This window comes from Globicephala melas, chromosome 12 (genome assembly GCF_963455315.2).
Source record: "Globicephala melas chromosome 12, mGloMel1.2, whole genome shotgun sequence".
Taxonomy (NCBI): Eukaryota; Metazoa; Chordata; class Mammalia; order Artiodactyla; family Delphinidae; genus Globicephala; species Globicephala melas.
In genome coordinates this window covers 44,732,153-45,020,510 of record NC_083325.1, presented here as the reverse complement: position 1 = coordinate 45,020,510, position 288,358 = coordinate 44,732,153, and the positions used below count along the sequence as shown (strand labels likewise).

Here is a 288,358-nt window from a genome sequence, read left to right as displayed (position 1 = left end):
GCATTCTAATTTCATTCTTTTTCATGTAGCTGCCCAGTTTTCCCAGCACCACTTACTGAAGAGGCTGTCTTTTCTCCATTATATATCTTTGTTTCCTTTGCCATAGATTAGTTGACCATAGGTGTGTGGTTTTATCTCTGGGCTTTCTATCCTGTTCCATTGATCTATGTTTCTGTTTTTGTGCCAGTACCATATTGTCTTGATTACTATAGCTTTGTAGTATAGTCTAAAGTCAGGGAGTTGATTCCTCCAGCTCCGTTTTTTTCCCTCAAGACCGTTTTGGCTATTCGGGGTCTTTTGTGTCTCCATACAAATTTTAAGATTTTTTTGTTCTAGTTCTGTAAAAGATGCCATTGGTAATTTGATAGGGATTTCATTGAATCTGTAGATTGCTTTGGGTAGTATAGTCATTTTCACAGTATTGATTCTTCCAATCCAAGAACATGGTATATCTCTCCATCTCTTTGTGTCACTTGTGATTTCTTTCATCAGTGTCCTATAGTTTTCTGAGTACCGGTCTTTTACCTCTTTAGGTAGGTTTATTCCTAGGTATTTTATTCTTTTTGTTGCAAAATAGGAGTGTTTCCTTAATTTCATTTTCAGATTTTTCATCATTAGTGTATAGAAATGCAAGAGATTTCTGTGCATTAATTTTGTGTCCTGCAACTTTACCAAATTCATTGATTAGCTCTAGTAGTTTTCTGGTGGCATCTTTAGGACTCTCTGTGTATAGTATCATGTCATCTGCAAACAGTGACCTTTTTACTTCTTCTTTTCCAATTTGTATTCCTTTTATTTCTTTTTCTTCTCTGATTGCCGTGGCTAGGACTTCCAAAACTATGTTGAATAAGAGTGGCGAGAGTGGACATCCTTGTCTGTTCCTGATCTTAGAGGAAATGCTTTCAGTTTTTCACCATTGAGAATAATGTTTCCTGTGGGTTTGTCATATATGGCCTTTATTATGTTGAGGTAGATGCCCTCTATGCCTACTTTCTGGAGAGTTTTTCTCATAAATGGGTGTTGAATTTTGTCAAAAGATTTGTCTGCATCTATTGAGATGATCATATAGTTTTTCTTCTTCAGTTTGTTAATATGGTGTATCACATTGATTGATTTGCATATATTGAAGAATCCTCCCATCCCTGGGATAAATCCCACTTGATCATGGTGTATGATCCTTTTAATGTGTTGTTGGATATTGTTTGCTAGTATTTTGTTGAGAATTTTTACATCTATGTTCATCAGTGATATTGATCTGTAATTTTCTTTTTTTGTGGTATCTCTGTTTGGTTTTGGTATCAGGGTGATGGTGGCCTCAGAGAATGAGTTTGGGAGTGTTCCTTCCTCTGCAATTTTTGGAAGATATTGAGAAGAATGTGTGTTAGCTCTTCAGAATTGACCTGTGAAGCAATCTGGTCCTGGACTTTTTTTTGTTGGAAGATTTTAAATCACAGTTTCAATTTCATTACTTGTGATTGGTCCTCTCCCTCTTTTTCTTGTTGAGTTTGGCTAATGGTTCATCAATTTTGTTTATCTTCTCAAAGAACAAGCTTTTAGTTTTATTGATCTTTGCTATTGTTTTCTTTGTTTCTATTTCATTTATTTCTGCTCTGATCTTTATGATTTCTTTCCTTCTGCTAACTTTGTGTTTTGTTTGTTTTTCTTTCTCTACTTCCTTTAGGTGTAAGGTTAGATTGTTTGAGATTTTTCTTGTTTCTTGATGTAGGTTTGTATTGCTATAAACTTCCCACTTAGAACTGCTTTTGTTGCATCCCATAGGTTTTGGATCGTCGTGTTTTCATTGTCATTTGTCTCTAGGTATTTTTTGATTTCCTCTTTGATTTCTTCAGTGATCTCTTGGTTATTTAGCAACGTATTGTTTAGCCTCCATGTGTTTCTGTTTTTTATGTTTTTGTTCCTGTAATTGATTTCTAATCTCATAGTTTTGTGGTCAGAAAAGATGCTTGGTATGATTTCAATTTTTTTTAATTTACTGAGGCTTGATTTGTGACCCAAGAAGTGATCTATCCTGGAGAATGTTCTATGTGCACTTGAGAAGAAAGTGTAATCTGCTGTTTGTTTATGGAATGTCCTATAAATATCAATTTAGTCTATCTGGTCTATTGTGTCATTTAAATCGTGTGTTTCCTTATTTATTTTCTGTTTGGATGATCTGTTGATTGGTGTAAGTGAGGTTTTAAAGTCCCCAACTATTACTGTGTTACTGTCGATTTCCTCTTTTATAGCTGTTAACAGTTGCCTTATGTATTGAGGTGCTCCTATGTTGGGTGCACATATATTTACAATTGTTATATCTTCTTCTTGGATTGATCCCCTGATCATTATGTAGTGACCTTCCTTGTCTCTTGTAACATTCTTTATTTTTAAAGTCTATTTTATCTGATACGAGTATTGCTACTCCAGGTTTCTTTTGATTTCCATTTGCATGGAATATCTTTTTCCATCCCCTCACTTTCAGTCTGTATGTGTCCGTAGGTCTGATGTGGGTCTCTTGTAGACAGCATATATATGGGTCTTGTTTTTGTATCCATTCAGCGAGCCTGTGTCTTTTGGTTGGAGCATTTAATCCATTTACATTTAAGGTAGTTATCGATATGTATGTTCCTATTACCATTTTGTTAATTGTTTGGGGTTTGTTTTTGTCAGTCCTTTTCTTCCCTTGTGTTTCCCACTTAGAGAAGTTCCTTTAGCATTTGTTGTAGAGCTGGTTTGGTGGTGCTGAATCCTCTTAGTTTTTGCTTGTCTATAAAGCTTTTGATTTCTCCATCGAATCTGAATGAGATCCTTGCCGAGTAGAGTAATCTTGGTTGTAGGTTCTTCCCTTTCATCACTTTAAATTTGTCATGCCACTCCTTTCTGGCTTGTAGAGTTTCTGCTGAGAAATCAGCTGTTAACCTTATGGGAGTTCCCTTGTATGTTATTTGTTGTATTTCCCTTGCTGCTTTCAATAATTTTTCTTTGTCTTTAATTTTTGCCAATTTGATTACTATGTGTCTCAGTGTGTTTCTCCTTGGGTTTATCCTGTATGGGACTCTGCGCTTCCTTGACTTGGGTGACTATTTCCTTTCTCATGTTAGTGAAGTTTTCGACTATAATCTCTTCAGATATTTTCTCGGGTCCTTTCTCTCTCTCTTCTCCTTCTAGGACCTCTATAATGTGAATGTTATTGCATTTAATGTTGTCCCAGAGGTCCCTTATGCTGTCTTCATTTATTTTCATTCATTTTTCTTTATTCTGTTCACAGCAGTGAACTCCACCATTCTGTCTTCCAGCTCACTTATCCATACTTCTGCCTCAGTTATTCTGCTATTGCTTCCTTCTAGTGTAGTTTTCATTTCAGTTATTGTATTGTTCATCTCTGTTTGTTTGTTCTTTAATTTTTCTAGGTGTTTGTTAAATATTTCTTGCATCTTCTCCATCTTTACCTCCATTCTTTTTCCGAGGTCCTGCACCATCTTCACTATCATTATTCTGAATTCTTTTTCTGGAAGGTTGCCTATCTCCACTTCATTTAGTTGTTTTTCTGGGGTTTTATCTTGTTCCTTCATCTGGTACATAGCCCTCTGCCTTTTCATCTTGTCTATCTTTCTATGAATGTGGTTTTTGCTCCACTGGCTACAGGATTGTAGTTCTTCTTGCTTCTGCTGTCTGCCCTCTGGTGGATGAGGCTATCTAAGAGGCTTGTGCAAGTTTCCTGATGGGAGGGACTGGTGGTGGGTCTATGTACACGATTTTTTTTTTTTTTTGCGGTATGCAGGCCTCTCACTGTTGTGGCCTCTCCCGTTGCAGAGCAGAGGCTCCGGATGGGCAGGCTCGGCGGCCATGGCTCACGGGCCCAGCTGCTCCGTGGCATGTGGGATCATCCCGGACTGGGGCACGAACCCGTGTCCCCTGCATCGGCAGGCAGACTCTCAACCACTGCGCCACCAGGGAAGCCCCAATGTGTACACGAATACACGAATTTTAAAGCTGCTGATATCTTAATTACAAGTGCATTTTAACAACCCTGCATTTTTTAACTCCCCTGCCACCATGATTACTCATTTTTGACATCATACTTTACATCTTTTTCTTTTGTGTATCCATTAACTACTTATTGTGGATAAAGTTGTATGTGGTTGTATGTGGTTTACTTACTACTTCTACTGGATATTTGCCTTTACCAGTGAGAAATAAAAAGAAGGAAGAAGTAAAACTGTCTGTTTACAGATGACATGATCTTGTATGTAGATAATCCAAAGGAATCTATAAATAACTGTTAGAGCTAATGAACAAGTTCAGCAAGTTTGTAGGATACAAATGTAATATACAGAAATCAACTATATTTCTGTACACTAGCAATGAGCAATCAAAAAGTAATTTTAGAAAAATAAATCCATTTACAATAAAATCAAAAAAGAATACTTAGGAATGGAAATAACAAAAGAAGCACAAAATTTGTACTCTGAAAACTATAAAACATTGTTGAAAAGAATTAAAGAAGACCTAAATACATGAAAAGACATCCATGTTCATAGATCAGAAGATTTAATATTGTTAAAATGGCAGTACTTTACAAATGGATCTAGAAATCCAATCCAATCCCTTTCAAAATCCCTGCTGTTTGTTAAAAATGATAATTGAAGTTGATCCTAAAATTCATGTAGTAATGCAATGGATCAAAACAATCTTGAAAAAGGACAAAGTTGAAGCATTCACATTTTCTGGTTTCTAGACTTACTACAAAGCTACATTAATCAAGAGAGTGGAGTACTGGCAAAAGGCTAGACATATAGATCAATGGAATGAAATTGAGATTTTATAAATAAACTCTTACATTTATGGTTGATTGAATTTTAAAAATTAATTAATGAATTAATTTTGGCTGTTCCGGGTCTTAGTTGTGGCATGTGGGACGTTCTTTGTCACATGCAGGATCTTTAGTTGTGGCATGCAGACTTCTTAGTTGTGGCATGCAAACTCTTAGTTGTCACATGTAGGGTTCTTAGTTGTGACATGCATGCAGGATCTAGTTCCCTGACCAGGGGTCGAACTCAGACCCCCTGCATTAGGAGCGTGGAGTCTTACCCACTGGACCACCTGGGAAGTCCCTAAGGTTGGTTGAATTTTGAGAAGTCTCCCAAGATAATTCCATGGAGAAAGAATATTCTTTTTAACAAATGATGCTGGGACAATTAGATATTGACATACCTCACACCATATACACAAATTAATCCAAAATGGATCAAAGACCTAACTATCACAGCAAAAAGTATAAAACTCTTAGAATAAAATAAACAAGTGTGAAAATTTATGACATTGGAATAGTCAGTGGTTTCTTAGATATGACAACAAAAGCATAAGCAAGAAATTTTAAAGAATACATTGGATTTCATAAAAATTAAAAACATTTGTGCTTCAAAAGACTACATCAAGAAATTGTAAAGACAACTTTTGGATTGGGAGAAAAATTTTGTAAACCTTATGTCTGGTAAGGAATTTGTATTTAGTATATGTAAAGAACTTTTACAACTCAAAAATAAAAAGAAAAATAACCCAAATAAAAGTGGGCAAAAGATCATAATAGACATTTGTGTAAAGTAGTTGTACAGATGGCCAATAAACACATGAAAAGCTGCTTGATGTCTTTAGCTATCAAGAAAACGAAAATCAAAACCACAGTGGGATCCAATTTAACACCCACTAGGATGACTATAATCAAAATGACTGTCAATAACAATTGCTGGTGTGGATGTGGAGAAATTGGAACCCTCATACATAGCCAGTGGGAATGTAAAATGGTACAACTATATATCTGTATTAGTCAGGATTTTCCAAAGAAACAGAACCAATGGAATGTGTATATCTCTCTATATTTATTATTAAGAATTGGCTCACATGATTACAGAGTCTGGAAAATCCAAAACCTACAGGGATGGGCAGAAATTGCTGTCCAAGTCTGAAGGTCTCTGCTATATAATTCCCTCTTGTTTGGAGAGGTCAGTCTTTTGTTCCACCCAGGCCTTCAACTGACTGGATGAGGCCCACCCACATTATGGAGGGTAATCTGCTTTACTCAAAGTCCATCAATTTAAATTTGAATCTCATCCAAAAAATACCCCCATAGAAACATCCAGAGTAATATTTGACCATATATTTCAGCATCATGGCTCAGTCAAGTTGACACATAAATGTTTCACAAAGGCCTATTTTTTCCCAGTTTCTCCTTGGTCCAAGAGACTGGATAACTTTAGGGAATGGCATTATTAATTTGCCTAAAAAGCAGTTCTATATATAGCTTGCTGTGCACAATAAAAGTACCATGCACAGTATGAGCCTGACAGACTAATTAGGCTATTAATAGAGTTAATAATGGGGTGAAAAAATAATTCCTAGTAACAAACTGACATAATATCTACCTCTAGAAGTTTTCTTTTTCCTAAACTTCTAACACAACTATAGGTTTTAAAATGTTATTCATGTTGACATTTCTTTTTAGTAACATTTATATTTTGTGAGTTCCTTGTAGCAGATAGTGTGAGTTTTACACTTTTAAAAGTGTTTTGATTTTAGATTTAACATTGCTTCTTCAACATTCACTAGAACCCAGAAATGAAAATGTTCCCATCTGCAAAATTATACCTTTGAACACAAGTTAAAGAGAGGACTAGAAGCTAGGTCTCCTGGCGCTCAGTCCCATGCTCTATTTAAATGATCTACCTAACCAGTAGTGTACTAAAAAGATCAAAAATGACTTTCATACCTCAGAGATATCATGGGTTTGGTTCCAGACAACTGTATTAAAGTGAATATTGCAATAAAGCAAGTAACACAAATTTTTTGGTTTCCTAATGCATATAAAAGTTATGTTTACACTATATTGTAGTATATTAAGTGTGCAATAGACATGCCTAAAAAAATACATGCATTAAATAAAAAATACATTATTGCTAAAAAATGCTAACTATCGTCTAAGCCTTCAGCAAGTTGTAGTAGTAACATCGAAGATTGTTGATCACAGATCACTGTAACAAATATAATAATAATGAAAAAGTTAGAAATATTGTGAGAATTACCAAAATGTGACACAAAGAAATGAAGTGAGCACATGCTGTTGGAAAAATGGTGCCAATAGATTTACTCAATTCAGGGCTGCCACCAACCTTCAATTTGCAAAAAAAATGCATTATCTGAAAAGTGCTATAAAATGAGGTGTGCCTTATATTGAATATAGAAAATATTAACTAGTCAAGAAATTTAGTAGATTTTTAGGTAGAAACTCAATTGGAGGATTTAAATTAAATTAAATTTTATTTATTATTTAAAAAAATTTTACAATATTATTTTATTTCTAAATTATACAATATTTCATTAATTTTATTAAGATTGTATTGTTTTATAAACATACCTAAATTTTATTTTTTATAATTTACAACAGATCCCTAGTAGCAGCACCCCATGCTTGTCTTTTGTAAAGCAATTTCCCAATTTTTTTTTTTTTTTTTGCGGTACGTGGGCCTCTCACTGTTGTGGCCTCTGCCGTTTCGGAGCACAGGCTCTGGACACGCAGATTCAGCGGCCATGGCTCACGGGCCCAGCCGCTCCGCGGCATGTGGGATCTTCCCAGACCGGGGCACGAACCCATGTACCCTGCATCGGCAGGCGAACTCTCAACCACTGTGCCACCAGGGAAGCCGCAATTTCCCAATTTTTGAGTTCTTAATGTTAATTTGTACTACAGGGAACTGAAATATGTATTCAGGTATCTTTTTTCCAGGATGGTTATCATGCAATATATTTTTGACACCTTGTATTTCAGAGAATATCAATATGAAGATTTCAAATACATTTAATTTAATTTTTCAGAGCCAGCAGGAAAAAGACCAGATTTCCTTGGAGAAGGGACTTTGAAGAACTGGTGGGCCTGGAGATGGGCAAGGAGAGAGAGAAAGAGGGTACATCAGGCATCTGGCTAGGCCTGGAGTGGAGGTGGGGCACAGACCAGGATCCCTTACAAGTGATCAAATATGGCTTCCATGAAGTGTGAGTAAGTAAGCAGAGGGTAAGTAAGATAGTGCTTAGCAGTTGCCTATACTGAGTCTTGAAATTTCTCTTAGTAATTTCACCTTTGTGAGCATGAAGATTTAACTATTTCTGATTAACTCTAAACCTGAACCTTCATTTTCACGGTCTTCAATTTAAGTGTTATTTGGAAATAAAACAGTATTTGAAGACACACTGACTAAAAGTGAAGGGATGGAAAAAGATGTTCCATGCAAATGGAAACCAAAAGTAAGCTAGGGTAGTTATACTCATATCAGACAAAATAGACTTTATTTATTTATTTTAAAATACATTTATTTATATATTTTAAAATAAATTTATTATTTATTTATTTCAAATAAGTCTATTCATTTATTTAAATTTTATTTATTTATTTATTTTTGGCTGCATTGAGTCTTCGTTGCGGTGCATGGGCTCCTCATTGTGGTGGCTTCTCTTGTTTGTGGAGCATGGGCTCTAGGCTTGTGGGCTTCAGTAGTTGCAGCTTGTGGGCTCAGTAGTTGTGGCTCATGGGCTCTAGAGCGCAGGCTCAGTAGTTGTGGCGCATGGGCTTAGTTGCTCCGTGGCATGTGGGATCTTCCTGGACCAGGGCTCGAATCCATGTCCCCTGCATTGGCAGGTGGATTCTTAACCACTGTGCCACCAGGGAAGCCCCTATTTATTTATTTTTAAACAAATCTATTTATTTATTTTTAAATAAATCTATTTATTTTTAAATAAATCTATCTATTTTTAAATAAATTTATTTGTTTATTTATTTTTGGCTTTATTGGGTCTTCATTGCTGTGCGTGGGCTTTCTCTAGCTGTGGTGAGTGGGGAGCTACTCTTCATTGTGGTGTGCGGGCTTCTCATTGCGGTGGCTTCTCTTGTTGCGGAGCATGGGCTCTAGGCACATGGGCTTCAGTAGCTGTGGCACACGGGCTCAGTAGTTGTGGTTTACAGGCTCTAGGGAGCCCGCTCAGTAGTTGCGGTGCATGGGCTTAGTTGCTCTGTGGCATGTTGGATCTTCCCAGACCAGAGCTAAAACCTGTGTCCCCTGCATTGGCAGGTGGATTCTTAACCACTGCGCCACCAGATAAGTCCCAAAATAGACTTTAAAACAAAGACTGTAATAAGAAAAAAGAGCATTACATAATCGTAAAGGGATCAATTCAATAAGAGGATGTAACATTTGTAAATATTTTTGCACCCAATATGGTAGCTCTAAATATATAAAGCAAATATTAACAAACCTAAAGGGAGAAATAGATAGCAATAGAATAATAGTAGGGAACTTTAATATCCCACTCATATCAATAGATACATCATCTAGACAGAATAGCAATAGGAAATGTCAGCCTTAAACAACTCACTAGATCATATGAACTTAACAGATATGTACAGAACATTCCATCCAAAAGCAACAGAATAAACATTTTTCTCATGTGCATGGAACATTCAGGAGATCATATTTTGGCCTCAAAACAAGTCTTAACAAATTTATGTAGACTGAAATCATATGAAGCATCTTTTCTTATCACTATAATATGAAACTAGAAATCAACTACAAGAAGAAAACTAGAAAATTCACAAATATGTGGGGATTAAACAGCATGCTACTGAATAACCAATGGGTCAATAAAGAAATCAAAAGAGAAATTTAAAATTACCTTGGGACAAATGAAAATGGAAGGACAACATACCAAAGTTCATGGGATGCAGCAAAAGCAGTTCTAAGAGGGAAGTTCACAGCAATAAACACCTACATCAAGAAATAAGAAAGTTCTCTGAACAACCTAACTTTATACCCAAGGAACTAGAAAAAGAAGAACAAATGAAGTCCAAAGTTAGAGGAAGGAAGGAAATAACAAAAATCAGATCAGAAATAAATGAAATACAAGAAGTCCCCTACATACGAACCTGCAAGGTGCAAACTTTCAAAGATGTAAACATGTGTTTGCATGTACAATCATGTAAGTTAGTTTGAGTGTCTGGTGTACATTGTCATGTGTGTTCATCCTCTACAAGTGGTTGTGTTTTTGTGTACTTTACACAGTACTGTAGTACAGTATCTTTATTTTACGCCCAGATGTCCAGAAGCAAGCGTAAATGCAGCAGTGATGTAGCTGGTACTGCTAAGAAGCGCCAAGCAATAACAATTGAAAGAAAAGTGAATATAACTGAGAGAGTGGAGCAAGGTGAAAAGATGGTAGACATCGCTTGTTCTTATAAAGTGAATCTTTCAACCATTGGCACGATTCTAAAGAACAAGGACAAAGATCATGGAACATGTGAAGTCTCCTGTGCCAATGATGTAGACAATAATATTGAAGAAGCCTGGAAAAGTGATGGAGGAGATGGAGAAATTTCTCAGGTTTTGGATCAGGATGAGGATCAGCATCAGCATCAAGACCTGCTCAGCTTAATGCTGACTCAAGAGAAAGCTAAAAGGCTTTATGAAGACTTAAATAAGAAACATGGCGAAAAATCAGAGGGCGCATCTTTTAATGCCATCCGTGGCTGGTTTCATTGGTTCCAGGCTAGAGCCAACCTTCACAACGTAAAAGTAAGTGGCGAGGCAGTGAGTGCAGATACAGTAGCTGCCTGGGAATTTCGTGAAACACTTTGAGAAATTATTGATGAAGGCACGTATTTACCCGAGCAGGTTTTTACTGTGGATGAGACAGGACTGTACTGGAGGAGGATGCCAGACCAAAGTTATATCAGTAAGGAGGAGAACTTGATGCCAGCCTATAAAGCAGCAAAGGATAGGCTAACTCTGTAGTTTGGTGGCAATGCTTCCGGCGATATGAAGCTGAAGCCTCAGTTTATCATTCAGAGAACCCAAGAGCCCTTAGAAACATAGTCAAGAGCTCTTTTCCTGAAAGTAACCCCAAAGCCTGGGTTACACAGGCCATTTTCCAGGACTGTTTTTTCCACCACTTTATCCCGGAGGTAGAGAAATATTGCTTGGAGAGGGACATCCCATTCAACATTCTTTTGCTGTTCGACAGTACTCCAGGCCACCCCCATTCATGGACGACTTTCATCCCAACACCAAAATGGTGCATCTGTCACCAAAACTACATCGCTCATGCAACCTATGGACTAGGGAGTTATAGCGACTTTGAAGAAATATTATTTTTTTAACATCTTTATTGGAGTATAATTGCTTCACAATGGTGTGTTAGTTTCTGCTCTATGACAAAGTGAATCAGATATATGTGTCTAAATATCCCCATATCTCCTACCTCTTGTGTCACCCTCCCACCCTCCCTATCCCATCCCTCTAGGTGGTCACAAAGCACCGAGCTGACCTCTGTGCTATGAGGCTGCTTCCCACTAGCTATCTATTTTACATTTGATACTGTATATATGTCCATGACACTCTCTCACTTCGTCCCAGCTTACCCTTCCCCCTCCCCATGTTCTTAAGTTCACTCTCTACGTCTGCATCTTTATTCCTGTCCTGCCCCTAGGCTCTTCAGAACAATTTTTTTTCTTTTTTAAGATTCCATATATATGTGTTCGCATTCGGTATTTGTTTTTCTCTTTCTGACTTACTTCACTCTGTATGACAGACTCTAGGTCCATCCACCTTACTACAAATAATTCAATTTCGTTTCATTTTATGGCTTAGTAATATTCCATTGTATATATGTGCCACGTCTTCTTTATCCATTCATCTGTCGATGGACACTTAGGTTTCTTCCATGTACTGGCTAGTGTAAATAGGACTGCAGTGAATGTTGTGGTACATGACTGTTATTGAATTATGGTTTCCTCAGGGTATATGCCCAGTAGTGGGATTGCTGGGTCGTATGGTAGTTCTAGTTTTAGTTTTTTAAGGAACCTCCATACTATTCTCCATAGTGGCTTTATCAATTTACATTCCCACCAACAGTGCAAGAGGGTTCCCTTTTCTACACACCCTCTCCAGCATTTTTTGTTTGTAGATTTTTTGATGATGGCCATTCTGACTGGTGTGAGGTGATACCTCATTGTAGTTTTCATTTGCATTTCTCTAATGATTAGTGACATTGAGCATCCTTTCATGTGTTTATTGGCAATCTGTATATCTTCTTTGGAGAAATGTCTATTTAGGTCTTCTGCCCATTTTGGGGTTGGGTTGCTTGTTTTTTCGATAGTGAGCTGCATGAGCTGCTTGTATATTTTGGAGATTAATCCTTCGTCAGTTGCTTCATTTGCAAATATTGTCTCCCATTCTGAGCATTGTCTTTTGGTCTTGTTTATGCTTTCCTTTGCTGTGCAAAAGCTTTGAAGTTTCATTAGGTCCAATTTGTTTATTTTTGCTTTTATTTCCCTTTCTCTAGGAGGTGGGTCAAAAAGGATCTTGCTGTGATTTATGTAATAGAGTGTTCTGCCTATGTTTTCCTCAAAGAGGTTTATAGTGTCTGGCCTTACATTTATGTCTTTAATCCACTTTGAGTTTTTTCTTGTGTATGGTGTTAGGGAGTGTTCTAATTTCATTCTTTTACATGTAGCTGTCCAGTTTTCCCAGCACCACTTATTGAAGAGGCTGTCTTTTCTCCATTGTATATTCTTGCCTCCTTTATCAAAGATAAGGTGACCATATGTACATGTGTTTATCTCTGGGCTTTCCGTTTTTCTTTCTCAAGATTGCTTTGGCTATTCAGGGTCTTTTGTGTTTCCATACAAATTGTGAGATTTTTTGTTCGAACTCTGTGAAAAATGCCACTGGTAGTTTGATAGGGATTGCATTGAATCTGTAGATTGCTTTGGGTAGTATAGTCATTTCCACAATGTTGATGCTTCCAATCCAAGAACATGGTATATCTCTCCATCTATTTGTATCATCTTTAATTTCTTTCATCAGTGTCTTATAGTTTTCTGCATACAGGTGTTTTGTCTCCCTAGTAGGTTAGTAGGTTTATTCCTAGGTATTTTATTCTTTTTATTGCAGTGGTAAATGGGAATGTTTCCTTAATTTCTCTTCCAGATTTTTCATCATTAGTGTATAGAAATGCAAGAGATTTCTGTGCATTAATTTTATATCCTGCAACTTTAGCACATTCATTGATTAGCTCTAGTAGTTTTCTGGTGGCATCTTTAGGATTCTCTATGTGTAGTATCATGTCATCTGAAAACAGAGACAGTTTTACTTCTTCTTTTCCAATTAGGATTCCTTTATTTCTTTTTATTCTCTGATTGTTGTGGCTAAAACTTCCAAAAATATGTTGAATAACAGTGGTGAGAGTGGGCAACGTTGTCTTTTTCCTGATTTTAGTGGAAATGGTTTCAGTTTTTCACAATTGATAATGATGTTGGCTGTGGGTTTGTCATATATGGCCTTTATTATGTTGAGGAAAGTTCCTTCTATGCCTTCTTTCTGGAGGGTTTTTATAATAAATGTGTGTTGAATTTTGTCAGAAGCTTTTTCTGCATCTATTGAGATGATCATATGTTTTTTCTCCAATTTGTTTATATTGTTTATCACATTGACTGATTTGTGTATATTGAACAATACTTTATCCTGGGATAAACGCCAGTTGATCATGGTGTATGATCCTTTTAATGTGCTGTTGGATTCTGTTTGCTAGCATTTCATTGAGGATTTTTGCATCTATGTTCATCAGTGATATTGGCCTGTAGTTTTCTTTTTTTGTGACATCTTTGTCTGCTTTTGGTATCAGGGTGATGGTGGCCTCATAAAATGAGTTTGGGCGTGTTCGTCCCTGTGCTATATTTTGGAAGAGTTTGAGAAGAATAGGTGTTAGATCTTCTCTAAATGTTTGATAGAATTCGCCTGTGAAGCCCTCTGGTCTTGGGCTTTTGTTTGTTGGGAGATTTTTAATCACAGTTTCAATTTTGGTGCTTGTGATTGGTCTGTTTATATTTTCTATTTCTTCCTGGTTCGGTCTCGGAAGGTTGTGCTTTTCTAAGAATTTGTCCATTTCTTCCAGATTGCCCAGTTTATTGGCATATAGTTGCTTGTAGTAATCTCCCATGATCCTTTGTATTTCTGCAGTGTCAGTTGTTACTTCTCCTTTTTTGTTTCTAATTCTATTGATTTGAGTCTTCTCCCTTTTTTCTTGATGAGTCTGGCTAAAGGTTTACCAATTTTGTTTATCTTCTCAAAGAACCACCTTTTAGTTTTATTGATCTTTGCTATCGTTTCCTTCATTTCTTTTTCATTTATTTCTGATCTGAACTTTATGATTTCTTTCCTTCTGCTAACTTTGGGGTTTTTTTGTTCTTCTTTCTCTAATTGCTTTAGGTGTAGGTTTAGGTTGTTTATTTGAGATTTTTCTTGTTTCTTGAGGTAGGATTGGGTTGCTATAAATTTCTCTCTTAGAACTGCTTTTGCTGCATCCTGTAGGTTTTGGGTTGTCATGTTTTCATTGTCATTTGTTTCTAGGTATTTTTTGATTTCCTCTTTGATTTCTTCAGTGATCTCTTGATTATTTAGTAGTGTATTGTTTAGCCTCCATGTGTTTGTACTTTTTACAGATTTTTTCCTGTAATTGATACCTAGTCTTATAGCATTGTGGTCAGAAAAGATACTTGATATGATTTCAATTTTCTTAGACTTACCAAGGCTTGATTTGTGACCCAAGTTATGATCTATCCTGGAGAATGTTCCATGAGCACTTAAGAAGGAAGTGTATTCTGTTGTTTTTGAATGGAATGTCCTATAAACATCAATTTAGTCCATCTTGTTTAATTTATCATTTAAAGATTGTGTTTCCTTATTTATTTTCATTTTGCCTGCTCTGTTCACTGGTGAAAGTGGGGTGTTAAAGTCCTCTACTATTGTGTTACTGTCGATTTCTGCTTTCATGGCTGTTAGCATTTGCCCTATGTATTGAGGTGCTCCTATGTTGGGTGCATAAGTATTTACAATTGTTATATCTTCTTCTTGAATTGATCCCTTGATCTTTATGTAGTGTCCTTCTTTGTCTCTTGTAACAGTCTTTATTTTAAAGTCTATTTTGTCTGATATGAGAATTGCTACTCCAGCTTTCTTTTGATTTCCATTTGCATGGAATATCTTTTTCCATCCCCTCACTTTCAGTCTGTATATGTCCCTAGGTCTGAAGTGGGTTTCTTGTAGACAGCATATATATGGGTCTTGTTTTTGTATCCATTCAGCCAGTCTATGTCTTTTGGTTGGATGATTAATCCATTTACATTTAAGGTAATTATCGATATGTATGTTCCTATTACCATTTTCTTAATTGTTTTGGGTTTGTTATTGTAGGTCTTTTCCTTCTCTTGTGTTTCCTGCCTTTAGCATTTGTTGTAAAGCTGGTTTGGTGGTGCCGGATTCTCTTAGCTTTTGCTTGTCTGTAAAGATTTTAATATCTCCATCAAATCTGAATGAGATCCTTGCTGGGTAGGGTAATCTTGGTTGTAGGTTTTTCCCTTTCATCACTTTAAATTTGTTCTGCCACTCCCTTTTGCCTTGCAGAGTTTCTGCTGAGAAATCAGCTGTTAACCTTATGGTGATTCCCTTGTGTGTTATTTGTTGCTTTCCCTTGCTCCTTTTAATATTTTTTCTCTGTATTTAATTTTTGATAGTTTGATTAATATGTGTCTTGGTGTGTTTCTCCTTGGATTTGTCCTGGCTGGGACTCTCTGCGCTTCCTGGAGTTGTTTGACTATTTCCTTTCCTTAGGGAAGTTTTCAACTATAATCTCTTCAAATATTTTCTCTGACCCTTTCTTTTTCTCTTCTTCTTTGGGGACCCCTATAATTCAAATGTTGGTGCATTGAACTTTGTTCCAGAGGTCTCTGAGACTGTCCTCAATTCTTCACATTCCTTTTTCTTTATTCTGCTCTGTGGTAGTTATTCCCACTATTTTATCTTCCAGGTCACTTATCCATTCTTCTGCCTCAGTTATTCTGCTATATTCCTTCTAGAGAATTTTTAATTTCATTTATTGTGTTGTTCATCATTGTTTGTTTGCTCTTTAGTTCTTCTAGGTCCTTGTTAAATGTTTCTTGTATTTTCTCCATTCTATTTCCAAAATTTTGGATCATCTTTGCTATCATTACTCTGAATTCTTTTTCAGGTAGACTGCCTATTTCCTCATCACTTGTTTAGTCTGGCGGATTTTTACCTTACTCCTTCATCTGCTGTGTATTTCTCTGTCTTCTCATTTTGCTTAAGTTACTGTGTTTGGGGTCTTAGTTTCCCAGGCTGCTGTTCATAGTTCCTGTTATTTTTGGTGTCTGCCCCCAGTGGGTAAGGTTGGTTCAGTGCATTGTGTAGTCTTCCCCCTGGAGGGAACTGGTGCCTGTGTTCTGGTGGATGATGCTGTATCTTGTCTTTCTGGTGGGCAAGACTGTGTCCTGTGGTGTGTTTTGGGGTGTCTGTGAACTTATTATGATTTTTGGCACCTCTCTGCTAATGGGTGGGGTTGTGTTCCTGTCTTGCTAGTTGTTTGGTATGAGGTGTCCAGCACTGTAGCTTGCTGGTCGTTGAGTGGAGCTGGGTCTCAGCATTTAGAGGGAGATCTCTGGGAGACCTTTTGCCATTTGATATTACAGGGGCCGGGAGGTCTCTGGTGGTCCAATGTCCTGAATTCAGCTCTCCCATCTAAGAGGTTCAGGCCTGACACCCGGCCAGAATACCAAGACCCTGTTAACCACATGGCTCAGAAGAAAAGAGGGAAAAATTTAAAAAAAAGAAAAATAAATAAATAAAATAAAGTTATTAAAATAAAAAACATTATTAAAAAATTAAAAGTAATAAAAAATAAAGGAAAAGAAAGAGAGAAGAGAGCAACCAAACCAATAAACAAATCCACCTATTATAACAAGCAGTAAAAACTGTACTGGAAAACAAAACAAAACAAAGAAGTGGACAGAAAGAACCCTAGGACAGATGGTAAAAGCAAAGCTTTTGGGAAGTCTGAGGTCTTCTGCCAACTTTCAGTAAGTGTTCTGTAGGAGTTGTTCCACTTGTAGATGTATTTTTGAAATATTTTGGGGGAAGAAGATGATCTCCACATCTTACTCCTCCACCATCTTGAAGGTCCTCCAAGAAATATTATTTACATCACACTTTTTGTCAGGCAGTAAAGGCGAGTGACAAATCAGGAACAGCCTTGTGACAATTTTGGAAGGACTGTAATATCTACAAGGCCATAAAAACATTGATTCTGCTTGGAGTGAGGTTACAGCCATCACCATGAATGGGGTTTGGAAGAAACTTTTCCTGAAGTTTGTTCACGATTTTTGTGGATTTGAGAAGGTGGATGAAGAGTCCAAAGAGGTCTTCAGCAACTTAGTGACCCTCAGCAAGAAGCTGGGACTAGGTCTGCAAGAGGATGGCTTTATTGAACTCCATGCTGTGTAACATGAGGAGCTTACTAATGAAGACCTGATGGAATTGGAGGCCCAGAGAAAGGACAAAGAGAGTGAAGAAGAAGAAGAAGTAACTGAAGAACCGAAGAGAGTCACGACACAGGAAATGGCAAGGGAATTTTCTTTATTTGAGGAGGCACTGTTAGTCTTTGAGGCCCAGTACCTGAATGTGGAATGGTACACAAAGGTTGCAGCAGCCATTCAGAATGCAATCCAGTGCTACCATGTCATCTATGATGGGAAAAAAAGAGCTACTACCCAGACATCACTGGATCATTTTTTCAAGAAGGTAAACAGAATTGAATCCAGCAAGGAACCAGAACCTGTGCCATCAACTTTAGGTGTGAGTGAAATTGCAGCTTGCCTTCCATCTCCCATTGCTGACAATCCTTCAGCTCTATCATCTCCCAAGTCCTCTCCCTCTTTTAGTCAGTAAGTCTTCTTGCCTGTTCACTCAAATGCCAACCCCTGTATGCCAGCTCCTGTACTGTACCACTGTACTTTTCAATGTACTGTACTGTAAGATTAAAAATATTTTCTTTATTTTTTGGTTTGTTTTTTATGTATTATTTGTGTGAAAAGTATGATAAACCTATTACAGTACAGTACTATATAGCCAGTTATCTTAGTTGGGTACCTAGGCTAATTTTGTTGGACTTACAAAGAAATTGGACTTACAAATGCACCTTTGGAATGAAACACGTTCATTTATAGGCGACTTACTGTAGAGACTGAAAAGACAATAGAAAAGATTAATGAAAGCAACAGCTGGTTCTTTGAAAAGATAAACAAAATTGACAAGCCTTTAGCTAGACTCATCAAGAAAAAAGAGAGAGGACTCAAATAAATAAAATCAGAAGTGAAAGATGAGACATTACAACTGGTAACAAAGAAATACAAAGTATTATAAGTGACTACTATGAACAAATATACACCAACAAATTCGACAACCTAGAAGAAGTGGATAAATTTCTAGAAACATACAACCTTCCAAGACTGAATCATGAAGAAATAGAAAATCTGAATAGCTTGATTACTAGGATGATTTTGAATCAGTAATCAAAAACTTCCCAAAAAACAAAAGTCCAGGACCAGACAGCTTAACAGATGAATTCTACGAAACATTCAAAGAAGAATTAATACCAATCCTTCTCAAACTCTTCCAAAACACAGAAGATGAGGGAACTCTTCCAAACTCATTTTATGAGACCAGCATTGCCTTAATACCAAAACCAGACAAGGACACCACAAGAAAAGGAAAATACAGGCCAATATCCCTGATGAACATTGATGCGAAAATTCTCAACAAAATTTTAGCAAACCAAATTCAACAATACATTAAAAGGATCATACACCATAATCAAGTGAAATTTATTCCATGGATGCAAGGATGGTCTAGTATCCATAAATCAATTAATGTGATACACCACATTAATAAAAGGAAGGATAAAAATGATCATCAATATATTCAGAAAAAGCATTTAACAAAATTCAACATCGATGTATGATAAAAACTCTCAACAAACTGGTTATAGAGGCAACGTATAGAGGCAACACAATATAGGCCATATATGGTAAGCCCACAGATAACATCATACTCAACAGTGAAAAGCTGAAAGCTTTTCCTCTAAGATCAGGAACAAGACAAGGATGCCCACCTTGCACTTCCATTCAACATAGTGTTGGAAGTCTGAGCCACAGCACTGAGGAGGAAAAAGTTATAAAAAGCATTCAAATTGGAAGGGAAGAAGTAAAACTGTCACTATTTGCAAATGACTTGATATTATATATAAAAAACCATAAAGACTACACCAAAAACCTGTGGGAACAAATGAAGGAATTCAGTAAAGTTGCAGGATACAAAATCAGTATAAAAAATCAGTTTTGCTTCTATACATTAATAATGAACTATTAGAAAAAGGAATTAAGAAAACAATTTTATTTACAATTGCATCAAAACAGAATAAAATACCTAGGGATAAATTTAACCAGGGGTATGAAAAACCTGCACACTGAAAACTATGACATTGATGAAAGAAATAGAACCAACAATCCTAAAATTTGTATGGTACCACAAAAGATCTTGAATAACTAAAGCAATCTTGAGAAAGGAGAACAAACCTGGAGGCATGATGCTACTTTATTTCAAACTATATTACAAAGCTATAGTAATCAAAACAGATATTACTGGTATCAAAAACAGACACATAGATCAATAAAACAGAATAGAGAACCCAAAAATAAACCATGCATATATGGTCAATTGATTTACAAAAAAGGAACCAAGAATATACAGTGGGGAAAGGACAGCCTCTTCAAGAAATGGTGTTGGGAAAACTGGACAACCACATGCAAAAGAATGAAAGTAGACTACTATATGACACCATACACAAAAATTAACTCTTACAGACTTGAACGTAAGACATAAAACTCTTAAAAGAAAACATAAGCAGTAAGTTCCTTGACATCAGTATTGGTGATGATTTTTTGGATCTGACTTCAAAAGCAAAGGCAACAAAGCAAAAATAAACAAGTGGGAGTACATCAAACTGAAAAGCTTCTACACAGCAAAGGAAATCATTAATAAAATGAAAAGGCAACCTATGGAATGAGAGAAAATATTTGCAAATCATATATCTGATAAGGGTTAATATCCAAAATATATAAAGAACTCATACAACTCAACATCAACAAAACAAAACAAAACAAAAACAATATGAGTAAAAAAATGGGCAGAGGATCTGAGCAGACATTTTTCCAAAGAAGACATACCAACAAGTATATGAAAAATGCTCACAACATCATTAATCGTCAAAGACATGCAAAGCAAAACCACAATGAGATATCACCTCATACCTGTTAGAATGGCTATTATCAAAAAGACAAGGAATAACAGGTGTTGGTGAGGATGTGGAGAAAAAGGAACAGTTGCACCCTATTGGTGGGAACGTGAATTGGTGCAGCCATTATGGAAAACACTATGGAGGTTCCTCATGACCCAGCAATTTCATTTCCGGGTATTTGTCCGAAGAAAACAAAACTACTAATTTGAAAAGATAGGTGCACTCCAGTGTTCATTGTAGCATTTACAACAGCCAAGATACAGAAGCAACCTAAGTGTCCATTGATAGATGAATGGATAAAGAAAATGTGGTTTATATATACAATTGAATACTATTCAGATGTAAAAAAAGAATGAAATCTCGCCATTTACGACAACATGGATGGATCTAGAGGGTATTATGCTAAGTGAAATAAGTCAGACAGCAAAAGACAAATACTATATGATCTCACTTATATGCGGAATATAAAACAAACAAACAAGCTCATAGGTACAGAGAACAGATTGGTGGTTGCCTGAAGCAGGAAGTGCGGAATGGGTAAAATGGGTGAAAAGGGGGTGGTCAGAGGGTACAAACTTCCAGTTATAAAATACATGTCATGGGGATTTAATGTACAATATGATGCCTATAGTTAATAATATTGTATTGCATGTTTGAAAGTTGCTAAGAGAGTAGATGTTTAAAAGCCCTCATCAGAAGAAGAAAAACAAATTTTTAACTATGTATGGGGACAGATGTTAATTGGACTTATTGTAGTGATCATTTTGTGATATATACTAATATCATCTCATTATGTTACATACCTGAAACTAATATAATGTTATATGTTAATCAGACCTCAATCAAAACAAAACAAAACAAACCTGTATTTAATTTTATTAAGCACACACACATATATATAAATTAAGTTTTCAATAACACAACCTATCCTCACTTGCAGTTACATCTTTTTTTTGGCCGCCCAATGAGTATCTGTGCAATGAATGAATACAGAGGCTAAATGCAAAGCTAGGGATGGAGAATAAACCATTCTCAGTGCATGGAGCATGACTGATGGAAGTGGGCAAATAGTTACCAACAATTGCAAAACCAACCAATACAAGGAAGAGGGCTTCTGAGTAGAGGAAATGGCAGTTACACAGAGAAATGGCTTGTGAACTGAGTGTCAGAGTGTCCAGCAAAATGATCCTACAAGGCAAGCAGCCCTTTAAGGCACCTACAAAGTATAGAACAGGGGAATGATCGGAATAGAAAATTGGTTTATGTTCTGAGTAAACTAAGGCTCAGAAAGATTATGACTTGCCCAGGGTGTCAGGTAAATTAGCAGAGTTGGGAATAGAAACCAAGTCTTCTATCTCCTGGACTAATGTTCTTTCCATTGTACCACTTTACCTTCTTTAGAGACTAAGAGACGAAGTCATGAAATGCTAGACTCGGACTGTGTTCTATGCAAATCCCTCTTAGCCTACTGAAGTAGCAACTGTTGTGTTTTCTGTCTGATCTCTGACTTGGGGAAGTATGATCTCGACAAGAGAGCTGAGTGCTGATAGTAACACAGTAGGTCAAAGTGCATGCTTGTATCTGCTTCCTATTTATCACCTAGCTTGGAAGTAATCACTAATAACAATCCCTGGTTGAAAGTGAAAATTCAAGTATATACTTTAGGCCAATGCCTGTCATCTACTTTCTCAGTGAGAATTAATAGCTTCCTTAAATATATATATATATATATCCATACATAAATTTTTTTAACTTCTGTAGCTTTATTACCATCTGTACCAATCATCAGAAGCTATTCTCATACTATCTTGGATCATTTCTTCTGTTGCCATCTTGAACAGATATTTATTTATTTTAGTTATTTAAACATTTTCTACTTTAAAATTTTCATTAGTTTAAGAAATCTCAACAAGTGTTTTAAGTCATGATATCAGAAACTGCATTTTGTGTCCCACTCCATGATGAGTATGCAGTTAGGCATGTGTTGTGTGTTTATTGAATAAGCGGAGACTTAAAAGTGGAATTTATTGAAGTTTCTAAATTCATTTTGTAGTAGTATTAGAATCAGATATCCCAAATCCAATTTTTTTAAATGAAGAGTCTGCTTCAATTAAGAGGATCCAGGAAGTATCTATTTCTTATTCATCTTTGTCATCCTGATATCTGACACTTGACACAGAATTGAGTCCATGGTATGTTCTAGGGAGATGGTTGTTGAATAAATGAATAAGCATCTTACCCTTCTCATGTCTTCTCTCCACTGGACATGTATCATCTCCTCAGCATCATTTTTACCTTCACTGTGCACCAGCCAGAAGTTTTTGACAGGGGATTGACCCCGTTGCTATAATTCCATCCACCTTACTACACTGAGTTGTTCAGGTAATCCAATCCTAAGCCAATTTGATTCAGGAAGGGGCAAGTAACCAATTCAGGCTAATGAATGGGGGCCTCTGTTTCAGAAGGTTTCTCATTCTTTTGAGAGAACAGTGGAAAGTCAGCTGTCACTTTCCTTCTGAATAGAGTAGAATACAGAGGAAGCTTGGAACTCCTACAGCCATGTCATCACCATGAAGGAAGCAAGCATTAAGATGAAGCTGACATCATAGATGTCAAAGCAGAGGGATGGAATAAAAGAAAATCCTTGATGACATTGTTGAGTCTATATCAAGTGATACCCATCAAACTATCCTTGTATCTGGACCAGGCAGATCCAGGTCTAGGTTTGGAGTGGCTTGAAGCTTATACAATTTTGAGAGTTCTCTTGAAGAAAAGGAATACAAGATTACACATGCAGAATTAGGTACAAATGTGAATATTTAATTAGAATGAGAAAAGAAATCACACCAATCACAAATGTTGAAAAACTGACAAATATCACAAATATTCCCAAATCTAAAAGAACAATATTTTTGTCTTATTACCTGTCTGACACACCTCTATGGAACTTTTTCCTCCTACTTTTTAGGATCCACTTTCTTTGATATCCTTTTCATAAGACAATGTGCTCTTCCTAAGACAATTGCATTAGAGATATTTTGTAATCTTGGGGAGAATCCAGTGTTGATCAAAATTGGTTTTGTTTTGTTTCAATAACTTAAAAGAGTTTATTTTGGTTTTATACCATATATATATTTTTGGCCATGCCCAGCTTGCGGGATCTCAGTTCCCTGACCAGGGATTGAACCTGGACCATGGCAGTGAAAGTCCAAAATCCTAACCACTAGGCCACCAGGGAACTCCCTATACCATATTTGTAATGACACACAAATTGTGCAGGTTTGTCAAATTTGGGAATCTCTCTATCACATTTCATACATGATTTATAAGATTTCAGGACATTGCAAGTTTTCTTGAGCAACGATACTCTTAAATTGTAAATCTCAAAGTGTAAAACTTAGTGCACTTTGAGTTGATCACATATAATTTCCAGTTGTCGTCAATGTCCTCTTTGTAGTGGCAGATTATGAATTTTATCTTATCCTCATTAATCTTGGGGGGCTTGCATATGTGTGGCTTCCCTCACTTCTGTTTATAGTACTGCTCTGGTTTGGGCCCTGTAAGCACAGGGATTCTGATCAATTCTTTCTCAAATGATTCCCATCAAAAAGAAAAAAAAAAGCCTGGCATGGCACCTTTTAAATTATATATGCTGCATCATCAAGTATATACCTGACAGGAGAGAGTTTCTGTCTTGACTAGGTATCTGCTTACGCTTTCATTCCTCTGATTGTCTGATCAACGAGGTGGTTCCCCTGTCATGAGTCAGCTCAGTTGTTCATTCATCAGTGCTGGATTGACTGGCCACTCACTGTCTGCTGACTGGTGGTTGCCTGCTATCAGCTGGGGCAACAGGGATGATTAGGACCGTGTCTGTCATCTTCCAGGAAGCTTGCTTGGGCTTCTTCATGGGGCAGTCTCATTTCCAAGAGCCATAAGAGAGAGCAAGCTCTAATGCACAAGCAGTTTTCAAGTCTGCTTTCTTCTCGGATAGGACCACAAGAGCCTCACAAACCCTTTCCAATACTTGAGCCCTGCTCTGCTGCAGCCTGAAGCTGTTCTCCCTGAGTCCTAACCCCAATCCAAAAGGTGCATTACAGTAACTAGGTGGAGGGATATGAATTTAAAGGATCTCTAATGATGGAGCCAAAGTTGCAAATATAAATCAGTTTTCAGTCAGAATACATGATTTACACACATATACATTTTTTTTTTACAAATTTATTTATTTATGGCTTCATTGGGTCTTCGTTGCTGCATGTGGGCTTCTCATTGGTGACTTCTCTTGTTGCGAAGCATGGGCTCTAGGTGTGCAGGCTTCAGTAGTTGTGGCACGTGGGCTCAGTAGTTGTGGCTCGCGGACTCTAGAGCTCGGGCTCAGTAGTTGTGGCTCACGGGCTTAGTTGCTCCGTGGCATGTGGGATCGTCCCGGACCAGGGCTCGAACCTGTGTCCCCTGCATTGGCAGGCAGATTCTTAACCACTATCCCACCAAGGAAGCCCTACACTTCTTTATTTAAACCATTTTTCAAATTGAAGTTTAGTTAATTTACAGTGTTGATTTAGTTTCAGGTGTACAGCAAAGTGATTCAGTTATACATATATATATTCTTTTTCAGATTCTTTTCCATTATAAATTACTATAATATATTGAATATATTTCCCATGCTATATAGTAGGTCCTTGTTGTTTATCTGTTTTGTACATAGTAATGTGTATGTGTTAATCTCAAACTCCTTATTTATCTACCTCCTCTCTCCCGCTATCTATCCTCTTTGGTAACCATAGTTTGTTTTCTATGTCTGTGAGTCTATTTCTGTTTTGTAAATAAGTTCATTTGTATCATTCTTTTAGATTCCACATTTAAGTGATATCGTATAATATTTGTCTTTCTCCATCTGACTTACTTCACTTAGTATGATAATCTCTAGGTCCATCCATGTTGCTGCAAATGGCATTACTTCATTCTTTTTTATGGCTGAGTAATATTCCATTATATATATATATATATATATATATACACACACACACACCACATCTTCTTTATGCATTCATATGTTGATGGGCATTTAGGTTGCTTCCATCTCTTGGCTATTGTAAATAGTGCTGCTATGAACATTGGGGTGCATGTATCTTTTCAAATTAGAGTTTTCTCTGGATATACACCCAGGAGTAGGATTGCAGGATCATATGGTAACTCTATTTTTGGTTTTTAAGGAAACTTCATACTGTTCTCCATAGTGCTGAACCAATTTACATTCCCACCAACAGTTTAGGAGGGTTCCCTTTACTCCTCACCCTCTCCAGCATTTATCATTTGTAGAGGTTTTTTTTTTAAATTAATTAAGTTATTTTTTGGCTGCATTGGGTTTTTGTTGCTGTGCATTGGCATTCCCTAGTTGCGGCAAGCAGGGGCTACTCTTCAATGTGGTGCACAGGCTTCTCATTGCGGTGGCTTCTCTTGTTGTGGAGCACAAGCTTTAGATGCACAGGCTTCAGTAGTTGTGGCTCGTGGGCTCTAGAGCACAGGCTCAGTAGTTGTGGCACATGGGCTTAGTTGTTCCACGGTATGTGGGATTTTCCCGGACCAGGGCTCGAACCCATAATCCCTGCACTGGCAGGTGGATTCTTAACCACTGCACCATCAGGAAAGTCCTGTTTGTAGAGTTTTTAATGATGGCCATTCTGACTGGTGTGAGGTGATACCTCATTGTAGTTTTGATTTACATTTCTCTAGTAATTAGTGATATTGAGCATTGTTTCATGTGCTTGTTGGCCATCAGTATGTCTTATTTGGAAAAAATTCTATTTAGATCTTCTGCCCATTTTTTGATTGGGTTGTTTACTTTTTTGATATTAAGCTATATGGGCTGTTTGTATATTTTGGAAATTAATCCCTTGTTGGAAGCATTGTTGGCAAATATTTTCTCCTAGTGCGTAGGTTGTCTTTTTATTTTATTTAATTTATTTTTTTATGTTTTTGCGGTATGCGGACCTCTCACTGTTGTGGCCTCTCCCGTTGCAGAGCACAGGCTCCAGATGTGCAGGCTCAGTGGCCATGGCTCACGGGCCCAGCCGCTCTGTGGCATGTGGGATCTTCCTGGACCGGGGCACGAACCCGTGTCCCCTGCACCAGCAGGCAGACTCTCCACTGCACCACCAGGGAAGCCCTGTCTTTTTATTTTGTTTATGGTTTCCTTTGCTGTACAAAAGCTTTTAAACTTAATTAGGTCCCATTTGTTTATTTTTGTTTTTATTTCCATTCCTTTAGGAGGGAGATCCAAAAAAAAAAATATTGCTGCAATTTATGTCAATGAGTGTTCTGCCTATATTTTCCTCTAGGAGTTTTATAGTATCTGGCCTTACATTTAGATCTTTAATCCATTTTGAGTTTATTTTTGTGTGTGGTGTTAGAGAATATTCTAATTTCATTCTTTTACATGTAGCTGTCCAGTTTTCCCAGCACCACTTATTGAAGGAGCTGTCTTTCTTTTCTCCATTGTATATTCTTGCCTCCTTTGTTGTAGATTAATTGACCACAAGTGTGTGGGTTTATTTCTGGGCTTTCTATTCTATTCCACTGATCTATATGCCTGTTTTTGTGCCAGCACCATACTATTTTGATTATGGTAGCCTTGTAGTAAAGCCTAAAGTCAGAGAATGTGATTCCTCCAGCTTTGTTCTTCTTTCTCAAGATTGTTTTGGCAGTTATGGGTCTTTTGCATTTCCATACAAATTTTACAAATTTTTGTTCTAGTTCTATGGAAAATGCCATTGGTAATTTGATAAGGATTGCACTGAATTGGTAGATTGCCTTGGGTAGTATGGTCACTTTAACAATATCGATTCTCCCAATCCAAGAATACAATATATCTTTTCATCTGTTTGTGTTGTCTTCAGTTTCTTTCATCAATGTCTTATACGTTTTAGAGTACAGGTATTTTGCCTCCTTAGGTAGGTTTATTCCTAGATATTTTATTCTTTTTGATGCGATGGTAAGTGGGATTGTTTCTTTCATTTCTCTTTCTGATCTTTCATTTTTAGTGTATATAAATGCAAGATTTCTCTGTATTAATTTTGTATACAGCAACTTTACCAAATTCACTGGTAAATTCAGTCATTTACCGAGGAGCTCTAGTAATTTTTTGGTAGCATCTTCAGGATTTTTCTATGTATAGCATCATGTCATCTTCAAACAGTGACAGTTATACTTCTTCTTTTCCAATTTGGATTACTTTTATTTCTTTTTCTTCTCTGATTGCTGTGGCTAGGACTTCCAGAACTATGTTGAATAAAAGTGGTGAGAGTGGGCATTCTTTTTTTTTTTCTTCTTATTTATTTATTTTTAATTTTTGAATTTTATTTTACATACTTTTTTATACAGAGTGGCCATTCTTGTTCCAGATCTTAGAGGAAATACTTTCAGCTTTTCACCATTGAGTATGATGTTAGCTGTGGGTTTGTCGTATATGGCCTTTATTATGTTGAGGTATGTTCCCTATATGCCCACTTTCTGTAGAGTTTTTATCATAAATGGATGTTGAATTTTATCAAAGGCTTTTTCTGTATTTATTGAGATAATCTTATGGTTTTTATTCTTCAATTTGTTAATGTGGTGTATCACCTTGATTGATTTGCAGATATTGAAAAATCCTTGCACCCCTGGAATAAATCCCATTTGATCATGGTGTATGATCCTTTTAATGTATTGTTGGAATCAGTTTGCTAGTATCTTGTTGAGGATTTTTGTATCTATGTTCATCAGTGATATTGAGCTGTAGTTCTCTTTTTTTGTGACATCGTTTTCTGGCTTTCATATCAGGGTGATGGTGGCCTCTTAGAATGAGTTTGGAAGTGTTCCTTCCTCTGCAACTATTTGGAATAGTTTGAGAAGGATAGGTGTTAACTGTTCTCTGAATGTTTGATAGAATTCACCTGTGAAGTCATCTGGTCCTGGACTTTTGTTTGTTGGAAATTTTTAAATTACTGATTCAATTTCAGTACTGGTAATTGGTCTGTTCGTATTTTCTATTGCTTCCTGGTTCAGTCTTGGGAGATTATACCTTTTTAGGAATTTGTCCATTTCTTCTAGGTTGTCCATTTTATTGGCGTATAGTTGCTCATAGTAGTCTCTTATGATCCTTTGTATTTCTGTGGTGTCAGTTGTAACTTCTCCTTTTTTATTCCTGATTTTATTGATTTGGGCCCTCTCCCTTTTTGATGAGTCTAGCTAAAGGTTTATCAATTTTGTTTATCTTTTCAAAGAAGCAGCTGTTAGTTTCATTGATCTTTTCTATTGTTTTTTAGTCTCTATTTCATTTATTTCTGTTCTGATCTTTATGATTTATTTCCTTCTACTAACTTTGGGTTTTGTTTGTTCTTTCTCTAGTTGCTTTAGGTGTAAGATTAGGTTGTTTATTTGAGATTTTTCTGTTTCCTGAGATAAACTCTTATCACTATGAACTTCCCTCATTTTTATTTTTTGGCTGTGCTGCGTGGCTTGTGGGATCTCAGTTCCCTGACCAGAGATTGAACCTGGGCCCTCAGCGGTGAAAGCACAGAGTCCTAACCACTGGACTGCCAGGGAATTCCCTATAAGCTTCCCTCTTAGAACTCCTTTAGCTGTGTCCCATAGGTTTTGGATTGTCATGTTTTCATTTTCATTTGTCTCTAGGTATTTTTTAATTTCCTGTTGATTTCTTCAGTTATCCATTGGTTGTTTAGTAGCATATTGTTTCACCTTTCTAGGTGAAATGTGCACTTGATGAATAAAACTCTGCTACTGTGAAAAATACAAGAATTGTTTATATGCCAGCATCCTTAAAACCTGGAGAATATATCCATTTAAGGACTATCTATCCAAGGATTAGATCAAATCTTAATATTTGGTTTAGCTCTAATTTTATAAATAATGCAGATTTGACTTCCTTCTTATGGGTTGCTGGAAGTACAAGTAACAGTCACAATCATTTAAGAGAGAAGATTAATTACTCCTAACCATTTAATTGTATTAATTCCTAGGAAAGTAATACTACAAGAGTCAGCCAAAATGGGCTTCAGCTTCCAGGGCCTTCGCCACAGAGTCAGTTGCTTGCATTGCACTGCCCTCTTCCTGTCATCTCTGTATACCTTGAGGGGTGGTATTCAGAGAATCCCTCATTGAGAAAATTTAAATATAGACAGTATATTTGATGATACTATTAAATTTATGTCAGTTTTCTTAGATGTGATAATGCTATTGTGATTATGTAAGTGAATGTTCTTATTCTTAGATGAGGCATGGGGAATATTTAGGGGTGAAATTTTCTGATGTGTGCAACTTGCTTTCAAAAAAACATAAATGGAGGGGGGCGGGGAAGAGAGAGATAATGGCAGGGGGCAGGGGAGACAGGCAAATGCCGGAAAAGTTAACAATGATTTGATCTCAGTGAAGAATGCATGGCTATTAATTGTACTACTCTTTGCATTTTTTGGACAGTTTGAAAAATTTCAAAATAAGTGTTGTGAAAAAAATTATAAAAAGAATATGTAGTCCCTGACCTCTGGTGACTCTAGAAGTTTCTTTGAATTACTTCTCTATATTCTTCAGAACTGGAAGACTGACACTCATAAAGGCCTTTACACCAGGCATCTAGTGATCCAGCATTAGTTAGTTCAGGCATTGTACTTCTAAAAACTGGAAAATAAAGGGGCAAGAGAGTCAGCGATAGACAGGACTCTGGGTAGCAGAGGGGGATCCTGGGAAGGCTTTCATAGGTTCACTGGTCTCACAGGTGGACGTGGGAGGTGATGTTTAAGCACAAAGAATTATCCAAAGACGTAAGCTGTTTAGGAGGTTAATATATTTCTCTTTTCTATATTTTGCTGCATCATTAATTATCACTTTGGTCTGAGAACCCAATCCGTCTTCCTGGTTTCAAAGAGCAACTTGTCACATCTAAAAGCAGGAAGTGCCATCCTAGGAGTTTCTGATAGGAGAGACAGGGAGTGTGTGTGTGTGCATGCACGTGCGCACATGTGTGCACATGCATGAACATTTGTCAGACATTTGAAACAAGTGGACACTGCTTCAAGGGAGTGGGTGAAATCACTGTTTCCTAAACTATGTTTCCATTTTTTTTAAAAAGGATTTTTTGATCAAATAAGTTTGGAAACACTGCATATTATATTATCTTTTTCAGATTCAAAGCGCATTAGTTTATTAAAGATTCTAAGAAGAATTTAGTACAAGATTTTCCAAACTCACCAGGATATCTATATAACATTATGCTACAGGCACAATTATGCAAGTAGGAGAGCAACTGAAAACAATAATACAGTAATGTTTTCTAAGAAATTCTATTCTTTTAAATAAAAATCTAGAAATAATCATCTTCTTAGAAGCAGGCTTTGTACAGACTACATTATGTAAAGTACAGAAAGGAATGGCCATTTAGAGTTCTGGGAGCCAATGCGACTCTTCAACGAAAGTGAGGCATTTAAAAATAATGATATATCTGACTTAAGAATGCACACTTGTGCACATTTCAAGACACACATATTTTAGAAGTCAAAGTATATCTCTTTTATTTTCCATTGCTAAATATTCCTAATCTTACTGGCATTGACATGTTAATTTCATTCTTTAACACTTTTCTTTCTGCTATTTTCTCCCACTCCGTTATTGCTCCCAACTTTCCCTTTTTCAATGTAAGAATTTAATCTTACTAGTAATGTCACTTTAATATGTTCATGAAATCACCTAATAATTCAGCATTTTTTTCCCACTGAATTGAACTATCAAATGTTTGTACATCCATTCATCATTGCTTATTAACCTTGAATAGAACCACGTGATGGGAAATGTCAGGAATTTTCTTGGCATTCAAACCTATTTACGCTCTGCTCTCACCTTGCTTTGCCCCCATATTTCCTGCTATTCTTCTCCATGAACCTCTTTTGCACTCAAACTGGGCTACTTGGCATTCTTAAAAATGCAGTATTTTCTCCCTTTCTGCCTTTGCTAATGCAATTTTCTCCTGTTTGGAGTGTTCTTCCTCTTCCTCTTTGCCCTTTGCCCTTTGCCCTACCTACTCTTGCATCTTAAGGATCTTTCTCAACCTCCGCCATCTCCTCTTCTGTGTTGTCCTGGACCAGCCCAGTGTGCAAGTACTTCTTCCTCTGACTCTTGTGGAATCTACCAGCCTGTATCACTCAGGAGACATTCACTTGTTAACTTTTTGTGTGTATTTGCATGATTTCACCATCTAGATTTCGATATTTTGAAGGTAGGGGTTCTATTTTAGACATCTTGGTCTCCCTAACATTGCCTTGGACATAATGAGCACTGACATAATTTGCTGATTAATTTTAAATTGATTTTTATATTTTAAAATAGGCAGGCAAATTGTACTAATGTTTCTCAAAAGGTAACACCCAGAAGAGGCTGTCTGGAATTACTGAAAATACAAGTGTTATCATATACCCTGATTAAAATTTTCTAAGTAATTCAAAGGCATATTTATTGGATGAATGAATGAAAAAAGCAAACACTGAATATTGATTTAGTACATTTGTAATAGAACTATATTGGAGGATGGGGGAAAGAATGTGTGCATCAGTGTGGGGGACACAGAAAGAAAGCAGTATCTTTATCCTCCATAGTAGTGGGAAGTTAATGTATAATTTCTAAAATGCAAAAATGTCAACAAAATAGCAGTGTAAATATATTATTTAGGATAATGAAGGTAAATAACAGAAGAGATAAAAAAGTGCACAAAATGATTGCCTCTGTAGACCCTTATCTTTTTCCTTTAAGCCTCCCTGGGAGTACATTTCAGGCTCCTGGTTTTAAATAGATACATTTCCAATTCTGGATCTCTTAGTTTTTCTTTCTTTCTATACCTTTAGGATGTGTCCAGCTTAAAACTTAAGTGTAAACAGCTTACAAGTTAATGATTTAAAAACTGAGCTCACCTCTCTCCCTTCTGTCATCCTGACAGTCTCCTACAGCTTCTGTATCACTCCCAAGGGCATCATTTGTTGTTCCTTTCCCATCTTTCTCTAGTCATTCAACATATATTTATTGAATGCCTACCATATTTCAGCCACTGTGCTAGACCTTGGACAGTAAGTAGTAGATGAGTGAGCCCTCGTTGACTGCATGATTCTTTCTCCAGTGTTCCTTCAGTGTGCCTGTTTTGTTTCAATTTTTGCGTCTCTTCCCTAAAACAGATTCACAGCTATTGATTCATTGTTCAGGAAGAACATTTAGAATTGTGCATTCTCAGGCTATGAACATAAAATCTTGGCAGTTATCTTGAGGTCAGGCTAGGGAATATGGGTCAGTCAGCACACATCAGTTAACACTATTGGGAAACAATGCGAAGTATATGCTCAGCCACTGATGGTGGGTCAGATGCATCATGCCCTGAACAACATTTGTATATTTCATTCATTCATTTGACAATTTTTGATTATCTACTGTTTCTAAGAACTGTGAAAGTAATACAATGCATTGGGATCACAACCGAATATAGTACAAAACCATTGCAATTTAAAAAATATATTTCAGCCAGTTGTGTGTGTAAGGCAAATAAGCAAACATAATGTCATAAGAGTCTTAATAAAGGTATGGAAGAATTGCAGTGTGACCATGGGGCGAGAAGCAGCCAATCCTACCTATCAGGAAGGGTCAAAGGTGGAGTGAAGTAAATCTCCAAAGAGAAGTAGAGTCTGCCAGGAGACACGCGGGACAAGAGGTAGAATGGGCAAAGGCATGAGGCATGAAGGGAGCTTGTTACCTTTGAGCAGATACAAGTGACGAGCAGTTGCAGAGGGGAATGGAAGAGGAGTGAGTGGAGAAGTAGGAAAGAGCCAATTTGTGAAAAACCTTTACACTGAAAGAGTTTTAAGCAGGGAAATGGCATACTTCTTAAAAGATGTGGTGTAATGTGGATGGGAGGAGTGTGGGGGAGATTGGAGAAAGGAAGAGCAATTGGGAGGTTTTTGTAATAGTCCAGGTGAGAAATGATGAGCCCCTGAATAAGGATAGCGACTGTAGGGAGGGAGAATGAGGGTGAATTTAGAAGCTATTTAGGCGGTAGAATTTACAGAACTTGGTAGATTTAGAGGATGAAGGAGGTAGAAGACCCGGAGATGAACCTAGTTTCCAGCACAGGAGCTTGATAGATGAAGGACAAAGAACGTGTGTATGAATGAAGCAAAAAAATCAGTTTAGTTTTGAAGATGTTGAACTTGCTGTGCTGAGGAATAGTGGGTTAGAGCTGTCTTACAGGCACTTGTTAAGTATGTGAGATGTGAAGGAGAGAAGAGTAGGGAAAGGAACCACATCCCGGCAGGATTAATGGATGCCGATCATCAGGAGAGGATGAGATCTCAGCTTCGTTGTGGGGCAGAGAAGAGTATGTTTGGTACCCAGCTTATCTATCAGAGCATCTCTTCTTTCTCACCTGCCCAATTTTGACGGTAAGTGGACAAGGTAGCCAACCTAACCTGAGGAGGGCTTGGTAACCACAGACTTAGACTCCTCAGGAATGGAGATTAGGGTTTCCCCCACCCCCACCCCAGCTAAGCCACCTAGACCAGCAGATGTGCTAGTTGAGGGTGAAGGGAATCTGAAATTGGTAGTAGAGGAGGGAAATAGTGAGTCTCAGATGTAGATTTGAGAGCATGTGCAGAGCAAGGGCTGTAATTTGGCTCACCAATGTTCTTGTAAGGTTCTCCAAACAAAGGAACCAAACAGAAATCTGGGGGGTTAATTCCAAATAGGGTGAATCTACTGTAAGAAGTAAGTGGATCTGAGCCATGTAGGAGGTGACCTGTGGTGGATGCCGTGGTGCTCTCCTCAGATTCCCATGCCAGGACTGACGCTCATTCTCCACATGTCAGAAGTATTGGCTGCTGGCAACTTATCTCCAAGTCCTTTTTCTGGAATTGATCTCAGCTGAGGAGAAGTACCTTGTTTAATTTTATGTTCCCCAACTTGTGTCCAATGACAGGTTGATTGTCAATGGTGGGGTACAAAGGCCCAGCCCTCTTGTCTCAATTCATGACAACTATGAAGGGCTTTCCCAGCCACAGAGCTCTGGGGATGGGCTGAGGCTTCTGTTGCAATTGCACAGGAGGTCACCTCCTCCTGCAGCTCAATCCTGCTGCTTTCACTCCTCCAGGGTTGTCCCCAAAGCCCCTGCCAACAAATCTCTGTCTCAGAGTCAAGTGTCCTAACCTAAGACATTAGGGCAATTCAGATGGCTAAGTCCTCCGCTTTTATGGGAGACAGCAGAGAACACCTAAAGGTGATAAGATCGATGCATGGAGGTGTAAACGTATTATCTAGAGTTACACAAAACAACCACCAGAAGAGCTAAAAATGAAAATGATGAAAAAGTATTGTCCTTATAAAGTGACTGGGGATTGATTAGGTGGGAGACTTTCTTTTCCTCCTAAGATTTTCTGAAGTACCTGATTTAATATCATTTGCTAAGAGTACTTTGATTCAAATCTAATTTTAACATAGAAGAAGACTCTTAGAAACAACTAACTATGGAGAGGTAGTGGAGGTAACGTTTGTATTTGGAGAATGTGACCTAGAGTTCAGACGCTGTCTGATGTAGGTCACTTATTCTTTAAGATCCCTAGCTTTCTCATCTGGTAAGTGGAAATAATAATTATATTGAAATAAAAAAACACTCAAGTGGTGACCTGGATGGGAGGGAAATCCAAAAGGGAGGGGATATATGTATCCATAGGGCTGGTTCACTTTGCTGTGCAGCAGGAGCTAGCACAACATTGTAAAGCAACTATACCCCAATAAAAAATAAAAATAAATAAATAAAAACCACTCAAGGTTATTGTAAATATGAATAAAATAATGAAAGTAAAAATGTTTAGTAAAGCTATAAAGAGCCATATTATATGAAGACAATAAAATGCATGTTAGAGTTACTAGAGATGTACAAGAAAACACAAAAAAAGCAGCTAATTCTAGCTGTGGATGAAGAAGACCTCATGAAAGCTGATCACTTGAAGTTGGCCTGAAGAATAAAGGAGAATTTTGATAGGTAGGGAAGGAGGGAGATTTTTGTTTTAATTTTTAAAGTAATCTCTTTCAATTCTTTTTATCAAAGTAATCCATGGGTATAATTAAACAACCACAATTCAGAAGGGTTTATAATCTTCACCTTTTCCAAGTCTGTTCAAATGTTAAATTTTCAATGAGACCTTTCTGACCCTGTTATTTAAAACTGCAGTGCAGCCCTGGCCCCACTCCTGGTCCTTCTTACCCTGCTTTATTCTTTCCTCATAGCACTAATTCACTTCTAACATATCAAAATTTATTTATTATGTCTATGTCTATGTTTTATTGTCTCTTTTCCCTGACTGGAATGTGAGCCCCACTAAAAAAGAAATTTTGATCTGTTCTGTTCATATCCCCAAAGTACCTAAACAGTGCCTCACATTGTAGGGACTCAACAAATATTCATTAAATAAATGAAAAATATAAAACAGTCTTGACAGCACCACTGCTCCCCAAGCCCCATGCCACAATGCAGAGGCATCTGCTGTTTTAAAAAAATAAAACAAAAACAAAACAGTCTATTTTTTAAAATTTTTCAAACATACATAAAAGAAAGTATGGTACAGTGAACCCCATGAACCCAGCTTTTACAATTATCACCCTTTGGCCAGTCTTGTTTCTCTATTCTCCCTATATTTTAAGGGTAGGATGGATAGGCACTAAAGTATTTTAAAAGCAAATCCCAAACATCACGTCATTTTACCTAGAAACACTTCACTATGCTTCTAACTGCAAAAGATATTTTAAAATCTAATGTACATGCCAGTATCATACGTAACAAAATTAACAGTTTCTTATATCATCGTTTTCTATCCAGCTGATAATCAAATTTTTCTGATTGTTTCAAAAGTGTCCTAATAGGGATCCCAAATGAAGTCTCTACATTGAAGTCGATTGTTTTGTTTCCTAAGTGTGATTTACTCTGTAACTAACGTTTTCCCCCATGCCATTGATTTATTAGAGAATCTAGGTCAGCCATCTCGTAGAATGTCCTATATTCTGGACCTGACTGATTGCTTCCTCGTGGTGTCCTTTTAACTTGTTCTCCAGAGGTAACTACTTTTAGCAGTTTCTGTTTTTAGTTCTTTTTGTGATTACCTTGATATCTCTACACGTGTTGTTTCTTTTTTTTTTTTCTTCTTTCTTTTTTTTTTGCGGTACGCGGGCCTCTCACTGTTGTGGCCTCTCCCGTTGCGGAGCACAGGCTCCGGACACGCAGGCTCAGCGGCCATGGCTCACGGGCCCAGCTGCTCCGCGGCATGTGGGATCTTCCTGGACCGGGGCACGAACTCGTGTCCCCTGCATCGGCAGGTGGACTCTCAACCACTGCGCCACCAGGGAAGCCCAACACGTGTTGTTTCTTGATGTAGCTGTCTCGATGGGTGCGAATTTATCTCACTTGCCTTGGCTCCCTCCTCCGCCGTCTCCCTCCTCCAAACATAATTTTGTCACGAATCTCTGCTTCCTCCACCAGTCACCTCTTAGATTTCAGACAATATCCTTGAACCTCTATCTGCTCTTCCTTCAACCAAGAGAGCATCTTTTGTTGAGGACGTTTGTGCTTGGATGTTCCCCTTCATCTGCTCTTCTCCCTTTTTACTTCCCAAACTCTGCCAGCTGCAAATTTAAGTTTTCCAAGTGAATAACGTATTCTTTTCTGTAATAACAATTTAGTCTTCTGTGATTTGTCTGTGAGTTTATTCTAAAATTGTAAAAAATGATATATGAAGATTTACATTATTGTGGCTTTTCAAATTTAGTTCACTGTAGAACCAAAAAATACCCTTTGGTTTTCTCTTTATGGGGTCAATGTTAGAACCCCTGTTCCAGTCAGAGGAGAATGCCTCTAGTGTCACATTAAAATTTTTAACACTCCTCCAATTGTACAAAATCATGCCACATTTTAACTTTCTTTATATTTGGTCCATGCCAGGAATGCTATTCGAAACTGTGGTTTGAATTGACCATTCCATCATCACACTATTCATAAGAGACTATATTTTTGAACAGTGACTGAGTAAAGTACCTAGTATTAAAAAAAATAGTCCCCTTTGAGTGAGAAATGAGGCTGGAACAATCAACTCAAACCACATAATAGGAGGCCTTGAATACCATGCCAAGAAGTTTAGACTTTGTAGGTCCTAGGAGGTGCTCGAGGGTTTTTAAGGAGTGCAAGGTATTTGGACTTAAGCCTTTTTGGAAAGAATTTCCCAAAGAGGGTGACCTGCAGGGCCAGGGGATTCCAGGGTCCCACTGGTTATGCCTGTAGTGCTCACCATGTCTGGGAGCTATGTGGTCAGAAGGCCCCATAGGGCATCCAAGGAACCCACAGATGGCTCCCATGAGAGACCCAGCATTTGAACCCCTGAAGCTCATCCCTGGACCCTAGGTAAGAAGCCCCAATCAACATCACCATTCTCAAAGACTGCATATGAATCATTATTTATTTAACCTTTTTTTTGAAAACGGATGGATATTTGAGTAGATTCCAGTTCTAATTTTTTACTATAACAAACAACCTTGTCATGACAATTGTTTTATTTATATTCTTTGCATCCTTGCCCATTTTCTTCCCTTGGGAGAAATTTATAATTGCAGAACTGCTGGATAAACCATGTGTATTCCCCCCTTCCTTCCTCCCTCCCTCCCTCTCTCCCTCCCTTTCTCTCTTTCTTTTTTTTTTTTTTCTTTTTTTTTTTTGCGGTACGCGGGCCTCTCACTGTTGTGGCCTCTCCCATTGCGGAGCACAGGCTCCGGACGCGCAGGCTCAGTGGCCATGGCTCACGGGCCCAGCCGCTCCAAGGCATGTGGGATCTTCCCGGACCGGGGCACGAACCCGTGTCCCCTGCATCGACAGGCGGACTCTCAACCACTGCGCCACCAGGGAAGCCCTCTTTCTTTCTTTCTTTCTTCCTTTCTTTCTTTTTCATTAATAAACTTTATTTCTCAGAGCAGTTTTAGGTCAACAGAAAAGGTGAGAAAGTATAGAGAGCTCCCATCCACACCTCTGCGCCCACACAGCTTCTCCTATTATTAATGTCTTACACTGGTGTGGTACCTTTGTGGTTACAATAGATTAATGAATATTGATACATTATTATTAACTAAAGTCCATAGTTTATATCAGGGTTCACTCTTTGTATTATACAGGTCTATGGGTTTTGACAAATGTATAATGTCATGTTTTCACCATTATAGCATCATACAGAATAGTTCATTGCCGTAAAAATACCTTAGTTTCTACTTATTCATCTCTTTCTCCCTCCTCCAACTATGTGTAATTTTTAAGGCTTTTCAGGTCTATAGTCAAATTACTCTACAAAATGTTTGTATTCAAACACTAGCAGTGTGTGAGAATCCCTATTTTGGCAGATTATCAATAAAATTGGGTGTTACTATTTTCAATTTTAGGGTAATTGATATCTCATTTTTTTAGGGCAAATACAAGTAAGATATCATTGTGTTAGGATTCTTGCCTACAATGACAGAGAATTAATACAAGCGGGCTTAAGCAAAATACGAGATTTATTGCCTCATTCATCAGGATGTTGGCCTCAGGGTTGACTTGATTCAGGAACTCAGTTGATGTCAGAGAATGTGCCATCCTCATTGCTCTCCTATTACACACGGGCTCTCCTATTACACACGGGCTTTTTCTAAAGAGTGAGATGTTGTTACAGGCAGCTCTGGGCTTACATCATTTCAGTCCAGGAGGTCTGGAGGAAAGAGAAATCTTTGTTCTCTTTGATTTAATTTTACAATAATCAGAGCTTATTTGATCTCCTTGATAGAAACCCAGCTTAAGTTGATTAAAGCAAAACATGTGAATATGTTGCCTCATGTAACTGAAAAGTCTAGGAAAGAGTGCTGCTTTCAGGAACAACTAGATCCAGGGACTCAGGCAATGCCATTAGGACTTGCTGTTTATCTCTCATCCCACTCTCTTTGTTGGCTTCATTCTCAGCAAACTTTCTCTGCCTGTTGAAAAAATGGTTCAGGCTTAAATGACTCAGAAGTCTCATGACTCTCAAAGACAGTACAGGTGTCCCTTGGTATCCAAGGAGGATTAGTTCCAGGACTCCCTGCAGGTAGCAAAATTGACGATATTCAAGTCCCTTATATAAAATAGTGCAGTATCGGCATATAATCTATGTGCCTCCTCCGGTGTATTTAAATCATCTCTAGATTACTTACAATACCTATTATAATGTAAATGCTGTGTAAATAGTTGCCTGCCTGCAGGAAATTCAAGTTTTGCTTTTTGGAACATCCTGGAATTTTTTTCTCCCAAATATCTTTGATCCACAGTTGGTTGAATCCCTGGGTGTGGAACTCAGTTACTGAGGGCCGACTGTAGGCCGACTGTACCTCATGTTTGATGTTTGAAGCAAAGATTCTAATGAAGACTTTGGTTGGCCTAGCTTGGATATTGTGTTCGTCCCTGAGCCAATCATGGTGATGGGGGACGAGATAATCCGATCAGTTAGGACTGAGTCGTGTGTCACCCAGGCACAAGAACAGAGGAAGATATTAGCTCCAACAACAAAACCACAAGGACTCACAGGGGAGGCAGAGGATTTGTAAAAGAGAAAAAGGGAGGGTGGATGATACACCAACAGAAAGAACAGATGTCTATTACACGTGTCATCAGCTCTCCCAGAACCACAGAGTTGGGATTTAGGAGAATGATGTTTCATATCAAAAAAGGGGAGAAGGAATAATGCATAGATAAAAAGTGACAGATATCCACCAAATCATAGTTTTAAATTTGTATTCACTAATAAACTTTAGTTCATATATTTGTTGGCCATTTGTACTTGTTCTTTTATGAGTTTCCTGACCGTTTTGCTGTGAAGGCAGCACTTTTATCTCACTGATTTGCAGGAGTTCCTAACATACTGATGTTAAGCCTTTCCATTTATACATGCTGTGAATATTTCCCCCAGTTCATCATTTGTTTCTTAATTCTGTTATGTACCTTTTTACACAAATAAACAATTAAAAATTGCATATGGATCCACGCAATGGTTATTGTACTTTTTATTCATCCTAATTCCAGCACTAAATAGTTCTGTGACTTACTCTGATTTAGCTTCTGTGGCCCAGTTTCCTCATCTGTAAAATGAGCACTAACTTTTCTTCCTTTACTTATAACACTGTATGACTATCAAATAGCATTAATTTATTTCAAAGTATAGATCTCAACATAGTGGATATGAAATATAAGAGAACAACCCTCTGAGTCTATGCTGGCAGAGGATATTTAATGGTATCCCATATATTTTCCATATATTGTCATAGAGAGATTTCTGAAGTGGTAGATTCTGGGGCCTGAGTGACAAACCAGAGAAACAGTTTCCTGTGCAGGCCACTGTGGCTTATTTTAGTTTGAGTATGTTGCACTTTATGAAAATCACTTTGAAAAGGAGAAACATTACATAAACATCATTTATCACAATCCCTTAGATCTGTGGTTCACAACCCTGGCTAAACATGAGAACTGTCTGTGGGGTTTTTAAGAAAATGCTGAAGTCTGGCCCAACCCCACATTAATTAAATTAAAATCTCTGGAGGTGGTAAAAAACATTCCTCAAGTGATTATAACGTGCAGCTAGATTAAAAGGGCTGATAGGGCATTGCATAAAATGTGAGCTCTTAAAGTCAGGTATTAGAGAATATTTGCATACACAGTGTAATACGCCAAACTGAGGCATAATTCAAGCATTCCCTTCCGAAATAATTCAATGATTATTTCAGTGAACAATTCAAGCATTCCCTTCTGAAACCACACAATTCTTGGTATATTATCTAGTTGTCTCTGGAAGAATGTTTTTTTCTCTATTCAGATATTTTTGAACGTTATTTTTTAAAATTCAGATATCTTGCAGGTGTTGAGATGGTCTGAATTGACAATGGGAGTGAATAGAGGGCATTTTATAAGAGGGAAAAGTCATATGGAACTTGGATATATCCAATGAGATTTTATACTTTTTTTATTTTTTCTTATTTTCCCCAGGTTTGCGTTAAATTTATAATAATGCTCCTTTGCCTCTCCCTCTCTCTGTTGTACTTAACTGGCAAAACTCCAACTCTGAAATATTTATTTATGCCTGCACCTGTACATGTGAGAGCTTAAGTTTTGATTCTCTCAGAAGCAGACATTGAAATGAGGATTTGGGTTAAAAGAGTTTATTTGGGAAGTATAGATTATACTAGTTGAGAAATGGGGAAGTAACAAAGGAGGGAACACATCCAGTAGAAGATGTACTATTAAGCCAGCTACCCCAGTAGTTTCCATGGGGAAACTCTGGGGAACAGTGCAAAACACACACCTCAGAATTGTCTTACTTTGGCCTTCATTCAGCATCTCCTGAGAATCATTATTTGAAGCACTTTGGGCCTGTTGTGAGCCCAAGCAGTAGAGGTTTTGAAAGTTCTGGAATAAATAATTCTTAAGCACAGGGTTAGAGATTCTAACTGTTAGGAGTAGGCTAAGGCATATTGAAAGTCCAAGGGATAGGATGGCATTGTTGGTGGGGGGTGGGAGGAATCACACTGCTGAGCAGATTGGCATCAACAGAAATTCATCATTTTCCAACCTCAGATAAACATTTCACATAGCTGGTAATCCCACAATATTTTTCTCATAAGCTATACTCCTACTTAAAAAAAATCAATGTCTGATAACTGCCATATCTGGATTACTTGTGGGTCTGTTTCTATTGTCAGTTTTTCTCTTGCTTTTCTGTCTTTTGGTCCTATTTCCTGATGATGAAATAAAATTTATATTTTAAGACAGGACAAGAAAATTCAAACATAAAGTTCTCTCTGTCTGTCTGTTTGGACCTCCTTCCTCTCTCCCTAGTGTGCAATGTGTATCTGAATTATACAGTAACCAAACCTCCTCAAAGATGGGAGTTCCTGGGCTTCCCTGGTGGCGCAGTGGTTGAGAGTCCGCCTGCCGATGCAGGGGACACGGGTTCGTGCCCCCGTCCGGGAAGATCCCGCATGCCATGGAGCGGCTGGGCCCGTGCACCATGGCCGCTGAGCCTGCGCATCCGGAGCCTGTGCTCCGCAATGGGAGAGGCCACAACAGTGAGAGGCCCGCATACCGCAAAAAAAAAAAAAAAAAAAAAAAGATGGGAGTTCCTGCTCGACCATAAAGATACATTTTTTTCCCCCTTTCTTCTGACACTAGCAATGTAACTTCTTAAAAGATTGATTCTTTCCCAAGTCTGTAGGGGTCATGGTGGCTTGCTGCTCTCTTTTTTTGTGCTTACCTGGACTATATATCTTTGGTGAACTTTAAGTAAAAGGTCAGTATGTCATTTTGATGTTTGAGCCTTTGTCTCAAAAATGTGTATGACCGTGCCTTCGATTTCTAATAGCTGGAACAGTTATCAGAGCTGAGAGTCTGTCTCCTGGGTTATAATCCTCAGTTTTGCTCAAATAAAATCTTTTTTTATTCTTAACTTGATGGTTAATCAAATTTTCACCAAGACTAGCATGCCTGGTATTATTTTTAACTCCGATTTTTAAAAATTTGTTTGTTTATTTATTTATTTACTTATTTATATAGAGTCTGGTTGATGCTATCTTCCCCTAAAAGGATTTAACTTCCGTTTTGTCAGCAGTTAGAGTGGGGCCAGATCATATTGATGCTCTTGGGGATGGAGATAACTTTAGGCTGTTACAGGCTTTGTGAGAGTTGGTCTACTTTTACTTGCCCTTATTCCTAGAGTGTCTTAAGGAGTAGCCACAGAAATCTGGAGAGTTTATCAAGGCCCGTCTTCCTTGGTGGGCCGTAAACTATAATTTTTCTCTGCTCAGTACATGAAATCACCAAAAGCTCTGCTCATCATTTTAGCAGATGATTTCTGCTTGGTTTCTTGCCTTCTCACCATTGCACAGCTTGAGACCTGGTAAATGGCCTAAGGGCAAAAGCCACATCAAATGTAGGGCTCACTTCTCAAGTGTTGTCTGCGTTTGTTTCCCTGAAGTCTAATTTTTGTTTTCCTGGATCTGTGGGACTGCTGAGAGCTCTACTTTGCCATATCTGCTACAAGCTAGCAGTGGTTTTCATGGATTTTATTTTTTCCTTGAGGAGTTAGGCAAGGTCATCAGCTTAGAGAAGGAAGGACAATAAAGGAGGTGAGAGTGTTGAGGTAACTGAAGACAATGAAATACAGGCACTTGTTTATTGCACTTCACCTTATCTCACTTTGCAAATACTGTGTTTTTACAAATTGAAGTTTTGTGGCACCCAGGTGTTGAGCAAGTCTACTGGTGCCATTTTTCCAACACCATTATTATTTTTTTCTTCCAGTTTTATTGTGATACAATTGACATGCAGCACTGTATAAGTTTAAGGTGTACAGCATAATGATTTGACTTACGACTTGCACAATGAAATGATTACCGCAGTAAGTTTAGTGAACATCCATTATCTCATGTAGATACAACATGAAAAACATAGAGGGCTTCCCTGGTGGTGCAGTGGTTAAGAATCCACCTGCCAATGCAGGGGACATGGGTTCGAGACCTGGTCTGGGAAGATCCTACATGCTGCGGAGCAACTAAACCCATGCGCCACAACTACTAAGCCTGCACTCTAGAGCCTACAAGCCACAACTACTGAAGTCTGCACTCTACAGCCTGTGAGCCACAACTATTGAGCCCATGTGACACAACTACTGAAGCCCACATGCCTAGAGCCCGTTGCTCTGCAACAAGAGAAGCCATCGCAATGAGAAGCCTGCACACCACAACTAGAGATAGCCCTCGCGCAGCAATGAAGACCCAATGCAGCCAAAAATAAATAAATAAATTAATTAATTAAAAAAAAACATTTTTTCCTTGTGATGAGAACTCCTAGTATTTACTCTCTTAATAATTTTCATATATAATGCATAGCAGTGTTAATTATATTTATCATGTTGTACATTACATCCCTAGTACTTATCCTATAACTGGAAGTTTATACCTTTTGACTACTTGCTTCCAATTCCCCTCTCCCCACCCCCCACCTCTGGTAACCACAAATCTGATCTCTTTTTCTATGAGTTTGTTTGTTTGTTTGTTTTTGAAGTATAACTGACCTACCACACTATGTTAGTTCCTGGTACACAGCATAGTGATTCAATATTTCTATACATTTCAAAATGATCACCATGGTAAGTCTAGTTACCATCTGTTACCACACAATGATATTACTTAAGTTTTGAATATATTCCCCACACTGCACATTTCATACCTGTGATTCATTTATCTTGTAACTGAAAGGTTGTACCTCATAATCTCCCTCACCTATTTTTCTCCTCCCCTGCCCCCAGCAAACCACCTGTTTGTTCTCTGTACCTGTGATTTTGTTTCTGTTTAGTTATATTTGTCCATTTGTTTTGTTTCTTAGATTCTACATATAAGTGAAATCATAAAGTATTTGCCTTTGCCTGACATTTCACTTAACATAATACTCTCTAGGTCCATCCATGTTGTTGCAAATGTCAAGATTTTGTTCTTTTTTATGGCTGAGTAATATTCCATTGTATATTTATACCAGATCTTCTTTATCCATTCATCTGTTGATGGGCACTTAGGTTGCTTCCATATCTTGGCTGTTGTAAATAGTGCTGCAATGAACACGGGAGTGCATATATCTTTTTGAATCAGTGTTTTCATTTTCTTTGAATAAATACCCAGGGGTGGAATTGCTGGATTGTATGGTAGTTCTATTTTTAATTTTTCAAGGAGTCCATTTACATTTAAAGTAATATTTGATAGGTATTTATTCCGTTCTTCTTCTTTTGCTCTCTTCCCTTGTGATTTGATGACTATCTTTAGTGTTATGTTTGGATTCTTCTCTCTTTTTTGTGTGTGTATCTATTATTTTTGGTTTGTGGTTACCACAAGGTTTATATATAGCAATCTATATACATATGTGATTATTTTAAGTTGCTGATCTCTTAAATTCAAATGTATTTTAACAACCCTGAATTTTTACTACCCCCCACCATGATTACTGTTTTTAACATCATATTTTACATTCTTTTGTTTTGTGTATCCCTTAACTCTTTATTGTGGATATAGATAATTTTACTACTTTTGTCTTTTAACCTTCCTACTAGCTTTATTAAGTGGTTAATCTACTGCCTTTGTTGTATATTTGCCTTTAAAAATGAGATTTTACCTTTTGTAATTTTCGTATTTCTAGTTGTGACCTTTTCTTTTTCACATAGAGAAATCTGTTTAACATTTCTTGTAAAGCTGGTTTTGTGGTGCTAAACTCTTTTAGCTTTTGCTTGTCTGTAAAACTTGTGATCTCTCCTTCAAATCTCAATGAAAGCCTTGCCAGGTAGCATAATCTTGGTTGTAGGTTGTTTCCCTTTCATCATTTTAAATGTTTCATGCCACTCTCTTTTGTCTTGCAGAGTTTCTGCTGGTTGATCACTTTATGGGAGTTCCTTTGGGCATAGCCTTTTGCTTTTCCCTTGCTGCTTTTAATATTCTCTCTTTATCTTTAATGTTTGCCTTCTTAATTACAATGTGTCTTGATGTGGTCCTCTTTGGGTTGATCCTGTTTAGGACTCTCTTGCTTCCTGCGCCTGGATGTCTGTTTCCTTTCTCAGGTTAGGGAAGGTTTTCAGCTATTATGTATTCAGATATGTTCTCTGCCCCTTTCTCTCTCTTTTCTCCTTTTGAGACCTCTATAATGTAAACATTAGTGTGCTTGATGTTTGTCCCAAAGTTCTCTTAAACTGACTTTATTTTTTTTTAATTCTTTTTTCTGGTCAGCTTGAGTGATTTCCACTACTCTGTCTTCCAGTTCACTGAGAGATTCCTCTGTATCACCTAATCTACTGTTGAGTCCTTCTAGTTTTTATTATTATTATTATTATTATTATTTGTGGTACGCGGGCCTCTCACTGTTGTGGCCTCTCCTGTTGCGGAGCACAGGCTCCGGACGCGCAGGCTCAGCGGCCATGGCTCACAGGCCCAGCTGCTCCGCGGCATGTGGGATCTTCCTGGACCGGGGCACGAACCTGTGTCCCCTGCATCGGCAGGCGGACTCTCAACCACTGCGCCACCAGGGAAGCCCAAAGCATATATATATATATATATATATATATATATATATATATATATATTTATTTATTTGTATACTCTGGGAAACCAAAAAATTTGTGTGACTCAGTTTATTGCGATATTCACCTTACTGCAGTAGTCTGGAGTCCACACTGTCTCTGAGGTATGCCTGTAGTCTTCAGAGAAAGTGAGAGAAGACTTTTGCTTCAGGTTAGCTTGTATCAGACCAAACACCAGCTGAGGATAGCTACCAAAACTGGGTAAAAGCCAAACCAAAGCAAATATCCAGATATTTGAAGAATTGGAAAGGAGCTAAAGCATCCAGGACTTTATGTGACAAGATCTTGGGAGAGAATGGAAATGCACTGAAGTGAGCCAAACAGTTTACGCTGATGTTTCCCACTTTGGGAAATTTTCTGACTTGTAGTATGGGGCACAGAGCCTGAGCACCCTTCCCTGGCTTCCCACTATACTCAGAACAGAGACCAGCCTCTTTACCATGGCTTACGTAGCCCGGCACATATGGTTTATCCTTGCCTGGACTGACAGCGCTATTTAATGCCACCTTCCCCCTTTTTAATAATACTTCACCACAATGGCCTTTCAATTCTTCCTACTTGGGAAGCTCAGGCATTCTCCATCGTATCCCCTCTGCCTGGATTAAATTCTCCCACTTCCTTCCTAGTTCATTCCTTATACATTTTTCAGGTATTGCTTCTTCAGAGACCTTCCATGACAATCTCTCTATGCCCTATCCCACCCTGTCTCTGAATTAGAGACCACCTTCTCCCCAGCACCAACACATAGCACACAGTAAGCACTTGAGAGATACTTATTGAATGAGTGAATGAAAGACTACTTGAATGTAGTGTGGCATAGTGGAAACAACTCTGAATTTTACCTCAGAAGGTCAGATTCTAGATGGGGTCTCTTCCTGGGTGATCTTGGGCAGTCCCTTCAATGTTCTGAGGCTATTTCCTTGCCTCTGAAATACAGATGGCACCTGGCCTACATAATTCACAGGATTACTGTAAACATCAAACTGGAGTTCGTATAATTGTAAAATGCTACTGCAAATGTGAGTTAGTATACTATTCAGGAAATCACATATATTCAATCAGCAAAATATGTTTTAAGTGCTGAATTATTGACACTTTACTACATTCATCATCATTATCAACCTTTTTAAGACAAGATTTTATAAATGGTAGTGAAAAGTAAATAATTCTATATATTTATATAACAAGATGTCTCTGAAACACGTGATTTTTAAACAAGGTTAACTTTAAAGGATGCAGTAGATGAGTATACTGTAAACCATAACACTTAGTAGGAGTTCAACCAGCATTTACTGGATGACTTTTCTTGTAACTTTTGCTTTTCCTATACTATCCATATCTGATAGTAATTCACGGTCAAGATACTTTCATACTTAAGTAATCTGTTGAGTGAAGAGCCCTAACAAAACTTAAAAGGCTTATTATTTAAGGGTTTAGCACACACCTCAAAGGATTCTAGAAATGTGACACTGAAATGAAAGAGAACTTAGGTGGCACTAACAACACTCCTGGAAGATTGGAATAGCAGTCACATCCACATGACCTGCATTGCCTTGGATAGTTGGTAGGTGGCAGCAACAGACCAGAAATTATAGTTCATTTAACCAATCAGGGCATTGGAAGGTTTTTTTTTAAAATTAATTAATTAACTTATTTATTTATTTTTGGCTGCGTTGGGTCTTCATTGCTGCGCGCCGGCTTTCTCTAGTTGCGGCAAGCGTGGTCTACTCTTTGTTGCAGTGCGTGGTCTTCTCATTGCCATGGCTTCTCTTGTTGCGGAGCACAGGCTCTAGGTGCACGGGCTTCAGTAATTGTGGCTTGCAGGCTCAGCAGTTGTGGCTCACGGGCTTCAGTAGTTGTGGTTCACGGCTCTAGAGTGCAAGCTCAGTAGTTGTGGCACACGGGCTTAGTCACTCTGCGGCATGTGGGATCTTCCCGGACCAGGGCTCGAACCCCTGTCCCCTGCATTGGCAGGCAGATTCTTAACCACTGTGCCACAAGGGAAGTCCCTTGGCTTGCTTTTTCTTACAGTCTTTATTCCTTCTGTTTTTAAGCACTGAAAAAAAAATATTTTTTTTTGGCTGCACATTGCAGCTTGAGGGATCTTAGTTCCCCGACCAGGGATTGAACCTGGGCCTACAGCAGTCAAAGTGCGGAGTCCTAGCCACTGGACTGCCAGGGAATTCCCAGCACTGAAAATTTTAATGCTCCTTTATTGACAAGAGGAGGATGGCATATTTGAACTTTCATTCTGCTTAAACTTTGACCTACCCCTATTGTGAAGATTTTGCTCCCAGACATTGCATTTGGTCAAGGTTCAGTTACAAAAAAAAACCACTACCAACAACAACAAAAAAAACCCTTCTGGACAGTTAAAACAGAAATAGATTTAACACTGGGTATTAAATAGCTTATGGAGTTGTTGGGAGGACTAGTGAAAGAAAGAATCTCTGGGTCAGTGGTTCTCAACCTTAGCTTTGTGTCCCAAGCATCTGGGTTGTTCTTAAGAATATAGATTCTGGGGCTTCCCTGGTGGCGCAGTGGTTGAGAGTCCACCTGCCGATGCAGGGGACGCGGGTTCGTGCCCCGGTCCGGGAGGATCCCAAATGCCGCGGAGCGGCTGGGCCCATGAGCCATGGCTGCTGAGCCTGCGCGTCCGGAGCCTGTGCTCCGCAACGGGAGAGGCCACAACAGTGAGAGGCCCGCATACCGCTAAATAAATAAAAAAGAATATAGATTCTGGAATCCACTGCAGACATATTGAATCAAAACCTCAGGGCATGTGTATGTGTAGAATTAATAAGGTCCCCTGGTGATTTTAATATGTAGCCAGTGTTGAGAACCACTTTGAGGCTGAGGTTTCAGGATCAATTTCAAGCAGAACTGGGCTACCAAGGGAGCTAATGATTCTTCTGCAATCAGGAAACCATGTACTGAATTGGGAAACTGCTGGCTTTAAAACTATGTCTTTCCTGCCACCGTCAGGAAGCTGCCATGTTCTGGAAACTGCCACATCCTGGACGCTGCTACTCCAGAACCCGGTACATGACACTAATTAGTAAAATGCACGTCCTGCACCCTGCCTCTCAGTGCCAAGAGGCCGCAGTCATAGTGACCTCAGTTAATGCCACAGAAAAACTAAGCTCCTCCATTGTGCCTGTCATGGAACCAGCAGCAGAGGGCTCCGGCCTCAGTCACGCCCTCCCTCCACATTTACCATGGTGTTTCTGATGGTGGATCCTCTATAACAGAAGGAATCCTAATTGCAAGGATGTAGCTTTAAACTTTCCAGCTCTACAGAATAGGAAAGCAAGCTAGAAGGAGATTGGAATGGATGTTGTATACCCATTCTGTGATCTAGCAAAGGCATCATGAAGTAGATGAGTTGTTTTAAATACTGGAGAAGGCTTGATGTCACACAAGCCCAGATCTAAGGGTAAATGTAATTCATACCTTTCAGGGAATAAGTGTGTGCGTGTGCATGTGCGTGTGCATGTGTGTAGGTATGTACACTAAGGAGGAATCGGAAGGGATGTCTTCCCCTGACAGGCTCCTTGCTTCCATAGGAAAAGCAGACCTGAGACTGGCTCAACTCTGTAAGTCTGTGCTTGGGAGGGGTTAGGAGGGGAAGGGCATACGTTGCCTAATTTTTTGAGTTAGTGTCTGTTCCTTTCTCCTCTTCTCTATGTTGGAGCTATAGCACAGAGCCTGGGCACATTCTGTTTAAAACTTGGCTTTGCTATTTGTTGCCTTTGTGATGTGTCCAAGCAGCAGTATCTCTCATTTTGTCCCCTCTTTAGCTAATCTTAACTTTATCCTTCCCTCATCAAGACCTCTAGATGCATATTTCATGTTTTCTAAAGCACACAGTGCTAAGCATAATATTTTCCCATAGTTTCCTCGCTTCTGGATGTATTGTCATTCATTTTATATATTTTCTTCTTTTGGAAATGAACTATGTTTCCATAACACATTCTTTTCATTAATTGAGGTATAATTATATTTAATTATTTATTTGTGCTTCTTTATCCAGTTAAGATTTGCTTTAATGCTTTGAAAATCAACTGTTTAATCCTCTCTTAATGTGAGCATGACTTACAAGTTCACTAAAAATTTAAATCATGTCCCATATACTGAAATAGTTTAAAAATATTTTAAAATTAATAATGCTGTTCATGCACTACAGTGAGAAATTATTTTGAAATGTTATTATGTGAATATATAACAGGATATTAAAATGGACTTTTGAAAAGTAAACTTTTTATTTTAGGACAGTTTTAAATTTATGAAAGAATTATGAGGGACTTCCCTCGTGGTCCAGTGGGTAAGACTCCACATGCCCAATGCAGGGGGCCCAGGTTCAATCCCTGGTGGGGGAACTAGATCCCACATGCGTGCCGCAACTAAGAGCCTGTATGCTGCAACAAAAGATCTTACATGCTGCAACTAAAACATGCCGCAACTATTATGAAGCTAGTACAGAGAGTTTCTGTATATCCTACACTCAGTTTCCCCTATTATTACTGTCTTACATTAGTATGGTACATCATTTGTCACAGTTAATGAACGAGCACTGAAACCTTACTATTAACTAAAGTTCATACTTTATTCAGATTTCATCAGTTTTTACCTAGTCCTTTTTCTGTTCCAGAATCCCATCCAGAATACACATTACATTTGGTCATCATGTCTCCTTTGGCTCCTCTTGGTTGTTTCTCAGGACATCCTTGTTTTTCTTGACCTTAATAGTTTTGAGTATTATTGGTCACATATTTTGCTGAATGAAATGGACCCTTTCATTTTAAATTTTATTTTAAAACTTTACATAAAAATTTCAAACATACACAAAATTAGAGAATAGTATAATGAATCCCCATGTACCCCTGATGCAGCTTCAATAACTATCTCCAATTTACTAAGCTTGTTCTATCTACACTGTCGTACTCCCAACCCTGAGGGTTTTAAAGCAAGTCCCAAATATAACTTCATAGCATATAACTTCATAGCATAGCACACATATATTTCAGTATATACCTCTAACAGGTAAGGCCATTTTAAAAAATACACCCCCAATGAATAATCACACAACAAATTTAAAGATAATTCTGTAATATTTAATAGTCAACCTGTGGTCAAATTTCCCCAGTGGTCTCACAAATGTCTTGAACTTATAAATTCAAATCAGGATCCAAATGAGGTTTATATTGAATTCTGTTGATTTGAAAAATGGGACTTCTGTCTCAGTTTTAGCTGAGACCTGAGACTCAAAACAAATCAATAGTTATACCCACATTACAATCTGGGACGCTAAACTAGCTATGTTGTCCAAAACGGGTGTTTAAAACTGGTTTTAAAATCCTGAGCCCAACACCCTCCTCAGGCTCAAGAGGATTTCTTTGGGGAAAGTTGAGGGGAGCTGTGGCTTTTCCCTCTTTGCCCCTCTCCCACCATGGGAGAGAGAAACAGGGTGTTTTCCCTTCACTGCATGCCTAGTGAGAGGGTCTTTAAAAGAACCACTTTGGGAGCTTGGCTTTTACTCCTTGAAGCTAGAAGGGACTGGTATTTGACCCAGACCCACGGCAAGTAAAAAGGACAGGCTGTGGCTGGAGATACCTGAATAAAGTCTACCAAGTGGAGCAGAAAGACGTGGCTGAATTCAGAGCAAACTGTGACTTCTATCAGTGGTAGGGCAGAAATATGAGTACCAACAATTAGATGTGATGGGAAGGAGGGATCTGGTCTTGTGGTCATTTTAAAAGAAATCCCTCCCATGCAGCCTTCTACCTGAGGGCTAGTCTCTCAGAGGAAACAGGTTTTTAATTTCAACCAGCAGTAACACAAAGCCAAAGTTATTGCTCAGGTTTCAAAATTAAAACTTTTCACCTAATTTAATCATGTATGTGAAGAGCTTGCTTACATCTGTTTGCATCAAAAGCCAAATAATCATATACTTATACAGTGTTGGTAATTACATGTTTAAATTGGTACAGCCCTTGGAAAAATGATTTGGTAATGTGTATCAGAAACAATACACACTTGTACCCTTTGATTTGGTATTCTAAATTCTACCCTAAATGATTTTTAAATATGGGAAAGAAGCTATATGAAGGAATATTTCCTTCACAATATTTTTTATGGTAGTGAAAAATTAGAGGCGACCTGAGTATGTAACAACAGGGACTTATTAGTAGGTAAACTTATGGTTATACCTACTTAATAGAGTATCATGAAATTACTAAAATATTCATTACAAAAAACTATAACATGGAAAAAGAAAGAATAAAAGTTGAATTTATACAACGATATTAACTACTTAAAACATATATATAAGAGAATACACAAAAAAGATAAAAGTTGTGTTAGGGTTATGGATTCTTTTCTTCTATTTTTAAAAATTTCTCTAATTATGCACAAATGTTTTTGTTTAAAATTAGCTGAAGCATTAGCAACAACTGCTTAAAATTTTTAGTCTTAGAATCACATATATTGGCAATTCATGCTGAAATGGTACATAAAAATTTGTTTGCTAATTTCAGCTGTTGGCAGACACAGTCAATTTTTTAGCTAAGCAAATGTCAACTGTTGCCATTGCGCTTCTAAAATTACAATAAAGCTACATAATAACTGGCAGGAGTACTCTTGGGTAAATGTGGAGAAAAATCAAAGATTGATTAAAAAAAGGAAAATGTCAACCTTCCCAGTCAGTGACAAGATCTTTGATAGGCAGGGACAGGACCCAGTTTGAGATCTTACTTCTTGGAAGGCACAGTACTAGTGGGGAAGACAGTAAATAATTAGGATGAAATCTGGTAAGCACTTGCACAGGCAACTGAACAGGATATGGGAAGATCTGGGAACTGGAATAGGTATTCCAGATAAAGTAGATCCAAGAGCAAAGATTTTTTTAAAGTCAGGGTGTGTTCAGAGAGCTGAATAACTCAAAGTGTCTTGACAATAGGTTACCTATAACCTATAGGATGGGTAGAAGCAGGTAATAAGAGGTTAGTGGAGGTTGAAGACCCTCAGTTTTATTTGGAATGCAGTGTAGAGACTTTGAAGTCACTGAAAAGAATGACATAAGATCTATGTTGATTCTAGGGTCTGCATGCAGTGAACTGGAAGGGAGATGAGAGGAAGATGTAAGTTGTGAGGATTCTGCAATAAACCAGGATCTTCATTACATAAAATTACCGGATTAGCGCTTCCAGAATATATTTTACTGTAAATGATTTAACCACATTCCAAGCAAGTTTTAGATGATTTTTGGTGCTAATAGAATTGGCACATAATATTGAATCAGATTGCAGAGGATTATTTTAATTATATGGCCAGATGCAGAGAAATATGTAAAGATCTCGAAGCCAACAAATATGTTGAGAAAGGCAAATTCTCACAAGTAAAAGGATTTCGATTTCTAGAAGGCAGCAGGTTATCAATAGCTGTATACAGATTCTCTGGAGTTGTGGGTTGCTTTAACACTTCATAACAGCTCACCAGGAAGTAATATTTTCTAAAGTATAAACTGCTTTAACCTTCTAGGCAATTGGGGGCATTGCTGAACAATGATCAAGATAATAAAAAAGCTATACGAGTTCACAGCAGACAAGATTTTTTGTTTCCATTAAAGTTTCTTGTTCCAGAATATATCACAATCCATTTAGAATATGGATTCAGGCCTAAAGCTTTTCTGACTCAATAGAAAAAAGGATGCAGATGTCACCTTAAGAACGGCTCAAAATCGCCTGACAGATTTGGCAGTTACCTAAACGTTTAATAAAAATTTACTCACTAACCAAATACTCTCAGTCACCGAGCTAGCAGGTCTTTCATTTCAAAAGAATCATTTTGGGGGTACCAAACTATTGACATCTGGGCCAAGCCTCCGCTTTTATTTAAATACAAACACTGGCAAAGAAGCGCAGCGGTTCGTTAAATCGCAGGGACTCGTAGCTGGCATCCCTCCCGGGAAGCGAGTCTGGTTCCACCACGGGGGAGGGGCAGGGAAAGGAGACCTCGGGCGCCAGGGACCTAGCGGGCTCTTTCTTCCAGGCGTCCCGGGCTGCCCTCACTACCAGTCCCCGCCGTCTCATTTGCCGCCTTCCGACGCGTGACCCCGGCGCGCTCGCGTCCCCGGCCGGTGACAGGCGCGAGGTGCGCCGAGCGGTCCCATGTGCGCCCTCCCTCTCGCGGCCGCTGCAGTCACCGCGCCCCGAATCCAGCTCCAGCTCCTCTGCCGAGGCCTCGTCGCCGCCATGTCTACCGCCAGGCCACTCAAATCCGTGGACTACGAAGTGTTCGGGAGAGTGCAGGGTAGGGGACCCCCTAACAGTGGGAGATCAAAGAGGTGTTGGGGAGGAAGAGTAGAAAGCTTCGACAATCACACCCCATCTTAAGGACGCCCTGCCCCGTAGCGGCTAGGACTTCCGCTCGGCCATGACACAGCAGCCATGGGTGGGAAGGAGGCGAAGGGCGCATGCGCAGAAGAGCTGGGGTGGGCGGGATGGGGGCGAGGGAGGAGAGCGGAGCCGGGGAAAGACTGGGAGAAGGAGGAACAGCCGGGCGCAGGGAGTGGGCCACTTAAGGGGCTCCGGGGAGTGCAGAATGAGAGGACAAAATGAAGTGGGGGAAGGAAAGAAGAGAGGGTCTTTGAACTAGTGGTCCCCGTTACTCACCACTGAACTACTGCGCTTGACTTGAGTTTAGGATGGACACCTAAGATGGTGTTTGAGGGTTCTCTTTGTAGGAGATTATACTTTTTTTTTTCCTGTATAGCTCCTGAAAGAATTATTAAGTTATCTAATTTTTGTCTCATTATAAGTTTAAATCGTTGTAGAGGATGTCATGTCTGGCTTATTGTAACTATCGTTATTTCTAACTTAAAATGTTAAATCACTGAAATTTATCCAGTGGAATATAAATATGGTAGTGATTTACTATTTGCCATAATTCATTCAAAGCAAAGCTTTTTAACAGTGGGAAATTTTGCATCATACCTTTTCCTCTTTGAATTTGATTTCCATTCCATTTTCCCCACAGAATTTTATCCTATTGTTATGCTTGAGCAGTTTCTAATTGGTCACCTACCAAACTTCTCTGCAATATGTATGTGCATATGTATGTGTATATATATACACACATACATATATTTTCTTAATTTCCTTTGACCATAAAGCTCTATTTATTTGTTTTTCTTTTGGCTTGAGTTACTATTGTGACTATTATTAGAATACACTTGATGAAAATAATATAAATACATTTAAAAGTGTGATAAACATTATTAAAATTTAAAAGGTAAATTTGTTTTGGAAATTTATTTCTTACAGGGAAAGCTGGAGGTTTCATGGAACATTGATTAAAGGGTTGAGTTATCTTTGTATTTTGGTATTCTAGAGGTTTTTACACTTTGGGGCAGTGTACCAGGATAAGAAAAAGGATGGGTGAGCGTATGCCTTTTGTAAAGAAATAGCTCTTTCTTTCAAAGGGTAACTGTGGGAAGGGAGGTAGGAAAGGAGAATCATGGCGTATTACAGGTGTCTCCTCAGACAAGTCAGTTTTAGGGGAAAAAAAAATATGGAAGTTCTAGATACAGAAATTGATTACTTAAAATTATTCATGCTTTGTACCCTTTAGAATGTCTTCGGTACACCCAGGGGTATGGTATTCTAGATTGAAAACTACCCCCAAAAGTCATTGAAACATGTATATAAAAATGAAAATGGTGGCAAAGATCATTTGACAAACTATTTGGTCTACTGGACAGAGACGGGAGTAGTTAAGGAGCGTGTGTGTGCACATGTGTGACGTTTACTGAGGGTGTACCATGTGCTGAGCATCCTACTATTATTTACTTAATCTTCATCACAATTTTGTAAGATATATGTCTTAGTACTGTTTTAACAATGATAAAATAGGTAGAGTGTCAGTAACTTGGACAAGCCGTTAGTTGACAAATGGGATTTGATCCTGCATCTCTCTAACTCTAAAACCTGCACTTTCCCATTAGATGAGGTTTTCTGATAACACATAATGTATTTCTATTAATTTTAGCTATGTAATTGCACTTTGTCCATATGGTGGTCACATGGTGTATGAAGATCAATTTGGGGCAACAGTATACATAATAGGAAAGAGAAATGTACGCTATATAAACAGTGGGGTTTAAAAATCAGCTTTAGGGGAATAACTGTTGTTTACAGTATGTTAAATGGAAGAAAGTACATGCATACTATTGATTTATCAAGGCCTAGTATGTGGGACAAATTCACAATCACATATTTGCACACATATACATCAACATTTGCTGAGAATCTAGGATGTGCCAAACTCTGTACTCATTTAATCGTCAACCCTATGACCTCAACCATTTTCCTCATTTAACAAATGGAGAATTTAAGGCATAGTGAAGTAACTTTCCCGTTACAGAGTGAGTTAAGTGGTGGCGCTGGGATTTGAACCTTGACAGTTTTATACCAGGGCCCATGCTCTTAATCAGTATATCCCACTGATCCTCCTCTCAATACCTTTTCCACCTTTATTTTGCCTTCCTCCGAACCTATGAACCGAACACATACATACACTGATGCAGGGCATTTGGACCTGGCCATCTATACACCATTCCAGATGATTCTGAGGATGTTTTTATGGTCTTTTAGGCTCCAAGGAAGTTTGACCTTGTCAGTAGGCAGTCAGCACATTCAAAACTGCAGCCTCTGACTCTCCCTCTGTTGCTTGCTGGCACTATCACCGTTGCTGTATATCAGTCTGCGTCTCTCTGTGTCTCACAGAACTGCTCACAATTTTTTAGTGGATTACCTAAGAAATAAATACAAACCACTAGCTTTTTGTCTGAGTCATAATGATAGTGTAGAAATAATTAACAATAAATGATAAAAAATTTTAATTTTATTTTAATAATGTAAAATGGAGAATAATTAAAGGGATCTTTAAAAGTGTGGAATAATAAAATCTTAGTGAATACTCACTTGTTAGAAATAACGGCTATGAAGGTAAATTTACAATGGAGGAAGCTATAATTAGGAACATTGAATATGGACAAGATATAGATTGATAAATAAAATTGTCATTAAAATATTTAAATGAAAAATATTCTTAATGAAAATTGCTTCAATGATATAAAAATTAATTTGGAAAATGATTTAACTGTCTTGTTCTGATGGAAAATTGATCAGTGAATTGAATTAGCTTGACGGAGCTTATGACAGAAAATATTTTCTAACCAAAAAACGGGGTATGCTGTTATATTTGTATTTAGAATGTTTGAATTTAAATCATCCTTGGTGCCATAATGGTAGTCAAAATGTTCTAAGGGTCAAATATACTCTGCCTTGTTCTCCAATACACACACCCTAATTTGCAAACAGATTGCATTTCAAGAACTAGTTTATAAATTGGTTGTTTGGAATTCAGGAAAATACATTTATAGAAATAATATTACAAATAGTGGATTTATTTCTCAGACCCTTCTGCAAAGTCCACTCATAGAGCTATAGGCTTGTTGACAGAAATAATCAATAAACAATCTATAATTGGAATAGAAAAGAGTTTTATTTCAGCCAAACTGAGGACTGTAGCTGGGGAGACAGTCTCTCAGGTAATTCTGAGGAACTGCTCTGGAGAAGCATGGTTTCCAGCACAGTTTTATATCTTCTCAGAACAAAGAACATCTAACAAATCAGCGATTCATTCCTTCAAGGTTTCAAAAAAACAGATCAGCATGTACACAGGGAGCCAGTATGTCCTTGGCACCTGGGAAGAGAGTCCTATCATCAAAGAAGTACCGGCATTGGCATCCCAGAAAGGGAGGCATTTAATCTTTATTTTTAACATGGACATTCTTTACTTCTGATTAAGGTGCCCTTTTCTTTAACAGTTAAAGCAGATGTACAGTGTTTGATAAGCCACAAACAGGCTGTTTTAGTTAGCATAAAAGTCAAGTTAATTCCTGGATAAGCCAGAATGACTTTCCCATCCCTCAATATGTAAACATTTCTTCCATCAGGCTGCTGCTGCTCTCCATTGCTGCTTCCTTCCCTCTATTTTTTTAAATAATTTTTTTGTTTGTTTTAGTACAGTTTTAGAATTATAGAAAAGTTAGAAAGATACTATAGAGAGTTCCTGTATACTCCACATCCGGTTTCCCCTACTGTAAACATCTTACATTAGTATGGTACATTTGTCACAACTGGTGAGCCAATATTGATACATTATTTTTAACTAAAGTCCATACTTTATTCAGATTTCCTTAGTTTTTACCTAAAGTCCTCTTCTGTTCAGGATTCGTCTAGGCTATCATATTACATTGAGTCATCTTGTCCCCTTAGGCTCCTTTACACTGTGATAGTTTCTCAAACTTGCCTTGTTTTCCATGACCTTGGCAGTTTGGAGGAGTACTTTGATGCTAGATACCTTGTAGAATGCTCCCATACTGGTATTTGTCTGGTATTTTTGTTGTAAGACTGAGGTTGTGGGTTATCAGGAAGAAGACCACAGAGGTACAGTGCCATTCCCACCAGCATATCAAGGGTACATGACTTATCACTGTTGAGGTTAACCTTGATCACCTGGCTGAGATAGTGTTTGTCCACTGTTAAGTTACTCTTTTTTTCCCCTCCCTTTCCATCCTCTACTTTATCTCCATATTCTCAAGAAGCTCCATGTTTTTTTTTCCCACCAACTTCTGTTACATTACGGGCTTTGGGATGAGGGATAGGGGAGTAGGGGACTGACCTCCTGGGTTTTTAGAGCATTTGTAACTATGGCATGGCTTATAATGTTCCTATAAATGTTTAATTACAATTACATCAAGAATAATCTGAAATTTTGAAAGAGAAATTGATTAAGCTGTGTATAGATGCTCTACCAACTCTCAGGTAAATACTGACGACACTTGTAGAAATGGACTGTGGCAATCTGTTGGTTTACCTGTGCGTTAGAAATTTAACAGTTTGTTTTTGATGGGATTGACTCAGATTTAGAATGGGAGTAACTTATTAGACTACAGAAATAAATAGCGATTTTCTTTAAGATTGCTTAAAATGAAAATTAGGATAATTACTAAATAGCTTTGTCAGACACCACATAATTTAGGTGTATACATTTTTCCTTACATAGACAGGTAAGTGGAAAAGTTATGTATTAGAGGTTGAAAATTTTAGTACATTAAAGTCAAGAAATACGATTAACTCTAATTCCCTTTCTCATCTTTCTTCCTATAGCATTTCATTTGTAGTTCTGTTCTACTTCTTGTTTTTACTTCTCCAAATCCATCCTCCCTTTTTAAAAAAAATATTTATTTATTTATTTGGTTATACCGGGTCTCAGTTGTGGCACGTGGGATCTTTAGTTGTGGCATGTGGGATCTTTAGTTGTGGCATGTGGGATCTAGTTCCCTGGCCAGAGATCGAACCTGGGCCCCCTGCATTGGAAGCATGGAGTCTTGCCCACTGGACCACCAGGGAAGTCCCTCTCCTTTCAAATATAGTTATTTGTGTACACCTATCTGTGTCTCTCACTAGACAATAAGGACAGTATTGGGTGGGCCAAAAATGCCTTCGGTTTTTTAAGTAAAAATAAAAGACACATTTTTAAAATTTTTCACCAAGAACTTTATTGAACAAAGTATTCACCCTTTTGTTCCACTACCTTCTGCCATTTTTCAGGCAACTTCATGATTCCATCTTCCTAAAACTTTTTATCTTTTTGAGCAAAGAACTATTCCAGGTACCTTTTACAGTCTTCCAGGGAATTGAAAGTTTTTCCATTAAGAGAATTTTATAAAGACTGAAATAAAGGGAAATCTGAAAGTGCAATGTCTGGTGAATACGGTGGATGAATCAGAACTTCCCAGCCAAGCTGTAAAGTTTTTGCTTGGTCGTCAAAGAAACATGCGGTCTTGCATTATCCTGATGGAAGATTATGCGTTTTCTGTTATAATTCTGGACACTTTTCGTCAGGTGCCACTTTCAGTTGGTCTAATTGGGAGCAGTACTTGTTGGAATTAATCATTTCGTTTTCCAGAAGGAGCTCATGTTAGAGGACTCCCTTCCAATCCCACCATATACACAACATCACCTTCTTTGGATGAAGACCGGCCTTTGGTGTGGTTGGTGGTGGTTCATTTCGCTTGCCCCACGATCTCTTCCATTCCACATTGTTGTACAGTATCCACTTTTCATCGCCTGTCACAATTTGTTTTAAAAATGGAATGTTTTCATTACATTTAAGTAGAGAATCGCATGTGATTCTCAAGAAGGTTTTGAGGTTTGCCAGGTTTGCCTGCCATGTCAAGAAGGTTTTTTTCGCTTAACTTATGTGGAACCCAAACATCAAAGCGAATCACATAACCAAGCTGGGGCAAATGATTTTCAGTGCTTGATTTGGATATTTTGAGTGTGTCGGCTATCTCCCGCGTGGTATAACATTGATTGTTCTCAATTATTGTTTCAATTTGATCGCTATCAACTTCAACTGGTCTACAGGACTGTGGAGCATCGTCCTGCGAGAAATCTCCAGCACGAAACTTCGCAAACCACTTTTGACACGTTCGATCTGTCACAGCACCTTCTCCACACACCACACAAATCTTTTTCGGCATTTCAGTTGCGTTTTTACCTTTCTTGAAATAATAAAGCATAATATGCTAAAAATGTTGCTTTTTTTCTTTCATCTCCAATATTAAAATGGGTACACAAAAATTCACCAATTTTGATGTCTTTTTTTAAATGCTCACTGATATGACAAATGTCACATACAATCTAACAAAATTGTTTTGAATGAAGTTAAAGACAACTAAGTGCTACTAGAGCCATCTTATGCAAAAAACTGAACTAACCTTTTGGCCCACCCAATATTTTAAAGGTTAAGCTAGCTTGTTTTTATATCCCCTACAGGCTGTGCTTCTGGTGGGAACTTCCAAAGTATCTCAAATTAAATTCAAGTGTTTGGGATAGTTGGCTTAGAGAAGAAACAGTAGTATATTTGCTGTTTCGACTATTTGAAAGATGCCATGGTGTGTGGCTCCAGGGGACAGATCCTGGATGGATGTTGGAAGGTTAAAGTGAGGCAGAATTTTATTCCATAGAAGGAAGGACTTTCTAACAATTAACGATGTTTAAAGTCATTAAGGGCTGCTTTGTAAGGTAGTGACTTGATGACTTCCTGCATTCAAAATTGACACATGCAGTTTGATCCCAGGATGAAGGATTACAGGTTAATATGAAAATTTGATTTTACATGAAAGGATCCTGATGTTTAGAATTCATCATATGGTTTCTTTAAACATCAATACTTCTTTGTAGATTTAAAGTATGATTTGCTTTGCAAATATTCACCTCAGAGTTTCTCCCTGACACATCTTTTCACAAAGCAAGGTCCAGTTGCAGCTGACTGAGCCTTGATTGAGTGGCATATTTTGTTTGAGTCTCTCATAACTGAAGCGGCTGATGTCTGTCCCAGTTTCCAGAGCAGTGTGTCTGTAAAAAAAACTGCATGTGTCATATCAGCTTCCCTTCTCTTTAGCAAGCAGGGTGAAAGCAGTGTAGAGAGGCCACGGAAGCCCATGGAAGCAACTTCTCCAGTACAGGCCCTGTCCTGAGAGTGCTCAGTTCCAGTCAGTGCTATTCAACTGCAGAAAATCTGTGTTCACATTCACTTTGTTTGCTATATGGACCTCCCTCTGTTGCACAGAATGCTTCAGACTAGGGATGGGGACTCTCAGAAAGACTGAGAAAATTCCAGAGCTTTGAACAGTTAATTCCTGCATGGTTCACTGCGTCACAAAGTTAATGGGCTGGAGGTCCTGACAACTCTTGATACACATTCCTTCTAAGGCTTTAAAATATGGGTTGTGGTTGAGGGACCCAGTAAACAACACCCGTCTTCATTATGTGAGTTATTGACAAGTAAGACAATGAGTAAAGCAGAGTTTGGGGGATGTGTCTCAATCTTCAGGTAAGTAGGCTTCGTAATAATCTGTACTGCAGAATTAAACACACCAACCCGGGCACCAGCAGGGCTCCCTCAACAGAACAGAAGGGATGATTCCTTTGAATAACTAGTTCCCAGAAGGAAGAAGAGGAAGCACCTGGACTGTGTATGTTTCTCCTCCCAAACTTAACCATTAGATAAGTCACTGCGTGTCCCCAAGGAGTTAGGAACAGGTAGAGAGTGGCCAGGAGTGACACACTAGTGGATATTTCTCCCCGTTAAAGGAACTATCACATGGGCAAAGAAACTTTCTCTCCCAGAAATAAACAGTGACATCTAGAGGGAGCTCAACTATTTAGTTCTGGTTGTAGTACTTCAAGATGATCTGCAGAGCAGAGTTTTTTGGTGTGGAATGATAGGAGAAGTCAGGGATGTTGTATGGAGAGCAAATTGGGGAATGACTGTCCTTGTTCTACAGACAGACAGAGGAAGGATGACGTCACAGTCCTGTTTCCTTTTTTGTGTGTGTGACGTAAAAAAAAATTGAGATCTAATTCACATAGTATTAAATTCACTCTTGTAACGTGTTCAAACATACTAAATATACAGTGTTTTTTACTGTATTCACAATGTTTTGCAGCTATCATCACTATCTAATTTAGAATATTTCCATCACCCCAAAAAGAATCCCTGCCCCACAGTTCCCTTTATCAGTTATTCCCCATCCCCTACTTCCCCCATCCCTCAGGGATGTCGCTGCCAAGGTCTCTGTGATTTCCTTGGACTTTCCTTCATGGTTTCAAGATGGCTGCTATCGCTCCAATCATTACATTCACCCTACAGTCAGGAAGAGAGAGGGAACAAGGAGGAAACCCCTGGCTGAGACAGCCCCTGTCAAAGAGCTTTCTTGAAAGCTTCAGCCAGTGATTTGGCTGAACCACTTGACATGGACCACCCCTTATAAGGAAGATCGATAAATAGAGAAGAGCATGTTGCTGCCTCAAGTAAAATCAGAATTCTGTTAGAAAAGCAGAAGGGGAAAACGGATTTTGTGTAGGCAACTAACAGTGTCTGTCGCAGATATTCATATGTTAAATACATTTAACAGCATAGTAATTACATTTGGTAGTCTTTCCCAAGTAGTGATGCAAAAGGACATACTACAGAAAGACTTTGATCTCCCTGGTCTCAGTCTCAAGATATTTGGTTTATAGCCAAGACAACCTAAATTTCTGTTAAGTACATATTGAATCTTTCACATATGATTTATCTCAGTCTTATTTTTTTTTCCATTTATCACTGCTTAAAGCAATGGGCAACACTTGTATTATCTACCCAATTTGTCAAGCAGTATGAACTTAGCCTAAAATTAAGTCTCTTAAACTTAAAGGACAATCCTTTAGTTGTACTGTTTTAAGATCTGTTTAATAAATGTGTGTGTGCCCTTACCATTCATAGTTACAAATACAGCCGCCATGTCCTGCTCTAGTCTTCTATCCCAAGTCCTCTAAGTTCTGTAAGATAACCAGTTTAACCATTTCTTTTTTCAGTTCTTATGGTTGTTAAGCCATTATTTATAAACAACATGCTCATATTAATATTTCCTGACTTGTCAACTTAGGCATTATGTAGTGACTTCTTGCTACCCTTTTTAGTATATGGTATATTATATATAAACACACACACACATACACACATCAAACTATATATTATCATTTAGATAAAGCAGTAAAGTTCTGCTAGAATCAACACAGAAGTCTTATGATTCTTTCCAGCTTTGAGTGCAGTAAATTTATCATCATCACTTTGAAATTAAACTTAAACTCTAATCAGTATGGTTGCATGTATATTTACAATGTTAATAATGAATTACTACAGGACAGTAAAACAGTTCACTTAAATACTTATCAGCTGGTTTTTCCTTCACTCATTTATTCAACAACTATGTGCCAAGCTCTGGTCTAGGTGCTGGGGACACAGTGTTGAACAAGACAGAAAAAAAAAACACAAATAAATACCTAGTAATATCATATGGTAATCGGTTATGCATATCCAGGAAACATATAAGGATGCAGTGCTGTTTTAGATAAATTGGTCAGGGACTATTTCTCTATGGAGATGACATTGGTGCAGAGACATGAATGATGAGAAGGAGCCAGCAATGAGAAGATCAGGGGGAAGAGCAGTTCAGACAGAGGGAATAGTAAATGCAAAGGCCATGAGGCAGGAATATGCTTGGCATGTTGAGGGACACAAAGGAGAAAAATTTGGCTGGAATGGAATGAGCAGACAGGAGTCCTAAGAGATGAGACAGAGCATTAGAAAGGGGCCTGGAGGCTGTGGTAACCAGAACGTATTTTATTTTGAGTGTGATAGGGAGCCACCAGAGGGTTTTAAGCTGGGAAAGGAAGTGATTTGATTTTACTTAAGGAAAGAAAACCACCTTGGCTGCTTTATGGAGACTAGACTGTAGGAGGGCAGAACTAGACATAGGGAGACTAGTGAAGGGGGCCATTGCTGTGGATTAGTTGAGAGATTATGATAACTTGGACTAGGGTGTAAAAACATTTTTACCCATTTTTCTAGAAACAGTTGAAATAGAATTAAACTATTTTTTAGCAAGTCTTGAAAATGAAGTTTGGGGCTAGAAATAATTGGTAAAATGAGTGCAATGACATGGTTTTGAATATTTAACTATGCGTGGTATCCAAATAGGTCATGATCCTGATTTGGGGACTTTGCACATGCTCTTCCATCTTTAATGTTATTCCATTCTCATCATACTAATTTTTGCTCATCATTGAAGTATCAATGTCCCGTTTTCAATAAGCCTGCCCTAAAATTACCCAAGACTGGGTGGGTCATTTGTTTGTCCTGTGAACTCCCACTTGCATCCTGGTTTATACATCTTTCAACTCATAATTGTTCTATGTTTTATTTATTTTTAAAGTTTTATTTATTATTCTTTTTTTCTTTTTTCCCCAGTTTTATTGAGATATAATTGCCATACAGTACTATATAAGTTTAAGGTGTACAGCATGATTTGACTTACATCATGAAATGATTATCACAATAAGTTTAGTGACTATCCATCATCTCATATAGATACAAAATAAAAGAAAAAGGAATAAATATTTTTCCTTGTGATGAGAACTCTTATGAGTTACTCTCTTCACAACTTTCATATGTAACATAAGCATAAGTTAATTTTATTTATCATGTTGCACATCACATCCCTAGTACTTATTGATCTTATAACTGGAAGTTTGTACCTGTTGTCTTCTACATTTTAATTGCCATTTTACTTGTCTATCTTCCTCACTATACTGTAAGCTCCTAGATGGCAGGACTGTCTTATTTACTCATCTCATTCTCTGCAGAATTAGACAATGAATATTTGTTAAGTGAATAATCAGAATGTCTAAAAGTGTGCTTATTTTTTTAAAAAATATTTATTTATATATTTGGTTGCACCAGGCCTTAGTTGCAGCATGTGGGCTCCTTAGTTGTGGCATGCGAACTCTTAGTTGCTGCATGCATGTGGGACCTAGTTCACTGACCAGGGATTGAACCCAGGCCCCCTGCATAGGGAGCGCAGAGTCTTATCCACTGCACCACCAGGGAAGTCCCTAGTGTGCTTATTAAATATATGAATTGTGAGGCTTCCCTGTTGGCACAGTGGTTGAGAGTCCGCCTGCCGATGCAGGGCACACGGGTTCGTGCCCCGGTCCGGGAAGATAGCACATGCCGTGGAGCGGCTGGGCCCGTGAGCCATGGCCGCTGAGCCTGCGCGGCCGGAGCCTGTGCTCCGCATCGGGAGAGGCCACAGCAGTGAGAGGCCCGCCTACCGCAAAAAAAATATATATATATATATCTATATATATATATATATGAGTTGCCTGATTCTTAGATTATGTCTGTGTGAAAAGAACATTTCATTAGCAGACTGGAGTAGGTAATTTCCTTAACCCTGCAATGTATTGGATAACTCTTTTAAAAATTCCTCAAATCCTGTCACCTTAAGCAAATGGCCTTTTTGTCATCAGTAAATAGATGGTGGAAGGGCTGCTGGGAATTCATAAATGTTGAAAGGATGTTGCTCTTCACCGGGGGTGGAGTGGGGTGGAGTATGGTGGAGTGGGCAGCTTGTTGTTAACCTCCCTTTCTGGCAGCTCCGGTGTTTCTGGCAGTAAGTAGTAAGGGTGGAGGGAGCAACCTAAGTGACAGGCTGCCTGCTCTGCTCCAGCACCAAATCCAGTTAGAGTGCAGGACAGGGTTTTTTGTCTTTTCATTGTCCATGGTTTCTTTCAAGTAGCGCTGTTGACTTGTAAAATAGCTGAGGCAATATTGACATGCAAGTACATGATTTATTACCAACACGAATTTGAACAGCATGAATGAGAAATGCATCAGACCTGCAGTACCCTACAAGATTGGAGTTTTCCCCTTTGCGATTCAATTCTTCACCTGAAATATAAATCCTTTTCAAACCTTTCCCAGACCTTCCTTTAAGGTGGAGCCAACCATTGATTCTAAACTTTAGCGGGCATAAAAATCACCTGGAGAGCGTGTTAAAATTGGATTCCAAGATGCAACCTGCAGAGTTTCTGATTCTTTAGTGCTGGGGAGGAGCTTGACAATTTGATTTTCTAAAAACCTCTCAGGTGATGCTGGTGCCTCTGGTTCATGGACCGGTCTGAATAGGAAAGAGCTGGACTATATGTTTCCAATTTCTGTTTACTTCAGTTGCATGTGCTTTCTTTTCTTAATGCTAACATCATTTGGGGCTGTTCACTGTTGAGAAACTCAGAGGGGAATATGCACAATAGGCCTGGACCCAAACTTTCAACTCTGCTTAGTCAGTGTCTTCTGGGATCCCCTCACTCCAGGAAAAAATGACTGCACACTTCTCCACAGTTCTGCCTGTTTTGTCTCTTCTACATGGTCTGGTTAACCTGAAGTTTCTCTTGAATTTTCTGCCCATTCCTTTTATATCTACTGACTCATGTCTTTCCCTCCATCTATATAACAGATTACCTTTCTGGTTCTTCTTCAGATCAATACTCCCCACTCATCCTTCCCTCACATTTATAGGTATCTTTTTTTTTTTTTCTGGTGCGCGGGCCTCTCACTGTTGTGGCCTCTCCTGTTGCAGAGCACAGGCTCCGGACGCGCAGGCTCAGTGGCCATGGCTCACGGGCCCAGCCGCTCTGCGGCATGTGGGATCTTCCCGGACCGGGACACGAACCCATGTCCCCTGCATTGGCAGGCGGACTCTCAACCACTGCGCCACCAGGGAAGCCCTATAGGTATCTTTTAAAATATTTTTTATAGCCCCATAAGAATTTCACTTGTGATACTATCCTGTCTTTTTTGCTCCACTACTCTTTTTTTCTTCGTATTCATTTGGTACCACAATACACTACCCTCAGGAAACAAATGATACTCCTTGTTATTACAAATCTGCTTACAAAACTACATAAAATTACCCAAGCCACGAATCTTGTCTTCTGTATCCTCTTAATCAGACTCAATTGCTGTTTGGAGAAGCAATATCTTTTGACCTCTCTGAGATTGATTTGATCTATCCCCTGTGATTTGCCTATTTTTTTCCTAATTTTTAAAAATTGAGGTATAATTTACATTCAGTAATATTCACCCTTTTTAGTATACAGTTCAATGAGTTTTGATAAATGCATACAGTCATGTAACCACCACCACTACCAGCACAACTGAGACATAAAACAGTCCAATCACCCCAAAACTTTCCCTCGTGCTCCTTTTCAGCGCCCCACTCCTTCCCACTCCCGCCCTTGGCAATCACAGATCAGTTTTCTGTCCCTGTAGTTTTGCCTTTTCCAGAAAGTGGAATTAAAATAGTAATGTTTTATTACATTTAAACTTGAATTTAGTACTTGTATTTAAAGAAGACATTCTGTTTATTTATTTAATTTATTTATTTTTGGCTGCGTTTGGTCTTCGTTGCTGCACATGGGCTTTCTCTAGTTGCGGCGAGCGGGGGCTACTCTTCGTTGCAGTGTGCGGGCTTCTCATTGCCATGGCTTTTCTTGTTGCAGAGCACAGGCTGTAGGCACATGGGCTTCAGTAGTTGTGGCACGCGGGCTTCAGTAGTTGTGGCTCACGGGCTCTAGAGTGCAGGCACAGTAGTTGTGGTGTACGGGCTTAGTTGCTCCGTGGCAAGTGGGATCTTTCCAGATCAGGGCTTGAACCCGTGTCCCCTGCATTGGCAGGTGGACTTTTAACCACTGTGCCACCAGGGAAGCCCCTAAAGAAGACATTCTAAAAGCTGAGGGTGGGTAAGTTTTATGCCAGCACACTCAAATGTTCTTGTAGTAATTATTTTGTTTTATTTAGCATTTTAAAATAGAAGGAATATGCAGTTTGGCGTTTCATTATACTTTGGTTTCAGAATATTATTCTTTTTCTTCAAAAATAACCTTCCTTTTTCTCTTTTTGTTTTAAAAGAAAAGAATTTTTAAAAAACACTTTCTGAATGCATTCAGATATTAAAGGTTTTGTTCATTTCATTTACTTACTATTTAATAAACTAGATGAAAGCTAAGTCAGGAAATATATACTTTTTTTAAAGGTAGACAACCTGACATTTCTTTTCATCTTTCTCTTATACAGGTGTTTGCTTCAGGATGGTAAGTCACCAATCTGTTTATTATTTTTTGCCATCTCCCTCCCACCCCCACTGTTATTTAGTCACAGAGACAGAGCAGTTATCTACTTAGTGCTAATCTATTGCTAATTTCCTGTCCTTGACAGTGAATGAAGAAATATTTGTATTTCTTTCAAGTTACTGGTTGAGATTTTTATTAAGGATGTCTTTTAAAAGTAGTCTATTAAAAACATTACAACCTTCCTGGTTTTCCGTTAATATTTCTATGAATTTCGAAAGTACCTCTCTTGGGGTGATCCAATTAAACATTTTGATTAGGTATATTTAATACACAGTATGGGGTCTTCCACTTGTTCTGGATGGAAGAATCTCTCCAGTCAACGGTACATATCTTGAATTGCAAAATGAGAAAAGCCCATTGTTGCACAAGGAAGTGGTTCCTAGGTTTTTAAAGTTAAAACCCCTTGCTGCCTTTTAGATATTTATTTTAAAATATTTATTTTAAAATACTTTTAAAATATCAATTTTTAAAATATAGTACTCCTTTCTTAAAGTTAAACGTGGCATGTATTCTCACCTACTGTTTGAGCTGGGAATCACTAGCTAGGTCTCTGTTCCTAACCTCTAAGTGTTCTAACAGGTTCCCACAAGTCAAGTCTCTGCCTTTTGAGATAGTCGCATCCCCTGGAGTTCAGATTGTCTCCTTTTTCGCTGCTATCTGTGAAGGCGTGACATTTTCAGAACCCAGCCCTTCCAGCAATCCTAGCTATAATCATCTTGGTTTGCACTGCTTCATTTAGTTGGGGACGTGGAGTGTAGAGCTCTTGGTCACCCTGGGCTCCAAACAGGAGAAGAGCATGTTTCTAAAAAATGCTGGTATTCTGGCTCCACAAGAATTTTAGTGTGATGTAGTTAAAGTAATACAAAATAAAAATGTTTCTAGGTTTGCATGTGCTGGTAGCATAACTGAATTTGGAATCAGGAAAAGGAATTTTAAAAAACTATTACGAATAATAGGAGAAATAAATTTACTCATAGGCAATTATAACAATTGCGTGGCAAGTCCAGAGTCAACAGAGAACACTGGAATCTTTTAATCCAATTCTTTATGTTGATCATAACTGGATATTTTTGCTCAGTGATTAAGAATCTTGGAGTGATCATCATTTGAAACCCAGATTGACAGTGTAATTTAGTATTAGCTGGTTGTGAGGGCAATGCAACTGAGCTTTATGGATTCCAAAACACATCATGGAAATTGTTTTCTGAAATAATTCCCACCATCAGTTTATTTTCTCATAACGTGCTTGTCTTTACTGAATGTGGAATTTAGCACACACACAAAAAATACCATTTAAACGAAAGTTTTTGTAAATATAGGTATTAATATGGGTCAACTACACAATCTTTGGCATAGACTATATTTTAAAGTAATCAGCTTTTTTGTGACCATACCTTTTTGAATGTTAGAATCAAGTATGTTGTAAATTCAGACCTTTGATGTTGGACTTCGTCTCTCTTGTTTTCTCCTGAAACCAGTACACCGAAGATGAGGCAAGGAAAATAGGGGTGGTTGGCTGGGTGAAGAATACCAGCAAAGGCACTGTGACAGGCCAAGTGCAAGGCCCCGAAGATAAAGTCAATTCCATGTAAGTAATAAGACTAATAACACACTCATGCAACTTATGAACTTATTTCAATGTTTGGTTGTACAATAAGAATAGAATTGATGGACCAAATTTAGTTTGTAGATTATCACTAAACCAACATGCTTTTAGGCAGACCAGCAAAGAAATTTTCAGAGTTGAGAGTGGAATTTCTACGTCTAGGAATGGATTTCCCGCTTGGGCAGGCCCTCAGAAAGAGCAGTAGCATCACTCTCCAATCTGTATGAAATGGGTTCTGTTCAGTCTCCTCTAATATGAGGGAAACATCCAAGGTCAAGTGTTTCTCATCAGAAGTGGTTGTGACAGAAGCATAGTGCTTTAGGATGGTTCTTGAAGTTCTTAAAGAGCCTGCAAGGCAAAAAGTTGCCATTTCCTTTGTATTGTTTAAGTATCTTATTTATCTAATTGTAATGTTATTTTTACTGTCAATGAAAGTGTGTTTGATGAGCTGTATAGTTACCATGATATGAGTCCTTGCAGTGCAAAGGAGATCAGATTCAGTTGTAGGGAAAAAAGTGCCTTGTGTACACAGTGTCATTTTCAAAGACATTATCTTTTCAGCTTCCTAATTGCCACTGCTCTCTGTAGTCTTATTTTTTAAATAAAAATTGCTCCTATTTATCGAGCATTTGCAACATGTTAGGTAATGTGCTAAACACTTTACATGGATTGTCTCATTTAATCTTCACAACATGTCTTACGAGGTAGCTACTCATTAATACCCAATTTACTTTATTATTTGCAATTTATCTTTGTTTTCTTTACTTAATGTTTTCAGATTTCAAGAGCAATACTTTTTTACTTGTTGTAATAAGTGAAGTAATAAAACATAGAGAGGTATAAAAGCAAAGTTAGTAATCGGCCCCTCCTTTCTACTTCCTTCCCCTTTATGTAACCTGAGCCAGTGGCTTTGTGAATCCTATCCAAAGCTTTCTTTTTCACTTAAAAATACTTAATTGTACGTTTAAAATTAGGGTTTTGCATGCTTTTACTGAAATAGAATACTTCATGCATATTTTTCTGTAACTAGTATTTTTTACTTTATGGATGTTCAACAATCAAGAAATATATAAGTACCAATTCCTTATTTTTTCTAATTTCTTTATGTATAGGTACATATTTGCATTTGTGCATAAACCATACCGCAACCTGAAGAGTGGGGTCCAAAATTCAATTTCATAAAATGTGGGGTAACAGTTAATGGAAAAATTATCTTTTTCAGTAGGATGGTCACAAAATGCACAAATGAGAGGACTGTGAGCAACATTATACAGAACTAATAGTTCAGTGGATGAGAAAATGCCAGATGACTATGATATAGTTTGAGATTGGGGACCACATGGAGGATGGACGCTCATGCCAATCATGTTATACCCTAATCCATGTTGTAGCAAGTTTTTGATTAATTTCCTTAACATAATCATATCATAAATTCTGCCCATTTTTCCTTTCCAACCCCTGCACACCCTTCTTCCCTGCCATGCTGCCAGTCATCTGTGTTAGCAACCTGTGTGTGTTTCCTTCCATGTTTGTCTCCATGTTTGCCTTTACACAACACACACACACACACACACACTTGGGTGTACATATATTTGGGGGTTTTGTTCAATGTTTGCTTTTTAAAAATGGGATTGTGGTGTATGCACCTCTCTGCATCTCACTTTTATTTTATTTTATTTTAATATAAATTTATTTATTTATTTATTTTTGGCTGTGTTGGGTCTTCGTTGCTGCGAGCAGGCTTTCGCTAGACCACTTTCACTGTGGCAGGCGGGGGCTACTGTTTGTTGCGGTGCGTGGTCTTCTCATTGCTGTGGCTTCTCTTGCTGTGGAGCACGGGTTCTAGGCATGTGTGCTCTGTAGTTGTGGCTCGTGGGCTTAGGTGCTCTGCAACATGTGGGATCTTCCAGACCAGGGCTCGAACCCGTGTCCCCTGCATTGGCAGACGGATTCTTAACCACTGCACCACCAGGGAAGTCCCTGCATTTCATTTTATCATTCAAAAATACATCCAGGAAAATCCCTCCAAGTCAAATGGTGTAACACTAATTCATTCTTTCTAATGGCTGCTTAATATTCTACAGTATAGATGTACCATTATTTATTACCTTATTGCTGGGAACTCATTTTGTTACTTTTTATTTTTTTCCACAATAAGAGCAATGATTCAATAAACATTTTATTGGTGATTTTATTTTTATGAGATAGATTTCTAGGAGTGTGATTTTGTTGGTTGAAGTGTCTTGCATACTTTTAATTTAAAAATATTTGCCTGACTGCTTTTCAGAACAGCTGTAAACAATTACATTTTTTTCTATTCATCCTGTTGGCAGTTGGTACTGTTGCACTCTCATTTTTCTTTTATCTGATTTGGTGTAGAGTGAGATATTATTTTTTTTTACTGTAGTTTGCATTTCTCTAATTGATAGTTAGTTGGAGCATCTTCATGCTATGTGGATTTGTTCTCATGGATTCCCTTTTCACATCCTTTACCAATTTTCTCACTGGATTGCTTGCCTCTTGCCAATTTTTAACAGCACTTTGTATACTGGTGATGACTACTAACTCATTATCTGTTATCTCTTTTCCAAGTATTCCCCAAATCTATCATTTGCCTATTAGTTTTGTTTATGGTAGCTTTTACAACATAAATTGTTTTTCATTTTTATAAACTTAGATATGGCTATCTTTTCTTTCTGGTTAAAAAACAGATTGTGTGTTGTTTCCTAGCTTTCCTTCTAACTTTTTGATGCTTTATTTATTACATTAGGCATCTACTCCATCTGGAATTTGTTTCTTATTTATAATATGAGATTGGAGACTATTTCCTACCAGATGGATAGGGAGTTGTGCCAGCACCATTTATTAAATAGTCACTCTTTCCCCCTTGAATTGAGATATGTTTTTGTCAATATATTAAAATCTCATATAAACTGGATTTTATTTCTGGCTTTTCTGTTCTGGTCCACTGATTGATATATCTATTCCTATACTAATACTCCATATTGATTTAATTACAGTGGCTTTATAGTATATTTTCTTTCATTATTCTTCTTCATTCACTTTTTTGCTTTCTTGGGCATTTATTTTCTCTCTAAACTTTAAGATAATTTTATCTATTTAATTGGAATAATATATTTTTTTAACTTCCCTAATTGTCTTACAAATATGTTTTTTAAAAAAGAAAACTTTCTTTTTTAAAACAGTTTTAGAGTTACAGAAGAATTGTGACAATAGTACAGAGGGTTTCCGTATACTCCTCACCTTTTCCCCATTAACATTTTACATTAGTATGATACATATGTTACAATTAATGAACCAGTATTGATGTACTGGGTATTAAGTAAAGTCCATAGTTTGTTCAGATTTCCTCAGCTTTTACCTAATGTCTCTTTTCTCTTTTAGGAGCCCATATTTTACTTGCTTTTTAATTGCACATTTTTATGACATAAGAGAATTGTTATTAAATCTTTCCATCTAAGAATATGGATATCTTTTCATTTGTTCAGATTTTAAAAATTATCCTTCAATGTGATTTTCTGGTTATCACCATCTAAGTTTTGTGCTTTTCTTGCAGAGTTTATTCCTAAGTATTTGCCTTAGTCAGTTTGGCTTCAGTAACAAAGCACCGTATAGACTGGGTGGTTTATAAACAACAGAAATTCTCAGAGTTATGGAGGATGGAAGTGCAAGATCAGGGTGCAAGCATGGTCAGGTTCTGGTGAGGGCCCTCTTCTGGGTTGCAGACTGTTGACTTCTCATTGTATTCTCCTATGGCACAAAGAGAGCTAGTTAGCTCTCTGGCCTGTTCTTATAAGGACACTAATCTCATTCATGAGAGTTCTATCCTCATGACCTAATTACCTCTCAAACACCCCACCTCCAAATACCATCACATTGGAGATGAAGTATCAAGCTATAAATTTGGGGAGGACCCAAACATTCATTCCGTAACAATATTTTATTGCTTTTTTTCACAATTATGTATGGAATATTTTTCCATTTTTGTTTCCGGGTATTTATGCTAGAATAAGGAAAGCCTAATGATGTTTGTATATTTATCTTATAGAGTTACCTTATCAAATATTCTCATTAATTGTACTAGATTTGATTGTTGTTTTTTTTGTAAACTATAGTCTATTAGATTTCCTAAGTATACAATTCTGTAGTTAGCCAAAATAGTGTCTCTTTTATCCAGTGTTTATTTCATTTGCTAGACCTCCTCACAGCAATGTTGAATAGTAATAGCCATAGCAAACATTCCTGTCTGGTTTCTGATTTTATTTGAAATGGCTTTATTTTTTCACCATGATGATGAAGAATGATGTTTGCTGTTGATTTTTGGTAAATAAACTTCATTACATTGAATTTCACTCTTGAATTCCTTGAATTAAGCTCTAGTTGGTCACAGTGTGTTATTCTCTTGAGTCATTGCTGAATACTGCTTCCCAATGTTTTATTTAGAAATTTTGCATCTGTACTTATACGTGAGATTATGGTTTCCTTTTTTTGGCGGGGGGAGGGTTGTTACTGTATCAGGTTTTGGTGTTAAAAGTTCTGCTGGTTCATGAAATGTATTAGGAAGTTTCCCTTTTCATTCATTCTGGAATAATTTAAATAATACTGGGATTACTGTTCTTAGGTTAGCTGAAATAAGTTATGAAGTCACTTGGTCCTGGTGCTTTCTTAATGATAGGCCTTTAATCACCTTTCCAATCTGGTCTATTGTAATTGGTGTATTTGGGTTTGCCACTTGTTCCCAGATTCATTTATATTTTGCTAGGAAATTATCCAATTCTTTTTTGAAATTATCTACTTGTCCTAGGGTTTCAAATTTGTGGTTATAGATTTTATAGTTTTTAAAATCTCTTCTGTATCTGTGTTTATATCTCCTTTGAAAATTCCTAATCTTATATAGTTTTATTCTCTCCTCATTTTTCCTTAATCAGTCTCGGAAGAAATTTATCTATTTTATTGGTATATCTTAAAAGGCAGCTTTTGGATTTATTGATCATTTCTACTTTTTTGGTTTTCCATTCCTTAATTTCAACTTTTATCTTTATTAATTCCCTCTTTTTTATTTCTTTGCTGCTTGGTCTCTAAGTCTTCAACATGAGTGGTAGTTGCCTTTAATTTTAGCCTTTTTACATTAAAGATGGTAATTTGGCATTTACCCTAAACACATCTTTTGAGTTCTTCCATAGGTTTTGGTAAAAAGTCTTCTTTTCATTGCTTTCTGGAGAGTTTGTATTTTCATGTTTTATTTCCTCTTTGAGCAAATATCCAATGGTATTCTGTGTATGTGTTTTTTAAGCTTCCAGTGGTTATGTTTTTTTAGTCACTTTTTATTACTTATTTCTATTTCTATTTAATGATGATCAGAGAATGGGGCCTAGAAGATCTCTACTTTGAAAAAATTGTTAAACCTTTCTGATGATGTGATTTATTTTGGATAGATCAATTAGGATGGGTGATCCAATTAGGATGCTTTAGGTTGCAAGAAATAGAATATCTGTTAAAAGTAGCTTAATGAAGCGGCTGATTTTTCTCACTTTCCAAAAAACTGAGGCAGGTAGTTCCAGGGTTGGTCCAGTTGCTCCATTATATTAGGGTTCTGGGGTCAGTTTCTCTGGGACCCTCCTGACCTATCTGTTCTGCTTGCCTGCAAGTCCTTCACACCCTCACAGGGTCAATTCAAAGCAGGAAGAATGTGAGACTTTTTCCCTTCTCTTCTAAGAGAGGAAATTCTTAAAAGACCCTGGCAGATTGCTCTACAGGTTCCATTGGACAGAGCAAGGTCACAAGCCTATGCCCTGGCTTCAAGTGATATTAGGGAAGTATCTGGCATTTTTAGCTTTCCTTCTAACAAGTGGGATTTGCATCAAGAAGGAAGAGAGAGAGAGGAATGGATGTTAGGGAGACACCCAATGACGTTTGCTGTAAAAGAGACCTGAAAGGAACATATGTTCTCTTTCTGAGGCATATGAGATTTCATCTCTCTCTCTCTCTCTCTCTCTCTCTATCTATCTATCTATCTATCTATCTACCTATCTGTCTTTGAATGTGTTGATTATGTTATTCCATTCCAGTATTTTTTGACAACTAAATCCATTTAATTATGAAAGAGGTGTATTTTGTTTTTGTTTTTCGGGTTTTTTTTGGCCATGCCGCACCACACCCAGCTTGTGGGATTTTAGTTCCCCAACCAGGGACTGAACCCAGACCCTCGGCAGGGAAAGCGTGGAGTCCAAACCACTGGACCGCCAGGGAATTCCCATGAAAGAGGTGTATTGAAGTCTTTCTGTATAACTGTATTTTCATCGTTATCATTGCAGTTTAATTTTTCTTTACATTTCTTGCTATTGTGTTGTTTGATACTACAGATATATGACTTGTGTCATCTTCATAAACAGTGTCTTTTTTCATTACATAGTGTTTGTCTTTATACATTTTAATGCTTTTAAATTTAATTTATACCTTGCTACTCCCTCTTTCTTTTAAATTTACATTTCATTGGTATTTCTATGTTTACCTTTATATTTTTATCCACTCTTGATCATTTTAAGGGTGCTTTTAATAAACAACATAGAGCTATGTTTTGTTGTTTAACACATTTTGAAAGTTTTTCTCTTTTAATGTCAGAGTTCACTCTTTTCAAATTTAGTATAATAATTGGTTTGTACACAAACTTGGTTTCTTCATATTTAGTATAATAGTAGTTTGTAACAATTTTATTCTTCTATGTTACTTTACTATTATTACTTTTAGTTTTAATCATCAATACACTTTTTTTATAGTGAACTACAACACATATATAGAAAAATGCATAAGATATTAATGTGCAGGTTGATGAATTAGTATAAAGCAAAGATCTTTCTCCTGCAGTATCACCTTGGATCAAATGTCCATGGATCATATGCATGGGTCTGTTTTTCTGGATTCTCTGTTCTGTTTCATTGGTCTGTTTGTCTATCCTTGCACCACTACCATGCCATGTTAATTATTTTAGCTTTATCATAAGTCCTGTCATCCGGTAGACAAGTTATTCTAACTCTTTGTCAAGGTTGTGTTGGCCATTCCAGTACCTTCCATTACCAAGTAGATTTTAGATCAAGTTGTCAAGTTCCACGAAACAACCTGTTGACTTTTGACTGGGATTGCACTGAATGTAAAGATAAATTTAGGGAGAATTTATGTTATAAATGTGATAAATCTCTCATTTATTTTGTTCTTCTTGAACTCTCTCAATAGTATATTATAATTTTCTGCATAAAAGTCTTGCATATTTCCTCCCGAGGTATTTGATAGTTTTGATGCTATTATAAATGCTATCTTCTTAAGCATTTTTCCTGTTTATTGCTAATATATAGAAAATCAATTGAGTTTTGTGTATTGCCTTATTTCCAGTGACTTTGCTAGACTGACTTGTTGATTCTAATAATTTACATGAAGAATCTTTTGAATTTATTGTTTTGAATATTATCTGAGGATAATGAGAGTTTTATTTTTTCCTTTCCTATTCTTTCACCTTTTATTTCTTTTCCTTGCTTCACTACACTGATTAGGACTTTAAGTATTTAAATATTGTGCAGAGGTAGTAGTAATAATTGGCATCCATGTCTTGTTACTGATCTCAAACTTTCAACATTTTACTTTTAAATAGTATACTTGGTAAAAGTTTTTTTGTAGGTACTATTTATCAGATTATTAAAATTTCCTTCTACTTTTAAAATCACAAATGGATACTGCATCCTAACAAATACTTTTTCTATATCAATTAATATGATGATATGATTTTTCTCCTTTATTCTGTTATTGGGACAAATTATATTGATTGATATTCTAATATAATCAGTACTATATTCCTGGAATAAACTCAAATTAGTCATGACTGATTTTCCTTTTTATATATTGCTGGATATTGTTTGCTCACATTTCGTTTAAGATTCTTACATGTATGTTCACATGAGAGATGGGTCTGTAATTTTCCTTTCTTATAATGTCAAAGTTAAGTTATGTTTATCTAGAATTTTTATAATATTGATATTATTCTGTAAATAGTAAAATTCATCACCAATTAATTCTGGGCCTGGAGTTTTCTTTGTCCCAATGTTTTAAATTACAGATTGAATTCCTTTAACACTTATAAGACTTTTCATATTTCCTTTTCCTTTTGTCAATTTTGGTAAGTTGTATTTAAAAAAAAATTGTCCATATTTTCTAAATTTCCAATCTATCGGCATAAAATCTTATTATCTTTTTAATATTGCAGTATGAATTGTGCTGTTGACCTTTAATTTCTGACATTAGTTGTCTGGGCTTTTTTGTTTGTTTTTTTTCTCCCTAGGCCTTTATCAGTCAATATTCTTAGTCTTTCAAAGAATCAACCTCTGCCTTTGTTGATCCTTTCTATATATGATGTTTCCTGTTTCATTAATTTTGTTGTTATAATTTTGCTGCAATTATTTTCTTCCTTCAATTTTCTTAGTTTGTTGCTCTTTTTTCTAACTTTTTGAGATGGATGCTTAGTGAATTGATTTTTTAGCCTTTCTTTTTAAAATATATAGCATTTTTAAAGCCATTTTAAAAGCCAATTTGCTTTCTAAGCACTGTTTTATCTGTATCTCATAAGTTTTTATATACAGTTTAAAAAATTTTTTCAAGATATATTCTAATTTTCAGTGTAATATTCTGTTTGACCTATCAATTATGTAGAAATATATTCATTAGTTTCTAAATATATCTAGCTTTCCTAGGTATCTTTTTGTTATTGATTTCTACCTAATTACCTTATAATCAGAGAACATCCTGTATATAATTTCAATCCTTTGAAGTTTGTTGAGACTGTTTTTATGGCCCAGTATATGATCATTTTTATAAAACTTCTCTATGCCTTACAAAGAATGTATATTCTGTAATCATTGGATATAGAGTTCTGTATGTTCATTAAATCAAATTTGCCATATCATATTATGTAAAACCCATACTGGGTTTGTTTTTGACTGCTTGTCCAGTTATGATTGTGGACTTGCTTCTTTTATTCTGGTAGATTTGTCAATTTTTTCTATATATCTTTTGAGTCCACGTTATTTTTTTTTTATTATTTTTAAATTTTTTTTGTGGTACGCGGGCCTCTCACCGTTGTGGCCTCTCCCGTTGTGGAGCACAGGCTCCGGACACGCAGGCTCAGTGGCCATGGCTCATGGGCCCAGCCACTCTGCGGCATGTGGGATCTTCCCGGACCGGGGCACGAACCCGCGTACCCTGCATCGGCAGGTGGACTCTCAACCACTGCGCCACCAGGGAAGCCCTTGAGTCCATGTTATTTGATGCATGCAAATTTAGACCTGTTGTAGTCTCCTGGTGACTTAAGCCTTCTATCATTGTAAAGTGTTTCTCTCTATCTTTAATAATGCTTTTTGCCTTAAAGTTACTTTATCTGATATTAATAGAGTTATACAAGCTTAATTTATGAATGTGTTTGAATAATTTCCCGTTGTTTCATTTTCAATGTTTCTTTCTCATTATGTTTTATATGTGTCCATTTTAAACAGCATATAGTTGGTTTTTTTTCTTTATGTAGTCATATAACCTTTGTTTTCAAATTAGACTGTTTAGTTCATTTAAGCTTAATGGAATTACTGGTATATTTAGAATTAAATTTATATCTTACTGTGTTCTTTCCACTTGTTTTATCAGTTCTATGTTTCCTCTTTCTAGCCTTCATTCGGATTGAATATTTTTTATTATTCTTTTTTTCTCTATTAGTTTAAAAGTTGTATATTCTTTTATTCTCTTACTAGTGCTTTTCCTGGAGATACAACATACAACCATAACATATCAAAATTTGATATTAATTTAGGCCTTTATTCTTTTTTCCAACAATGCAAGATCTATAGCACCTTTTAAGGCCATTTATCTCCCTATTTACTTAGATGCTATAGTGGTGTATTTTAATGATCTATTTTAAAGTTCATAAGACATTATTTTTAAAAGTCAGTATTTGGCGGGTTTCCTATAGATTTGCCATTTTTGTTGCTCTTTTCCCTCCTAAATTCTCTGGGCTTCTGTGTAGGAATATTTCCATTCTGCCAAAAGAATGTTCTTTAGTATTTTCTTTAATTTGGGCCTGCTGGTGATGTGTTACCTGAGAACTGTGTTTCAGTTTTTGTCTCTGTGTGTTTTTATTTTACCTTCATTCTTGAAAAATATCTTTGTTGTGAGTAGAATTCTAACATGCCACTTATTTTTTTCAGTTCCTTATGGATACCATGAGAGTGTCTGGCATCCATTGCTTTGTTTGAAGCTGGCTGTTGGTTTTACTCTTTGCTTCTTTAAAGTAACTTAGCTGCATTTAAGACAGCAACGATAGTAAAATTGCCAGTTTATGATTTGCAATAATAAATATAACATTAAGCCTGTCAGGTTTAGGTGATTTTCTCCAGTAATATTTAGTTCTCTGGGTACAGATGCAGAGAAGGCAGGAGGTAGGGTTCATTCCAGAGCTGGTTGTTGCCAGCTACAAAAAGCAGAAGTGATAGAGCAGGGGCTTACGGATATTTACAAGGGTGTGAATAGAATGATTAATCCCGGAATCTAGTTTGGACAAGAAGAGAAATGAACTGGGAGGTAATTGACGGGCAGTGAGAAATGATTGCCTTATTCAGTTTTGGATCTAAGCATATGGAACAGCTGTCAGTACTGTTTTGTTGCACAATGCAATCCTAGAATCAGTGGAATCAGTATAAAGGAAGGGATGAAATGGGGGATGTGAAACATCCCTGATGTTGCTTAACCCACTGTGACTGATGATCCAGGGTAGATGGGCTCTTTCAAAAACTGACTTTTTCTGTGTCCAGTGGTTCTATAACTTAATCGGAGCATTGCTAAGTGGAAATTCCTCCAGGCGTTTGAAAGATTACTGAAATTTTGCCCATTTCTATGTTGTCATGATTTTCTTTCTTTCTTTCTTTCTTTTTTTTTACTGCTTTTTACTATGGGATAGTCAAACATATACAGGACAATGAACCAACCCCACGTGTCTATTACCCAGTTTCAAAAACAATATCTGACAATCTTGTTTCACATATTCCTCCAACTTTTCTTTTGTTTTTGTTATTGTTAGACTTCTTGACGCAGATTTCCTGCATCATATTATTCACTGGTAGGTTACCTTGAAAGGTACGAAACAGCCAATGTTGGACAAAATTTTGAGCTATAAAACAGTAATTTCATATTGTTCAATCTAATACTTTACTATTTTTCTCTAAAAGAAACTCTATATACTTATCAATCTATTTTTCTAACCCCCACAGAAGATCTACCTCCAAATGTCAAAGTGCATCTCATAACCTATCAGTTATACTTTTCCCTGGAAGCTTGTCTTCCTCCCAGTCTGGGTCTAGACCTGATGAACAGCATTCATTCTGGTGTTTAGCCTCTTGCCCCTTTCCTGGAGCAGGTTTCTGTTTCCTCAATTACATGTTTTCATTCCCTTGATTTAGTCCCTTATTTTGTTGACACAATTCTCTGTAAGCTTCCCCCAAAAAGGTGCCTGAGAGACAAAAAGTTTCTATCCTTCATCTGCCTGCCTTCATCTGTCCTCATACTTGATTGTTGGAGCTGTAAAATTTTATGCCGAAAATTATCTTCCACTCAGGACTTTGAAGGCATAATTCCATGACTTGCTTTGCTGTTGAGAGATTTGATGTCATTCTCATACAAAGGTTTGGGAGCTATACCTGTTTGTTCCTCTCAGAAAGCTTTTTAGATGTTCAGTTTCTCCCTCTTTTTCTGCATTTTCAAAATCATCTGCCTCCATGCATGTTTTAATTTCACTTTAGATGTTGGGGTCTTGGAGGAGGAGAATTAATGTCTTCCTTTGACAATTTCTTTCTCTCTCTCTTCTTGGCTCTCCTCTTTTGAAATTTCTATGTCACCCTGATTCTCTAATTTTCAACTTTTCTCACCTAGTCCTCAAACTTTATTTTCTGGGAAATTGCCTCAACTTCATCTTCCAACCTTCCTTTAATTTTGTTTGTTTCTGCTGCAATATTTTGATTATTTCTACTTCATAGCACCTTGTTCTTATTCATTTTTTTCCCATATTTCTCTGAGGATAATGTGTTTTTCTTTTTGCTGTTTTCTTCTGCTTTTTGTGTTGTTTTTGTTTCCTCTAAGTTTTTTTTTTTTCCTTTCACCCCTCCTTGCCTTTTCTTTTTTTCTGTTTGCTTTGCTTCTCTCTTTCATACCCAGGCTTTCCCTACAATCATATTTTCAGTGACTTACTCATAAATATGAACAGACAGCCAAGAATAAACAGCAATAAACAGACTTTTAAGGAAATTTTCCAACATGTAATAGTAAACTTGTTGGCTTGAGGAATGGTGGTGACTGATGAAGAGCTGGCTTTTTGTTGGGGAAGCTCCAAATGCTAAATCTGTAGGTCTTGTCTTCTGCAGTCCTTGGTGCCTCCAAATCCTGAGTCTACTGTGGGTTCCATGAGGTGAGCTGACTTGCATCTCATTGTTTTTGCTTCTGCAAGTACTTGGGTTGTAGCATCCTTTGTTTTTCTGTGTAGTTACTCCTCCATCTGCTTTCCTTCTAATTTGTTGAAATCTCTTGTTCATATTATAGTTTTGTATCCAGTAGGAATGTTTTCAGCTGCAGGTTAGTAGAAAACCATACTGAAAATGAATATGACAAATAGGAGTTCATTTTTCTCAGTAACAAGAAGTCTGGAGGTAGATGGTTACTGGTCTTGGTTAAGTAGCTCAGTGATATGAGTGCCAATGTCTCTGTGATTCTCTTGGCCTTTCCCTGATGGCCAAAATAATGAAAAGTGCAGCTGCACATAATATCCACTATTAAGTCAGGAAGAAGGCAGGAAAGGGTAAGGATTGTGTTGCATTTCCTGAACTTCCCAAAACAGATATCTCCTTATGTTTCACTGGCTCCTATAGAGTCATGTAGTTGCTCCTTGCTGCAAAGAAAACTGAGATATCAGTTTGACATATTGATGCCCTGAACAAAATTGGTGTTCTCTTGGCCAGGAAGAAGGGCAGGGGAATGGGTACTAGGTAGTTAATGAATGATGTCTGTTATATATTTCATATTCTGATGCTATCATTTGAATGGGGTTTCAGGTAAAAGGAAATGAACCTGCCATGTTTAATGGCACTGTAAAGATTAAGTGAGAAAATCCATGTGAAGCACTCAGCACAGTGTGTGGAACATAATGAATAATCAATAAACATTCCCTATCATGAGATGACCTAGGGTGTTCCATCTTTGCACATGTTGTTTTAGTGGCAGTTAGACTGTCCAGGTGAATGTGCCACTAGGCTCTTAGATATATGGGGCATCCCTGCAGTGAAACCGGGCTAGAGAAACAAATTTGGTTGTCATCAGTATGTGGATAGTGTTTGAAATCACATACATGGGTGAGATTACCCAGGGAGAGCTTTTGTGATGACAAGCAAGCAGGAAGCAGACACCATGAGATTGTAAGTCAAACTCAACAAACATTATGAATTGGGATGTCATTACAAATAAAAATATTTATACTTTAAAGAATGAATTTATTCCTCTAGTATCTACTATGTACAATATACTGTTTAAGGTACTGAATTATCAAAAAAATTAAACTACGGTAAGTTACAGAAATGGGTTGTAAAGTCAGACCAAATGTGGTGCATTTATAGCTCTATAGATATGGACTTTTTTCTTCTAGTTATTAAAAACATTTTTTTTAGGATTCTATGACAATAAGTCATGGAAATTAGAGCTAAATTTCTTTAAAAACATGGATGTGGTTTCTTCCCAAGTTACTGAAATGTGGAATACAACAAGGAACATCATTTAGAGGTAGCCTGGCTATGACTGTAGCAGCCATGCTCTGTTCTTGCTAACAAGCCAGCAGCATCAAAGGACACACTGCAGATGTGTGTATGTTTTCTTCCCCTTTTGTGCTTCATTTTCTCTGAAAAAATAACTGATGGTTTTCTTTTGTAATTTGCAGTATATGATTCCAATTGTAGAGGTAAGTTCTGCCAACATTTTTTGATGTGTAGGAACCATTTTGAATTTATTGTTTTATTAAGCCTACTTTTATTTTCAAAATGAAACAAAAATATTTTCTATTTCTTGGTAATCATTTTAAATTAATGTATAGAGTTATGACACTGGGAATAAACCATTGGCTATATCTACACACAATATATTTTTCTTAAAGACTAAATGGTAATTTTGTCAAAACAAAACCCCCAGAAAACTAAAAACATTTGTATTTGGAGACAGTGAGCCAAATTCTAAAATTAAAATTCCATCTTGATTACTACATATTTTGAAAACCATATGTCATGTATCTGTACTCTGCACTTCAAAGGATAGTTATTGGACTGGAGTATGTATACAACAGGATGATCAGTTGGTCGCATAGTCTGGAAAACTATGTCATAACAGGAGGAATGCTTGAAGGCGTGGGGGATATTTAGACTGGAGAGAGTACTACTTGAGGGAATCATGATTGTTTACTTCAAGTATTTGAAGGGCTGATACATGGCAAAGGATAAATGTTCTCTTGTTTCAGAAGGCAATATTTTGTTTATAGCAATGGGTGAATTTGCTTATTTCAGTGCCCCCGACAAAGAATTTTCCTGTAAAGGTGTCTAATGTATCTAAAGGAATTTTATAAATAACTGGGAGGGGTCTATATCAGCGGTTGGCATACTGTGGCTTTCTGGCCAGACCTGGCCTACTTCCTGTTTTGTAAATAAAGGTTTATTGGAGCACAGTCATGCCCATTTGTTCCTGTTTTGTCTGCTGTTGCTTTTGAGCTACAATGGCAGAGTATTTGCAACAGAGACTGGATGGGCACAAAATCTAAACTGTTTACTGTCTGGCCTTTTACAGAAAAAATTTTCAGACTTCTGGTGTAGATAACAGTCAAAGGTGTTATAGACTATCTGACTCATTGGATAGTAAGTTAGTATAGGTGACCTCAAAGATCCTGTCCATAAGATTCTATGGCTCTATACAGAGACAATATATATTTACTTAAAATGTGTTCATGGTCTGAGTCAGAAGTAGAATAGATGTATTCACCAACATAGTTGTATTTATCTCTTCCAAAGATAGCATTTGTATGAAATGTGAAATTTTAACAGCATTTTGCTTTACCTATGAAATGCCATTGTTTTAAATTTCCAGCTGTTACAGTAGTGGATTGGAATGAAGTAATGGATTTCATGAATAATTAGGTAGTGTCTTATTCAAAGTTATTTAATATTTGTAAAAATAAGTTTTCTCTGACAGACCATTAGTGGCATGAATTTCTGTTACCAGACTTGTTAGTTTTTCCTAACTTTTTCATCTGAGAATCTCAAAGCACTTTGCTAATATTTTTATACCTTATTCATTGAAGTCCTTCATACACAAATAGTGTTATTAAGAAAGTTCCGTTAGATGTTCTATTTGTGTGTATGTATGTGTGTGTGTGTGTGTGTGCATGTATGTTTTCCACTGGATGTTCTATGGAAATAGAGAAGACTTGGACAGTTTTCAGGAGAACAAAAATTCATTGAGGAGATGTAATTTTGGAAAAAAGTTTAGTATAACCTATTTGACGTAAATTACTCTAATGGAAAACTAGAAACTGAAAAATATCTATAGTAGAGTCGGAGATCTAATATCAGGTTTTAGACCTCAAATTCTAAGTCATTCAAAGTGAGAGAGTGGCATGGTCATATATACACTACCAAATGTAAAATAGATAGCTAGTGGGAAGCAGCTGCATAGCACAGGGAGATCAGCTAGGTGCTTTGTGACCACCTAGAGGGGTGGGATAGGGAGGGGGGGAGGGAGGGAGACACAAGAGGGAAGAGATATGGGAACATATGTATATGTATAACTGATTCAGTTTGTTATAAAGCAGAAACTAACACACCATTGTAAAGCAATTATACTCCAATAAAAAAAAATTCTAAGTCATTTATTTTCTTTTGGAATATAACATCTTTATTAAAAGTACTTAAATGCATGACTTTTGCTTTAAAGTTTACATTTTAAATATTTTAATTTAGTTAATCCTATTTAATAAAGTAAATGCATAATGCAACACATTTTTAAAAAAACTAATGGACTTTATTTTTTAGAGTGGTTTTAGATTTACAGAAAAATTGCGCAGAAAGTACAGAGCTCCCATATATCTGTCCCCAGCTCATTTCCTCTATTATTAGTATCTTGCATGAGTGTGATACATTTGCTGCAGTTGATGAGCCAATATTGATCACTATTATTAACTAAAGCCCATAGTTTACATAGTTTACATTAGGGTTCATACTTCCACTGTCCCCCAAATCCCTTGTGCTCCATCTATTCATCCCTCCCTCCCTCTCCCATAACCCCTGGCAACTACTAATGTTTTTATTGTCTCCATAGTTTTGCCTTTTTCAGGATGTCATATAGCTGGAATCATACAGTATATAGCCTTTTCAGATAGGCTTCCTTCATTTAGAAATACGCCTTCAAGATTCCTCCATGTCTGTCCATGACTTCATAGTTTATTTCTTTTCTGTGTGTGTGTGCGTGTGCGTGTGTGTGAGTGTGTGTGTGTGTGATTTTGGAATTTATTTCAAAAACAGATTTTGGTTAGATGATAATTGTATAGTTTTAGTTTAAAAAGTTACAGGAACTTTTTTTAACATTTCTTTTTTTAAAGACTTTGCTATTTTTAGAACAATTTTAGGTTTATAATAAAATTGAGAGGAAGGCATAGAAATTTTCCTGCCTCCACACATGCATTGCCTCCCCCATTATCAACATCACTCACCAGAGTGGTATATATATATATTTTTTTTTTACCAAGGGTGAACCTACATTGACACATCACAATTGTCCAAAGTCCATAGTGTACCTTGGGGCTCACTCTTGGTGTTGTACATTCTCTGGGTTTTGCTCATTTCTTTTAATTGCTGAGTAATAGTCCATTGTATAGTTATATTGCAGTTGGTTTATCCATTAACCTGTTGAAGAAGGTGCTTCCAAGTTTTATTTTTATTTATTTTAAAGTTAATCTACAATTTTAAAATGTGAACATAAAATATTTTTGAAAATATATCTCATATTTCCAAAAGCTTGAAACTCATTTCAGTCACCTCACTACAAAATAAATGTGGTAATTTTTTTTTTAGTTTGCAAAAGGTTTACATGGGTGTTCCAAAAATTCAAATGATACAGAATTGTATGGAGTAAGAGAGGTAACCCCTGCCTTTCCTCCTAATACCACAGTCCTCCACATCTTTTTCCCTATGTGTATAAAAACGTGTATATATGTTAAAAAATTCATATAGCATAATATGGTATCTTTCATTGTAAAAAAAAACCCAACTATATATACCCATATAATTACATTTATCTCTATCATTTATAAAGATGGGATGATGCTGCACATATTGTTCTGAAACTTAAAAAAATTCCACAGTACTATGTATTGTCAATATATTTTCATGGCAGTAAATGTTCTTTTAAATCACTGCAGAGTATTCCATTGTATAGATAAATCATAATTTATTTAATCACTCATCTATTATTGGCCATTCAGGTCATTGCAGCTTTTTGCTATTATGAATCTCGTTACATGAGCATTCTTGTACATATGAATATGTATATATTTTTCATTTATTCCACACTTATTTATTTGGAACCTATTCTGTGTGCCAGGCACAGTCCAGTGCTGGGATTCAGCAGTGAGCCAGAGATGATGTTCAATTTCTTGTGTGGGGCTTCCCACAAAAAACACTAAATAAACTGGATATTTTCAGATAGTGGTAAATGCCATGAAGGGAGTGGTGGTTTTTTTACTTTAGATGGACTGGTCAGGGAAGAGCTTTCCAGGGAGGTGACATCTGAGCTGAGGGCTGCTTGGTGAAAAAGAGGCTGCCAGTGCCCTGAATCTGGGTGGAGGGAACAGCATGCAGGGTGGAGAGCAGGCAATAAGAGTGCGTGTGTGCAGGGAACCTAAAAACAACTAACTGAAATCAGTCCACTTTTTATTACCATCATGTGCCACAATTCAGACCAATAAAATACTGCTCCCTGCTGCCGCCTCCACCACGACTCTGACATTAAGTGTTTGCTTTGCCCAGTATTTTTGAAGTGTTGATTCCTGGACATGAGTTAAAGGCTATGTGCATTTTAAATTTAAACTTGGTGATTCACTTTTAATTATAAAATCTATGAAGTATTTTTCAAATAAATGCTGAGTAAAATAAGGACTCATGGATGAAGTTTTGTTCTCCTTTGTAATTTGTAAGCAAGCAATTGGACTGATTTAGATAATTTAAGTGAATCAAGTCAATTATAAAAAAATTAAGAAATGGGGCTTCCCTGTTGGCGCAGTTGTTGAGAGTCCGCCTGCCGATGCAGGGGACACGGGTTCATGCCCCGGTCCGGGGGGATCCCACGTGCTGCGGAGCGGTTGGGCCTGTGAGCCATGGCCGCTGGGCCTGCGTGTCCAGAGCCTGTGCTCCACAACGGGAGAGGCCTGCGTACCGCAAAAAAAAAAAAAAAAAAATTAAGAAATGGAAATTAAATAACCCACAACCTGCTGCTTAAAATCAAATATGGATAATATTTCAATGCATAATAGAACTATTTCTGCCTCTCTTTTTTGCTGGGGTGATAACATCAAGCTCCTTGTGATTTTAAAAAATACTTAAAAATCAGGAAATTGTAGAGCTGACAGGCTCATCAAAGGTCACCTAATATTTTAACCCCCATAAGGCTCTAATGGAGCAAGCATCTCATCCAATCATGTAAAGCGGCATACTGAGTGGGTGGCGGGACTCAATTGCAGAACTGGGCCTCAAAAACAGTCATGAATTAGCCCCCTTATTGGATTAAATAGTTATAATAACCTATCATGATAATTTTTTCATTCGGTGAATATTTATTAGGTGTCTTTCCGCATCCCTTCGCTAGATGCTGGGGGTACAAAGATGATTAAAGGTATTGTGAAAAGTCCAAACAGTCTACGTGAGGGAAAAGGAAACAGGTGAATTCAGCATAGGATGGGAGGAACAAGGGTGGAGGCTGGGAATGGAGAGCTGGGCTGCACAGTGGAAGGTGCTCCCTCCTGCTTTGGGGAGCAGGCCAGGCCTTGCCTCTCTTTCTGGGCTCTTCTGCTGCTCTCCCTCTCATGGGCCTTTCAGTCCCCTCGCCACACCGTGCACTTCCTCTCTGAGGACTCTTGCGAAAGCTCTCCCCTCTGCCTGCTTTATCTGCAGTCCTCTCCCAACTCACCCGTTATCCCCTCTCACCATATGCTCTGCTTCTTCAAGTCACTTAGCACAGCTGTGTTGAAGAATTACTTGCTTATTATCTCCCACCTCCATCCCCAGAGATTGCTATCAGCTGTAAGCAAGGGTATAAAGCGAGTGGCTCAAACGAGGGGGGGGGGGTTTGTTCTTCTCAGATGTAAAGGAGCCTGGAGGTCAGTGGATGTTGCGCTTGGCCAGCTGATCCTCAACGTCAGGACCTGGGTCTGTGGGATTTACTTGTTCTTTCCTTCGTGGCTGTAAAAGGACTGCTCCAACTTCCAACATTGCGACTACACTCAGAGCTGGAGGAAGGAATGGCTCTGGGTCTGTTCCCTTTTATCTGGGAAGCAAACTTTCCCACAAGCCTGCAGCACACTTCCATGTATATGCCATTGGCCATCTCTAGCTGAATCAGCATTCCCAGCCACTGGTAAGGAAGGTGAGTGTTTTGTGTTCTTTTATGAGATGGTCAGCCACCTAACTGAGGTAACCTCACTGAAGCTCAGGAAAAAAAAGCTTACTATGCTCACAGGTCCTAGAGACAGAAGGCATGGCATGCCATGCCGGGTCAAGGGGACAACACCAGGGGAGTCAGGATGGAGTGAGGGGAAGGGTTAGGCCAGAGCCTTTGTTGGGGTGTCTGTGGGGAAGGTAAGGCAAGGCGGGGCAGTGAACAGTTTAGGATTGGCTAGTAGGAATTATTCTGGAGGGCTTTGGACTATAGGGGTGGTCCCCAGTTGCCTAGAATCTGGCCCTGGGAAATTTAAAGGAGAGGACAGTTGCCTCCTGGGATGCAGGGCCCCTTGAAGGAGGTAGGGCTCTGGATTGGTTAGTTTGCATATTAAAGGCAGGCTCAGGGCTGAGCTCTTTGCTGTCTCTAAGAATTGACAAGTGCCCAGGAAGGGCAGTCTCTCTCCAGCTAGAAAGGCTTTTTAAGATGTCAAAACCTCATAATATATAGAAAATAAAAATATGTATTATACAGTGAGGAGGGTAATGGTGGTGGGTTCACTGCTCAACAATGCCTACCACACATCTCAAGACTCCTGAAGGGAAGGGGTTGTCCTGTTTGTCCTTGAATTGCCCAATTGAGGCTGGGAAGGAGGCTTGGGGTCAAACTGTGAAAAGCCTTGCGTGTCATGTTAGTTGGTCTTGTCTTCTGTCAGTGTTGGGGAGTCACTGAAAAGTTTTAGGCCAGGAGTAGCACAGGATTTTGGGGGTTAGGATGTTAACTTGGTAGCGTGGGCTAAGAACTAGAGGAAGAGAGCTTGGAATCAGGGAGACTAATTAAAAATGCCATACTGTGGTTTGATAAAGTAGAGGGAAAATAATACAAGGAATTCAGAAAATCTAATTTTGAGGTCACCATCTAGAACAGTGATTCTCAAAGTATGACTCTGGACCAGTAGCATCAGCATTACTGGCAACTTGTTGGAAATGCAAATTCTTGGGCCCCTACAGAATCAGAAGCCCTGGGGGTGAGTCCAGCAATCTGTGTTTTAACAAGACTTCCAGGTGACTCTGAAGTACCTAAAGCTTAAGAACCACTAACTAGAATAATAGGCTTGGGGGTGGAAGAGAGCTAGGTGAGTCACTGATCCAAAGAAACCTATCTGCATATTAGAATCACCTGGGGAGCTTTTTCATGGCAACTAGGTTGGGCCCCCTAGTAGAACAACTAAATCGCAATCTCTGGGGTTGGGACCCAGGCATCAATTGCTTTCTATTGCTCCCAGATGCTTCCAATGTGCAATCAGGGCTGAGAACAACTGATCTTATTTAACCCTCATTGATGAGACAGCTCAGAGCTGGAAGGTGAGTTGCTCAAGTTCATACAGCAAGTTCAGGTAAGAATCCATTTTTTAAGCTTCTCCTTGATGCTTTAGACACTATCCCAACTTTTAAATAATTTGCTTTAAGACAATGGCTTCTAGATCATCCACAGTAACAAATATTACTGCCAAACTTTTAGAAGAAACATAGGTTACAGCATTATTAAAAACTCAGTTCTTTAGTTAACAATATTTCACACTTCAGAAAGTTATCCTTTTTATAAAGATTTCATAAAAATAGATATTTTCACCATAAGCAAAAAAGAGTATAGATAAGATATGGGTAAATAGTGCTCTGTTATTTGTATTTGTGTGTGTTAAGTAATAACACTTTCTTCCAACTCTAGGTGGAGCTCTTTGGTTTATACATACATATATTGTTTTATTTATAATTTTGAGAGTCTTAGTTTTAAAAAAGGAGGTATTTGAGATTTTTTTAATTTAAAAGTTTATAAGACATTCGCAACATTGCTCTGCTTTCCTTTTCTTCTTGTTTTAGAGTCATAGGTCTAAAAACTCATTTTTATTTCACTGCTTGACCAAAGAATCCAAATCCAGGCCTCAGAGAGTCATTTTCAAAACCATCTTAAATCTGTATTGTTTTCCCATAGTCGTTAACGAATGGAGTATGTTTCCTAGAGCTTTTGTTTTTTATAAGTCTCAGTGTTGAAATAGAATTTCTATAAGATGGGCTTCCTTTTCTGAATAATGTCAGTAAGAAAAAATCTGGGGGATAACATAGCTGTTGCTATAGTAATTTCTTCAACTATATTTACCCCATTGTGTACAAAGGAATGTTAACAGCTACCTTCCTGTAACATAAATGAAACATTTTGCTGCCACTTCTTTTGCTCTTTCCTCTTTGCTATCTCAGTATTCTCCCTTCTACTGGGAGTGCACTTGAAGCAAAGTTCCTAGAATATGCCTCATGTTAGTTTTAGGTGATGTGAGCCAGTGGTTGTGGTTCCCGGACCAGCAGCATCACCATTGGCATCACCTGGAAGTTGGTTAGAAATGCAGATTCTGGGGTCCCACACCAGGCCTACTGAGTGAGAAACCCTGGGGGTGGGGTCCCGCAAGTGTCGAACCACTGGTATATGCTATTTTGAAAGGAGAGAAATCCTATAGTCACTGGCGCCTACATAAAAAAAAAAAAAACCAAAAAACTCCTGTGCCATAATCTGTGCCCATTTTGGGGTTGCTCAAGGCTCTTAAAATCATCTAGGGACTTTGTTAAAAGGCAGAATTCTCATTCAGTAAGTTTGAGGTGGAGCCTGATACTCTGCATTTCTAACCCAAGCTCCCAAGTGATGTAGGTTTTGCTTATCCATGGAGCACATCTGGAGTATGGAGGATATTGACCAGACACATAGCACGTGTTAAGACCATACTCATGCCCACATATCAAAGTTACCTATGATTTCTGAGTATATATTTTTGGTTTAGTATATCTAAGGTCAATGAGTTTTTCCTTTTTAATCACAGTGGAAAGAGACAATTTCTGGAATATAGTGCTCATTTGTCTATAAAGTGACTCACCCTTATTAAGTGCTACAAGAGGGTTTGTTTGCCAGGTACTGTCTCTGAGGCCCTCTACTGTATCAGAAGCAGGCACACTTGAGGAGTGCATTAGTTTTTAATTGAGAAACTTATTCATGGCATGATGAAGCTAGAAAGAAAGTCCTGAAGTTAGGTGATGTTTTCAGACAAAAAGAAGTGGTTCACAAATGTTTGGAATCATTCATTTATGTTTTTTTTTTATTGACGTGTAGTTGAATTACAATGTTGTATTACTGCTGTACAGCAAAGTAACTCAGTTATACATATATATATACATTCTTTTTCATAGCCTTTTCCATTATGGTTTATCACAAGATATTGAATATAGTTTCCTGTGCTGTACAGTAGGACCTCGTTTTTTATCCATTCTGCATATACCAGTTTGCATCTGCTAATCCCAACCTCCCAATCTAACCCCTCTCACACCCCTCACCCCCTTGGCAACCATCATTCTCTTCTCTGTCCCTGTGGAATCATTGAGTGCTCCATATTTATTTAGCACCTGCCATGTGAAGCATTGTGCTAGGCACTTTGGGAAATTTAAAAAAAAGTCCTTAACACTGAGATTCTAATCTACTCAAGGAAACAAAACCTATGCCTGTGAAAGTTAATTACCAGTATAGAGAGCATGCTGTCCAATGGTAAAGAAGTGTGGTAGAACCTCAGGAGACCAAAAGATAGTTATTGGCTGAGGAGGTTAAAACTATGGAGTCTGATTTGGACTTTGGGGTGGGTAGAATTTAGATATTCAGAGCAGAGTGAAGGAGAGGACTCCATAAAAGACAGGGTGGTAGGGCCAGGATGCAACTTCCAGAAGTGAACCACATGGGAATACAGGAATAGTTCAGACTACATGGAGTTTAGACTTTCTTTCTGGGAGAGATTTTAAAAGTGAGCTGGAGCCAGATTAGTTAGGATTTAACTGCCAGGTTTATGAGTTTAGACTTAACCCCTTGTGCAGCAAGGAGACATTGAAGACTTTGAGGTGTGTGTGTGTGTGTGTGTGTGAGAGAGAGAGAGAGAGAGAGAGAGAGAGAGAGAGAGAATGACCCAATCATAACGATGATTTAGAAAGAGTCATTAGTGGAATGTGCCGGGTTAATTGAGATGACAGACTGGAGGCAGAAATCCTTGTTGGAAGGCCATTGGCTTGGGTGCCCTTGGCAGTATGCATGAGAGAACAATGCAGAAAATAAGAGATTTGGCAAAGGGGCAATATAAACTGAAAATATCAACGGATTAAAGAGAAGTTAAGATGATTTGCTCAATATAAATGGAAACTAGGGGCTTTGCGACTATGTTTATTCTTTTGAAGTGCCCCTTGGGACAAACAGCCTTACTTTCCAACTAACAATCTTGGAGACACCGTATAGAAAAATTGGGTTAAATGGTTTTGCCTTTTTAATGGTTTGAAATTTATATACTTCACTCACATCTTTTTGGGTTTTTATCTCCCTATATGGTCCTCTGCGTTATTTTCTGCAATCAACAATATGTTTTGAATACCGCTAGTCATCACAAATTCCAAAGCTGGAATAGCATTGTTAGAAGTACTATCAAAATAATCATCCTAAAACTTGAGATCTAGAAGGGACCTGAGAAGTTATCTAGAATCATACACATGTACAAACTCTATCTCTCACATACTCTTACACTTCAGAGACAACAAAAGTTTTCCAGGACTTGAGGCAGAAGGAAACTACACTTAAAGGCAATGCCAAGTATCACCATGCCCTGTACATGATAAGACGGTTTGGAGCTGTGTCACATGATCACCAGTGCCTCAGGCAAGAGAGGAGGGTTGGTACCAGGAGAGCACTCTGAACAAAAGCGTTTCCCTCCTACTCTGCCCCATGGGAAAGCGGATGCACCTTGGACGCTGGATGAAGAAATCTTCTGGCAGGATATCCGGGTGGCTCTTTATCGACACTTACTGGCCATTTTGCAAAAGATTATAGCTCCCCAAATCCTTGGAACACATGTAAGAGCACTGAGTCTGAACTACCCAGCCTAAATTGTTATAGAAAACACAGTGTCTTAATATGCCAAAACACACTCACATGACCCTCTCTCCTGAGATGTTTGCCGCTTTACATTCCAGTTTAGACAGTCATCTGGCAAAAGTGCAGCCTGGTCCATTGGTCCAGTGATGCCTCATTGTTGATGCTCTTATCTGGGGGCAGCCTCAATTATTGACATCATGCTGTTTGGTTGGCCAGGCAAAGAGACCCAAGGTATGTATATTCCATGTGGCCATGGTGTTGCCTTAGAGCATCCAAAGGACTGTAAGTCTTCAATACGTCAGTTGATGCATAGATTATTGCCTGTAGCCTGTAGGAAAGAATTCATTTATTCCATGAACATTGTGAAGTATCTGCTATATGTCAGGTAGAGTGCTGAGAACCGTGGACACAGAGATGAGTAATACAGTCTCTGCCTTCCATAACAATGGAAACTTAAATCAAGATTCTACAACAATTTGGCTTTTGTAGTCCCACCTCCCATACCACTCCCTCTCCTACCCTATTTGCACATTTACCACCCCAGTGCCCATGGTAATAGTGCCTATGGCAATATCTTCTGACAAAGCTGACAGATGCAGCTCATAAGCAGGGAGAGCAGCAGCCCCTCTTAAAAAAAAACAAAAACTTTTGTTTTCTTAATGCTTCCAACATTTCCATTTGCTCTAGCTGTCACAAAAGCTAGATGGTAATCCTTACGTCCCTTCTTCATTACTACATCTATTGACCTGTGACCTTCTGCTTCCAGCTCTTGTTGAACACTGGATATATTTTTATGTATCACCACTCATTTCTTTACCAGTTCTTGTTACATTTTTGGATCTTGATTCAGCTATCTAACACACTCATTGTTTCTCCCAGATCATCAACTGAGAAATATTATAAATATCCTTTCTATATAATTGTCCAAATAATTATGACAATGTCGAACAGGGCAGGGCTCAGTAGCATGAGTTAGAAACTTCCCACCGCTTTCACATATATAGACATATTTGCACAGATAAAATGTCCGAAAGAATTAAATCATTATATTATAAAATTTTTCAAATGCATAGAAAAGTAAGGGAAGAGCACAGTGAACATCTACATCTAGATCTTACACTTGTAATATTTTTCCATATTTCTGTCACAAAAATAGACTGATTTCTTCTTCCCTAATTGGGACAAACCAGCTGTAAAAGACATTTGAGGTACTGATAGGGGACATTCGAATATGGCTTACGTATTAAAGAATATTAAGGAATTAGTGCTAAATTTGTTAGGTATGACAGTAACATCATGGTTATGTAGGAAAATGTCTTTATTTTTCAAAGCTGTGCTCTGAAATACTCGGGTGAAAAGTCACGATGTCCGTAATCTTATTTATAGTACTTAAGACTGGCATGAAAATCCAATGGGAAGAGAGTTGGGTAGGAGATATATAAAGAGTCAGAATAATGGCTTAATGGTCGTTGTCAGTCTATACCGATGAAATTGTTTTGAGTCTAGAATATTTTGATAAGTTCTAAATAAGAAACCAACTTAAAAAAATTACCATATAATGTGCAAAAAAGAAATCCTCATCCTGTTCCTGGGCCCCATGCCATCCCAGAACCTCACTCCATCCCATTTCTCCACTGCTGGTGTTATTGTGATTTATAATAAAAATTGTTTCTATGTTTTGGTGTAGATTGCTCAAAACTGTTCTGTCAAAATGTTCACTTTGCCCCTTGGCTCCATCAGAACACGCCCCAGACAAAACCACTGTGTCAAATCTCCTACATCAGAATGTCCGTTAAAGGAAAAAAGCAAGACAGATGGTGATTTGGGGACCATAAAAAGTAATTGTATATTATCAAGGGAAGAGTTATTAATATAATTTTAGACACATTACTAGGATAATATTTAGACAGGTATAGAAGTCAACTATTGTTATATATTGGCTGAGTTATTTAAAAATATGTATATGGTAATCATTGAATTAAAGTAAGAGAAACTCAAGTTAATAAAGAGGAAGAGCTATGAAAATGAATATAAAGTATCTCTTGGCAAAGTATAAAATGGATAAGACACTACTAATGTAGAGGATGATTATTATAGGTAATACGTTAACTCTAGTCTGGGTGTGTCTATTAGAAATAAACTTTTATGTATTGCCATTTTGTGGATTAGCTAAGGATGATAAAGGCAAACTTTGTATTGCATACCAGAACCATAAATGCCATATAAAATGGTCAGCCAAGGTGACCAACATTGGTAAGATAAGCCAAAGCTCTGTTTTTGGCAGCAGTTTCCATTCCTTTAAATTTGATTTGTAAAACTTGATTTTGCTGCTGAAGAGCCAAATAGGAATGTTACGGAATTTTTTTTTAACCTAAACTATTTTAGATGGTATTCTTTCTAAAGTATATTACACTCATCCCTTACTTTTTCTCCTTCTAATTGGAAGCTATTTAACAAAAGTTAACCTTCTCCTGATGATGATTTCTGTCTATACTTTCAGCAGTGAATCTCCCAGGGCCAGTTTACATGTGTAGCGCCATTTGTGCCAACACTAAAGGGCCACTGTGTCCTTGTGTCCCTGAATGTCATTCTTCTCTACTTTGTTTGGTGGGTCTGCCTGGTTTTTATCTGCTTCTGTGACTTTGGGGCCTGCCCATGAGAGCCTTCCACTTGCCAGCCCCAAAACCCCTACTTTAATGTCTAATCTATGGGCTTTACTGACATACATACACATATACTCCCCTTTCTTTGGCCCTCACATTAGAATACTCACTAAACTGTAGGAATTTAAGACCAGTAGGAATTTAAGACCAGCTATTATCTATCAGCTATACCCATGTTACCCTAGACATCTTGGACAAACAGCTCACAGAAAAGGTCCACAAAAATTATTAGGTTTTTTTCCCTAAATAAAAATATTGTCTTCTGTTTTTATGTTAATTTTGTTTTTTAAACAAAATAATATCTGCACATGTTTAAAAAGTCTAATAGTGCTTATATATATATATATATATATATATACACATATATATATATATATTTTTTTGAGGTACGCGGACCTCTCACTGTTGTGGCCTCTCCCGTTGCGGAGCACAGGCTCTGGACACATGGCTCACGGGCCTAGCCGCTCTGCGGCATGTGGGATCTTCCCGGACCGGGGCACGAACCTGTGTCCCCTGCATCAGCAGGCGGACTCTCAACCACTGCACCACCAGGGAAGCCCGCTAAAATAGATTTTTTTAAAAAAAGGCAGGCACCCCTTTCCAACCCACCTCATCTCATTCCTCAATCACTGTTTTAGTGATTTCTTTGGGCATTCCTCCCAATTTCAAAATAATATACTCAAACTGGTATGTCTTAAACCATTAATTTTAGCTATTATCTATCGACTTTCTATTATGATAGGTGAAGTCATAACTCTTATAGTACTTATACCACATATTCCTTCCCTCATTTCCCCAGTATGGTTACATCTGACTTTTAGTTAAATGAATCAGCAGTCGGTTTTTATATTCTTAGCACTTTGTGTTCACCACTAAGCGAGGCAGTGTATTCCCCAAGAACATGACACTTACCAAGCTGCCCTTGCAGGTGCCTGTGACTTGCCTCCCCCTTCTCAGATTCTCTTAAAGCTTGGAAGTTGGGTGCAGCTGTTCATCTTCCTCCTCAGAAGACCCTGGCTCTAATCGTTCATTTCTCCTTTTAGAATTTGGTTATAATAATACTTGGTTGTCAACTCTGGGTACTAGGAAAACTTTTATTCCCAAATCCCTTTAAACTTTATTAAAACATTTTGTCGGAATAGACACAATCTCTTAGATGGTTGGAAGCATGTTCATATCTCTGGCTAGACTGTGAAGAGTCTTGAGAGCAGGGATTGTGAATGTGGCTTCACAAAAAGGAGGGAGGTTGAGAAAGAAAGGTTAGAATTTGGACAGGCAAAAAGAAGGAGAATATGCTTTATACTCTTGGTCTCCTGACCTATATATCTGAAGCCCTGGAGCTTCTGGAATGGAATGTAGTTAGGTAGTCAAAGGTGGGAGGAGGGTTCTCAGGGCTAACCTTTAACTGCCCCTCTTCTATAGCTTAATCATGGGGGGAGTGTTGGGAGCATGACAGGCTGAGCATATGATTTTTGAGGCTCCTGAATTGATCGTAGATTCCCAGTTTCCTGATGGTCTTCTTTCATGTCTGCTCTGTCTAGCCCCAAATATGGACATTTTCCTTTCATACAACTACTTAGGACTTTATATATGAGCTCAATTTTCAATCACATGTTCCTTCCTCGTACTGAAGATACTGAGTGGAATACAATGATGTTACAGAAGAATGACTTTACTGTTGTCTCTCTACTAAGTTTTAATTCCTAGTGACTGAAATTACTTTTATTTATTAAGTAAATTTAGGTGCCAGGAAATTATTATTTGCACAATTTCAGCAGACTATGGTGGCATTTACGGTTGTATAAGGCTTACAATGTGTTGTTGGTTGCAAAATGCGCTATCAACCTGTTTGAGAGCAACCCTGGCAATTTCTTTGTTCATGAAGGTCAATTTTCACTAATGAAAGAATCACAAACACAATTAACTGGGGAATTTAATTTTATTTCATATAAGAGAGGTTTTTTTACCCCTTAAATTAAGTAGGTCTAAGCTTCTTTGGAAGTTGTACTTGTCAGTTCTAGTTTTGGTTTCTTAGGAAATAAGTTAAAAACAGCTTTTTAAACCTTACTACATTTCTTTCTCCCCTTTTGAGAGGCTTGGTTTTCTTTAAAAAGGTACTGACTTCTTTGCTTGTACTAACAGGATTATCGATTTTAAACATTCATATTCCCGCCAACCATAGTCATTAAATATATATATAAATGCTCACAAAGGGAGAGCAGAAAAGTCAGGTGCTTTATGTAAAGCTTTTGAAGTTGCTCAGAGTGATCACGTGTTATTATTTGTGAACACATTTGTAACAACTGAAGTGACGGCCTGGGTTGAATTTCCTTCATGTCCCCGGATCATCGACCACACAACAGTGTGTATAACCCATGACAGTGAATGAGTGTGGAGACAAAGCTAGCTTCCCCACCCGGAGAAGGAGCAGTGTGAGAATGCGGAGAGGGGAGGGGGGGGGAATTGAACCGCAGTGATCTCTCAGCTCCTATGTCTCTAGTTTGTAGCTCATGGACCTGGCATGTTGCAAGGTTTATGTGTTACTTTGATTTCCACTCACTTACTCATATCTGTTTTTTTTTTTTTTTTTTTTTTTTTTGCGGTACGTGGGCCTCTCACTGTTGTGGCCTCTCCCGTTGCGGAGCACAGGCTCCGGACACGCAGGCTCAGCGGCCATGGCTCACGGGCCCAGCCGCTCCGCGGCATGTGGGATCTTCCCGGACCGGGGCACGAACCTGTGTCCCCTGCATCGGCAGGCAGACTCTCAACCACTGCGCCACCAGGGAAGCCCCTACTCATATCTTTTTTCAGATGCTTCAGAGATGAAAAGTGGGAGGAGAGATGGGAATTTTGCAGATAATTTGCTACCTCTTCTGGAGGTGTGAACTGAGGGAAATGGTAGAATCTCTGAGCCTGTCTGCCCTTTTGACACGGTCTTTTACATTGACCAAGTGGTTATGAACGACTCTTCAACTGCTGTCCCCACATTCCAGGGAGATTCTTATTGTCACTGACAATCTTTAGAAACAAGGGGAGCACATGAACTCTTGTATCACTCTTCCCTTGTTGTCCATACACCTGTCCCACTGGCCATCTTTTCACTTCCCTAATACTTAAAGCTTGAGGAGTCTCCGTCTTCACGTGGCTGTCTTCTTGTCATTCCGTTCCCCACTCAAATGTCACTTCCTCAGAGAGGACCTTGTTGGACTCCATCTCAGTAGACCTGGTGTCAGTCCCTATCACATCATCCTTATTTTCCATAGCACTCACTGCCGTTGGGTATTTCTGTGTGTGTTTGTTCTCTGTCTCTCTCCAGAAACTAAGCTCATATGAGAACTGAGCCTATATCCTGACTTGCTCAGTGGTATATCCCATCAAGAGGAGAGGTTCAGCAAACTTCTTTTCTATAAAGGAGCAGATAGCAAATAGTTTAGGCTTCATGGGCCTAATAGTCTCATTCACAATTATTCAATTCTATCATCATAGTATAAACGCAGCCATAGATGATGCGTAAACTAATGAATGAAGCTGTGTTCCAATAAAACTTTATTCATGGGGGCTTCCCTGGTGGGGCAGTGGTTGGGAGTCCGCCTGCCGATGAGAGGGACGCGGGTTTGTGCCCCGGTCTGGGAGGATCCCACATGCTGCGGAGCGGCTGGGCCCGTGGGCCACGGCCGCAGGGCCTGCGCGTCCGGAGCCTGTACTCCACAGCGGGAGAGGCCACAGCAGTGAGAGGCCCGCGTACCGCAAAAAAAAACAAAAAACAAAACTTTATTCATGGATGCTGAAATCTGAATTTCACATAACTTTTCCATGTCATGAACATTATTCCTTTTTCCTGACAGTTTTAATACATCAAAAACTGTGCTTAGCTGTGGGCTGTACAAAAACAGATGGCTGGCCAGATTTGGGCTGTAGCTCGTGGACTCCTGATGAGGAACACTGATTAGCCAGCAGTTACTACCAGCTGGTAATGAATTAACTAATAGAGTGAAAGAGAGGAATTATTATATGAAGAAATCAATATATTTACTCCTAAAAATAGAATGTGACAATATTCTTGAATCAGTAGATTGTTCCGAAAGGATAAGAATAATATCCTCTTTTGATGTCCCCTGTATTTGGCCTGGCTAGTGGAGTGCATGTTGCAAAATGAGCCTAAGCCAGTTTAGACATGCATGACTCGTAGGTTCTTTTTGGTGAATAATAATAGCTATCAAGGAAGTGGTGTGTTTAGCTACTCTGTCACAGACTTGCTATCAGGTAATAATAAAAGCAGGTTTCAAGCAAAATTCAGGGACACAAAAGGCAATTATTAACCAAACATTTATTAGCAAGTGGCCCAAAGCAGTTCATTCAAACTTTCTGAAAACTCAGAGGAATCCTGCTGCTCTGTGGGATTCTTTTAAGTGCTTACACTGTATCTTGTATGCAAAACTCACTGAAGAAAGGCATGCCATCATGCAGTCAGAACTCCTCTGAAACCAGTAGCTAACTATGGGACCGATTAAAGAATCAAACCCCTAATGTTGTCTCTAATAGTACATGTTATGATTTGCTGGATTCTTATGTTTGTACAAGGATTGAGGGGTGTTTCTAAGTCATTCAAGCCAATCCACATATGTTGAATACTTTTAATTTCACCAGTGATAATATATATTTTGAACATAGGTTGACTAATAACTCACTAATTCACCAATAAAATCCCATTAATAAAATACCCTAATAGTTAGCAGAGTGTCATTTATTGATCTGAATGGTAGAAAGATTTGTAGAAGCTGCCCCTGGAATGTTGCCTGTTTTATGTAATGCCAGCTGTTCACTCTGCATTGTGATTCTTTATAGCAAGTTACCTGACCAACCCCAGCATTAAAAGTTAAACTAACCGGCTTGTACTTAACATCACACTAATAACACTGAAATTATTAACAGACAATGTGTAACAGTAGCCTCTGACTTAAGCCCTTAATCCATGCTGTGGAATGTGTAGCCAAGGGCACCAACCTTCTCTCATATGTATCTGCAACACAGTGGGAATTATAAGAATTACAAGGGAAGAGAAAGTTTTGTTCTAAATCTTCTAGGAGTGTACAGATTACCAAAGAGCAACACCTCTTACTTCCTTTTCTTTTTTTTTTTTTTACTGTAAATTTACTGATTATCAAATTAATATATTGTGATAGATTGCCAGTTGTCTCCTAATATATTTTAGAACATTTGGAACAACATAAAAGTATTAAAAAACCCAAAAAACAAAGCAGGAAAATAACTCAACCATCAGCCGTTAGTAACTGCTATCTTAGTGGACATTCCCTCCTGCCCCGCCCTCCCCACCCCAGCACACACACCCGCTTGGGGATGATGCACTCAGTCACTGAGTGCTGGCAGTGTAGCTGCTAATGGCTCTGCCTGATCTCGGATGACCTTGGCCTGCAGCGGCTTGAAGCAGGATTTCGGTTCCTCGGCCAGAGATTGAAGTGAGGCTGTGGCAGTGAGAGCACTGAATCCTAGCCACTAGACCACCAGGGACCAGTGGCCAGTGACAAGGCCCTGGCCCATCAGCTTTGTAGAAATAAATTTCCACAAGGAGAAAGTAGTGAAACCAGTAAAGTGTTTATTAGGAGGAAAAAGAGTACGTGTAAATAAACTCACACGGGCTGGCTCAGAGAGAGAGTCATGCCCTCATCGTAGTTTGAATCACTTATATGGGGCATTTCTTCTGAGTTTCCTTTGGGCAGTCATCTTGCTTTGCCTGGTTCTGAGTCCGTATTTGGTTTATCTCAGGGTCCTCCCATGTGTGTGCATGCATCTCTTAGCCAAGATGGATTCCAGTGAAGAGGCCTATGGGTAGGTTGACATGACTCCCTTTTTACCTCCAAGGAGCCTCTCTGCACGTGTATAGTTGGGAAGGTCTTGACCTCGAGAATGAGAAATATGTGGTCTCTTATCTGGGAAGGACTCATCTCCTCTTTATCTTGGAGTATCTGTCCAGAGGGGACAAACTCCAGATGCTCAGCCTAGGGCCCATCTGTCTCCTGCCTCATACCCAGGCATTGCCCTTGGCCTCATGGGGCAGCCTGCATTCAATAACTGGTTGTTCAGGGACTACCAAAGCCCTTCTTACTTCAATTCGGACAACTCTGAAGGGCCATCCCAGTTTCAGAGCTCCTTGTAGGAATGGCCAAGGCCTCTGTTATAACCGCATTAAAGTTTAACCTCTTCCTCTGCCCAACCTGCTTCTCTTCCACTCACAGCCACCGTTTCCAGGAGCACTCCACAACAGACTTCCCACATGCAAATCTTAGTCTATTTTTTTTAATGAATTCTTTAGTATTGTACACAATTCATATTTTCACGTTCATTTATACATTAACATGTTCAAAAGCTATTTTTTTTAAAACCTTTGTTGGAGCATCGTTGCTTTACATTGTTGTGTTAGTTTCTGCTGTATAACAAAGTGAATCAGCTATACATATACATGTATCCCCATAGCCCCTCCTGCTTGCGTCTCCCTCTCACCCTCCCTATCCCACCCCTCTAGGTGGTCACAAAGCACCGAGCTGATCTCCCTGTGCTATGTGGCTGCTTCCCGCTAGCTATCTATTTTACATTTGGTAGTGTATATATGTCCATGCCACTCTCTCACTTCTTCCTAGCTTACCCTTCCCCCTCCCTGTGTCCTCAAGTCCATCTCTATGTCTGCGTCTCTATTCCTCTTCTGCCCCATGTTCTTCAGAAGCTTTTTTTTAGATTCTATATATATGTGTTAGCATACGGTATTTGTTTTTCTCTTTCTGACTTTACTCTGAATGACAGACTCTAGGTCCATCCACCTCACTACAAATAACTCAATTTCGTTTCTTTTTATGGCTGAGTAATATTCCATTGTATATATGTGCCACATCTTCTTTATCCGTTCATCTGTTGATAGACACTTAGGTTGCTTCCATGTCCTGACTATTGTAAATAGTGCTGCAGTGAACATTGTGGTACATGACTCTTTTTGAATTATGGTTTTCTCAGGGTATATGCCCAGTAGTGGGATTGCTGGGTCATATGGTAGTTCTATTTTTAGTATTTTAAGGAAACTCCATACTGTTCTCCATAGTGGCTGTATCACTTTACATTCCCACCAACGGTGCAAGAAGGTTCCCTTTTCTCCACACCCTCTCCAGCATTTATTGTTTGTACATTTTTGATGATGGCCATTCTTACTGGTGTGAGGTGATACATCGTTGTAGTTTTGATTTGCATTTCTCTAATAATTAGTGATGTTGAGCATCCTTTCATGTGTTTGTTGGCAATCTGTATCTCTTCTTTGGAGAAATGTCTATTTAGGTCTTCTGCCCATTTTTGGATTGGGTTGTTTGTTTTTTGGATATTGAGCTGCATGAGCTGCTTGTAAATTTTGGAGATTAATCCTTTGTCAGTTGCTTCATTTGCAAATATTTTCTCACATTCTAAGGGTTATCTTTTCATCTTGTTTACAGTTTCCTTTGCTGTGCAAAAGCTTTTAAGCTTCATTAGGTCCCATTTGTTTATTTTTGTTTTGATTTCCATATCTCTAGAAGGTGGGTCAAAATGGATCTTGCTGTGATTTATGTCATAGAGTGTTGTGCCTATGTTTTTCTCTAAGACTTTTATAGTGTTTGGCTTACATTTAGATCTTTAATCCACTTTGAGTTTATTTTTGTGTATGGTGTTAGGGAGTGTTCTAATTTCATTCTTTTACATGTAGCTGTCCAGTTTTCCCAGCCCCACTTATTGAAGAGGCTGTCTTTCCTCCATTGTATATTCTTGCCTCCTTTATCAAAGATAAGGTGACCATATATGTGTGGCTTTATCTTGGGCATTCTATCCTGTTCCATTGATCTGTATTTCTGTTTTTATGCCAGTACCATACTGTCTTGATTACTGTAGCTTTGTAGTATAGTCTTAAGTCCAGGAGCCTGATTCCTCCAGCTCTGTTTTTCTTTCCCAAGATCGCTTTGGCTATTCGGGGTCTTTTGTGTTTCCATACAAATTGTGAAATTTTTTGTTCTACTTCTGTGAGAAATGCCATTGGTAGTTTGATAGGGATTGCATTGAATCTGAAGATTGCCTTGGGTAGTATAGTCATTTTCACAATGTTCATTCTTCCAATCCAAGAACATGGTATATCTCTCCATCTGGTTATATCATCTTTAATTTCTTTCATCAGTGTCTTATAATTTTCTGCGTACAGGTCTTTTGTCTCCTTAGGTAGGTTTATTCCGAGATACTTTATTATATTTGTGGCAGTGGTAAATGGGAGTGTTTCCTTAATTTCTCTTTCAGATTTTTCATCATTAGTGTATAGGGATGCAAGAGATTTCTGTGCATTAATTTTGTATCCTGCTACTTCACCAAATTCATTGATTAGCTCTAGTAGTTTTATGGTAGCATCTTTAGGATTCTCTACATATAGTATCATGTCATCTGCAAACAGTGACAGTTTTACTTCTTTTCTGATTTGGATTCCTTTTATTTCTTTTTCTTCTCTGATTGCTGTGGCTAAAACTCCCAAAACTGTGTTGAATAATAGTGGTGAGAGTGGGCAACCTTGTCTTGTTCATGATCTTAGTGGAAATGGTTTCAGTTTTTCACCATTGAGAATGATGTCGCCTGTGGGTTTGTCATATGTGGCCTTTATCATGTTTAGGTAATTTCCCTTTATCCCTACTTTCTGGAGAGTTTTTTATCATAAATGCATGTTGGCTTTTGTCGAAAGCTTTTTCTGCATCTATTGAGATGATCATATGGTTTTTATCCTTCAATTTGTTAATATGGTTTATCATATTGATTTGCGTATATTGAAGAATCCTTGCATTCCTGGGATCAACCCCACTTGATCATGGTGTATGATCCTTTTAATGTGCTGCTGGATTCTGCTTGCTAGTATTTTGTTGATGATTTTCACATCTATGTTCAACAGTGATATTGACCTGTAGTTTTCTTTTTTTGTGACATCTTTGTCTGGTTTTGGTATCAGGATGATGGTGACCTTGTAGAATAAGTTTGGGAGTGTTCCTCCCTCTATTATATTTTTGAAGAGTTTGAGAAGGATAGGTGTTAGCTCTTCTCTAAATGTTTGATAGAATTGGCCTGTGAAGCCAGCTGGTCCTGGGCTTTTGTTTGTTGGAAGATTTTTAATCACAGTTTCAATTTCAGTGCTTGTGATTTGTCTCTTCATATTTTCTATTTCTTCCCGGTTCAGTCTCAGAAGGTTGTGCTTTTCTAAGAATTTGTCCATTTCTTCCAGGTTGTCCATTTTATTGGCATAGAGTTGCTTGTAGTAATCTCTCATGATCCTTTGTATTTCTGCAGTGTCAGTTGTTACTTCTCCTTTTTCATTTCTAATTCTATTGATTTTAGTCCTCTCCCTTTTTTTCTTGATGAGTCTGCCTAATGGTTTATCAATTTTGTTTATCTTCTCAAAGAACCAGCTTTTAGTTTTATTGATCTTTGCTTTCATTTCCTTCATTTCTTTTTCATTTATTTCTGATCTGATCTTTATGATTTCTTTCCTTCTGCTAACTTTGGGTTTTATTTGTTCTTCTTTCTCTAATTGCTTTAAGTGTAAGATTAGGTTATTTATTTGAGATGTTTCTTGTTTCTTGAGTTAGGATTGTATTGCTATAAACTTCCCTGTTAGAACTGCTTTTGCTGCATCCCATAGGTTTTGGGCTGTCGTGTTTTCATTGTCATTTGTTTCTAGGTATTTTTTGATTTTCTCTTTGATTTCTTCAGTGATCTCTTGGTTATTTAGTAGCATATTGTTTAGCCCCCATGTGTTTGTACTTTTTTCAGTTTTTTTCCTGTAATTGATATCTATTCTCATAGCGTTGTGGTTGGAAAAGATACTTGAAATGATTTCAATTTTCCTAAAATTACCAAGGCTTGATGTGTGACCCAAGATATGATCTATTGTGGAGAGTGTTCCATGAACACTTGAGAAGAAAGTGTATTCTGTTGTTTTTGGATGGAATGTCCTATAAATATCAATGAAGTCCATCTTGTTTAATGTGTCATTTAAAGCTTGTGTTTCCGTACTTATTTTCATTTTGGTTGATCTGTCCATTGGTGAAAGTGGGGTGTTAAATTCCCCTACTTTTATCGTGTTACTGTTGATTTCCCCTTTTATGGCTGTTAGCATTTGCTTTTTGAATTGAGGTGCTCCTATGTGGAGTTTATCTATATTTATAATTGTTATATCTTCTTGGGTTGATCCCTTGATCATTATGTAGTGTCCTCACTTGTGTTTTGTAAGATTCTTTATTTTAAAGTCTATTTTATCTGTTATGAGTATTGCTTCTCCAGCTTTCTTTTGATTTCCATTTGCATGGCATATCTTTTCCCATCCCCTCACTTTCAGTCTGTATGTGTCCCTAGGTCTGAAGTGGGTCTCTTGTAGACAGCATATGTATGCGTCTTGTTTTTGTATCTGTTCAGCCAGTCTATGTCTTTTGGTTGGAGCATTTAATCCATTTACATTTAAGGTAATTATCAATATGTATGTTCCTATTACCATTTTCTTAATTGTTTTGGGTTTGTTATTGTAGGTCTTTTCCTTCTCTTTGTGTTTTTTGCCTAGTGAAGTTCTTTTAGCATTTGTTGTAAAGCTGGTTTGGTGATGCTGAATTCTTTTAGCTTTTGCTTCTCTGTAAAGGTTTTAATTTCTCCATCGCATCTGAATGAGATCCTTGCTGGGTAGAGTAATCTTGGTTGAAGATTTTTCCCTTTCATCACTTTAAATATGTCCTGCCACTCCCTTCTGGCTTGCAGAGTTTCTGCTGAAAGATCAGCTGTTAACCTTATGGGGATTCCCTTGTGTGTTATTTGTTGCTTTTCCCTTGCTGCTTTTAATATGTTTTCTTTGTATTTAATTTTTGATAGTTTGATTAATGTTTGTCTTGGCATGTTTCTCCTTGGATTTATCCTGTGTTGGACTCTCTGTGCTTCCTGGACTTGATTGACTATTTCCTTTCCCATATTAGGGAAGTTTTCAACTATAATCTCTTCAAATATTTTCTCAGACCCTTTCTTTTTCTCTTCTTCTTCTGGGACCCCTGTAATTCGAATGTTGGTGTGTTTAATGTTGTCCCAGAGGTTTCTGAGACTGTCCTCAGTCCTTTTCATTCTTTTTTTCTTTATTCTGCTCTGCTGTAGTTATTTCCACTGTTTTATCCTGCAGGTCACTTATCTGTTTTTCTGCCTCAGTTTTTCTGCTATTGATTCTTCTAGAGAATTTTTAATTTCATTTATTGTATTGTTCATCATTGTTTGTTTGTTGCTTAGTTCTTCTAGGTCCTTGTTAAACGTTTCTGGTATTTTCTCCATTCTATTTCCAAGATTTTGGATCATCTTTACTATCATTACTCTGAATTCTTTTTCAGGTAGACTGCCTATTTCCTCTTTATTTGTTTGTTCCGGTGGGTTTTTACCTTGCTCCTGCATCTTCTGTGTGTTTCTCTGTCTTCTCATTTTGCTTAACTTACTGTGTCTGGGGTCTCTTTTTCGCAGGCTGCAAGTTCGTAGTTCCCATAGGTTTTGGTGTCTGCCCCCAGTAGGTAAGGTTGGTTCAGTGGGTTGTGTAGGCTTCCTGGGGGAAGGGACTGGTGCCTGTGTTCTGGTGGATAAGGCTGGATCATGCCTTTCTAGTGGGTAGGACCTAGTCTGGTGGTGTGTTTTGGGATCTCCGTGAACTTACTTTGATTTTTAGGGAGCCTTTCTGCTTATGGGTGGGGTTGTGTTCATGTCTTGCTAGTTGTTTGGCATGGGGTGTCCAGCACTGTAGCTTGCTGGCCGTTGAGTGGAGCTGGTTCTTAGCGTTGAGATGGAGATCTCTGGGAGATCTGTCACCGATTGATATTACTTGAGGCCAGGAGGTCTCTGGTGGTCCAGTGTCCTGAACTTGGCTCGCCCACCTCCGAGGCTCAGGCCTGACACCTGGCTGGAGCACCAAGACCCTGTCAGCCACACAGCTCAGAAGAAATGGGAGAAAAAGAAAGAAAGAGAAAAAATTATAAAATAAAATAAAGTTATTAAAATAAAAAATATTATTAAAATAAAAAATTTTAAAAGTAATTAAAAAAAAGAGAGAGCATCCAAACCAATAAACAAATCCACCAATGATAACAAGCACTAAAAACTAAACAAAAAACCCCATATAAATCAGAAACTAGTCAGTTTCATACAGCAAACCCCAAGTCTACAGTTGCTCCCAAAGTCCACTGCCCCAATTTTGGGGTGATTCATTGTCTGTTCAGGTATTCCACAGATGCAGGGTACTGCAAGTTGATTGTGGGGATTCAATCCGCTGCTCCTGAGGCTGCTGGGAGAGATTTCCCTTTGTCTTCTTTGTTCTCACAGCTCCTGGGGTTCATCTTTGGATTTTGCCCTGCCTCTGCATGTAGGTTGACCTCTGGCATCTGTTCTCCATCCAGACAGTAGGGGGTTAAAGGAGCGGCTGATTAGGGCGCTCTGGCTCATTCAGGCTGGGGGGAGGGAGGGGTATGGAATGCTGGGTGAGCCTGCAGTGGCCAAGGACAGCGTGACATTGCAACAGCCTGAGGTGTGCTGTGTGCTTTTCCAGGGAACTTGTCCCTGGATCACGGGACCCTGGCAGTGGTGGGCTGTACCGTCTCCTGGGAGGGAGGTGTGGATAGTGACCTGTGCTTGCACATACGTTTCCTGGAGGCTGCAGCAGCAATGTTAGCATTTCATGCCCATCTCTGGTGTCTGTGCTGATAGCCGTGGTTCACACCCATCTCTGAAGCTCGCTTGGGCAGTGCTCTGAATCCCGTCTCCTCACACACCCTGAAACAATGGTCTCTTGCCTCTTACGCAGTTCCAGACTTTTTCCCGGACTCCCTCCCAGCTAGCTGTGGTGCACTAGCCCCCTCCAGGCTGTGTTCATGCACCCAACCCCAGTCCTCTCCCTGGGATCTGACCTCTGAAGCCCAAGCCTCAGCTCCCAGCCCCCACCCGCCCTGGCGAGTGAGCAGACAAGCCTCTCAGCCTGGTGAGTGCTGGTCGGCACCGATCGTCTGTGTGGAAATCTCTCCACTTTTTCCTCTGCCTCCCTCTTGCTGTTCTCTCCTCTGTGGCTCCGAAGCTTCTCCCCCACTCCCCCCGTCTCTGTCAGTGAAGCAGCTTCCTAGTGCTTGGAAACTTTTCCTCCTTCACAGCTCCCTCCCAGAGGTACAGGTCCCATCCCTATTTTTTGTCTCTGTTTTTTCTTGTTTCTTTTGCCCTACCCAAGTACATGGGGAGTTTCTTGCTTTTTGAGAAGTCTGAGGTCTTCTGCCACCATTCAGTAAGTGTTCTGTAGGAGTTGTTCCACATGTAGATGTATTTTTGATGTGTTTGTGGGGAGGAAGGTGATCTCCAGGTCTTACTCCTCTGCCATCTTGAAGTTCCTCTCAATCTTAGTCTGTTTGCTGTGGAACCTGACCTATGTATATTATTACACTTTTGGAATTATATTGTAATACTATATTGCAATCGGATTTTTCAGTAAATATTGTGCTGGGTATTCTCCAATTGCTCCTTTAGATCCACACTCCACCCTCCTCCATCCAGCTCTGTTCTGGGAAGCTGACCTCTGTGGACTCCATCAGTGGGCTCCCTCACTCTTTGCCTGCCAGTCGCAGGTTGGGGGATAGAAAGACTTGGGTATTTATTCTCCAGATCCCTCCTTGCCAGGCTCTGTGTTGGAAGGGGCATCATTTCTCTACCTAAGGCCATAGGTCCTTTCATGAAGCCCTCTTCGACAGCTACAGGTGTTACTGTGTTGTGTTCAGGTAATTGCTCCCTCCCTGCCCTTCCAGGCTGTTGATGGTAATGACTCCCCAGTGATGGTAGCACCCTAGGGTGTTTGTCATTTGTTTCCTTTATCCTTGCCCAATCCTTGGTAAATAGCCACTCTTCTCCATCACCCCATTTGAGTGTGCCGTCTACTTCCTGGCAGGACCATGACTGATTGCAAAGATGAACTGAAAACATTTCCCCCTTCTTTAAGTGTTCTCCTGAAACATGATTTTTATTGTCCACATAAAATTCCATCGTGTAGACTTACTAGTGTTTTGTTTTTAAACAATTCCCTATTGTTGGAATATACATACAATTTTAAACTGATTTTTAAATTACATATCAAAGCATTTATAATGCCATTAAAAACTCCCAATAAACACCTTATAAAATGACTGCTGTATTATGGGTAGAGCATGTTCCTTGAGTTGTTTATTCAGTAGTGATGGAGATTTTTTTCTGATTCATCCAATTTATTTTATACAGTGTCTATATTGACAAAGGAAATGTATTTTCAAGATGGTTGGCTGGCTGTGCTCTGTAGCTACCAGAGACTAAAGTAAGGCTGTGGCCCAAACCCACAACTTCAAGGTCCTTAGTTCTGGGCTCTTAAAACAGTTGAATTGCTGTAAACAACACTTTTACTTGCATCTGCGATATTTTCTTTTTTCTGGTCGAGGCTTTGCTTGGATGTTGGACAATAGACTAGGTGACACTTTTAAATTCCTTGCATGTGCATAGTTCTAGAATAATATAAAGTATTTAGTGGAAAGAATTTGAAAGGGAATGTAGGGTTTTTTAAGTTTTAATTTTATTTATTTTTTATATAGCAGGATCTTATTGGTTATCTATTTTATACATATTAGTGTATATATGTCAATCCCAGTTTCCCAATTCATCCCACCACCACCACCCCCCACCACCACTTTCCCCCCTTGGTGTCCTGTCCATACGTTTGTTCTCTACATCTGTGTCTATATTTCTGCATTCCAAACTGGTTCATCTGTACCATTTTTCTAGATTCCATATATATGCGTTAATATACGATATTTGTTTTTCTCTTTCTGACTTACTTCACTCTGTATGACAGTCTCTAGATCCATCCGTGTCTCTACAAGTGACCCAATTTCATTCCTTTTTATGGCTGAGTAATATTCCATTGTATACATGTACCACATCTTCTTTATCCATTCATCTGATGATGGGCATTTAGGTTGCTTCCATGACCTTGCTATTGTAAATAGTGCTGCAATGAACATTGGGGTGTGTGCATAATTTTGAATTATTGTTTTCTACAGATATATGCCTAGGAGTGGGATTGCTGGATCATATGATAATTCTATTTTTAGTTTTTTAAGGAACCTCCGTACTGTTCTCCACAGTGGCTGTATCAATGTACATTCCCACCAAGAGTGCAAGAGGGTTCCCTTTTCTCCAAAACCTCTCCAGCACATGTTGTTTATAGAGTTTCTGATGATGCCCATTCTAACCGGTGTGAGGTGATACCTCATTGTAGTTTTGATTTGCATTTCTCTAATAATTACTGATGTTGAGCAGCTTTTCATGAGCTTCTTGGTCATCTGTGTGTCTTGTTTGGAGAAATGTCTGTTTAGGGCTTGTGCCCAGTTTTTGATTGGGTTGTTTGTTTTTTTAATATTGAGCTACATGAGCTGTTTGTATATTTTGGAGATTAATCCTTTGCCAATGATTCCTTTGCAAATATTTTCTCCCATTCTAAGGGTTGTCTTTCCATCTTGTTTGTAGTTTCCTTTGCTGTGAAAAGCTTTTAAGTTTCAGTAGGGCCCATTTGTTTATTTTTATTTCCATTACACTAGGAGGTGGGTCAAAAAAGATCTTGCTGTGATTTATGTCAAAGAGTGTTCTTCCTATGTTTTCCTCTAAGAGTTTTATAGTGTCCGATCTTACATTTAGGTCGTTAATCCGTTTTGAGTTTATTTTTGTGTAGGGTATTAGGGAGTGTTCTAACTTCATTCTTTTACATGTAGCTGTCCAGTTTTCCCAGCACCACTTATTGACGAGACTGTCTTTTCCACATTGCATATCCTTGCCTCCTTTGTCAGATTAGTTGACCATAGGTGCATGGGTTTTTCTCTGGGCTTTCTATCCTGTTCCATTGATCTATATTTCTGTTTTTGTGCCAGTACCCTATTGTCTTGGTTACTGTAGCTTTGTAGTATAGTCTGAAGTCAGGGAGTCTGATTCCTGCAGCTCCGTTTTTTCCCCTCAAGACTGCTTTGGCTATTCGGGTTTTTTTGGTGTCTCCACACAAATTTTGAGATTTAGTTCTAGGTCTGTAAAACATCTCACTGGTAATTTGATAGGGATTGCATTGAATCTGTAGATATTGCCTTGGGAAGTATAGTCATTTTCACAGTATTGATTCTTCCAATCCAAGAACATGGTATATCTCTCCATCTCTTTGTGTCACCTTTGATTTCTTTCATCAGTGTCCTATAGTTTTCTGAGAGCAGGTCTTTTACCTCCTTAGGTAGGTTTATTCCTAGGTATTTTATTCTTTTTGTTGCAATGGTAAATGGGAGTGTTTCCTTAATTTCTCTTCCTGATCTTTCATTGTTAGTTATAGGAATGCAAGAGATTTTTGTGCATTAATTTTGTACCCTGCAACTTTACCAAATTCATTGATTAGCTCTAGTAGTTTTCCAGTGACATCTTTAGGATTCTCTATGTATGGTATCAGGTCATCTGCAAACAGTGACAGTTTTAGTTCTTCTCTTCCAATTTGTATTCCTTTTATTTCTTTTTCTTCTCTGATTCCTGTGGCTAAAACTTCCAAAACTATGTTGAAAAACAGTGGTGAGAGTGGACATCCTTATCTTCTTCCTGATCTTAGAGGAAATGCTTTCAGTTTTTCACCATTGAGAATGATGTTTGCTGTTGGTTTGTCATATATGACCTTTATTATGTTGAGGTAGGTTCCCTCTCTGCCCACTTTCTAGAGAGTTTTTATCATAAATGGGTGTTGAATTTTGTCAAAAGCTTTTTCTGCATGTATTGAGATGATCATATGGTTTTTATTCTTCAGTTTGTTAATATGGTGAATCACATTGAATGATTTGCATATACTGAAGAATCCTTGCATCCCTGGGATAAATCTCACTTGATCATGGTGAATGATCCTTTTAATGTGTTGTTGGATTCTTCTGGCTAGTATTTCTTGAGGAGTTTTGCGTTTATATTCATCAGTGATATTGCTCTGTAATTTTCTTTTTTTGTAGTATCTCTGTCTGGTTTTGGTATCAGGGTGATGGTGGCCTGGTAGAATGAGTTTGGGAGTTTTCCTCCTCTGCAATTTTTGGAAGAGTTTGAGAAGGATAGGTGTTAGCTGTTTTCTAAATGTTTGATAGAGTTCACCTTTGAAGCCATCTGGTCCAGGACTTTTGTTTGTTGGAATATTTTTAATCACAGTTTCAACTGCATTACTTGTGATTAGTCTGTTCATATTTTCTATTTCTTCCTGGTTCAGTCTTGGAAGGTTATACCTTTCTAAGAATTTATCCATTTCTTCCAGGCTGTCTATTTTTTTTGGCACAGAGTTGCTTGTAGTAATCTCTTATAATGCTTTGTATTTCTGTGGTGCATTCTGTAACATCTCATTTTTCATTTCTAATTTTATGGATTTGAGTCCTCTCCCTCTTTTTCTTGATGAGTCTGGCTAAAGGTTTATCAATTTTGTTTATCTTCTCAAAGAACCAGCTTTTAGTTTTATTTATCTCTTCAATTGTTTTCTTTGTTTCTATTTCATTTATTTCTGCTCTGATATTTATGATTTCCTTCCTTCCACTAACTTTAGGTTTTGTTTGTTCTTCGTTCTCTAGTTGCTTTAGGTGTAAAGTTACATTGTTTATTTGAGATTTTTCTTGTTTCTTGAGGTAGGATTATATTGCTATAAACTTTCCTCTTAGAACTGCTTTTGCTGCATCCCATAGGTTTTGGACCATCGTGTTTTCATTGTCATTTGTCTCTAGGTATATTTTGATTTCCTCTTTGATTCAGTGATCTCTTGGTTATTAGTAACATTTTGTTTAGCCTCCATGTGTTTGTGTTTTTTACATTGTTTTCCCTGTAATTGATTTCTAATCTCATAGTGTAGTGGTCAGAAAAGATGCTTGATATGATTTCAGTTTTCTTAAATTTACTGAGGCTTGATTTGTGACCCAAGATGTGATCTATCCTGGAGGATGTTCCATGTGCACTTGAGAAGAAAGTGTAATCTGCTGTTTTTGGATGGAATGTCCCATAAAAATATCAATTAAAACTATCTGGTCTATTGTGTCATTTAAAGCTTGTGTTTCCTTATTAATTTTCTGTCTGGATGATCTGTCCATTGGTGTAAGTGAGGTGTTAAAGTCCCCCACTATTATTGTGTTACTGTCGATTTCCTCTTTTATAGCTGTTAGCAGTTGCCTTATGTATTGTGGTGCTCCTATGTTGGGTGCATATATATTTATAATTGTTATATCTTCTTCTTGGATTGATCCCTTGATCATTATGTAGTGTCCTTCCTGGTCTCTTGTAACATTCTTTATTTTAATGTCTATCTTATCTGATCTGAGTATTGCTACTCCAGCTTTCTTTTGATTTCCATTTGCATGGAATATCTTTTTCCATACCCTCACTTTCAGTCGTATGTGACTCTAGGTCTCAAGTGGGTCTCTTAGACAGCATATATATGGGTCTTGTTTTTGTATCCATTCAGCAAGCCTGTGTCTTTTGGTTGGAGCATTTAATCCATTCACGTTTAAGGTAATTATTGATATGTATGTTCCTATTACAATTTCCTTAATTGTTATGGTTTTGTTTTTGTAGGTCCTTTTCTTCTCTTGTGTTTCCCACTTAGAGAAGTTCCTTTAGCATTTGTTGTAGAGGTGGTTTGGTGGTGCTGAATTCTTAGCTTTTGCTTGTCTGTAAAGCTTTTGATTTCTCCATCTAATCTTAATGAGATATTTGCCAGGAAGAGTAATCTTAGTTGTCGGTTCTTTCCTTTCATCATTTTAAATATATCATGCCACTCCCTTCTGCCTTGTAGAGTGCTGAGAAATCATCTGTTAACCTTATGGGAGTTCCCTTTTATGTTAATTGTTGGTTTTCCTTTGTTGCTTCAATAATTTTTCTTTGCCTTTAATTTTTGTCAGTTTGATTACTATATTTCTCAGCATGTTTCTCCATGGGTTTATCCTGCCTGGAACTCTCTGCACTTCCTGGACTTGGGTGGCTATTTCTTTTCCCATGTTAGGGAAATTTTCAACTATAATCTGTTCAAATATTTTCTTGGGTCCTTTCTGTCTCTCTTCTCCTTCTGGGACTCTTATAATGCGAATGTTGGTACGTTTAATATTGTCCCGGAGGTCTCTTTGGCTGTCTTCATTTCTTTTCTTTTTTTTTTTTCTTTATTGTGTTCTGTGGCAGTGAATTCCCCCATTCTGTCTTCCAGGTTACTTATCTATTCTTCTGCCTACGTTATTCTGCTATTGATTGCTTCTAGTGTGTTTTTCATTTCAGCTATTGTATCATTCATCTCTGTTTGTTTGTTTGTTCTTTATTTCTTCTAGATGTTTGTTCTTTAATTTTTCTAGGTCTTTGTTAAACATTTCTTGCATCTTCTCGATCTGTGCCTCCATTCTTTTTCTGAGGTCCTGGATCATCTTCACTCTCATTATTCTGAATTCCTTTTCTGGAAGGTTGCCTATCTCCACTTCATTTAGTTGTTTTTCTGGGGTTTTATCTTGTTCCTCCATCTGTTGTATAGTTCTCTGCCTTTTCATTTTGTCTATCTCTCTGTGAATGTGGTTTTTGTTCCACAGGCTGCAGAATTGTAGTTCTTTCTTCTGCTGCCTGCTCTCTGGTGGATGTGGCTATCTAAGAGGCTTGTGCAAGCTTCCTGATGGGAGAGACTGGTGGTGGATAGAGCTGGGTGTTGCTCTGGTGGGCAGAGTTCAGTCAAACTTTAATCTGCTTGTCTGCTGATGCTTGGGGCTGGGTTCCCTCCCTGTTGGTTGTTTGGCCTGAGGCCACCCAGCACTGGGACCTACCCAGCTCTTTGGTGGGGCTAATGGTGGTTTCTGGAAGGGTTCACACCTAGGAGTACTTCCCGGAACTTCTGCTGCCAGTGTCCTTGTCCCTGTGGTGAACCACAGCCACCCCTGCCTCTGCAGGAGACCTTCCAACACTATCAGGTAGGTCTGGTTCAGTCTCCTGTGGGGTCACTGCTCCTTCCCCTGCGTCCCGATGCGCACACTACTTTGTGTGTGCCCTCTAAGATTGGAGTCTGTGTTTCCCTCAGTCCTGTCAAAGTCCTGAGATCAAAGCCCACTAGCCTTCAAATTCTGATTCTCTAGGAATTCCTCCTCCCGCCTGGACCCCCAGGTTGGGATGCCTGACGTGGGGCTCAGAACCTTCATTCCAGTGGTTGGACTTCTGTGGTATAATTGTTCTCCAGTTTATGAGTCACCCATCCAGCAGTTATGGGATTTGATTTTATTGTGATTGTGCCCCTCCTACCATCTCATTGTGGCTTCTCCTTTGTCTTTGGATGTGTGGTATCTTTTTTGGTGAGTTCCAGTGTCTTCCTATCGATGATTGTTCAGCAATTTGCTGTGATTCTGGTGCTCTCACAAGAGGGAGTGAGCGCATGTCCTTCTGCTCCGCCATCTTCAAGAATGTAGTTTTGATCACCATGTAGCTTGCATAAGAATAGCAATGTAAGAGAGGGGTTTTAATCAAGGAGTATGAGATTGGAACAAAGTAACCATGAATTTTAAAATTCTGGGCTGCTTGCTCTCTTCATTATTTGGTGACCCTGTGTAGGGTCTCTTTACTTAGGTTATCCTTTCTCTAGTATTACAATAAGTACTTAAGTCAATTCATTCATTCACTCATTCATTCAGTGCTTTCAATAAATATTTATTGAGCACTTACAGTGTTCTAGGCACCAGGGTATGACTGTGGACATGTTGGATAATTTACCTACTCTAATGCCTTGTCTCTCAAGAGTCAGATGATTAAGAAGCAAACAAATAAACAAGATAATCATGAAAACTGATAAGTGCTAGAAGGAAATAGGGTGATGGAAGAGTAAAAAAGGCAGAGCACTTTTGACTGGATAGTAGGGATAAATATAAACCTCATGTTGTGTGTTATGGAAGGTAGCATGCTGGAATGGAGGGAGGGAGTGCATGTGTAGCCCAGCTTGTACATGTTCCTTAACCTCTCTGAACACCTGGACAGTTTGAACATAGATGATGATAATGCATACTACTTGTAGTAGTTGTGCAGTTGAATCAGAGAAAAGTCCTAGTGCTGTAAGCATTACATTCAGCCAGGCCACAAATATTAACATCCTTGTTAACCTCTTAAAATTATATATAACCTGAATTCTGTGATGCCCCATTGTGCAATGATACATCTTGGAATCAATTTAATTCATCAGATATTTACTGAGATATTTACTGAGCACTTACTATGTGCCAGCCCTTGGTGATATATAACGGTAAGTGAAGTAGGCACCATCCTGCTTCATCAGAGTTCACTTAGTGATCTTATTTGGCCGTGACTCACAAAGCTATTTCTTGCCATTGGTTCTCCTGACTAGTAGTAATGACTTTTCACCCCATTAGGACACTTTATGTTAAATTTTTGTTGTGAAATAAAATAAACATGTACAAAATGCTTAAAATATAGGCTGTAAATCTTAAAATCTGAGCCTTCTCTCACAGAACCCCAAATACTAAAAATAACAAAGGAAACAGAAAAACAGAAGATGAAATTTATGACCACTGTTTGGTGTCTGGACATCTTTTCTTTTGGATTGTTTTGGGCTTGGAGGAGTAGAATAGGGATTCAGTCACACAAATTTACACGACTGGCAGTGACTGAATTTAGAGCAGTCTGTTTACCCAACTGGGAGTTGTTTTTTTTCTTTATCATTTGTATACAGTGCCAGGGCCCACAATGGTACAGACCCAGGATCCCCAAAACGTGGCAGGGGGAGCTGGCCATATAGTTTGGGAAAGACCCCACATGGAAAGAGCAAAGAATATCTTTGTTGAAAATAATATCAAAATGATATTTAATGCTAAAATGCTAAAGGCAAATCCAGTTCAATTTAGGAACAAGATAAGGATATTTGCTGTCACCACCATTGAATCCTGCTTTGAGAGTTTGAGGCAATATAGTAAGACAAGCAAAATAATAATAAAAATTTTTTAAAGCAGGAGACAGCTTATCTTTTGCATTTTATAACATTGTCTACCTAGAAAACCAACAAAAACCAACAGAAAAACTATTAGAATTATTGTTTGGTAAAAGGGAAGATATAAAATAAATTTGCAAAATTAAGTATCTACCTTGGGTTCTAATGTGATGGATTTTATTTTAACTGCCAGCATCTTTAGGGAATCACCCCTTCTCCACTCCATGAGCCCTCAACTTGCAGATACAGAGGAGCATATGAGATGCTGCTGGTCTGGCACTATGCCACATTCCCTGAGTACCATGATTTGTCTGGGAGATGAACATGTGGTCCAAGCAGGATTTTTGTTTTTAAACTTTTAAAAAATATTTTTTCAATTAAAAACAATTTTTTTTAATTAAAAAACTTTTTTTATTTTTTATTTTTTTCTGCATTGGGTCTTTGTACCTGCGTGCAGGCCTTCTCTAGTTGAGGCGAGTGGGGGCTACTCTTCGTTGCGGTAAGCAGGCTTCTCATTGTGGTGGCTTCTCTTGTTGCAGAGCATGGGGTCTAGGCACGTGAGCTTCAGTAGTTGCAGCACGTGGGCTCAGTAGTTGTGGCTTGAGGGCTCTAGTGTACAGGCTCAGTAGTTGTAGCACACTGGGCTTAGTTGTACCACGGCATGTGGGGTCTTCTTGGACCAGGGATCGAGTCTGTGTCCCCTGCATTGGCAGGCGGATTCTTAACCACTGTGCAACTTAACCACTGTGCGACCAGGGAAGTCCCCAAGCAGGATTAATAACAAACACTGAGAAAAAGAAGCCCACTTTCTACTAGGCTGGAATATGACTAGGCTGTCAGCAGACATCTTAACTTTACAATGTCATTTAATCCCTGGATCCCCCCATGAACAGGCCACAGAGAGCGGAAGAGAGACAGAGAGAGAAAGAGAGAGAGAGAGGGAGAGAGAAAGAGAGAGAGAGAGAGAGGGAGAGAGAGAGAGAGAGAGAAAGAGAGAAAGAGAGAGGGAGGGAGAGAGAGAGAGAGAGAGAGAGGGAGGGAGAGAGAGAGAAAGAGAGAGAGACAGAGAGAGAGAGAGACAGAGAGAGAGAGAGAGAAAGAAAGAAAAAGAAAGAAAGAAAGAAAAACTAAACTAAAACTAAAAAAAGAAAAAATCTTAAACCATACAACTAGATATAAAATAATGACAGAAAATAGATTGCATTCATGATAGAAACTTAAAATTATCTAGAATTTAATAGACTTGTGGAATAAATAGATACACGTACAAAATATATGTGAAGGAGCCCTTACTAAATAAAATACATGATAGAAAAGCAGAAAACTTGAAAAAATAGGAAAGGTGCTATATCTTTGAGATTGTTTTTTTGATGTGGACCATTTTTAAAGTCTTTATTGAATTTGTTACAATATTGCTTCTGTTTTATGTTTTGGTCTTTTGGCTGCAAGGCATGTGGGATCTTACCTCCCCGACCAGGGTTTGAACCCACATCCCCTACATTGGAAGGCAAAATCTTAACCACTGAACTGCCAAGGAAGAATACTGCCAGGGAAGTCAATATAAAGATACCAATTCATTTCAGATTAATTAATGCATTTCAAGAAATTCTAATTGTAGTGAAAATTGTGATTGTCTCCCCAACACCCATTCCATGCCAGGTCTGTGGCTGCCCCTGATTAATCCAAGCAAATAATTTTATTCTTGTCCTCCTTAGTTGTGAATTGTAAAAAAAAAAAAAAAAAAAAAAAAAAGAATGGGTAGGTGACACGACACACAAACAGTTTGCTGGTGGCTTCTAGTCTTCTGCTGGATATGAATGAGAACACAGTGGTCTTATTTGCTTCTGGCAGCCATGCTACACCCATGAGGAGACCTAGCTATAGGGTGAACTTGACATAATGGACAGCAGAGCTGGAAAACGGGAGATGGAAATACATGGGTTATTAATCACTCATGAACCATTAATTGATGAGCCATTGTTTCAAGCAACCCTGAAATTTGATCTACCTTTGGATTCAGTTGAAAGCCAATCAGTTTCATTATTGTTTAAGCCTGTTTGAATTGGCTTTCAGTCTTTTTGCAGCCTACCACATCTTAACTAATACAGTAATCATCTCCCAGGGATGTTTTTTAGAGAAACAACAAAATGTTTTAAAACTTATTTAGAAGAATGAAGAATTAAAAATAATACAGTAATTTTAGCATTGTAATACTAATACAAATACAGGCCAATTAGGTCAATGAAATAGAACAAAAGTTCAGAAACAGACCCTAATACATGTAATTACTCTTTGATCAAGATGTATTATTTAATAAACAATGCTGAGACCATTGGTAACTATTTGGAAAAATAATAAGTTTTCCTCCCTCCTACCAAATAAATTCTATCCAGATTGAGAGTTCAACGTAAAAGATGAAACCATTAAAGAACAGGAAGAACATATAGATATGAATTCTTGGAGTTAGTGAGGGCCTTATAAACTGAAAGTTGAATAAAATGTGAAGGAAATGTAGGACAGTTTTGAAATATTTAAAATTTTATATGCCAAGGGACAGCATAAACAAAATTTATGGTCAAAAGGTAAATTGTCAATATAGTTGCATTATATATTTGTAAGTAAAATATATATTAAATATTTGCATAAAATACAGATCAAAAAATCCAAACAGAAAAAAAGATAGCCAGATTGTTCACAAAAAAGAAAAGGCATCGATCAGCAAATATATACAAAATGTTTAATATTGCTAGTCGTTAAGGAAATTCAACTTAGAGAAGTTTTTTTTTAATTAATTTTTATTGGAGTATAGTTGCTTTACAATGCTGTGTTAGTTTCTTGCTGTACAGAAAAGTGAATCAGTCATACGTATACATATATCCACTCTTTCTTCAATTTCCTTCCCATTTAGGTCACCACAGAGCACTGAGTAGAGATCCCCATGCTATACAGTAGGTTCTCATTAGTTATCTATTTTATATGTAGTAGTGTATATGTGTCAGTCCCAATCTCCCAATTCATCCCCCCTCTACCCCCTCGGTAACCATAAGTGTGTTCTCTACATCTGTGACTCTATTTCTGCTTTGCAAATAAGTTCATCTCTATCATTTTTCTAGATTCCACATAAAAGTGATATTATATGATATTTGTTTTTCTCTTTCTGACTTCATTCTGTATGACAATTTCTAGGTCCATCCACGTCTCTGCAAATGGCACTATTTTGTTCCTTTTTAATGGCTGAGTAATATTCCATTTTATATATGTATCACATCTTCTTTATCCATTCCTCTGTCAATGGACATTTAGGTTGCTTCCATGTCCTGACTATTGTAAATAGTGCTGCAATGCATTGGGGTGCATACATACTTTTGAATTATGGTTTTCTCTGGATATATGCCTAGGAGTGGTATTGCTGCATCATATGGTAGCTCTATTTTTAGTTTCTTTCTTTTTTTAAAAAAAATTTATTTATTTCTGGCTGCATTGGGTCTTCGTTGCTGCGTGGGCTTTCTCTAGTTGTGGAGAGCGGGGACTACTCTTCGTTGCAGTGCATGGGCTTCTTACTGCAGTGGCTTCTCTCATTGCAGAGCATGGGCTCTAGGTGCACAGGCTTCAGTAGTTGTGGTATGCGGGCTCAGTAGTTGTGGCTCGTGGGCTCTAGAGTGCAGGCTCAGTAGTTGTGGCACACAGGCTTAGTTGCTCTGTGGCATGTGGGATCTTCCCGGACCAGGGCTCGAACCCATGTGCCCTGCATTGGCAGGTGGATTCTTAACCACTGCGCCACCAGGGGAGCCCTCTATTTTTAGTTTCTTAAGGAACCTCCATATTGGTCTCCATAGCGGCTGTACCAATTTACATTCCCACCAACAGTGTAGGAGGGTCCCCTTTTCTCCACACCTTCTCCAGCATTTATTGTTTGTAGACTTTTTGATGATGGCCATTCTGACCAGTGTGAGGTGTTACCTCATTGTAGTTTTGATTGGCATTTCTCTAATAATTAGTGACGTTGAGCATCTTTTCATGTGTTTGTTGGCCATCTGTATGTCTTCTTTGGAGAAATGTCTATTTAGCTCTTCCACCCATTTTTTGATTGGGTTGTTTGTTTTTTGATATTGAACTTCATAAGCTGTTTGTGTATTTTGGAGATTAATCCCTTGTCAGTTGCTTCATTTGCAACTATTTTCTCCCATTCTGAGGGTTCTCTTTTCGTTTTGTTTATGGTTTCCTTTGCTGTGCAAAGGCTTTTAAGTTTAATTAGGTCCCATTTGTTTATTTTTGTTTTTATTTTCATTTCTCTAGGTGGTGGATCGAAAAAGATCTTGCTGTGATTTATGTCAGAGTGTTCTGCCTATGTTTTCCTCTAAGAGTTTTATGGTGTCTGGCCTTACATTTAGGTCTTTAATCCATTTTGAGTTTATTTTTGTGTGTGGTGTTAGGGAGTGTTTTAATTTCATTCTTTTACATGTAGTTGTCCAGTCTTTCCAGCACCACTTCTTGAAGAGACTGTCTTTTCTGCATTGTATATTCTTGCCGCCTTTGTCATAGATTAGGTGGCCATATGTGCATGGATTTACCTCTGGGCTTTCTATCCTGTTCCATTGATATTTCTGTTTTTGTGCCAGTACCATACTGTTTTGATTACTGTTACTTTGTAGTATAGTCTGAAGTCAGGGAGCCTGATTCCTCCAGCTCCATTCTTCTTTCTCAAGATTGCTTTTGCTATTGGGGGTCTTTTGTGTTGCCACACAAAGTGTAAAAGTTTTTGTTCTAATTCTGTGAAAAATGCCCTTGGTAATTTGATAGTGATTGCATTGAATCTGTAGATTGCTTTGGGTAGTATAGTCATTTTCACAATATTGATTCTTCCAATGCAAGAACATGGTATATCTCTCCATCTGTTTGTATCATCTTTGATTTTTTTTTTAATTGGGGTATAGTTGTTTTCCAATGTTGTGTTAGCTTCTACTGTACAGCAAAGTGAAGTAAAGTTCCCTGTGCTGTATAGCAGGTTCTCATTAGTTATATCATCTTTGATTTCTTTCATCAGTATTGTATAGTTTTCTGAGTACAGGTCTTTTGCCTTCTTAGGTAGGTTTATTCCTAGGTATTTTATTCTTTTTGATGTGACAGTAAATGGGATTGTTTCCTTAATCTCTCTTTCTGATCTTTCATTGCTAGTGTATAGGAAGAGAGAAGTGTTTTTCAACCATCAACTTGGCAAAGATTAAAAAGAATACCATCACAACGTTGTGACTATTCTAAATGCCACTGAATTCTTCACTTTAAAATGGTTGACTTTATGTTATGTGAAATTCAACTCAACTTTGAAAGGGCAAAAAAAAGAATGATAATATCTAGTGTGGGAAGTATATGGGGAAATAGCCAGTCTCAGCCACTACAGTTTGTATTAAGAATTGGTATAAAAATTTCTGGAAGACAAACTAGCAGTATGTAGCAAAAAACCTTGAAAGTGTTTGTACCCTTTCTTTTCACTCTGTAATGCCACTTATAGGAATATATATCTAGGAAATAATTAGATGTGCTTAGATTTATGTACAAGCAAGTCATTTTTAATGGTGAAAATTACAATTAATTATAGTGTTCAGTCACAGAGAATTGGTTAAATTATTATATACATATAATGAAATGTTCATTCATTAAAAATCATATAACCAAGTAATATTTTTGAGATGCTACACTATGGAAGGAGGACGAAGGAACTGTTTAAATTTCAAATTATTTTTTAATCCATGGGGAAACATCTTAAAAGTCAGTCTTTGTTTCTGAATTCCAAAAGCTCCTCTTTGTTTCTGGAGGAAAATGCGGCAGTCTGAGTGTATAGTTTTATTATAAGCCCAAATATAGGAGGGCTCTTGATCTGATGTACGCGTTCTTCCTGTCCCAAGGAAGGAAGGAAGCCTTTTAGGTCAGTCTGGGTACAAACAGCAGCAGGAGTTCAGACTGGAAAGTGTCTGTATTGCCCTCTTGTTAAAAATGTCAAAGAAGACGTGGGGTTTCTGAAAGCATAGGAGTGGTACTTGACTTCCCTGACCCAGTCCACACGGCTTCGGGGCACAGAGCGGTGTTGCTGGAGGGAGATGTCTGGGTGCATGGCTGGAGATGTGCCTTGCGGGGGCCTACAGCCTGTGCACACAGTGCTGGATGGTGGCTGTCTACAAAAAAGCTGAGGGAATAAGTAACAGAAAGAGACCTGAGGAGGGATGAGGAAGCTGTAGACCAGAAACAAAAAACAAGGTCCAAGGACTGGCATGTGCCCACCTAGTCCTGAAAGCAGCTGCTCTATAACAGGCAGTACTGCCTGGTGCCTGGTGAGCCAGAGGGTCAAGGGGCATCTCAGTGGAGGCTGGTGAGGACCCAGAGGGTCACACCTGGAGAAGAGACTTTCCACCCCTATCACCAGGATAGGACAAGCTCTCCCTTGCACTCAGATGCCATGTTGGGGGAAAAAGGAATGGAAAGGGTGCTTTTTGGAAGGGAAAAACACAGTCCTGATAGTCTGAACCTTAAAATGATAGCAATTACCTAAAACACTTAAAAATATTTTGAAAATATTTAAATGCCTCTTTTCAAAATGTTACTTACTTTAAAAAGTAACATTTCCCCCCCACCCTTACTAGGGATGGGAGCTGTAAAGCAAGATGTGGTCTGGTACAGAAACTCAATAAAGTTATATATTTTTTCCATATCAGTTTGTATATTTTGATCTCATTGAAACCATAGTTTAAAAATGTTTAAGGAAACTAGAAGGTGCTCATTATATTTAAAAAGCAAGCAGTGAGATATAATGGGATTCTAATTTTCTAGAAAATAATATTTTCTATTATATACATAAACATTTAAACACATCAAAAAGCCTGGAAAGATGTACAGTTAAATATTAATAGTATTTCTGGATATAGAATTATTTTATGTGGTAATTTTCATATTTATAAGATGAACATATATTTCTTCTTAGAAAGAAATTATTTTTAAAAAACAAAGTGTGGAGCCTTGTTCACAAGTGTGGTCCATGGACAGCAGTGTCCGTATCACCTGGGATCATGTAAGAAATGCAGATTTTGGGGCCCCACTCTGACCTCCTGAATCAGCATCTTCATTTTAACCTGCTCCTTAGCCAGTATTTCCTATACAAGCAACACCGGCTCCTTTATTACAGTTACTTGCTCAGGTCACAACCTTGGTCATCCATGACTCCTCTGTTTCTTTGTCTTCCCATCACTAAATTCTCTTCTACTTTCAAAATATATCCAGAATCATCCCGCCACCATTTATCTTCTGGGACCATTGCAGAGCCGTCAGACTTGGCTTCTGCTTTTATCTGTGTCCCCAATAGTCTATCCTCTGCACAGCAGCCAAAGGGATCCTTTTGAGACACAAATTGGGTCTTGATTCTCCTCTGCTCAGAATAGTTCAGTGACTGCCCATCTCACTCAGAATAAAACCCAAAGTTCTTACCGTGTGTTTCAAGGCCCATGTAAGCTGGCCCCCTTCTCCACGGTACCATCATCTCTCTGATCTGATCTTCTGTTCCTGTCTCCCTTGCTCCACCCACTGCAGCCACAGTGGGCCCTCCTTGCTGTTTCTTGAGCATCCCAAGCACAGGCACTACCACTTAGGGTCTTTGCCCCTGTTGTTACCTGAGAGGCAGTAGAGCATAGTGGTGGTGGTTAAGAGCAGGACTTTGGAGCCAAGCCCAATTCACCTCTGCTGTTTACTAGCTGTGTGACTTACACAAGTTACCTTAACTCTCTGAGCCTCAGTTTCCTCATCTGTAAAATGGGGATCATAATAGTATCTACACGCAGTTGTTAAGAGAATTAAATGAGTTTACCTGTAAAGCAGTTAGAATACTGACTGGCACAGGAGAAAGTGCTTCATGACTATTAACCATTATTATTCCCGCAGGTATGCAAATGACTCACTCCCTCATTTTATTAACATCTCTGCTCAAATGTGCCCTAGTTGAAGACTTCTCTGAATACCCTCCCTTCCCGCCATATCTCTCTGTCGGAATCTACTTCATTTTTCTTAGCACTAATCAATATCTGAACATGTTTGTTAATTTGTTTGGTATTGATCTCTACCCACTAGAATGTGGGTTTCAATGAGAGCTGGCTATTGTTCTGGTTAATAGTGTCTGGCATGTGCAATTAAAGATATAAGACCTTAAATTTGTCAAATCTTGTTTGTATTTGAATCGAAGATTCCCAAATTTAAATCCAAGAACTAATCCTTGGAGAAATGAGACAAATTAGGATATACACTCAGAGAATAAATAAATATGGCCTCCCTATAAATCAGTATAGGGAGGCCAGCTATTCTTGCTTGGGAAAGAACATTTTTTCTTAATCTGAAAGCATGTTTTTCCTCTTAGAGTGTCAAAATATTCTTTCTTTAATTAAATGCTTTAGATGCTAGATTATAGTTTAAAAATTTCCCTATTATTCCTATTTTTATGCTCTATTTTAAAATACTCCAATTATCCCTGTTTTAAATTTAAAAAAATTTGAAATATAAAAAGTTGTCAAACTTATGGTGCTTTTCAAAATTTTAAAAATATTACCACTCTGTGAAATCCAAAAATCTGAGAATGGCTCAAAATAAAAATGTAGATAACATATCCAATTTTATTGATACAGAGTTCTAACTCCGGCAAAAACCTGGGAAGTTGTTTTATTAATCAAAAAACCTTGGTGCCATTTTATCCATTGTATTTTGCCGTTATTTAAAAAAAGAGGATTGGAATATTTTTTAAATGAAAGAAGAAATCTGGATGTCAATTACTATGCCTTATTGTGAATAAAAGTATTAGGGATATGACTTAGGCATGAAACAAAAAATCTTCGCCATAAGCTACACTTGGCTTCAGGTTAAAAGACTTGGTTTTAGTTATTCTAAGATCTATTGAGGTCTTTGCTGTCCTTAAAAGAAGGAAAAGTGTCTACATTCTCTGTTTATCAAATAATGCACACTTAAGCTTGACTATAACATAGAAGATAATAGCAGTATAGAAATAATAGGTACCATTTGCTGAATGCTTATGTATCCGTTATAACATTAATATATTTATTATCTCATTTAATTCCAAGACTAGTTTTATAAAATGGTGATTATTAAACTTTAACTGTTGAGGAAACGGAAGTTTAGGGACAGTGAAGGAAATTGTTGAGACAGACAGCATTTGTAGATGGTAGGGCTGGGATGAGCTCCCAGGGCGGACTCTACCATGGGTCTGAATCATGTACATAATTCCTGAACTGGCACACACTTATCCCACACTGATAAGTGCTCAAAGATAAAATGAAACTTTGTTTTCTCTTTGCTTTCTTTCAGGTGTGTTCTTGTTTTGCTTAAAAGGTCAAATTTTCATTTAATAATAATTATGTGGATTTAAACTAATGATAAAAATCAACCTTATATTTTTTAGCCTACAATATTGTCTGGAATGTAGCCTGGAATGATTGACAACTATTATCACACAAATACCACATTCTAGTGGAATAATGGCAGCAATTTGTGTGTTTTGTAATTAGGATATTATTGTCTTTGTATTTGCAAGTGATAAGCAATAATATATTAGAAAGTAGTTGACATTATGAATTGGGAGAAAATAGAAACATTCCCATTTTTGATTAAAGTTTCCTTTAAAATTATACAGTAAAATAATTCATTCATTTGGTTTTATTGGTACTTTGTTCAAAAAGATTTAAAAACCAGAGTTTTAAATAGGCATGATGTATGAATCCTCAAGACTGAAATCCTTCACTCCATCAGCATTTTCCTTGGGGAATGCTGTAAAATGGTGAAAAGACTTCCTGGACCCAATTCCAAAATGTATGTATGGAGGCTTCCCCACACCAACAAGCAATTCTCTGATGCCAGCAGAGTGTCTGAGAATTCAGCTCAATTCTGACACTATCTACTGGGATAGAATCAGGTTCCACAGGTAAAGGGCTCAGTCCCACAAGATCACCCTCCATTCCAGAGGCCAGTTGCAAGCCCAGGTTAGTACCTGTGCTTCTAACTGACTGGCTACAAACTGGAGGTTCCATTGATCTCCTCCAACTCAGTATGCCAATTGCAAGTCCAGGTTGTTACCAGTACTTCTGACCGACTAGCTATGAAACAGAGGTTCCCATGACCCCCTCCTCAGGTTTGATTTACTTTCCAGAAGGGCTCTCAGAACTCAGGAAAATCTGTTTACTCAGTACATTACTGATTTATTATAAAAGGATATTAAAGGATACAAATCAATAGCCAGATGAAGAGATACACAGGGTGGGGGTCTCAAACAATGGCGATTCTGTCCTCATGGAGCTTGGGGCTGGGCATGGTTGCACATGGAAGTGTTCTGGTTCCCCCACGTGGAAGCACTCTGAAAAAGGGCCAGAAAACTGTCCTTTTGAGTTTTTATGGAGGATTCATTATATAATCATGATTGGCTAAACTGTTAGGCAATGGTGATCAATTCAACCTCAAGCCCCTTTCCCCTCCTTGGATATCAGGGGATAGGACTGAAAGTTCCAACCCTCAAATCACGTGGTTAAGTCTCCTAGCAACCAGCTCCCACCCTGGGGGTGGGATCCAAAAGTCACCTTCATTAACATAAACCCAATTGTGATGGATGCTCCCATTGCTCTTATAGATCAGAAAATTCCTGGGGTTTTGGGAGTTGTGAGCCAGAAACTATGTATGAACACCAAATATATCTGAGAAATATGTTTTGGTCATCTGAATGACCAAATATATATATTTCTTATAAATCACAATATTGCAAATGGGTTTTAGTCAATTCTACAAGAAGGCATCAACAATTAGAAATGAAAAAAATTAACAGCACATTTTTATTGAGTTAAAGCTTTTGTTCAACGTAGCTTTTTATCCATGAGGCATGCTATTCAAATCTAAAAGCATTGATTGATATTTTCTTTTATCAGGAAGTTCATATAATATTATATGAGCACATAGTAAGTACAAATCATATTTGTAGAGTAGTAAGTACCATCAATATTAAAGAAACATTAAAGATTTAGTTTCTCAGCATTTAACTTAGTTTTTTCTTTCTATATCTTATCTATTTACAAGTTCTAACATTTTTTTCCTTCTTTTCTGTTGCTTTGTAACATTAAAATCAATTTCTAAGTGTAATTTTTGATATCCCTAGGTAGATATGAAAACTATTGAGGAATGAATTATCTTCTTCTTTTATACACCTTTACACCCAATTAAAGTGCTACCCATGCAGTGGATGGTCATTCAACTATGATGTTACTTAAAGTATAAATATTCAGTTGGTATCACTAGTGAAAACTCTAGGAGCCATTTTAGGATGTTTTGCTTTCTGATAATGAATATTCAAGTGGAAGCAGGAAAAGTGAACCACATGCATTTGCCTGTTTTGGGGACCTCACCAAACTAAATCAGACTAGAGACCTCAGAACTCAGTGGCTAAACTATATCACTCTCTTCTTTTTATTTAAGTTTTCAGTGGCAGGTTTTTATCTTCACAAACAATGTGTGCATCGTCCTACAAGTTGGCATTTCTCTTCTGTTAGCCTTATTGGTTCCTCTGGGAATGTTGCTATTGTCAGGGGTGGAGTGTTAGGTTCTATAGTGCTTCTAACATATATCTTCTTGACATTTAGTCATCTTTCATGACTGGGGTTCACAGATTTAATTTCTTGAGTAAGTGTTAGGAATAAGTTTAGCCGTATGCTACATAAAACCCAAGTAATGGGCTTCCCTGGTGGTGCAGTGGTTGAGAGTCCACCTGCCGATGCAGGGGACACGGGTTCACGCCCGGTCCAGGAAGATCCCACATGCCATGGAGCGGCTAGGCCTGTGAGCCATGGCCATTGAGCCTGCACACCCGGAGCCTGTACTCCGCAACGGGAGAGGCCACAACAGTGAGAGGCCCGTGTACCGCAAAAAAAAAAAAAAAAAAAAAAGAAGAAGAAAAAAACACCCAAGTAATATTGGCTGAAAGAAATATTGCCTGTTTTTCTCTTATGTAAGAGAAGTCCTGAGAATGCAGTTAAGGCTCACATGGCAGGTCTCTAGTCACAAGGATCCAGACTCCATCTTCCACGTCTCCTCATAGTTGCACGGTGGCATCCACAGCTCCAGCTTTAGCATCCACAGTCCAGGCAGCAAGACGGAAGAAAGAAAAAAGGCAAAAGGGTGTGCTTCCCGGCTGGGTCAACTGCCTTAAAAGCGATTTCTTAGGAGCCCCATTTAGTGACTTGTGCCTCATTAGCCACAGGACAGATGGTAAATAAATTCTTTTAGCTGGGCATACTGCTGTGTCAATTAAAACTGGGGTTCTTTTACTACAGAAAAAGGGCTGAATGTGTATTATATGGGCATCTAGAAACTTCTGCCACACCTTGATATTTAACCCATTTTATTTTTAAGATTTGTCCTTTTTCTCCAACTGAGCCATGTTTCATATGGTTGTGTTTTTATGGTCAACATAAACAGACATTTTGTCAATTGTGTCTTGACATAACCTTTTGAAATAATCACGTCAGAAGAAGAAACTTATTTTTTAAAAAGCTTTGATTAATAACATTAAATAAACATTAAGCTCCTATCGTAATCAGGATATTGTACTAGACAAGCTTTCTCAACCATGGCACTATTGCATTTGGACAAGATAATTCTTTATTGTGGGGAGCTGTCCTTTGCTGTAGGAGGTTCAGCAGCATCCCTGTAGCCACTGCCAGTTGTGACAACCAAAGTTGTCTCCACACATTGCCACATGTCACCCGGGAGACAGTCAACCCCACTGAGAACCACTTTGCTGGAGGATAACCCCACATTTAATTGAATTGCCTGTTCGGTTTCCTGTAAAAGTATATCCCTGAGATTAAGTGTTACTTTAAGTGCCACTCACTCTCAGTGTTATGAACACAGTATTTGTTGAATTTTTATTGTGTGCCAGACACTGTGATGAGAACTTTACATATGTTACCTGATTTAATCCTTATAACAGCACTGCATTAGGAGAAAGTACTAAGGATATTAGGTAGTATTATTGCCCTCATGTTAGAGATGGGAAAATGAGGCTTAAAGGTTATTTTAGCTGAATTCCCCTGAGAGCAGAGTCTGTGACCCAGGCTTGAGGGCCATTTATCTGGGAGGTGATGGCAGGAAGCAGAGTGATGCAGAAGGGAGAGTGAAACAGGGAAGGAAGAAAAGTCAGTGAAGGGTTGATGCTGAGCCGGGATCTGTTACCACAGGGCCACGGGCACTATACCTCTGAGGACCCTCTGAAGAGCCATGAAGAATGCATCTCTGAATAATATCCCTCTCCTCACTCCATAGGTTGGGAAGAAGCTGGGAAACTTCTCCACTGACTCTCCCATTGGTTTTCCCCAGGGGGATTGAACCCCCTTCCCTTAACTGATAAAAGTGGTGAACAATGTTCACAAAGACCCAGCCACTTTTCCCATGGGGAGGATTAGTTTTCTATCCCTATGCAACAAATTACTACAAAAATTAATGTCTTAAAACAGCACCCATTTATTAATTCAGTGTTGTGGTCATATGTCTGACATGGTGTTGGGCTGCACCCTGCAGGCCTGTAAGTCCCGTACTTGCCCAGCCTTAAGACTGAAGTAAAAGCCTGGAATCAGTGACAGAGACATCAATAGTTTAATGGGTGGGGGAGCTGACATGCCTGAAGCAAGGTCCTGGAGCACTGTGAGCTACAGATGGTAGGCAGGACATGGGTCAGCAGGTGGAGGGAGGAGGTTACCAGTTATAGGGGGAATTGACATCATCAGGTTGGCTCATCAGTTACCAGCGAAACCAGAGGACCACACTCCCCAACACCCCTTTGATAAGCTATCATAGGTGAGATGTTCTCATCTAAAGATTAGAACGATCACTAGCTGGGGTTGGGGGTAAGTATGTAGGCACTTACTGATTAGGCTCTATGATTAAGAAGGAAGGTCAGTCATGTGAGTAGGGTGTAGGTGGAGTAGGGACTGGTTGAGCAGGGGATGTACAGAGAACAAGAGAACAGCCATCTTGGGTGGCCTGATCATACACATGGCATTGCTGGGTTCTCTGCTCAGGGTAAGACTAAGCTGAAAACAAGGTGTTGACTGGACTGAGTTTTCATCAGAAGGCACTGGGGAAAAACCCACCTCCAAGCACTTTCAAGTTGTTGGCAGAATTCAGTTTCCTGTGGTTGTAGGACTGGGGTTTCCACTTACTTGCTGGCTGTTTTCTGGGGGTAACTCTTTACTCCTAGGAGCCATGTGGTCCCCTCCATCTTTTTTTTTTTTTTTTTTTTTTTGCGGTATGCGGGCCTCTCATTGTTGTGGCCTCTTCCATTGCAGAGCACAGGCTCCAGACGCGCAGGCTTAGCGGCCATGGCTCACGGGCCCAACCGCTCCACGGCATGTGGGATCTTCCCAGACCAGGGCAGGAACCCACGTCCCCTGCATTGGCAGGCGGACTCTCAACCACTGCGCCACCAGGGAAGCCCGGTCCCCTCCATCTTTAAGCCAGCAACCATGCATTGAATCCATTTTGTGCTTCAAATCTCTGACTTCCTCTTCTGCCATTTACAGAGAACAATTCAATGGTTTTTAGTATATTCACAAGATTGTACAACCATTATCTAATTCCAGAATATTTTCTTCACCCCATAAAGAAACCTTATATCCATTAGCAGTCACTCCCCCTTCCCTTGTACCCTCAACTCCTAGCAACCACTAACCTGCTTTCTGTCTCTATGGAATTGCCTGTTCATATAAATGTTATCTTATAATATGTGGTCCTTTGGGACTGGCTTCTTTCACTTAGCATGTTTTCCAAGATTTATCCATGTTGTGGCATGTATCATTAACACTTCATTCTTTTTTATGGCTGAATAATATTCCATCCTATAAATATACCACATCTTGTTTATCCATTCATCACTGCTTGGACATTTAGATCACTTCTACTTTTTGGCTATATGAATAATAATGATTCATATTCACAGTTTTGTGTGGACATGTTTTTAGTTCTCTTGGGTATACTCCTAGGATTAGAATTGCTGTGTCCTTTGGTAACTCTATGTTGAACTTTTTGAGGAGTAGCAAGACTATTTCCCAAAGTGACCGCACCATTTTACAAAGCAGTGTATGAGATTTTTTTCTCCACATCCTCACCAATGCTTGTTATTGTATTTTTTTATTATATCAATAGCATCCTAGTGGGTATGTAGTGATATCTCATTGTGGTTTTGATTTGCATTTCCCTGATAGCTAATGATGTTGCACATTTTTCATGTGTTTATTAGCCATTTATACATACGCTTAGGAGAAATTTCTGTCCAAATCCTTTGACTATTTTTAAAACATTTGGGTTATTTGTCTTTTTAATTGCTGAGTTGTTAGAGTTCTTTTTACATTCCACATACTAAACCCCTATCAGATATAGAATTTGCAAATATTTTCTCCCTTTCTATGGATTCCTTTCATTTTCTTGATGGTGTCTTTGTAGCACACCAGTCTTTTAATTTGATGATGTTCATGTTTCTTTTGCTGCTCATGTGCTTGTTGTCATACATAAGAAATCTTGCTTAATCCAAAGTCATGAAAATTTACACCTATTTTTTCCTGAGTTTATATGTTAAGTTCTTATATTTAGGTCTTTAATTCATTGTGAGTTAATTTTTACATATGGTGTAAGGTTAGGGGTCCAACTTCATCCTTTTGCACTTAGATATCAGTTTGTCCCAGCACCATTTGTTAAAGAGACTATTCTTTCCTCATTAAATAATCTTGATACCTATGTAGAAAATCAAACCATAGATACATAGGCATATTTATGAACTTTCAATTCTATTCCATTGATCCATATATTTGTTTGTATGCCAGTACCACACAGTCTTGATTACTGGTTATAGTAAGTTTTGAAATCGGAAACTGTGAGTCTTCCAACTTTAGTCTTCTTTTTCAAGATATATTTGGCTATTTGTAGTTCCTTGCAATTCTGTATGAGTTTTAGGACCAGCTTGTCCATTTCTGCAAAAAAGAAAGTTGGAATTTTAATAGGGATTTCACTGAAACTGTATATCAATTTGAGAGTATTGACATCTTAACAATATTGTCTTGGAATTCATAAACATGGGATTTCTTTTCATTGATTTAGTTAGGTCTTCTTTAATTTCTTTCAACAATGTTTTGTAGTTTTGCACTTCTTTTGTTAAATTTATTCCGAAGTATTTTATTCCTTTTGATTCTGTTGTTAATAGAATTGTCTTCTTAATTTTGTTTTCAGATTCTTTCATTGCCAAGTATATAGAAATACAGTTGATTTTTGGATTTGATCTTACATCCTGCAACCTTGCTGAACCCATTTATTTGTTCTGATAGTTTTTTAGTGGATTTCTTATTGTCTATATACAGGATCATGTCATCTGCAAACAGAGATAGTTTTACTTCTTCCTTTCCAATCTGGGTGCCTTTTATTTCTATTTCGTGCATAATTGCCCTGGCTAGACCCTCCAGTACAAGGTTGAATAGAAGTAGTGAGGGCAGACATCTTGTCTTGTTCCTGATCTTAGGGGGAAGTCTTTCACCATTAAGTATAATGTTGGCTGTGGGTTTCTTGTAAATGTCTTTCATAAGGTTGAGAAAGTTCCTTTTTATTCCTAGTTTGTTGAGTGGTTTTTAGTCATGAAAGGGTGCAATATTTTGTCAAATGTTTTCTTTGCATCTGTTGAACTGGTCAGATGGTTGGCTTTTCCTTCTTTCTATTAATATGTATTAATTTTTTTATATGTTGAACATAGAGTATTCTTCCAATACTTTTTTCTTCATAAAAGGGTAAAAGAATGATTTGTTTTACAAGTCATTATAAGTCTGAAAATTTTCATTTCAGTTATGGATTATATCTTGCCTGGACATAAGGTTCTTGGAATACAGTTCTGTTTTCTTTAAAGTCTGTATACATCTTTCAGGTTCCGTTGTGGTATAAGAAAGATTCAGTGGCAGTCTGTTTATTTTACCTTTGTAAGTACTCTTTTCTTGCTCTCTATGACTTGATTTTTACTCTCAAAGTTCAAAAACTTCATCATAATTTGTCAATTGTGTGTTCCCCCCTCCCCCCCACCCACCCATTATAACTGCCTGGCATTTGGTGAACTCCTTCAATCTGAAAATTCAATAATTTCTTCAGCACAGAAATTTTCCTATGTGATCATTGCTTCTTTTCTCTTTTTCTGAATGTCCTAGTATTTGCATATTAGACTTTCTGGATCTGTCTTACATGCCTCATATTTTTACCAATAATTTACATTTGTTTGTAATTTTTGCTTTATGATATGATAGTTCCTTTATTTCATTTTCCAGTTTTGGAAATTGGTTTGGTTTCCATTTTTTTAATTTAATTCCATTAAAAAAAATTTTTAATTTGGTTTCCATTTTTTTTCCCTCTTCTGGAATTTTAACCCCAGGTTTCATGTTTCTTTTAGCTCCTCCTCACCAAAATTTTTGTGGTTATTCTCTATGTGTAACATTCTCTGAAACATTCTTATTACCTTGTTATTGTTTCTTCCATTTACTTAGCATTTGTAGAAGGTGACTGTTCTGTCCATTCAGGTTTTCCTAGTTTGAACTGCTGCATAGTCCGTTAGATGTCTATGAAGTTTCTTTGCTTTCTTAGGTCAGGGGAGTGTGTTCTCCCAAACACCTGTAGAGGTGGTAGTGGGTGAAGTCTGTCGGGCCATAGTGGATATTGCCAATAACCTGCAGGAGCTGAGCTCAAAAACTGTGAGACAGCATCTGGGTGTAGAGAGGCTATTTTAGTCAAAGGCAAGATGAAGAACCAGAGGAAACTAGTCAGCGTTGAAGAGGTAACACCCAGTGAGAAGAAGACAGGCCATGTGAGGATCAGAAACCTGTTCTTGACAGGGAGGCCTGCTGTTTTTTATTGTCCTTGGTTTCTCACAAAACCTTTGTGTATCCTCTTATGATACCAGTTATGTATCTCCTCTTCCTACCCACTCCTACCATACACCCACGCTCCACCCCTTTCTTGAGGTGGCTTGAGTTGATTTCTCTTCCCAGACCAGGCAGCAGTCACACCACTGTGGCTGTGAGATGCTTTCGTCTTCACACAGGGCTCGGGAGATGGTGGAGATCCATCTCTTCAACATCCTTTCTGTAGTGACTTAGACTTACCTCACCAGCTATCTCCTTTAGTAATCTCTTCCAAACAATTCCATTCCTTTCCTAAATCCCTTTTCTGAAATTCTCCTTCAGTTCCTGAAGTTTAACTCTCTTCTTAGAGCCTTTTATCTGTACAGATTTACTAAAGTATCTCACGTAATTGGGTCAGGGATACTCCTCTGCAGCTAATTTTGCATCTTTCACGTGATACAGTCTTTTCTTTAGGGTTAAATATGTATCAGTAATTATGAGTAATGTGCTAATCAAACAGAAATTCCCTTTTCGAGTATATTTTCTAGATATTTATGGTTATATTCTCTTTTACTAATTCATGTATTTACTGTTCTAATTTACTTCTTTATACTTCCCAGATTTTTGTTAAGTTCCCTCTCCTTGAAGGTATTTGGCTTTTAAGTTTGGGACCTTGGGCTCAAGATGTCATTGTAACTTATTTGCTTGCAAATATTTTTCTTAAATATTTATGATGGATAACATTGTGAATTAGAGGCACATGTCATGAACTGCAATTTAGATCTGTTATTTATTGTCATTGCTGGCTATGCTTAGAGAATGACTTTGAATTCTTTTCCTATTCACTGAAAAAGTTTTTTTTTTCAAGTCTTGTGATGTTTCTAAAATGTTTATATCCCAAACATGTTATTATATGTTTTCATTTAATTAGGTTGTCTGTCACTTTCCTAAAGGTATAATTAGTAAATTCTATCTCTATTGTTTTTGATTCAAAACTAATCTACTAAAAGGCACTTTGAAAACAGGATAATTTATCCTCCGTGCTTTGACAGACCTAAGACTTGTAGTTTTCACAAATGACATCCTTTATTTATATCAGGTGCCTATTAGTGTTATATAAATTCTCCATGATATTGGTGTCTCTTTGTTTCCTGAAACAGGTGTACCAATCCATTGAGTCCTTTTTGTGATCTTTTCCATAATTATAGAGTACGTGAAATTCACTTACTCCAAAATATAATTTGGAAATGCAAACTAAATGTTCCCCGGTAGGGGGTGCAATCTGTTTTAAACTCTTAATATGTGTAATAATAGCTATAAACCATAGGGGGAACATTCGTAGGCTTTCTCCACGTTAACTCAGGTTATTTGAAAACCTTGTATATTTTATGATAGCCAATGTTTTCCTCAAGTTATAAAATTTGCATAATGTTAGGATAAATGCAGTAAACTTACTCTTATGGTTTTGGGCATTCTTTGGGCAGCGTTCTTCAGAGAAGCAGAATCAATAGTATGTGTATATAGTATATTAATATATATATATGCACACAATACACATACACACACCATATATTGATATCCACATGTATATATGGATATGGAAAGAGAGAAAGAGTTTTATTATTGTGGGAGCTGGCAAATCTGAAATGTGTAGGGCAGGCTGGCTGACTGGAAATATCTAAGTTACAGGCTGGAGACAGAATTCCTTCTCTCGGAAACTTTAGTCTTTTCTTTTAAGGCCTTTAACTAATCAGATGAGGCTCACCCACATTATGGAGGATAATCTGCTTTACTTAAAGTCAACTGATTATAAATGTTAATCAAATCTAAAAAATAACTTCACAGCAACATTTAATCTAGTGTTTAACCAAACAACTGAGCACCGTAGTCTAGCCATGTTGACACATAAAATTAATCATCACTGGCATCTTGCATACATTTTTGTCAGTGCAGGTATGAATCACGATTAAAGATAATGGTATCTAGATTTTCTGGGGTAGCTTGGAGTCAATATTTAGTACAACTCTGCAGTAATAAAGATGCAGATGTACACTTTAGTACTCCAGAGTTGAGTGGGTGGAACATAAACCATAAACTGTCCTTTTTTTTAATTTAATTTTTATTTTATATTAGAGTATAGTTGATTTACAATATTGTATTAGTTTCAGGTGTACAGCAAAGTGATTCAGTTATGCACATATATATATGCATTCTTTTTTAGATTTTTTTCCCATATAGGTTATTACATAATATTGAATAGAGTTCCCTGTGCTATGTAGTAGGTCCTTGTTGATTATAAACCATCCTTCTTATCAGTTTGGACTTTTTCCATAATATTTTTTTTGGTAATCTATAATGGTATTGCTCCAGTTTTCCCTCTGAAACTTAACTTTCAAGTTCTTTGCGTACATTCAATATTGGGCATTTTTGAACACATAATTAGAATAGTGGCCAAAGTGTGGATTAGAGGGAGAAGGTTAATGAACTTGCTATCCTGTGGAATTTCTGAAATCCTAAAATTGTTACCACACAGAATGTTCCAGGACCTCACACATACCCATAAAATGTATCTTCTGGGCTACGTTCCTCATTTGGTTTGTGTAAGCTTCCAGCACAGGGAGATGTCAAGCTTACTTTTTCTTTGACCTTGCATAATTCAGTTGGAGGTCTTCTAGTTGCATTCACCCTCTAGTTTTTTTTTGACTCTAAGTTTTTGTCTACTGTAGTTCAATTCACATAAAAAATATTTTTAGTTATTTTTTCCCCTGCAGTCCTAAAGTGGTTTCTCCCTCTGTCCATCTGTCTCCTTCCTCTCTTCTCTCTTTTTCTCTTTCAGTTCTGATCCTGATGTTAATAATATACTGGCCTTAATCTTGGACTTCTTATTTTCAACTTATGTGACAGTCTTCATCTATATTGTTTTTCCTAAGGTTACTACAAGGTACTTCTAAAATCCTATAATGTTGAATGAAAGTGTAGTGTGTGTGTGTGTGTGTGTGTGTGTGTGTGTGTCTTTTTAATTGTTGGAGTTTAATCTCTAGATGACTTTCCATTAGTTTGGCATCATGTGACCCCCCCAGGGTTGGGCAGGAGATTAGTTTTTGTCCAGAATAGCAGGATACAACAGAAATGATTTTCTTAGCTCCAAAGCCTTCTTTGCTGCAGAAGCACAAATTGAAATAGTGGCTTAGTGATTGACTTAACTCATTAGATAGCCTGCTGATAAGAATTTATGTTTAGACTTCAGAGGGAAAGGAGAGGTTTTGTTTTGTTTTTTTTTTTTGTTTTTTGTTTTTTTCAGGGCTTGCTATAGGTCCCAGTTACAGAGAACAGTAAAAAGAAAAAATGTGACTTTCATATAGTATTGAGCAATATTCCGTGTCATAAATCAAATTTTATAGAATTAGTCATTTGTCAGATTGTGTCCTTACACCCTATTGTGTGACTGTGTATGTGATTAGCTTTTACTTTGATTTCTCCATTATTAAAGAAAAATATTGAGGAAATTACAAAAACAAGTTTTGGGTTTTATTTATTAATTTTTTTGGCAAGCTCAGCTTTTTTAAGCTGTTTATTTTTGCAGATGTATTTCATAAGTTCTTAAGAATGAAGCTAGGAATGTTTGTTGGCTTCCAGGTTAGTACCACCCAGAAATTTTTAAAAAATCTGTTTTCTTAAAATATATGTTTTGTGGGGGACATAGGGGATCTTTTCATTTTTATGAACTAGTAGATTTGAGAAAATATATTTAAATGATGCATTTTAAATACTACTTTTGAATATACTGCTTATTTTCATTCCATATTGGCTTTTTGACTTCTTTGGGGTATTCATTATTTCATAGTTAATGATTTTTATGGAAAGGAGGTGAAAGTTACTCATGTTTTTATTTTCTCTGGAATATTTGAATGTACTGTTCGTGTCATTTTAGAATTGTTTCTTATCATCCAGAGAGCCTCCTACAGAGGTCAGTCTCCAAGGTTATTGATAATTGCTAGTAGATTGTGACTATTTGATCCATCAACAACTATACAGTTCTTGTAGAGTATTTCTTATACAGTTAAAATAACTATATCAAGACATTGTTCTGAAGCACTTTGTTTGAACCAGACTGGAGTAAGCAGAGTTGAGAAAATGACCTTCATTTGGCAAACGTTTATTAAGCCTCCCAGTTGTGACAGGCTTTGACGCCATCCTGTCTCTACAGAAACTGACAGTTTAGACAAAAATGAAAGCAATTATATTCAGTATAGTGACTGTTATAGTATAGAGACTTTTCCTGAGGGTGTCCATTTCTGGCCATCTCCAGATGGCCTGCCACTTTGAGCTTTGAAGTTGGGGAACAAAGCAGAAGCAACAATGCAGAGCAGCCTACTTTGAAATAAAAAAAGTAAAATCTAAGCTGCTGTAGAGAAACATGGTGCTACGCCCTCTTTCTCTTAAATCCTAGATAAAATTAATATACATTATGAAGCAGAGTTCCTCAAGTTGAGAGATGTATCCCACCCTCTTGAAGAAAAATAAAATAAAATAGAATCCCTGTGAACTTCCAGTACTGACTGAAATTGTTATCATAATATTACTTAAATTACTCGTTTTACTAATTACTTATGTTAATTAGTATTCACAAACATAAAACTACATATTTTATGCTTATAACTTATTCTAAATAAAACCAAGACAAATGTACAAATTAAATAAGACTACAAAATCATTATAATTCAAATGAACATTACAATTCAATTTAAATCAACATGGATTTAATGGGATGGGTGACACTGATTTGCTGAAATAGCATTGATTTGGAGAATTATAGCAGAAAGATGTCACTCCAAGTCTAGTGTTGTGGTTCATCTGTTTTCTGTGTTTGGATTTTGATAATACTTACTCAGCCAATGCCTGTTTACATAAGTATGTTATTCAAACAATATTAATAACTTTACGTCTCTGATTGGAACTTGGGCAAATCAAACCTCAGTGAATAGTCTTGAAACAGCACATTAAAGACATATCACTTGGCAACTCTGTAAAGCTTTATTACTGATACTTGGAGAAAAAGTTAGCCTAATTGATGTCTTCATTAAATAGGTATCCAGTGCAACTATTGCTAGGATCAGGGATAGAAAAACTCTTTTTGGAAAATTTAGACCATACTTATTTCCAATAAATTGATATGAGCTGGCACAGTCAAAGATGATATTGGGCTCTCCCACCACTTTGTTTATATAGAGCCTTCCAGTCAGCTATCCCTAATGTTAATCAATGAACTCAGTTGCACATACAAACTACTGCATAAAAATCTTACAACAATACACAGTTGCACGGGGTCATCCAAAAGATGCATACTATCTTTAAATTTCTTTTTAAAAGATGGTCGTCACCTAGAGGGGTGGGATAGGGAGGGTGGGAGGTAGGGAGATGCAAGAGGGAGGACATATGGGGATATATGTATACATATAGCTGATTCACTTTGTTATAAATCAGAAACTAACACACCATTGCAGAGCAATTATACTCCAATAAAGATGTTAAAAAAAAAGATGGTCGTAAAAATTAAAACAAATGTTTTTTAAAACATCGCCAAGAATTTGAAGACCTTTAATAATATATTCATAGATGTGAGCTTGAGAAATACTGCTATAGAGTACTCAGCAGTTCCTGATGGTGAAAAAAAAGACTTTCACATCCTGATTTCTATCTGTTTAAGTAAGTTGGTAAATAGTTTCTCTATTCTAGATCCATATTAAAGTATAGTATTACAATGATATTTAAATCTGATGTCCAGGACCTGACGTGAAATACAAAGAATTTAGGTATGTCCTAGGTTTTGAGACAAACCTAACTACTGTTAGCCCTTGTTCTGTGGAGGCTATGAGCATCCTGATCTACTTCGCTGGGGTGAAAGACTATGAAGAACAGCTTTGATGTCTTCTATAACCAGACCTGGCTATGGGCAGTTTTGTTATTTCTATGTTTGAGTGTAGAATTTTTATTTTACTTTGAGGACTATGATGTTCAATTTTCAGGTATTACTGGTTATATTTAATTCCTAAATATTATAATTGATTTACTTACTAAAGAATAAATTTAACTCTAGTCTCACCAGCTTTTTTCCCTACCCTTTCTGGGTTTCAGATATCTAAATGACATCTACCATTTCTCTATGTATTGTATTACAGTGCTCTTTTTCTTCTCAACTTTAAAACTCATTATTTCCATCTCTACTTGATCAGAAAGGTAGGATAATCAGAGCTTGAAAATTTACTCAGAGCAAACCTGTATCTCTCATGATGCCAGGAATTCTGCTTTATTCCTTTTTTTTCTCTCATTTATTTTTAGCTAATTTATATCTGGCAGGATTTTAATCAGGGGCATAACGTGTTTACATTTGATAAGGGGATGATTGTAAGCTCCACCTACTGCCTGCTTTAGCGCTTGGCACATAGTAGGTACTCATTGTAGGTGAATGAAGGAATAAACAAAGGAAATGAATGAATTTGGTGTAGTGGTAGGGGTGATGGTGTGGCTGTATTAGATTTTTAGCAGGGCACATTTTAGATTGTTTTTCCATTTGAAGCTGGAGGCTTTGTCTTAACTGATTTTCATACTGCCTGAGCTTTTACTTATTTTTGGAGATGCAGGAACCTTTTGGAAAATTTGTTAATTTCTCTGGCTAATGACACTTAGGGTGAGCATGATCTTTGGATAACCATAGTGGATGGATTGCCTTTCACATTACAGGAAACAGTTGCCATAGATTACATATCAAACTGCACATAGAATTTCTACTTTGTTTCGCTTTTTAATTTTAGTTTGAGTTCATCTGTCATCCTGGAGCCTTAGATGTTATCTCCTTTTCCCTGAACTGCTGACTGAATGCATTTCTCTGTGCTTTACTGGGGCTGGAATAACCCAGTTATGATCATGCTAATAGTGGCCTGTCATGTAGGCCTTTACTCTCTACTTCCCTACTCCCAGAATCAAAATAGGAGTGAAAACACAAGAAGAGTACAAAGAAAATGGCTTTATTTCTGACACTGCACACACAGCTTATTTTATATGACCTTGGTGATAAGTATGAAAATGAGGACCGCAACTGCATTCTTCATTAGTCAATTCACCAATTGGGTTAGCAGATTTCCTTTTAAAAAGTAGTTGTGGGGCTTCCCTGGTGGCGCAGTGATTGAGAGTCCGCCTGCCGATGCAGGGGACACGGGTTCGTGCCCGGGTCTGGGAGGAATCCACGTGCCGCGGAGCGGCTGGGCCCGTGAGCCATGGCCGCTGGGCCTGTGCGTCCGGAGCCTGTGCGTCCGGAGCCTGTGCTCCGCGGCGGGAGAGGCCGCGGCGGGGAGAGGCCCGCGTAGCGCAAAAAAAAAAAAAAAAAAAAAGTAGTTGTGTAGTTTGTAGCTGCACAGTAGCCAGATGCATTTGATAAATCAAGTTCATTTTGTTTTGACTAAAAGACTAAATATATTCCTGTACAAAAATATTAAAAAACTTTATGTACAGAAGAAAATTTGTCACCTATAATCCTACCACCTAGAAATAACCACATTTTAATAGAAGCTACCTTTTTTTTTTTTTGATGTGGATCATTTTTAAAGTCTTTCTTGAATTTGTTACAATATTGCTTCTGTTTTGTTTTTTTTGGCTGTGAGGCATGTGGGATGTTAGCTCCCTGGTCAGGGATCGAACCCACACCCCCTGCATTAGAAGGTAAAGTCTCAACCACTGGATGGCCAGGGAAGTCTCAAAGCTACCTTTTTTTTTTTTTAATGTCTTGGCTAGTTTCACCACAAGAATTTTAAAATATATCCTTTTTTTAAAACTTTTTCTAAACGTAAATTTATTTATTATAGATTTACTTTTAGAAAAATTAGAAGATACAGATCAAATAAAAAGAATACCCATTATAATACCATCTAGAGATAACTGCTATTAAGATTTTGTTATATATTCTTCCAGACTTTCAATTACATAATAAAATATGTAAATTTATGACTAGGTACATAATTTTTTATAAAAAGGAAGCACACCATACATACTTAGGTATAATTTTTTTTGCAAATATCTTTCCATGTCAGTAAATATATATATCCCCATGATCATTACTTTTGGCTATATGACATGCCATTTTTTTGATGTATAAAATAAATATATTTAGCAAAGTTCATGATGATTAAAAATTAGGCCATTAAAAAATTCCTTGATAATTGTTTATGGCAGAGTTTGTGCCATACATAATTCTTACATCTTTATGAATCCAATCTGTCAGTCTCATTATGGTTTCTGCTTTTGGGATCATGCTTAGGAATTCCTTACCAATACAAATATTTTAAAATTATTCAGCTCTGTGTTCTTCTAGTACTTTGGTGTTTTCTATTTTAAAACTAAAAACTTCAACCAATATAAAATTTATCTTACATATTACGGGACAGGAATCTACTTTATTTTTTTTCTAAAATGCTTAAATAATCTATCCCTCTGCTAATTTAAACAATGGATCTGTTCCTAGGCTTTAAAGTTTTGTTTCATTGATCAATTTCCATTCCTGTGCAAGATCCATACTATTTTAATTATTTTTTTAAATCCTATTTTTTTACACACACACACACACACACACACACACACACACACACACTGTATTTTATTTTTACAAGAGATAAATAAACTGACACCAAGCATTGTAAATGGATGACCATAACAAAAGCAACAATGACTGCAATTACCAAACACAAAACACACTCATACTATGTCATAATATTGACATTCAGTCCAGTAATCCTCCACTGTAACAGCTCCTTTACTTTGCAGTGAAAATTGATTTGTATATTTTTTGCCTCTGAGTCCTTGTGGGATGTTTTTTTTAATTCAAACAGAAAGTCACAAAAATTATAATCATCCTCATCAGTTCACTCAGTCCCATGTAATTAATTATTTTTTTCATCTTGATCTTTTGTTAGCATTTTATGAATTCATCAGTTTTCCATTAGACTTCTGAAAATGCTTATTCATTCAGTTCAGCAGTATAGTCAGTTACCAGAAACCTGTACTTGAATTCCATGAATTCCTTGAAGATGAAACCCTTTTATAGGAACATTTTTGCAAAAGCATCAGAGTACACCCAGAACTGTCTGTAAATGACAAAAGACTTAAAAATGACCACAGTTAAAGATTTGATGAAAGTTCATAATAATGCAATTGACAAGGAAATTTAGTTATTTCTGAGATATACATTTTTAAGTAATAACTAGAATTATGACTTATAACATTATACCAGAACATATAAGATTTTTAGAAATTTCATGTAATGTCTGAAACATTTATATTAACATATTTCCATACAAATAACCCAAAGAAAGTTTAGTATTAGTTGTTTTTATTGTTTGTTTGTTTGTTTGTTTATACTGCAGGTTCTTATTAGTCATCAATTTTACACACATCAGTGTATACATGTCAATCCCAATTGCCCAATTCAGCACACCACCATCCCCACCCCACAGCAGTTTTCCCCCTTGGTGTCCATACGTTTGTTCTCTACATCTGTGTCTCAACTTCTGCCCTGCAAACCAGTTCATCTGTACCATTTTTCTAGGTTCCACATACATGTGTTAATATACGATATTTGTTTTTCTCTTTCTGACTTACTTCACTCTGTATGACAGTCTCTAGATCCATCCATGTCTCAACAAATGACTCAATTTCGTTCCTTTTTATGGCTGAGTAATATTCCATTGTATATATGTACCACATCTTCTTTATCCGTTTGTCTGTCAATGGGCATTTAGGTTGCTTCCATGACCTGGCTATTGTAAATAGTGCTGCAATGAACTTTGGGGTGCATGTGTCTTTTTGAATTATGGTTTTCTCTGGGTATATGCCCAGTAGTGGGATTACTGGATCATATGGTAATTCTATTTTTAGTATTTTAAGGACCCTCCATACTGTTCTCCATAGTGGCTGTATCACTTTATGTTCCCACCAACAGTGCAAGAGGGTTCCCTTTTCTCCACACCCTCTCCAGCATTTGTTGCTTGTAGATTTTCTGATGGTATCCATTCTAACTGGTGTGAGGTGATACCTCATTGTAGTTTTGATTGGCATTTCTCTAATAATTAGTGATGTTGAGCAACTTTTCATGTGCTTCTTGGCCATCTGTATGTCTTTTTTGGAGAAATGTCTATTTAGGTCTTCTGCCCATTTTTTGATTGGGTTGTTTGTTTTCTTAATATTGAGCTGCATGAGCTGTTTATATATTTTGGAGATTAATCCTTTGTCCGTGGATTCGTTTGCAAATATTTTCTCCCATTCTGAGGGTTGTCTTTTCGTCTTGCTTATGGTTTCCTTTGCTGTGCAAAAGCTTTGAAGTTTCATTAGGTCCCATTTGTTAATTTTTGTTTTTATTTCCATTACTCTAGGAGGTGGATCAAAAAAGATCTTGCTGTGATTTATGTCAAAGAGTGTTCCTCCCATGTTTTCCTTGAAGAGTTTTACTGGTCTTACATTAAGGCTTCTAATCGACTTTGAGTTTATTTTTGCATATGGTATTAGGGAGTGTTCTAATTGCATTCTTTTACGTGTAGCTGTCCAGTTTTCCCAGCCCCACTTATTGAAGAGACTGTCTTTTCTCCATTGTACATCCTTGCCCCCTTTGTCATAGGTTAGTTGACCATAGGTGTGTGGGTTTATCTCTGGGCTTTCTGTCTTGTTCCATAGATCTATGTTTCTGTTTTTGTGCCAGTACCATATTTTCTTGATGACTGTAGCTTTGTAGTATAGTCTGAAGTCAGGGAGTCTGATTCCTCCATCTCTGTATTTTTCCCTCAAGACTGCTTTGGCTATTCGGGGTCTTTTGTGTCTCCATACAAATTTTAAGAATTTGTTCTAGTTCTGTAAAAAATGCCATTGGTAATTTCATAGGGATTGCCCTGAATCTGTAGATTGCTTTGGGTAGTATAGTCATTTTCACAGTATTGATTCTTCCAATCCAAGAACATGGTATATCTCTCCATCTGATTGTGTTACCTTTGATTTCTTTCATCAGTGTCTGATAGTTTTCTGCATACAGGTCTTTTCTCTCCCTAGGTAGGTTTACTCCTAGGTATTTTATTCTTTTTGTTGCAATGGTAAATGGGAGTGTATCCATAATTTCTCTTTCAGATTTTTCATCATTAGTGTATAGGAATGCAAGAGATTTCTGTGCATTAATTTTGTATCCTGCAACTTTACCAAATTCATTGATTAGCTCTAGTAGTTTTCTGGTGGCATTTTTAGGATTCTCTATATATAGTATCAAGGCATCTGCAAACAGTGACAGTTTTACTTCTTTTCCAATTTGTATTTCTTTTCCTTCTCTGATTGCTGTGGCTATGACTTCCAAAACTATGTTGAATAATAGTGGTGAGAGTGGACATCCTTGTCTCATTCCTGATCTTAGAGGAAATGCTTTCAGTTTTTCACCATTGAGAATGATGTTTGCTGTGGATTTGTCATATTTGGCCTATTATGTTGAGGTAGGTTCCCTCTATGCCCACTTTCTGGAGAGATTTTATCATAAATGGGTGTTGAATTTTGTCAAAAGCTTTTTTTGCATCTGTTGAGATGATCATGTGGTTTTTCTTCTTCAATTTGTTAATATGATGTATCACATTGAATGATTTGCATATATTGAAGAATCCTTGCATCCCTGGGATAAATCCCACTTGATCATGGTGTATGATCCTTTTAATGTGTTGTTGCATTCTGTTTGCTAGTATTTTGTTGAGGATTTTTGCATCTATATTCATCAATGATATTGGTCTGTAATTTTCTTTTTTTGTAGTATCTTTGTCTGGTTTTAGTATCACGGTGATGGTGGCATCATGGAATGAGTTTGGGAGTGTTCCTTCCTCTGCACGTTTATGGAAGAGTTTAAAAAGGATGGGTGTTAGCTCTTCTCTAAATATTTGATAGAATACACCTGTGAAGCCATCTGGTCCTGGACTTCTGTTTGTTGGAAGATTTTTAATCACAGTTTCAATTTCATTACTTGTGATTGGTCTGTTCATATTTTCTATTTCTTCCTGGTTCAGTCTTGGAAGGTTACACCTTTCTAAGAATCTGTCCATTTCTTCCAGGTTGTCCATTTCATTGGCATAGAGATGCTTGTAGTAGTCTCTTAGGATGCTTTGTATTTCTGCGGTGTCTGTTGTAACTTCTCCTTTTTCATTTCTAATTTTATTTGAGTCCTCTCCCTCTTGATGATTCTGGCTAATGGTTTATCAATTTTGTTTATCTTCTCAAAGAAACAGCTTTCAGTTTTATTGATATTTGCTATTGTTTTCTTTGTTTCTCTTTCATTTATTTCTGCTCTGATCTTTATGACTTCTTTCCTTCTGCTAACTTTGGGTTTTGTTTGTTCTTCTTTCTCTAGTCCCTTTAGGTGTAAGGTTAGATTGTTTATTTGAGATTTTTCTTGTTTCTTGAGGTAGGCTCATATAGCTATAAACTTCCCTCTTAGAACTGCTTTTGCTGCATCCCATAGGTTTTGGATCGTCGTGTTTGCATTGTCATTTGTGTCTAGGTATTTTTTGAATTCCTCTTTGATTTCTTCAGTGATCTCTTGGTTATTTAGTAATGTATTGTTTAGCCTCCATGTGTTTGTGTTTTTTACGTTTTTTCCCCTGTAATTCACTTCTAATCTTGTAGCGTTGTGGTCAGAAAAGATGCTTGATATGATTTCAATTTTCTTAAATTTACTGAGGCTTGATTTGTGACCCAAGATGTGATCTATCCTGGAGAATGTTCCGTGTGGACTTGAGACGAAAGTGTAATCTGCTCTTTTTGGATGGAATGTCCTATAAATATCAATTAAATCTATCTGGTCTATTGTGTAATTTAAAGCTTCTGTTTCCTTAATTATTTTCATTTTGGATGATCTGTCCATTCATGTAAGTGAGGTGTTAAAGTCCCCAACTATTATTGTGTTACTGTCGATTTCCTCTTTTTTAGCCGTTAGCAATTGCCTTATGCATTGAGGTTCTCCTATGTTGGGTGCATATATATTTATAATTGTTATATCTTCTTCTTGGATTGATCCCTTGTTCATTATGCAGTGTCCTTCCTTGTCTCTTGTAACATTCTTTATTTTAAAGTTTATTTTATCTGATATGAGTATAGCTACTCCAGCTTTCTTTTGATTTCCATTTGCATGGAATATCTTTTTCCATGCCCTCACTTTCAGTCTGTATGTGTCCCTAGGTCTGAAGTGGGTCTCTTGTAGACAGCATATATATGGGTCTTGTTTTTGTATCCATTCAGCAAGTCTGTGTCTTTTGGTTGGAGCATTTAATCCATTCACGTTTAAGGTAATTATTGATATGAATGTTCCTCTGACCATTTTCTTAATTGTTTTGGGTTTGTTTTTGTAGGTCCGTTTCTTCTCTTGTGTTTCCCACTTAGAGAAGTTCCTTTAGCATTTGTTGTAGAGCTGGTTTGGTGGTGCTGAATTCTCTTAGCTTTTGCTTGTCTGTAAAGCTTTTAATTTCTCCATCTAATCTGAATGAGATCCTTGCCAGGTAGAGTAATCTTGGTTGTAGTTTCTTCCCTTTCATTACTTTAAGTATATCATGCTACTCCCTTCTGGCTTGTAGAGTTTCTGCTGAGAAATCAGCTGTTAACCTTATGGGAGTTCCCTTGTATGTTTTTTGTCATTTTCCCCTTGCTGTTTTCAATAATTTTTCCCTGTCTTTAATTTTTGCCAATTTGATTACTATATGTCTCAGCGTGTTTCTCCTTGGGTTTATCCTGTATGGGACTCTCTGTGCTTCCTGGACTTGGGTGGCTATTTCCTTTCCCATGTTAGGAAATTTTTCGACTTTCTCTCTCTCTTCTCCTTCTGGGACCCCTATAATGGGAATGTTGTTGCATTTAATGTTGTCCCAGAGGTCTCTTAGGCTGTCTTCATTTCTTTTCATTCTTTTTTCTTTAGTCTGTTCCACAGCAGTGAATTCCACCATTCTGTCTTCCAGGTCACTTATTCGTTCTTCTGCCTCAGTTATTCTGGTATTGATTCCTTCTAGTGCATTTTTCATTTCAGTTATTGTATTGTTCATCTCTGTTTGTTTGTTATTTAATTATTCTAAGTCTTTGTTAAACATTTCTTGCATCTTCTCGATCTTTGCCTCCATTCCTTTTCCGAGGTCCTGGATCATCTTATCATTATTCTGAATTCTATTTCTGGAAGGTTGCCTATCTCCACTTCATTTAGTTGTTTTTCTGGGGTTTTATCTTGTTCCTTCATCCAGTATATAGCCTTCTGCCTTTTCATCTTGTCTATCTTTCTATGAATGTGGGTTTTATTCCACAGGCTGAAGGATTATATTTCTTCTTGCTTCTGCTGTCTGCCCTCTGGTCTATTTTAATTTTTGAGTGTCTTTAGTATGTGTCAGTTGATGTCTGCTTGAGCAAAACCTCTTAAAGTTTTTTGGCTAGTGTAACAGCTGGTCATCTTCCAGATAAATATGAGAATAATCTGTCAAGTTGCAAACATTTTTTGCAACTTGAATTTTTTATTAAAATTATGTTAAATGTAAAGATTAATTTGGGGAGATTGACATATTTATAATATCTTCTCATCAAATAATATATAGTATGTTGTCTGTAGTTAACAGTACTGTATTTTATAATTGAACGTTGCTGAGAGAGTAATCTTAAATGTTCTTACCACACACACAAAATGGTAACAATATGAGGTGATGGATGTGTTAACTAACTTTATTGTGGTAATCATTGCACAATATATACATATACCAAATCATCATGTTGTATACCTTAAACTTACACAATGTTGTATGTCAATTATTTCTCAATAAATCTGGCAAAACATAAAATATATCTATTTATCTTATTATTTTTACTTCCTAATTATATTTTTAATTTTATTCATATAGCTTTAGCACATTTTTGTTAAGATGATTTCAAAATACTTTATCCTTTGTTGCAATTGTGAGTAAGAGCTTTTTCTCTTATTTTCTGATTATTGCTAGTGCAGATATATATGAATTGATTACATTTGTTTTAGCTTATTTTTAAAATTATTTATTCTACTAGATTTTTATTTTATTTTCCTGGGTTTTCCATTACTTAGATCTTATTTTCCTTTCTTGAACCATTGCATAGGTTCAAACCTACTCTAGAAAAGTGTTGAAAATTTTGATGATAGCAGTGCTTTCTTGACTTTTTCCTGACTTCAAAGGAAGGCTCCAGGTTATCACTATCCAATAGAACTTTCTGTAACTCTGTGATAATTCTCCAATTGATCAATACATGTGGCCATTGAGCACTTAAAATGTTGCTAATGATATTGAAAAACTGTATTTTAATTTAATATAATTTTAATTAATTTAAATATAAACAGCCAGCAGGCTTTAGTAGGGCCAATAGAGGCTACTGTACTGGACAGCACAACTCTAGGTTTTCATTGTTAATTATGTTGAGTGTTTATTTCAGATGGGTTTTTAACTTGTTAAAGCCAGCTTAGAGTAAAGATGATGGGGTAAAAGTGAGATTATCATGTATAATAGATAATTGCCAAACACAAGCCTTTAGCAGATGTGAAAGAGAGTAGAGGATTGAATGATAGGTGGAGTGAGATGAGGGTTGAAGCAAAGCTTGTTTTCCATATGTTGATTTTGTTATTAACATAAGTGTGGTCCCAAATCCAACCCTTTACTACCCTCCAAAATATGTACTTTCTTCTATTTTCATTATTTCTATTAATATTGTCACCACGATCTTAGCCCAAAACCTTGTTATAACTTTTTTGATTTTTCTCTCTTCCTTGTGCCCTAAAACTCAAATATTCCTTCACCCCACCTCCATTTTCACGAGCCTACATCTTACCCATTCTTCAAGGTCTTCACAAGTGTACCTTCTGTATGAAATAACCCTTTCTTGATCTCATAAATTAAAAGTAGTTTTGGGCTTCTCTGGTGGTACCGTGGTTAAGAATACACCTGCCAATGCAGGGGACACAGGTTCGAGACCTGGTCCGGGAAGATCCCACGTGCCATGGAGCAACTAAGCCCATGCGCCACAACTACTGAGCCTGCGCTCCACAACTACTGAAGCCTGCACACCTAGAGCCTATGCTCCACAAGAGGAGCCACTGCAATGGGAAGACTGCACGCCGCAACTAAGAGTTGCCCCCACTCGCCACAACTAGAGAAAGCTCACACGCAGCAACGAAGAGCCAGTGCAGCCAAAAATAAATATAAATAAATAAATTTATTTAAAAAAAAGTCGTTTTGTCTTCCTTGAAACTAGGATTTAATTTGTGCTTCCTTTTTATAGTGCTTAGTCCTGCACATTTCCTTATAGCTTTTAATGAACATATCTATGTCTATTGTATTGATATATTTTACAATTGATATTGTAAATATTATAGTACATATCCATTGTAAGCTCTTTGAGGAAATAATCCTTGACTGATTTACCTTTCTGTCCTGAAGGGTCCCTCTGCTGCTATGTTGCATAGCTATACATGCAGTCAGTAAATATTTATTAAATGAGTCACATCCAACTTGTATTAATCGTATGTTTTGTATGTCTTTTCTTCAATTGATAACTTTTGTAGAGCAAGGCTCATATGTATTTATTTTTGTAGTCTGCATACTAGCACAATGCTAAGCTTTGAATAATTGATAATTATTTAAAATCTTATTTATAAAAATAGTGTTAAGACATATCACTTAGAATTGCTGTTTGGCTGTATGTAATGGAAATCCAATTAGAGTAGCTTAACCAAACAGTTATTTTTCTCAAATAATAAGAAAGCTAGAGGTAGACAGTCTAGGACTGGTACAGTGGTGTCATGATATCATCAATGCCCCAGATTTTTTCTGTCCTTACATTATAGCTCTTGTCTTTGTGGTCATAGTAAGGCTCTTCCACCTCCAAGCATCATATTCATGTTTCTGTCCCTTTCTATCAGGAAAACAGTAACTTTTCTGGAGGTTTCTACAAATAGACTCCTGCTCATTTTAGTCAGAATGTGGGTCACATGGGCATTTTTCCACCTGCCAGGGGATTTTGGAAGGTGAGTATTTTTAAATAGGTACATTGCCATACAAGCAAAATTTGTATTCTTTTCATAAGGAAGAAAAGGAGAATGTATCTTGGATGGGTATGTATCTTGGATATGGAATTTACACGTAAAACCACTATAATCTACAAAGGGGTGATAAGATACATGTGACAGTTTCAACAATTCGAGACAATTATATGATAAATTACATACACACAGACAATAAATGCTTTCAAAGGTTAGAGGTAGAAAAGCTCCCTGGAAAATGGAGTTGACTAGGAAATCTTCAATGTAAGAGGTGGGAGTAGAACAGAGCCTTAAAAGATGGGTCAAATATTATACAGAGGTACTGGATGCCTATTTTGCAAGTGAGGAGTTACATGTTTAAAGTGTGTTTTTGAATTACTAAACCAGCTTAGCAATAATGCACTCATATCATAGGGCAATCGAAAATAAGTTGGGACAACGTAATGGAGGATTATGTATGCCACCATGAAGAGTTTGGATTTGAGATTTGTTCAGATCAACAGATCTATTGGAGATTTCTTTTTTTTTTTTTACATCTTTATTGGGGTATAATTGTTTTACAGTGGTGTGTTAGTTTCTGCTTTATAACAAAGTGAATCAGTTATACATATACATATGTTCCCATATCTCTTCCCTCTTGCGTCTCCCTCCCTCCCACCCTCCCTATCCCACCCCTCCAGGCGGTCACAAAGCACCAAGCCGATATCCCTGTGCCATGCGGCTGCTTCCCACTAGCTATCTACCTTACGTTTGGTAGTGTATATGTGTCCATGCCTCTCTCTCGCTTTGTCACAGCTCACCCTTCCGGAGATTTCTGAAAAGAGGAATAATAAGGGAAAGTAGAATAGAAATGGTAACATGTTAGAGTTTAAAAGACTAATTCACAGATTAGTTCATTAAAATTAATATCAAATGCTGTACCTCCTATCCAGTAGTTAAGATAGTTCATAGCATTTTTCACCAAAGCAGCTGGTCCTAAGGGGTCTCCAATACCTAAAATGGATATTTAATACTATTTCACTTGAAGCCCCGAATGTAGAACAGTGGCACTCTAGAATTCAAATTTTCTATTCAACTTATTTTTTTTATATTGCCAAGTAGTTCTTTGTTTCTGTTATTACCACAGGGATTAGAAATATTATGTCAGAATATTTTATCATATTAATACCCAAGTGTAATCTTTCTTAATTAAATCATTTCTCTAAACTTGCACTGAATAATTAATAAAATGATGATTGAAAACAGATTGGTGCTCCTTTGACTAAGTGTACTTTTTGTTGTCTGTTTTCTCAACCAAGAATTTTAAGTCTGTTGAAAATGCTTAAACTTCAAAGCACTTACGTTGAGCCAATGTTTTATTTTCCTTTTAAAATCAATCTTAATACATTTTGCAAAGTTTTTTTTTAAGATAATTGAGGTGTGTTAGAGCTTTCCCCAGATATACTTACGGATTTTTTAAATGACAGATATTTATTCTAAGAAATGACAGGTATTTATTTAACTGTAAATCTCACTAAATAGTATGGATTTCTTACCTTCTACTTTAATAATGATATCAATTACATTTGATGGTTTGACATAGCAGTTTGAGTAAATAGACTGATTTAATTGAAACGTGTAAAACATGCTTGAAATTATTTCCTATATAATTTTAAATGAACATCTGAAGCCTGAATTACCTCATTTATTTTGTAATTGGAATACCAGAAATTTCCACCTTCATTAGTGCTTCATCTGTCTCCTCCTTAATTACCATAAGATCTTTACTTTTAGAGTCCCATTAATATGAATTTAACTCCATGTAGAAATACAGATATAATGCAATTACACCCAACTAGTTAAAATTTCAGCATTCATTGTTGGGTACTTTTTGACTATTGTTCAGCTCCCATAATTATATATGACTAAATTATCAGCTCCCTGCTTTATTAGTTGAAAAATAATAGCATGTAACACCAATCGAGAGATTCTCGTGGTTAGTGGCCATTGCAAATTTTAAGTAAAATGCCTGATATGAAGCACTTTCTTTTTTACAAACCTGGTTGGTACTTCAAATAATCACAAAATGGAATGACCATAGAAGCCAAGGCTAACATTTGTTGAGGGCCTGGCCACACATGTGCTTGGCACTCATGTCACATATTCTTTCACAGCAAACCTGTCAGTCAGTAAACACATATATATTGAGCACTTGTTATATGCCAGATATTGCAAGATGTATTGTCCTATTTTTGTTGAATGAAGAAACAGGCTCAGAAAAGTTAAGTGACTAGATCTAATCTCACAGCTAGGAAAGGGCAGAGCTAGGATTTGACTCGAGGTCTGATTTCAGAGATCATACGATTATCATCATTGGGTTCTTCATGTTTGGAAGAGTGGAAATATGAGAAAAGATAGAATTTACAAACTGATTTCCCTAATATGTGTTGGTGTGCGATTCCTAATAATCATTTGCTGTATGACCCAGATATCACCTGGAATTGTCTCAGCATTTAGATATCTGTGTATAATTAGCTTAGACCCCGGTGGTTTTATAGCCTTTGGAAGCCTGAAGCTCTCCCCACAATTTCTAATTCCCAGGTCTTACACTCTTATGGTCCCCCTCCTGTGTTTGTCTGGTGGCCACCTCGATTTGCCATGTCAGTCGACATTTGCATGTCAATCTGGGTGTAAAGCTCCATCCTTTCACGTTTTTATAGCACATGCCTTCACCAAGCATTTTATGAGTATTGGGAAGGATCCCCTTACAAACCAAAAAGTCTTCCACCATCCCTTCCCTCTCAGCCTTGCCCCTTAATTGCAATGCCTTGCCTCTCTACCCAAATTCTTCTCCTTCTGTTTTGCAAAATAAGTTTACCTTTCCTTTGAAGCCAGGATATTCCAGGTCCCTGACAACTTTGGGAGTCACATCTCTACCCCCAAGTTGGAGTGTCAGTGTGTGCCTTCCTTGTTTCTATCTCATTAAAAGCAAAAATCGTGAGATTCTCTTGGAAAACAGCAAAATTTGGAATTAGTCTCATCAGTCTGACAGCCCTCATTTAGCTCAGTTTTAATTTGAATTTCATGGAATTTTCAACATCAACAATTTTGTTCAACTAACCTTAAATGGTGAGAACTGAAAACATCTAATACAAGAAAGAGCTACTCTTCTTAGATTAGAAATAAAATACTTTACATAACTAAGAAAAAGCCTATCTTTAGATTTTTACTTACTTCCTACCTCTTTCCAAAAATGTGATTTACAAAAATTACAGAATATATTTGGATGTAAGCTTTTTCTGTACTTTTTTACAGACCACTTTTTCTATTAGCTATTCAGAGTGAATTTCAGGAGTTTGAGAGCTTGGTTTGTTTATGAGCCCAGAATATAGAGGCTGGTATAAATTTAAATAGACTGAAGCACTTGGTTCTACAACACTGTGTTAGAAGTTGTTGAAGAACTGCTTTCTACTTCCGGATAAGCCCAGACTGTTTTCTCGTCTTACAGACGAGAAATTTGCCACTAAAATTTTAATTCTTGTCAGAATTATTTTATATGGAAGAAAGCTGAAAACACGTTGACCAAAAGAACTTTAATTCTCACTCATTTCTAATATAATTTTAATTGGTTCATCTTTAATTTAGGAAGCAATTTCTCTAGTAATTTGGCAAACATTAATTCCTTTAAGTCAAACCTTACTGAAGAAACTGCCTTAATGGTTTTTTGAAGAGCTCATGTTTTTTCATATTCCATGATTATACTGGCACTGTTTTTAATTTAACAAACATTATTTTCTTTATTAAACAAAGTATTGCTTTAGGATGTGTTTCTAACATGTAAGCAGTAATAACGGAGAGTAAGTGAAAGACGGGGCAGATCCTGAATGTGAGGTGCCTTTGGAAGTGGGATGTCTCAAGAATATTGGTGTTAAGACCAGACTAACAGTGACAAAATCTTAATACTAAGATTGCAAAAAGAGCATTTTATCATTGTGTGACCTTGACCAAATTCTCTAACCTTCCTAAACTTTTCATTCCTTACGTGTTAAGTGGGGAGTATGTCTGCCTTACCTACCTCTGCCTTACCTACCTTACCTACCTCTTTTTGTTGTAAGCATTAAATGAAAACACTGTATGTGAAAGTACTTTGTATTGTGCAGAACCTACAGACATTAGGGATTATGTTTTTATTTTATTTTATTTTTTTATACAGCAGGTTCTTATTAATTATCTATTTTATACATATTAGTGTATATATGTCAATCCCAATCTCCCAGTTCATCCCACCACCACCACCACCACCACCACCCCACTTTCCCCGCTTGGTGTCCATACGTTTCTTTTCTACATCTCTGTCTCTATTTCTGCCCTGCAAACCGGATCATCTGTGCCATTTTTCTAGGTTCCACATATATGTGTTAATATACAGTATTTGTTTTTCTCTTTCGGACTTACTTCAATCTGTATGACAGTCTCTAGATCCATCCACGTCTCTACAAATGACTCAATTTCGTTCCTTTTTATGGCTGCGTAATATTCCATTGTATATATGGAATACATACCACAACTTCTTTATCCATTCGTCTGTCGATGGGCATTTAAGTTGCTTCCATGTCCTGGCTATTGTAAATAGTGCTGCAGTGAACATTAGGGTGCATGTGTCTTTTTGAATTATGGTTTCCTATGGGTATATGCCCAGTAGTGGGATTGCTGGGTCATATGGTAATTCTATTTCTAGTTTTTTAAGGAACCTCTGTACTGTTCTCCATAGTGGCTGTATCAATTGACATTCCCACCAACAGTGCAAGAAAGTTCCCTTTTCTTGACACCCTCTCCAGCATTTGTTGTTTGTAGATTTTCTGATGATGCCCATTCTAACCGGTATGGATACCTCATTGTAGTTTGGATTTGCATTTCTCTGATAATTAGTGATGATGAGCAGCTTTTCATGTGCCTCTTGGCCATCTGTATGTCTTCTTTGGAGAAATGTCTGTTTAGGTCTTCTGCCCATTTTTTGATTGGGTTGTTTGTTTTTTTAATATTGAGCTGCATGAGCTGTTTATATATTTTGGAGATTAATCCTTTGTCCATTGATTCATTTGCAAATATTTTCTCCCATTCTGAGGGTTCTCTTTTCACCTTGTTTATGGTTTCCTTTGCTGTGCAAAAGCTTTGAAGTTTCACTAGGTCCCATTTGTTTATTTTTGTTTTTATTTCCATTACTCTAGGAGGTGGGTCAAAAAAGATCTTGCTGTGATTTATGTCAAAGAGTGTTCTTCCTATGTTTTCCTCTAAGAGTTTTATAGTGTCTGGTCTTAATTTAGGTCTTTAATTCATTTTGAGTTTATTTTTGTGTATTGTATTAGGGAGTGTTCTAACTTCATTCTTTTACATGTACCTGTCCAGTTTTCCCAGCATCACTTATTGAAGAGACTGTCTTTTCTCCATTGTATATCCTTCCTTTCTTTGTCATACATTAGTTGACCGTAGGTGCGTGGGTTTATCTCTGGGTTTTCTATCCTGTTCTGCTGACCTATATTTCTGTTTTTGTGTCAGTACCATATTGTCTTGATTACTGTAGCTTTGTAGTATAGTCTGAAGTCAGGGAGTCTGATTCCTCCAGCTCCGTTTCTTCCCTCAGTAATTTCCACCTATTTGGGGTCTTGTGTGTCTCCATACAAATTTTAAGATTTTTTGTTCTAGTTCTGTAAAAACTGCCATTGGTAATTTGATAGGGATTGCATTAAATCTATAGATTGGTTTGCGTAGTATAGTCATTTTCACAATATTGATTCTCCCAATCCAAGAACATGATATATCTCTCCATCTGTTTGTGTCACCTTTGATTTCTTTCATCACTGTCTTATAGTTTCCTGAGTCTTTTAACTCCTTAGTAGGTTTATTCCTAAGTATTTTATTCTTTTCGTTGCAATGGTGAATGGGATTGTTTCCTTAATTTCTCTTTCTGATCTTTCATTGTTAGTGTATAGGAATGCAAGATATTTCTGTGCATTAATTTTGTATCCTGCAACTTTACTGAATTCATTGATTAGCTCTAGAAGTTTTCTGGCAGCATCTTTAGGATTATCTAGTTATAGCATCATGTCATCTGCAAACAGTGACAATTTTACTTCTTTACCAATTTGTATTCCTTTTAGTTCTTTTTCTTCTCTGAATTCCATGGCTAGGACTTCCAAAACTATGTTGAATAATAGTGGCGAGAGTGGACATCCTTGTCTCGTTCCTGATCTTAGAGGAAACGCTTTCAGCTTTTCACCATTGAGAATGATGTTTGCTGTGGGTTTGTCATATATGGCCTTTATTATGTGAGGTAGGTTCCCTCTATGCCCACTTTCTGGAGAGTTTTTTATCATAAATGGGTGTTGAATTTTGTCAAAAGCTTTTTCTGCATCTATTGAGATGATCATATGGTTTTTCTTCTTCAATTTGTTAATATGGTGTATCACATTGATTGATTTGCATATATTGAAGAATCCTTGCATCTCTGGGATAAATCCCACTTGATCATGGTGTATGATCCTTTTAATGTGTTGTTGCATTCTGTTTGCTAGTATTTTGTTGAGGATTTTTGCATCTATATTCATCAGTGATATTGGCCTGTAATTTTCTTTTTTTGTAGTATCTTTGTCTGGTTTTGGTACCAGGGTGATGGTGGCATTACAGAATGAGTTTGGGAGCATTCCTTCCTCTGCAATTTTTGGAAGAGTTTGAGAAGGATGGGTGTTAGCTATTCTCTAAATGTTTGATAGAATTCACCTTTGAAGCCATCTGGTCCTGGACTTCTGTTTGTTGGAAGATTTTAATCACAGTTTCAATTTCATTACTTGTGATTGGTCTGTTCAAATTTTCCATTTCTTCCTGGTTCAGTTTTGGAAGGTTATACCTTTCTAAGAATTTGTCCATTTCTTCCAGGTTGTCCATTTTACTGGCACAGAGTTGCTTGTAGTAGTCTCTTATTATGATGCTTTATATTTCAGTGGTGCCTGTTATGACTTCTCCTTTTTCATTCCTAATTTTATTGATTTGAGTCCTCTCCCTCTTTTTCTTGATGAGTCTGGCTAAAGGTTTATCAATTTTGTTAATCTTCTCAAAGAACCAGCTTTCAGTTTTATTGATCTTTGCTATTGTTTTCTTTGTTTCTCTTTCATTTATTTCTGCTATGATTTTTATGTCTTTCCTTCTACTAACTTTGAGTTTTGTTTGTTCTTCTTTCTCTAGTTCCTTTTGGTGTAAGGTTAGGTTGTTTATTTGAGATTTTTCTTGTTTCTTGAGATAGGAATGTATTGCTATAAACTTCCCTCTTAGAACTGCTTTTGCTGCATCCCATAGGTTTTGGATCATCGTGTTTGCATTGTCATTTGTCTCTAGGTATTTTTTGAATTCCTCTTTTATTTCTTCAGTGATCTCTTGTTTATTTAGTAACGTTTTGTTTAGCCTCCATGTGTTTGTGTTTTTTACATTTTTTTCCCTGTAATTGATTCCTAATCTTATAGCGTTGTGGTTAGAAAAGGTGCTTGATATGATTTCAGTTTTCTTAAATTTACTGAGGCTTGATTTGTGACCCAATATGTGATTTATCCTGGAGAATGTTCCATGTGCACTTGAGAAGAAAGTGGAATCTGCTGTTTGGGGATGGAATGTCCTGTAAACATCAGTTAAATCTACCTGGTCTATTGTGTCATTTAAAGCTTCTGTTTCCTTATTTATTTTCATTTTGGATGATCTGTCCATTGGTGTAAGTGAGGTGTTAAAGTCCCCCACTATTACTGTGTTACTTTTGATTTCCTCTTTTAGAGCTGTTAGCAGTTGCCTTATGTATTGAGGTGTTCCTTTTTTTTTTTTTTTTTTTTTTAGCAATACGTGGGCCTCTCACTGTTGTAGCATCTCCCGTTGTGGAGCACAGGCTCCAGACGCACAGGCTCAGCGGCCATGGCTCACGGGCCCAGCCACTCCGTGGCATGTGGGATCTTCCCGGACTGGGGCATGAACCCGTGTCCACCGCATCGGCAGGTGGATTCTTAACCAGTGCACCAGCAGGGAAGCCCTTGGATTGATCCTTTGACCATTATGTATTGTCCTTCCTTGTGTCTTGTAACATTCTTTATTTTAAAGTCTATTTTATCTGATCTGAGTATTGCTACTCCAGCTTTCTTTTGATTTCCATTTGCATGGAATATCTTTTTCCATCCCCTCACTTTCAGTCTGTATGTGTCCCTAGGTCTGAAGTGGGTCTCTTGTAGACAGCATATGTATGGGTCTTGTTTTTGTATCCATTCAGCGAGCCTGTTTCTTTTGGTTGGAGCATTTAATCCATTCATGTTTGAGGTAATTATCAATATGTATGTTCCTATTACCATTTTCTTAATTTTCTTGGGTTTGTTTTTGTAGGTCCTTTTCTTCTCTTGTGTTTCCCACTTAGAGAAGTTCTGTTAGCATTTGTTGTAGTGCTGGTTTGGTGGTGCTGTATTCTCTTAGCTTTTGCTTGTGTGTAAAGCTTTTGATTTCTCCATCGAATCTGAATGAGATCCTTGCTGGGTACAGCAATCTCAGTTGTAGGTTCTTCCCTTTCATCACTTTATATATATCATGTCACTGCCTTCTGGGTTTTAGAGTTTCTGCTGAGAGAAACTTATGGGAGTTCCCTTGTATGTTATTTGTCATTTTTCCCTTATTGCTTTTAATAATTTTTCTTTGTCTTTAATTTTTGTCAGCTTGATTACTATGTGTCTTGGCATGTTCTCCTGGGGTTTATCTTGCCTGGAACTCTCTGTGCTTCCTGGATTTAGGTGGCTATTTCTTTTCACATGTTTGAGAAATTTTTTACTATAATCTCTTCAAATATTTTCTCGGGCCCTTTCTGTCTCTCTCCTCCTTCTGGGACCCCTATAATGCAAATGTTGGTGTATTTAACATTGTCCCAGAGCTCTCTGAGGCTATCTTCATTTCTTTTCATTGTTTTCTCTTTATTCTGTTCTGCAGCAGTGAATTCCACCATACTGTCTTCCAGGTCACTTATCCATTCTTCTGCCTCCATTAATCTGCTATTGATTCCTTCTAGTGTATTTTTCATTTCAGTTATTGTATTGTTCGTCTCTGTTTGTTCTTTAATTCTTCTAGGTCTTTGTTAAACATCTGTTATATCTTCTTCATCTTTGCCTCCATTCTTTTCCCAAGATCCTGGATCATCTTCACTATCATTATCCTGAATTCCTTTTCTGGAAGGTTATGTATCTCCACTTCATTTAATTGTTTCTCTGGGGTTTTATCTTCTTCCTTCATCTGGTACATAGTCGTCTGCCTTTTCATTTTGTCTATATTTCTGTGAATGTGGTTTTCCTTCCACAGGCTGCAGGATTGTAGTTCTTCTTGCTTCTGCTGTCTGCCCTCTGCTGGTTGAGGCTATCTAAGAGGCTTGTTGCAAGCTTCCTGATGGGAGGGACTGGTGGTGGGTAGAGCTGGATGTTGCTCTGGTGGGCAGTGCTCAGTAAGACTTTAGTCCACTTGTCTGCTGATGGGTAGGGCTGAGTTCCCTTCCTGTTCATTGTTTGGCCTGAGGTGTCCCAGCACTGGAGGCTACAGGCTCTTTGGTGGGGCTGTGGCAGACTCTGGGAGGGCTCATGCCAATGAGAACTTCCCAGAACTTCTGCTTCCAGTGTCCTTGTCCCAGCAGTGAGCCACTGCTGTCCCCCACCTCTGCAGGAGACCCTCCAACACTAGCAGGTAGGTCTGGTTCAGTCTCCTGTGGGGTCATTGCTCCTTCCCCCTAGGTCCTGATGCACACACTACTTTGTGTGTGCCCTCCACGAGTGGAGTCTCTGTTTCCCCCAGTGCTGTCAAAGTCCTGCAATCAAATCCCACTTCAAAGTCTGATTCTCTAGGAATTCCTCCTCCTGTTGCTGGAACCCCAGGTTGGGAAGCCTGACGTGGGGCCCAGAACCTTCACTCCAGTCGGTGGACCTCTGTGGTATAATTGTTCTCCAGTTTGTGAGTCACCCACCCAGCAGTTATGGGATTTGATTTTATTGTGTTTGTACCCCTCCTACCATCTCACTGTGGCTTCTCCTTTGTCTTTGGATGTGGGGTATCTTTTTTGGTGAGTTTCAGTGTCTTCCTGTCAATGATCATTCAGCAGTTAGTTGTGATTCTGGCGCTCTCACAAGAGGGAGTAAGCACAGGTCCTTCTACTCTGCCATCTTGAACCAATCTCCCATTAGTGATTATGTTTGTGGGGCAAAAGAGTTGGCAGGTGGAAGAGGAGAAATAGGGTTGCTATTATATTTTTTCTCCAGTATGTCTGGAAATGGATAGTCATCAAATCCTAAATGGTTGAAAGATTGCCAGGGAAGGGACTACCAGCCAGGGGGGAAGCAATGACAGGGCTTGTTAACTGGTCCTCATGAAAGCCAATTCCAATCATTTCAGGTAATATTTGAGTACCTACAGTGTACCATGTTAGTTATTAGGGATACACACTATGACAAGATAAAGTCCTTGCCTTCCAAAAATTTCCAGTCCAGCTGTGGACAGCACAGCTGTGCATCTCTAGCTGAACCGGAAGAAGGGCTGGGCAGAGTGTGATTGGAACAGAAAAGGAGCTGGTTGTTGTGACTGGGTCTTGCATGTTTTTTCCATCATTTGATAGGATGATTTGAAAATAATTTATATTTTTAACTCTTTAAATCACAAAGAAAGAAAAATACTAAGGGTGTTTTAAACGGTTACAAACAAAATCCTGTAATAACACTTTTTTTCTTCTAATAGATGAGGAGTGATAGGACTAGCTGCTTCTTTACAGTTTTGTCACATTTCAGATTTCTTGAATGCTCCTTTTAGGCTTCAGGGACATTATTGTCACCATGAGGTACAGCTGTCTTGCTTGTTTGTATTCTTCTTAAGTGACACTAAGTCTTTCGGCATCATTTTTATTTCATCTTTTGTATTCAAAAGTTTAATTGCTAGTGATCTTCATCTTTGACAGTGTCCACAGGAAATAAGTGGATATTACATTATTCATACTAATGAGGCTCCAATGACAAAGATTCCTCCCAATTAGCGGTAATTATTTTTGGTTCCGGAATTCCTTAAGGATTTTTTCTCCTACTTATTTCATTCTTAGACAAGTAATAAAATAGAACATTTTCTGAGTATAGAACAATGGGGGGATGGGGCATTCCAGAAGATGCCAAGTAATACAAGGAAGCTAACCTAGGATTAAAAACTCACTGCAGAAAATCCAGAGGCTGAGAGGGTGATGGGGGAGGGGAGGGGGAATTTGATGTTGAATTAAATTCTCTACTGTATCTAATTAATGTTTTATTTCAGTAGAGTTGTCACTTTGGTGAGTACTTTAACTTAAATATTTAGAGAAAATTGGAAAGTTTGTGAGAAAATGAAGTCTTGTATAAACACAGTGATCTTAATTGTTTACATTTACTGCAGAAATCCCGGAGTCACATCAGTGTGACCCAAGTACTCACCATCACCATTAATTCACAGGGTATCCTGGATGCTTTGGGAGATGGTAGCCACGTTCAGTATTCAAGACCAAAAATATTTAAATACCCAAGTCAGTAAAAACCGATTCTCCTGGATAAGTCTGGAGCCGTCATTTAAAGATGTTCAGTGCCTGGAGTTTTTATATGCATTGGTGAGGCCTCAGTTTCCTCTAACAGATAATCTGCTGTTATTACTGGATGTAGGCAGTAATAAAGGGCAGAGTCAGGAAGGACAAAGAGTTTACAGTACAGAATTTTCAATAACGTGTTGATGTCAGGAAAAGAGTAGAGCCATTTCTGATAAGAAGGAAGTGTTAATTTTAAATAGCTGTGAATGTACTTTCTGTGATCTTCTCCTGAAAAGTAACAGCAGGGTAATTCATAGGCCGCAGGTCACAAGATGAGCTTGAGTAATCGATCCCTCAGTGAAACCAAAGAGAGGAGAAGTAAATACTGGAGGAGGTGACAGAGTTCAGCCCGGGAATGGAACACAGAGTCTTTTATGATTCCATGTTCTTGCCCCAGGTTGACATTTGGCAGTGGCCACTTCCCTCCTCTAAGCCCTTGCCACTCCCTTACAGTGAATCAACACTTATCAGTAACTATGAATGCACAGGATAAAAATTACTCCTAAATTAGTTTCAGAAATGACATAGAAATTTTTTTTATATTGGCTAAAACTGTATACATTTTTTTAGATTGGCTAAAACTATATGTGTATATATATATATATTGCATATATATATATCTATCCTTTTTCTTTCTTTTTCCTTTTTTTAAAAAATAAATTATTTATTTATTTTGCGCTGGGTCTTAGTTGTGGCACATGGGATCTTCCTTTCAACATGTGGGATCTTTAGTTGCGGCATGTGGGAGCTTTTTTTAGTTGCGGCATGCGGACTTCTTAGTTGGGGCATGCGGACTCTTAGTTGCAGCACATATGAGGGATCTAGTTCCCCGACCAGGGATCGAACCCAGGCCCCCTGCATTGGGAGAGTGGAGTCTTACTCACTGAACCACCAGGGAAATCCCTCTATTCTTTTTCAAATTCTTTTCCCATTTAGGTTATTAAAGAATATTGAGCAACATCCCCTGTGCTATACAGTAGGTCCGTGTTGGTTATCAGTTTTAAATATAGCAGTGTGTACATGCCAATCTCAAACTCCCAATCTATCCCTCCCCCTTCCCTTTCCCCTAGGTAACCATAAATTCGTTATTAGCGATAACGAATAAGCGATATTGTATGATACTTGTCTTTCTATGTCTGATTTACTTCACTTAGTATGATAATCTACAGGTCCATCCATGTTGCTGCAAATGGCGTTATTTCATTCTTTTTAATGGCTGAGTAATATTCAATTGTATATATGTACCACATCTTCTTATCCATTCATCTGTCGATGGACATTGACATGTCTTGACTATTGTAAACAGTGCTGCAATGAGCATTGGGGTGCATGTATCCTTTCGAACCATGTTTTTCTCTGGATATATGCCTAGGAGGGGAATTGCTGAATCATATGGTAGCTCTATTTTTAGTTTCTAAAAGAGCCTCCATACTGTTCTCTATAGTGGCTGTACCAATTTACATTCCCACCAACAGTGTAAGAGGGTTCCCTTTTCTCCACACCCTTTCCAGCATTTATTGTTTGTAGATGTTTCGATGATGGCCATTCTGACTGGTGTGAGGTGATGTCTCATTGTAGTTTGGGTTTGCATTTCTCTAATAATTAGAGATGTTGAGCATCTTTTCATGTGCCTCTTGGCCATCTGTATATCTTTTTTGGAGAAATGTCTGTTTAGGTTTTCTGCCCTTTTTTTTTTTTGGCCACACTGTGTGGCTTGTGGGATCCTAGTTCCCCAACCAGGGATCGAACCAAGGCCCATGGCAGTGAAAGCACTGAGTCCTAACCACTGGACTGCCAGGGAATTCCCAGTCTTCTGCCCATTTGTTGATTGGGTTGTTTGTTCTTTTTTATATTGAGCCACATGGGCTGCTTGTAAATCTTGGAGACTAATCCCTTGTTGGTTGCATCATTTGCAAATATTTTCTCCCATTCTGTGGGTTGTCTTTTCATTTTGTTTATGGTTTCCTTTGCTGTACAAAAGCTTTTGAGTTTAATTAGGTCCCATTTGTTTATTTTTGCTTTTATTCCCATTATTCTAGGAGATGGCTGGGAAAAGATATTGCTGTGATTTATGTCAAAGAGTGTTCTGCCTATGTTTTCCTCTAAGAGTTTTATAGTATCAGTTCTTACACTTAGGTCTTTAATCCATTTTGAGTTTATTTTTGTGTATGGTGTTAAAGAATGTTCTAGTTTCATTTTTTTTTACATGTAGCTGTCCAGTTTTCCCAGCACCACTTACTGAAGAGACTGTCTTTCCTCTATTGTACAGTCTTGCCTCCTTTGTTGTAGATTAATTGACCATTGGTGCGAGGGTTTATTTCTGGGCTTTCTATCCTGTTCCATTGATATATGTTTCTGTTTTTGTGCCAGTATCATACTCTTTTGATGACTGTAGCTTCATAATATAGTCTGAAGTCAGGAAGCCTGATTTCTCCAACCAGGTTGTTCTTTCTGAAGATTACTTTGGTTATTTGGGGTCTTTTGTGTCTCCATACAAATTTTAAGACTTTTTGTTCTAGTTCTGTGAAAAAAGGCCATTGGTAATTTGATAAGGATTGCATTGAATCTGTAGATTGCCTTGGGTAGTATAGTCATTTTGACAATATTGATTCTTCCAATCCAAGAACATGGTATATCTTTTCATCTGTTTTTGTTATGTTCAGTTTCTTTCATCAGTGTCTTATAGTTTTTGGATTACAGGTCTTTTGTCTCGTTACATAGGTTTATTCCTAGGTATTTTATTCTTTTTGATGTGATGGTAGATGGGGTTGTTTCTTTAATTTCTCTTTGTGATCTTTCATTGTTAGTGTATAGAAATGCAAGAGATTTCTGTGTATTAATTTTGTATGCTGCAACTTTACCAAATTCATTGATGAGCTCTAGTAGTTTTCTGGTAGCATCTTTAGGATTTTCTACGAATAGTATCATGTTGTCTGCAAACAGTGACAGTTTTATGTCTTTTCCAATTTGGATTCCTTTTCTTTTTCTTCTCTGATTGCCATGGCTAGGACTTCCGAAACTATGTTGAATAAAAGTGGCGAGAGTGGACATCCTTGTGTTGTTCCTGATTTTAGAGGAAATGCTTTTAGTTTTTCACTGTTGAGAATGATATTAGCTGTAGGTTTGTCATATATAGCCTTTATTATGTTCCCTCTATGCCCACTGACATTGAGAATTATACAGCATTCCTACTACCCCAGCTAACTCTTAGGAGTACACTCATTTTGATCCTTAAAGAAATGTGATACAATTTTTCTACACTGATTGAGAATTTTTATCAATACATTTTGCTGGAATAATGATAAGCTGCCTGAGTCTGTGAAATTGGGTAAGAGCTTGTTATTTTGGTGAAGGCATATGTATTTTGAAGATCTGTCTTCAAGCCACTAGGTACAAATATTGAATGTGGTTTGAATTTGGAAGTTGAGTGCTTCATGGTTTCAGATTGGACCACTATTGTTAGGATACATTCACTTTTAAATCCAGCCTTAATACCTGTGTGTGTTTAGAGTATCTTTTTTCAAAGAATAAGTAACAATCCTCCCCCAGACCCCCACCCCGGGGAAGTTTACCTAAGTGCTAGGTGTTTAGGGACTGGGGATTTTGTTTGATTCTTCTTTAGGAGTTTGGAGTAAATCCTTTTTTCTATCTTTCATTTCTTTTATTTGACTTAAATAAATAGAATATGCACAGTAATTCTGGCTCCCCTGCTTCTGAAGCTGTCACACATGTAACATTCTTTGTGATAAAGCCTTAAAATATCATGAATAAATAGTGATATTTTAAAACTTTATTAACCTAAGGTGTTGTTATGTGTATGAATAGTGGTACCAACATTGCATAGAATAAGAACAGAATCATGTAAATGGATGTTATATCATTTAAGCTTTATTCTTATTCACACTTTATAAAAATTCCAAAAATATTTGGGACTATGAAATGAGATGCAAAGTTACACACATGACTATTTTCAGATTTCACCTCTGAGCTCACAGCTTAGAAATTCCAGGATTGAGGATCTCAGTGGCCTTGTAGGAATGGAACAGGCTGGTACTCAAAGCTGCCACCATTTTGGTCTGATTTTGCAAAACTTCCAAATCATCTGCTCAGAAAGCTTAGCTGCTTAGCTGAAACCCCAGCTGCTCTTCAAGATAAGCCATGATGACAGAGTGGCTATACAAGTAGCATCTCATAGATAGAGAAGCATGGACAAGCTCAGGCTGGTTGAACAATAGCTCCTTCCTCTTTGGAAAGAAAGGAAGATAGATGGAAATAATGAATTTCAGTGCCTTATTACTTTCTTTTGGGAAAGTGATCACATTTACTATAAATTAGGAAGGAGGAATTTACATAAAGTATGGAACAGGTCAGAAATGAGTAGACATATGGGATCAGGCAGTTCTCCAGCATTAAGCAAGGACTAAAGATAGTAATACAGACTATAATTCTGTAAATGGGTAGATAAAAACCATAATAATAACAGCAACAGCTAACATTTAAGGAGTGCTCAATATTTATTAGACACAGTAGTATGTATTGTCTATAGGTTATTTGTGTGCAAGGCAGGTGCTATCTTTATCCCTGATTTGGAGATGAAGAAATCAAGGTACACAGAAATTAAGAATCTTACTCAAGGTCATTTGTAGCTCTGCTAGCTTTTAGACCCAGGGTACCTGATTGCAGAAACCATACTCTTAAACAGTATGCCATACTGCCTCCCATGAATTTGATAGTAGATTCATAGTCCATCCATTGGTGGTGTTAATGGGGGAGGGGATGGCGCGGATTGGTGGAATATGGCCCTAACAGAGGCAGAGTTCTAGATCAGCAGTTCCCAACCTTTTTGACATCAGGGATTAGTTTCATGGAAGACAGTTTTTCCGCGGACAGGGGAAGCTTGGCTCGCTCGCCTGCTGCTCACCTCCTGCTGTGTGGCCCGATTCCTAACAGGCCGGGGACCAGTCCTGGTCCATGGCCCAGGGGTTGGGGACCCCTGTTCTAGATTGTTCAGGAAGTGGTACAAATACCTTAAATATCAAGGTAATCCTAAAAAAAAAAAAAAAAAAAAGGTCCATTCCAACAGACATTGGGTATTGTGGGAATCTCCCTTTAAGTATTAGGGACCCAAAACAAGGAGATTGAGACTTCACAGTGAGAAACCCAGCCATGGGAAACTGGGATACAAAGCAAGGAACTCAGTCATGGTAGAGTGGAGTAAAAATAAGAGGAACAGTAATTCAGGGCAGAGGCAGGAAGATCTTGACAGAGGATTTCTTCTGTTATCTCCCCTGCTGAGGGTGGAGTTGGTCCCAGAGTCAGATGCATAGCTGTGAGTCTGGTTAATTTAATATATTCAGCTCAGAGGGAAAGAGAAGCAGGGGCATGGAGCCAGGTAGGCCACTACAAATTAACCCAACTGGGTTAGAGTTCCAGGCAAGAGGCTAATTTTACTAACATTACTTCTCCACCACGGCAGCCCCTGCTTCTATGGGAGATGGTGGGAAGTTGTGTGGCAGTGACATTTAAATACCCAAGGACTGTGGAACAGGGAGATGAATTTTCATGCCATAATTACAAAATTCAATAGAATCTTTTCACATATATCTTACGGTCTAATCTAAGTCGTTATTCTCTTATTTATTATTTTTTAAGAACCATAGTATGTTAGGTAATATGTTGACGGTAGAGTTTGCTAAGCCATTTGGGAGATTATTAGAAAGAATAATTAGATATGAAATTGTTATTTAATTATTCATATCACTAGTTTATGCTGTTTTATAATAAGTTTTGGAGAATGTATATGATTTGGGGAGCTCTTGATTTGTATCCTTAAAGGATAGAGTGAACATTCAAGATAGTAGTACTTTGGAAAATCATTTATTTAAATAGTTTCCATTTGCTAGTCTTGTCCTCTATTCCACAGAAGAAAAAAGTAAAAAGCAAGTAGTGTTTATCCAACTCCCTCCATATTTTATCTCATAACAGCCCTAAAAACTATACAACTATCTGTTCTTTCTAAAGCTTATGATTTCCTATATCTAGTTGTAAGTGCTGTTAAAAATTGCCCCCAAAATGTGTTTAAGAGCCCAGTTTAGTTTTATTTGTGCTAGGAAGCTGTTTTCCAGATGACTGGCATGATAGAGGGCTGTTTCTATCCAAAAATATTTCTCTTGCTTAATCCGTGTATTTGTCACGTTCTGTCCAGTAAATAGCTTTGTTATAAAATGGGTCTGAGATGTATAAAAGAAAAAATGCATCCAGGAAATGCAGTTACCTTCTGTTATGTAAATTCTCTAAATTGATACAGTTCATATGCATTTTTGAGTCTCATCTCGCATTAGAGAGTTGGCCTGAGATGGAGAATGAGCATTGGTTTGAGTTGAGACCTGTGGTAAATGCAAGCATCACCTGTTTAAGGAGCCGCCAAGTCAGTTCACCTCTGAGTTTGTTTCCTGCTGTGTCAGTTGGCAATAATACCTATCTTGCAGGATCCTTATGAGAAAACAAATGTATATAAAGTTGCAAATGTAGACTTTCAGTAAAAGCTAACTGTTACCACTCATTGGCACCTGAACTATTCACTCGAGAGTATCCACTCAAGGCTATCTACTCAAAAGAGTTATATAATTTCAAATTATAAGAAAATGCTTTTGATATAAAAGGTAGTTTCCTGTCTCCCTGGGCACTCCACACAGCCTGCTGCACCATTAGCTGTTGCTATCTGCAGTTAATGATGACAGTTTGGTATGCATCCAGTACTACGCTGAGTGATTTACATATATTATTTCATATAACCATAACAGCAATCCTTTCAGGAGATTTTTGGTCTCTGACTTTCTGCCATGACTTTGACCTATGTGTGTTTTCTTTTAGAACATGTATTCTTTTGACTTTTATCTGCCTTAGTCTATGCACGCTTTGCATTGATGACTTTATGCAACCAAACTATATTGGTTAGGAGGCTTTGGGATGCAAATAGAGAATCAGAACTGATCTGGCTCAAAACAAATAAAGGGAATTTTTTTTCGCACACACAACTGAACTATTCTTCACTGGGCTCTATTTCTTTGTGATTCTTTTCACTCTGTCTTCCGTCATGGCTTCCCGCATTGTATTAGAAATGGCCGAAGCAGTTCCTGACATGACATCTTTATGCTACATTTTCCATGGGACTGGAGAGCTTCCATTCTCCCAGACAAAACTCTTGACTTCCTTTGACTGGATCAGTTTCGACCTTGTGTTGCATTTGACATAATCACTGGGACAGGGGGTGTTGGAGTGCATTGACTGGCTTATCCTTGCCCTTCCTTCAGTTAATCACTGGACAAGTGGAATAATGTTAATCTGCTTAGTTCAAGCCTAGACCTAAGGTTGTGGTCAGTGTCACCCAAATCACAGAGGGGCATGATGAAGCAGGGGGTGAAGTGGTACTGGGAAGATAGATGTCTTTATCTTGTTTCTAATCTCACATGGAAAGCTTTCAACATTTTACCTTGAGTTATGATATTTTGCTATAGGTGCTTTTGATTAATAAAGATATTCTTTATCAGTTCAAGGAAATTACCAACACAGTTAGCTAAGACTTATTTTTTTAAATCATGAATAAAAGTTGACTTTTATTAAATGTTTTTTCTAAATCTGTTCATGTGGATTCTTTATTCTGTTAATGTGATAGATTACACTGATCAATTTTTAAAACAGCTTTAATGGGGTATAATAACATAAACTGCATGTATTTGTAGTATGTAGTTTGATCATTTTTCACATATATATATGTACTTGTGAGACCATCACTGAAATCAAAATAATGAACATTTTTGTCACTCCCCTCCAAAACTTTCCTCAGGCCATTCTGTAACCCCTCTCTGTAGTCCCCTTCCTCTCATGCACCCCTCCACACAGGCCCCCAGGCAACTACTGATCTATCTTCTGTCACTGTAGATTAGTTGCATTACTGATTGAATTTTGAATGTTAAACTAACTTTCCATTTCTGAAGTAAACCAAATGTAATCATTATGTATTAGCTCTTTTTCTTACATATTTCTGTGTTTCTTTACCTAAAATTTTGCTTAGGATTTTTGCATCTATGTTTATAAATGTGATTGGACTGTAATTTTTTCTTTCTACTAACACCCTCATCAAACTTTGGTATCAAAGTGAAGCTGGTTTCATAAAATGAACTGGCGGTTGTTTTTCATTCTCTTTTCTATTCTCTGGGAGAATCTGTGTAAGATAGATATTATTTTTTCCTTAAGTATTTGGTTTGAATCAACCAGAGAAACCAACCAGACCTACAGTTTTCATTGTGGGAATGTTTTTAATTAACGATTTGATTTTAAAACAGAGAACTGCTTACATTTTGTTTCTTATGCTGTCAGTTTTTGTAAGATGCATGTTTTCTTGACCTTTTTATTGAAATATACACACAGTAATGTATATAATATTAAGCATAAAGCTCGATGAATTTTTTACAAATGCACAATTTATTGATGTAAAGTTGTTCATAATAGTCTCTTATCATTTAATATCTGTAGGCTCTGTAATGATATCCCCTCCTTTATTCCTGATACTGATTATTTAAGCTTACCTTCTGTATTTCCTCATTTTTCTCCATCGGGGGTTTATAAACTTACTTGTCATTTCAAAGAACCAAGTTGTATCTTTGTTGATCTTCTCTATTGTATGTTTGTCTTCTATTTTATTTATTGCTGTTTTTAATCTTTTTATTTCTGTCCTCTTATTTCTTTAGATATAAGCTGTTCTTTTAATAAATTTTTATAATTTTTAAGCTCATTGCCTTTCACCTTTCTTCTTCTCTAATATATGTATTTGGGGACACAAATTTTCATCTTAAAGTGGGTTTAATGTGACTCATAAATTTTCATGAACATTCACTTCAAAATATGTTTTATTATCATTGTGATTTCTTCTTTGACCCATGGGTTATTAAGAGGTGTATTTCTTAATTTACAAGCATTATAGATTTTTCTAAGAATATTTTTGTCATTGATTTCTAGTCTTGATTCCTAAGTGGTCAAAGAATTTACTTTGTATGAATTTGATTTGTTGGAATTTGTGACAATTTGCTTTCGCGTATCGTTGATTTTTATAATGATCCATGTATATTCATTTATTTATTTTAATTTTTATTTTACTTTTGACTGTGTTGGGTCTTTGTTGCTGCACGTGGGCTTTCTCTAGTTCTGGCGAGCGGTGGGCTACTCTTTGTTGCGGAGCGCAGTCTTCTCATTGCGGTGGCTTCTCTTTTGTTGTGGAGCACGGGCTCTAGGCGCACAGGCTTCAGTAGTTGTGGCACGTGAGCTCAGGAGTTGTGGCTCACGGGCTCTAGAGCACAGGCTCAGTAGTTGTGGCGCATGGGCTTAGTTGCTCTGTGGCATGTGGGATCTTCCCAGACCAGGGCTTGAACCCGTGCCCCTTGCATTGGCAGGCAGATTCTTAACCACTGTGCCACCAGCGAAGCCCAATCCATGTATATTTAAAAGCAATGTGTATTCTGCAGTTTGGGGGTACAGTGTAGTATGTGTGACTATTAGGTCACGTATACAAATTGTGTTTTTCAAATCTTGTATACCCTTATAAATTATTTTGTCTGATGTACATGAAAAAGATATGTTAAAATCTCTCTGATTTTATTTTTTAATCCTCTATTTTGTTTTGTCAATATTTGTTTAATATATAATTTTGGGCTATGTTATTAGGTACATAAAATGTAGAATTATTATCTTTTACTGAAGAACTTAAACGTTTATCATTTTGAAGCATACCTATTTCTAATAATGGATTTTGCCTTAAAGTCTCCTATGCTTGATACAAATATGGTTTATATGCTACGGTTTATGCATTTTCTTTTTATATATAAAATCCCCAAATATATTATCATATACTTAAAATCCCCTAATATATTATTATAACTATTGTTATATTCAGTTTATCAAAATTAAATCAAAATTCATTTAGATTTATCCACATTTGTCCTTTTTATCGTTCTTTATTCCTTCCTGCATCTTTGAGCTCCCATCTGGGAGCTGAATACAGCCTTTAGTATTTTCTTTAAAGTAGGTGGTTGGTGAAACACTCTCTACATCCCCCCCACCCCACTACAACACGAAAAATGTCTTTTGTTCACTTCATTATTGAAGGGTAGCTTGTAGGGAATTCTAGATTTACAGTTATATTCTTTCAGCACTTTGAAGCTACCATTTCATTTTCTTCTGGCTTCCCTCAATTCTTTTGAGAGATAAGCTATTAGTCTAATATTTGCTCCTTTGAAGTTAATCTTTTTTTTCTTTCAGTTTTCTTTTAATATTCTCTCTTTAACTTTAATTTTCAACATTTTTACTATGATGTGCCACAGTGTGCTTTTCTTTTTATTTATCTTGCTTTAGGTTCGGAGAACTACTTGAATCTATGACTTTCGTCAATTTGGGAGAGTCTCAGCCATTGTCTTCTCAAGTACTGCTTCTTTCTCATTCCCTCTTCCCTCCCTTCTGGAGACTCTCTCACTAACTTTCTGGTCAGACTTGAATGGATCCCTGGCAACCTATTTGACCCCATCCCCTGCCATACTCTATCTTGTTCACTTACTTGTTTCTAACTACCTTGCTCTTTTTCTAATAAGCCAGCATACTGCTGCCTCAAGACTTTTGAAGATACTGCTTCCTTAGCCTGGAACGCTTTTCCAGACATGTCCAAGACTCATTCCCTTACATGATTCAGGTCTCTGCTCAAATGTGGTCTTATCAGAGAGGATTTCCCTGACCACATTTTCAGAATTATTACCCAGACTCCTCCTCTTCTACTCACACTGTGCTCTAACCCTTTACCTAGTTTATGTTTCTTCATAACACTTATTAAATATGACACATTATATATGTAATATGTATTTGCTTATTCTCTGTCTCCTTTCATTAGAATATAAACTCCAAGAGAGAGGAGACTTCTTTGCTCACAGCTATATCCCAATCCCTGGAATTAGTATCTGGAGCAGAGTTAGGTGCTCAATAAATATCTATGGGATGAATGAATGACTAATAGATGATGGATATAGGAAGATAGAGTTCTCTATAGAAAGTGAAGAAAGCAGACAAGGAGAAATAAGCTAAGCAAGGATTTTAATTTTTATAATCTATATTTTGTTCTTTTGCATGTAAAGATAGTATCTTTGATCACATTTCTTTCCATGATTCTTACCTAAAAGAGTAAAATGAAATACTAATATGTTCAAAAGCATTTCTTTCATTAGTTTAAATTAACTGGCATCTCATCATTTAGTTTAGACATGTACTCCATAAATTTTTAAAGGCTTTTAATTAAAAAAATATTAAACCTACTGCATTAGTTAGCTTGGACTGCCATAACAAAATACCATAGACCAGGTGGCTTAAACAACAGAGAATTATTTTCTCACAGTTCTGGAAGCTAGAAATCCAAGATCTGGGTGCCAGCATGGTCAGGTTCTGGTGAGGACTGTCCTCCTGGCTTACAGCTGGCTCTCTTCTTACAGTGTTCTCATATGGCAGAGAGAGCGAGCTCTGGTGTCTCTTCCTCCTCTTGTAAGGGCACTAATCCCATCATTAGGGACCCAGCTCATGACCTCATCTCAATCTAATGATCTCCCAGAGGCCCCATCTCCAAATACTATCACATTGGAGTTAGGGCTTCAACATACAAATTTTGGGAGTATACAATTCAGTTCATAGCACTTACCAAATAATATGCATTATTTTCCAGTGAATTAATGAATAGGTATATTTAAGACACTTCCAGTGTTTTTCATAGTGTGAAATTATTATGATTGCACATAAAAACTTATTCAATTACTTTTGCAAAATATTGTGAATGCTTATAAGTTCAAAGGCTAAATTGGCCAGCACCTGGGTAATGCCTGGTCTATTTCATTTGTGGTTTGTAGGGATATCTATTTATTACGTAGCTATTTAGGGACTCACATGAATACATCATTTTTTTATGGGCAAAAAAACCTAACTCTGATTTTCTACATGTCTTTTGTACATTTATTTCCCTAAGTAAATCATAAATCCACCTCTAAAGCCTAGACCTACACACAGTATGCAGGCATTATAGCTACTCAGAAAGAACCTGTCGTGTAGGTCAAAGCTCCTTGGCTGGATAACTGACTCCTCTGATAGTAATGATTTTGCCTCACCGGCACCTACAGTATTTTTCTAGCTTGCCTGAGGTCAGCATGTCTTCCCAATGTTCATGGATTATGCTGCTTTTCCAAGAATGTCTCAAAGGAATCCTGCCTGAAAGAAAAGATGCCATACTCTCACATTTCACTGCCTATAAAGAGAGCGAAAATGGCCTCTGTCTTGTGCTTTTAGTCAGCTTCAACACAGAAATGGAACTGATAGTCATCAACCCAGAGTCTCCCCCACCGCCCATGTATTTTCTAGTCTAGAATGAAGCTAATGAGGTAAATAAAATGAAGCTTCCTAGAAAAGTGAAGGAGGAGAGCATCCACCACCTCACTGCTCCTCCCATTCCTCACCCCTGAAATAGGATTGTTAGTATCCGCTATGATCTAGAGGAGTATTTGGGGCTGTGCCATCTGTCCTCGTTAGAAGCACTGAGCTCATAATGACTAAGAAGCTCCAGGGGGTTGTCTAAGCCACCAAGGTTAGAAAGGGGCACAGCATTATCACAACTGAGCTAAAATTTAATATGATTCTTACTTTACCACCTATGGCTACCTAAGAAGGTGAGATGGCCGACAAATAGAGGACCTTAGTCATGGCTCACCAAAAAGCTGTCTTCATGATGGAATAGGGAAGAAGAAACTGGTAAATATTTCTAAATGTCATAGTTTACATACGAATTTAGTTTTAGAATTCTTCTCTTGTGGGAACTATGTACTTTAAAAATAATCCCTAAATTTAAAGTATTTATATCAAAAATTGTACATATACTCACCAATTACAAATTGGGAGTGTTCCCTAGAAGGAAGAGTAACCCCAGTGGTCCAGGGGCTGAGAATTCTGTCATTAGAGGTGGGGATTTCTTCTCAGAATGAAGTTAATGTGGTGTTCCTACCTGTGTGACCCCGTGGATGGTTGAAGGGGTCTGGGGTTATTCTTTATTTTTTTTTTCATTTTTTAAAAAATAAATTTATTTACTTATTTATTTATTTATTTTTGGCTGTGTTGGGTCTTTGTTGCTGTGCGTGGGCTTTCTCTAGTTGTGGCGAGTGGGGGCTACTCTTCTTTGCGGTGCACAGTCTTCTCATTGTGGTGGCTTCTCTTGTTGCAGAGCATGGGCTCTAGGTGCACGGGCTTCGGTAGTTGTGGCTCGCGGGCTCAGTAGTTGTGGCACATGGGCTCAGTAGTTGTAGCTTGTGGGCTCTAGAGTGCAGGCCCAGTAGTTGTGGCGCACAGGCTTAGTTGCTCCATGACATGTGGGATCTTCCCGGACCAGGGCTCGAACTCGTGTCCCCTGCATTGGCAGGCAGATTCTTAAGCACTGCGCCACCAGGGAAGCCCTAAAAATCTCATTATTGATTAAGTTAGATCTTTACAGATTAATACAGTTGAATATCTTTCCATATGTTTATTAACCATCTGTATCTCTTCTATGAATTTCCTGTTATGTACTTTGTCCTTGTTGTGGTATTTTACGTTTCTGTTCTTGATTCATAGGAGTTTTCATTTATTTTGGATAATAATTTTATCTATTACATATGTGGCAAATACTTCTCCCCAGTCTGTTGCTTGACTTTAATTTATTCATTAGTATTATTACTTTAAGTTGCAGAAATTTAACATTTTTACGTAGTTATATCTGCTAGTGGGTGGAGTAACTGTGGGGAGTTAAAAGTTGGTGTGCATGTGAATACAGTCTTTTTGGACAATTCCATGGTTAGGTAAGATGTTGGTCTGGGGTTACTCTAATGAAGGTGGATAGGATTGAGCATCTCCACAGAAGTGTTGGGGGAAGGGAATATCACCATATCTCAGTAGTGTATTTTTAGAAACTAAATTTTAGATGAGGAATGAAGTCACAACCCTTGAACTAAGAAGAGAGTGAAAAACTAGGTATCAGTTGATTAATTTATGGTGGAAAACACACCTCATTCAGGAATCAGTCTACATGTGTACCGAAACATGACAAGCAGAGAATCATAAAAGAAAATTGCCTTTTCCCAGAAAAGTCAAACTTGAAAACTTTTGTGGCCTAGAGAACTCACTCTCCTGTTCCAAAAAAGATATTTCTTTTTCTGACTAATAACTTGAAAAAGTTGTCTCTCATCAGAGCTCCTGTAGCACACCTAAAGACATCAATACCTTTCTCATTCTCTAACTTTTAGTTTTCCCATTTTTATTGGTCCTCAGAAGTTTGTCGTTGCAGCATCCCCTGCCTCATCAATACCATAACAAGTGAAAATTCCCAAGACTGAGGCTTATATTACAAAGCGTGCAATTTAGACAAGCAACTCTGAGATGAGCAGCCCTCCCGCACATGGAGTGAGGAACACAATGATGTAGGAGTGAGAAACCCTGAGGGCTAGACCTAGGGCTTTTATTACCAAGCAGCCTGTGTTTTTCCAGCTTCAGTGGCTTAGGCTGCAAAATAAGATCCCTTTTACTTTTGCCGTGGAACCCAGATCTAGCACTTTATTTTATTTTAGTAATTCTGGAAAGAAAGCATTTAGGCCGAAGGGATGCATTTCTGTTCTCACTGAGGTAAAGAGGTTTTGTACCTTTTTATTTTTCTTGGTAAAATCTTCCCTTTTAATCTGGTAGCCTTTATTTTTGTTCTCTTCTCTTCTTCCTTTGGCTAGCTGGAGAGCAATTGCCATAGACATGGCCCAAAGCATATATTCTTTTCACCCTTGGAGCAAGGAGTACCAGAGTGGAGCACCCTATCCCCTCTGGGCAAATGCCTGCGAGTAAAAACATTTTTAATTCAATCAGTTCAGTTATTATAAGCTGAATTAATCTGTAATTGTGGCATATCATGGGAAACTATTTATGACATAGGCCAGCTGACCCTTATCCAAGTTTCCATGGAAATAACAAGTATGTTCTTGGACTGTTCTGAAATTTCCAGCTGCTTTAAATGTGATATTGAAGCTAAGAAAGAAACCTTCTATTAATAAAATGTATTTGAAATGTGTTCTCAGGTGCTCAAGAGGTAGGCCTAACTTGAAAAAAATTGACTGAAAAGATTCAAGGTGCAATAACCATGGGCTTTCCCTCAAACTTCTTTAATTGAAACCTCTGATATTATTGTGTTGTTTCTATCTGAAGTCAAATGGGGGAAGAGATTGCAAAAAAGTTTTGTGGTTTTGTATTTTTTCCTCTATGAGATAGAGACTTACCTATGTCAGGAGAAGAAGAAGTATTCATAGTTTTCTCTTGAATGATCAAATAAAGTTTTTGTTCAAGAGATAAACCATATTCCATAATACCAGATTTATTAATCAAATGTATTGCTGTTAAGAGTGTGAAAATGTTTCAGATGAAATGATAGTATATGGGAGAAATTACCTATGTGTTTATAACAGGCCTAACAAAAGTGCAGACACCATGACTACACTGCATGCTTGGTGAAGGTAACGGCAGGTTTGCCGTATTCATAATATTTGAGTTAATCTGTGCAAATCCATGCACACCACTACAGAAATGACTTTCACAGTGAGGTCACTGCTGTCTGCAGCAATTACAGCAGAGCATCAAACAGGATGGAAACCACCAGGTTTGGCAAACAGGATATGCTTACAGAATTTAGTAATCCTGAGGTGACCCAGCCCATCACTGATGTCCCTGAGACAACTGCAGGCTTGTCTACTCATTTTGCCTCAGTGGTCGTGTGGTTATTGATTTCCTCCATTAAAATGGAAAATAGGATTGTATTTGACATATACTTGGTGCTTTAGGTAAAGTATACAGTCATCTCTCAGTACTCGAATGGGATTGGCTCCAGGACCACCCCCCTCCCCCATGGATACCAAACTCCGAGGATGCTCAAGACACATATAAAATGGTGTAGTGTTTGCACATAATCTATGAGCGTCCTCCTGTATACTTTAGATCATCTCTACATTACTTATAATACCTATTACAATGTAAATGCTATGTAAATAGTTGCTGGCATGTGGCAAATTCAAGTTTTGCTTTTTGGAACTTCCTGGAATTAAAAATATATATATTTTTCAATCCGTGATTGGCTGAATCTTTGGATGTCGAACTCATGGATACGGACGGCCAACTGTATAATCCAAAATTAGCTTCCTTCTTTGGTAAATCCCTGAATCAGTGATTTGCAGCTCTTTAGTATACATCCTTTCTCACCATTCTAAAATTTGCTTGTTATGAATTTATGTATTTCCAGTTTGTGATTTTTCTTTTGACTTTCTTATGGATTTTATTTTTACCATGTAGATTAAAAACTTTTTTCAAGTAGTTGTATTTATCAATATTTTCCTTTATGCCTCCAGATTTTAAATAATAGAAAGGCCTCCCCACTCCAAGTTAATAAAGAAGTTCTCCTTTGTGTTCTTATAGTATTTTTACGATTTTGTATTTTTAAAATTTAAATCTTTGCTCCTGTGGAATTTACTGGTGTACAGCATGAGGCATGAATCCAACTTAATTTTATTAAAAATGTCTCTCCAGTTGTCTAGACAATTTTTTGAGTTGTCCATCTTTTCCTCACTTTCAGATGCCATGTTTACACACCAAATTCTGTATGCATTGGGGTCTATTTCTAGACTTCCTGTTCCATCCTATTGATTCATTTGTTTATTCTTGTGTCAGTACTACACTTTTAATTATTGTAGCTTTATATTATAATAAGTGTTAGAAATAGCCCCCTTCATTTGTATTTATTTTTGGAGGCTTCGTTGACATTCTTTTTTTTTTTTTTTTTTTTTGCGGTACGCGGGCCTCTCACTGTTGTGGCCTCTCCCGTTGCGGAGCACAGGCTCCAACGCGCAGGCTCAGCAGCCATGGCTCACGGGCCCAGCCGCTCCGCGGCATGTGGGATCTTCCCAGACCGGGGCACGAACCCGTGTCCCCTGCATCGGCAGGAGGACTCCCAACCACTGCACCACCGGGGAAGCTGACATTTTTTTTTAATGTATTTTGGAATTTGCTTGTCTCTCCCCCACCCCTTCCTCAAGTTTTGGCCTTGTTATTGTAATTACATTTCTAAGTTGGCTTAGGAAGAGCAACTTTATGAGATTGAGACTTCCTAAGAACTTGGCATGCTGTTCACTTTGTCTCCTTCAGGAATGCTTTAAAATTGTGTTCATAAATCTTACACATTTCTAAAGTTCTTTTTCTTAGATATTTCATCTTTCATTATTGCTATTGTAAATGGAGTCTTTCCCCATTTCACTTTAAACTCACTATGTTTGTTCATCTGAAATGTATTGATATCTATATAGTAATTCTGTATCATGCTACCTTACTAAATTTTCTTGTTTACAGTACTTTTTCAGTTGAATATCTCAGGTTTTCCATAATGATTACAAATTGTGATAGTTTTTATTTCCTTCTCTGAATTTCTGTACTTCTAGTTTTTTTCTCTTATTAACTATATTGTCTAACATCCAGTACTGTTAAGTAATAGTGGTGACAAGTGAACATCCTTCTTTGTTCCTGACTTTAATGGGGATACCTCTACTGTTTCCCCAGTAAGCTTGATGGTCACTTTAGGACCAGGGTGTATTTTATCAAGCTAAGAAGGTGTCCATCTATTTCTTAAGTTTAAACATATTTCTAAATAATAAAGCCCCAGGCGTGTGTATCTGCAGCCTCCCTAGCACGATAAGATCAAAGCTCTAAAAGGAAACTTAAGACTTTCTAGTCCACCTTACTCCCATCATGAGTAATAAACTCCAGTCACAGTAATAAATTCCAATTACTTCCCCCCAGAAGTCCCAAAATTACATTGGAAAACAAGCTGGAGCTAAAAATCATTGTATCTTAGGTCTCACACCAGTGTTCTTCTGGGTACACAAAATTAACACTGAAAACTTATGATTATTTTTCTCTTCCATTGTGCATTTTCCTTGAGATTTTCCCATTTTATCCCTTTCTTTTCATCACATTGTTGGGACTTCACATGTGCGGCTTGGCTCCACATTCTTCCCCACTGCCGAGGAGCCAAGTTTATGAAGGATTTTTAGACAGTGACATAATCCCTTCCCCACCCCGAAGACCTCTGCTATTTGGTCTTCTTGGACAAAACGCATTGTCTTCCAAATACTGCTGGTTACTCCTGAAATTAAAGCCGAAAGCTTGCTGGGGCCGCTTGAACACCTGAAAATATGCTTTGGCTGTGACAGTGCCTTTAGCAAAGGGATGTGAACCAACAGTAGACGTGTCATAAATGCCATTGTGTCTTATATTCATTTGTGAGTGGTATTCAGATATCAAAAGAAATTAGGTCCTAATATGTTTACAGTCTTCAAAGGAAGAAAACAATTATATTATTAGTACTGTACTTCTGATTTTGATGTGTCATAACTTTAATAAACATAGAAATTAGTAAAACATTTTATATGCTAAGAAAATTTGTATACAAATGGGAAAAAGCCATTTGGCAAATTATTTTCTACTGTAAAACAAGATAGTATTTCTCTCCATGTATAGTTACTAGAGTCTGGAGTCAGACCTGGGTTTGAGTCCTGGCTTTACCACTGTCTGGCTGACTGACTGAACACAAGTAACATAATCTCAACTGAGTCCTGTTTTCCTAATCTGCAAATGGAGTCAGGAATACCTTGCAGAGTTGTATAAGAAGAGAATAATGCACATGAAGTGCTTAGCACAGTGGTACCATGATGTAAGCCCTGAATAAATGAGAGCTCTTATTAGTATAGCCTATTGTTAAGAGCCATAATACAGCCTGTTGTTTTTCTTTAAATTATATGAAGTTAGAGGTCAAGGAACAAATATCACAATTTTTACTCAATTTGGATCTATAATTGCAAAACAGCTCAGTTATCGACATAGCCTCCTTTCTGAGACTTAGAACTAAGGTACTTGTAAGGATTTGACTGAAGTCTGCCCTGGCTCTTCTTTCTTGGGAATTATTTGGGCAGGCATGGCAATTAACACTTACCTACAACCTCAAGCCTAAAAATATGTTATTACCTTTTTTAAATTAGGTTTTCAGTAGCCAATTATTTTTTGACCATTTTCCACCGATAAGTGGAATAAACCACTACAAAAGACTAATATGATTCATACTCCACACATTTAGAGCTATAAAGGACTCAGGCATCTTTTACTTACACGTTCATTAAGTAATTTTGGAGTGCCTAATTTGTACTAGATATAAAATATATATCCTTAAAGATATACAGATGAAAAAATAGATTCCATACTGTGAAGAAGCTTACAGTCTAGTATGGTGTCTAGAGAGGAACTTAAAAGCCACCTTTTATAATATATGCCTTCCTTAATATTCCTAACTTCGGGGTGGGGGGGCAGAATAGTCCTCTTTTATGGTCCCATAGCACTCTATGCTTGCACTTATTTTAACATTTCTTACACTGTACATTGGCTCCCAAGCAAGACTGTAGGCTACTTGAAGACAGGGACTGTGTCTTACTCATCACAGAAGAAAAAGATACCTAAACATGATCTTAAACAACTTAAAATTGAGAGACAAAGGCTTATCTACACTACTAACACATATAAAGAACTAACTTAAATATAAACTTGTATGAAATAAAATACTATGGGAAGTAGGAGGTTTTAGAGGTTATTTAGAGGAGATGGCATTTGAAGTGAATTTAGAAGGAATGGTAGGATTTCCAAAGATGGGGGTGGGGGGAAGAGAATCCAAGATGAGGGAAAGTCATGAGCAAAGGCACGGAGGCAAGACAGTGCATGGGCTGCTTGAGGAATAGCAAGGACTCCAATGTGAGTAGATGCTGGCAAGAATGTTAGGGAGGGATTTGGCTGTAGCTGACCTTGAATGCAACAGTAGGGTGTTAGGACCTTCTTTTGCAGGCAGTGGTGTGTTGACAAGGACATTTGTACAAAAGGGATTAGATCACTTTGTCAGTAGTGTGAATGATGGGAAGAGAAAGATCAGATTCAGGAAGGGAAGCCTAGAGATTTTTAGTAATGTAGATAAGAGATGTTGAAATAAAAATAAATATGGAAAGGAAGAGAGCAATTCTGGAAACATTGTGCAAAAGGACATGTCAAACCCTGATCTTAGAGTTGGAGATTCCAATTTGAGTCATTTTCTCAAAGGTGATGGCAGAAGCTCTGGAAGTGGCTAAGGTCACCCAGGAAGAGCAGAGATAAAGTAAGCCGGGGGAGGCCACAGAACCTTGGGGAAAGCTTATATTTAAGGGGTAAGTAAATCTTCAGATTTAGAAGAAATGATGCTTCAAACTTGTTACTAAAAAGATGAGGAAAATTGTCTTTAGAATTAATCGGTTTGCCTAGTTTACAGCAGAGCCCTTTAGAACCCAGGTGCCCCAACTTATAACTCAGTGCACTATTAGTTTAATGCTCTAGACTCTAGTTTAATGCTAAATTTAAAAATCCCACCTACCACCTTTCCCATCCTCATCTATTTTGGTAAGACAGACTAAACTTGAATTTTAGACTCCTTTACATAAATCAAAGTATCCTGCATCTCTTATGCTTCTAGCTACCAATAGCAAAGAGAAAGTTTTGCCATTGGAAAATTCAGGGCAAGCCATCCATATGGATGCCATTTAAAATTATAATGTGTGATGTGAATTGATAGTAAGAATCGTAAAAAGCCTAATTAAGTCTACCTTATGTTTCAAAGGCAATAAGTTAATCTTACATATCAGTACATGTTTTTATATCCTTTATGTTAAAAAAAAAACCTGCTGCCATTTTCAACACTGAATTATCCTTATTGTCCCCAAATACCTTGTTATATACATAAATGGAAAGGTTTTGCTCAAATAAGCCAAACCAAATGATTTCTTTAGTTTTACAAAAGATTTTGTTGCTATTAATACTGCAGTCTTCTATGGCATGTGCCAAAGGTGTAGTGTGAAATTCTGTTTTTCACTCAGTGAAATATTTATACCTCAAAGAGGGAGGGCTCAAAAGAAAGGATATGAAACTTTGATGCAGACCATCTTAAGAAGCAAGAATGTGATGGGGTCATCTCAGAAATAGCATCATCCTTGCTGAACAACAGAACTAAATAATATTTGGCTTTTATCATTTATTTAGCTGGAAGAGCTAAGCTTTGAAAATGAACCATCACAAACCATAATTAAATAAACTGTTTACAACTCAACTCTGATAAAAGTCAGTTGATAAAAAGAGCAGGAACAATATAAATACTAAAGCTTGATGGCCCATACCTAGATAAAAATTCCCCGCCCCCCAGGAAATGGATTTTAACCATCTGTGGTACAGTAAATGATCCTATTAGAATTCTAGTATATGGACCTACAGCCTACCCCCGAAAAACCTGAAACATACTTTTAAATTGGCCAGTCATTTCCTAGCATTGAAGTTCCAGAAAGATGGTGGGTTTTGTTGTTGTCTTTGTTGTTTTATTTTTCTTTGCTTACTTTGGGTTTCTTTTTAATTTTTGTTTTTCTTAAGCAAGCATATTTTATTAAATATACATATAGAAAAATATGTTTCACAAATGTACAACTCAATGAAGTGTCGCAAATTGAATACACCCATGTATGTAGCACCCAGATCAAGACAGACATCCCCAGCCCTTCAGAATCCACCATCATCCTCCCTTCCAGCCAGTAGGTACCGCCCCCACCCCACAACTGTTGGCAGACAATTATCATGGGTCTCTGATACTTCTGCACATCTTGTGAGCAGAGATACCACCTGCCTTTGTTCAGAGTACCCTTTCAAGTTTACTTGGATAGCCTTGCAAGACAAGAGAGAGTGTTTTTCTCCAGAGAAAAGGGCAGTTTTGCTTAAGTCTTGAAAAAATAGAGATTGTGTCTCTTATTATTGTCTTTTATTATACTGTTTAGTATGTTAAAGATGTCTCCCTTCAAAGCAAAGGGTAGGCTTGTTTACTTCCCATTATAAAACTGAGGTTGCCTAAACTCAGGGTTCCTCTCCTGTAATGCAACCCAGAGTGTGTGCAGCTGTCACCTGGCTTTCTTCATGTTGCATAATTAGGAAGCAGGGCTCAAGAAGTTGCTGCAATACTGACACTGGCTATTGAGTTGTAAGGTTCTTCGTCTCTTGACTCAGCAGCTGTTAACTAGGCAGGGAACATAATAGTTTGTAAGCAGGGCAAAATCTCAGACGCGTCACTGTTCTTGGTAGTAATCACTATTCCAACTTCTACCACCATAGATTAGTTTTACCTGTGCTTAAAATTCATATATAAATGGAATTACACAGCATGTACTCTTGTGACTGGCTTCCTTCATCCAACCTCATGTTTGTGAGATTCATTCACAATTGCACGTAGGCATAGTTTTTTATTTCTCATAGTATTCCGTTGTGTATTTCAAAACTTACTTTTTCTACTGTTGATAGATGCTGGTGCAGTTCCTGCTCTTAGAATTGGGCTGTTATAAACACTTTTATGCATGTCTTTGTGAATATATGCAGTGCATGTATTTCTGTTGGGTATATTCCCAGAACTGGATCAGAGGGTGTGCATAGATACCGCCAAACAATTTTCTAAAGTATCTGTACTAAGCTACTCTTCCACTAGAAGTGTATGAGCATTCTTGTTTCTCTGTGTATTTCTCCACCCTTGTTATTTTTCATCCTTTTAGTTTAGTTTTGTTTACGTGCGTTTATTTTACCAAGGTGCACATAAGGAAAGATAAATATGCCAATGGTACACTTCCAATTTTACAGAGCAATCTCACAAGTATTTTTGCCATTTAGGAAAAGAGATACATCAATTATTAAGTTGTTACCAGGGTGAATTGTCAAGACAATCAGAGCCACAATTTTTTTGTAGGTTATTTTTCCATAAAGACAACAGTTTCCAAAGTCCTCAGAGTCTGATAAGACCAAGTTATTCAAATTATACTTCTAAAGATACAGTTTTAACAGAAACGAGTTGAAAACTGTGTGAATATTCACAAAAGTCTCCATATTGTACCAGAAAGAAATTAACATTCTCCCAAATGTTCCCAACTGAAAGCAAAAGAAAATCTATACAACCACATCTTCCCAGTAAACAGAAACAGAGAAAGTAATAAGGTTTTACTAAATACTAGTGAAATTAAGGGCATGGTATTAATTTTCTACATAAAACACACGAAGTTGCATTGTTTGTATTTCTTTAAAAAAAATCATCTTTCGGCAACATAGCACTTCAACCACCTTCAATTCTCCCATCCCAATCCTGAGAAGAGTACTTCTCCTCCTATCACCACTAACAAGAGAAGGTATCCCTTCCTTGCAGGCTCTGTCAATCCTGTGTTTATTCTAGGCCCATATTTCCCCTGGCTCATTTCTGCCTCTGGCCGTCTGTTCAGTTTTCCTTCTCAGGGCGGGCATCCATCACAATCTCTTTAGTTCTTCCATCCATTCATTCCATGTATGTCTTTCTTTAAACCAACTAGGCATTGCTATAGATGGGTGAGGGCTGGGAAGAAGGCAGAGAGGGACTGAGAGCTCTGGTAGTCTCCTTGACAGGACCATCTCTCTGCCTCTGGAAATGATAAACAGCCAAGTTAAACCGAAAAGCCTGCTTCTGCAGATGCTTCTGAGCTACCACTTTTTAAAAAGAGATAGAAGTGATATGAGAAATACGAGAGAAACTGTACACCTACCCTGGCACTGCTGGCACTTCTTCATATTCAGGACGAGGAAGGGAGACAAAAGTACCTTTTTTTTTTTTTTTGCTGTACGCGGGCCTCTCACTGTTGTGGCCTCTCCCGTTGCGGAGCACAGCCTCCAGACGCGCAGGCTCAGCGGCCATGGCTCACGGGACCAGCCGCTCCGCGGCATGTGGGATCTTCCCGGACCGGGGCACGAACCCGTGTCCCCTGCATCGGCAGACGGACTCTCAACCACTGCGCCACCCGGGAAGCCCCAAAAGTACCTAACTTTTGTATGGCTTCACTGGTTGAGGCTGAGAAAGCCTGGTACTTAGCAAGGACACCATCATTATCCTTGCCATGCAAATAGGGTCTAACTCGTCACCTCAACCATTTGCCTGACAGTCAGTAGGGTTCCTGAGTGATGGTGAGGAATTGAGGTCTTTTAGGGGAGAAATAGAAAGGTCTTTTATATGATGGCAGGAAGCCTGGGTCTACCACCAGTTCTGAAGATCCTTGTTGACCAAAAACCAGAAAGTGGAGCTGACAATGGTCTAGAAAATGTTCATCCAGCAGGTGGCAGCCTAAGGGGGTGGGTGTAGCCAGTAGCAGGCAGCATTAGGTGATCAGAGAAGCAGGAAGAGCAACGGAGTTGCATAAACCAGAGACCAAGCAGCCCCCTTCTTCTCTCTCTTGATTTTATTAATGCCCAGCAATTGTCCACAGGCCACGTGCAGAGCAGAATGAGTAAAACAGGCTCTTAAAAACAGCTGGAGGGCTTCCCTGGTAGCGCAGTGGTTGAGAGTCCACCTGCCGATGCAGGGGACACGGGTTCATGCCCCGGTCTGGGAAGATCCCACATGCCGCGGAGCGGCTGGGCCCGTGAGCCATGGCCACTGGGCCTGCGCAGCCGGAGCCTGTGCTCCACAACGGGAGAGGCCACAACAGTGAGGGGCCCGCGTACCGCAAAAAAAAAAAAAAAAAAAGCTGGAAATCCAGATGGTAGTAACTAGACCAGAAGCCTTGGGAGCAAACAGGGTCCAAGCAGTGCAGACAAAGGCAGTGCCATCTGTAGCATCATTTATTTGGCTTAGAAGAGTGTGAACTACCACCATGCAGCATGTGATATTAATGCACAACAGCATGCCACGGGGACGTGGTGCAGCATAGCCACGAAGGTCCCAATCTGGAAAGCTGAGAGAGCTGAATGTCCAGTGGAGGGAAGGTGCAGAAAGGTGAGCACAAAATCAGTCAAAGGCATACCCTTGCTGTTGCTAAGGCCTAGGTCTGGCAGGACGTGGTAGGGGACCTGTGTGGGAGTATTTCCAAGAGCAAAGGTTAACCAGATTGGAACCCAACGGGCCTGGGTATCTCCACTGGCTCCCTTGTCTGGAGAAGTCTAGCCCTATGGGCTCCTTCATCCCATAAGTAGTACTGCAGTGGATTTGGCCAGAGGTCCTCTTTGATAATCTCAGCAATCCTGTCAGACTCTGGAAGGCTGTGGTCTGAAAACCAGGCAAAGAAGCTGCACATGAGGTCTTGGTTCCTAGGAAGAAAGGCCTGGGGTTCATGGCCCGGGTGCCATATGATCGGAGTGGAAAGAAACACCACGTGCCCCGAGGATCTGACCTCGTATTCCTTCACAATCCAGTTGTTTCTTCGAAAGAAGAATTATGGGTTTCTTCGAAAGAAGAACTTGAACTTGCACCCCATCCTAGGATGTCTGAGTTCCTTCACCTTATAATTCGCTACGTACCTGAACATCTCTGCACCTCTGCCTCTAATCAGGGCAGATAGCTGTGGGTGGTTCCGAACGGTAGTGACTCAGAAGCCCAGGATGTACCTCCACTGTAGGTAGTGTTGACACATGCGCCCAAAATTGCGCCCGAACTGGAGGAAGGCCCGGTCAGCCTGAGGGTGTGCAGTTCCAGCTGGATGGCTTCCAGGGGATTCAGGTGGAGACCCTCACTCTGGGCTGGGGCCTTGCCTCATCCTTCACCTCATTTACCCCTCTGTGCTTCTCCACCACTTCCATTTCCTCAGCCACTAGCTTTTCCTCCACTTCAACCCTCTCCTCCTCGTCCACTGCTTCTGAGAAGATGGTGCCCCTTTCAGTCCTCGCTTCCGCGGCCTTTGCCCCAGTCATCATCAGCTCAGACTCCGACCGCTCTGTGCCACAGGTTTCTAGGGCCTTCTCCCCACCAGTTTCACGCTGAAAGCCATTTTTCAGGCTGCTGTCTGCTGCCGCAGAGGCAGAGGCTGCTTTCACACCCTCCCCGGGTGGCACGACCTCCTCCCGCCCTGCTTCGGTCGCGACCCCCAGCGACTGGGATCTGGGGAGTAGGCCCGCAGCCCGTGGGGCCCTGGGGGTGCGCCCCCCTCCACCGGAAGCTGGGGCGGTGGGAGTGCTTTGATCTCCAAGCTGCCCTCACTCGTCTCCACCATCACCTGCATCATCTTGCTTTCTTCTAAAAGCTTCTGGCACTGCTGTGGGTCCAGGTCGCCCAGGACATGGTCGGGAGTAGTGAGGTTGCGGGTTTGGGGGAGAGGGATCCCCTGGGCCCCATTAGGGTCGCTTATGTTGGTAGCAGCCTGACCAGCTGTTTGTTGGCATCTGTTTTCCTAATCAAAGACTTACTTATGCAAACCAGCCTATTGCGCAGCCCACCCTTCAATTTCCCGATACTCACCTCTCAGTCTCTAGGTACCTGCTCTCGGTCTCATAGAGTCTATTCTTGTGGCTTCTGCCATCCTTTTTATTCGGATTATTCTGGTGTATGTGTGATGGTGTTACACGGTGGTTTTAATTTGCATTTACCCAGTGTCTAAGAAATTGGGAAGCTTTTCATGTGGTTTTGATTTTGCCATTTGGATATTCTCTTTTTGTGAAGTATCCGAGTCTTCTCCTCATTGCGTGTTCTATATTTTTCATGTTGATTTGTAGGAATGCATTATACGTGCTAGACACGAGTCCTTTTTCAGATCTGTGTATTGCAAATATCCTCTCCCTCCGTGAGTTGCTTTTTCACTATCTTAATGATGCCTTTTAGTGAACAAAAGTTTTGAATCTTCATATATTCCAATTTATCATTTTCCCCTTTAGATTAGTGCTTTTTGTGTCCTGTTTAAGAAATCTTGCCTTTCTAACATCGTTCACATTTATATCTGCAATCCATTTGGAGTTGCTTTTTGTGAATGGTGTGAGGGGAGTCAAGATTCATTTTTCCTCCCATATGATTATCTGATTGACCAAGCAGTATTTATTGAAGAGACCATCCTTTCCCCATGCATAGGTTTTTAGATGTTTCCATTAAAAGTGACGTATGTCACTGGCCGGAGCTAGTCAGATGGCCTTGCCTAGCTTCAAGGGGTCAGGGAAATATAATCCTCCCCTGAGATTGGAAGGTGAAGGAAACTGGAAATATTGGTGAGCACTGTATCGCTTACTCATCACAGACTGTAACTTGAGTAGTGTGTACAAGACCAGTAGAGTTAAGCCAAAGAAAGTAGAGAAGAGGTAATGATGAATAGAAGAGGAGAAATTAATGAAAGACAATAGAGAGTATCAAGCAAAGATTAATAATAAAAGGAGAGAGAATAAACAATATTTGGAAGGAAAAATACAGTCACAGTAGTGATTTAAGGAAATATAAGAGAACATGTTGGACAGACTTGTGCCAGTACATTTTCTTTTCTTTTTTTAAAAAATTTTTATTGGAGTATAGTTGATTTACAATGTTGTGTTAGTTTCAGGTGTACAGCAAAGTGAATCAGTTATATATATATATATATATCTATATATATATATCTCCACTTTTTAGATTATTTTGCCATATAGGCCATTACAGAGTATTGAGTACAGTTCCCTGTGCTATACAGCAGGTTCTTATTAGTTATCTACTATTTTATATATAGTAGTGTGTATATGTCAGTCCCAATGCTGGTACATTTTCAAACTTGGATGAAATATATGAATTCATGGAAATGTATAACTCATCAACACTGAAATGCAGTGAAAGGCCTAAATAGACATAGAAATAATAAATAGAATCAAGAATTTAAAAAGAATCTTTCTACAAAGTTATCATGAGGCTAAATGATTTTGAGACAGATACTACCTAACCTTCAAGGAACATATAATCTATTTCTTTTCTTTATTAAACATTCAACAAATATTTACTGTGTGCCTGTAGCATGCCTACTACTGTTCTAGGCCCTTAGGATACATTGTTAAACAGAACAAAGATCTCTTCCCTCTTGGAGTTTCTAGCAGAGGAGAAAGACAATAAATAATAATGATAAAAAGTAAACGAAACATATTAGAAAGTGATAAGTGCTATGGATAAAACAATAGGTAGAGGTGAGTAAGGGGATTGAGAGTCCTGGGGGTAGGGAGTGGGGAGCAGATTGTAGTTTTAAATAGGGTAAGCAGAGGAAACTTCATTGAAAAGATAAAATTTTGGCAAAGATTCAAATAAGATGAGGGATTTAGCTAAGTGGATATTCTGAAGAAGAGCATTCTAGGAAGAGAGAAGAGCTAAGCAGAGGCCCTAGGACAGGAGCATGCTTAGGGTGTTCAAGGAATAAAAAGGAGATCAGTGTGACTGGAACAAGGTGAGTGAGAGAGGCCAATATTTTACATGATATTGTAAGAAGTTTGGCTTTTATTCGTAGTGAAATGGGAAACCACTACAGGATTTTGAACAGAGGACTCAAAATGTGATCCATGTTTTGCATGGATCACTCTGGCTCCTGGGTGAAGAATAGACTGTGTGGGGCCAGTGGTAGATGTAGGGAGATCTTTTAGGAGTCTATCAAAGTAATACAGGTGAAAGATGATATTTCTTAGACTAGGTGGTAGCAGTGGAGGTGGATAGTGGTTACAGTATGATGGTAGAGCCAGCATGATTTCATGGTGAATTGGATGCGGGGTATAAGAGAAGGAAAGAAGTCAAGGATGACTCTGTGGATTTTGACCTGAGCAGCTGATAGGATGGAGTTGCCAGAAGCAGAGATAGGGAAGGTTATGAGAGAGCAGACCTTTGCAGGAAAAATCAGAAGTTTGCTTTTGGACATGTTAAGTTTGAGATGACTGTTGGACAACAGAGTTGAGATACCTAGTGGGTATTAGGAGTTTGGAGCACAGGAGAGGTCTGGGATGGGGATACATATTTGGAAATAATCAGCATACATGATATTTAAAGCTGTAGTTAGAGCTTGCTGAAATCACCAAGGATGTGAGCAGCTAGATCAAGCCCTGAGGCCTCCAAAATTACAAGGTCAGGGAGAAGAGGAAGAACCAGTAAGAGACTAAGGAGAGACCAGTGAAGTAGGAGGGAATCTGAAAATGTGCAGTACGCTGAAAGCCAAATGTATAAAGGAAAGTGTTCAACTGTGTGACGTGGTGCTGATAGGCCAGGTAAAACGAGAGTTGACCAATGGATTTTACAACATAAGTGATGGAGGTCAGAATAGGTTTTAAAGGGAATGGGAGGAAGGAAATTGGAGACAGTGAATATTGATAATTCTGTTGAGGAATTTGCCAAAAAGGGAAATAAGTGGAGTCATCACTTGACAAGACCACTTTTAGAGGAGTGGTAGGGTGACAGCTTGACTGTAATGGGTTTTAAGAGAAAATCCATAAGGGAGAAAGTGAAAATAGCAAGTATATACGACTCTTGCCATTTTGCTCCAAAGAAATAGGATGGTGGCTGGTGGGGAGAGTGGGTCAAAGAAAACGTCTTTAAAATGGGAGAAAAAGAAGTATATGTGCATGTTGTTGCGAATGATTCAGCAGGGGGCAAAAATTAATAATGTAGGAGAGAGAAAGGAGAATCATTGGAGGGATGTCCTTGAATAGGTGAAAGCAGATGGAATCTAGTGCCTATGTAGGGGGGAAGGAGTCAGCCTTTAATAGGAGCATGACAAGTTCACCTATGGGAACCAGAAGGCAAAGTATGAGGGTGTAGTTGCTGGTTGGTGGGTAGAAGTGATGATGGAGTCTATGAAATTCTCTTCTCTTTGCTTCAGTGTTCTCGGTAAAGGAGAAAGCAAGATTCAACTCAAGTGAGAAAGAGAGAGAGAATGAGGCAGTGAGAGTCTGGGGAGAGAGGGGTAGGAAATAGTTTTCTAGAGAATCAAAGAGTGACTGGATTACGACATATGGTATGATTGTCACACAGCATTAAGATCATGAATTTGAAGTGAGGCACATCGGCATGGTTGTGAATTTCTCTTCAGCCACATTCATTTACAGGTGCAGCATGAGTAAGCAGAGTTGGATTTAGTCAGAGCTGAAGCAAGAAGGGCAAGAGAATGATTATAATCTTGATCTTAGAATCTAAGCTAGAGGAGTAAAGGACGTATAGGGATGGGGGACAGTGAAAAGGTGGCCTGATCAGTGGATTGGAAGACCCAGGGAATTGAAGGGTCCCTGGGTTTAAGTACCAGAGTGAGCTAGAAGGATGAGAGATAGTGGTCTGAGAGTGGACTGCAGGGAATTGGTTAGAACCCTACTCCTCCATCCAACTTGGGCTCCAATGAGGCATATTGAGGACGAGGTCATTGCAGGGGAGGAGGTTAGTGTACCAGGAGGTCTGGGTGGGAAGGATCACCTGTGTGTATATTGAAATCACTGAAAGATAAGATGAGAAAGAAGTGAGAATAAGCCAGGAGCTAAAATCCTTGAGAAATGAGGTAGAAATGACATGAGAATAGCAAGAATGCAGGGTATTAGGTGATTTAAACTGATGCCAGGAGATTTAAAGCTGGGTCTGTATTCTAGGGCCAAAGTTAATTATATAACACCACCTCCTTTGGCTAAATTAGTCAGTCAAAAGGCAGACAAGTTTAGAATTTGATATTACTTAATGTCACAGAGCCTGTATTATTTTTTTCTTAAAGTGTGCAGAAGAAAGTCACACATATGTTAGCTGATCAAAAACAAGGAATGTATATGTTTTTGAAAATTGGAGAGTAGTAGATAACACTTTTTGAGTTCAGTGCGAAATGTTATTCTCTTTTGGGGTCTTTCATTCTGCTTGTGCCCTAGAGTATGGACTAGAAACTACTGAGAAGAACAAAATACGATTTTAACTTTGGGCTTGAAACATTCTGGCTATAAAAGTGTTTTAAGGGGAGTAAGGAGAGCTAATACAAAATCTCAGAAATATCTAGTCAACCAGAGGCAGAAAGAGGGAAGGGGGAGGGAGAGAAAGAGAAAGAAAAAGGAAAGAAAAGAAGAAATATGAGTAAAGAAAGAAGATGGCTTTGGGGGAAGAGTACAGTTTAGCCACAAATCTGCACATCACAGAATTGTGAACGTTTAAATTCTCTGGGAAACAGAAACAGCACGATGTTTTAAAAGCTAAACTTAATATAAGATGAATGAAGAGAGCCTGTGAATTGCATAGTTTTATTTTTCTTTGACTCCTCAAATATCATTCAGTTCTTACTTGTTTTGAAAGGAATCTCTCATTCTTGGCCTAAATTCTTTAAACAAGTGTGTTTGTTTGGTGACTTAGCATACAGAAATATTGTTCTTTGAGCTAGGCCACCCAGTTTAGAAAGCTGAGGGCCTCCGTACTTAAGACTCAAAAGAATGTTGGTAGACAAGAGAAGGAGATGTACACTTTGTTAATTTCCTCTGTTTCCCATAGACCATTAAGCTGTGTTTGCAAAGGAAAATGGTAAAAAAGAAGCTTTGAGTGATTAACCAAGCAGCTTTATAGCTGCAGTCATCTCTATTGCCTCTTAGAAATAGTATATAAATATAGAAGTAGGGAGAAAATATTTGAGTTACCAGGGTGTGGGTAATGAGTTACTCTGGGAAAGTTAATAATTATGATTTAATCATTTTCTACCACTACAGCACTCATAGAGAGCAAATATACATTATTGTGCCTAATAAAACTGTTAAGAGGCTGAGGTCTGTGTAGGGTGGGGGGTAGAGCCAGGTGACAGGGGTGACCAAATCAGCCAGGGATACACAGAGCCATCACAAAAATTCAAAATACAGGTCAAAACACTAAGTAAAATGTTTGTAATATCTAAATGTTAAACATACGTAATCATTCTACCCTAATTGAGATAAAATTAATTTTTAAAAATAATGAAATTGATACTGTAGCAAATGAATAAAATTCAGTTAATCATGAAAAATCGAAATAATATTATAGGATCTTTTAAAAAATAGTGTGATCTTAAAAAACAAAGTTCATTGATGGTGTCATCATTGCAGTATGAGCATAGTTTGGGGTCAGAAATTTCCAGCAGCTTTAAAAACTCAGGCTCTACATTAGTAGCAGAATGGTGAACAGAGTTTTGCGCTAATTCTTAGTATTTTCTTCTTAGCTGTCATTTTAAAATAATTTCTCTTTTCGATCTTTTTTTCTTTAGAAACAGGAATATTTTTATGTTTTAGCACATTATACCCTCACTGCACCCTATGAACTAGCACGTAGGAAAACTGAGGCACAGAAATAATAAGTAATTTGCTCATGGACACATAGAAAATCGCAAAGTCAAGAAATGAACCCAGATAATCAGACTCCGAAGCTCTTCCTGTTAAACACTGCAGGGTACACTCTGAGCCTTTCTCAGCCTCAATTCTCTCGTCTATAAAATATGGTCTATAATTCTTATTTCTCATGGTGGTTGCAACAATTAAATAAGATGTGGAGCTTGGGCAGGGGAGATGTTCTTTATCTGCTTCTGTATTGCTGTCTTTATCTGTTTCTGTATTGTTTGATTTGTTATAATGAGCATGAATTATTCATGTATTTTTAATCAAGAAAAAAAATGTTAAGGCCTATAAGAGTGTCTGGCACAGAGAGGCACCCAATAAAGTCATTATTATGTCTGAGAGCAAAGTCAGAGTTTCCATTTGAATCAACAGGGATTTGTCATCTCTGGAAGCTTGGGTGCAAAGGGAAGAAATAAGATAGGGGAACAGATAGAAGAGAATCCAGGGTAGAGGTTTTTACTTGCCAGTGAGAGGGGCTTGTTCATCTTAAAGTGAGGGTGGGAACCATTGGGAGGGAGAGCGCACTGGTTTAGGCAAGTGGGAATTAACCAATGGAGCAAAATTCCAAGGAATTTGGGGTTGGGGGAGTCCTAGAACTTTGGATGAATTAACTTATTTTGCAGAAGATTAACAGTGACTTGTTAGTCAATAAGGCCCATTTTCTAAGGTAACAAAAAATATCTATCATTTTGGAAAATGAGAAAGGAATTAAAAGAACTCTGGTTTTCTTTACTTATCTGCCTGGTTCTGGGGGATATGAGAATAGGTTTTCTGAAGAGGAGCCGTCAGTTTATTTTTCCATTTGTGGATTACAATGGTAAAACGATTGTTGGCAAAAGAACATCTTTTCAAGCGGCTTCCCTTGGTGTAGGTCAGAGGGGCAACAAGAGGAGTTATTTCTGCAGCTGGAAAAAAGGTTCAGAGCTGTCTTCCTGGAGACAGCTCCCATTTCAGAGTCTAAAATAAATTTGAATTACTGTGCTATTGGGGAATCGGGGCCTATTCATTCTAAGCACATCTGTTGGTAACTGTTGAAATTCAAATAAATTCAAATAAAGTCCAAGTAATGCTCGTTTTACACTTATCGATTTCAAGGAGTGTTAAAAAACACATATACAGAAAACCTACACTCCAGTCACTGACACTGCCTAAGACACAACATGGAAAGCCTTGATTTTCTGCCAACCATAGTTCCTTTGAACCTGAGCCACCACATTTTAATTCCTTTAAAATGCTCCTTCCTCCCTACCTGAACTTTTCAACTGAGATTCATTTTCATTTCAAAAGTTTAAATATGAACTATATCAAACAGTTCTGTAGTTTGATTTTGATCATTCCACAGCCTTCAGTAGTGAAATGAGGAGGTTAGGCTATTAAACTCATAAAGCCAGGATTGAATAAATGCATTTTTCTCTTTGTCTCCTCTCCAGTTTTAGTAAATAAAAAATTTGTTAGGTGCTGTGATTAAGGAAACTTGGTATATCTATTTATTTATATATGACTCCAGTCCATAAAGGATTCAAGGCATCTTTAAGCAGGCAAACACAGGACAGAAGAATAAGGGAAATTCCTTTTTTTCAATTAAGCCATGACTCTCTTATAAGGAAATTTGATCTATCAAATGTACAGAAAGAAATAGAACCATTTTAAGGTTGTGAGTTTTAATTTTTTTTCTTAATAGTTAAAATTTTGAATAGCGTTTCAAGTACCATATTTATGTCATTACCTTGGAGTTTACAGTGTTACAAGTAGATACCACACCAAGTACATTACATGAATTATCTCCTTTAGTTTAAACCTCATAATTACCCTATGAAGTAGTATTATTTCCATCTTATAGATAAAAGTATCCAAGGCCTACAAATAAATAATTTGCCCAAAGTCACATAACGAGTCAGGATTCAAATCCATGTCTGTTATTCTGAGTTATTAACTCCTAATCTAAATTATGCCTCATACATGGGAGGCGGTGAAAGAGAAGGTCAAAGACCATAAAAGTAAATAGAAATATATTAGAAATTACAGAAAAGAAATTTACATGTAAAAGGAGACATTTGTCTAAATCCAGGCAAACTTTTACAGAAAGTATTATGGTAAAAATAAAGCATCAGGAAGGAAGAAGACAAACATGGTACCAACAGCCCAGAACAGGGCTCCACAGACAAAGGTGTGGCAAAATCACACACTCAGTTCTCAAGGTGTGTGCTTGCCTTCTCTAGTGCCTTTGGGAAATGTGAGTGCTCTCTGTAAGGTTCTGGAGGGTGAAAGATCCTTACTCTAGGAAACTTCATAACTTACCAGCTGACACTAATATTTCTGGTTTCTTCTAACTCTTTGCTTTCATCTGTATGTTGAAAAATACAATCAATATTAGAGTCTGTTGTTTAATAACTAGTATTGTTCAACTGCTAGTATAGCGGTTTCCTGCTTCCTTCCCAATCTTATTTACAGAAAAAATATCATCCATGATTCCACTATTCTTTGTCAATAGTGATTTTCATTTTTGCCTTTTTTTGATGTGCATAAGTAGAATTATTATTTGGCTCCCTTCCACCATTAAATAATAACATTTTTTCAGTTTTCATAATTATAATTCTAAGGGCTATATAATAGTCTACTGAATTGATATAGTATAATTATATTGGGCATTTTTCTGTTTGTTTCCAGTATTTTGCTATTATAAATATCCTTCCAAGAACTGATTAATGTATATAATTTAATTGTATTTCTTCATAAGTGAATTGTATGTTTATATCCTTTGACCATTTATCTCTTGAGGTTTTAAAATTTGTGAAAATTTGAGTTAGTTCTTTACGTAGTATATATACACTACTTTTCTACGATGATCAATACAAAGGTTTCCCAATTATGTTTCCCTTCTTTTAATTTTGTTAGTTGTTTATGTTACAACCATTTTTTTACTTGATGTTTTTGAGCTATTTATTTTTTCCTTTGTGATTTTCATTACTGCCCTGAGCTTTACAAAGATACTATGCCTCTAAAGATTTCATTAATATTTGATTTTTTTTTCTCATAGCTTTGCTAAGAATTAAAGCAAATATTTACTCTTTAATTCACTAGAGGCTTATTCTGGTAATGTGGTATAAGAGCTGATCTAAATCACTTTTTGTTTTGTTTTGTGTTTGTTCACCAGTTACCCTGGCAATTATTAGAGTTTAATTAGGCAATTATTAAATAGAATTAGGCAGTTATTAAATAAATATTATTTTCCTTAATTTTATGATAGTTATATAATATATTACATTTATTTCTATATGTCCCACACTTCTGTATTTTCATCATTTAATTAATATACTTTGTTTTAGGCTTTCCTGGGAACTAGATCAGCATCATAACTTGTGGTTTCTTTGTTAGTGTAGAATTTTAATATTTAACAAATAGTAAATTTACTTGGTGAAATTCATTTTCCTATATGATAACTGTATATATCTCAATTTGTTCATCTTGTTTTATATATTCTAATACACCTTTATAGTTTTATTTACATATAGCTCATAAGTCTTTATAATTTTCTTTATAACTGTCATGGACAATTCTGTTAAGTTTATCCATCCCCTCTTTTTTTTTTTTGAATGGAATTTCTTTCCTTTGTATTACGTTATTGAGCTGGTGGTTACCAGGATAAAGAAAGCCCCTAATTATGGTAAATTCATTATAAACCCGGTCACTTTGATAAACTCATGGGCTAATAAATTTAAACAGATTTCTTAGGATTTTTATACATGCAATGCTTTCTGCAAATAATCACAGTTTTCCCTCTCCCTTTAGTGTATCATTCTATTGGCACAAAGCAAATACCCACTAAATGGCAGTTGCCCTTTGTGTATTAAAAAGAATATTAGGTGAGTCAGGAAAATTGAATCCTACTGTCAGCTCCTCAACTAAGAAAGCCATCTATAAAGCACCTTCTGTGGGTCAGGCACCATGCTAGGCACTTTACATAGTCCATCTTGCCTAAGGCTTAGAGTAAGCCTACAGAGTATATATACTATTAAATATCATAGGTAAGGGAACTGATAGGTAAGTTTAGCAGGTATAGAAGCCAAGGCTGGCCCATGCTAGGCCCCCAATAGCAATAAAAAATGGAACACGGAAGTGTCTAACTGTGGCAGTCTGTGCGTGAAAGGCCATGGGCCGATGGCTCTGGAGTCCTTGACCTGGCAGGTTTCTTCATTCCCTGGGGACAGCACTGACCACTGAACTTTGGCCAAGGGTCTGAGGAACTAGGGAGGCATGGAGAAGCTGCATCAGCTCACTTTCATCCTTATCTTGTACATACGCTTCACAATTCCTGCTTCCGGGTCACGCAGTAAACGTGAGTGAAAGCAGTCCTGAAGGAAGTCTGTGTTCCCCTTCTCACCAGCCTTTCAACCCAGATCAGCCTTTTGAGGTCTGGCTTAGCTCAGTGGGTTAAGTAATTTGTCCAAGATTACCAGTGAGTGATGGGTAAGTGGCTTGCTCCACAGCCAGTGGTCTTGTAGTGTGGTTTGGGCAGGTCATTTCACCTCTCTGCTATAATTCCCTCATCTGTATGATGAAAGAGTCAGATAAATAATCCAGTTCTGACAGGCAGACTGTTGGTGAATACACCTTACACACTTCTTCAAGACTGCAAATTCCTCACAGACTATACTTTCCACGTTCTTGAATCACTCATATTACTTTGCACATAACAAATGCTCAATGAATATTTGTTGATGCAGAATGAACGAATGAATTGATCAATCAATTGAAGAAAATAGTCTTAATGTTTTTCTTTTCTTTTTTTTAAAAAAATATTTATTTATTTAATTTGGCTGCACTGGAACTTAGTTGCGGCATGCGGAACCTAGTACCCCCGACCAGGGATTGAACCCAGGCCCCCTGCCTTGGGAGCACGGAGTCTTACCCACTGGACCACCAGAGAAGTCCCTCTTGATGCTTTTCTCACAAGAGATTTTCAATGCTAGAACACAGGATCCTGCAGGGGCCCCTAAAATCTCATTTCACATTTCAATAGTGGAATCTTCTATAAAGATAGCATTTGTCATGAGCCTTTTTATAAGAAGATGCTTAGCAGGGGTCAGCTTGTTTTCATCTGAAAAGAATAAAGAATTGAGGTTAGGAAAGCAGGAAGCCTAGAAAGGAGCCAGGTTTGGAGCTGTGGTAGGTAGACTTTCCTCTAACAAAGCTGTTTCGGCTGTTTTTATCTTTGTGCTGCTGTTCTAGCAACACTATGACAAAACTGTGACTATTCAAACTTAATAAAACTAGAGCGTGTCCAAAATCAATTCTGAGTAAATGATGAACTGTGAGGAGCATACCTTAACACCTCTGTTTGGGCATGCTGTAGAAAACTACCAAATCTTATGTCCTGTCTATAATTTAAACACACAATGTTTTAAATGCACCCTTAGAAGATCTAATAAAATTACTTGCATATTATTTAATAGTGTGTTCTCTTTTTATGCCAAAAAAATCCAAAGGAAGCTACCCAGCCCTCAGGAGGCATAGAATCTGTGGATTTTGTAATTTCTGATTTTGAACTTAAAATCTCATTGAAGTCACTAGTTAATATTTCTAAATCTTTATATCTGAAAACTTCTGAGCATATATCCCAACAACCTTCCTGCCCCCTCCGCCATCCCCAGCCAAAGGGGGGAGGGAGGGAAGACCCGTACTGCCAATAGTTACAAAGGTTATTTCTGGAATAAAAACAAGGATTTGCAGCATGCACGAGTGTCTGGTTTTGTCTCTTGAGCTTTACGAAGACCAGCATCATATTGAGACTATAAAATTATTGTTCTCTGAAACTAAAAGAAAAATCTAGGAAAATTAAGCATTTTTGTTGAAAATTACTGAAATGTCAAATTTTTTAAACTAAGTTGTTATATAAAAGGAAGCATACGGAGGAAAAGCTATAAGGAGTCAAACTGTTTTTTATGAGCCACAGTATTTGCAGGAAAAGAAAACATGACAGAGACCATACCAGTTTCTCTAACATGGATACAAAGGAGAATCACGTCATCAAAGCAGCAGGTTTGTGCTGCCACAGTAAAGATCATCGGTGGCGCTTTCCATATCCTTTAACTAAACCAAAATACCTGCATTCAGTTGCAACCTGAGAAACAGGCAATAAAGTCACAAATGTCTTTACTTTTAAAAAATATTTTTACCACTTTGTAATAGTGTTTAGTTTTATTGTCCCAGAACAGGAAAAGGAAAACATCATGTTGATTAAATTTTGGCAATAACTTACTCATTATGGGCATAATTTTTACATCGTCAATGTTATTTCAGTTTGCAAGAAGAGGTACATGGCTCGGTTACAGAAAATATCATGGCAACCTGAACTGAGATGGTCCTGAATTCTCTAGACTGTTTCAGGTTTCCTAATATTAAAGTTCTGTGCAAGGTAAGGTATGAAAGAAGAAAAAAAACCTCATCTAAACAAGCTTGCTCTTAATAAATACACTAATAAAGTTTATTTTGACCTTGAGTTAAAATGATCCAGCTCTACTGGATGACTCTGATGGGGCTGCTCTTTTGTATTTATTCAAGTTAAATTTCAGATAAGCCCTTGAATTGTGTGAGCTCAACTATATTCTCTAAAAGAGAGCCAGACTAATGTGACCCTGAATCCAAGTGTACTTTTCCAGTAACATCTGACTAGTTGGATCTCATCTGTCGTGTTATCTCACTATGTCACACTCCCAACCACAGGAAACTGAGGACTAGCTCTCACTAGGAGAAACTGATAGCTCTCAGAGTGTGGAGCAGCTTTGTAGGTATTTAACAATCCTCCTCCTAAGGAATACCAAGCCCTGAGAAATGATTAAGCAGATTTATAGAATCTAACATATTAAGCGAAATCCATTTAGGAGAATTTGGAATGTCAGCATGTGCTGTCTTATGATGAACATCCAAGCCCTGCCTGGTTTGCCTAATAGAGTATTTATAAGGAAAAAGGAAGTTCCAGTTTAATGTGATTTCTTATTAGTTAATATTTAGTCAAACAATAAAATACAACATTAAGCATATCCCTAACTATATTTAGTATAGTAGTTTACACAGCAATTGCTATGGGTTCTATATTTATGTATCATACATCTTTTTCTGGAAAAAAATTGAAGCTGGCTTAAATAGCTTACATGTTTGCCCTTTCTATCGTTAGGAGAAATTCCTTTAAAGAAATTATAAATGCCCTAGGTATACTCTTTTTAATATTTACTCCCTCTAATCATCCTCTGTGTGCACCTTGATTATTCATTCAGAAATACAGCTAGGTTCTCATCTTTTCAGAAAAAAATCCACATCCTTAGCAAGCTGTACAAGACCCTTCACCATCTAGCCATGGCCCCGGTAATCCATTTTCATCTGTAAGAATCTCCCACTCACAATGTCTGGTGTCTCCATGTTGTTAGTTCGGATATTTCAGCCACTATTTTCCTTTGTTAATAACACCTCATAAATATGTTAGTCTAACAGTTTTCAATATTATAAAACTTATTTACACACGGGGGAAAATCACTTCTTGCATTACCACATTGGAGTTACTAAACCATTGAAAAGACTTATACCATTGGTAAAATATTACGTAGTATTTAACTCTGGATGTCATTACCTCCCCACAAGAGAAATTGCCAATAAAATTTCAACATTCATTGTAATGACTTTGACTTCGATCACAAAAGCCAAGTTTTATATTTCGACCTGTGTTCAGATTTTTCTTTCCCATAGGGAAGAGAAAAAAAAGAAATGTTTTATTCCCTTAGGCATCTTTCAAACTCGTTCATAATCTTTTATTAATTTAAAATTGATACATATTTATTGGAGAATTTTGAAAATAATTTGAAAATAAGCAAAGAAAAAAACGAAAGAAAGGAAACTACCCATATTTCAGGAGATACCCACTATTACCACTTTTTATGTCTTTCAAATATTTTTCTGTCAGTATATTTTTTTTTTACAAAACTGAGGTCATACTATATACTGCAAAACTATACTGTTTTGCAACTTGCTTTTAAAAAACTTAATACCATATATGTTTTAAATTTTTATTTTTTGGCTGCGTTGGGTCTTTGTTGCTGCACACGGGCTTTCTCTAGTTGTGGCGAGCAGGGGCTACTCTTCGTTGTGGTGCGCGGGTTTCTCATTGCGGTGGCTTCTCTTGTTGCGGAGCGCGGGCTCTAGGCGCGCAGGCTTTGGTAGTTGTGGCGGCTCACGGGCTTAGTTGCTCCATGGCATGTGGGATCTTCCCGGAACAGGGCTCAAACCCGTGTCCCCTGCATTGGCAGGCGGATTCTTAACCACTGTGCCACCAGAGCAGTCCCTAGAAAACTTAATACCATATTAAAAATTTCTTTATTGGTAAAAATTCATCTTCATAATTTTAACAGCTATCATTCCTTTATCTGGAAATACAGTAACTTATTTAACCAGTTCCCAATTATTGGACATTTAAATTGCCTGAACTATTTTCCTGTTACATACAATACAATGTACATCCTTGAGGCAAAATCTTTAGGTACATCCTCAATGATACTTTAGGATAAGTTTTTAGGAGTAGAATCACTGTCTCATTTTTAAAAATAATTTTTATTGTAGTATAGTTGATTTACAATGTTGTGTTAGTTTCTGCTCTACAGCAAAGTGAATAAGTTATACATATACATATATCTACTCTTTTTAAGATTCTTGTCCCATATAGGTTATTACAGAGAATTGAGTAGAGTTCCCTGTTCTATACAGTAGGTCCTTATTAGTTATCTATTTTATATATAGTAGTGTATATATATCAATCCCAGTCTCCCAGTTTATCCCCCCTTTCCCCCCCATAACCATGTCTGTTTTCTACATCTGTGACTCTATTTCTGTTTTGTAAATAAGTTCATTTGTAGCATAATTTTTTAGATTCCACATGTAAGCGATGTCATATGGTATTTGTCTTTCTCTGTCTGACTTACTTCACTCAGTATGACAATCTCTAGGTCCATCCGTGTGCTGCAAATGGCATTATTTCATTCTTTTTTATGGTTGAGTAATATTCCATTGTATATATGTACCACATCTTCTTTATCCATTTCTCTGCTGATTGACATTTAGGTTGCTTCCATGTCTTGGCTATTGTACGTAGTGCTGCAATGAACATTGCAGTGCACGTATCTTTTCGAATTATGGTTTTCTCCAGATATATGCCCAGGAGTGGTATTGCTGGGTCATATAGTATTTCTATATTTATTTTTATTTTTATTATTATTATTATTATTTGGCGGTACGCGGGCCTCTCAGTGTTGTGGCCTCTCCCATTGCGGACACACAGGCTCAGCGGCCATGGCTCACGCGCCCAGCCGCTCCATGGCATGTGGGATCCTCCCGGGCACAAACCCGCGTCCCCCGCATCGGCAGGCGGACTCTCAACCACTGCGCCACCAGGGAAGCCCTATATTTAGTTTTTTAAGGAACCTCCATACTATTCTCCATAATGGTTGTACCAGTTTACATTTTCACCAACATTGTAGGAGTGTTCCCTTTTCTCCACATCTTCTCCAGCATTTATTGTTTATAGATTTTTTGATGATGGCCAATCTGACCAGTGTGAGGCTGAATCACATTTTATTTATCTAAATAGGCAATGCATGATAGATGTACAAAAATTCAAAAGGAACAATAGGATATTCCGTGAAAAATAAGCCTTCCTCCTTGCCTTTCCTCCAGATATTCTTCTCCCTCCTGGAAGGCAGCTACTTTTAGTAGTTTTCATTTATTTTTGCAGAAATATTTCACGCATTTATATGCTTTTACATATAAATCCTTCAGTGTACATATTAAGAAATTGGTAAAATGGTTTCAGTAGTGAAATTTGCTTTATAATTTTATATGCTAGATAATCATAGGCACAAAACTTTCTACAATAAAGCAACATTGAGTTATTTCAGTTCTGTATTATCCCTTAATTTAGATTATACTTTTATATAATAATATGTCATTTATCAACTACCGTTAGTATTTTTATCTTCATGGTACACTTTTAAAACTTTTTATTATAAAAGGTTTCAAACACACCTGAAAGTAGAATAATACAATGAAGCCCCAAGTATCCAACTAGTGTGCACATTTTAAGTCTTTTAATAAACACTGCCAAGTTTTTCTCTATAAAAGTTTTTTACCGATTTATGCTCCTATCTACATATGAGATTTATATTATCTTCATTTTTGTACTGTTGAATTTTATAGCTGCTGCATCCAATGTTATAGGTATATGTTTTTAAGTAAGAGTAACTCGGTGGCAGGGATGGAAAGTGATAGGAAAAATAAGGCATAGTAACTTTTGTTGCAATAGGACAATAGCTTTAATCTAGCACAGTAATGCCAGTCGACTTAGTGTCGCTTCCTGGTTCAGTGTGTTTGGAAGAATGATGAGAACAGATGCAGGATCTGTGGGAAAAGTGCTAGGATTGATTAACAATGTCTACTACAGGGAAAGCGGGGAGGACTGTTGGCACTCGAGTCATAGTTTGCTGATTCTGCTTTAGCTTATGAGCATAGCAGCATGCTTTTGTATCATTCTTTTGCTTAGTAGCCATAAAACCCAATTTGGCTTATTAAAAGGTGATGAGACATTTCTGTGTACCTACAGATTCCCCAATGCCTGCTGTCATATTGACAGGTTTTCTTAAAAATAAGTTGCTCTTTTTTTTTTTTGGCTGCGTTGGGTCCTTGTTGCTGCACATGGGCTTTCTCTAGTTGTGGCGAGCAGGGGCTACTCTTCGTTGTGGTGCACGGGTCTCTCATTGCAGTGGCTTCTCTTGTTGTGGAGCATGGGCTCTAGGCGCACGGGCTTCAGTAGTTGTGGCGCGTGGGCTTCAGTAGTTGTGGCGCATAGGCTCAGTAGTTGTGGCTCACGAGTTGCTCCGTGGCATGTGGGATCTTCCCGGACCAGAGATCGAACCCTGCATTGGCAGGCGGATTCTCAACCACTGCACCACCAGGGAAGCCCCATACATTGCTCTTTTGAAATGAACTCAGTGATGTTGGAACACACGTAAAGAGCATGCTGCTGCACCATCATTAGGGGAGCAAGTGCAGGGGTTGTATTGTTAGAAGCAGGAAAGGATGACATTTGTCCAGTCACACAGCTTTACCTGGCTCCAAGCAGGAGCATGGATTTGTTGAAGTCTGTGGTGTGGTTTGTGGTCATGGAACAGAGAAGCTAACTGACCCACAGTGAATCAAACCCCAAATCTTATCATTTTAAATTCCATGTTCCCATTTACTGAGCTAACCAGCCACAACAAGAGTAAACTAAAAACCAACATAAAGTATATCAAGTATTTGAGAACTGCTTTTTCATAAACCAATGGACTGGTAAATCTGGAAGGCATCTTGGAGATCATTTAGATCAGGCTTTGGCAAACTACATCCCAAGGGCCAAATACAGCCCACTGCCTGTTTTTGTAATTAGAGTTGTATTGTAGTATAGCCAGGTCCGTCGGTTTACATATTGTCTGTGGCTGCTTTTGCACTACAACAGCAGAGCTGAATAGTTGTGACAGACTATACTGACCACAAAGCCTGAAATATTTATTATCTGGCCCTTTATAGAAAAAAATTGGCAACCTCTTATTTAAACCAAAGTTTTCATTTTAGAGATGTGGAGATTGGGAATCAAGTAGGTAACTTGAGAAAACAGCTGGCAGAATTCCCCAAATCCCCAACATCAGGATCCAGAGCTATCATCTCTTAAGATTTTGGTAAGATAGAGCATTTTTACATCTTCTGGAAGCCCTACTCTACCTTCTTAGGCAGGGTGTCACTCCCTTCTCCACTGCCTTTCAGGCTTACGCAATGAAGACAATGAGAATGCCCTCCTCTACTCATACAACACCTCGCACATTCCTTAATCATTGCATTTATTGTGCGGAATTGTAATAATTTGCTTTTCCCACTAAATTCTGAGTTCATCGGAGGCAGGGACCATGCCATATTTGTCTTTGTAGCCCAGGTTACAGAATAGATATCTAATAACTATGTGCTCAGTGGCTGGCATTTGCCACTTCATCTTCTGTGGCTCTTTTAAGGTAAACTTCAACTATTGTGAAGATAAAATGCAAACATTGTGATTTATAATTTTCTATTCCTGACCAACACCCCCCACTGAGATCCATCAATAGGAGATGTCCAGGGCCAAATACTGTGGATAGAAGGCAAAAGTCTCAAATATTTTCATTGTATTTGCTAAGAAATGGCCTCAGAGCCAGTCTTGACCTATATTCCTGGCAAACGGACAAGAGGCTGATGTAGATCAAGGGCAATGAGGATGCAAAAGAGATGAAAGATGTTTAGAATCAATGGGACATTATGGTTGATGGACTGTGCACGGATGTTGAGTGTCAGAGACTCTCTAGATTCCGTCAAATTTCAGAATGCAGGAGGAAGAGCACATTGGACGAGGGAGGTGTGAGTGGGAAGGGGGTATAGGGTGTGGGTGGAGGTAGATACGGTACAATCAAGTGGGGAGATTCAGTGGACAGTGGATTATATGAATCTGGAACTTTCATGCTAAGTCTAGGTTTAGATGAAATCATTCAAAGAGTAGATAGAGATGAAGAGAGGAGATTAGGAGCAGAAACCCAGAGATCACCAAAGTAAGGACTGAACACAGTAAGAGGAACTCCCACTGAGAAGGAACCCCTGGAGACGCAGGAGGAAGACAAAAGGTGGTGTCCTAGAAGCCTAGGTGGAGAGGAGAAATGCCAAGTAAAACTATTTTGAGGGGAAAAAATATATGATGCTTTGGATTTAGTGATTTGGAGGTGTCTGATAACCTTTTGTCTATCCGATCAATCCTTTCACACACTGGTAACTGGAAATATTTTGGAAGGAAAGGAAAACTTTTCTTATATGTCAGTCACTAAAAGTATAAAGCTGGTAGGAAAGATGATTTGCTTTTACACAAATTTGTTCAACAACTACCTTTTCCAGAATATGTGTATCAAATGAGGATTTATACTTCCATTATCTCAGGCTTTTAATAAGTTCTAATAAAAACCCATTTGTGCTGTTCAGATTATACTCTCCCAATGGATGATTTGTCATCATCTGATATTTTATGCTGATTTGAGTACTTTTATATGATGGGCCTAAAATAAAACCAAACCTTCTCACTACATAAAATCATGTCCAAATGGGAGTTGTCTTGAGCTAGAATATCTAAAATCTTTTTTAAAAGGTTAAAAAGCAATGCTTATTTAGTGTATGGTAACAGTCAATAAGTATTTATTGAACGAATGTGTAAATAAATAAATGGTATATTCTCCTATAATTTTTCAACTATATATTGTGGTGATTTTAAAACAAGTCCACAAATCCTTTGACACTCCTCTCACTAAAAGCGGGGTCTAATTCCCATCCCCCTGAATAGGGACCAATTTTACTGACTGGCTTTTAACAGATAGAATGCAGTGGACCTGACCCTGAGAGTCTTCCAAGACTAGGTTAGAATAGACAGTCCCCTTCCGCCTGGCTGGCTCATTCTCTTGGACCCTGTGACTTTGGGCCCTTGAGCTGACAGACGTGTACGAAGTCTAGCTACCCTGAAGCCACCATGCTGGAAAGAGCACATAGGCATGGAGAGAGTTGTCTGAGGAGCCTCAGCTGTTCGCAACCCCAGGTGACTGAGTTTTCCCAGGATCACCTGCCACACCTCTGAGTGACTGAGCCGTCCAGTTATTCCATTCCTCAGCCTTCGAGCCACCCTCTGCAGCATGCATGGCAGGGATGAGTTCTCCCCGCTAAGCTCTGTCCACATTGTAGACTTGTAAGCAGGATAAATATTGTTTACGTCTCTAGGTTTGAGGGTAGCAACCACAGTAATGGGAACATTCCCTAATTAGAACATCGGCTATATGTTGCCATGAGATTCTTATTGCTTGATCGCCATGGAGAACATTATGATCCTTTAACACATTCCCATTCTGGCTAATTCTCTCTGTGGCGAGGGGGCATTCTTGCAGTCACCTACTACTCCAGTAGCCACTGGGTAGAACAGCCTTCACTTCCTTTACCTTTCCTAAATCTAAGGGAAAATATCAGAAATGTTGCCTTCTAACATTGAAACACGTAAAATCACCTCTTTCAAAGCAAACTGCCTTAAGATAGGGTTTGTGTACATGATATAAGTGATAGGTTTTTCCTTGTCTCTGCCCTAAAAACAAGGACGTACTGGAATATGTTTCAGTATAATCGGAGAGTATCCTCAGGACAGGAACAAAGTAACTGTAAAGAAAACCACAGCCTCATTAACCTGTGTGAGGCAGTGATATGGTAAGTGAAAAATGGTGGGTGGTGTAGAGTTTTTTAAAGGTGATCGATACCACCATTTCAGTGTTTTCTAGGGAAGAAGGTTTTATCATTATATATTTTCTAGGCCACAATATGCCTAAACTGGAAAAAGAACAATCTATCGTAATTCTGTCTCATTAGCGTGCTTCCCCAATTGGAAAATTCTTGTACAGATGGATGATATATTTGACAAATAGAGCACCCAATATAAATGAATACATGGTATTGTATTTTTCTAAATTGATCCCCTATGAATTTGGTTACTATGCATTTGTTCCCCTGAACTTGATCACTTCAGAGAAAGCTTTTAATATCAATTTCCTAGACCCCTGAAGACCACTGGCATCTCCACCAATGTAATGATGCCTCATAGGACTCTATAGGAAGCTGCTAGCTAGTTTCTTTCTTTCTTTGATGTAAGTTTAGCTATAGCAGGAAATGGTGTGTGATCAGAAGAGGCTCCCAAACATAAGTCCTCATCTGGATGACTGCCAGATCACATAGTACTTTCTAGACCCAGTGTCAGGGAGTCTGGTTTCTTCCACAGCAGGACCCATCTTCTGGCTTTAGCTTCATGGTTATAACTTCTGAGACCTCAGGCCTCTAATTCTATTCAAATGTAAACATACCACTCTGGTGAGTTTAGATTTACATGCCTAGTTTGAATGGCCTCATCTGCAAGTCATTTGGAAAACTAAATATAACAGTCGTTTACTATATAAGTAGCTTTCAATTCAAAAGAGGGCGATGTAATTAATTAAACTGCATTCTGATTCTAGTACTACACATTCTTTAATCATTTTATTAATCGCTTCAGAGAAATCAAGCAATTTTAAAATGCAATATTAAAATTATATAGAATTTTACCTTAGAAGAGGGGGAATCATTACATCTGTCAACTTCTTCCATTAAATCCTTTTCTTTCTTCTCCCTTTTAGCCTCTAATCCTTCCCTCTTTCACTTTGTCACCTCCCACTAGACAGGTAACTTGGATATATAGATGATGTCCTTTTATTTGTCTAAGATTAATCCAGCTGTTAATAAATTTGATTTTTTTATGAAAAATACAACAGTTTTAAGTCATCCTACGAGGATATACAATTTAAATTTGTTGTCAGGGTGACACCGCTTATGAGCTGAAATGACCTTCTTACTTCCTATCATGAACCTCCCTATGAACTGAGTCACATGCTTACATTTAAAGATAAAACACCCTCCTAGGGGAAAACAAGAATGGAAAAATAATTTTTTTTTTTAACCCTGGGAAGTTCAAAAAGATAAGCCATTTCCCTGAGACATCTCCATAAAGAAGAGTTTCACTATTTGATTTTCTGTTAGATATTTAAAGGTATTCGGAAAGCCCCCATCTTCAGGGTTAACATGTAAGTGCAGTAAGCTCTGTCACAGACGATCCCTTTAAAACGCAGCCCAACAGTCTTCCATTAACATTTAATTTTTCTGATTTTCCACCTATCAAATCTCCTGCTTGATCAGTGCTGCTTAGCTGCCACTGAGGCAGCTAAGAGGCAGGGTCATTAGCTGCCTCTCCATTCTACCTTTGAACTATTCTTTCGATTCAGTTCCGCACAAATTATTTCAAAGTGACTGTCAGGGAGAGCTTTGTGAGTTCGTCTTTAAAGTCAGTGCAGGCACCTCTCGGCTAGGCTTCCACGAGGCTGGCGGGCCTGGGAGAGCCGAGGCCCCAGCTCCTCCAGCAGCCGCAGCAAAGCGCTCGCTGGAGGCTGCAGCCGGGTGGGTGCCTGCAGCGCCCACCCCGCGCTCAGCGGAGCATCCAGCCCGAAGCTGCCCTTGCCTGGCGGTGGCGGCTGAGAGTTCTCTGTCCGGTTGTTCAAGGTCCGGGTCAGGACGGCGGCCACGGAGACGGCTGCCCTGTAGATACACGTTTTTGTGACCTCAGAACGATGCGTGTCTCTCTGTAATGGAACAGGTATCTAGCAAAGTCGGTTGTAAAACAAAACTCTATAAATAAATCTCCATATCCCTGTCCAATAATTTCCTTTATAAAAATCAAGGACACAGCATCAAGGAGAAAAAGAAAAAAGCAAAACACAATCCTCACAGCTTTACATGTTTAAACCTCACTTTGTTCCCAACATGACTTAAAGTGATTTGTAAGGCTATGTAAAACTGTAACAAGAGAGTGTACATTTACAAGTGGAAAAGGATAAAAAACAAGGGTGGAGACATAAAATAGAGCCAGGAACTAGGCTTTAAAAAATGTCTGAAATAATGGCCTCTGCTCTGGGCGGGTCACAGTTTGGCTCTAAATTATCTAGTAGCCCTTTGTCAGCTAATGGCATCACCCCAACAATTCAATTTGCTTATGAGCATTTTGGGGGAGGTGGGGAGAGAGGTCAGGGTGAGGGGTGAAAATACAGGCGAGTCTGGCCAACTCCCTTCTCATCTGGCTCCATGTAGGAGTAGATTTTAACATATCAGGAACAGAAAACATCCTAGACCGTGTGTCCTTAAAGCAATCCTCCTCGACTATTGTTCTTCTGAGGCAAGGCACTTGTAAATACTGGAAGGCATTGAATTCAGAGCAGAGGTAGGCTTGGCCTGCCAAAAACAACCTTCAAGTTGTGTAAAGCTGCTGTGTCTCTCCTCTCCTCCACAGTCAGACAGCTCAAGAGATTGATCTGTTCTTGCTGTCTTCATTTCTTCACTTTCCCCTCACTCCTAAAACCATTCTAATCTGGATTCTACCCCCACCACATCACTGAATCTGATCTTGCAAAGGTCTCCAAAGTGTTCTTCAGTTCATCTTTTATTTGGGTCTCAGGAGCATCTGGAAGCTGACGTCTCTCTCCTTCTTAAAAATATTCTTTGTAGTTAGTTTTCCTAATGTTGCAGGAAGGGGAATCCCTTTCAGGGTCCAAGAGTGGGCCCTTGTCTAATACTGGGAAATGAATTGTCTGAGGAGACACACGTGCTGACAAAGCAAGAGACTTTATTGGCAAGGGGCACCTGGGCAGAGAGCAGCAGCGTAAGGGAACCCAGGAGAACTGCTCTGCCACGTGGCTCACAGTCTCAAGTTTTATGGTAATGGGGTTAGTTTCCCAGTTGTCTCTGGCCGATCATCTTGCTTGGCCCATAATTGGTCTGACTCAGGGTCCTTCCTGGTGGCATGCGCATCTCTCCGACAAGATGGGTTCCAGCGAGAAGGATTCTGGGTGGTTGGTAGGATATATTATTGGCTGACGTCTCCTCCCTCCTTTTGGCCCCTCCCAGATTCTCCCAGTTAGTTTTTGGTGACAGCACCACATTCCTTATCAGGACCTCCTGTTGTGAGACAACTCATGCAAGTGGTTATCATCGTGCCTGGCCAAGGCAGACCATTTCCATCAACAGTTCCCTAACACTAACACCACACTTCGTGGTTATTTCCCTCTTCTCTGGTCATTCCTTCTACCTCTCCTCCATTTGCTTCTCTTTTCCACCTGACCCTTCAATGTTGGTGTTCCTTGGGTTTCTGTTCTAGTGCTGAAAAGAACTCCAGATCTGAGAGAGTTCACGGAAGTATTGCTGTCCTACAGACCAGAGAAAATAATACTTCTCATCTTTTGTATTCCATAGTGTAGAGTTTCATGAAGTTATTGTTAACCGAATAGCAGTGGTAGACGTGGTATGTTGCCTTGCTCAACCTCTGTTCCAAATGCCTTCTGGTGCCTTTCCTTTACTGCAGACTCTGGAGAGCTAGGAGCTACGTTTCTCAGACTCCCTTGCAGCTAGAGTTTCAAATGTGATTTTGGTTTCATCAGTCAGAAGTCCTCGTGTGAAATTTGAATTTGGAACTGAACTGGGTGGGGAGAGAAGCAGCGGGATCTGAGTCAACTGTTTAGCAGGTGAGGATCTAGCAAACATTACAAGGCTCTGGAGCCAACAATTCTGGTAGGGGCTTAATGACTCCTGGACTGCAGTTGGGGTAGTGTGTTCATAAATGCAGTGATTTTGGTGGCAGCCTCCTGACTTCTAGCAGTTCCCTTAACGGGCCTATCAGGAAAAAAAAAATTGTCCAAGGTTTGGAAATGGAGATTAGGGGCTGTCTTTCAGGGAAGTGCTGGGTATTGTCTAGTGGAGCTTTATAGAATTTTCAGATGCTACACAAATGTGCACTTGATTGATTTTCTGTTGACCAGGTTATTTTACAACTCTGTAAGGTAGAAAGTTACTTGTAACAAACTACAGAAATGCAAACACTTCTTGTCCATAGAAAAGCAAATTAGTTTTTCTCTGATAGATATACAATTAGCTTTTGCCCTGAAAAAAAGATAATCCCAAACATTACATTTTCATTGCCCTAGGAGTACACTAATATAGGAGCCACTAGCCATATGTGGCCATTGAGCACTTTAATGTGGCATGCTTGAATTGAGATGTGTTGTAAGTGTAAGATACACACAGATTTCAAAGATTCAATATAAAAGTGTGTAAAATAGCATGTTCATTTTATTTATTGTTTATATAGATTATATCTTAATATTTTGGATATATTGGACTAAATAAAGTATTTGTTAAAATTAATTTACGTATTTTTTACTTTTAATGTGGGTCCTAGAAAATGTTTAATTATACATGAGGCTCACATTACAAGGCTGTTGGACAGAGTGCTGCCTTATAGAATTTTAACCAATTTTGCATCTATTAGCAAGTTGAGTTCAGCATTCCTGATTGTATGCATGAATATATACGTGTAATATATATACGTGTAATATAAATTCTCCTTTGAACCAGATGTAACATCTTCTATGTTCCCTCATTAATTAATGTGTTGAATAGAAATCTTTGACACATGTCATATTGTATTTGCATGAGAATCACAGTTTTAACATTTTATACTTTAGCAGCCAATTCTACAGAGTTGCTCCAACAGGCCCATCCAAATCTGTTCTTCCAGCCCTTCCAGTGATTTTGTAAGGACCTACTTCGCTATTTTAAATTCCACTGTAAAATAGCTAAGGTGGTTTTCATTACCTGCTACTGTACCCTGTCTGATACAATAGCTAAAAATTATTGAGTGCTTACTATTCTCTAGATATTGTGTAAAATGCTTTACACAGATTCTCTTGTTTAATCTTCATAACAACTCTCTGGGGTAGGCTATATACTCTCCCTTTTTTTTTTACAAATGAGGCACTGAGAGTTTAAGAAAGTTGCCCAAGATGACCAGTTAAGAAGTGGTAACTGGATTCACATCCAAGCAGAATGACCCGAAAGTCCACTCCATTACCACTGTGCTGCCAGCATTTATTTTCTTTCTACAAAATGAAACAGAAGAGCATATCTGTCACTTTGTTGACCTGGAAACTGTGGTGTGGCAGAGAAGCTAGAGGTTTCAATCATGCCTTCACTTCTTCTGCCTTCTCTGCATCCAGGCCCTTGATTCAGATTGGCTGGTTCTCAGAATCTCAGACATAGCTCATGCCTGGGTAGTTCTTCCAGACTCTCCCCCAGATGAGGAGGTTGAGTGACATGCTATTTCCCACTGCAGCTGAGAAGCAGCTCCACCAAGAACAAGAGGTTTTACTAGTGTAATTGCATTCAAGTGTGTGACTTGGAGGCTTACAGAGCTTGCTAAGCAGGCTGTCCATCATCTTTGGCAAAGGTAGAGAACAATTACGCTATAATAACTGCTTTTAAGGGCCTGCTGGGTGTCAGACATCGCATTAGGCAATTTATATACCTTCTCTTTAATCCTTTCAATAACTCAGTGAAGTGAGTATTATCCTATTTTAAAGATGAGGAATCTGGTCTCAGCTTAATTATGGATATCCTAGGATTCCCTTTATAATCACTGAACTCTTCACTAATCGTGGGCTACATATCTAACAGAAACTTTAGACATTATATCAAAATACGTTCAGGGGCTTCCCTGGTGGTGCAGTGGTTGAGAGTCCACCTGCCAATGCAGGGGACACGGGTTCGTGCCCCGGTCTGGGAAGATCCCACATGCCGCGGAGTGGCTGGGCCCATGAGCCATGGCTGCTGAGCCTGTGCGTCCGGAGCCTGTGCTCTGCAACGGGAGAGGCCACAACAGTGAGAGGCCCGCGTACCGCAAAAAAAAAAAAAAGTTCAAATGCTTGTATTGATAATGAAGAAGTATATGATATTATTTGTCCACATGTAACTAAATAAGGAAACTTGCTAAAGAAAGAATAGCAAAAATATTATATGCTATTCTTTCATTATTAATGCTAATTTGAAAGCTTGAAATGAGCAGACAACTCAATATTTTCCAACATGCATCACGTTAGCTTTTAATTCATTAGCTGTCTTTTCCTACTGTTTGCTTTCTTGCTGTGGTCTACATTTTATACTGGTGCTACAGAGCTATGTGAAAGGATTATGCTGCCCCACTTTAGTCCCAGGAAATAGAACTGCTATGAATTATTAATAGTATTGGCTTTCTAATGCTTTAATTTCACCTCTTTGTTTCAGAGAAGGATATTAGTTAAATGGGATTTTTTTTTTTTTTTACCACTCCAGGAGCTTACTACATTTTGTAGGAAATGCTGACTTGAGTTATAGAAAATATAGTCTTATGTTGATTTCCACCTCTACCTGTGATGGATCCTCCAAGCATTCCACTCCTCTGTATCCTTGCTTAGTGATAGGTTAATAGGGACGTTTTCAAACTGTGCTCTTCAGAGCCCTTGGGATTCCCCAGTGGTTCTCGAGGTGCAGCTGGCAGAGAGAAAGGCCTGGGGGGAAGGTTCTGCACCCCCAGGCCCCAACCATTCCCTTGTTCAGAGAAGCACTTCACTCTTGCTATAAGCAGTAAGCTTTTGTGCAAGATTATGTTGGAAGAAAGGATTCTTTTCTGTAAAAAGGAGCTTAAAAATCCTGAATTAATACAGCAAATACAATAAATAGGTGTCTGTACATCTTTGGGATACTAAGAAAAATGTCTAAGGATTTTTATTGGATAATCACAACATGTATGAGCATATACAACCAATTGTGCGCTGAATTTGACCAAGGTGGCGGCAAATCAGGTGACTGGGTTTGCAGGATGGACTTGGCCCTCTTGTGGTATTGAGATAGTCACCCTGAAGTGAGTGGAGTCGGTTACTATGTTTATTTATGTAGTGAGTAAACTCACAATCACAAGAAATGCAGTAAAATCTGGGGGCTGGCAAAAATATTGATACATGGACAGATTCCCATGAACCACAGGCTTATCTTCAGCTTATTAGGTCGATCCATAGGCTTCTAACTTTCTTTAAGAGACTGAATATTGTCATTATTTGAGTTATTTCATAGGGGACTTCCATCAGCAAAATATTTACTCATTTTCTGTAATAAGAGCAACTATTTCTTTACCTTTCAAAGAGTGGGGGGAAAAAAGCAGGAGGGTTTTGTTTTGTGTGAGGTAAAAATCGAAGAGTTAACAGGTCATGCTCAGGGTTCCTTTCTGTGTGTGGACTGTGTAGTCCCTATACAGTCTATGCCCCTTCCTCTCATGCATGGAAGCTACAGACCTGAGGAGGGCAGGCAGGTGACAAAGCCTCCATTCATTCAGTAAATATGTATTGAGTGCCAATTATCACTGGGCATCATGCTAGATGTTGGGGATACAACAGTGTGTAAGACTCTGACCCTGCCTTCTTAGAATTTACATTCTAATGTGGAGGAGGCACGTAGTGAATACATAATCATATAAACATAGCAATTATAGAATGTGGCAATTCCCATGATATACGCAATAGCATGGGAGTAGGGCCCTTTTTAGATAGGGGCAGTCAAAGTAAGGTCTCTGAGAGGGCAAAAACCTCAGTGCATTTTAGAAGGCCACAGCTGGCCTCTGCTGGCTGCCAAGGCCATAAATGTGTGGCACTTACTGTACTTGACAGCTAAATGTGTGCCATCAGCACCCACGAATTAGAGACAATGCTGTGGAAACCCTGAGGGGACCAATAGTTGGTGATTCTCTGAACAGGAACAGAGAAACACAGCACAGTTAATTTAAATGAAGAGATTTTTCCTCGGTCACTTAACATTTATCAGCACTGTGTTTTATTCGTTTTTCTTTAATGCAAAGATGGCCTGAAGAATACTTAAAAGTAATATGTACAAGATCATTGTCCTTTGCCATTCCATAAAAAATTGTTTTCACAACTGTGAAAACATGTAAGGAATGTATCCATAATGGAATTCCTGTTTGTTATTTCTTTATAATTGTTAACGGCAACATGATTTTGGTAAGAGAATTAAACTTTACAAAAATTAGTTTTATTTTCAAAATTTCTACATAAGGCATTTATATTAGAGGGAAGGGAGGACATGGTTATCAAGTAACATGACTTCTGTCAATAGAATTTTCCAGTTTACATTCTCATTCTTTCATTTTTATTCATTGAACCTTCTTATTGTTTTTTAAAGCCTACCAGTGGATCATGTTGCTTAAATAAAAATACCTGAAAGATATATGCACACAAAGCAGACTCAGATTTACAGCAGAAATAATGGACTTGAGTCTTGTTCGAGAAAATATAATTCACCCATCCATCCAGCCATCCATTCAATATTTATTGAGTCTGTGAAACTGATAGGTAAAATATGCTGGAGTTAACAGCGTGTATTAGTGTATTATGATCGTGTTGGGTGCACACAGTTCATGATTCAATCTTTCTCTGCATAGTTACTGTAGCAATTCTCTGAAAGGCATGTAAGTAGCCAAAATGTGGCTAGAGAAGCTAAAATAAAGAGCAATTTGAAATTATCCACTGTGTTAAAAATTGACTAACAGAATGAATTCTGGAAAAATACATGGGGTGGTTTACCTAGGCAACCACAAAGAAAAGAAAAGAGAAACTATTATATCACCAAGGAAGTTCAGTAAGCCATCTGATTACAATATGAGAAATCACTAGTTTCTCTGTATACCAGTTTAAAAACATGATGATTAAAATGCATCTTGTTCAAAACAGCAAGAAAAATAGAACATATCTAAGTATAAACTTACCAAGAAATATACAGGACCTGAATTTAAGCAAAAAAATTTTAATGAGGAACATAAACACTTGAACAAAAGTAGACAAAATTGTTACTTTTTTTTAATACAGTTTTCTTGAAGTTTAATAATTTTTCGAAGTAATTCAAGAAGGTCAAGAGAATGTATTTCTTTTTTCAAAAAAGAGATAGTTTGGTTTAAATCACTGTACTTGGTTTCTAAGTGGGTTTTTAAAAATAATTTACATAGATTTCTTTTTTTTCTTGCTTTATAAGAAATACTGATCAGCATATTGCTTCTTTGAAAAGGGGGCTCAAATCACCCAATTCTTTGTGAGAAATAAATTAAAATTATTTAATTATTGACTTCACTTTACTCATAATCAATACTCTATTCATAAATACTCTTTTTTTTTTTTTTTTTTTGGCGGTACTTGGGCCTCTCACTGTTGTGGCCTCTCCCGTTGTGGAGCACAGGCTCCGGACGCGCAGGCTCAGTAGTTGTGGCACACGGGCCCAGCCCCTCCACGGCATGTGGGATCTTCCCAGACCGGGGCACGAACCCGTGTCCCCTGCATCGGCAGGTGGACTCTCAACCACTGCGCCCCCAGGGAAGCCCCATAAATACTTTTTATTCATAAATATTCATGAAAAAGTAAAAGCATATTGAATAATTTAAATACATATAACAAATTATTTTTAAATTTTTATTTTATATTGGAGTAGAGTTGATTAACAATGTTGTGTTAGTTTCAGGTGTACAGCAAAGTGATTCAGTTGTACATATACATGTATCTATTCTTTTTCAAATTTTTTTCCCATTTAGGTTATTACAGAAGACTGAGCAGAGTTCCCTATGCTATACAGTAGGCCCTTGTTGGTCATCTATTTTAAATATAGCAGTGTGTATATGTCAATCCCAACCTCCCAGTTTATCCCTCCTCTGCCCCCCCCAGCCACCTTTTCCCTTTGGTAACCATAAGTTTGTTTTCTAAGTCTGAGAGTCTATTTCTGTTTTGTAGGTAAGTTCATTTGTATCTTTTTTTTTTTAGATTCCACATATAAGTGATATCATATGATATTTACCTTTCTCTGTCTCAGTTACTTCACTTAGTATGATAATCTCCAGGTCCAACCATGTTACTGGAAATGCATTATTTCATTCTTTTAATGGCTGAGTAATATTCTGTTGTATATATGTACCACATCTTCTTTATCCGTTCATCTGCTGATGGACATTTAGGTTACTTCTATGTTTTGGCTATCATAGACAGCGCTGCAATGAACATTGGAGTGCATGTATCCTTTCAAACCATGTTTCTCTCTGGATATATGCCCAGGAGGGGGATTGCTGGGTCATATGGTAGTTCTATTTTTAGTTTTTTAAGGAACGTCCATACTGTTCTCCATAGTGGATGTACCGATTTACATTCCCACCAACAGTGAACCTCACTTTTCCCCACAACTTCTCCAGCATTTATTGTTTGTAGACTTTTTGATGATGTCCATTCTCACCAATGTGAGGTGATCTCTCATTATACTTTTGATTTTCATTTCCCTAATAATTAGTGATGTTGAGCATCTTTTCATGTGCCTTTTGTTCATCTGTATGTCTTCTTTGGAGAAATGTCTATTCAGAGCTTCTGCCTATTTTTTGATTGGGTTGTTTGTTTTTTTGATATTGAGCTGCATGAGCTGTTTGCAGGTTTTGGAGATTAATCCCTTGTCAGTCGCATCATTTTCAAATATTTTCTCCCATTCTGAGGGTTGTCTTTTCATTTTGTTTATGGTTTCCTTTGCTGTGCAAAAGCTTTTGAGTTTAATTAGGTCACATTTGTTTATTTCTATTTCCATTACTCTAGGAGATGTATCAAAAAAGATATTGCTGTGATTTATGTCAGACTGCTTTTCCTATGTTTTCCTCTAAGAGTTTTATAGTATCAGTTCTTACATTTAGGTCTTTAATCCATTTTGAGTTTATTTTTGTGTATGGTGTTAAAGAATATTCTAATTTCATTTTTTTACATGTAGCTGTCCAGTTTTCCCAGCACCACTTATTGAAGAGACTGTCTTTTCCTCCATTGTACAATCTTGCCTCCTTTATTGTAGATTAATTGACCATAGGTGTGTGGGTTTATTTCTGGGCTTTCTATCCTGTTCCATTGATCTATATTTCTGTTTTTGTGCCAGTACCATACTGTCTTGATGGCTGTAGCTTTATAGTATAGTCTGAAGTCAGGGAGCCTGATTCCTCCAGCTCCGTTATTCGTTCTCAAGATTGCTTTGGCTATTCAGGGTCTTTTGTGTCTTCATACAAATTAAGATTTTTTTGTTCTAGTTCTGTGAAAAATGCCATTGGTAATTTGATAGGGTTTGCACTGAATCTTTAGATTGCTGTGGGTAGTAAAGTCATTTTGAGAATATTGATTCTTCCAATCCAAGAAATGGTATATCTTTCCATCTGTTTGTGTCATCTTTGATTTCTTTCGTTAGTGTCTTATAGTTTTTGGAGAACAGGACTTTTGTCTCCTTAGGTAGTTTATTCCTAGGTATTTTATTCTTTTTGAGGTGATGGTAAATGGGAGTGTTTCTTTAATTTCTCTTTCTGATCTTTCATTGTTAGTATATAGGAATGCAAGAGATTTTTGTGCATTAATTTTGTATCCTGCAACTTTACCAAATTCATTGATGAGCTCTAGTAGTTTTCTCATCGCATCTTTAGGATTTTCTATGTATAGTATCATGTTGTCTGCAAACGGTGACAGTTTTACATCTTTTCCAATTTGGATTCCTTTTATTTCTTTTTCTTCTCTAATTGCCATGGCTAGGACTTCCAAAACTATGTTGAATAAAAGTGGTGAACGTGGACATCCTTGTGTTGTTCCTGATCTTAGAGGAAATGCTTTCAGCTTTTCACCATTGAGAATGATGTTAGCTGTGGGTTTGTCATATATGGCCTTTATTATGTTGAGATATGTTCCCTCTATGCCCACTTTCAGGAGAGTTTTTATCATAAATGGGTGTTGAATTTTGTCAAAAGCTTTTTCTGCATCTATTGAGATGATCATATGGTTTTTATTCTTCAATTTGTTGATGTGTATCACACTGATTTGCAGATATTGAAAAATCTCCTGGTCCGGATCTTCCCGGACCAGGGCACGAACCCACATCCCCTGCATCGGCAGGCGGACTCCCAACCACTGCGCCACCAGGGAAGCCCTCTGTTGATGATTTTTGCATCTATGTTCATCAGTGGTATTGGTCTGTAATTTTCTTTTTTCCTGGTATCTTTGTCTAGTTTTGGTATCAGGGTGATGAGGGCCTCAGAATGAGTGGGAGTGTTCCTTCCTCTGCAATTTTTTGGAATAGTTTGAAAAGGATAAACTTTTCTCTGAATGTTTGATAGAATTCACCTGTGAAGCCATCTAGTCCTGGACTTTTGTTTGTTGGGAGTTTTTAAATCATGGTTTCAATTTCAGTAATTGTGATTGGTCTGTTCATATTTTCTATTTCTTCCTGGCTCAGTCTTGGGAGATCGTACCTTTCTAAGAATTTGTCCATTTCTTCTACATTGTCCATTTTATTGGCATATAGTTGCTTGTAGTAGTTTCTTATGATCCTTTGTATTTCTGTGGTGTCCACTGTAACTTCTCCTTTTTCATTTCTAATTTTATTGATTTGAGTCCTCTTTTTTCTTGATGAGTCAGGCTAAAGTTTTATCAATTTTGTTTATCTTTTCAAAGAACTAGATTTTAGTTTCATTGATCTTTTCTATTTTTTTCTTTGTCTCTATTTCATTTATTTCTGCTCTGATCTTTATGATTCCTTTCCTTTTACTAACTTTGGGTTTTGTTTGTTCTTCTTTCTCTAGTTGCTTTAGATGTAAGGTTAGATTGAGGAAAGAACCTCATTTTAGATGCCTATGTATGCACTCCAGTATCTAGAATATACCTTGCATACAGTGCTACTTAAATACTTATTGAATTGAATTAATGGGTACTATTGGATTATGTGGTTCTTTTACACATTAACGGGGAGTGGGAAAAAATATATATCTCATTCCAATCACATCCTCACTAATTAGAAAAAAATTTGTGTAAAAATTTGTGACTAGTTATTTTTTGGCTAGGAGAACTCTTATGTCTGCCATTTCCAGACCTGAGCCACCCCTATCAAGGGCAAGGGCAGCACATGAAGAGTGAGGTCTTAGGGCTTGCCAAGTGACAGATGACCAGAATACTCCTAGGTGAGTAGGCACGTCAGGCAAGACAGTTCCTAGCAACACGGATGACATGTGTGGAGCCATGGCACAGAGTGGCCCTCCCCCTACACATACACACACACACAGTGTAAACAGAGCTGACTCACCTAACAGCATGACCATTCTGCTCCTACCAGTGGTGTAAATTCCTCCTTGGCCATAGGTCTAGCCAGTGAAGAAGTTCTTGGTGGTGTTGAAGATCAACTACAGGTAGATAGTCAAGCTCTCAACTAGTTAAATACACAGAGCTCAGGTGGATTAGTCATTGCAGCTTTGATGTCCACTAGTCCAAGTCCTGGACTCAGTGGTTCAAGTTCCTCTCTTATTCTTACTGGAGCCCATTCAAATATGGCTTTCACTCCACCAACACTGTTCTTGTCAAGGTCATCAGTGACCCCTGTGTTACTAAACACAATGGTCAATTCTCAGTCCTCACCTTACTTGACCTGCTGGCAATGTTGCCCCAGTTGATCTCTCCCTGTTCCCAGAGGGCTTCATTTGACTCTCAGGACACAATGCTCTCCCAGTTTTTCTCCTACCTCACTGGATGCTTTCTTTTCCTCTGCTGGTTCTTCTTCTATTTCCTGAGCTCTTAACATTGGGATGCCCTACAGTGCAGTCTGTGGACCTCTTTCCTTTTCTATCTACATTCACTTTCTTGGTGATCCCACCCATTCTTATGGCTTTCAATGCTATCTACAGACAAATTCCAAATTTCATCTCTCCAGATTCATAGATCCAGCTGCCTACTCAACATCTCATTTAGATGTTTAACAGACATCTCAAATTTAACATTCTATAAATGAACTTCTGATCTTTCCCCCAAATCTGCTCTTCTCACAGTCTCTCCATTTCAGTAAATGACAATTCCATCTGTAGTTTTTCAAACCAATTGTAGTTTTTCAAACCAATAACCCCGGTATCATCCTTCAGTCTCCTCTTTTTCTCACACCCACATCCAATCTGTCAGCAAATCCATTGACTATACCTTCACAGTATATCCAGAATCTGATCACTGTCACCACCACCACTGCTCCTACCCTGGGCAAGTTACTTAACTCTTCTGTGTCTCTTTCCTCATCAGTAACTTAGGAGGACTAATGGACTATAGCTTACAGGGTTAATGTGTGGATTAAAGGAAATAGTGTATGTAAAGAATTTAGCACAGTGCTGAGCAAACAGGTAGTGCTTCATAAATGTTAGCTTTTATTTCTACTGGCCTTTCTTTTCTAGAAGGTTTCAAGGAGATTTGACTGGTAATGTTGAAGCCATCAGCCGTTTTCATAATAACTGAACTTCATTCTTCAACACATGCAATTTTGATTTTTAAGATTTCAACTAAATGAGTTGAAGAAAAGAAACTGTTGCTGTGCTGATGGCTTAGCTTATGAAAAAGAATAAAATAAAAGCTCACGTTACCCAGAAAAATTGTCACAAATAAGAATCAAAAAGGTGGTTAAAACAAACTATTTGTAAAATAAATAAGATACAAGGATGTAATATACAGCACAGGGAACATAGACAATATTTTATAATAACTTTAAGTGGAGTGTAATCTATAAAAATATTGAATCACTATGTTGTACACCTGAAACTAATATAATATTGTAAATCCACTATATGCCAATAATAGAGTTAAATAACACAAGGGCAATCTTGAATCATTGTCATTCTTCTCCAGCCTGATTAAGAGTAATTTTCAGCTAGTCAGACAACTTTAGCTTAGAAAATATTCTTAATTCAAGGTTATGTGAGATTGTTACATATGATACTGCACAGCTGTACACAGCACTAGCTTCACAACCTCAAAGACTTTTGGGGATATGAGGAAACTTGTAGACTGTTTCTACAACTGGGATAACAGCCATCATTTGTATAAAACTGCCTCCTATTATTATTAACCTGTAGTCCCACTTAATCTGAAACGCCAACTAATTATTAGTAGGTAGAAAGATTCTGGAAATCCTTAACAATATCTGAGGTGTTAGCAATATTACAGTAATCTTGGAATTTATATGAAGCATCTCATTAAGTATACCAAATGTATAAATTATCACTTACTAGTGATATCATGTATAAATTAGACACATGATATCACTAATAAGAAAAAACACTATATAAGCAGAAAAAGTTTCAGAACATTTACTCTGTCTTTTTAATGCACTTTGCTAATATATATGGTAAGAAATGTTTTTTGAATAGATAAGAAAAATATTCATCTAATTTTATTTTAATGTTTAAATAAAGAATAAATGTGATTTTTCCCATATTCTTTCATTCTTTCTCTCTCTCTCATTCTGCACATACATATATATAATCTACCATGTGCTGGGTAAGGAGAAAAACTCATGGTGCAGTTTTTCTTCTTTATAAAAATATTTTTATCCTTTTGCATACAAGAGCTAGGTAGTAATGGCATCGGATGTTTTAAGAGGAGGGAAATAACCCCAATATGAAATCATCCGGAGTTGACTGTGCTTAGTTTGTCATTAGCTTTTCTTTGTCCACATTTAATTATATGTTAAACTCTGTGGTATTCTGATATAAAATTTTCACATTGTACAAATCATGTATATATTTCACATTATATGCAGAAGTTACTTAGTAAATGTAAACTCCCATTATTACTCATCGTGGGATCATTTTAGCTAGTCTATATATACTTAAATGCTAATTTTTATTTGTGTATTTTTTGTAGGAAGTCCTGGCTGAGCAATGTTGGAAGTCCTAGTTCTCGCATCGATCGCACGACCTTTTCCAATGAAAAAACCATCTCTAAACTTGAATACTCTAATTTTACTATTCGATACTAATAGGAGAAAAATTAAAATTGTAACGCTCATACTGCACAAAAGACACTATGTATTCTTAAGTCTATATACTACAATGATTGATAGTAGCAGAGTAGGGTAAAAAAAAGGAACTTTCTGTTCTGAAAGCTACATTATATGTTACTAAAAATGTCTGACACTGAAATAGTTTTGCTCAAATATGTTTTGAACAAGCCAAAACTTAGCGTTCTAAAATTTAAAATGTCATTACAAAATATTTAATATGAATATTTTACTGTATTTAAACTTGTCTCTTGGAATCTTTAATTCTAATATTATGGCATACATGTTATTTGGCTGGACATAAAATAAAGTTAACCATGTAAAAATTATTTTTAGGTATTGTTGTCTGAATTGCATTCTAAAATCTCTGAATAATAATTTAAAGTTGAATAATTTGTTTAATAACAACAACAAAATAACCAGTAGTTAGATATAAATGTATATGATGATCAGCATAGCCCTAAAATCAATAGTTTCAAAAACTCTGGTTAAATGAGAACATGACTCAGTACTTCGGTTGGAAGTACTTAATGCTTTCTAGGAACTATATTGTTCTGTACAGTGAACAGATGAGTGAAGAACCCACACTGGTAGTGTAGCAAGCTGCAAGGTTTATATCCACAAACACCCACAATGGATGGCCTATGAACCAGGAAAGGAACTGAGAGTCTAAATAAATCATACTATCCCCCAAACTTGGCCTATCATCCGGGGATTTTCACATACAGTTGATAATTAAGCAACATAGTATTTTAAGGGGAAGGTTTATTTCTATACTACAGAATTATACTCTGGAAAATGGGAGACCTTTAACTCAAAATACTGGGGAATTTCAAATTTGTAGGTATATACTTACATATTCCTTCAATGATTTACAAGTTTTTATAACAATGGAATCCATTAAAACAAAGGTTTACATGGAATTTTATACATAAAGCAAGTGGAAAAGGACTAGAATGATTGAAATCAGCGTCCGTGGAGCCCTGCACACTTGATCTCAGTTTTCCCTCCCGCATCTTGTCCTCAGCAATTGTCCAATAATTTCAAATGCCTTGGGAATACAGGCTAGAAACCACCATTCTGTATCTATGGAACAAATCTCTATTGCTACACTCCATGGCATACAGAAAGAATTCAGGCCTCTCTTCTCTACCTGCTGCAAGATTAGAAGTAAGGAGATGAAGCATGGGCTGACTTTTGTTCACTTGAATGGTTAATTCGATGATAATATTGATATCAAATGTATGTAAGCAGACAATACAACTTTAGGGAATGACATTTTTTTTTAACTTTCCAAATACACTTAAAGGAGTATAGAATTTTCCTACTTTTTTAATACCATCACTACGTAAAGGAGACTCAACTGTGTTATTCGTTTGGCTTTTCCTCTCCCTGTATTTCCCCACTCCTGATTCAAGGAAGGTCGACAAGTCTTTAGCCCTTTATCTCAAGGAGGGTTTTGGTGCCAGATTCCCTGAAGACGACTTTCCTTCCAAGGTTTCATTTTAAAGGGAGCATTATGCTGTGAGTTGAGGAGAAAGACAAACACTGTGCCTTTAGCAGGTAAAAGAGAAGCAGAAGTGGCAAGAGCCAAGGGGACAACGAGATTATCCAAGACTTTGGAAAGGGACCAAAGGCAATGTATTTCCCAAGAGATGGAGACCTGTGCCTTTCTCCCCAGTAGCACCTCTGGGGGATGGCCAAATCTGAGAAGGAAACAGCTGTGGTCCACCCAGAGAAGCTAGATCCCAAGCCCAGGGGCTTCCAGTCCTAGCAAGATTCCTATCCCCAAAAGTGCTGCAAAGCATCCTGACTACAAGGGACCATGGTGGTCATGGTAACTGGTATGGACAAGAGACTAGAGAAGTCTTTCTTGAATGTTCTCTCTACATTAGGCCCTTTATATGATCCTTTTGAGAGAGGGTACAAAGCACCAGGGATGAAAGATTTAACTTCTCACCTCCCAGACAGGATGGGACTTGAAGCAGGCTCAATTTGACTTAGGGAAAATAAATAATTTCTTGCACAGTCAAGTTGAAAATAAAATCTATATCTCTACACATAGGAAGGCCAAATGATTTTAGAAAAATACGGTCTCAGAAGTGACACCAATATGTCACTTTATTACCCTGATTTCCTCTGGTAGTTCCCTTCCCCAATCTCTTTATAAGAAAATCACACTTTACTGGCACAATCTTCTAACTGCACAAAGTGAATCACATTAGTCAAGGTTGCTTAATGATTAATACATAACTAAGTTCTATTACGGGATGAAAAATATTGTAAATAATGATTAAAAATGGGTGTTCATAAATGGATAGAAAGCAAGAGAAAAAAAAGGTAAAGCAATTTCAAAAATGTGTTGAGACCAGATAGCACATCTGAACAGTAAACTTAATGTGTCATATTGAACGTACACAGGGACTTTTAAATTTACATATCATATTTTAGATAATAACAAACTTTGACAGGTTTAATTTTGCCAGAATTAGGCATTTTAAAAACCAACTAAGCAAAAGATGGGTCTCTACTTCAATGACTGTCAGCCAGGAGTCTCAACACCCCACATGCCCACAACCTCCTCAAGAAACAACACATCAGAATTAGGCGTATATGATTTGTTAAAGCATGTAACTATTTTTCATATTTATAAAAATATGCCTATCTTTTTAAAAAGCTAACTCAAGAAGTAAAGCACTTGGCTGGAGGGAAGATGCAAAAGACAGACTCTTTAGCAGTCTGGGTGCACAGAAGCAACAGGGGTGTAGTAGAAACAGGAGATTTTTCTATTAAGAAGACTGTGGGCTTCTAAGCTTGAGAAGAAGCAATTCAACTTTCATATGAGGCTGGGAATCTCTAGGTACAGGGGAATTCCCTGCAGCCTGAAGAAGGCTTGTGCTTCAAAAGTAGGTGCTTATGTTAACAAAGAGCACAGAAGCACTGAAGGGGGAACTAAGAGGTGCAGGGTGGATATGGCCACAACACCCACTAGTTTGACTTTTCTGGAAGTTGGTCACCATTTTCACAATGAAATATTTTCAACTTTGTCTATCGAAGGAATCTTTCAGAAGCACCTGTCTCTAAATTCATAAAGACAACAGAAAAAGCAATCCAATTCCAAAATTTAGCTTGTATTTGGAAATATATAGTCCACAAATATTTTTCATATAGTACTTCTCCCTGGCCTCCATTAATGCAGATATCAAAGAATGTTCACTACTTGTTAAAAGGATGAGATCTTCATGTCTGGAACTAATTTTGGGAACTGAATATAGGCAGTGTGGTATGGTAGAGGATATTCTGCTCTAGGAATCAGAACACCTGCATTCTGGGCCCAGCCCACCCATTAATTAGCTGTGTGCCTAGGTGCCCTCAATGGCAAAGTCAAGAATTAGGACTTCTCCCAGGATTCCAGTAAGACAGAGACCTCCCAGGAAGTGGTACCAGGAGAACTACAGAAAGGCAATGAGGAAGCTGGGCAGCCAACAGTCCCAATCAGACCAGTCCTACTCTCATCTCTTTCCTATATTAGGATTCTCCATAAGACGTATTTTGAGAAGAATTCTGCCTCAAACAAAAAACTGAAAAGAAACAAAAACAACAAAGACACTGAATTTAGCATCTGGGGTCTTTTCTAAATTTTTATAAATGCTAAACTCGAATGCATTGCCCATTCTCTTGATTACTTTTGTCAAGCCAGTGTGGTAGGTATACTTTACCTGTAGCCATTTCCATTTTTGTGACAACTGAGCATTGAAAATAAATTTTTCTTTTTCAGAGTGGCCTCCATAAAGGTCCATGATAACTAAAATATTTCTGAAAGTGATTTTCTGTTGTCTTTTGTTTCTATTTTGATGTTACCAAAATTTTAAAAATATGCAAGAGAAAATACAAATATATAATTAGTGGCTTAATTAAAAAGTGTTTTATAAGCATATCTTGAAGATTTTAACTTAACATTTAGAATTATGTGTAAAAGGTAATTTTCCCCTTCTTAACAGGTTCAAGTGGTTTTGAATAAAACCAAAGTCTGATGAAAATTTAAAATTTTAGAATTAAAAAGTCTAGTTACTGTGTGATCTCATTAGCAGATTTTCTGTAGAAAGTGGGTTCTTCCCTCTTCTAGAGAGCAAGATTTATGCTTTCTCCTCCACTGAAAGGACAGTATACCTTCTTGGTTGGATGTCTAAGATACTTCTTTCATCCTTAAACTACATTTTTCTTTCATTAGTTTTATTTTCCATGTTGCCACAATAAACTGTTCAAGAATCAGTGAATACAAGTTTCCAATGTGGTATCTTTTTTTTTCTTCTAGTTTTTTACAAATACTAGAAGACACATAGAGAAAGAGAAGATGCAGGAAATTCAATGTATTGGAAATGTGGTGTCTGTTTCAAAACAGTTCTAAAGATAAAGGATCAAAGTCAGTCATTTGACCATTTGCAAGTATTAAAGCAGAATTTCCACTGAATTCAGTGCATATTAATCTGGATTAAGAACATGCCTGCAATATTTCACCAGGAAATTGGCATAAAGTGGGTAGATGGTATGTACCATTATTTCTGAGCTGCTGTATCTACAACAATTAGAAAAAGATGAGACAGAAATCCTTCTCCTCAGGTATTATTTTCCAGGGTAGGAAAAGAAGAATCAACCCTTCTCTCCCTTCTCTGAACCCAACTACTATTCTTTCTCCACTGATTGGGATAATAAAACTAAATCACAGCACACAGGGGACAGAAGGAACAGGTAGTAGTCAATTGGGTAGTCCCCTTACTTAAAGCATGGAAGCCAAGGCAAGGTAGCTCTGTAAGTGTTCCTTTTATAATTATTCATACTTTATACCTTATTTTATATATCCTATATCTATGGTGTATTTCATAATTTTTTTAAAAATGTAAGCTTCCTGAAAATCTCATAACAACAGCAAAATACTGGATTAGGGCAGATCAACCATTCTAAGGTTTTAGACCTGAGAGGGATAAACTGTCTGTTGGCAAATGCCAGTGTATAACCAAACTCGCCTCATTAAAAGATGAATAAATGGGAAAAAAAATCATCTTGAAATTCAAAACAGCACTACAGCCAAGGTAAATGGAATAATACCCCCTTAGAATCAGAGGAAGTACCTATCTCTAAAAGTTATTTATTATAGGAAAAAATAAAATTTCAGGAAACATCTGCATATGTCCTCAATAGTGTATAATGAAGGTTGATCTTTGAAAGAAGAGCAGGGAGCCAGTGGGGAGAATTCGTTCAGATTAAAATAAAATATATGGATTAAGGAAAATTAGTTGAAATATAAAATTCCATTCTGGAATTAGTAACTGGTAAATCTCAACAGTGATACAGAGCTGTGATTGTCAAACCCAGCTGATTATCAGAATTACCTCGGGAGCATTTTAAATAGACTTATTTATTACTAGGCTTCACCCCATACCTAATGAATCAGGATCTTCCAAAGGTTTTGTCCCTGAATCTGCAAGTTTAAAAATGTCCCCAGGTGATTTTGACAGTCTGGCAGTTTTAGGAAACACTGGTAAAGAGAATAATCTAAAAAGTTCATCAGGAAAAAGAGATGAAAATGTGAAAAAGAAAATTATTAATTTAGAAGAAAGAGCACTTATCTAACCCATCAATAAATCAATGATAGAAATTCATCGGGAAAAAGCAAAATAATTGAAAGAGAAGGAAAAATCAGTTATGATAGAAGAAAACTTTCTTAACGTATATAACTATAACCTATACAGTATAAAGTTACACAGTTAGGAACAACTTAGGTTTTAAGCAAAAATTACTGAAAATCAGCCCATACATAAAGCATGGCTAAAAAATTAATTATTAAGATAAACAAAAAACCTCTAGCATTCACTTTAACAAGGACCTAATTGCTGCCCAGTAACTCTTCTGTTTCTCTAACCCATTCACTCTCCCACCCTCCTAGACAACCATTTCACACCTACTCCTCACTCAGCCTTGGCTGTGATTTCTATTTCCAGCAGAAGAGAACTTCCCCCAAGCTTCTACCATTGCATTTACCTACCTACCCACATTTGTGCCCAAGTACTTCCTCTACCTTCCTGCCTGTTACCATAGGCAAATTGTCTGGACACCTGGATGCCATAGCCGCAAGGATGCTGCTCCTACCATTCTCACTTCCGCACCATCAATTTTTGTTTCCTATTGAATGAGTCTCTCCTACCCGTCTACACACATGCTGTTATTTGTTCCTCTCTTGACTCTTCCAACTACGGCCACATACCTCTTCCATTTATGGATAAACTCCTGGAAAATAAATAGTTGTCTACACTTGCTGGAATCCAATCCCTCCACTCTCAAATCTGTTTCCATCATGCTTTTGCTCCCCCACCTGTTGACACTCTGCATATTACCCCTAATGATTTCAGTTCAGTGTTTCTAACTCCACTGGGCAGTTCTGTCCTCCTCTTTACTTTAACCCATCAGTACTTGTTTTCACTTGGCTTCCTGGACATCACACTTTCTTGATTTTCCTTTTACCTCATTATTCACACCTTTTCAGTCTTCTTTTGTGTGATTCCTCCTCATTTCTACAATCTCAAATTTGGAGGATCTGAGAGCTCAGGCCCTGGACATCTTCTCTTCTTAATCTGTACTCATCCCTCTGGTAATATTATCCAGTCTCATAAATTTAAATATTATGTACATGTTGACAACTCCAAAATTTACATCTCCCAACCAGGCTTATTCTCTCAACTCCAGGTTCATCTAACCCACAGCCTAGTCCATTTCCAATTGGACTTCTATTAGACATCTCGAATTTTAATGTCCCAAAACGAGTTCCTAATTTGCTCCTCTCACAGACTTACTTCACCTCAGCTGATGGCTCCTCCTACAAACTCTACACCTTTGTAGATGGTGGCAACACCTCATTTTGAGATGCTTAAGGCCAAAACTCAGGGCTAAAAAAATTCATCATTGGCTTTTCTGTTATTCATTCCCCTGTTGTCTCTGTCTTCAAACGTCCATAATCTGCTTAAAAATAATCCAGTAGGAAGAAGGGAGGGCCAGAAAGTGGATGGAGGTATAGATAAGACATGATTAAACATGAGTTGACAGCCACTATGTGGCTCACAGAGGTTCCATAAACCATTCCCTCTCTTTTTGTTTGTTTATATTTTCCACAGTAAAAAGTTTAAAAATATATGCTCAAATCTGAGCATCTCTCACTAACTCTAAGGCAACACCCTTGATCTCAGTCATCATATAACAGCCTCCTAATTGAACTCCTTGCTTCTGCCTTTTCCCTTCTTCAGTCTATACTCAACACAGCATTGAGGGATACTGTTAAAAAGGAAATCAGATCACGTCACTCCTCAGCTCGAAACCCTCTGATAGAAATCTATCTTACTCTCAGTAAAAGCCCAGATCATTCCTGGGCCCTAAACAATGTGGCCTCCCCTTGTTTTGTTGACCTTACCTCCTGCTGCTCTCTCCCTCGCTCCCCGGGCTCCAGCTACAAGGAACTCTTTGCTGTTCCTTGAATGCCCCAGGCACCCTCTGTGCCCAGCCCTTTCCACTTACTATCTTCTCTGACTTGAATGCTCTTCTCCCAGACATCCACAGATATCACTTGCTTTTGCTCTTTGGGTAAATGTCACTTTATCAATGAGTCCTTCCCTGGCCACACTATTTAAATTGTCAAACACTCACTCCCCAAACTCCCTATTTACTTCTCTCCTTTACTTTCTCTATGGTGGTTATTACCATCTAACTAATATTCCATATTTTCTTTCATCCCAATGTAAGCTACATTAGGGCAGGAATTTGTGGAAGTTTGTACCCTGCTGTATCTGTAGCATCTACAATAATGCATGGCCATAGTAAGTGCCCAATAGTATTTGTTGAGTTAAATACAGGAAAAGAAATATTCCTCCAAGGGCTTAAACTATTGTAAGATGACAGAGTTAAGACTGCATATTCATGATAATATATAAAAAAAATAGGTTAAATTCCTCTATAACAATTCCTCACATAAGCCAAGCACAGACACATAGAATAGACATATAGAATAAGGTGACAAAAACTTCCATTATTATCCACAATATAGTGATGGATTTAATCTCCCCTTGTAAACAACCAGAACACTGGACAAAATACATGGAACAACTGTTTTCAGGCAGTGTACAACAGGCAGTGCAGGACCGTGATCCCTGAGAAAAGGGGAGCAAATGAAGTGAGTCCTGAAATTGCCACAATTTTCCACCTAAAGGTGATTTCCAGACTGCAAGAGCAGGAAGGGAAAATCCAAACAGGACCTGGACGCCTTGCTAAAGAGCAGAGACAGAGGATGGAGGCTAGGTTACATGTGGCTAGTGGCTACCATATTGGAGAGCACAACCCTAGATTGATGGGGGAAAATGGAAATAAATCCACTGAAATTGGACAGTGGTTATCTCCAGCTGGTAAGATTTTGCTTTATTTATATCTATGTTTACCAAATTTTTCTAGAATAAGTATGTATCCCTTTTATAATATGAGGGGAAAAAAAACTATTTAAAAGTGTATACATTAAATTCCTAATACCTAATTTGGACTGATAAGTGGTGATTTCACCAGAAAATTTTTAGAATTAAACTATAATAGTATAAAAATTGAATTAGCACTTAATCCTTAAAAGCAGTGTCTTTCTCTGGATAGAAATTCCTCTGCCAACAGAGTTTAGCAATGGAAATCTCATTTTACTTTAAGGAAATCAGTTTTAAGTTTTCATGTTAAAGTGAAATCGGTAGTGTCTTTACAACAACAATGTTTTGTCTGCACAGTGATGGATCTCGATAGGATTATTTGTAAGAAATACAAGAAAAGACATTCTATCTCAGAGACAAAATGGAATTCTCTGACAATATAAAAATCTGTTAAATGTTGAAACTTTCAGTCATTTGTCTAATTGTATATCATAACTAAAAGGGAAAGAATTTGCACTTCAGTTGCATAAAATTTAACAAATATTTTAATAATTATAGAAAATAAAATTAATTTAATGGGCCTAAACGGAGATGAATAAAATTAATATTAGATTTAATATTAGATATTTTTAGAAAGTTAAGGGGAAATACTGTAAATTCTTCCAATCTGTCTATGACGTCCTTACATTCCTTCCTTCATACCAATTTGCTTCAATTTAGCAACAATAAAACCTCTTAATTGGCCCCATTAGTGCCTACAATATGCAGTCTGAATAATACATTTGAGACATCAGCATTCTGGTGTTTAGGCTGTAGCTTAACTCTGATTTTTAAAAGAATGCCAATGTCCCATTCATTTTATTGTTTCGTTCACTGTTTGAAAAGAGAGTGGGGAAAAAACCCATTAGCTCTTCTGAAATGTCAGCAAACGTGGGTAACTCTAAATGTTTAGAGCTGTCAATCCGTGGCACATCACACGTCTTTAATTCAGCAGCCTGTGTATACGTGGGCATCGTTGCCAGCCATGAGTTCAAACTCTTTACTAATACAAGTTTAAATTCTACCTAGCATATCCTTCACTACTAAAAGTTTGGCTGCATTAAAAAACTAACCATTTTTAAGACAAAGCTTGGGTGTATTAAGCAGTATTCACATGAGTAAATTTGAAAATATCGCGGAGATGTGAAAGAGATCATTTTAATGTAAATATTTTCCCAAACCATAACGTGCATTGTTTTTGAAGTGCTGGTTGTCCCTGAGTAGTTCACAATTTCAATAGAAAACAAGACATTCACAAACACACACCTAGAGTAAAATTCCAAGGTAATAAACAAATGATGTCATGGTACTATAGTCTGTGTGGTGGAAGTCCTGGAATTAAGGTCTGATATTGTGTGCTTCCTTGATATCTGACGACATCGGGAGGGTCTCAAATGGCCTATAACTACAAGTTCTCTTTGCCAGCCTGCTCTCAGGGAAAGGGTCCTGTAGCCAAACAACCCTCTTTACAAGAGGCCAGATGCACGTCCTGCTGATCCCGGGGTACCAAGTTTCAGTTCCCTGCCAGCCTGCAAAATTATTCAAACAAGCCAATCACATCCCCCGTGGGAACCAGGGTGACCTCATCCTCTTGACCCTCCAAACCAGCCTCCCACAGCCCCTGGCTGTCCACTCTGTTCTGGAGTGCAGCTCCCACGTGGCTCTGTGTGGCGTGGCATCCTGTCCCCTCGGCTGTGAGCACACATGCCTGATAAACTGCTGCTAGTATCATCTGTCCTGTCCAGTGTCAGGTGTCATGGGTTCAGCCACCCATGTAACCCCAGGGCACGAACCTCTCCTTCATGAGCAAGGTGAATAGGAGGTGATTGGAACAGGCTGTGAACCTTAGTACTGTAAAAGATCTGGTTTTAGAAAATAGATCCTTACAATGGCTGTCTAAAAAGGTTGTGTGAAGTAGGTAATTCTGGATGGAGAATGGTGTTGAGAACTTGGTTGTGCCTGTGGCTTTGGTCTCATTTCTGGAATTCTCTGCTGAAGGAAGAGGTAGACAAGAAACAACAGCCAAATAACAAAGTACTGATTTCATTAACTGGACAAGGACCCAGTTAAACAAAGGAGTAAAAGTGGCTTACAAGTAAAAGCTGGATTACAGAAACTCATTTAGAGTCGGCAGCCAAAGTGAGCCCTCTTTCTTCCTATGCCCCTTTCCTTGAATTCTATACCCTCTCCTAATAGCTGCACGGTTATGGATGATTGGTCCATCAGCTCCATCCAGTTGCAGGTAGAAGAGAGAGGGTTGAGTTGCCCAGGCCAGCTGAGACAGACCCTGTCTGGTTTGTCCAACTCCTGGAGATAGGAAGTACAAGAGAGGGCAAGGGTGTGCACCACCCCTGAGCACCGACCTTTACTCAGTGATCCCGCCCTCTAGTAAAATGGTCCCAGTCAAGGTCCTGTTCTGACAGTCTGTGGAGCAAATCTGTTCTCCAGGGCAATGAAAGTGGGTAGAGAGAAGGGTGCCAGAAATGGAGCAACAGTTTCCTTCTAACCTATAAATAAAGGTGAAAATAAATTCCTTACCCCCAAAAGAAGGGAAAGCAGTCCAGAGAAGTATAACTATATCCACAAACAGAGCAAAGTAGAAATTAGGATGGCTTGTGGTAAAAGAATACCCTGTTTGGACCAGAGGATCAAAATTGAGGAGCTGTGAGACACCTGGGGCCAGTGCTAAGATGAAGATTCATGCCTCCTGAGAGTGTGAAGTCCAAAGGAAAAGACAGCTGAAATAACACCCAAGGAAAAATATGCAGTCTGATTAAAACAATAAAACCTTTCTTGCCTAAACACAAAGGTCTCTGGAATAAAATGAAAACACTAATTCGAAAAGATACATGCACCCCAATGTTCATAGCATCATTATTTACAACAGCCAAAATATGGAAGCAACCTAAGTGTCCATCAACAGATGAATGGATAAAGAAGATGCTACACACACACACACACACACACACACACACACACACACACTCTCACACACACACTCACACACAATACTCAGTCATAAAAAAGAATGAAATTTTGCCATTTGCAACAACATGGATCTACTTGGAGGGTATTATGCTTAGTGAAATAAGTCAGACAGAGAAAGGCAAATACTCAAATACTGTATGATATCACTTATATGTGGAATCTGAAAAATAAAACAAACTAGTGAGTATAAAACAAAGACAGAACGAGACGCATAGATATAGAGAACAAACTAGTGGTTACCAGTGGGGAGAGGGAAGTGGGGAGGGGAAAGAGAGGGGTAAGGGATTAAGAGGTACAAACTACTATGTATAAAATAAGCTACAAGGATGTATTATATAACACAGGGAATATAGCCAATATTTTATAATAACCATAAATGGAGTATAACATTTAAAAATTGTGAATCACTATGTTGTACACCTAAAACTTATATAATATTGTACATCAATGTACCTCAAAAAAAAATGAAGGTCTTAGGATACTCCAAGAGTTCAATTTCTGGTACCCATAACTCTCAGTGAAAAATTCCAGAAGCTGGGAGAAACCAGTGGGCTGGCAGAGAAAGAGCAGGCACTGTATAAAACATACTGGATTTTTTTGCCATTTATTCTGGAGCATTTACTTAGAACGTGCCAGATGACAAGCACTGTGCCTGGGGCTGGGTGTACAGAGAGGAAGAAGATGAGACAATTTCAACTTTGAAGACATTTATATCCTGATGGTAATGTTGACAGAGAACCAGTGTCTGAGCACCGAGCATGTGGCAGGCAGTGTATTATGGACCATCTTATTTTAGCCTATGAGGAAGGCAGGTATGGTCATTATTACCACTTTACTGTGAGGAAATTAAGCTTCAGAAAGACAAACTTGCTCAAAGTCATGTTGCTAACAGGTGGTCCAACCCCAGGGCACAGTTTGTGACCACTGTGCTATATTCCTTGAAATACTGAATGAGAAGCAAAGAGAATATTAAAAATAGGAAGTAGAATTTCAGGCCTATCTATATTCAGTTCAGAAAAAAAGACTGTAATGGATCTAAGTAAAAAAGTATAAAAAATTCTTAGAGAAGGTTAAAATAAAGTGTTTAAAAAGAAAAAATCACAAGTCTCATATTACTATATATGAATAGGAAGTGATAGAAAGAAAACAATAAGTTTGGGATATAACCCCATGAAGCACACCCAAGATAAAATTATATGGTTTCTATATATTTTATTTTATGTAACCTCAACCATTCACTAGGGAAATAACATACTTAGAATCATTATATTTTCCCATGAGCAAGACTTTCTCTTCTCATCCAATCTAATTAGCCCATATTCCAGTTAAAACAAAAGTCTAAAGGTAATTATTTGGTCCTATCTTCTATACTATTCTGGCCTGTCTTTAGAGAGAGAAGTATGAGTTTGGAGCAGATTATCTTGCGAATGAGCTTCTCAGCCGAATATTCTCACACAGATAAAATATGGCTTAAACTGAAGATTATCAACAAACAAGCAGAACCTAAAATATAAACAAAAAGCAAATGCAAGTTTGCAGGAGAGGCTGTTGCCAAAGTACATGCTGAGACAAACTGTACTTAACACACAGGGAGTTGCCTTGTCCTGTGAAACTAACCCCAAGAGGGTGAGGTTAGGACACTGCTATGGCCCAACTGATGCATTTAATAAAGGGCAGTTTAACAAAGCTCTTTTGTGTATAACTGCTCCTTTAACCTTGTTGCTGCAGGTAGGGTAGATGTTAGTAGCTAAGCGTACAGCCAAAGGCACAGAGGCTCAGAAAGGTCACACTGGACCAATCTGTTTCCAACAAGGAAGCCCAGGCCCTTGTTCATTGTGGTAACTCATTACCTTCAACAATGGCTCAAAGTCTTCCCTGCAGTCCTCACAGGGTTGACTAGCCATTATCCAAATAAAATAAGGACTGTGATATTTCCCATATCTATTCTCTACCTGGCAAAAAATTTGCAGAAATGCCAGGTTTCTTTCTAATGTTGCCTATGTTCTCTTAAACTATAGGGAAATCCTATAAGATTTCTTTTCCTGAATCTTACAACCCATTATTAAAGCCTCAGAGGTTGGCAGAGGAAGGAAGGACAGAAGGAAGGAAGGAAGGAAGGAAGGAAGATGAAAGAAAGAAAAAGAAAGAAAGGAAGGAAGGAAGGGAGGAAGATGGAAGGAAGGAAGGGAGGAAGATGGAAGGAAGGAAGGAAGGAAGATGAAAGAAAGAAAGAAAAGAAAAGAAAGAAAGGAAGGAAGGAAGACAAAAGAAAGAAAGAAAGAGAGGGAGGGAGGGAGGGAGGAAGGGATGAAGAAAAGAAAGGCTTAAATCAGGTAAATAGGTAAATAGTTTGCTTCCAGGCTTACTATAAGAGGATAAAAAACATGGCTAAATTTCCAAACTCTTGCAAATCTTATAAATACCAAAATAATTAAACATAGCTTGAAGCACATAATACCATTATAATTACATACAGGGAAAAGGATATTTTAGAATAACAGTTTAAGAGTGACGACTTGTGAAATGTTCATTCGCCATACCATTTTGAAAGGAATGATAGAGGTCTAGGAGGTATCTGAGGTAAACTAAAGCTTATTAATTAAAAGTGTTGTACTTTTCTATTTAAAACCTCAACTGTGATTTCTTTTGAGGTATATTCTGTCTTCATTTTTCTTTAAATGGAAGCTATAAGTTGGCTCCTAACTCTTCACTTTTGTTACAGAAGGAAAGAAATTTTTAATTTATTGTAGCTCTATATGGTAGACAAACCATCCATAACAAAATGATTACTACTGTTTAGCAGTTCATGGTCTGAAATTGTGGCGCCCTGTAAAGTCATGACTTTACATGAGGCGGTGGTGATTTGTGATTGTGTGCTTTTCCTTGGATTGTTACTGTTCGTTTTACCAACCATGGCACCTAAACATCAGCTCTAACTGCTGCACATCTGTCAGAATGCATTGTGTATGGTGACACTTTACAAATAGATAGTGCAAGCTTTCACTTTTCACACCCCCCTCCCCCCATCACTGAATGGTTATCATGGTCTCCTCCCCTAGCACACCTTCCTGTCTAGAAGGCTTCCACTCCTATCACACTGGCCAATATTACTCTTTCTAGTTATTTTTACCCACTCTCATAATACCATAGTGACATGAGGAAGACCTTAGAGTTTTATGTTCAATTCTTATTGCCATGGTTTAAAGCAAGAGGTAGAGAAACTAGATGTAGAGGCAATGAGGTATAAAAAAGGAGAGACTGATCTAAACCCCAATCCTAGCTATATCACTTTCTAGCTGGGTGACTTCCACAAGGGGTAAAGATGGGGAAGAGTGGTGGGAAATGATACCTATTGAGTACCCACTTTGTGCCAGGTGCTTTATGCATATCTTATTTAACATAACAACCCTACAAGAGAAGTTCTTATCTCTACTCTTTTGGGGTCTTTTCTTATTCATTTATTTTTTAAAGATTAACAAGAGACATATTCAAAATCTAAAGCTCAAAGAATTTAAATAACTTGCCCAGAGTCACAGAACTTTAATCACAGAGCTAGGACTTAAACTCAGGTCTCCTAACTCTGAAGTTCAATAAATATTAGTTCTTTTTCCCAAGGGAAAAAACAGAGAATAGCAATTTGTATCAAAGAGATCAAAGGTAGATTTTTACAGGCAAAAGTTGAAGAATCTAAGTTGCTTAGCTTAATAAGTAGTTTTAAACATTAGAAATCAACTATCCTTCGATTTAAAAAATTCTTTTTAATTTAAAGGTAGTTTTAATTACCATTTTTAAAATGTGGAGCTTCTCTAAGGAATTTGTTGGACAATGATTGACTGTGTCCATAAAAAACACTTAAAAATGAAAAGTAATATATGTTTTGTAGGATATAAAGAAGAATTCTTCTGGGACAATCTTGTTCATAAGGCATATTGTTTGCAAGGTACTTTTCTAGGTGCTGAGAATCTCAAATGAATAAACTAAAATTCATGGTCCAGTGAGAACAGGCCAGAACATACAGGTGCTCAGTACATATTGGATTGCTCAATAATTAGATAAGATGTGGTAACAACCTTCCAGGAAGATGATTACATCTCTGGAAGTCTTCAAATAAAACAAGGGAAATAGCCTAGAAAAGAAGCTAGAAGACATCAAAAACCATCAAAAGTAGAGAGCTTAGACTAGTGTCCTTACTTTTTGATAATGATAACACCCCAGACATGTTTCATTTTGCATTCTTCCTTCCTCAAGACGTTATATGTCCATAGCTATTCACAAATCTTTACTACAGGATCACTCCACTTACACCACCACTATAGAGACCTCCCTGATGGTCCAGTGGTTAAGAATCCACCTTGCAATGCAGGGGACGCCGGTTCAATCCATGGTCAGGGAAATAAGATCCCACATGCCGCAGGGCAACTAAGCCAGCATGCCACAACTACAGAGCCCACGCACCACAACTAGAGAGAGAAGACCACACGCCACAAAAAGAGAGAAGCCCGCACACCACAACGAAGGGAGGAGCCCGCGTGCCACAATGAAAGATCCTGCGTGCTGCAAAGATCCTACAATGAAAGACCCAATGCAGCCAAAAAATAAATAAATAAATATTTAAAAACAAAAAAAAACCTCTATAGTACCAAAATGGCCCTCTACTGTTTTAGCCACCCAAGACCAGCTTTTCATTCATCCTTTGGTTATACAGCCTCTATGTACATGACCATAGTTGGATTGTTTCAAAATGAACCTTGAATCATGCAATTATAGAGGTGGTTAGAAGGCTCCAAATTCATAAAATACAGTCTTCTTCCTTCAATCAGGTGAATTTCCTAACTAATGATTTCTATCAGTGATTTTGGAGTAACCCAGTCTGTAACTGTTTAAATTTCAAGGAATTTCATAAAATTTTTAAGATTTTAATTTATACATCTCTATGAATATGAACATACCCATGTATACATCCAGGATCACTTATATCAGAGTACTCTGTATGATTTATACTAGAGATTTTTACTTTTTAAGAGATCATGTCATACTTGTTTTGTAATCCCTCTCTTAAAAGTTAGATATAAAGTAATCCTTCTCTCTTAAAAGTGAGACATAAATCAATTAGCTTTGAACTTAGACCAGAGGAAAATTCAGAGTCCCTTTCATATCTGTAATTCATTTGAACCTATCCATCCTCAAAGATGAACAAACCTAACACTAATAATTCTCATTCCCATTGCCCTCAAATTAATGTATATTTTGGCTTAATAAAATTCTTAGAGTCTAAGGTGATGAAATAAAGACAATGTAATGCATGTACTTGATGAACTTTCTATCCTACTAATTATATGAATAGGAAGAATACTAAGGCCAACTTTTAATGGGTGCTTACTATGTGCTAGGATAAGTTCTCTGCATGCATTTTGTCATTTAATCCCTACAACACATGTATATGAGACAAAGAAAAAAAAACTATCTTTAAAACAATAAATAAGATTAGAGAGCTTTGCTCTTTTGCCATATTCTAGAGAGCCTCACCTGTATCCCATCACTGAAGAAAGAACTGAGAAGAAGCTGGATCTTCCTGAGCCTCAGCTTTCCTAGCAGGTTATACAACTGTACCTTCATTATTTTTGGCATTTTCCTATGGTTCGAAAAAAAGTGTTGACAATTTTCTGCATCTATAACATTTTGGATGAGCAATTTCCATCTTATTGTGTTTCCTCACATATGGTGTTCTAGCTCAAATAGCTCTGGTATTTTTAACTTGCCCAATATTAGTACACCACTTTGACTTCTTCGCTGACAAGTATCCAAATTACCTAACACAAATGAGAAAATTTCATGTATTATTTAGGCCTGTGTGTTCATTGAGTTTTCAGACAAAAATTTTCCAGTAGAATCACTGTATTTTACAGCTGAAAGGGATCATAAAGATGATCTAATCTGACTACCTCTCTTTACAAGTGAGATTTACAGCAGAGAGGTTTAAGTGTCTCTGCTAGGTCAGGTTAGCTAGTTAGTAGTAGAAAAAACTAACAGCAGTCCAGTGCTTTTTCTACATAAAAAAGTCAATAGTTATTTTAAAAGGTCCATATCATTTTGCAGTGCCCTACAGGGGATGTTCCAATAATAAATGATGGGCACATTTTTGTAATACTGTATTATTATCAGTACTGAAATTTAAAACTTGTGACTATCAGTTATATAATGCTCTTAAGTATCATTGCTGTTCAAAATTTTTTCCTGTATTCTAACTAGATTGTGACTTCCTTCTGGTAGACACAATTTCTTTTTAAAAAGTGTTTCTTGGGCTTCCCTGGTGGCGCAGTGGTTGAGAATCTGCCTGCTAATGCAGGGGACACGGGTTCGAGCCCTGATCTGGGAAGGTCCCACATGCCGTGGAGCCACTAGGCCCGTGAGCCACACTACTGAGTCTGCGCGTCTGGAGCCTGTGCTCCGCAACAAGAGCGGCCGCGACAGTGAGAGGCCGCGCACCGCGATGAAGAGTGACCCCCGCTCGCCGCAACTAGAGAAAGCCCTCGCACAGAAACGAAGACCCAACACAGCCAAAAATAAAATAAATAAATAAAATTAAAAGTGTGTCTTATATCCCTTAATAAACCTACACATACACTGGTTAACAGCTGGAAAGAGATTGAAATATATATGTTACACTAATACTATATGACTCAGAATCAAACAACGGTCATCCTGTTTGAATGCAAGTGAATATGTTTTTTTGAGAGGGAGAAACTTGAGAAAATTTCTCATTTTTTCCTACCAAGCAGTTGGGATTGTCCCTGAGGGTGAGGGGTTATAGGAGCTTTGAAGAGGTTGGTGAAGGTTGGAATAGAAATTAGAAGGAATAATGAGAGAGTTGACTGAGCCTTAAGATATCTGGTAGCATATGCAGATCAAATTGCTCAAAAAAAATAATAGCTAATAATAACCAAGGACTTACTACATGTTTGGCAGTCCTCTCTCTACCTGTGTTACATCATCTACACCTTGCACAACCTTAGGTATAATTCCCCCATTTTGTGGATGAAGAAATTGAGGCTCAAAGAAATTAGACCATTTGCCCTGCTGAACCAGCTACTTAGTGGTGGAATCAGGATTCAAACACTAACTGCCCCGGAGGCCTATGCTCCTAATCACAGTTTGATAGGATAAAACCAGATAAGTAGGAGGCATTTAAGACACTGCAGAGCAAATGCCTGGCTCCCGCGAAGGAGCTCATTAATGTTAATGCCCTACCTTTGGTTTCAACTCACTCTCCTCATATTTTTTTACCCAGCCACTCCTTACTCCCAAGAACACATACACATAACCACATATTCACACACTCTCCAGGCTTTTTACCAACAAGGTCCACCCTCAGGTGTCTAGGTTTGATACCTAGTTATCAAACTTCTATTCATATACTCTTCTTCCTCATGGGACTTAAGCTCACTTATGTACAATGAATCCTAGGACTAACCTCTGCTCTCCCACATTTTTCCAGGTAAATGTAAACACATGTTAAGACTGACTCTAGGTTACAAAACATATGCACGTGCATAGCCCGATACATGAGAGAATTCAATTCAAGAAGGAACTTTCTTTTCCCATTATCCAGGGAGATGCATGAGTTTACCATAACAGATGCCAAAGACATTTGGCTCTGCCAGTGGAAATTGGGAAGCAATGGTGAAATGAGGTAAGAAATTCCAGGGCCAGAAGGTGGACGCAAGTCCTCATCTGCTTTTCCCAGGAGCTTGCTCTTTTTGGAGAAGTGCTCCACGTACAAGCTCCAACCTGCTGCCACAGCCTTCAGTCCCCTCTACCCAACTCTGAACCCCGCTCGGGCTGGAGCAGATGCACACACCGCAGGGAGCCTCATTTGTAGGAGATGAGCGTTCCCTTGTTTTATTTTAAGGCTTGCTCCCAGGCTGGGGAAAGAGGATGTGTCAGAAATCGTGGAGAACAGCGACAGCCAACCTTTCTCATGCAAAGACTAAGCAGCCCAGGAGCAGCAAATGATGACTTGCACAGTATTTAATGGTTCACGGGAAAACAAGTTTCTCTCCTGCCTGCCCGCCCTTCTGGAGCCAGCTCCGGCAGACGTGGGCTAAGCCGGGGCGGCGCCCTGCGGGGCTCTGGAGGGCTGGCGAGGCAGCGATGTGAGCAGCTCAGCCCCCAGCACCAGAGCCAAGTCCGCGGAGGAGGCTCCGGAATCGCCCCTTGCTGATCCCGAAGGATCCAGTGGGCCCTGATAAATACCCCGCCCGGCCGGATACGGGAAGCACAAGTTCAAACGCAGGGTGTAGAGCCTTGGGCGGGTCCGGCAAATAGACCCTGTCTGCCACCCACGCCCCGCCATTCGCGCGCGCTCGCTGTGGACCCGACCGGGTTACTGCGCCTGCGCGCTCCGGATCCTGCCCCCCAAAGACGCTTTCCGAGGCCTAGTGCCCAGTCCGCTGTCGCTTAGCAACGCACAAGTCACTGCCGCGGTTCTCCGCGCGCCCCTTTCTTGTCAGGGCTTACTCCCCTGGTCTTCTCGTGAGGCTCCTCATTGCCTCGTGGCAGGCCGTAGGAGCCCATGGAGGGAAAGGAGGAAAGGCAGCAGTAAGTGCTGGGGTTTGTTTTTCTATTTCCCCTTCCGAAAAATGTTTTCCTACTTGGAGGGTTAAGTGAGATCCGAAGGGTGAGTCTTCGGGCCATCAGGGCTTTTCCTCTGCCAATCCCCTTCCTACCTCTCATTTCGAGTATTGAGCGCAATAATACTTTTTAAAACGCACTGTTTACTGGGCATCTACTACGTATCAGGCACTTTACATGCACAGCTTGGCCTAAAACTCTTGACGTCATCTTGAATCATCCACTACTTCTCACACCCCACATGTAATTTATTAGCAAATTCTGTAGGCTTTACCTTTAAAATATATCCAGAATCCACCACGATTCATCACTTCCGCCGTCATTACCACCCTGGCCCAAGGACCAGCGTCTCTTACCTGTATACTGCAGAAGTCTTCGCTGCTCCCCTCGCCCCTCTGCAGCCTCCTCAATGCAGTCTTCTGAGTGGTCATTTTACAACATAAAGTTAGATCACGTTCTCCCTTGGCCATTGCAGAGCAAAAGCTAAGGCTCCTACAGCGGCCAGTGGGGCCTACACAATGTGCGCCTTTGCCTTACTCGGCCCTGTCTGCTCCTTGCCTCCCTCTCCTCCAGCACTGAGGCCTCCCTGAGCCATCTGCAGTGGTTTTCAAAGTGTGGTCCTCAGAACAGCATCAGCATCACCTGGGCGCTTATTTGAACTGCAGTTCTCACAGGCTCCCCTCCACAGACATACCAAATCAGAAATTCTAGAAGAAGCGCATGATAATTGAGTTTTAACAAGCCCTCCAGGTGACTCTGATGTACCCTATTGAGAACTATTAAATCAAGCAGCTTGTTACAGCTTGTTATGGTGTGGAGCCAGGGGTATGTGCTTCCAAACCTGTATTTTTGTCACTAAAACAGTGGTTCTCAAATTTTAACATACATGAGAATCACCTAGAGAGCTGGTTAAAAGTTTCCTGGGAACCTACCCCAGAGATTATTTAGTAGGTTGGGAATGGGACCTGTGAATATGTATTTCTGACAAGCTGACAACTGATGCCAGGGCTGCTACTCCTGGAACTACGCTTGGAGAAGCACTGTCCTGAGGTCAGGTGCTTCTGCTTCCAAGCTTCGGCATTCACACGTCCCTCTACTGGAATGTGCTTCCTTAGATATCCACTTAGCTCTCTCCCCTCTTTCCTGTCTTTTTTCAGTTGCCACCTTCATAACTCAGCCTCCACCTTATCTAAAAATGCCACCTACCTCCCATATACATGCACTTCTTTCCCCTATGCCCTGCTTTAATTTTGTCCTTAGTACTTAACACCATCTAACAAACTATATATTTTACTTTTTATTTCTCAACTGCCTTACCCCACTGGAATGTAAGGCTCTGTTTCTTTTGTTACTCCTCTATCCTCAGCGCCTCAAACAGCACTGGGCACATAGCTCAATAAATATTTATTGAAAGAATGAATTATTTAATGTTATTCTCACATGTCTCACAATAGGTATTATTGTCCTTATCATGCAAAGGATTGGAAACCAAGGCTCAGATAGTAAATGGCAGAGCTGGGATTCCAACCCAGGTCTGACTTATTTCAGAGCCCATTAGTATTTTTAACTGTGCTTTCCTTCTAGTGAGAGATTACTACAGAACCCTACATTTCACATTTATGAGTCAATCTGTAGCCACTCACACCACAAATCCTTCATCACATGAATGCATCAGTATGTGAACAAATAGCTACGGTCCTTTCCTTAAGGCCTGATTCTAGTACAAATTTATTGTTGGGTTACAACTATGAGAAGCAGATGGAAAAAAACTGATGCCAGAAGTCTACAGTGATAAATCAATTAAGGCCTTTAAATAAATTCAACTCTGGAAAGATAACAGAAAAACCTTCAAAGTAATTTACACTTTACCAGTAATCATTTTTTCCAAATCCTTTGCAGAGAGCAACTTCTGCTGGGATGCAGAGAACTGGAATACAAGGGTACCGAATGTCGTGTGTGTTTTGGATGAGGCTTGGGTGTGTACAGCTAACGCAAAGCCAGAGTGAAAAACTAGTCCAGCAGATTCACCAGGAATGTGTAAATAGTATAATGCCAATCTGTTTACCTGCAACAATCAGGACAATTGTCCGGATGTTGGGTACATAATGATGAATGAAACCCGATTGTCACTTTAATGGAACTTACTGGCTTGTACAGGATTATTTGTAGTGCTGACTAGAACACGAAAACAAAAGGTAGGTACATAAATGATAAATTGTAGAATGAAAGAAATGAACAAAGTACTAAAATAGAGAATACATGGAGTGGGGAGGGGGAAATCTAGGAAAAGTTTCTGAGGAGATGACTTCAGCTGAGACCTAAATGGTAATGAACCAGCTGTTCAGGGAGCTGGGGAAGAGCAGATGCCCTGAGGGGAGAGGAGACTGGCGTGTTCCAGGAACTGAGAGTAGGCAGGCTGGCTGGAGAAGGGAAGGGAGAGAGGCTTGAGTGGTTGAAGAGATTAGCTGGAGCAGGGCCACACACGGCCTCAGAACTGCGATAAGGAGGAAGTGTTTTATCGTAAATGCAGTGGAAAGCCACTGGAGGCTTTTAATTGAAAAAATGACATGGGGTAGAAGAGATGGACCTGCTTTAGTCTGAAGTAAGGTAGGGCCATGGACAAGGCAAAACAGAACTAATCACTTTCTCTATAAATTTCGAATCTTATTCACTCACCTTCCATGGGTCAGGGCTTTGATTTTTTAAATTTCTATGTAAAAAGAATCTAAATTCAAATATTTTGTTCTTACCTTCCTTTACTTTTCAAGTACGCAAAATTTTAAAATACTCCTGTTACTCCTTATTTAAAAGGAGAAAAAATTTATAAACTATTCCTTTTAAAATATTTTTTAACATTTAAAAATTTCAATAATTTTTATTTTTCTTCCAGGGTAGTTATTAGAAGGAAAAAATGATGAAATTGAATTAGCTATTCTGATGTCTGCACAGTGGTCTTTTCCTGAAAAGATAAATAATAGTGCTCTTTTGGTAGCTTTTATAAGTTTGCCAGGTGAGCCTTTAAAATTAGTTATCCTTGTCCAGATAGCTAAATATTTTTTGCGGTACGCGGGCCTCTCACTGCTGTGGCCTCTCCCGTTGCGGAGCACAGGCTCCGGACGCGCAGGCTCAGTGGCCATGGCTCACGGGCCCAGCTGCTCCGCGGCATGTGGGATCCTCCCGGACCGCACGAACCCGTGTGCCCTGCATTGTCAGGCAGACTCTCAACCACTGCACCACCAGGAAAGCCCCTAGGTAACTAACTCTTAAAGAAGATGAGTTAAGATTAGCATGTAACTTAGGCACATGAATAAATACTGTAAACATAATTTGTAAGAATGATCAAATCACTACTCTTTCTTAACTCCAAGCAAATGAATCTGTACACTACATTGGTATATGGTAATAAATAATCACTATTAACACAAATCTCTTTATCTTTTATATAATTTCGAATGACAGGATACCCTCCCAAATTTTAATTGCACCAGCCCCTAATAGTTATTAATAAAGCCTAAATTGTCTTGACACTTGAAATATATTTAAATCTAATTTTATGTAATTACGACTCAGCACTGAAATGCTCATTGGATAAATGATATACTATTTAATTCTGTTTTTCAGACAGCATGAAATAGAAGATGCTGGTATACTGTATGTAACTGAAAAAAAAGAAGAAATGAAACATGAAAAAAAGCCTGGAAAAAGTATTCAACATTCAAAACCATGTGTTGGGAGAGGACATGTATATTATGCTAAATTCATTAACACAAATGTAAGAACATACAATGAACCAGTTCCCTACATAGATCCCAAAAACGAACCAGATGATCAGGTTGGATTCATGTTCATTATTTACAAATATAGATTTAGATTCAGAAGTGTTTTGCAGGATAATTTTGTCACAGACTACTTAAAGGATGTGACAGATCTCAGACTAATATTTTTTATAATCCAATAGTTAAAAGCAGTACGCTGGAACTATCCTCACTGATAATTTTGCATACAAACTATATATATATATAGGGAAGGAATCCAAATAATTGTTTTTCTAGATCGGGTCAGATTATAGTCACTCAGCGGTGCTTGTGGGTAGGAGGGGTTATTGAAGAAATCTCTAATATTGTATTTGTGACAAATAATATAAAAATTTCCCATGATACTCAGTAATTCAGATACTTTCTATAAAATAGCTACCATTAATTGAAAGTGTATGAAGTGCTAGGAATGAGCTAAGTGTTTTGTATAAGTTATATCCTTTAATCTGCACAACTTCTAGGAGGTATTATTGGAAATAGTTTAGATGATAACATGCTCTAATATAGTAAATTAACATACCTGAGATTACATAGTAAGCAAATGTCACAGTCATGTTTCTGATCCAGGACTGTTGGTTTAGACAAATCACACTTTTATTCACTATCATATTAAATATATTCCATTCTTTTTTTTTGAATCAGGTTCGTTGAGGTATAATTTATTGTATTAATTTCCTGTGTTGCTGTTACAAATTACCACAAACTTGAACACTGGCTTAAAGCAACACAAATTTATTCTCAACAGTTCTGAAGCTCTAAAGTACATAATCAATCTCATTGTCTATTGGGAGAGCTGGTTCCTTCGGGAGGCTCTAAAGAATCCATTTCCTTGCCTTTTCCGCCTTCTAGAGGTTGCCTGCCTTGGCTCATGGCCCCTTCTTCAAAGCCAGCAACATACTGTCTTCAAATCTATGACCGACTTCCCTGCCTCCTTCTTCTAAGGACCCTTGTTATTATATTGGGGTCCTCAGAAGAAGAGAATCGGGGATAATCTCTCCTTAGCAAGATCCTTAATCACAGCTGCAAAGTCCCTTTTGCCATGTAAGGTTAGATGTAGTTGTGATTTAACTCAACATTTAAATGGAGATTGCTTTTCATGAGCTCTCTTTACACTGATAACATCAACTGTTCTTGTCATGAAACAGCACACCATGGCCCTGTGTGTGAATATGAGAGCTTTTGGGGGCAGAAATTCCTGTAGTCAAATATGCTTTCATATCATGTAGTAAACCCTTACAAGGGCAGTTTTAAGGCTCTTTTGTTTTATAAACAAATAATTATTGAGCATTTAAAAGATATTGATAGAACATGCCTCTGGGGGAAATAAATGTGGTACAGAAATCCAGGTTAGTGAAGTCCTCATAATTCTTGCAAAAGTTAATGAATGACTCTCCTGAGCTCTAGTTCAAGGCCAAGTTTAAACCAAACTGTTAACCCATCCTGAACCCCATAAGGAAAAGAAGCTGGTTTGAGAAGAGAAATATGAAACATAAAGAAATTTAAAAATAAATCTAATTTTCTCTTGTTCCTACTTTGTAGGTGTCTTGAAAAAAATAAATGTACAGAAGTGTTAGTAGCTTGCTCTATCAACAAGACTGGGTGATAGCAGCAGTAGAATCTTTGTTTATTAGTGCTCAAAGCTCCATGAGTCAAAGACCTTAAACAGGTGGTGAAAGTGAGTTTGAAATGAAGTAAGAGGATAGGTAAGAGAGGTTCACAGTGGCTGAACAAGGAGGGCTGAACAAGAAGGTACAAAGACCAAAGATGCATCACAGAGCTAAGTGTTCACATTGGGCATGGAGTGAAGGGAATGGACATACTTAAACAAAACTAAACCTACCCCCTCCAACAACAACAAAAAACCCTTCAATGTACTCATTTCCAAGTACCCAAGGAGTAATAAAGAATGCTCATTTCACATATTTGTAAACTTTGTTCTTTTATTTAAGATGACAGTTTTCTTTTTAAAGGTTAGCTTGGTTTAAAAAAATTAACTGGCTTATAGTAATACTGGCTTTAAAATAAAAGTAAAGAAAATAAAGTTGCCTAAATATTTCAATTGACATATATCTGTTGTCTTATGTATTTTGCTAAGATAATATCTTTAGAATACCAGATTGGTCGGTTTTATTTATTTACAAGATTTTTAAGTGAAATAATCAATTATACAGTTCTACATAGGGACATAAAATTGGTGGTGCTAAAAGAAGTAAAAAGGAGCTTTAGCTCAGTTATTTCCAATGAAAACTAATTTGGTTGTCTTTGTGTTTTTAAATATTAGTAAATATTGATATTTCAAAAAAGATTATACTGGGTCAGTATTTTCCAAAATGTATTTTTTTGGAGCACTAGTCCTTGCCAGTGTGCTCAATAAAATAAAGTTCCGAAGTCACATATGTTTTGGAAAACCTGTATTTTTATACACCCTTCTCAGAGCTTCACAATTCACATTAGTAGATAAAGGTTCCTGAGAAATCCTGTGGTAAACTTGTTTAACTTGTTTAACTCAGTATTCGTCAAATTTCTTTAACTATGGAAACCTCTTTTATATAACACCTATTAATATACTGCAGAACCAGTGTTCCACAGAACACAGTGCAGGAATAACTGTTATTATGAATTGCTTAAAAAGAGGTATTTTTCAGCGTTCTTTCTGGTCCACAACAAAACATAGAGGAACGTAGATACAGTGTAACTCTAGTGTTTGCTATAACACAGCAAATTTTTTAAAGCCACTGAGCTCCATTAAAAAAATATGATACTCTATGTGTAAGGTGTTGTCAAAAGTCCAGATTTCCCTAGGAATCCATAAAGTGTAATTTGATGTCCACAGATCACCACACCGCCACAAGCAGCAGCAGCCATCTTGGCCAGGGCGCCATAGAGCTTGGCACACCACCTCTTATATTCTCTTAACTGGTCCCTCCAGGATACCCCACTTTTTACTACATTTCCCCTAGGATTCTCCCTTAGTTTCCCAAAGAATGGAAGTAAGTAATGTTTACTGGTGCATTTCTGAAGGCAAAGGGCTGACAGAAGTGTAACGTAGAGAGTGCCTCACGGTGGTTTCCGAATGTGACTAAGGGGCCCACAGCACAATGGCTCTTAGGCCTTCCAGCAGCCGGGGTTATAGGGAGCCTTGCCATCAGGAATCACCAGGCACCTCCCTACCATGGAGCCCCAGGGACGGTCATCCTGCAGCAGGAAAAGAGACAGGCTTTGGCCTGGAAGGGAGGACTTCATCCTCTCTCTGGGTGCAACGTTTTGGGAACAACTCTTTCTGTAGGCAGAACCCCCTCTACAATCTGCAAGATGTGGTCTGACCCTCAAAACCTAGGCAAAGCAATAACATAGAGGACCTTTCCTGGTTTGGTTTATTTAATCATAAATAATTCCACATGCACCTCTCAATCCAATGTAAGTGATGGTACACAGAGCAGTACATTTTTATTCTTAGTCTTTCTCTTCAGTGTGCGGTGAAGGAAAAAAATAAGCCTCTGCCTTTACCTTTTGTCTTATAATCTCTCTGAGCAAATGCTTGGACCAAAAAGGCACGCACATGTGCCTGGGTGCATACACACTCTCTTCCAGGAAGGAACCAGACTTTTCAGGCATAGGGCAGACTATCCAGAAATAGAAAAGATAAACACAACAGTTTTTGAACTGTAGCATTTCATTCTCCTGAAGTGAAGATGCATCCAATTGACAACACTAATCAGAACACTCACCGACTATAAGGGTCTTGAAGTCATCAATCACACTTCAGAAAAAACTGCTCATTATTTCCTTTATACGTATTTGTGAAACCAAAGAGACCATTTTGGTAAAATTCTAAATTCCAGTCTTCTTGAAAGGTGAATTATCTCTGCTTTAAGGTAGCTTTTGCACTACACTCTTGTTTAAGAAAATAATTGAAGTCTGCCAGACATCGTGGTTCACTTACTCCAGAGTCACTTCTCCAGTAACCTGGATGTTAGCAAAATAAGTTTCAGATCAACAAAAGAAGATATAAAGAGTACGCCTTAAAACCTTGTCATAGAGGATTTCTCAGGATATTTACTTAGAGCCTCTTTATTTTTATTTTTGAAGTAATTTAAATAAATTTGTGTTTATCTGGCTTTGCCTTCCACAGCAGATTTCCTATAGCAATGTAGCACAGAAATCAGAGGCATGCACAGACGAATGACGGACTGAATTGAGGCGGCTCTGCTACCTGTTAGTGATATACCTTGGGGAAGTTACTTTATCTCCCAGCAGTTTTCTCATCTGTACAGTGGGTGTACCCACTTCATAAAATTGTGATGAGAATAAGTGAGAAAAGGCCTAGACCTTGGAGCATAATAAGCACCGTGGTAATCACAGAGTAGGGAAGAGCTGCAAGAAGCAGGCACTCTGACAACAGTAAGACGTGACTATTTTGAGCCAGAGAGTGAGAAGACACCATCTGTGTAGTGATATGTTCTAGAATTCCTAGGATCTACATCAAGTAGATGTAATTCACCTTTAAGTCCATTCTGAAAAATGAGGCATTGGCTGATCTTTCCTACTCTCCAAAATTCCCCACTTCCTACATTTCTGTGATTTCTGCAAACATTCATTTTTACCCCTGGTTACAGGTTGTCATTGGCCTGGAAACTGGCCCTCAATTCCAGTTGCAAAGTGAGTTCTGACTCTGTCTTCATCTGTGCAGGGCTTAGTGCTCTCTTTGGTTCATGTCCATCCCATCTTTTTCAGTTTGAAGATAACTTCCCTTAATGAAGCACCTAAAGTTGAATAGCTCTGACTTTCAGCTCTAAGCAGGGTACTCTTCTCCAAATTCTAAGCCTTTCCTTGATTTCTTGCTGCAACAGAATTTTTTCCCACTGAACACCCTATTTTTGCTGCTTGGTATATTTCATGAATCTCTTCTAAGCTTCTTGACAGTCTCCTGACAAGCTGACTCCATTAAAGTGTTTCTCCTTTGAATCTGATTTTGTGCACCGCTTGTACACACACCTGTCTCCTTGAAAACTAAGCTCATTTGAAAGCTAACTGCCTATGTAGCCACACAAGCTTCTTTAGATGCCTCCTTCTTTTTATATCAATGTAGCTTCAATTGTATTTTCAGAATTTAACTTATTAGAATCTCATATTTATCCACCTTGAATCATATTTTAAAGTCTCTGACAATGCAATCACAGTTGATCTTTTAAAAGGCTGATCTCTTCCCTTAAAGCCCCAGGTAGGTGTTGGAACATACCCAAGGTTACTTTCATTCTCTAATATCCAAGGACTCTGAGGTGTCAAGTTCCCTTTTCCCAAGGTTCTCTTCTACCTTATCAACCAGATTTAAAAATTTTTTTTTAGTCAGTACTAAGTTGAGTAACAATTCACCTCACTGCTTTCTGAACTTCTAAGAGATCAAACGTGCTAATGAAGAGTCTTCATTTCCTGCATACTTAGTTCAGGTTTTATTATCAGAAATTCAGTAACACTGGAGATATTTCTGCTTAGAACAAAGTTTCTCAAACTGAATCATTAGTGAGTTATAAATCAACGTGGACTGCAACCAGCATTATGAGATGAAATAGAAAAGTAATATAATAGAAAAATAGCCAAGTGCACTGCGTGTAGTAAGAATAAGTATTGTTTTGCGAAACCTCTAGTTTTATGTATATGTATGCAGTGGGTACTCTTGCATGACATAAAATGTATTTCATGGTGTGGATCATGGACTAAAAACTTTGAAAACCACCATCTTAGATGATAATACATTATTTGTATTACCATAATGAAAAGTATAGAATATAAGTTTTAGATTAAATCACGTTTACTATATGCATACGTGTGTACATATGCATACTTATATATATATAAATGGTAGTACAAAACATAGAAACATAACTATTTTGTTGATTTTTACCATTCCATCTGTTGACAGAAGGTAGTTTAAGAAATTAGCAGCTGTATTTTAGCTAAAATTATATGATAATGCATTTTTAGGTGCCTCTTAGGAAATACAGTCTTTATGAAAATATATTTAGTCCTAGATTTCAGAACTCTATTTTAGTACTAGAAAATCCAATAACTTGTTGAATCAAATTACTGAGCATCAAACACATGAAAATGAAAATGTCCTACAGTATCCAATTTTGTGTTTCCATTTTTTTTTCCATGAAGGGTGACTGGTGGTCACATGGTAAAGGACTGGAAAATCCCTGCCAACCACCTTATGACACTAAGAGCACCCAGAGGAGTGACTTTAAAAAACCAACATGTCCATTTGTTTCTCCAGTCAAATACAGCAAGTTGCAAAAGCCTTCTTATGGAATAGGTAAGGTTAGCAGTTCTCCACTGTCTCAGGTTACTGCTATCAAATTAAGATGTATTATACGTGCTTGCACCTCCTGGGAAAATTAGTCCTCTACAGGAGTTGAAAATATACATGCAGCAAGTGCAGCCCTTGACAAGTTTGCTCCTTATCCCTTCCTAGTGGATAACTTAGCTCCAAATATGTTTAATACAACATAATAAAAATTGTAATGTTCATTGATAACACCAGCTTCCAAGTCAGAAATTTAGTAGCATTCTGCTCATTATTGCCAGCAAACTTTAAAAATTGTAACTGTTAGGCAACACTATAGAGCAGTATTTTTCAAAGTGTGCATGGAGGGGCACTGGTTTTTGTTGTTTGTTTTTGAATTTTATTTATTTTTTTATACAGCAGGTTATTATTAGTTATCTATTTTATACATATTAGTGTATACATGTCAATCCCAATCTCCCAGTTCATCCCACCACCACCACCACCACCACCCCGCTTTCCCCACTTGGTGTCCATATGTTTGTTCTCTACATCTGTGTCTCTATTTCTGCCCTACAAACCGGTTCATCTGTGCCATTTTTCTACGTTCCACATATATGTGTTAATATACAGTATTTGTTTTTCTCTTTCTGACTTACTTCACTCTGTATGACAGTCTCTAGATCCATCCACGTCTCTACAAATGACCCAATTTCGTTCCCTTTTATGGCTGAGTAATATTTCATTGTATATATGTACCACATCTTCTTTACCCACTCGTCTGTCGATGGGCATTTAGGTTGCTTCCATGACCTGGCTATTGTAAACAGTGCTGCAATGAACATTGGGGTACATGTGTCTTTTTTAATTACGGTTTTCTCTGGGTGTATGCCCAGTAGTGGGATTGCTGGGTCATATGGTAATTCAATTTTAGTTTTTTAAGGAACCTCTATACTGTTCTCCATAGTGGCTGTATCAATTTACATTCCCACCAACAGTGCAAGAGGGTCCCTTTTCTCCACACCCTCTCCAGCATTTGTTGTTTGTAGATTTTCTGATGAGGGGCACGAGTTTTTATGATGTTTATAGCTACTGCTCAAAAAAACAGGGGAAGTCAAATAAGTTTTGGAAAAACTGAATTTATAAAGTTAAACAGTTTTGTGGTTTTTTTTTTTTTTTTTACTACAGAACTCTTAAAACCCTTATTCTAAGCATAAGCATAATGAATTTCCAAGAAGAGGGATAAAGAATGCTATGTTTTCCCAATATTGACAACTTTACCTTTTTTCAGATCATCTCACATGACTGGTATCCCACAAAACATAATTTAGGAAATACTGTTCTATACAGTATTCATACATTTTGAGATCTAAAATTTGTTTTACCTGACAATGTCATTATAATAATCTAGGTCTTTCACATTTATTCAAGTTGTATCTGTTTCTTAACCCAGTACTACTCATCTCTACCGCAGGAGTAGAATTTTTAGCAAGTCTTAAAGAAGTGCAGGATCAAGTCCAAACAAAAATGGATTTATTGAATACCCGCTCTGTTCTCACCCCATACAAAAGTTCATGAGATAAACATCAAATTTTCTGAACACGACAGTAGGCAGCGAAGGATTACTTTTAGACGTCAACAGTCCCTCAGTTTTAGCCTTCTGGCCTCTGTGACTGGCCAGTCTAGTTAAGGATACAAAGGGAAGCTAGATTGAAGGTCAGGATATTAGAAAATGGTCATATTTAACATGATTTCTACCTCAAGGGTGGTAGTTAATAGGAAGGGCCAACTATTAGATAGTCTATAACAATGGCGTCTCTTTTAGAAAGGTAATAAAGTTTCCAATTCTGATTCAAGATGGTAGACTGAGCACAAACATCTAAATCCCCTGCCTCCCAAGACCCTATTGAATGACAGCAAAGCAGTCAACCCATAAGGGACCCATAAAGGTGAAAAGAATGGAAGGAAGAGCCTTCTGGATTTTGAGAAGGAATGGAAGACTGTTGACGGATAAAAAAGAGCGAAGAAGCAATAGCCTAGAATATACAGAAGGAGATGCAGTGAAGAGCCATTCTGCCTGAAAAAAAACAAAAGTATCTGAAGGCTCAGTCAGCAGACAAAGCATAACAGAAACGGGGGAGGGGAGAATCAGAGGGTTATTTGAAAGTCTGTTTCTTAAATAACTGCTCCAGTCATGAGCACTCTACCCTCTCCCAACATTAAGAATGCTAGAGCCCATTGTCTCAGCTAGATGTCAACTACCACACTAGTTACTTTAGTATTTCAAACTGGTCTCCTATCCTATTCTTAATTTATGAATGGACAACCAAAGATTAGAATTATGCCAAATTATACTTTTTTTAGGTCTGGAGGGTAAAATCAAGGAAATATCACAGAACATAAAACAACAACACACAAAACCTTAGAAAATATGAGAGTATAAAAGCAAAATGGAGAATCAGTCTTGGAGGTCCAACTTTTCTGGAGCTCCAGAAAAGAGTAAAAATGAAGGCAAGATAATTATATCCACACATAACATCTATTAAGCATATACTATTTGCCAGGTACTTGCCATGGAACTTTCTAAATGTTTACTCATTCAATTCCCACACCAACCCTATGGCATATAATAGTATAGTAATACTATTAATACTCTCATTTTTCAGATGAGAAAGCAAGCACAGAGTTTAAATAATTTGCCCAAGGCTACACAGCAAATAATTGGTGTTTGAACTTAGTCTGACTCTAGTACCTGTAAAAATAACCAGTACTCTACACAGCCTCTAGAAAAATAATAGGAAGATAGTTTCCCAATATAAAGAAGAGCCATTGAAAGGGTCTACTGAGTGTATGAAGGGAAAAAAGATACACACCTATACATCATTATGAAACTGCAAAACAATAATTATAAAGAGAAGATTCCAGAAGTTTCCATTAAAAGAAAACTAAGTCACCACCTAAGGAATAAGTATATGGAATCAAGCAACACGGATGGAAGAGCACAGTGGAGTTAATGTCTTCAAAGGTCTCAGGGGAAATCATTTTTAACCTAGAAAAGAGGATTTATTTGACGTGTACACTAGAACCTTTTTCTTCCCCAAGTGGCACTGGGCATTGGACCCACTGAGAAAGAAATATAGTCCTAGCACAACATTTGGCTCTTAAGTGAACAAAATTCACGGAATTGTATTGTAAGTGCTACTTAGTAGTTAACTTTTAGCGTTATTCTATAGACACAATATGGAAAATTTAAATATGGTTACAGATCAGAATTATGTTATCAGCTTTAAGAAGAAAAATAAATATACAGTTGACAGAAGATGGGAAGTAGAAGAGAAGGGTGCTAATATCACTATTGAGAGACTACCCAAAATAGATGAAACACGGAATAGAAGATTAAGGCTGAAGTCAAAGGAGTTAATACAAGTACCAATTTCTCTCTCCAGCCCTGGCTTCTTTCCTGAGCTTCAAGCCTGATATCCAACCAACTACTTAACATCTCTTCTTGGATAACTAATCTCCTTTTCAAGCTTAACATGGCTAGAATAGAACATTTCATTTCGCCCATCCAAACCTATCCCCCCATCTCAATTAATGTCATTTCTATTCCCCCAGATGCTCAAGTTTTGATACCTAGAAGTCATTCTAAAACTCCCTACCCTCTACAGCCAATCCATCTTGACACATCTATCTCCAAATTCTATCCCAAATTATCTTACGAATGTAGTGAAGCCACTACTGCCCTGCTTCCTTTCTTCCTCCTCCATAATGTTTTCCACACCATCATCAGACAGATCTTTTAAAAACATGAAGGACATCACTCTTCCCCTTTGGAGGCTTTAGCTACTTCTCACTGTTTGTAGAGTAAATTTCAAATTCTTTGCCATGGCCTACATGGTCCTATTTGACCTGCCAAATCTACCTAAGCCTCCTATTGCTCCTGATAGCTTGGCATGGGGATTTAGAGCAGGGGCACATAACTCAGACCAAGGAGGTAGAGAATACTTTCTGAAAGTCATGCTTGTTTCAGAACCAATTTATGCCTGTGTACTTGTTACTGTATTTCTATAACTTAATTACATATTATAAATTAAAATCTGAGTAAGAAAAAAAGCAGTTGTTTCTATAAAACATTCAAAGTTGAATACTTTACAAAGACTTGCTAAAAGGTTAATCACTAACTTTAAAAATGCTAATTAAGCATGGGTAAAATAACTATAAAAGAAGAGCTAGAGGGAATTTTTTAAATCTTGAAAGACGCTGTACTCATTTTCCTTCAAATGCATCCTTAAGTTTCCATTCTGTGTTAAAGAAACGGAAAATGAAAAGGACACATTAGGCGTGTGGTTTGTGCAAGAAATATAAAGTGGAATTCCAACCAACAGGCACTTCCTCAAAGAAAATGCCTTTGCACTTCAATAAAATTTTGGTGAATGAACTGGTTAAAGGAAAATAAGTATGGTTTACATAATTTTCTATGATTCTTTGCCTTAACTGACTTTTTTTGTTAACTAACCAGTCAGGTCTCAGTACTTTCTCATAAGGAGCAGTTGTTTCTTCTCTAGTTCAAATAAGGGATGTGATGGAAGATGAGACAGAGAGATAGGCTTTGTTCTAGGATGATCAGGCAGGGCCCGGTCATTTCATAAGGGAACAACCATAATCAGTGTCTGTAGGTCTGTCAATTTTCCCTTAGAGGAATCCTCCAAGCCTCTGCCTGGAGTGGAGGACAGAAAATCTGGGAGTCTCTCAAACAATCTTCAGTTTACAGCTTCGACTTGTACCACTTCCCATGCTCCCTGCCTCAGAAGCGTCTGATGCCTCCAATTCCCGAGCCTCACTGGAAGGCTGTGGCATGAATTGGCTTGATTTTCACCCCCCCTCCTCCGCAAGCCCTTAGCTTCCAGTTTACTGGACTCTACTCAACTCAATTGCCACTTATCCATCTGCTTTCCAGCCTCCAAATTTGTTAATATCTTTGCTCGCATTTAGTTCTCTTTTTTCCTTAAGGCTTTAAGCCCTTTTAATTTCTTTACTATCATTGTACTATCTTCTTCCTCTCTCTCTCTCTGTCTGTTCTTTTACTGGTATTTCTCATTGCCAAAATCATTATTATATTCCAGGTCCTACCACCATGCCCAGACTCAACAAATATTTATTGATTAGTTTAATGATAATTACATATTATTCAACAGATTAAAGTCATAATGTAATTTTAACTAATATACACACCACAATATAAACCTGCAATTTATTCATATTTTAGATGGTGTTTGGGTACTAGATGAGAATGATATTTAAAAGAAAATATTTTATGTAACATTTAAACTATAACTAGTATAACTAGTATATAAACTAGTCTGTATATGCCAGATTTTTAATGTATATATGTGTGTGTATACATATATGCATATAGACAGAAAATGTGTATATAAACATGCATTAATAGCAAAAGTCATCTCATAGTCATTCTGTTCCATCAGCCCACTTAATTACGCCTGGTTTTTGGCATTTCAGCAATGTCATCTTGTACTGATAATGAAAGTGCCCTTTATGTCTTGTACCACCACACAATTTCCTGGCTGCCATCCATGGTCAGTTCAACAAATGGCTATGCTCCATCATATCTGAGTCCCTGTAAGAATGAGTGTTCACTTTGGGTTTTATATAATAAAACTTTATAAATTGGAAAAGCTGATCTAATTGGTAAGGGAGGTGTTTCATACTTAAATAAAACTTTGGCTGTTTATCAATTACTTGATATTTTAACATTCTTTAAAATTGTGAATACAGATACGGTGCTAAAAATATTTTTCTAAAATAGGTTTAGTTTGTGTTGCTTCTTTTGCATCAAGGTATAACATAACAATGATTTCTTGCTACAGTTGTATTCAAGTTTCTCTTTTTCACTGTATTGTGAAAACCTGTACTGTTATTTTTACATTAATAATCTGTTTATGTAAGATGAAAATAAATACTACTTAGAAGAATGGGGTTTCTAATAGAAAAATAATACTGATAAATGTTTTTTAAGTAGATACAAATGAAAAGTTAAGAAAATTTCTCAAAACAAAAGCTGCTAAATCCGCATCAATATGAGGAACAAGTTGTGTGTTTGAATAAATCCTGGCTTTGTTGATAAAATATAGATGGCTAGACACCAACTTGTTTGGTGTATCCTTGTTTGGAAAATTCCTATTTTAATTAGAAGTTTCCAAGAAACAGAGAGTGAATTTCAAACATTCTTCATAGACTTTGGCTTACTTTTTGTAAGCCTCATCTAACAAGGCTTCTTTTAAGTAATTATTTTGGGTCCGATTTGAATTCTTAAGTAGAGTAACCACCAAGAACTTGAATATCTTCTTTGATGTTTTCCCACTTAGATGATCTTCACTACTGTGGGCTTCTTTAAAAATCACATATATTTGCATAAATGAACATGGTAGTTATGTCTACTTTTAATAGGTATAATGTCTGGGTAAGGAACTTCTTTCTATAATAGTTTAGATTACCTTTTTGCCCCTTTATTGGTCCCCATGAAGATATTTTTTTAAGTTATTATTTTCAAGATTCTGGGAGGTTCTAGATCACTATATAAAAGATGATTCATTTTAATTGATTTAATTGACTTCCTTCTGAAGTCTTTCTGTTTGTTATCTGCATAAGAAGTCAGTCCAACATTTAGTTGTTTAAAACAACAATCATTTTATTTGCTCATGATTCTGCAGTCTGGGCTGAGCTCAGGTGGGCAGTTCTTTGGCCATTCTTGCTGGTGAGCACTTGAGCGACTGAATTTAGTTGGTAGGTCGTCTGGGAACTGAACTCAGCTGGGACACTGGAATGATTGGGCCTGACCTTCTCCGTTTGGTCTCTGCGTGTGGTTTCTCCAGCAGGGTAGATGGAACTGGCATAGTATTGCTTCTGCCACATCCTATTGGTTGAAGCTAATCACAAGGCCAGTGCACATTCACAAGGGGACTGTACAAGGATGCAAATACTGGGAGGCCTGATTCTCTGGGGTCACCAATGTAACACCTTACTTCAATGTCTTTAAGTAGTCCTTTCCATGAGAGTTTAGGAATGGCCAACTCTTCATTTTTCTTTGTCTGAAAAGGTCCTTAAATTGCCCTCACTAATAGATGAAAGTATAGCTGGGTATAGAATTCGAGATTCATAGTTACTTAGCTTTCACACTAGGAAGGTATTATTCCATTGTCATCTGGATTCTATTGTTATGTCAGGTCTGAAAGCAGTCCAGTTGTTAATCCTTTGAAGGTAACTTGTTTCAGTAGAAGATTTTTTATGTTCTATGGGAGTCTTTGCATACAGAAAGAGATATTTATTTATGGTTAAATTAATATTCTAGTTTTAACATTATAAATTTAAAAATATTTCTTTAAGCCCTTAATTTTTAAATATTGTATAATATTAGAATAGTAAGTTTCACTTGTTCTTTGGTGTTTAACTCAGCTTGAACAAATGAAATACTCCTTAACAATGACTTATTTACAAACATAGTCAATTAAATTCCATTAATATTTTAAAATGCATTTGGTGATTTAATTATATTCTGTTTTCCTCTTAACACTTTAAATACCTAACAAGGAAAATGTAGAACTTTGACCATCAAAACCTTCCCAAACAATTAAAAAATTCTTGTAATAAGAGCTAATGAGACCCTGATACATTAAAAAATTTTTTTTAAAATAAATAAAATTAAATTAAAAAAAAAACCTTCCCCAATTAAAAAATTCTTGTAAATCTAATAAATTAAACCTATAAATATAGTAAATACATATATGTCAAACATTTTAATACTCTTTATAAACTTAATCATATTTCCCTAAAACTGTCAACACTAGAAAACTATCAGATCAAATTTTCTTCTGACATATTACATAACAAATTATAGATTTAAATGTATTTGCTTTATCATCTCTACATTTAATCCCAAACCTTCCCAAAATTAAAAGACTTACTGAATATTTATTTTAGAAGAACTGTGTTGGTTGGTAGAATACTGGTTTTGAATATTAGTAAGGTATTAAAGTATTTGTTTTGAAAAAAAGTTACCCTGTGACCAATCTTTGTTACCCTATATGAAAAATACGCAATAATACTATTTGTATTAAATCTAGTTTATGGCGAGGCATTTTTGTTATCATTACAGAGGGCTTTTAATGATGATAGAGATTTTGCTCTATGCATTTCTCTCACTAAGACAAAGTGAGAGAATTTAATTCATCATACTTTAAGTTTTCCTTATAGTAGGTGGATATGACCTGTGTTGTCCAAGGACAGGTTCCTGTGTGGGAAATTGCTGGCATTGGATTCTACGCAGGTAGGAGGCATAAAAGTTTCTAGTTTGGGTCAGCTTATTGCTTGCCCCAACTATTATTGCCATTAATGGCAGCTGCCCTGTTAAAAAATTGCCCTTGATTGTTTTTGACAGATACCTTTAGGGGAAAGGCTATTTACACTGAGAGAGGCTGAGTCATTGTCTATAAAGACAAGCCCTAGGAATGGAGTTTCCAAAGAACTGCCAGCCAGGTTAAATAACAATTCTTTGAGTCCATGTTTGTGGGAAGTTCCAAAGCCAGTGGTTCTTTCCAGTGGCTGCTAAGCTTCTTGCTGATTTTCACCATAAATTCAGGGCTGTTAGTTTCCAAGGCTTATGACAAGGTGGGGACAGGGGCATGAAAACTGGGCCAAAGGCCTGCTTTTATTACAGAGATTAAGCCATTTTTCTTGAATAAATGCTTCTCAGATTGTTGCAAGCCTTTGGTTAATTTCCAAAGTTCTGAAAAAGTTGATTTTGATTATTTTTGCCAATGTTCTCATTGCTTTTATGGAGAAGCAGTTTTTTTGGAGGTTTTTACTCTGCCATTCCCACTGATGTCCTATCCCTTTTAGCTTTCATGCTATAAATATTTTTTCCCAACCTATCATCTCTGTTAACTTTGCTCATGGTGTACAGAAATAAATTTTGATGTAATCAAGTTTATTAAGTTTTCACCTATGGTTTGTGCATTGGGTGTTTATGATGAGTTTTCCTACCCTTAGGTCACAAAAATATTCTCCTACATTTTCTTCTCTTGGTTTTATCATTTTACCTTCCATAATTATGTATTTAACTCTATAGCCCAGCTTTATGTGCAGTATTAAATAGGGAACCTATTCCATTTTTCTCCATGCAGTGAACAAGTTTTCTGGATTCCATCTACTAAACAATCTACACTTCTGTCATTAACTTGGGAGACCTCCTTAATTGTATGTTACGGTTCCCTATATGAATAAGTCTGTCTCTGAACTCTCTGTTACATTCCTTAGGTTAATTTTCAGTCCTTGGATCATTACTAAAATGTTTTAATGATATAGATTTTTAGCTTGTCTTAATATCTGATAGGGAAATTCCTCATTCTTTGCTCTTCCTTTTCACAGTTAAGCTCTCTATTTATGGACCTTTATTTTTCCATTTCAATTTTGGAATTTATGACATTTCTCAAAATATCCAGCTAGAACTTTGATTGGGTTGTGTTGACATTATAGATTAATTTAGGAAAAACTGTCACCTTTACAGTAACATACTATCCCATCCTATCTAAGGGAATGGAAAGTCTATTCAGCTCAATTTTTGTCTTTGAGTTAAAAAATTTTCTCTATAGAGATCTTGTGAAGTCTTACTTTCTAGAAACTTTATACTGTATAGTTTTATTCCTACAGGGACTGTATCTTATTTTTCCTTTTGTTTTCTAGTAGGTCATTTTTATTATAGCAAAATGCTTTTGATTTTTGTACACTTATCTGCTTGCCTTGCTATACCCTTATTCTCTTTTTTTTTTTTTTTTTGCGGTACGCGGGCCTCTCACCCTGTGGCCTCTCCTGCTGCGGAGCAACAGGCTCCGGACGCGCAGGCTCAGCGGCCATGGCCCACGGGCAGAGCCGCCCCCGCAGCACGTGGGATCCTCCCGGACCGGGGCACGAACCCGCGTCCCCTGCATCAGCAGGAGGACTCCCAACCACTGTGCCACCAGGGAAGCCCAATTCTCATTATTGATTCTAGTGGTTTTTCTATTCAGGTAATTATATTACCTACAAATAATGACAGCTTTTTCTTTTCCTTTGCAATCATTATACTACTTTTTTCATTTTTTATAATATTCACCAGAATCTCCATTAATATGTTAAACAGTAGAATTTTAGTTCTGAGTTATTATAGGTGTAATACTTATTTTTCTGTTCTTTAGTCATTGTCTTTTTAAGGAGGCAAAACGTTTTGTTATTTTCTTCCATATACCTTAGGCACCCTCCTTGATTTATTTCTATTCTTATTTGAGTTCTTCCTCTAGAAATTTTTTGAAGTGGTCTGTTTATGGGGAAATATTCTGAGGCCTTCTTTGCCTCCCAATATTTTTTAATTTTGGCTTCATGGTTAAATGACAGTTTGGTTGGATATTAAAATATTAAAATTCCAGGCTTAAAGGTTTTTTCCCTTTAATATTTAAAAAATATTAATAAGTTATTATGTGTCCAATGTTGTCAAATTTGATATAAATCTGCTTCTTACTCCTTTGTAAGTAATCTACCTCTCCTCTTTGAAACATTTAGAATTTTTTCTTTGTCTCAGATGACCTTAAATTTCTCTATAAAGTGTCTTACATGTGAGTTATTTCTTATCTACCATACAGGACTGGGAGGAGAGTGAGTCAAGTGAGAGGTCTAGGGTGCAAACTGTAAGGAGGCACTCACTCCCAGGATCATGCAAGTGCCTCCTTACATTTTGCATCCCATGAGCTTCACCTGCCTCATCTTACTCCTGGCCCTGCTACCTGTTTGGTAATCTGTGAGCCCTTTCAATCTGAGGTCTTTGGGCTTTCTTTAATTCTTATGTATTTATCATCTTTATTTCTTTAAACATTTCCTTTTCTCTGTTTCTTCTTCTAGGTTTCCTGGATTCTAGTGTTGGTATTTCTATGTCTCTTAGCTTTTCTATCTTTATCAATGTCTCTTAGCTTTTCTATCTTTATTTCTTTCTCCTTTCCAGATTCCTTCTGGGAAAGCTTCTCAGTCTGATTTTCTAGTTCATAACTCTTATTTTTATCTCACCATTTCTACTTCAACTATTATATTTTTATTTCTAATATTTTACATGATTCTTTTTTATGACCTTTTATTCTTGCTTTATATTAAGAATACTTCCTGTACCTTTGAGTATATTTGTTATGCTTATTTTATTCTTGGTACATAGGTTCTAATAATTTTGCTTCACATAGTGTACGTTTTAAATCTTATTGTCTTTCTTTAACAGTGTCTCTCTAGTTTATCTTAGGTCATATTCCCCAAGGGGAATTATCAGCCCTGTGTGGGCAAAGGCTAAAGACCAGGGTCTGGCTTGTGTACCTCTCAATGAATTTAAGGAAAGAAGATGAAGGTCAGGCTGGAGAGGGTCAGGCCTAACAAAACCAGTTTTGACCATCTCCATTTGTTGTCCCTATTTGAGACCAATCCTCTACTCAGGGCTCCACTCCTTTCCCCTTTAAACTCCTAAAAAGAGGCATCACCGAGAGAAGGCAATCTCTTGATGTTTTTAATCCACCAGCACTGACAATTGCTCTGAGAGTGCTGGAGAAGGAAATGCCCAAGGGGCTGCATGCATCCATTTTCATCAGCTCCTTACCCTGGAGGGATTTCTGTGCTGCTCCAAACACATGGCTAGACAGTTGCTGCCAGTTTCTGCCACCCTGAGGCAAACAGTGATCTTCCCAAAGCAATGTGGGAGAAAGTCAAGAGCAGATTTTAAAAGCTCTCCCAACCTATTCTCTACTGTCTACATCTGATCTCCCTACCCTCCAGCCCAAGCTGCCACCAACCCTTCATAGCAGTTTACTAAACCCTTTGGTTTTCTCCCAGCATTTTGATAGTTCATCACATTCATGCTTCTCCTCTTCCATGGTTTCCCTTTTGTCAGGATGCAAAAGAGCTTGCCCCTTGCCTAACTTAGAAGTCCCTTTCTAATTTGACCTAGCATTCTAGAGACTTTATAAACATTGTCTTTAATCCTCACAGCTCTGAAAGCAAATTATTATTATTCCCATTTTAGGGAGAAGAAATTGAATCTCATTGAAGTTAAGTGATTTGTCCAAAGTGACACAACTAGGAAATGCAGTAGAGCTGGAATTTGAAAGCACGTCTATCTTATCCCAAAGCCCGTCTATCTTATCCCAAAGCCCATGCTTTGGATACTCCATTAACCCCACCTGATTAATGCCTAAATTTAGACCTGCCTCATTTTATTCAGAGTTATCAGACTATGTTCCTGGAAACACTAACATTCTGTGAGCCAGACCATGGTGTTCACCCCAAAACTGATAGTCTTTTCTGATTTGGTGGAAAAATATAACTTATGGTTAGAATTTCTCAATGTAATAGTTGTCCACAAATTTATGTTAAATCTTTGGCACCTGCTCTCTTTTGTGTGCTAGCAAATCCTAAAAGAAAGGTAATGATTAAGTAGAAAATGAGTTTTGAGTATCTGATCTCAATTAGAAATCAAGGAAATGTTATCAATTAGCATTTTTCCCTGCTAGCTAGAAAAGACTGCCCTCTCACATTATGTAATGTATAAATATTGGAATAATCATTCTAGCTAGTAAAATTAGTTTATATCAATGTCTGAATATTGAATTAACTTCATGAATGCTTAATAAATGTGAATTTACTAACATATTTTTCCTTTTATATATTCTCCCTAATTTTAAAGTCATGGTTTTTCCAATTTAAATTTTATTTTTTAATAGTTAATACAGGCATACAGTACAAAATTCAAATGGTACAATAGGGAAAACAGTGAAAGTGAATCCACTCTTCTCCACCTCTGTCCTCCAGCCAGCTAATTCTCTCCCCCTGCAACAACCACTGTTATCAGTTTCTTGTTATCACTCCATAGATATGGTAGGTGTACATATTATCTTATGTACATATTTTTCTATAAAAGGGAGAAATTTTTAATTTTTTCCTTGACAGAATTTTATGTCACTAAACTGGGTGTTACTCTGACTCCTTACATAACGTAGTGTGCTAAAAGCAAAACTAAAGTGAGTTTTTAAAATTTTTAAAAATTTTAAACATAGAGAAACCAATATAATGAACCCCTATATAGCTATTACACAGATTGGAAGATTATTTAAAAGCGATTTTTAAAGAATTTAATACTCTCACAAATTTTCAGAGCCTTTGTCAATGGGAAATGAAAAGAATTGTGTGTTCAAGTGCAGTAGCCCTGGAATCTTCCAGTTCATTTATCAGTACTAGCAGGGAGCAACTTACGCATAAATTTCTCAAAGCCTTTTCAGTAGTAAAAATAAGTTGACAAATAAATTGTACTTATGCTTTTCCTAACACTTTGGTTGGCATATGTGCAAGAAGCAGATCTAACAGTTGACTTTTAAAAGCCATTATTACATTATTATTAGTTTTTAAAATTACTAGCAATTCCACCTGTGGGGCTAATTTGGTTGTTTTGATTTGGTTCTTTTCATGGAGAAAGAATGATGAATCTATTATTGTATTATTTAGATGTGTTTAGGTAACCTTTCATACTTAAAAGAATTTAGTTTCGTTAACATTTTTGATAAAGCAAAAATATTATAAATACTGATTACATTTCCATATACAAATCTTTTACCCTGACTTCACAAAATCTCTTTTCTCCCCTTAGTTCCACTTGCCTCTCCTGATGCATCAGCAGAACCCCAAAAGAATTTTATAGAACGCATCTCTTTTTCACATCAGTATGATGCCAGGAAAACACCCAGTGAGCCTATCCGGGGAAAGGTAAGTCAGTATTTAGAATCAATTACTTAATACTTCATGATGGGATAGATTTATGGTAGAACTCTAAGCCTTTCAAGTCATAATCATATTTCTCAAAGTTGATTTAAACAAACTAACATGGTTATTAGGAGGATAAAATCTTAACCACATGTCATAGTCAAAACTAAAGAATGATGTCATAATTTTGGATCAGTCTTTGGAATTTGGTTCAAATTATTAAAATCATTCACTTAAGATAATATCAAAGCAACCTGCTAAAGTTTTTGATATGCTTATGTATGTGTGTGGCAGGGGGATGCATATAAGTTTTATAAATTGAACAGTAATGTAATAGTCAATTGCTGGATTTTTTCCCAACTACAGATGTTTGTTTTCATATTTCACCATAGCTAATAATAATAACATTTCACAACAACTATTAGTTGTTGGAAGTAATAGACGTTTATGATGCAATCATAAATCCTTAGGTCTATGAACTGCAGTTTCTATCGTATCCATAGCAACCTGCAGAGCAAGAAATGAAATTGGATATGAATAGTCTCATACAATTCAAATGACAGAAAAATTGAGAATGGGAGATAATGAGATGCTGCTCCTTTGACTTTCTGTTTTTCCCTTCCTGTTCATTTTCTGGTGCACCCTTGTTCATAATTGGTTTAAATGGTTCACCAATAATTATTATGCTTCTGTCTTCAGTTTCGAACTAAGGTGACAGCCAATGAAGAGGCAGAGAAATAAATGCCTGCTTCAATCAGGACTTGAGCTAATACATGAACTCAGGTCACAGCTGCATCTTCCAGCAACTTGTGTGCCCTGGTTAATGTCAACTTTGTTTTCCTTTCCAGCGACATGGAGTTTTTGTGCAGACAGAGATAAAACCAGGGAGTAGGCCAACAGTTCCTAAGAGAACAGAGGTATTACTGAATGCTCCAGGGTCATGCTCATCAGAACAGTCCAAAAAAACAGAGAAAGGAAACTCAGCGGAAAGCAAAATGATCTCACCCGGTCTCTGCCGACAAAATTCCCAGGAGTTGTTAGAGACTAAAACTCACTTATCAGAAACAGACGTCAGAGAGGCAGCCAACACATGTCCCAGAAGTCTTGAGAGAAGGGAGAAGACTACAGACGTCTTTCAAATAACTGCAGTAAAAGCTCTTCTCATCAGGCATGATTCTTTAAGTCCACCAATAAAAAGTCAGGATAAACCAGGATAAACTACCTTCTTCAAATAAAAACATAGTCCTTAGAATGTAGACGATTTCAGAATCATCATACAGGCCCTCACATTTGCTTTTTCTGTTATCAATAACCTCAAAAATGACAACTTACGTAAATGGGAAAATGAAAAAAGTTAATAAAATACACCAAAAATTTAAGTGTGGTCTCCAATGAGTGATGGATATGAGACATATTTCTATGTTAGATTGTTTCTAGCCATGGCTCTAGAATCAAACTGGGGCTGGAATTTGGGCTTCACCACATAGAGGCTGTGTGACTTTGGGTAAATTACTTAACCTCTCTAGAGTTCAGTTTCCTCATCTGTAAAATTAGGATAATAGTAACTTCGTAAGGATATTGAGCATGAGATCATACACATTGATCAGTGATCAATGTAATCACATTATCACTATTACTATAATTAAAATTTCAATTTAAGGATAACATTCTCCTATAACCTTGAATTCTCCTCCTTATTCTAAAACTTTGAACCCTTCTATATACAATTAAGAGTGTAAAAACTAAAAACCTTTCTCCCAGTACAAGATACACACACACACACACATTTTTCTTTTTTTTTTCTGTACGCGGGCCTCTCACTGCTGTGGCCTCTCCCGCCGCAGAGCACAGGCTCCGGACGCGCAGGCTCAGCAGCCACGGCTCATGGGCCCAGCTGCCCCGCGGCATGTGGGATCTTCCCGGACCGGGGCACGAACCCGTGTCCCCTGCATCGGCAGGTGGACTCTCAACCACTGCGCCACCAGGGAAGCCACACACACACACTTTTAATTGAAAGGCATGAGTACACAGAATATCAAAATATTTCCTAAATTGATTTCTATTTTATTTAAATTTTTTTTAGCACTAACTCAACCTTTGCTTTTTGGCAGAGTTTGGTATGGGTAATTCTACCAGTTATTCTATTTGGTACATTTTGGTGTGCCAAAAATGTATCTACTATAAGCTGTGTTATGTTGCACACAAGTGGAAGTAGGTGAAGTATTCCTCTGTTGCCCCAAAGAGTATTTACATGCCCAACAAATTTCCATGGGAACATATCCATTGTACACTATTATCTATAGTACTGGTAAGACTACAGGTGTATCTTTATTCCTCCACTAAAGACATTTTAATAGACTGCAAACAAATAAATGCCATTATTAAATATTTGTGTATTGGGAACTTTTGGTTCTTACAACATGGCAGATTAAGGCAAATAGTGAACCCCTTTCATTACAAACACCTTGAAATGCTGAATAAAATGAAACAATAAATAAACATGCAGCCCAGCTCACAAAACAGGGAAACCCTCATGTTTCAAAATAAAGAACTTGCTAATTTTATGTATCAATATATATCTTGAAGATCTTTTCTTGTCAACACATGTAGACTACCTCATTATTTTAACAGCAGCATAGTCTTCCATCATATAGATATACTATATAACTGGAGCAATAACACAAGCTTTGATGTGAGTGGGGGAAGGGAATGGAGGTTGCTAGCAGATCTGGAGAGAGGTCTTACAGGCTAGGGACTTGAAAAAATATTTTTTAAAAAGTGTACACTATTTTAAAAAAAAAACTATGAACTTGAATTTTAATTCACATTGGAACAGAGATGGAAATTTATGGCCTCCAAAATAGAGAGATGGCATTGAAACCTGCATAAAGCTAGAACTTTGGAATAGCTGCTATCTTGGTACAAGGCATACTGGAAGAACTCCACTCACTTAACTGTTAGCAAGAAAGTTTGCCTCTGCCTAGAGCTATAGATAATGAATAAATCTTTGCGAGAAAGTAAAACCTCAAGCTTGCACCACATTCCAATTTGAAACATGAGTTTACATGCAGGTCATCTCATATGACAGAAAATTAACATAAAAAATAATCCTGCTGGGGATACCACTGAGGTGCCTGACAAAAGCAAATGCAACACACACCCCCACCCCCGGAAAGATATTTCCACAATCCACAGAAGAAACAGTCCCTGATAAAGGCAAGGTTACAAACAAAAACTACAAATCACACAAAGAAGAAAATCAGACTGAGCAAGAGTACAACAGTACAACAAAGAGAATGATTAAAACTTCACAACTGGAGAGAAAAGAATTAAAATACTTTCAGTTTGAAGATTCTTATCTTTCTTCCATTCTGGAAAATTTTATCCTGTAGCTTTTTCTGTTATTTCCATCCCCTCCATTCTCTCTCTTTCCTTCTGGGACAGCTACTAACAGAATGAACACTTGGATCTATCATCTAGGTCTTTTAACTTTTCTCTCATTATCCTTCTCATCGTACTTTACCACTAAGTAATGCAAGAATCCCTTGGCACTAACTTTCTACTAACTAATTTGCTTTTCAGCCATGTCCATTGTTATGCTAGGTCATCTATTAAAATTTTAAATTTTTGACTGTATTTTTAATTTCCAAGATCTATACATGCTTCCTTAATACATAAGACTCTTCCTATATTATGGATACAAAAGCTGCTCTTATCTCTCTTAGAATATTGTACTTATGCTTAAAGTCTTTTGTTCGCTTTCTTAATTTTTGTTTGTATTGTACTTTTTCTCAAATGTTTGGTGACTCTTTTTTCTTTCTTTTTTTTTTTTTTTTTTTTTGCGGCATGCGGGCCTCTCACTGTTGTGGCCTCTCCCGTTGCGGAGCACAGGCTCCGGATGCCCAGGCTCAGCGGCCATGGCTCACGGGCTCAGCTGCTCCACGGCTTGTGGGATCTTCCCGGACCGGGGCACAAACCCGTGTCCCCTGCATCGGCAGGTGGACTCTCAACCACTGCGCCACCAGGGAAGCCCGTGGTGACTCTTAACTGTACAGTCTTACGCATGATATTTCCAAATCCCTATCAGTATAAGCTGTTTCTGTCTACTATAGCCTGACTTTGGAACAGGGCTGGGATATGCAGTCAGATAGTACCTGAGCATGATTTGTTTGATGGGCTCTTTGATCCCCCTGGGGGTTAGTAGCTACTTAGGCATCACCTGCTTTTCTAGCTACAGTGTATGATTCAGTTCATACCACAGCTGCCCGTTTCTTAGCACACAGAAGAGGGGATAACTAATTTGCTGCTCCACATGCAGTTCCCTAATTTTCCAAATTGATAAATGTACCAGGGCCCTTTCCACTTCTTAATATTCACTGACTCTAAGCTTGTAATTCTATCAGACTTAACTCCCCAGCAGTTACCTCCACATGGGTTGGGCTTTTGTTTCATTTATTTTTGTTTTCCAAACCTTTGTTCTTGGTGATATCTTTCAGAATTTATTTAAAAAGTATTTCTTCTGATAGGAAGTTTCTCTGTTTTCCAATGCTATTAAACTGTATTTTATTATCTACATCTATTTACCTGTATTTTTATGAGATTTAATACAGAGTAAATGGTAGAGGTGTATGATCAGTCTGCCATCTCAAGTCAATCTTTCATTTTCTTTTAAGTAAATTATTTGCAAACTTAGTACTATAACCATTAGTAAATCACAGATACTCTGCAATAGACATCATAGTTGACTGATAATCATGGAGGATTGATACAATCCTTCTGTCTTAGAGAATATGTTTTAGTGAGACAAGGAGGGTTTGGAGCCAGTTAGTGGAGTACTACCATAGGCTAGGTTGGTAGTTCTCAACATTTTCAAATATGAGGACATCTTCTCTGCATTAAATAAAGAGTTTATGTTTCCTCACAGAATATTAATTGAACTTTCAGTATCCATTGTTTGAGAAAACACATAATAACAAAATGAAATGATGACTTCCAGGTTCGAGTCTCTGTTTTTTAACTGCTAAGAGTGTATCTCTCCACGATGAATTCCATAGTCTATTAAGGTTATAACTGCCTGTCAGTACAAATGCTGCTCTTAAATTTCACAAGAAAATTTGAATGTTTCCAAGTAGTACCCTTATTAGGTATTTTCATAGAATGATAGCATTTACCAGGATACAGTGTTTTTGTTTTTTTTCAGTTTACCAAACCAAACCAAAAATCCCATAATACTTCATATAGCATTTGAAAACTATCTTAATGAATGTGTTAATGGTTTTCAACCCTTGACGTTGCTATTAATAATACTATAAATTTGTATGATGTGTTTTAAGTTTTAAAGCATTTTCCAACTTAGACCTAGAGATTATCATACCAAGTAAAGGAAGCCAGCCAAAGACAAATATCATATGATATCACTTACATGTGGACTCTAAAAAAAAAAAGCTACAAATGACCTTATTTACAAAACAGAAATAGACTTGCAGACATAGAAAACAAACTTATGGTTACCAAAGGGGAAAAGGTGGGTGAGGGATAAATTAGGAGTTTGGGATTAACATATACACACTACTATAAAATAAATAACCAAGAAGGACCTACTGTATAGCACAGGGAACTAGCCTCAATATTTTGTAATAAACTATAAGGGAAAATAATCTGAAAAAAAAAATATATATATATCTGAATCACTTTGCTGTACACCAGAAACTGACACAACATTGCAAATCAACTATACTTCAATAAAAAAATAAAGCATTTTCAAATCCATTGTCTCATTTGGTCCTTACAATAATCATATGAAGCAGGGCAAATAATAATATGCCAATTTTATGGCTAATCATAAGCTCAGAGAACTTAAGCAATTTCCTCAAGTTTGCAATTAGCAGGCAACAAAGCCAGGACCTGAACCAACTGAACAACTCAATGCTCTATCCATTAATTTCTAAATGTCAACCCACACGGCAATGCTGGCCCATTACAAATGAATAAACAAGGTTAGTATACTGAAGCAAATAATTTCAATACTTTTACTGAGAGATTTTTATTCTTCTGCTTTGGGGGATTTAAAATTCTTTTTGCCAGACTTTTTATCTTTTTATCACTATGACAGACTAACTTGATGTGGAAAGCACTCATCACTCCTTACACAGATAAATGCTCAATAAAATATAATAAAAACATTTGAAATTTGCAACTAAACTAAGAAATTAAAATCCTCAAATACCAGAAATGAAGAGAACACTAAAAAGTGGTGAGCAAGAGGTGAGGCTAAACAGGCAACTGGAGAAGTAGAATCAGAAATTGACTTAGGGGCTGGGATGTTAATACCTAAGCTGAAAGGGGAGTTGAGGTTCCAAGTGCAATGGCTTTGGAGCTGAGCAGAGGTAGGATCTCAGAAGAGCTTTGCTGAAGTGAAAAGGACTCTAGAATATCTGCTCCCATTAGCCTTAGAATTAGGGGAGAATGCAGACTGATTACCACCACATGACATACCTCCCAAACTGAGCTGTCCACAAGAGTGGGGGCCAAATGTGCATTCATGAATAGTGCAGGAAACCCAAGCTGAGGTAGCAACAGAAAAGCTGGCTTGAACCAGGGAAACCTGAAGACTGCTGTTAAAGACAAATACAAAACTGTTCCATAATAACCCTCTGCAGTCCTGGACACATGAGACACCATGGAAAGAAATACCCAAGATGAGATAAAAATACACACACACACATATATACACCTACATACATATATATTTGTGTGTATATGTATATAAATATAGAAATATCTCTTCTGTGGGTTAGTAGAATTCATCCCCCAAGAATTACAGACAGTAGAGCAAAGAGACTATGAAGTAAGTATGCTTAAATGATTTGAGACATAAAAGAATGAAAAAAACAGAAGAGCATAAAAAAATAACAGGCATATTTCAGGGAAAAAGTTATAGAAATTCTAAAGATAAAAAATATATCATTTTTTGCAGCAGTGTGGATGGACCTAGAGAATATTATGCTTAGTGAAATAAGTCAGACAAACACTTTATAATATCACTTATATGTGGAATTTTAAAAAATACTGCAAATGAATGTATATAGCAAAACAGAAACAGACTCGCAGATACCAAAAACAAGTAGTTGTTACCAGAGGAGAGGGAAGGGGGAGGGGCAAATTAGGGGTATGGGACTAAGAGATACAAACTACTACGTACAAAATAGATTAAAAACAAGGATACATTGCATAGCACAGGAAACTATAGCCATTATCTTATAATAACTTTTAATGGAGTATAATCTGTAAAAATACTGAATCACTATGCTGTATACCTGAAATTAATATAATATGGTAAATCAACTATACTTCAATAAAAATGTATAATTTTTAAAAAGCTTAACTCAGTAGACTAAACATAGCTTAAAAGAACATCAGTAAATTGGAAGATAGAGCTGAAGAAGTCTCACAGAATATAACACAAAAAGATAAAAATATATTAAAAAGAGGCAAAGAGAATAGAATGTTACTAAGAGTTCCAGAAGGACATAATAGAGGGAATACTAGAGAAATTTGCAACCAAAATAATGGCTATGATAGAGACTACTACTTGTTTCCAGTAACCAATCTCCCTCTCTGCCTTATTCATAGAATCACCCATTTTTAGCTGGGAATTTAGCTGCCCAGACAAAAGACAATATTTCCCGGCTTCCCTTGTATCTGGATTGACAATATGACTATGTTCTGAGATGTAACTGAAACAGCAGAAACAACTTCCGGAAATGTACTTAGAGGGAGGAGGTAGGCCCTTCTCTGTACTTTTTCCTTCCTAGTAACTGGAATGCAGATGTTATGGTTTAAGTTCGAGTAGAGATTCTCCTTGCTGAGAATGGTGGAACAATAAAATAGAAGGGTCCCTGAGTCCCTGACATCATCAAACACCATTTGGAAGGCCTAGTTTATATGAAAAAGAAACTTCTGTCTTATGTAAATCACTCCGATTTAGAGTTTTTCTTTTTTTTGTTTGTTTGTTTTTATCACTTGCAGCAGAATCTTATCCTAATTTACACAATAATTGATAACTTTGTAGGATTGAAGAAAGATGTGAGTCTTCAATTTGAAGGAGCAAAAAATTTTGAGCTAGAAAAATGAAGTTAAATTCACACATGAACATATAATAGTGAAACCACAAAATATCAAGTGTAAAGAGAAAAAGCTTTAAAGCAAGTAGAGAAAAGAGATTCTTGCCTATAAAGGAAAGCAATCCACAACTATAGATGTAAGAAGATAGTGGAGTAATATCTTGAAAATACTGAAGGAAATAATGGTCAACATAGAATCCCATGCTTAACTAAACTGTAATTCAAGAATGAGGACAAAACATGGACATTTTTGACATATACAGATTAATAATAATAGCAAGTGCTATATAATACAATTTTACAAGGCACTGTACTAAGTGCTTTATATATTTTTACTCAGTAATCCCCACAGCAACACTTTGAGGTATTATTAATATTACCTTATTAGAGATGATGAAACTAATATACAGGGAGGTTAAGTAACTTGCCCAAGGTCATACAGCTTAGTCAGTGGCCAAATGGGGATTCAAGCACAGGCATTCTGCCCCAGATTCCATGGTTTTAATCACTTACAGTAATGCAGTTTGTTCGTCACAGACCTTCACTGAAATTACTACTAAAAGACATATTGAACCTGGACAGAAAAAATAGGATGTAAGCAGAAAAATAAGACAAATCAGTAAATCATACTGATTAACTCATATATTAACTACAAAAATACTCTTTTGTAAAATAATTCTGATACTAGATTCTGTGGGATTTTTTTTTCCTTGTAGTGTCTTTACTTGGCAAAAGAAAATATTTGACAACTCTATGTTAGTTCTTCCAAAAAAAGCTTTGGGAATTTTCCTAGTCTGTGAAATCACAAAGTCTGGAAACTATTGGCTTAATCTATTGTGCAACAAAGGTTTGTTTCCTTAAAAAGCGAATTATCCAAGTTAATTACTAATGTGTTATATAACAAATATATTTATTGGTAAGAGGATATTTTGCTGAGTATTTGAATTCATGGTGTAAGGAAGACAGGCTACATGTAACCATTAGAGAGAATCACTGTTCTCTTAGAGACACAGCTCAGCAAAGGGCATGCTATAAATCAAAATGTAAAAGGGGGGGAAAAAGCCCTTTCCACCACAGAAATTCATTGCTAACTTAGTAAGATTTATGGAGAGAATGCTTTTGGTTGATAAATTATCTCAAGATGATCTATAATATTTCAGCCAGGAAGGCAGAGCCCAGTGCTGTTATATGCCCAACAAAGTCAGAGATGGATAACCACACTAAACATCTCTGAAAGAGTGAATTTTGTGAGGAAGAGAGAAAACATGTTACTTTTTACTTGCTTGTAATGATTGACTTCTTTATTATAAAACTTTCTTCGAATGACTCTGTAAACTATCTTTTTTAATTCTGTAGATTAAGAATGCCTAATATTTTACTCTTCAGTAACCTTGTAAGTCACACAATTTCCTCATTCTTTAGTCAACTTTGCACTAGAAGGAGATGTCCCCCAAATGGTCCCAAGAGTTCTTAGCTCTTTGTTTCACAATCATAAACAAGTGTGTTGAAGAGACGTATGACCTAATGGAGTTTTTATGGCTAGAATCTTAATTGTAGCCCTAACAGAAGTTGAGTTTCCAGATTAAGTTCTTCTGTAAAAACAATTTCATTATGTAGGTTGTTTTTGTTTCCTTTGTTTTTGTTTCTTTATAGTAGCAGCTGCTTATGTATTTCATTGTGGTGGGAGCTGGGTATAGTGAGAAGGTATTTTTATTTTTTTTTTTAATATTTTTGTTTATTTGGCTGCATCAGGTCTTAGTTGCAGCATGCGGGATCTTCATTTAGGCATGTGGGATCTTTCGTTGCAGCATGTGGGGCTTCTCTCTAGTTGTAGCATGTGGGTTCTAGAGCATGCGGGCTCAGTAGTTGCGGCACATGGGCTCAGTAGTTGTGGCATGCAGGCTCTAGAGCACACGGGCTTAGCTGCCCTGCAGCATGTAGGATCTTAGTTCTCCAACCAGGGATTGAACCCACATTCCCCTGCACTAGAAGGCAGATTCTTAACTACTGGACCACCATGGAAGTCCCAAGAAGGTATTTTTAAAAGTTAAGCTGTAAAGGAAAAAGTCCTTTGAAAGTCCGTCATGTAGCCCAGGATGTCTAGTATACAAAATTTTGTGTATAGTAATTCTTATATACACTAAAGTATCACTGAGCTATAAGCACAAAAGGAAAATCCCTATCAGATGTCTGCCTGCCTTAAGGGTTTCCTTCATTCTGTTTTTTTAAATTAGGATTCTATAACCCTACATCTTTGTGTAGTGAAGGATTAACCTTGCCTAAAAATAGGACTGGGCTCTCCTGTAAGGTCACTTCTAAGTGACCTTGGAATATCCTGCCTGGTAAGAGTATCTTTGTTGACCTGGGAACCTTGGGCCATGCCAGATGGTCTATGCAACAGTGTGATTTATTGAGGGGTGTCTTGGGCTACGCAATATTAGTTTGATCTCTGGAGGGGCTGGAGACTAAGGTCAGCCATGCAGGCAGTCAACAATGGCTATATGACCAAGCTCAATAAAATCTCTGGACACCAAAACTCAGGTAAGCATCCTAGGTGGCAATATTTCGTATGTCTATCATGCAGTACTGATAGAAGTTAACACTATCCACAACTGCACAAGGAGACAACAACTGGAAGCTCATTCTTGGATCTCTCCTGGACACTGCCCTATGTGCCTCTTTTCTCTGCTGATTTTAATGTGTGTCTTTTCACTGTAATAAACTATAACTGTGAGTATAAGAGCTTTTAGTGAGTTCTGTGACTCCTAGCAAATTATTGAACCTAAAGGTGATCTTGGGGACCACTGAACTTGCACTTAGTGTCAGAAGGGAAAGTGGTCTTGGGGGCTCTCAAACATTGCATTGCTGATTTATTTGTTGTGAGGATTAAACAAGATAAGTCTATAGTGAAACTTCTTGGTAATGTAGAACCTCTCACTACATTAGATGGAGCTGGAATGATTGATAGAAGAAGTTAATAATAAATTGCATTTGTTTAGCTCTAAAAATATTCCCAAGCATTTTTAACCAAGAAATTCTGAAATTTTAAAGGACAAAGTATTGATATTACTACAACTAACCTCGGTTATGGTATAAGAAATGGCAAAACGAAGAAGAACTCTACGTGAGTCGATAAAACTCATTTCTTTAATCAATCCTATCAAAGGTCCTTTTGGCCTTGAAGTAGTAGTCACTATTTCTGGCTATGATACAGCATATGTATCATACTGACTTCTTTCAACTTATTGACTTCTTTCAACTCTGCCCACAGCTTCCTAAATAATCCCTTTATTCTCCACATTCACCCTGTTTGAGTGGCCATTATTATCTAGCTGGACCAGACTGATACAGTGATTGGCACTATCACATATGATCACAGAATCTTCTCAGCACTGAGCTCCAGGTTGTAACTATGCATTGATTAAAGTTGACATTTGAAATGCATTTGTCATTCTTAGATTTGGGATGATATTCCTCTTGGTTTGAGCCTTCACAAGAAACATGAAAACCATGCCTTATTACTGGACACTTGATGGCTCTCTCAATTTCAGTTCACTGAGGAACAACTTCTAGTTAAACCACGTCTCAGGTACACCACTCTATCTGTGGCCTCAGTAATGGGAATTTTAGCCCAATATATCTGTCTGTTAATATAACCTTGACAACCACCAAGATGCCCTGTGACTCAATGAACTTCTGCATCATACCTCTTTGTTTGAGTCACCTGCCTCTATACCTCAAATGTCCTCAGAGACCAGGCAGGTAAACCAAAATAAGGCAGTGGTATAAATAAGAGACAGTTCTGATTTCTGGTATGTCAGAGAAAAGACTTCAGAAAATCTATTCCTCTATGAAAGAAATGAGAACACTGGCAAAAGTGGTTAAAATCAACTATTTCAAAACTCTGAAAATTAATCAAAGGTTTACAATAACTGGAAGAGCAGTCATTCAATAAAAATGACTGAATCTCTGTGAGAACAGTGAGCTTTGTGGTGTTTTAACTCACTCTATTTCCATCCCACTCTCAAAAAGAATAAAACACTTAGGAATAAGTGTATCAAAAAATTGCAAGTCTTTTAAACTGAAAACAATAAAATATTGTTGAAAGAAATTAGAGGATCTAAATAAGTGGAAAGAATGTGCATGTTCATGGATTGGTACAACTGATATTGTTAAAATGCAACACTCCCCAGACTGGTTTACAGAGTCAACACAGTACCTTTCAAAATCCCAGATGCCTTCTTTTGCAGAAATCAAAGCTGATCCCAAAATTCATATGGAAATGCAAGGGGCCCAGAATAGCCAAACAATCTTGAAAAACAAGAACAAAGTAAGTACTCACACTTCCTAGTTTCAAAACTTACCACAAAGCTACAGTAAATCAAGACGGTGTGGTACTAGGATAAGGATAGACATATAGACCCATGGAATAGAATTGAGATTCCAGAAATAAACTTACACATCTATGGTCAATTGATTTTCAAGAAGGATGCCAAGACAATTCAAAGGGGAAAGAATAGTCTTTTCAACAAATGGTGCTAGACAGCTGGATAACCAAATGCAAAAGAATGAAGCTGGACCTCTTTTTTATACCTAACAAAAATCAGTTCAAAATGGATCACTGATCTAACTGTAAGAGCAAAAACTATAAAACTTGTAAAAATACAACATAGGTATAAATCTTTATCGCCTTGGATTAGTCAATGGTTTCTTAGATAAGACACCAAAAACACAAGGAACAAAAGAAAACATAGACAAGTCAGACTTTATCAAAATTTAAAGCATCTGTGCTTCAGAGAACACCATCAAGAAAGTAAAAAGTCAACCCACTGGAGAAAATATTTGCAAATCATATGAGAGACTTTCATCCAAAACATAAACAATTTGTAAACTCAACAATAAAAAAAAAAAGGCCCATTTAAAAAATGGGCAAAGGATTTGAATAACTATTTCTCCAAGAAAGCTATATAAATGGCCAATAAACACATGAAAAGATTCTTAACATCTTGGGTCATTAGGGAAATGCAAACCAAAACCACAATGAAAAGCCACTCCATAGCCCCTAGGATGGTAAAATCAAAAAGAAGACAAGTGCTGTTGAGAATGTGGAGAAATTGGAACCTTCATTCATTGCCGGTGGGTTTATAAAATGGTGCAGCCACTGTAAAAAACAGTTTGGCGGTTCGTCAAAAAGTTAAGCACAGAGTTATCATACAACCCAGCAATCCCACTCGTAGGTATATACCCAAGAAAACTGAAAACATGGCCACACAAAAACGTGTACACAAATGTTCCTGGCAGTGTTATTCATGAGGCAGAAGGCAGAAACAACCCAAATATCCATCAATTTTTGAATAAACGAAATGCCGTACAGATCTTCCTTGACTTACAGTGGTGTTAAGTCTCAATAAACCCATCTTAAGTTGAAAATAAAAGTCGAAATGCATTTAATAAACCTAACCTACCGAATATCATAGCCCAGTCTACCTTAAAGGTGCTCAGAACATTTACATTAGCCTACAATTGGGCAAAATCATCTAACAGAGCCTATTTTATAATAAAGTGTTGAATATCTCATGTAATTTATTGAATGCTATACTGAAAGTAAAAAAAGAATGGGTGTATGGGTACAGAATGGTTGTACCTGCATTGGTTGTTTACCCTTGTGATCCTGTGGCTGATGGTTTCTGCTGAATGTGTATCACTTTCACACCACCTAAAGTCAAAAAACGCTTAAGCTGGGGGCCATCTGTATACGCATCCAATGGAAGATTTATCAGCCATAAAAAGAAATGAAGTACAGATACATGTTACGGCATGGACAAATGTTGAAAATATTATGCTAAGTGAAAGAAGCCAGACAGAAAAGGCCACAAGTTATATGATTCCATTTGTAGGCAATGTCCCAAATAGGCAAATCCACAGAGACAAAGAGGAGATTAGTGGTTGCCAGGGGCTGGGGCTGGGAGAGAGGGAGTGAGGACTGACTGCAAGGTAAGAGGTTTTTTCTGAGGTAATGAAAACGTTCTGCAATTAGATAGCGGTGATCAACGCACAGCACTGAATTCTACACTTTAACATGGTGAATTGGGGGTGGGGGGGATAAATTAGGAGTTTGGGTTTAACATAAACACACTATTATATATAAAATAGATAACCAACAAGGACCTACTGTGCAGCACAGGGAACTATACTCAATATTTTGTAATAACGTATAAGGAAAAAGAATCTGGAAAAGTATATACACACATATATATATGAATCGCTGTGGTGTACTTCTGAAACTAATACGACATTGTAAATCAATTATACTTCAGTTTTAAAAAGGTGCATTTTTATTGCATGTGAATTATATCTCAATGAAGTTGTTATTACAAAAAAGACAATAGGCAGTGCTTAAATCTACAGAAAGCTCTGGAGTTCAGGTCCCTTCTAAAGATATAATTCAGAGACATTAAATATACAGGGCTCGTTAAATAAAATACAGACTCATACTTAAGCCCCAAGTAAGCATCCTCTAAGAAGGCCTTTATCTCATCACACCAGCCCTCTTAGAGATTCTGGCCTCTCAACTGGGAAGGGGAGAGGGAGGGGTTTCCCTCTGAAGTGAGTCATCACCTCTTGGCTGTCATCCCCTTTGTCTCCCACACGTGGGACCTGGTCAGGAGAGCACCAAGAGTGAGCCTGAGG

The 288,358-nt window shown here is 37.8% G+C and overlaps 4 protein-coding genes across 5 annotated transcripts; 3 read left to right on the top strand and 1 right to left on the bottom strand.

Annotated features, from left to right (window-relative positions):
• The first annotated feature begins 10,133 nt into the window (after nt 1–10,133).
• On the top strand, nt 10,134–10,673 carry LOC138842909 (putative CENPB DNA-binding domain-containing protein 1). The gene has a single exon (XM_070046840.1). It carries the CDS (start codon nt 10,134–10,136, stop codon nt 10,671–10,673), a length of 540 nt encoding a protein of 179 aa, XP_069902941.1.
• A 43,782-nt stretch (nt 10,674–54,455) lies between these two features.
• ACYP2 (acylphosphatase 2) lies at nt 54,456–229,841 on the top strand. Of its 2 annotated transcripts, XM_060309606.1 has the most exons (5): nt 54,456–54,770; nt 69,057–69,073; nt 70,591–70,700; nt 140,934–141,038; nt 229,377–229,841. In XM_060309606.1, the coding sequence occupies exons 1-5, from the start codon at nt 54,629–54,631 to the stop codon at nt 229,489–229,491; spliced, it is 489 nt and encodes a 162-aa protein (XP_060165589.1). In that variant the 5' UTR covers nt 54,456–54,628; the 3' UTR covers nt 229,492–229,841. The 2 variants fall into 2 exon arrangements, with proteins under 2 accessions (XP_060165589.1, XP_030733077.1); XM_030877217.2 differs by lacking the exon at nt 140,934–141,038 and having other exon boundaries at nt 54,466–54,770.
• Nucleotides 191,916–212,911, bottom strand: TSPYL6 (TSPY like 6). Its single transcript, XM_030877704.1, is given in 4 exon segments — nt 191,916–192,499; nt 192,502–192,549; nt 192,552–192,968; nt 212,677–212,911. Coding segments are annotated over 4 exon segments (1,284 nt in total).
• Nucleotides 229,842–249,558: 19,717 nt separating the features above from the next.
• CIMIP6 (ciliary microtubule inner protein 6) lies at nt 249,559–274,762 on the top strand. Its single transcript, XM_030877718.2, has 5 exons — nt 249,559–249,584; nt 253,239–253,449; nt 259,592–259,745; nt 273,433–273,548; nt 274,394–274,762. The coding sequence occupies exons 1-5, from the start codon at nt 249,559–249,561 to the stop codon at nt 274,760–274,762; spliced, it is 876 nt and encodes a 291-aa protein (XP_030733578.1).
• The last annotated feature ends 13,596 nt before the right edge of the window (nt 274,763–288,358 follow it).

What these genes read in the sequence shown, in the direction of transcription:
- LOC138842909 (XM_070046840.1), top strand. Translation starts at nt 10,134, where the DNA reads ATGTCCAGAAGCAAGCGTAAATGCAGCAGTGATGTAGCTGGTACTGCT.
- ACYP2 (XM_060309606.1), top strand. Translation starts at nt 54,629, where the DNA reads ATGTGCGCCCTCCCTCTCGCGGCCGCTGCAGTCACCGCGCCCCGAATC. An exon ending in GAAGATAAAGTCAATTCCAT is followed by an intron (nt 70,701 to 140,933) that starts GTAAGTAATAAG and finishes TTTCTCTTTCAG; the next exon opens with TTCTGATCCTGATGTTAATA. An exon ending in TTTCCTAAGGTTACTACAAG is followed by an intron (nt 141,039 to 229,376) that starts GTACTTCTAAAA and finishes TATTTTTTGTAG; the next exon opens with GAAGTCCTGGCTGAGCAATG.
- CIMIP6 (XM_030877718.2), top strand. Translation starts at nt 249,559, where the DNA reads ATGGAGGGAAAGGAGGAAAGGCAGCA. An exon ending in AAAACGAACCAGATGATCAG is followed by an intron (nt 253,450 to 259,591) that starts GTTGGATTCATG and finishes TTTTCCATGAAG; the next exon opens with GGTGACTGGTGGTCACATGG. An exon ending in AAAGCCTTCTTATGGAATAG is followed by an intron (nt 259,746 to 273,432) that starts GTAAGGTTAGCA and finishes TTCTCCCCTTAG; the next exon opens with TTCCACTTGCCTCTCCTGAT.